Source organism: Notechis scutatus, chromosome 6, assembly GCF_049901735.1.
Source record: "Notechis scutatus isolate UNSWTSFEM ecotype Mainland chromosome 6, rNotScu1.2, whole genome shotgun sequence".
NCBI classification, from domain to species: domain Eukaryota; kingdom Metazoa; phylum Chordata; class Lepidosauria; order Squamata; family Elapidae; genus Notechis; species Notechis scutatus.
Window position 1 is genome coordinate 66,025,579 of NC_142014.1, and position 263,144 is coordinate 66,288,722.

The following is a 263,144-nucleotide window of genomic DNA, read 5'->3' on the forward strand; positions in this document are numbered from 1 at the left end:
ACTTGATCTGACTGTTACTATTTCTGATGAATGTTTTATGTTAACGTTTTGTATGTTGTGATTAACTGGGAACTGTTTTATGATGAAAGGCAGAATGTAAAAAGACTATAATTAATGTAGGTCAATGAAATCCAGTTTAAGTGGATTCAGCTTAAATCCCATATAAATTTGGAAAAGAAGTGAGTCATAAATTTGTTTAGAAATGGACAAATGGTAACCACGGCTATCCGAACCAGTCAAAAAAGGTGCTAAGAGATCCCTAAATTAAATGAAAAATAATGAAAATAAATATGCCCCTAATCTTAAAAATCTCAGTGTTCTTGCACAAAGCTCACAAGATTTCAACAATTTTAATTTTATGTTTTAAGTTCCCATATCATTGTGTGTTATTGTACAGTGTACCTGTCATATGAAAAAATAATAATTACCTTAATTCAGGTAGAGTCAATCCTTTAAACCAAATAGTTACTTGTTTTTATTTTTGGGAGTGGGGTGAGTTGGAAATTTTAGTGAGAAAATATGGTGAGTTCCTGCCTTCCTAATAATAGAGAAAGTCAGGTGGCCATTAAGAATTTCTTACTCATTATCCATATTCATTAGAGAATACTTGATTTTAGGTCTGTTTTTCAAGGTAGCCCCCAAAATATATAGACTTATCCACCCCTGTAATTATGACTTTTGTAGAAAGATATTTTCCAAGAGACTACACAGAATAACAACCAGCTGAAGGTCAACCAAGAGAGCACAAAACAAATGTTTTGTTGACTGTCAGTCCTCAGTTCTGTTTTTTTCATCAAGAAGATGATAGATAAGAAGATGATAGATAGATAGATAGATAGATAGATAGATAGATAGATAGATAGATAGATAGATAGATAGATAGATAGATAGATAGATAGTTAGATAAATAGAGATTTACATTTTAATGTCCTGGTAAACATGCGCTGAGTCATGGCTATAATAATTCTGGTTTATTGAATAAAGCATGGCTGGTTCAGGAATTCTGGGAATTGAAGCCTACAAGTCCTAAAAGGCCCATCGTTCCCCACCCCTGATCTAAGGAATAAATAAATGTCTGGAAGTTTTCACAGTACTACGGTATTAGTTACAGTTGTATTTATTTGATTCTTTTTATATAATAAATATTTGAAAGTCAGTGACCAATCTGAAACTTCATGAAGGATTGATGAGCTGAAGAGTTTGGGGACCCCTGATCTAAATAAACGCTGTTGTATTACTTCTTAAGGTCATCTCCCTACTTGTACACTTCATCTGCTGTGCTCCTTTTCAGGATAGACAAACACTTCCACTTCAGTTCTTTAGAATGAACTGTAGCAAACATGTCCCCTTTCCTGTGGTCCTTACCTTGTTTTCTAGGATTTAAAGAATATTTCAGACCACTTTGCCTAGGTAACAACTCTCATGAGCCATGGTAGCGCAGTGGTTCGAATGCAGTACTGCAGGCTACTTCTGCTGCCTGCCAGCTGCCTGTATTTTAGCAGTTCAATTCTCACCAGCTCAAGATTGACTCAGCCTTCCATCCTTCCGAGGCCAGTAAAATGAGAACCCAGATTGTTAGGGGAAATATGCTGACTCTGCAAAACTGCTTAGAGAGGACTGTTAAGCACTGTGAAGCAGTATATAAGTCTAAGTGCTATTGCTATATTTTTTCCGGTGTCACCTCTGTTGATGGCTGATTTCTCTGAGTGACAGGCTTCCAAGAATTCTTGGGGCATTTTTAGACTTAGCTTAACCTAGGATGCTCGAAATTTCCCAGTTGAAACTACAGTTAAGTCTGTTCATGGTGATGCATAACAAAGCAATTTTCATCATATCTTCTGACTGCTGGTTGGTGTTCACCAATGCACTTTACTATTCTGCTAAGAAAGCTTTATTTTATTATCTCCACACAACTGCTGGGTTGGTGGACCTTCTACCCTGGAGATGTCCAGAGATATCTGGTCAGGGCTAGCTTATTTGAGGGATCGCTTCTGCCAGGTGACATCCACTCATGCTGTCAGATCCAGCAGAAGGAATTGTTAGATGAATAATTTGGGGTCCCAATTCCTGCAGGGGTTGTGCAAGTACAAATCAGGATGAAACCCAGACGTGCTTTGTGGAAAGGAGATGATTTATTTATTCCCCAAAGCAAAGAGGTTTGCTTCTGGGAGTAGCCATAAAGAAAATGAGGTACAGGGAGGTTGTTTTATAGGGGGACTGGTCCATGGTATGGGCTTGAGAGATGAGGATAAATGCTCTAGGATGTGATACTTGAGGGAGTGGGTGTGCAGGTTTTAGGGTGTGGTACTTGAGTGGCATGCGGGGGGGGGGGTGTTGGTTCTAGTGTGTGACTCTGTCAAAAGGTTAATCTTAAATGTCCTTTGTGTCTATCTGCTTTCCTTTGTTGTGTAAATAGTTCAGGGCACTCTATTTGTGGGTTTGGGGAAGTGCGGATGAACAGTTCTTTGTCTGGTTAATTACTTTTATCTAGATAATTGATTTTACTATTTATCAGCTGTTTGTTTAGCAGAGATGTGCTTTCTGTGATTTTTACAGTAATCTTTGTTAAAATATACCTATTCGATTGCAACATAATTTCTGGTTTGGGCCAATTATTTCAGTGGTGGGAAAGAATCTCCTATGGTCATTATTAATTATTAAAATTCTTTTAATTCTTAAAATTATAATTCTCAGAGTTATTGGCAAAAGGATAACATATTCTCCTTTTCATCCTCATGTCCTCTGTCTGGCAGGCATACCTTTAAAATCAGATCTTTTGTGGGCTTTTTTTATTGTTTTCACAACAGTAGCCATTCAAACATTCAGACCTTATAAATTGTCTACTTTTTTTGTTCTCTTGTCCATTGACAGAAATGGCAGCCTAGACTTACCAGATTTAATTTATTTCTTAATTTCAGCAATTGCCTTCAAATCTATGATCACTATAGTCTGGAGGTTGCATGACTTGTATGTTTGTATGGTGAAATTTGGAAAGTGCATCATTGTCAATTCTATATTAACACTAACATACGTTCTTTTAAAACAAAGAGTTGTTGGAAAAATAATGTGATTGAAAAAAAATGCTATGAAATGGATGCACAAAAAGGAGTGGTAAACCAACCGATACACTGTCTGTAAATATATGAAGAATGATGATGTTTTTTATGTTATGTTTTATGTTTTTTGTGTTTTTGTTTATCGTTAAAATCAATAAAAAAATTTATTATAAAAAAAATGCTTTTTGATACTGGGAAAAGGACTTTTATATAAATGCAGGCCAAAGTACTTTTTTTTCATTTTTCACTGTAATTTTGGTTGTAGATACCAAGAAAGTTAATTGTAGGTCTTTCCTCTTTTGTCTTTTGGTAAAGTTAATGGTAGGTCTGTCCTTTTTTGCCTTTTGGTTAGACTTCCCTGAGTCAAAATTCAGCTTCTGAAACTATTTTGAGTTGTTTTACATTACAGGTAGTCCTCAACTTATAACCACAGTTGAGCCCAAAATTTCTGTTGCAATTTTTAAATGAGTTTTGCCACATTTTACAACCTTTCTGGCCCTAGATCAGAGGTGTCAAACTGGCAGCCCATGGGCCGGATGTGTTATGCTGTTGGAAGAAATATCCTTCTGGGTTCAGTTCCAAGTGGGAAAAAGACACTGGAAACATGGAGGCTGTTTGGAAAGATGGTCTAATGGTGGACAGGATCACATACCTTGGAGCTCCAAAGAAGGAAGGGATGATCACATGCTTTAAAATGTTAGAAAAGGTCAAGAAGGAGGAGGAGGGCTGAAAGTGACCTGGTTTTATACCCTCTGTTGGGATTTGAAATTGAGCTTGTATTCTGATTGGTTGTCAAACTCCTATGGGGCCATGCAGGGGCAACTCTGTAGGCTATCCTAAGTCCTAGGCTTGGTTGAGCCTTGATGGATGATGATGTAATGAAAGGGTTTTCGGCAATTTCTATAGCTCTACCTGGAGATCTTTGTTATGTAAAATATTCTGTCTCAGGCCTTAATGGCCCACCCATTGACAAAGGTGGGGGTGAGTTTCTGCTTCTGAGTTTCTACTTCTCTTTTTTTAGGGGAAATAGAGGCTAAAACATACAATGGAGGGTTGCTGGCATTGAGTATAATCTAGTTTAATGAAAAGAAGGACTGAAGGAGACAACCTACTTTCCAAAATGTCTGAAGGCAGACAAGGAACAATGGATGAAAACCGAACAAGGAGAGATTCAACCTAGGTTTAGCTCTATATTTTTCTTGGTAAAATGGCTCTGAATTAGAAAAGGCAGAGAAAACCCTTGGCCTAGGAACCAAGACAGGGCATTGCCTTGGAAAACCTTTCAAGTCTATTGAAAGCTAGACAGGCATGTTTAGCTATTCCTTTCCAATATAAAAGTATATATGTAGCCTAGGGTTGAACTGTGGAGTCCTAGATGTTGTCAGAAATTGGCTGTTTGAATGCAGACATTTCATTACCCAACTAGATAAGACAATCAGTATGAATAAGTATACAGTTAGATAACAAATTTATGCAAAGTCGCTTGCCCTACCCATGTTGCCTTCTTTCCTCTTTGATAGTTCTTTAATTAGGCTATTGTTTTCTACTCCATTGTTTGCTTGGTGTTAATCCTTGCTTACCTGGGTGTTGGTTTTTGGAGAGGATTTGTTGTTTTTGTTTCTTTCTTAGTTTCTTTATTGACTTTTTTGAATAGAATTAGAATTAGAATTCTTTTATTGGCCAAGTGTGATTGGACACACAAGGAATTTGTCTTGGTGCAAATGTTCTCAGTATACATAAAAGAAAAGATACATTCATCAAGAGTCAAGAATCATAAGGTGCAACACTTAATAATAGTCATAGGGTACAATAAGCAATCAAATCATACTAGGAAACAGTCAATATAAATCGTAAGGATACAAGCGACAAAGTTATAGTCATACAGTCACAAGTGGGAGAGAATGGGTGATAAGGAGTGATGAGAAGATTAATAGTAATAGTAGTGCAGACTTAGTAAATAGTTGGACAGTGTTGAGGGAATTATTAGTTTAGCAAGAGTGATGGGGTTTGGGAAAAAACTTGTGTCCTTGTGTCCAGTTACTCTGGTGTGCAGTGCTCCATAGTGTTGTTTTGAGAGTAGAAGTTGAAACAGTTTACTTCCGGGATGTGAGGGGTCTGTAAATATTTTGGCAGCCAACTTTTTGACTTGTGCAGTACACAGGTGCTCAATGGAAGGCAAGTTCGTAATAATTGTTTTTTAATGCAGTCCTAATTACTGTCTGAAGTCTGTGTTTGTCTTGTTGGGCTGCAGAGCCAAACCAGACAGTTATAGAGGTGCAGATGACAGACTCAATGACTCCTCTGTAGAACTGTATCAGCAGCTCCTTGGGCAGTTTGAGCTTTCTGAGTTGGCGCAGAAAGAACATTCTTTGTTATGCTTTTTGAATGACGTTTTTGATTATAGGTGTCCATTTTAGGTCATGTGATATAATAGAACCTAGAAATTTGAAGGTCTCTACTTTTCATACTGTGTTGTCCAGTATTGTAAGAGGAGAGTTTCTTCTAAAGTCTATCACCCTTTCTACGGTTTTGAGTGTGTTCAGTTCCAGATTGTTCCGGTTACACAATGAGGCAAGTTGTACAACGTCCTGTCTATATGGAGATTTGTCATTGTCTCGAATGAGACCAATCACTGTTGTGTCAACTGCAAAGTTCAGTATTTTAATAGTGTGTAAATATGGTTTATTTCAATGTGTCTATTGACCTGATTTTTTTTGTTACAATGTAACAAATGCAATGCACATAGTGGGCTGTTTAATTCAGATGTAGCAGTGTCATATAGCTACAAAAACCAAATGGGATTTCAGGCTGGATTAGTGGAAGTACCTTGTCCAAGTCATGATTAGCAATAGTTCTATTGTATTTGGGTTGGACAAGTATAAACATTGTGTCTAATTCGGACAAACATGGGTCGGAAAATACATGTGGGATCATCAGAGGATTCTATATTCGAGGCATGAAAAAAGCTCAAAGGAATTGGGAATATTTCACTATTTGCAAATAATAGAAAATATGTCACATAGATATTGCAAGGGCAGAAGCAAAGAGCTTGAGATGGTTATACAGGGTAGGCATCTTTCACTTCCAAGGCAAGAAATTCATTACTATGGAAAAGAAAGAGATTCAAGGGATAAACTCTGATGCTTACACTGTAAACCAAAGGTCTTCAAACTTGGCAATTTCAGACTTGTGAACTTCAACTCCCAGAATTCCCGAGCTAACATGACTGGAGGAGGGATTCTGGGAGTTGAAGTCCACAAGTCTTAAAGCTGTCAAGTTTGAAGACCCCTGAAACAGAGGACTTGATTTTGCAGAAACGATCTTCATTATTGGGGCTCCTCGTTCTGGAATATCTATCTGAACCTTGTCAGGGTGGCAGTGGCAATGGTGTCATCAAAAGCCTGGTTTCCAGGGGGAAATTCAATAGCCACATGGCAAAGTCACCACTTCGACTTTTTTTGAAGACACTTTGAGAATATCTATCTTTCTTGATGCTTTGCTCTCAGCTAAAGTATGGATTGGAGCTTCTGGACAGTAATTTATGGTGAAGGCCAGATAGCACCAGATTTTTCCACCATTTGTCATTTGTCAACAGAAGCAGTTTTAAGTTGTTGGTCAGATGTTGGCGTTCCCAAAGGTGTTCCTAGCAATGAGTACAGTTGTACAACGGATGCTAACTCCATCCCCAAGAGAGTTAATAAGGAGATGCACTCAACTGGATAACCATCGGATCAGGATGGTTTAATTTGGATTCCTGGAGGGATTTACAGGATTGGACTAGAATATGGTTTAAAAGCACTGCGTGGGTGACTGTGGCTTCCCAACAGTTCCTCTCGCCCTCGGGGAAAGTGGGAGGGGGGCAGAAGGGGGCTCAGAATGTCCTTTGTCCACGGGCCCTCCTTGATTTCCTTCCATTACTTTTAGATCAGCTTGTGCTGAGATCTGGAGTTCTCCTTGGATCTCCCCCCGTCAGGGCAACCTGAAGGAGCCGCTCAAGCACACAAGGCCGAGAGACTGGGTGGCGGCGCACAGGTGCCCGAGGAGAGCAGGAAAGGAAGGAGAGTCGCTCTCGTCGTCGGAGGAGGAGGCAAGTGGGAGGAGAGCCGAGCCCGCCCCTGCATCGGGCTTGGCTGGGTTTGGGAAAGGAGAAAGCGCGTGGACGAGACGGGCGAGGAGAGGGAGAAGCGAAGAGCCCGCTCGGCGCTGGCACCGGGGCGAGCGAAGGAAGGAAAAAAAAAGTGGTGGTGGGGGCCGCCGGGGCAGATCGTTTGGCCGAGGAGCGAAGGGAGAGGGACTATACCTGCGGACGGTGGGGCGGAGGAAAGCAGCCAGGGCTCGGAGCCCAAAGCAGAAGGCGCGAGAAGAGAGGAAGGAAGGAAGGAAGGAAGGAAGGAAGGAAGGAAGGAAGGAAGGAAGGAAGGAAAGGAAAGGAAAGGAAAGGAAAGGAAAGGAAGGCAGGCAAGGAAAGGAAAGGAAAGGAAGGCAGGCAAGGAAGGAAGGAAGGAAGGAAGGAAGGAAGGAAGGAAGGAAGGAAGGAAAAGGAAGGAAAGGAAAGGAAGGAAAGAAGGAAGGAAAGGAAAGGAAAGGAAAGGAAAGGAAAGGAAAGGAAAGGAAAAGAGGGAGGGAGGGAGGGAAAGAAAGGACTGACTGACTGACTTCGGGACAACTTCGATGTTGGTGTCCCGGAGCAGTCACCCGGCGCTGGCGAACTCTTCTTGCGGGCGCCAGAGCAAGTGAGCCTCGCGGAGGAGCCTCCGAGCGGGGCGAACGCTGCTACGGCAACAACAACCGCAGCAGCAGCAGCAGCAGCATGTTCGTTTTTTCCGGCTTCGACTGAGGCGCGATGAGGACCCTCGCGTTCCTTCTGGGCAAGGCGCTAAGGAGAAGGTTTCGCCTCCTGCTGGTCTTCGGGCTGCTGGCCGTGGGCCTCTGCGCAGCCTACCTGGAGCTGGTGGTGCTGGCCGACAGGAATGGACACCCCCTGAGCCACAGTGAGTTACCTGGGGTCGATGGGTGGGTGGGTGAGCCACGGGGTCCTCCCTGCTGGTCTAGGGCTAGGTCCCTGCAGCAGGTGCCAACTGGGCTTAAAACTGCAGGGCACTTAGTCCGCCTGGCATCCGCTTTCAAGTCCCATCTTTAGAAAGTTCACAACTTAAAGAGCAGGGAGCATCTTGGTAGGTGCCCTCAACCACAGGAAGCCCCGTCCTTCAATCCTTCTCATTGAGCCACAGTCCTGGGGGGTGGGGGGGGGTTGGAAGGCAGGACTCCACAGGTTGGCATTGGGAGGGCAAATGGTGGCGTAGTCTGTGTTTGTGATTGTGTAGGCCTCATCAGCATTTCGCCACAGCCCAATATATGCCATGGCAACGTCCTTTTTTTTTTCCTTCTGCGATGGTCCCATGTGGGACCATCCCATGTGTTGCCTTCATCTACCTTCCCAGCCCAGCAGAGAGACAGCCTAGCACTGCACACCAGAAGAACTAGACACAAGAACAGTTTTTCCCCCCGAAAGCCATCACTCTGCTAAATAAATAATTCAACACTGTTCAACTATTACAAAGTCTGCACTACTATTACTGTGATCTTCTTGTCCCTTCTTATCACCCATCCCCTCCCACTAGTGACTGTATGACTGTAACTTTGTGGCTTGTATCCTTGCAATTTATATTGACTGTTTTCTACTATGATTTGATTGCTTATTGTATCCTATGACTATAATTAAGTGTTGTACCTGATGATTCTGGACTCTTGATAAATGTATCTTTTCTTTTATGTACACTGAGAGCATTTGCACCAAGACAAATTCCTTGTGTGTCCAATCACACTTGGCCAATAAAGAATTCTATTCTATTCTATTCTATTCTATTCTATTCTATTCTATTCTATTCTATTCTATTCTATTCTATTCTATTCTATTCTATTCTACTCTACTCTACTCTACTCTACTCTACTCTACTCTACTCTTAACCCTCATCCTTTCCCTGGACTTCTAATAAACGCTTCTCCCTTTAATGATAAGACACAAAGCATGACTGTGAAGAAGGTACCTGCCATTTTCCGTGCAGTGGGGAACTGTGACAAGGATGGCAGGACAATGTCGGGCGGTACAGACGGTGAATTCAGTGCTGGGATAACTTTTGCCCATTCAAGGATGGGTGGATAATACTTTGACTAAGCAGCGGGGTGGGGGTGGGAAATGCCCACAGTAAGGCATAATGGGGCAAACGTAGATACATACAGTATTTAGGATGTTGTGAGCGTGAAAATGTCTATTATTATATGGTGCACTAAACTTTTATACAGTTAGTCCTCGAATTGCAACAGTTTATTTAGTGTCCGTGTAAAGGCACTGAAAAAAAAAAAGCGACTTATGACCATTTTTCACAGGGACGACCTTTGCAGCCGCCCCATGATCACTTGGCAATTGGCTCATATTTATGACCGTTGCAGGTCACGTGATCCCTTTTGGCGACCTTCTGACAAGCAAAGTCAATGGGGGAAGCCGTTCGCTTTACAACCATGTTACCAAATGATCAACGGCAGTGATTCACTTAGCAATCAAGACAAGAAAGGTCGTAAAATGGGACAAAGCTCTCTTAACAAATGTCTCGCTTAACCACAGAAATGTTGGGGCCTCAATTGCGGTCGTAAGTTGAGGACTACCTGTATTTGCATTTCATTTAAAATTAGGCAGAAAGGTAAGGATTCTGGACAAGTACCTAGTATGCAGTCCTTGACTTACAGCAGTTCTTGATTTACAACTGTTTGTTCAGTGATGGTTCAAAGTTACAATGGCACTTTGAAAAAAGTGACTTATGACCAGTTTTCAGACTTATGACCATTCAGCATCCCAAGGGTCATATGATCAACATTTGGCCGCTTGGCAACCAGCGTGTATTTACAACCAGTGCATTGCACTGTCCTGTGGGGGTTGTGTGATCACCATTTGTAACCTTCCCACCCGGCTTCTGACAAGCAAAATCAGTGCTGTCATCACTTTATGATGGTGTAATTCACTTAACAACTGCAGCTTTTTGCTTAACAACTGTAGCAAAAAAAAAAAAAAAACAACCCCTAAAATGGAGCAAAACAACTGTCTTGCTTAGCAACGGAAATTTTGGACTCCATTGTGGTTGTAAGTCAAGAACTAACTTATACTGGTTTCTTCTGCATGTCAGGTTGATCCAAAAAGGGACCCAAAATGGTGACGGTGTTAACTTGGGCCAAACCATCTTAAAATGTTTCTGGTGACAGACAGGCTGTGGTTCTTCTGTGAACTTTCCAAAAATCCCTTTGATTCATGTCAGAGTGCGCACCGTGTGACTATGGGAAACTACCCAGGAGCAAATACAATAAACACAGGTTTATATTTAAATAGTGGCTTTATCTACAAAGAATATATAAAAGCAGTACTTTAATTGGATCTCAAACAAACAGCAATCGGCAATTACAACACAGAAGCATATGCGGAGAGAGAGATACGCCCCAACAGGGTCTCTTTCTATTTCAGGCTCTTAAAGTGATATCAACCCAAAATCCTTGCTGACTCATTCCCAGCATTACATCATTGTAGCAGCTGATCAGCTCTTCGATATTTACCTTGACAATTCAGAAATCTACCTTACCTATTGTCTTCCATTCTCCTTCTCTCAACCAACACAACAGCTTTTGCTTACCTGTCACCTGTTCATATTACATGCTCATAATGTGCAGGTTTCTGCCTGTTGAACATCATCTCAAGGGAACAGTCTTTTTTTTTTCCCCCAGGAGTGATTGGTTGGTTCACCTCATAGTTCATCTTAGTATTAGCCATCTCCGTCTTTGTAATTCAGGGCTGTCAAACTCAAGGCCCAGGGGCTGGTTCCAGCCCACAGGGTGCTTAGATCTGGCCTGCTGGCCTGCCCTGGAAACAGCAAAGGACCAGCCCACGGTGCCTCTGCCAGTGAAAAGGGAGCTTGGGAGGGCTGCAGGAGGCCATCGCAGCCGAAAATGGAGCCTCGATGAGTAACATTGGCCATGCTCCCCTGCCCCACAGGTCCAACACAACCCTGATGTTGCCCTCAATGAAATCAAGTTTGACACCCCTCTTGTAAATCATGTATGTCTTTCTTCCTACTCTGTCTTTTCAATTTCATACTTGCACAATGGAAAAATAACTGCTTTACAGATTCTGATCTTTCATGCCATAGAAATAATCAAATGTATTCATCATAAGTTTGTCACTGCCCTTCTCCTATGATTAAGAGATTGTGCATATTTTTCCTGCCCCTGAAAACCATCAATTATTATGAATTCACTAAGCATACTGGTCAGTGGTGGGATTCAAAAATTTTTACTACTGGTTCTGTGGGCATGGCTTGGTGGGCATGACTTGGTGGATGTGGCAGGAGAAGGTTACTGCAAAATCCCATTCCCTTCCTACCCCACTAACCTGCTTTCCAGCTCTGTTCTCCTGTGCAGGGCAACAAAAGAAGACCCAGCCAATCAGCTGGGACTCGGGAGGAAGAGAATAGATAGGGATGGGACCAGTCAGAGGGGGTATTTGCTGGTTCTCTGAACTACTCAAAATTTCCACTACCGGTTCTCCAGAACCTGTCAGAACCTGCTGACCACCACCTCTGATACTACTTGATATTACTTTTGTCTTCTTAATATTTAGTATTGACCCAAATTTTTCACATTCCATTTTAATCTTTCAACGAATTCTTCTAAGTTGTCTTTACTTGCAACCAGGAAAGTGCATCTTTCACTATTGGGGTTTCTGTGGTCAGTTTTAATTCCAATTGTCACCTTTTCTAATCCTTCCCTTCTTCGAAGGCATTTGCTCTATAAGCTAAACAAATATAGGTTTAATATGCGCCGTCTCTCCATATTCTGAGTTACTGTTTCTTTCAGTTCTTTTCATTCTTTTATTTTAATTCTCATTTATTTATCAATAAATATAAAGTACCTAATATTTTCCTGCTTGTTAGTTTCCATTGTTTTTCTTTTTAAGGAAACAATTGCATCAACTAATTCAAGCTGACTTGAGTTGAAACTGAATGTACAAGTTTAAGTAAATATGTTTTGTAACTTTACTGTCAGCTTCTTTTTACTGCCAACTATGTAATATTATACTAAAGGTAAAGATTTCCCTCACACATACGTGCTAGTCATTTCCATGACCATGGGACACCATATAACATTTGTAAATACCCATCGGTGGAGAAAAGTTCCACTCACAATCACGTGATGGTCATGAGTGCAAAGACTAATAATAAAGCATTTTTTTCCAAAGCCATCATAACTTCACTAAACAGGGCAATCATTAAGAAAGGACTACCTGTATCATACATAAAGCTGAGAGACGGATCACCTCTTTAGTACATTCGTATTTTCTTTCAAATATATTAAGGTAAATGCAGCCTGGAGATTAAGGGGAGGGTTTCATAACTGTAGAAGTAGGCAAAGTCTATGTCATTTGCTTTGCTGGGGAATTCCAGGAACTGAAGTCTTCAAGTTGTCAAAGTTGAAAAACATTGAATTATATACCAAGGCATACAGTCATTTATTTGGGTTGGCTTTAGTTTTTGCAATCTAGCCTTGACAGTTTATACTTTATGACTTGATCGCTCGCGAGCTTGAGCAGTTGTGATTTATTCAGTAAATCATGATTAATTCTAAAAGGTGGAGCCAGATTAGATTAGATTAGTTTACTTTATTGACATTGCACCTCATACAACAAAATCAAACACCACCTTCAGTGCACATCATGACCATGAAAATAAACACAAACACACATCCTTCACACTCCACACATTGAATTGAAAACCCCCGACACCACACCAACACTGCACTATACAGCAGAATTCAAAAGAGCTACTGCCCTGGGATAGAAGCTGTTTTTCAGGCTATTTGTCCTTCGTTTTTTATTATCCTGTACCGTCTGCCAGATGGAAATAGTTCAAAAAAAGGATGCCCAGGATGAGATGGATCTTTGAGAATGTTTTGAACTTTCTTAAGGCAATGGGAGCTATAAAGCTCTTCCAAAGAGGGGAGAGGGCAACCAATGATCCTCTGGGCAATGACATTAACCCTCTGGAGTGCTTTCCTATCTGCCACTGTGCAATTGGCAAACCACACAGAGGTGCAGTAAGTTAAGATACTCTCTATGGTGCAGTGGTAGAAGGTCACCAGCCCAGATCATTTGGTGAGGTAAAGACTTAAGAGAGGATCTATGGTAATTAATTTTCCCAAAAGAAACTGGGACTACAGGTAGTCCTCCAGTTACGACTACAATGGAACCCAACATTTATGTTGTTTAGGTAAGACATTTGTTAAGTGAGTTTTGCCCCACTTTATGACCTTTCTTGCCACAGTCGTTAAGCAAATCACTTCCGTTGTTAAGTTAGTCCCACAGTTGTTACGTGAATCTGGCTTCCCCCTTGACTCTGCTTGTCAGAAAGTCGTAAAAGGGGATCGCATGACCTGGGGACACAGCAACGGTCATAAATACAAGTCAGTTGTCAAGTGCCTGAATTTTGATCACGTGACCAGGGGAATGCTGCAATGATTGTAGATGTGAAAAATGGTGATAAGTCTTTTTCCAGTGCCACTGTAATTTTCAAAAGTCAGGGTTGCAAGTTACTGTTGTAGGTTGAGGACTACCTGTATTGTGAAGGGACGCAATTGCTCTGGCCTTTGCTGCCAACATCCCACCCGCAGCCCTTGCCTCCCGAAAATGCCATTCCACCCACCAACCAGAGGTGGTATTCAGCAGGTTCTGACCAGTTCTGGAGAACTGATAGCGGAAATTTTGAGTAGTTTGGAGAACAGGCAAATACCATCTCTGACTGGCCCCGCCCACATCTCTTCTCTGCCTCCTGAATCCCAGTTGATTAGCTGGGTCTGCTTTTGTTGCCCTGCACAGGAGAACGGAGCTGGAAATCAGGTTAGTGGGGTGGGGAGAGAATTGGATTTTGCAGTATCCTTCCCCCAGGAGTAGGGTGGGAATGAAGATTTTACAGTATCCTTCCCTTGTCATGCCACCAAGCCATGCCACGCCCACCAACCCACACCCACAGAACTGTTAGTAATTTTTTTTAAATCCCACCACTGCCACCGACGCTGCCCCTCCACTCTCCAAGCTGTGCTCCGCCTCCTTCCGCCATTGCCTGCCAGCGGTGACACCCCATCCTCCCAACAACGACACCTACCACCATGGGCCAGACAGGGACAACCTGCATGTGGCCCACCGCCTATAAAACGCCCAGGTTTGATCTATAGCAAAAAAGGAAGTCAAACATCAGTATTTCCTTCCATCTGCTGCTCAACAGGTAATAGGAATTGTTATCTGAAGAGCTGTAATAAATCAAAATGCATTATTTTCCTGTGTCAATTGCTGTGAGTTGTAGCGTAATACGTTTGGAAGGCCTTGCATTGGGAAGGGTTCTGCTAAAGCACGATTTGATTACATGCGAATTAGAACTGTAGCTTTGTCATCTCAGTTAGCAAAACTAATGGGAAAAGGCTAGTTTTAAATAATTGGATCATTTTATCTAGTCATCTGCATGGCTGGATAATGGCCCTTGTTAGTGACTATGAATATACAGCCAGGTAATTATCTGAAAATGGCATTCAGGGGACATGGTGGCTTAGAGGCTAAGACGCTGAGCTTGTCGATCAGAAAGGTTGGCAGTTTGCCGGATCGAATCCCTAGCATCGCCGAACAGAGTGAGCTCCCGTTACTTGTCCCAGCTTCTGCCAACCTAGCAGCTCGAAAGCACATTAAAATTGCAAGTAGAAAAATAGGGACCACCTTTGGTGGGAAGCTAACAGCGTCCCATGCGCCTTCGGCATTCAGTCATGCCGACCACATGACCATGGAGACATCTTTGGACAGCACTGGCTCTTCGACTTTGTAATGGAGATAGCACCCAAGGCTCCTTTTATTATGAATGTTCAAGTTAAAGACTTTGTAATGGAGATAGCACCCTCCCCTCTCATGTACTTAGGAAACATTTATTTACAATTTCAGTCTTTAACTTGAACATTCATAATAAAAGGAGCCTTGGTGGTGCAGTGGTTAGAGCGCAGTACTGCAAGCTACTCCTACTGCAATTTGGCAGATCGAATCCCACCAGGCTCAAGGTTGACTCAGCCTTCCATCCTTCCGAGGTGGGTAAAATGAGGATCCAGATTGTTGGGGGCAATAGGCTGACTCTACAAACCACTTTGAGAGGGCTGTAAAGCACTGTGAAGCAGTATATAAGTCTAGGTGCTATTGCTATTCTGAGAAAATTATTTTGTTTTAAAAATCTCCTGAGGATATTTTCTTCCAGCACAAGTCCGAAAGTTTGGAAGACTAAACTTCTGGACCCGGTGACCAACCCAAATTGGATCCTGCAGTGCAAGTAGTCCTTGACTTACAACCACAATTGAGCCCCAGATTTTCTTTCTAAGCAAGTCGGTCGGTGAGTTTTGCCCCATTTTATGACATTTTTTAAACCACAGTTGTTAAGCGAATCATTGCAGTAGTTACCTGAATCATGTGGTCATTTAGCAAATCTGTCTTCCCTCATCGACTTCCCTTGTCGGAAGCCGGCTGAGAAGGTTACAAATCATGATAATGTGAATCCTGGACATTGCAACTGTCATTAAATACATGCCAGTTGCCAAGCGTCCAAATTTTGACCATGTGGTCACGGGAATCTTGCAACAGTCGTACGTGTGAGAAACAGTCGGAAGTCATTTTTTTTCAGCTTCGAACAATCTCCAAACAAATGGTTGCAAATGGAGGATTACCTATAATAGCATCTAATCAAACTAAGCAGGTAAAACTATGATAAAGTCTGCGCAACTTAGAAGACCTTGTTTGCATGGTGTGGCTGACCCCCTTCTGCCTGTGCATGTGTGTATGTATGTATAAATAATTTCAGATTCTTAGGTGACATGGATTCTCTTTCTTTCGCATAGCAATTTAAAAGACAGCTGCCAAAAGCTGGAGGAAAATATACCTCTGTTTAGTGTAAGGATTTGCTAATGGCTTGTGAAGGTAGCCTTTGAGACTGCAAGTACTGTCATGCTGCCAGTAAAACATTTATTTTGAGGTGTAGCAATGTGAAGCATTTTTTTTTTTGGTTTGCTATTTTAGCTCAGTAAAATTTCCACCTTTTGCAGGTAAAAGCTGGTTCTAGTTTTTATTTTTATTTTTGTAGTGGGGATGGTAGTCCCCAAAAAAGGGGCCACAAGGGCTTTCAGAGATAGAGTGGTTCCAATATTTTATTTATTCTCGGCTTTTATTATTTTGCTTAATCTGTCTTCACAGTCCCCCAGGTGGAAACATCTAAATATAAGCAGAAGTTATAGCACTGCTGTTGCTGATGCAATAGCTTGTCTTTACGTTTGTTGTTCTAAAACCAAGGTACTTTCCAACCCCCATCCTCTCTTAATAATTTCCCAGGCCTGGAAAGAAGGCTATACAAGATCAGTATTTCCATGTCTGTTGGTAACAGAACATTCTCTGTTAAGCTCTTGATGTGTGCAGAGGTTTCACTGGCTAGGAGGGTGCCTGGTTGAGACAAGCTGTTATATGATCTCTGCTGGGAAACAGTAGGCTGCTTCAGTCTAGGGGCAAGAAAACATCAGTAGCTGATCCTGAAGTGCAACACTTAAAGAGTTTAACCTTTACTGTTAATGACAAGGGATGCTGAGAGCTTCATTTCAACACCACCTGAAGGAGGGCTACTCAGATTTAAACCTTGTCTAGGCATTCTAACAGTATAGTAAGATGCAGGGTGTGCTTGTTTTGGCTTGACATGATGTGACAGCCCGTTGGTTTTAAAGCAGGTGTTCTTTAGATGTGATCCATATTTTACTTAAAGTCTCAGCCGGAGACAACACTTGGTTCAACTTGTTTATACCTGGAAGCTACGTTAGGTCAGGCTGGGTTCATGCTTGGTATGAATTCCCCTGGAGAATAGGGCTGTAGGACAGACTGGGACCTGAAACAATTAAATCCCAAGGACATCCCAGTGGCACATAATTCCTGTAATCCTATCAATATAACTGCATGGTTGTATTAATGAATTCATCTGGAAGCAAGGAGTCTTTCTTTACTGAGGCTGAAGCAAAGATGCCAACATTGCCACAAATGATATAAAGAATAATATTTTTCTCCTATTAAAAGCCACAAAACAACTAAAAAAGAACTAGAATATTAAAAACAAACAGGGGCACAGCAAAAATTAAAGTGCCAACAGTTTACTGTCTAGGTTCTGGACTAACGGCTATAATGAATCAGAGGAGAAGGAACAACAGTCTCACAGTTAAGGTCACCTGGGTCCAAAAAGTTCCCTCTCGGGTTGTTATATAGTGAATCCCTGAGGTAGATGCAACATTCTTAAGATGGGATCCTCACCAGATCTTAGCGCTCAGACCAGCTGGCTGGAGAATTCTGGGTGCTGAAGTCCACAAGTGTTAAAGTTGCCAAGTTTGGGGACCTCTAGCTCAGACAGATACCCAGGAAAATATTGGTCTGTCACAGAGGTGGTATTCAGCATGTTCTGACCAGTTCTGAAGAATCAGTAGCAGAAATTTGAGTAGTTCGGAGAATCGGCAAATAGCACCTCTGACTGGCCCCGCCCCCATCTATTCTCTGCCTCCTGAGTCCCAGCTGATTGGCTGGGTCTTCTTTTGTTGCCCTGCACAGGAGAACGGAGCTGGAAAGCAGGTTAGTGGGATGGGGAGGGAATGGAGATTTTAAAGTATCCTTCCCCTGCCAAGCCTACCAAGCCTCGCCCAGCAAGCCACACCATGCGCAGCAAGGCACGCCCACAGAACCAGTAGTAAAAAGTTTTGAATCCCATCACTGGTCTGTCAGATCATCAACATCATTCTAGTCATTGTCTTTCCACTGCACAATGAAGGCCACTTCCGTATGCTTCCAATTTATACAATCCTCAGCTTTCTTTTGCCAATTGGGCCCACAATACTTGGTGATGTCACCGATCCCTCTTGTTTTGGATCTCTTTCATGGACGCTTTTTATCAAATGAGATCCATCCTATGACTGCCTTGGGTCACCTGCCATCCGTTCTTCTTGCTATGTGACCAGCACTCTTGGATTTCAATTCTTTTACTTTCTTGACGATATCATACACTTTTGTTTGTTCTCTAATCCATGTGCCGGTCATTCTATCTTATCCTGTAATGCCGAGCATGTATTTTTTCATAGCTGTTTGCACCATTCGTAACTTGTGTATCAGTTGTGAGATTAGTGTCCATGTTTCGGTGGCATATCTTAGAACAGGTAGCACACACTGAGCTTTTCTCTTGAGGCATAGAGAGAAACTGATATCTAATCCTAATCCCAGGATAAGATTCTTGAAATTTTAAGAGGTGGGGAAAGCATATTGGCAGCCAATGCAATTCCTTGAAATAGACCTTAGGTAGGTTATTCCTTTGAATAGTTTAATTAAGTAATTTTGCATTGACTGTGATTTCTATGGCAATCTCAAGGGCACCGTCACATATAGCACAGTGCAATAATCAGTTTTGAGATTAGCACTACAAGGAACCATGTACCTGGACTACCTTTATCCAGGAACAGCTGGAGCTGGAAAAAGACATTCTTTGCCAGAAAAAACACTTGTTTTTTCAGGGTGCTGGATTTATAAGAATCCCCAGAGTCTACCCATCTGTTCTTTCAGAAAGAATACAATCCTATCTAATCTTCCTGGAATAAGGCAGCTGCCTGTAAGGAGGTGCCTATAATGCACACCTCTGTTTTGGTGTGACTATGTTCCATCCTCTTGATGTGATCATGTTGCACCTTCCTGGCCAACATATCCAGAGATATTTCTAGATTCTTTACAATAGCCTTCTTAAGAATTAACAAGATTTTACTTCTCCTATTAAGGTCATCCATCAAAAGAAAACCAAAGCTAATTCAATCCTCTTACCAGACTGAAATAGGCCACATCATGCATATCTTCTAAGAATATCTGAGCATCTTGTGCAAGTCTTCTTGCAAGAAGCCTTTCTATGGGCTCTGGGAAGTAACAGGGTACCACGGCTGCAAATATTCTGATTTAAACATATTTTCCTCAGTTGGAAACACATCAGTCTGTTCAGTTTGATTTCATCAAACTGAAGTGTGAATGAGGTTTATGTTCATGTTTATAGCTGTTATACTTGTTTATTATGTATTATACTAATATATCAATATCATTTCTCTTTGCAAAAAAACAACAACGCTGAAGTAACATCTATTCAATAAAATGAATAAAATAATTAAATATCAGGCGCAAACAAGCAGATCCATAGGTATAGAATTCAAACTACCTACTTTATTGTTCCATGCCTATTTCATTTGGGAATCCTCCCAAATTGGCAGCTTTCACCTGGGAAAACTAGATAAAGCTCAAAGCCATTCGAGGGTTGGATGGAGGTCCAGATTACATAAGAAGTCCAGGCCTGAACCCTCCTCCTAAGTGGGACAGTTGCTCTCCAACATTAAAAGAGCAACGCCAGATGAAAGAATTGATTGGGAAGCTAATTTTAAAAGGTAATTAAAAATATCTAACACAGAAACATTGTGGCCTGATGTATTACCAATAGGAAATAATTTCACAGGACCTTGGCATTCTTGTTTGAAACCATGGTTTATTATTAGCAAATGCTGATTAATTAGTGTGGCTACTAACTGAGTATCTGCTGAAAGGGTAGTAAAAGTAAACTTATACAGAGAGGAAGGCTAGATAATATTTCCAATCTGATGCAATCCTGCTGGTGATTTTCTAAGTACCATTCATGTGCAATCCATCTTCTTCAAAAATGCTGAAACTGAGGCAACTCTATTTCCTTAAACAGAGTAAAAGAGGGTGGTATGTGTCATCTGTGGACAGCTTCTCACAAAAAGAAAAAAAAAATGTGGTTAGCAATGGAATAGATCTGCCAGGGAGAATATTCCCATTTTAGTACTGTGGAAAGGGAACTTCATGAGGACAGTGGTGACACCCAAGCAGGAAAAGCCCAAAGGGAACATCAGGCCAGCCATAAAACAAACTTGCATAGGAAAAGAGATTTAATAAAAGGTATTAAAGAAGCCCCTTAGACAAAAGCCCAAATAATTAAGAAAACTAAGGAAACAAGAAAAGAAAACCCTTACAAACACAAGACATGCCAAATCAGCTAAACAAACAGACAAAAGACACAAAATATATTGCAAAGGAGACAGACAGGAGATTGCCACAAGAAAACATTAGGAAACTGATAATCCAATCAAACCACCCTGCAAAGTTTGCTTTCTGCACCCACCCACCCCCCGGAGTTTACCCTCCGGCGGAAATGAAGACAACCCCTGACAGGATTTAAAACATTAAGAAATACAAACACAAGCACTCACACACAAAAGGAGCAAAAAGGTATAAAAATCAGGGTTTTTATTATACAAAGAGAGCTAGCTCCAGGAACGCAGACTTCTTGCTATCTCTCGCCTTCCTGAAAAATAAAAAGAACCGGCTTCCAAGTAGTTGTCTGAATCCTTGCACTGGAGTTCTCCCAGCAGGAAAACCGAACCCTCAGAAGAAAGGCATTTTCCAGCCTTTCAACAGTACATTAATATAATGTTCTGACCCACAAGCTATATTGATTGAAACTGTTCTTGTCACCTGTAAAAATCAAAGTTCATAGATGTTGTATTTATTCACTGTTCTCCTTTTTTATAAACTCTGTGTGAGGAACGAAAAAATCTCAAGGAACTGCTGTAAATTCATAGGACACCATGATTTAGCTATAATCCCCACATAGCTATAATGTAGAACAAAGGGGGAACTATGGGCTTGTGCAGTAATGGGATTCAAATTTTTTTACTACCTGTTCTGTGGGTGTGGCTTGGTGGGCATGGCAGGGGAAGGATACTGTAAAATCTCCAGTCAGAGGGGGTATTTGCTGGTGATGCGTTGCTGGTCCCACTGCAGGGATGGGGAGTCAGCTGGCAGCCCACGCCCGGACCGACTGCCCGGACGGGCTTCTCTCGCAGATGCAATGATGACAAAGACACAAAGGCATGTCCTTGGGGGAGAGGAAGCCCCGAGCAAACTTTGCTCCTCTCTTTTATTGTGCAAGTTTAGGGTGGGGTTTAGGGTGTATGAGGAAACATTCCTTTTGGGTACATTTGACCATATAAGGCTATGTATTTGCATAGTTGACCATATAAGGTAACTGACCATATAAGGCATACTGACCATATAAGGTAATACCTATGTTGACCAATCATAGCTTTACACATGTTGTTGGTTGTTTTGTTACCTGGCTGACTATGTTGACCAATCATAGCTTTACACGTTACCTGGCAGGTATGGTATCATTGGATCATTGGGTGATATCGCAACATCTCCTCTGTTTTTATTTTATTTTAAGGGCTATATACTCACCATCCTCACTATTATGTCCAGTCTAGGTCCTCCGACTCATCCTGTCATAGGTTCATGAGAATTCGTGGTTCCCCTTTAGCAGCATCTTTGGTGAACTCGTTATCAGAGTTATCGGAATCCGAGGAGAATTGTAAGAGGGCCTTTTTCTCTATTAGCGCATTAATTTGTTTTTGTTTTGAGTTTAAATCCGAATCAATTTGGCCAAATTTTCTTTTAAGGATTTCTAAGAATTTACCATTACACATGGTCCAATGGTACATACCAATAAGAGAAGGATAAGTGGACCAGCTATAGCAGATAACAATGTTGTTAACCATGGGGAAAGGTTAAATAGTCCTTGATACCAGGTATGTTGTGAAGCTCGTTCCCTTTCTCTTTCCTTTAATCTGGTGTCTAGTTCTTTCATGGAGTCTAGGACAACTCCTGAGCTATCAGCATAGAAACAACACTCTTCTTTAAGAGCAGCACATAGTCCCCCCTTGTTTTAAAAACAAGAGGTCTAGGCCTCTGCGGTTTTGCAAGACCACCTCAGATAAAGAGGTAAGAGAAGTTTGCAAGGCAAGAATGGATTTTTCGACCCTTCTAAGATCTTCATCTATGGTGGCACTTAACTGTGTTATGCTTTTATCATTTACAACCAAAGCTGATATGCCTGTTGCTGCACCTGTAGCACCTAAACCTAGCAGCACAGATAAGGTAAGAGCTGTGACAACTTCTCGTTTAGCTCGTAGGTGGTATTGTTGAGGTTCTAAAATGGAAACAAAATCTTCAGAATCATATACATCAATTTTTGGCAACAGCTGGACCTGAATACAGAATGATTTTTTTGCTAATAATACATCTCCGTGGACACATGCAGTTAAACCTGTAGAGCAAGCCCAAACAGAGTTATTTCCAGGAATAAAAAATTGGCCTTGGAGGCGTTTTGTGATATTGCCACCAGATGTGGTGAATACCTGGTTGTAACCTCCAATTGAAAGGCCGGTTCTTTCTTTGAGTAGATAAAGTTCACATTTGTGTCTGTGGGTGGCATTAAGGCAGTATTGTGAATAATTAGTAGGTATGTGGCCAAGACAGCAACCTTGACCAGTGATGGCCGTGATAGTGAGAGAGCTATTCCTCCATCGGCAATTATTATCAGAAGTAGAATTGGAAATAGGTTGGGAAGAGCCGATGGCTTCATAAAAAGGGGGTTTGAAGACAAGCAAAGCCAACAGTGCTGAGAAATGGAGGAATCTTGAGAGTGATTCAATAATGCGTGAGCAGAAGCAATGAGGGATACCAGTGGGTTCTGGGCATTTGTTAGGGGTTTCAAAAATCCAGATTGGATTTGGTTAGCATTGGGTCCTATAGATAGGGATGGGGAGACATGAACATGGCGTTGTATATAGAAGACATTCCCATAATGATATCCAGGCCACCTGGCATAAATGCGACCTCCCCACTTTGCCCCAGTGTCCCAAATGTTACTTCGTTTTCCTTCGGCCGTAAAGGAGACAGTCACTGGATTACATTTGGACCATTTGTTTTTGTCTGCCGTACATCGTATATCCTGGGTGGTTCTGGTAAGTGTGATGAGATCATTGTTCAAAGGAGGTGTCCAAGAGATGTAACCAGTTGAAACACAGGACCAGGATTTACAATAGTAATCAGAAATTCCTCCACAGGTGTAAATATGTTCTGCATCAGCAATATGTCCTGGGCATACATACAGGTAATGGTATTTAACAACACTATGGCTAGGGTAGGGGCATCAGTGAGACGAGAGTAGGCAGTCTTACCTAGAATCATTTCAGCAAAATCAAAATGTAATTTAGGAAAATAGGAAAAAATCATAGTGTAGTTAGTTGTGGAGCTGAGTATTTGTCCATAAGCGTCCTTGATTGTCCATGTAATGTTGTAGGGGCGATGAGCGTTGTCATGAGATGATGAAAGTATGACTTCAGGAAGGAAGCAGCAGCAAAGAAGCAAGAGGATCTTCATCCTGGTCAGTGGAGGCGCCTTTTGGAGAGGAAGTGGAGAGCGAGGGGTCACGGTGGTAGGGACGAACACACCTGGCAGGGATCCAGAGTACTCGTTCAGGGAGTTGGACAGCGGCGTAGCCTCGTCCCCAGGTGATCAGCTCAGCAGGTCCCTTCCACGCAGGATCAGGCAATTGCCTATAATAAACAAGTGGTCTCAAGCGGGAACAGGTGGTTTAGTAAAATGTCGAGATGCAGCAGACAGGGAGGGGTGCCAGTGAGATTGAGGAAGTTAAGTGTATACAGACAAACATTCAAAACATTTTGTAATGCCGGGAGGCTAGGGGGGCCTCTAAGGCCTTTTGACCCCATGTATCGTTGTAAGGCCAATTTTAAGGTTTGATTACCTCTTTATGGATAATGGACCAATGATGGCAAAATTCAGAGAATTGAGAGGCTGGTCCATTATCTGTTTTTAGAATTTTTGCGATCCCAGCACTACGAAGGTCCGAATACAATGATTAATAACATGCTTTGACGCCTCTCCCTTTGAGGGGTGGCCATAATAAACCCTGAATAGGTGTCAACAGACACATGAAGGTATTTCCAGGGTGCAAAAGGCTGAAATTGCGTGACATCCATTTGCCAGGTGTCACAAGCATCAGTCCCTCTAGGGTTGATACCTTGGGGGTAGTTCTTTGCTTGAAGACTACATGTGGGACATTGTTGTATAATTGCTGTCGCTTCTGCCAAAGAAATGCCAAATTGTTTTACCAGAGCCTTTTTGTTTTGATGAAAGTAACTATGACTTTCCCCTGCAGTTAGAGGGGAAGGTTGGGGTGACTTAACAGTGATAGGAAGTAATTTACAAGCAGCATCAGCTACCTGGTTTCCTTCTGACAGGAAACCCGGAAGCTGCTGGTGACTGCGTATGTGGGCCACGAATAGGGGTGCGCTCTGGATTGAATGAGTGTTTGCAGTTGAAGTAACAGTGTCATTAATGATGGTTGTAGAGAAGGAGACAGATATGCTTCAAAAATATGCAAAACCAATTGGGAGACATATAAACTATCCGTTATGATATTGATTGGTTGAGTGGGAAATGACTCTAAGGCTAAGTTGAAGGCAGCCAATTCAGCTTGCTGTGCTGATGATTGTGGCTTAGTCAATTGTTTGTGCCAGGTAGTTTGATCGAACCAGATGCAAGCACCATGAGTTTTAGAGCCATCAGTAAAAACTGTGATGGCTTGAATTAGTGGAAAAGCAACTACTGGAGAGGAAAAGGTAATAGGTACCGTTTTAATTAGCTGTAGACGGGGGTCAGAAGGGAGATGGCAAGAGATGGGACCAATCCAATTCTCCAGGGCGTCCTGTAAGACATCAGATGTCTGAAAAAGGGGGTCCCATTGAGACAGTTTGAAAGGAACATGTATTGCCTGGAGATCATGGCCGATTAGGGCCTTAGCTCGGTGACGTCCCTTGATACAAAGCAGAGCGAGCTGAAGTGAACCAGAGTGGGTTGAGAAGGTAAAGACAGAGAGTTTTACTCAGAAAAGCGATGGGCTGGTATGGCCCCTCCCTTTCTCTAGTATTTTGGTGAAATCAATCTATGTTCTCTGGAAAGGCCAGCCCACTAGGGGTCGCCCTCCCATTTCTTTTTTCCTTGCTGCTTTCTTAGAGTTTACTTTTCAAACATCCAGAATTCCCCTCATTGCATTCACAGACACACACATCCTTCTCAATTTGCACACACATCTTTCCTCTTCCAACTCATCTTTCTCTTTTTCCTCAGGTTTCCAATCCTATTCTCTTCTATTTCTAGCAAGGGAATTGATGCCATTACCAGCTCTATTTCCCCTGTAGCTTTCCAGATTGTCACATCAATCCCTTCAGCTAACTCCAGAGGCCTCTTCAAAGCCTCTTTCCTTCCTCCAAACAACACATCCACAAACCATCTCTCTCCTTCCTTCTTCCATTTCCTTCCTCCAAACAACACATCCACAAACCATCTCTCTACTTCCTTCTTCCACCTTTATCATCAAATCTACATGCAACAAACAATCTTAGCTTCCCACTCCTGTCTTCTCAAGTACACCAGAAATTGTGGAAAAGCAGAACAATAGGGTAGCAAGACATTATTTACATAGTGTTAACACATGGTAGAGTTTTAGCAAAAGATTCCATTAATCAATAATGAGTTTTGTGTTAAGTTGAGACATAAGATCACGGTCCCACAGGTTAGTATGTAATGGAAGAGCCAAGGGTTGGAGGTAGGCAGTCCCCGAACGGCTGGGGCAGTTTCCAAAGGCCAATCGTCCGGCCACTCAGCCGTTCGGAGGACACCTACGTCAGAGACCCGAAAAGACTTTGTTACAGATTGTGAATTGTAACAGAGATGTTAGGAGCATAGAAGCCATCATTTGCCATTCAGAGAAAAGAATATTATGATTATTAGAAATGTTTTCTAACAAGGCTCTAACATAGGGTGCCTTAAGGCCATATTTGGCAGTGGCAAATTTGAGTTCTTTCATGAGATCCCATTCCATAGGGACATACTGAGGGGCAGGATTTCCCCCTCCTGCCGCTGGGACTTGAAGGATCATGGGGAAGCAAGAAAGATCTTCAGCATTAATCTTCCCATTAGCTAAAGCTTCCTGAAAGGTGTTACGAAGCAAGGGGGGAGGGGTATTAGAGGGGATGGAGTCAGGTTTTGTAAGGGAAGATTTTGAGGCTGAAAGGCTGTAGGGAGGGGGAGGGGGGGAGGAGGGGGAAGAGGAATGCGAGGAATGTAAGGCAGGATATAAGGTTTTTGTTGAAGGGGAGGAGGGAGTGGGGGGAGAAGAGGAGATGGGTGAAATTTCTGCTGGAAGAGGAGAGGGGGAATTAAGGGGGAGGAATGAGAGGAATGTAAGGTTTTTGTTGAAGGGGAGGAGGGAGGGGGGAGGGGGGGAGCATTTGAAGACAAAGAAGAGGTGGGTGAAATTTCTGCTGAAAGAGCAGGGGGGGAATTAGAAGGCAAAGGAGGAGGAGGGAGAGAATCCTGTTGATTCAAAGTTGAATCAGAAGGATAAAAAATGTCGATCGCAGCCATGAGCGCTCTCCAGGTACAGAGAATATGTGGCGCTGCCCGAGGAGGTTGATGGATCCATTTCCCAATTTTCTCCCATGTGGAGCGTTTAAGAGTGCCATCCTCGGAGTAGGCTGGGCAATGTTTTTGAAGATAGAGGAGGAAAGATATTATAGCTTTCCTTGAAAGAGGAAAGACTGTCATGCCATTAGTTCTTTGCAGAGCATTGGCCTTCCTGACTAAAAAATGAAGTTCATCCACATGCTTGGACAGAACTTTGGAAATTGGAGAGCCCATACTTACAAATGCGCTTTACCGTTGCCCGGTGTTGTAGTACAGGAGTCAGGGCAACGCCTCCCTAGAAAAGGAGCGCGTTGTGAAGGGGACGTATCGTAGAAGCGATCACGTCGGGGTCACCAGTTTGATGCGTTGCTGGTCCCACTGCAGGGATGGGGAGTCAGCTGGCAGCCCACGCCCGGACCGACTGCCCGGACGGGCTTCTCTCGCAGATGCAATGATGACAAAGACACAAAGGCATGTCCTTGGGGGAGAGGAAGCCCCGAGCAAACTTTGCTCCTCTCTTTTATTGTGCAAGTTTAGGGTGGGGTTTAGGGTGTATGAGGAAACATTCCTTTTGGGTACATTTGACCATATAAGGCTATGTATTTGCATAGTTGACCATATAAGGTAACTGACCATATAAGGCATACTGACCATATAAGGTAATACCTATGTTGACCAATCATAGCTTTACACATGTTGTTGGTTGTTTTGTTACCTGGCTGACTATGTTGACCAATCATAGCTTTACACGTTACCTGGCAGGTATGGTATCATTGGATCATTGGGTGATATCGCAACATGCTGGTTCTCTGAACTACTCAAATTTCCGCTACTGTTTTTCTAGAACTGGTCAGAACCTGCTGAATACCACCTCTGGGCCTGTGGACTTCAACTCCCAGAATCCCTGAGCCACAGTCATAAAGGAGCCATAGTTGATGTAGAAGAATAGTAGGTTGAGTTATTATTAGCAGAGTGGCAGAAAAGAAGGCACTCAGGTCAAACTTGTTCTTCTGAATTTTCCACATCTTGTTTCTCCGCATTTTTCAAATAAGGAACATTCAAGTCCTTTTTCCTTGCATTCTGGATACACAATTGATGTACCAGGCATTTGAGTATTTGTTCAAATTACTACAATTTGTAAAAAAAGAAAAGAAAAAAGAGAGCATCACAGTAATAAAGTCACCCTCCCATCCTGTCCCTGTAAGTGGACTGTTTGCAAATTGTTATTTGGGGTGGGCTGTGGGGGGGGGGGGCAATAGAGGAACAAAAGGAGATTGTTTTTGTAAATAACCAGATTTTTTTCTTAGCCAATTGGCAGAGTTTAATCACTGAAATGATTCAAAGATGTATTTCAGATGTTACATTAGCTTTGCCAGCTTAATACCCTTGGAAGCTTCCTTCATCCCTGGACAATGTACGCACACATCCAAAGAAAAATTGAGCTAGTGGTTTCAACCTCTGAAGAGGTGGTGGCTTTCTCATTCCACCAAGGCTGTTTGAAACAATTTTTAAATTTCTGTTCAAGGTTTCTCTTCATCAAACAGGAACTGCAAATGCAATACTGGTAGTCCTCGACTTACAACAGTTTGTTTAATGACCATTCGAAGTTACAGCATCACTGAAAAAAGGGAGCCGTGGCCGCTTTTCATACGTACGACGGTTGCAACATCCCTGTGATCATGAGATCAAAATTTGGATGCTTGGCAACTGGTTTGTGTTTATGACAGTGTCATGCCCTTATTGGAGTCTGATTCTGAGGGGGAGATTGAGCAGCTGACAGGGAGTGGGAGTATGGCTCCGGTGGCTGTGGAAGAAATGGGGGAAGGGCACAGTCCGTCTGGGCATTCAGAGACCCAGGGCCACCCCCTCTTCATCCTAGGACATGCAGGGATGAAGGGAGCAACATGGCTTACAGGAGAGAAAAGGGCCCTGATCCCTTTCATTAGTTACAGTGGGAGAACAGGATATAAGAAGGGCATTTGCACACAGCACCTTGCTGGAAGCAAAGCGTGCATTATCTTTGTAAAGGATTATCTGGGTTTTTGTGTCCTCCCAACTGTGTGTGCTTCAGTTATCTTTTGGAAGTCTGCAATTTATTATCCTGGCCTGTCATGGTAATTACTTCAGAGTGGTTTGTGTTGGTTTTTTAATTTCTAATTTTTCTGTACTGCATCGGACTGCATTTCTTCCCTTTGTAGACCATTTTTGGAAGAGTTTGATCTCCAGCGGGGGATAACTGGACATTGGGGGGCTAAGTTGGAGCCAATAAAGGGAATTTATCTACTTTTGTGACTTTGTTATTTTTGTGCCATGCCCTGGGTCATCACAGTTTGTTTAATGACCATTCAAAGTTACAGCATCACTGAAAAAAGGGAGCCATGGCTTTTCACACGTATGACCATTGCAACATCCCTGTGATCATGAGATCAAAATTTGGATGCATGGCAACTGGTTCATATTTATGATGGTTGCAGTGTCCCAGGATGATGTGATCCCCTTTTGCGACCTTCTGACAAGCGAAGTCAATGGGGAAGCCAGATTCAGTTAACAACCGTGCTACTAACTTAAGAACTGCACTGATTCACTTCACAAACTGTGGCAAGAAAGGTCATAAAATGGGGCAAAATTCACGTAACTGTCTCACTTAGCCACATAAATTTTGGGCTCGTAAGTCAAGGGCTACCTGTATATTATTTTTAAAAGTCCATCTGGGCCGTGGTGGCGCAGTGGTGAGAGTGCAATACTGCAGGCTACTTCTGCTGACCTGCCGGCTGCCTGCAATTTGGCAGTTGAAATCTCACCAGGCTCAAAGTGGACTCATCTTTCCCAGATGGGTAAAATGAGGACCCAGCCTATTGTTGGGGGCAATAGGCTGATTCTGTAAACCAGGGGTGTCAAACTCACGTCGTCATGTGACGTATCGTGACTTTTTTCCCCTTCGCTAAACCAGGCATGGGTGTGGCCAGCACGTGATGCATCTGGCCTGTGGGCCCTGAGTTTGACAGCCCTGCTGTAAACCTTTAGAGAGGACTGTAAAGCACTTTAAAGCGGTATATATACGTCTAAATGCTATTGCTACTGCTATCAGTCTTTTTTCTAAAGGCCTCCTTCTGTGAATTATAGTGCTGCCTTGGGCACAAAACCAACTGAGTCACTTTCTCTCAGTCCTAGGAAGGACTGCAGTGGCAGACAGAATGGAAGTGAAGGGGAAAAAGAAATGAAAAGAGGGAGGAGAGCAAGAAAGAAGGGGTGATAGAAATATTAAAGGAGAAATGAAATAGGCAGGAGAGGAAAAAAGTGGGGAAAGAAAAAGACGAAGAGGACATGAAAGAAGCTCGACACAATTACAAAGGAATAGGATAGCCTTCCTCAGAGTAGTGGGTGCAGAATTCATCTCTAAATCATGCATCTAGTCCAGTCTGGTGGCTAACCTTTTTGGGCTCCTGTGACAAAAATTGCTCGCATGCCAGCACCCAGAAGACAATGCGCATGCCCCCACACACCCGCTGCGCATGCACACATGATTCCCCCCGCCACTGCCCCCTTATGTGCACTGCGCCTCCCAGCTGATTTTTGACCCGTTTGAGGCCTTTTGCGGCCTGCCAGAGGCTTGAGGGAAGCCTTTGCAGGCCAAAAAATGGGCCCGTTTCATCACTTCTGGTATTTCTGGAAATACAGGAAGTGATGAAACGGGCCTATTTTTCGGCCTGCAAATCATGCAGAGGCTTCCCTCAAGCTTCTGGCAGGCCCAAAAAGGCCAAAAAATCAGCTGGGAGGTTGCGCATACGCAGTGAGGTAAGTTTGCCTCCGGCTCGCTTGCCCACACAGATGGCTCTGCGTGCCACCTGTGGCACGCGTGCCATAGGTTCGCCATCATGGATCTAGTCTTTTACTCAGAATCAGAGGTTTATACAAAGGGGGGACCAGTAGCATAGGACCAATATTTACACAACTGTGGTGTATATACTGTATACTGTTTCTTGTGAAGTTCAGAGGTTAAGGGAAAAATAAAAAAAGAAAGGTGCCAGGGACGGAGGAGGGAACAGTGAAAGACATCTAAATTGGAAAATATCTTCTGAGGCCAATTCTCTCTTCACCAAAAATTTTTAAGGGATGAATGTTTAGGTTTGGAGAGAGGGGCATACAAAATACCTGGCGGGCAAGCAAGGCTCTCTTATCTGCTGAGCTTCTCCGGAGCTTTCCATTCTGTTTCATAATGTTTGAGTTTCCCATGCATTCTGGATCGATTCTGAATTGATCTGCCTTTGATGACCTTTAAGGAGCACTTTGCATTTCTAGATCTTTGAGGCTGTTTTGTTTTTTCTTTCTTTCTGGGGGATTTGTAATGCTGCAGGAATAATCCTGAATAAATAAACCAGAGAGTTATTTAAGTTCACTTGGAAAGGTTGAGCATTATCTGTTATCTCTAGGCTGCATATATTACATTATTCTTATTTTTATGGGGGAGGGGTTGGAGAATTACTGTTATTTATGACGCTTGCCTCTTGAATCTGAAAGTGCAACATAGCTGATGTATACACAGGGGTCCAAGTACTTTTCTGAATACTAACATGCATAGTTGGTGCTAAGATGTATTGTTCTGGCTGCCAACTTTGCATTTTTCCTCTTTTTATCAGTAAAAATCACATTTTTGACCCTCCCACTGGATACTGTGTCCTGTTCCCCTCAACAGTACATCTCTTCTCAGAACTTCCTCTGGCTATAAAAGGTCCCCAACCCCTGCATTAGACTGAGCTTAAGAAGTTGCAAGCTATTTGCTTCCATAGACATCTGGAACATGATGTCGCCTTAGTGGTGGCCTTATTGCCCAAACCGTATAAATGCATAATTTGCAGAGGGTTACACCTGTTGCATCATCTATGCGATGTCATTTTGTCACTGATCGCATTGATTGGATTCGCACAATATGCTGAACCATAAACCATCATTTCCAAATACCAGTGGTTTGACTCATGCAGTGCATTAGCCAAAACCAACAAGCCAGGTTGGGTTTTTTGATATGTTGGCTAATTATTTCTTCCATTGTGCAGTATACAGGTCCTTCCATTGAGGACCTGTATACTGCATAAGTCAAAAAGAGGGCTGTGAAAATATCTATAGACCCCTAACATCCTGGACATAAACTGTTTCAACTCCTACCCTCAAAACGATGCTATAGAGCAGGGGTCTCCAACCTTGTCTACTTGAAGCCTGGAGGACTTCAACTCCCAGAATTCCCCAGCCAGATTTGCTAGTTGGGGAATTCTGGGAGTTGAAGTTCTCCAGGCTAAAAGTGGCCAAGGTTGGAGACCCCTGCTATAGAGCACTGCACAACAGAACAACTAGACACAAGGACAGTTTTTCCCCGAATGCCATCACTCTGCTAAACAACTAATTCCACAATACTGTCAAATTAACTATTAAGACTGTATTACGATTCTTCTTCTTATCCTTAATAGTACCTATCTCTTCCCACTTATGGCTATATCCCTGTTGCTTGTATCTTTACAACTTATTTTGCTTTAATTGTTTCCTAGTATGATCTGATTGCTTATTAGTATCCTATAACTTTCACTAAGTGTTGTATCTTATGATTCTTGATGAATATATTTTATTTTTTCTTTATGTACACTGAGAGCAAATGCACCAAAGACAAATTCCTTGTGTGTCCAATCACACTTGGCCAATAAACTATTCTATTCTATTCTATTCTATTCTATTCTATTCTATTCTATTCTATTCTATTCTATTCTATTCACCAGTTTTGTTTCCAAAAACCTTCATAATGGTGAAGAGTTTAAACCATCCCTCCCTCCCTGTGAGGCTCTTACCTTATTCCTTGATAAACTCTTTGTAAATTGAACAAATTGAGCCTGGCAATATTCCTGTTTATGCAAAAGGGTGAGAAAAAAGACAAATGTCATAAAAACTCAGAAGGAATTTGGAGGCAGGAGGAGAAGTGTTCACCTATCCACATGCCCAGGCAGTTTTTGCCCAGTCCAGGAACACCTGATAATGCTTTCAATTGCAAGAGTAAAAGCAGAGGCATAAACAAATCCAACTCCTATTTTGTTTTCACCTGCCCAAACGTGCCTATACAAAGAAGCACCACTCTGATGAAAGTCATATTAAATCTGCAGTCAGCTTCCTAATCTTCTGAGCAGCATGCAGGCATTCAGCCCATGTTCTCTAGGTCTGACTCATGGATTTCCAACTGTTGCAAAAGATTACAAGGTGAAGGGAGTGCCTTGAGAACAGAACTTAAAGAAGATGATCTTGCTATAGTTTGCTCATGACTACCAAATGAATGGAACTCTAAACTCTTGGAGATCCACAAAGTTGACTGTGAATCCAACTGAAATCCTTTGATTTAGGGAAGGGAGGACATATGCTTTGATCTCGGCTAAACTGGAAGGCAGAGCTCATGCACTGTAGTCGGACATAAGACTTGGGTTTTAAGCAAATTCTCTCAGTTTATGATGCCTTCTTATAAGTTAGAATTGCTGTTTGTGATTTCAATCATTTACGACTTGAATTGTTTAAATGGTTATTTTTAACTTTGTCTAATGCCCAAAGTCACTGCCCTAAAATGGGTCATAAATTGTAAAATAAATAAAATTGAAAGAGGAACAAAGAGAGATACATACAGTACTGATTTATTTTTTTGTAATTTTAGTTATGTTGTTTTAAGTTAAGGGGATTTGGGGGTTGGGTAATGACATGCGTGGCTCAGTGAGCTTGTCTATCAGAAAGGTCAGCAGTTTGGCGGTTCGAATCCCTAGCACCGCCTAACAGAATGAGCTCCCGTTACTTGTCCCAGTACCTAGCAGTTTGAAAGCACGTAAAAAATGCAGGTAGAAAAATAGGGACCACTTTGGTGGGAAGGTAACAGCGTTCCGTGCACCTTCGGCGTTTAGTCATGCTGGCCACATGACCATGGAGACATCTTCGGACAGCGCTGGCTCTTTGGCTTTGTAATGGAGATGAGCACCGCCCCCTAGAACCAGAAACGAGTAGCACGTATGTGCAAGGGGAATCTTGATCTTATTGACACAATATGTTGTGGGAATGGGATCCTTATAGTGTGGAAACCCATGGCTTATGGTGAAGTAAACTCAGCCAGTTATGGGTTATTCAAACAATCGGTTATTGCAGTGTGTGAATCTAATTGTATGGTTGCAGTTACTTATAGAAAAGCAGCATTCCCACCAAGTAACATTGTCAAATATCTCTAACATTTTCAAAGTGGGATGCATTGATTTTAATAGATAGTTCTCATGGATTAACCTCTGTGAAATGTCAAATACAGGTAGTCCTCGACTTTAAACCATTCGTTTAGTGACTGTTCAAAGTTATGACGGCACTGAAAAAAATGACTTATGACCATTTTTCACAGTTACAACCTTTCCAGCTTCCCCATGATCATGTGATCAAAATTCAGAGGCTTGGCAACTGGTTCATCTCTATGACCGTTGCTGTATTCCCGGGTCATATGATCCCCTTTTGTGACCTTCTGAAAAGCAAAGTCAATGGGGAAGCTAGATTCACTTAACAACCAGGTTACTAACTTACAAACTGCAGTGATTCACTGAACAGTTGGGATAAGAAAGGTCATAAAATGGGGCAAAACTCACTTAACAAATGTCTCACTTAACAACAAAAAATTTTGGGCTCAGTTGAAGACTACCTGTTGTTCTTATTCCAGATTTTCAGTCACCTAGAAGCTCTCAGGAGGTTTTCAAATTGATCAGTCCCAGAAACATTTGTAGATATTTGGACCTTACCAGGGGTGGGATTCAATTTTTGTAACAACCAGTTCTGTGGGCATGGCTTAGTTGGTGGGCATGGCTTGGTGATCATGTTATTGGCTGGGCGTGGCCAACTCAATATCACTCACATCAAGGCATGCATCTCCTTGCCTGGCCTCTCAAGACTGTGGGGATGCTGCAACAGTCGTAGGTGTGAAAAATGGTCATAAGTCACTTTTTTCAGTGCCACTGTAACTTCAAACAGTCACTCCACACAAGCAAAGTACCAGCAAAGGAGGTGAAAAAGCTCCAGAGAAGTTCCAGAGACAGGAAGTCTAGTCCTGCCAAGAATGTAATAAGGGTTAATGGAGAGGTAGTTTCTGTAAGCAACCCCAGAATGCTTCCTTCCTGCCTTCCTTACAGGATTAGGCCAGTAATTTCTTCTAACAACCGGTTCTCCGAACTGCTTAGAATGTTAACAACCGGTTCTAGAGAATAGATGTGAACTGGTAGAATCCCACCCCTGGACCTTACATGTTTTTGAATATGAAGAAAAAATAAATTAATTAACCATCACATTTTAATTTTAGTACAGAATTCACTTGAGTAAATAAGTACATAGGAAAAGAGATTTAAAAAAGCTTCTTTGTTCCATTACTATTGGGTGGCTGCAGTATTCTCGGATAATACAGGCTGCAGATCCATTTAAATAGGAGGAAAAAGACAAGATCTTGGGAACCCATCATTCTTCTCCACTTCCCTGTTAACCGGAATAGACCCACCAATTTGCCCTAACGCTATATGATAGTGTTAGTGAATGCTGGATTGGTTGATAATAAGCAATCACTTATCTATGATATGGTCTTAAATTAAGGGCAGACTTATTTTGCATCACTAAGATTTGGAGGCTAAGCTGATGTTATCTAGATGTGGCTGCCAGGATTTCAGATATAGCACCAACAATAGGCTTGGCTAGTGGGGCAGGAGAGAGGAGTCAACATTTTCTGCTCAGTTCAATTGCTGAAATACCATGAGGCTACAAAATCTTGCAAGCTATTTGCAAAGTTATAGCGGTGGGCATTTGGACTGTGTGAAAGTGTTGGCCCCACTTCATGATTTAGGTGGGAGAATCTCTGTTTTCTGCAGCAATTCCATTTTCTTCACCAAAAGTTCTAGAACAAGAATTTAAATATTAGTGCCTAAATTATATTGATGAGGATAGATTGGGGTAGGGGTAGGGTTGTTATAGTGCAGTGTTTTCTAGTATCCAAATATATAGATAGTAAGTCCTGGAAATCCCAATGTTGCCCGTGATGGGTGGAGAATTCTGGAATTAAAGTCAACATATTCGAAGTTGTTATACTTTGGAATGACTGCTCTTGTATCAAAAGTTCTTCATCTGGCCTATTAGCAAAGGGTTTGTTCAGACATGATGTTCAGAACCCCAAGATGATTCTTTGGGGAAGTTAACATTTGTGCTAAGCTTCAGACTATCCCGTTTTTGCTAAACTGCCTTAAATTTTGAGGAGACAGGTGATAAATGTTCCAAGTTAACAAACCTCAGCCCACTTCATATTGGAGTTTGTTTGACTGGAGTATGCTTTTACCTGTGGCAACCAGTAGTTTATCTAAATGCAAAAATGATAGGGGACACTTCAGTTATTACATTTTATATATGTATTTCAAAAGCTAAAGTCCCAATTTGGTCATTGAATAAATAGACCACCAACAGCACTACAAAATTCAGAGACACATGTCAATGAACTGCTTGTGGAATGTGCAGAACAACTAAGGCAAGGCTTATTTCATCATGATTTATTTAATAAACCAAACTTGTCTGAGTTCACCCTTTAAATTAAAACCATTGTTTATTAACTAAAATGTCTGGATTTGCACAATTAACTGGGTCAAAAACCAGACAAACCACATTATGAGTTAACATGTTAGTCCTGGGACATACTAAATTTATGACTTGCTTAAAATTATATTAATTTATGACTTGTTTAATGCTATTTTACTGAGTAATCCAATTGGTTGAATTTCCACACCGTACTAAACCAGAGGTTCCCAAACTTTCTAGGTTGATGGCCTCCTTAAGAGAAACCACATTATGGCCCTCTTAAAATCAGGCAAACGACATTATGAGTTTGATTAAGGTTGATAGCCCCCTTATTGTCTCAGACAAATCACATTATGGTGCCCTTAAAATCAGACAAACCACATTATGAGTTAACATGTTAGTCCTGGGGCAAATCCGGATCAGTTATTTAAAGACTTGGTTCACACATTGTCCTAATTTATGACTTGCTTAATGCTATTTTATTGTGTAACCCAATTTGTTGAAATTCCACAGCGTACTAAACCAGAGGTTCCCAAACTTTCTAGGTTGATGAGCCCCTTATAGTAATTATTTCATACTCCTCTAGCGTAGTAGATTGCATGATATCTAACAAGTCTCAAGCATTGCTGTGTATTCTTTAAAAATGTAAAATACTCTGCAGAGCCCCTGTGATTAGTTCTGGAGCACTGCAGTGCACCTGTTTGGGAACTGTGACACTAAATCAGAAATCATATTTTACAAACTTCCGCTGGATTCACAGAGACCAGGGGTGTCAAACTCAAGGCCCACGGGCCGGATCCGGCCTGCAAGGTTCTTAGATCTGGCCCCTGGGGCTGCCCTGGAAACAGTGAAGGACTGGCCCGCAGTGCCTCTGCCAGCGAAGAGTTTGGGAGGGCCACATACAGTCCTCCTGGGCTCTGTTTTCGCTGGCAGAAGATTGCAGGAGGCCATCGCAGCTAGAAACGGAGCTCGGGAGCCCGTTTTCACTGGCAGAGTGCTCGGGCCACCACAGGCGCCTCTGACATGAGTGACATCACACTAGCCACGCCCATCCCGATCCCCCCACCCCAAGATCAAACACATCCCTGATGTGCCCTTCAATGAAATCGAGTTTGACACCCCTGACATAGACTTTAAATCGCATCCGAAGTCACCAAGTATCTGACTGGCACAGCTTTACCTTATGTGTGGATGCAGCCAAGTCTGTGGGATGGCTTCGAGCTGCTTCAGCAGAGAGAATGCAAGCTTGTTTCCTTCTTATGCAGTTGTGGCAGCCAGTTTATATTTAGCTGGCAGTATGCGGCCTTGTGGCCAACATAAAGAAAGAATCCCTACTAATCATTACCTCATGCTGCCCAGCTTGCCAGAGCATTTAAACGGCCTGGGTGGAGAGTGGATTGATAAATTTAGATGAAACGTTCCTTTGCCAAGAGCTATGTGTCTGACCTAGCTCGGCTTTGGTGAGATAGAAACCGAGAACCATATCACATCTCCTCTCTTGAGTTTCCCAGGGTGTCCTTATTCCAGAAATGTGCACCAAAAAAAGAAAATGCCTTTTATAAGGGATGACTGCTGGATAGTTTATGGCGAGATAGCTGGACACGATGAGCCCTTCATAGTGTGAAGTTGAGAAATGCCTTTCTGTGTGGAGTTCTTCAATTACCCCGGAAGGCAGCTGATGCAGGCATGTGTGGAATGCTACAGGCCTTTCCTGAAAGAAGCCTGCCTAGGAATAAAGGCATTCAGAAGATTCCCTGGTAGAATGGGCTATTTATATTGCACGCACCTATATGTGCTCATTGCAACCAGCAGTGGCTTTACTGGAAGATTTCCAAAAGGGGAAAGAAAGGCAAGTCTGCAGGATCGTTTCAAAGAGCCCATATAAATACAAACTGTATCGCAGGATTCCTCGACTTACGACCTGAGTTGGGATGGGAATTTGGGTTGTAAGTCATGGTGTAGAACAGGGGTGTCAAACTCAATTTCATTGAGGGCTGCATCAGGGTTGTGTTTGACTTTGGGGGGGCCTGGGGGGGGCATGGGCAGAGTGGTAGTAGCCAGCTCGGTGTCACTTGTGCCAGCAGCACCTTTGGCAGCCCAAGCGCTCTGCCAAAATATATGCACAAGTTCTAAAAGTCATCCCATTTCTAGTCAGAAGACTTAAAACTAAACAAATAAACCAACAAAGCTCGCTTGTCTTCCTGACCCAAAACTTTGGAGAAATAGCCAGCTCTTGTATGCTTTATAAAAAACCAACAGGGTCGAGGCCTTCTGGATCACTGGGAGATCAGAGGTGGTATTCAGCAGGTTCTGACCAGTTACAGAGAACCGGTAGCGGAAATTTTGAGTAGTTCGGAGAACCAGCAAATACCATCTCTGATTGGCCCCCCGCCCCCATCTATTCTCTGCCTCCCCAGTCCCAGCTGATTGGCTGGGTCTTCTTTGATTGCCCTGCACAGGAGAACGGAGCTGGAAAGCAGGTTAGTGAGGTGGGGAGGGAATGGGATGTTGCAGTGACCTTGCCCTGCCATGCCCACCAAGCCACGCCCACAGAACTGGTAGTAAAAAAAATTAAATCCCATCACTGTGGGGGATGGTATTCCATAGGAAAGAAGTTATGACAGCATCCAGCCCAGCAACCAAGAATGAAATTCTTTTTCACTCAATGGAATGAAAACTGGCAGAAAAAAACTATTTGGGAGCATCCAGCTTTTATTCTAAATTTTCTTCTTAACTTCTTTTCCATCTTCCTAGGATGGTCAGTATATTTTTCAACCCCATAGCCATGTATTGTGGCCGGCTGAGGCTGGCAGGCTGCCCCAATCCATGCTGACCACATTAATCAAAAGCTGGGTGGAGTTCCATAATGTAGCAAGCGGGTTGCTTTGAATCATGGTTGTGCAGGCTTCCCATAGTTATTTAAAGTTAAAATCAGTCATCTGCTGTCTGGAACAAAAACCCATATTTCTTCCTTGCCGTAACCGAAATCACTGAATATTTTTATTGCTTTTGATACTTTTATTTTATTTTGTACTTTAGCCGGCGTTCCTCTAGCGATGGCCAGTCCTACAAGAGTGTATGTGCTCTGCTAGTTAAAGATGCCAACTTGTTAAAAACATGAATGATTGTTTGTTCATTCTTGTGAATTGCAGTTTTAACAGAATAACAGAGCTGGAAGGGATCTTGGAGGTCTTCTAGTCCAGCTTAATCAGGATACCCTCTACTATTTCAGACAAATGGCTGTCCAGTCTCTTCTTAAACACCTCTAGTGATGGAGCACCCACAACTTCTGAAAGAAACTGTTCCACTGATTAATTGTTCTAACTGTCAAGAAATTAATTTAATTTAATTCTTTTTTTAAAATTATTTTGGTTTATTTCTTTTTTTTAATGATTTTTATTAAAGTTTTACAAAATTTAAAAAACAAACAAATCATGTTTACAATTTTTGCAATTCATTGTAGCATTGGTTTTTCCCATCTTCCATTATTCATATCTATATACATAAATACATTGTTCATATTTACCTTATACAGTATCTATTATTCCTGTTATCTGTCCAAACATACAGTTTCTCCCAGACTGTATAAAATTCTCTTTTTTTCCTTCTCTTGCAACTCCATAGTAAGCTTATTCATTTCCACACAATTCATAATTCTTTTAATTAACATATCCGTGGGATTATCCTCCTGTTTCCAATTTAATTTAATTCTGTCTACTTCATTACTGTCCATCCATTGCTTCTTATTCTGCCTTCAGGTGTTTTGGAGAATAGTCTGACCCCCTCTTCTTTTTAATAGTTGAAATATATGGAAATTGCATAACATAATAGCAGATGATGTATGAAAGACATGAAGAATTAGGGAATACACAGTCTTAAGTATCTTTGAGTCCCCGATACTGTTCATAATCTCAGGTTCAGTAGTTAAGGGATTATTCAGCTACCATCAGATTGTCTGGAAAAATCCAATTCTACCAATGGAACTTGGTAACTTTATATGGCATTTTCAAAACTTTAGTCATGAAATTGAATTAATGACAATCTTATCTTTTCTCTGCTATGATTCAAAATAATAGCAGGGGTGTGCACGTTGGTTTTTAATCCTATTACATGGTTAGATCTTTATAATACCTCACTGTCATTGTAGGTTTCTGTTTTGCAAATTGGGTAACAGGATATTTGGAGAAGACACAAACGGGGTACAATGCAAGATGCATAAATCATCTGTGTAACGATGCTATGGACAGTACAATTGTAGGAAAAGAACCTCGCAAAGGTCTCTTTTATGAATGCTTCGTACTTAATCCACAACTTACAATCAGTTGCTTAGTAATCATTCGAAGTTACAATGTCCATAATGCTGGGCACTTGGCGACTCCACTGTATTTACAACCATTTGCCGGGTCCTATGACCAGATTTTATTCTTCCCTTACTTTTGGGGGTTTGCAGGGATTCGGGAGAGCCCCTAGCTAAGATTCTGTGCAGTTCAGAGAACTCCCAAATCCCACTTTTGGCTGGCCCCACCCACCCCATCCCACCCCTCCCAGGAGTCCCCAGGCAGCCCATTTTGGATGCAGGTAAGTGAGGGCACGCACAAAACCTTGAGGAGAGGTGAAAAACGGGCCTCCCGGAAGTTTGGGAAGGCCGAAAACGGACCCAATTCTAGCTTCCAGAGAGCTTCTGGAGCCTGGGGAGGCCGTTTTCGGCCCCCCAGAGGCTTGAGGAAAGCTTCCAGAGCCCGAGGAGGACAAAAACGCACACACACCCCGCCGTGGTGCAGGAGGCCAACTAGACCATGGCCACCATGGCCATGCCCACCCAGCAACTGGCAGAGAACATTTTTTTGAAGCCCGCCCCTGCCCTATAGCACCAAAGTAATCATAACTAATATGTCACACAAAAAATTGTCTTAAAATCAGGTCAGTCACAAGAGTGCCCCATTTTATGACCATTGCAATTTACAGCTGTAATGGACAGGTTCCATTATAGTTGTAAGTTGAAGACTACCTCTATTCAAAGCATGCTTTAATATTTGACATGGGGTAAAATATAGACAGGAATAAAGTAAATACAACCAAGAGGAAGAAATCCAAATTCAATTGTTGTGGGGGATTTCAGATTCTATATTATAGTCATCATTATTTGGACTTTTATGGAAAAAGGCAAATTGTGAACATTGGAGACCAGATAAAAATGGTATCCTCGTCAGTTTATTTACATAATTTCAAACACATCTGATCTTTTGTATTTTGACATAATGGATATTGACTCTGATGCACCTATTCATATGAAGCATTTGTCTACATTATGTTTATGGAATCTGACTTTTCTTACATTTGACTTTTTGCTGCTGCCTGTTTAGCTTGTATCTAATGTAGCATGATTTATTTGCATAAAGAGCCAAACTCAGGATAAAAAAAAAATATATGAAAGCAATAATTATGCAGCTGTATATACTAAAGGGTAATAATTTTACGTGTTTTCTTTGGTCTTGCTTTTTTGTGCTTATGGCTTGCCTACCCAGTCTAGCAAATGAACAGATCTAGATGGCCTAGTTTTCAAATTCAAGTATCGTTACAAATGAGCCAAGACGGAAAGTCCACAAATGAGCAGTTTGTTGAAAACTCAGTAAAATATCCACTAAGTGATCATAACAAGGGTATGTTGAAAATAAAGGTCAATTAAGCATCACTTTTTGGTTACGAAAGATCTATTATTAGCACTTATTTCTGTATGTGTGTGTGTATTTGGGTGTAACCTGTAATTGAAAGAAAGGAAAGGCAAACCTATACATAGAATAGGTGGTCTACATGGTCCTCCAGATGTTTCCAAACTACAGCTCCTGGCATTTCTCATCATTTACCATTGTTGAAGTTTCTGAACATCAGGAAAATCACAGGCTGATCATTTACAGGCTGTAAAAAAGATGTTTAGACTCTGGTAAGAGTGCAGAGAAGAGCAACAAAGATGATTAGGGGACTGGAGGTTAAAACATATGAAGAACGGTTGCAGGAACTGGGTATGTCTAGTCTAATGAAAAGAAGGACTAGGGGAGACATGACAGCACTGTTCTAATATCTCAGGGGCTGCCCCAAAGAAGAGGGAGTCAAGCTATTCTCCAAAGCACCCGAGGGCAGGACAAGAAGCAATGGGTTAAAACTAATCAAGGAAAGAAGCAACCTAGAACTGAGGAGAAATTCCCCAAAAGTTAGAACAATTAATCAGTGGAACAACTTGCCTCCAGAAGTTGTGAATGATCCAACACTGGAAGTTTATAAGAAGCGATTGGACATTCATTTGTCTGAAATGGTATAGGGTTTCCTGCCTAAGCAGGGGGTTGGACTAGAAGACCTCCAAGGTCCCTTCCAACTCTGCTATTCCATTCTGTTCTATATCCAGTGTATAAACCTACTTGCAGAAAGCAAATAGACACAACATCCAACATATTTTAAGTAATAACTGGGAGTTGGCAAACAAAACACTTCAGAAAGGCAAGCATAAAAAGAGGGCAGCCGTACTCCAAAATAAAACTGATTTGTTTCCTATGGAATAACATCTCCCTGTTGGAAACTGGATAGCTGAAATAACAGTTCCAGTTGGAAAATATAAACCAGACTTGATTGGGTACCTAAGTTTGGTTGCTTGTACACTGACTATGTTATCTAGCTGGGTAAAGAAATATCTAAAGAAAACAACCAAACTCAGAGAGCACCAAGGACCCAGCAATTCAACTGTGAGCTACAAATAGTCTCTTCTATTTATTGGCTATGCAGTATTGCCATATTTATTCTGTAATTTCTGACGGAATCCATCCCCATAGCAGCTATGTTATTGGCCCATAACTCGAAAAAGCAATCAGATTTGTTCTGCTTGGTCTAGCTCTCAAGGCTGTATCACTGAATCATTCCTCCTTCTGTCATCCTCATATCTGCACCCTCACATGGGCATCTGCATACATTGAAAAGCTTGGGATGATCATTTAGAAGACTGAGATAAATGAATTGAATCGAATTGCATACTTTATTTGATCAAGTGTGATTAGGCATGCACGGAATTTCTCTCTAGCACATGCAGAGCAACAAAATAATAACAATAACAATACTATCAAAAGGGGGAGTAAAGAATAAGAAGAATAAATAATGCTACAGCCATATTGTTGTTGTTGTTAGTCATGAAGTTGTGTCCGACCCATCGAGACCTCATGGACAACGTTCCTCCAGGCCTTCCTGTCCTCTACCATCCTCCGGAGTCCATTTAAGCTCACGCCTACTGCTTCAGTGACTCCATCCAGCCACCTCATTCTCTGTCGTCCCCTTCTTCTTTTGCCCTCAATCGTTCCCAGCATTAGGCTCTTCTCCGGTGAGTCCTTCCTTCTCATTAGGTGGCCAAAGTATTACAGCCATACTACATGGTTAATAGACATGTGTTGACAGACATTAGGCAGCACTGAGAGAATTAGATGTTCAGCAGAGTGATGGCACAAGGGAAGAAACTATCCCTGTGTCTAGATCAGGGCTGTCAAACTCACAGCCTGCGGGTCTGATGTGTCATGGGCTGGCCATGCCCCACCCAGTTTAGTGAACGGGGAAGAAGTCCTGACTCCCAATACATCACGTGACGCCACCGTGATGATGCAAGTTTGACACACCTGCTCTAGACGTTTTGACATGCAATGCTCTATAGCATCATCCCAAGGGGAGGAGTTGAAACAGTTTATGTCCATGATGTGAAGGATCTGCAGATACTTTCTCATCTTTCCTTCACAAGTACTATGACCAGGTGCTTGCCAATAGGGACGAGCAACCTCCTTATATGGAGGCTTCTCCTTAAATGAGAATTAACTTGAAGAAGCCATGAAAATATTATTACAGTAGCCATAACTCTTCAGGTATGAGCATTGAAAATAAAGACCAAGCTACCTATATATTTATGCAGTCATCTTATGAAGACAAATATCAAAAGCCCCTATTCATGGCTGCTACTACTTTGTGTGTAGGAATTGTATTCAGATCCTATTTCACCATATTGTGGTTCTTATTTTTCCTGCAAATACAGCATTCAATTGCACCACCCAATTAACCTGTTTGAATCAAAGTCACTGCTTCCTCTTGAAGGATCTCCTTGACTGTGAGATCCTGCTCTGACCCTACCTGATACATTGGCTTCATCTAGAAAAGGTTACTCAGATTGTTAATGCATCTTTGCAATAAGCAGAGTTGCGTGCAACCAAAGAGGCATGATTTAAGCCACCTTCGAACAAAGGATAGTTGAAAGCAACTATTGGCTGAGGTAGCATTTTGCAATTGGTCAAATTTTTTGGAGAAGTCAAGCTCCAACTCTAGAATCTGTTGTAGGAAGCTCATTGTGTAGATCCTTGGATAAAGATCTGGATATGACAGAGGCCTGTTGGCTCTTGTCCTACTTTTGGCAACTTTGGGGAATAAATGTATACTGTCACATCTGGAGCAGCCCTTTAACTATTGGGAGACTGCTATCATACCTTAGCCTTCTCTTCTCTAGGCTAAACATACCCAGGTGCTTTAACCATTCTTTGTAGGATTTAGACTCCAAGCTTTTCATCATGTCTATATGTCGTACATTAAAGCTGGCTTTAAAATATTATAATAAATTAAGCAGTAATGACATATAAAGACACATATTGGGTGTTCCCTGGCCAGATTAAGAAGACAGAACAGATTCTGCAAGCTTTCAAAGTGGTTTTTAAAACAAAAAGTATTTTAAAAATTTGTGCCAGCATGAAGTGTGATAGACATCCCTCCTTCCAGAGTCCTGATACTTTTTCTCAATTATTGTTACTCAAAAAAGCAATGATAAAATGTTAAAATATTCCCGCAATGACAGGACATTTGAAAAATGTGAAAAGACTTCTGAAATTTAAAATTACATAGTACACACCCAAAAGTAGGTTAGCTTTTTTTATTTTTTTTTGGTCTTATTTCATGTGGAACAAAGCATTACATTTTGTTTTCTTAAAACAAGACAATTGATGTAAAATGAATAGACGGTATTATCCTCTGGGTTTCCCTGCCCTGAAATTGATTCCATCCTATATGGAAAGAGAATTCTGTGGCTAATTTTTATGTTAAACCTGGGTAGTTTTGATAGTTAACAGAAGAACTCATATTCTACTTATACTAAACAGGAGGAAGAAATGCTGTTATCACGACAAGTATTTCCATAACCTGTGTATACTCAGTAAAGCTGAGAACTATACAAGTGGAAATCCCTGTAGCATTTATGGAACCCAAAATAATAAGGTTACCATACCTGACATTGCAAAAGTTCAGATCCCACTAGATGAGCAGAAAGATACCCTGGGGAAAAAATGCTGCATCTAATAGTCATCTAGATTTTGCAGCTCAGATTTGATAGCCCTTAACCGCTAAGAAATTATGGAGCAGTTATTTTCATGCTGATATTGATGCATGGAAGGAGCTATTACACTCCAAGCAACAAGCATTACTATTCTATCAGTCTCAGATGTGTAAGCAACAACAACCCCCCTGTTGCAAGGCAGGAGTCAGAAACCACCTGGGCACCTCTGGTATTTCTAAGTGACAGCTGTTCCTCTCATTTGTGGTGACTTTCATCCTAGATCTCTCCTAGATTTATCCTAGATCTCTCTAGTCATTTGTGGAATGAGTGTTGACAGGCTATACTTGTTATTTTGGCACGACTGCAGTAAGAGTTACAAAGGAACAGGATAGGAGTCAATAGCAATAGCACTAAGACTTATATACTGCTTCACAATGCTTTACAGGCCTCTCTAAGTGGTATACAGAGTCAACCTATTGCCCCCAACAATCTGGGTCCTCGTTTACTGATCTCGGAAGGATGGAAGGCTGAGTCAACTTAGAGACAGTGAGGATTGAACCCCTGGCAATGTTTATGAAGACCAACCAACTGCTGATCAGAACAAAAGACTTTTGGAGAAAAGCTGGAGAATGAGTAGTTCTGGCAAAACTATCTTTTATTTGACATTGTTGTTCAAATCAATACTGAAGGAATGGTGGCCAACCCAATTTTGGCTGCTCAGAACTTCTACATACTGTAATCGTTGCCTGAAAAGTTGGCCTTTATCAAAATTTCCAAGAACTTCAATGAGAGAAATAAGTTAGTATGGCTGGATACCTAGATTTACAGGTTGCAGGTATCTAATATGTAGAAAATGTCTATGGAGATTCTCAATCTTCCAGGTCATGCTTGTCCCAAAGCTGTTCTTCTTTTTTTTTTTTTCCAAAAGGCAACTGAACATTCTTGGCTTTGTTCCTTTGAAAACGTTTTCGCTTCTCATCCAAGAAACCGAACTCTTGTTTTCAAAGGAAAAAAACCCAAGAAAGTCCATTTGCCTTTTGGAAAAAAAGCACCTTTGGGACAATACATAGAAAATGTAACTTTTGTTCTTACATTGACATTAGGAGACAGAGTTGGAAAGTCCGTTAGAAGTCACCTTGTCCAAGGCCTTGCTTGTACTACAGCCTCTCTGAGAAATAACTATTCTACCTCTGCGTGATGAACTCTGCGTGAAGGAGAACTCACAACTTCCTGTAATGGTTTTGTTCTACTGGCTAACAGCTTATTTGGTCACAGACGTTCCTCCTTAATATCTAGCCTGAACTTACTTCCTTATAGCTTCAACCATATGATCTCATCCTGCCCTTGAGGATTCCTCTTCTGTATGACAACCCTTCACATTTTGAAGACTGCTATACTTTCAGTCTTCATGTAGATTAAATACATCCAGATTCTTTACCATATTGGTAGATTTTCTTCTAACGTGTTTCAGTTTTTAGTTTTTTTTTTTAATTATAGTGCCTAGAACTGGACACCATATTCCAACTGGAGTCCGAACAGGGCAGAGTCAAGTGGAACAATTGCTACCTATAATCATGCTACTGGCTCATGCTTAAGCCTTGTAATTGAGGTGAAGTACCCAGAATTCTTTTTACATGTAGTAATACTGAGCTAGGGCTGTGCTTTTCACCTTGCCTACCCATGCAAACCGTTTCTGTTTATTTGCCTCACCTTCATCTCAGATTACTGGTCAAGCCTCTAAATCCTTGGATTTGCATCCTTCCCAACTCTGTCATCTGCAAATTTCATAACCGTCTCCTAAATCATTTAAGAGTATAGGGTGTAGGATAGAGAGCCCTGTGGCACTATACTTCTTCCTTCTCTCCAAAGTGGAGTCCTTAATAAGCACTCTTTGATGCTGCATTCAGAAAACCACGAATCCATTTAAAATTAGCATCATCTAGCACATATTTTACTATTTTATGAAGGAGAATGTCATGACTTATTTTAAAAGCTTTGCTGAAGTCCAGGTACGCTATTTCAATAGTATTATTCTGGTCTACTAATCTAGAGAGGAGGAGGGAGGCTGGCACGATGTGTTTGTGTCCTTGTTAATTGCAGCATGCATATCTATGCACTTGCTCATAAATATGCCATTCAATAATCTACAAGGACCTTACCCAATGAAAACATCAAATAGACAGGTCTATAATTTCCCAGGTGCTTCCTCTTTTTGAAGAGAGAGCTGACATTTTCTCTCCGCCAGTCTTCTGGGAACTCCACAGTGTGCAAAGATTTCCAAGACCAGTCCTGTTGTCATATCCATTAGTTTCTTCAGTAGGCTAGATGTAATCTGTCTGCTCATGGATGTTGGATTTATTTAGGTTAGCAAAATTCTTCTTCCTTCAGCGGCATAGCAATGGCCAGCTAGGTTTTTGTTTCCATTCTGAGAGAAGATAGGAGCAAAAGCAATTTACCGTGTGCTCCTTCCATCAGAACTACTCCCTCTTTAGCTAATCCATGGTTTCTGAATTCTAGCTTTAGTCTTCTGTTGTGCCTGTTGAGCACTTAACTATTGTGGCATTCTTTCCTTTCTATCTTTTCCCTCTCTCTTCCTTCCTTCTCAAATCATAATCCCAGTAGCTCAGAGAAATATCCAAGATTCCCCACCCCCATATTTCTCCCCTTTTTTTCTAGATAGAACATGGGGAAAGTACAGAGCAACATTTTAAACACTTAAAAAAACAATGAATTAAATTTAACTTTTATTACATAACTAGCTCAATACTAGTGCTTCACTATGAAACTATGTGGCCAGGCTTAGTTTTTGGGGAGGAAAATAAGGGGGAAAAAATCTGCCTCTGCCTACCAGCATCCATCAATATTCATCTGGCTAGCGTCCTGTCAGCGTGTGAGAGAGTTGAGGGCTGTTTGGAAACTGAAACAGTATTTGCTGTGTGAGCAAGAAGGAGACAGCAAGGAGCCTGGGCGTGGCTTAGCTCAATTGTTCTGTACTAAAGCTGCTTGGTGCTGTGAAACTAAAACTGAAACTCCTCTCCTCTGCTTGTGTTTTGCATTTGGAACAGATTTCTTTTCAGGTGGGGAGGGGGAGTTAGAACTCCTTAGCATCAGAGCGTGTTAATAATAATATACGAAATACTAATGGTCTGATGGTCATTTCGAAAAATCCTTTCTTAATGAGCACCTAGAAGCCAAGAGGAACATACGTGCCAAATTTCAAGTTTTGTAGGCTTACACCTGGCAGTAAATCACTGGTGACTCTCTGAAAGACAGCTGATAAATTGCATAGCCCCCAAAGTAAACCTTCAGATTCATAAAGCCCAGTTGGTGTAAAAAAAAATTCTATGACTTATACAAAACCTGTTAAAGTCATCCAATTTTTACTCTGGTGAAATTCTTGGACCAATAAAGGGGTCTCATTACTTTTAATCTGTCTGCAGCCTTTTATCTCACCATGTCCAACACCCAATCATTTATTTGGAATGACCAAAGTCTCACAGAGCCCAGTTTTTATTCAAAATCTTGGATCTTTCTGAGTGACTCCTGAAGATCTTTTAAAACTTCTGCATTATGGCCGACAGTCTTATTCTGCCCTCTTCCTCTGTAAAATCTTTATCCAATTGGCTCTGATCAGTAGCATCCTCATATCAGATCCAGTAAATTTGGGACGTTGAACATTGAACTCAATTTTGTAGATGATTTTGGATGGAATTGCCACTACTGTAATTCTAGCATAATATGATTTGAGCATGTTGATATTGTATTGTTTTAGATTTTATTTCTTTAGACCTCCAACCTTAGTTGCCTAAAGTAAGCCTCTCTCCCCAGCATTTTACTGGTTTTAAAGATTAAATAAAGAAGACCATCACTTCATTCCCTATCTGAAGCCGGACCTTCTGGTTGTTTCAAATCATCTGTGAATCTTGTGATGTGGTTTTGTTTTTTTCCACCAAAACATTTCATTGAGTGCCCTCCACACTGTTACAAGAGTATAATTGGTGAGAAGGAAATTATGTGGGCTAGGTCTAAAATTATTGCAAAGTTCTACCATTAACCAATTAACTTGGCTGCAGATTGAAGGTCTATAAAATGCAGCATAAGAATGCCCCTAAAAGTTCTACTCATTCTCATTTTAGAGTTAAATGAAACTGGACAAGTTAAATCAGACATATGATATCTGACTACACTTCCTCAATTCTCGCTTTCATTAAGTGGCTTCTTTGCTGGGGTTTTTTGTTTGTTTTTTGGACCCAAGGGTGCTATGCACATTGCTTTATTTAATTGGTTTAATAAGCAAAAGACCTAGGTAAGACAAAGAGGGAAGGAACAAGGGAACAGCTGCTGGGGTCTCTGTGGAATCAGTTCCACTATTTCTATGGAAACTCCTGTGGTTAATGTGGCATCTAAGACATTAGGAAAGAGGCTGAAAGGCCTTGGTAGATCAGAGTATCCAGACAGGTAATGCTCTGCTTAATGGTCTTTTATGTGGCATGGGGAGAGGCATGAATATCATAGCTGTTCTGCCAATCACGATGAAGTCTATAATATCTCTTAAGCAGTGTGGGATTAAAAAATTTTTTTTGCTATCCGTTCTGTGGGCGTGGCTTGGTGGTCGTGGCAGGGGAAGGATACTGTAAAATTTCCATTCCCTTCCCACTCCTGGGAGAAAGTTACTGCAAAATCCCATTCCCTCCCCACCCCACCCCACTAACCTGCTTTCTAGCTCCGTTCTCCTGTGCAGGGCAACAAAAGAAGACCCAGCCGATCAGCTGGGACTCGGGAGGCAGAGAAGAGATGTGGGCGGGGCCAGTCAGAGGTGATATTTGCCAATTCTCCAAACTACTCAAAATTTCCACTACTGGTTCTCCAGAACTGGTCAGAACCTGCTGAATACTACCTCTGTTCTTAAGGATACAGACCTGTTTAATCATTTCTGGATTAAATTTCCAGTGGGTGTATACATGAAATGGTTTAAGTACCAAGCAGAAATCACCTAGAATACAATAAGAACATCATGCTCAAGAAATGTCTTTTTATAAAAATGAAAAATGTGATGCTAATAATAATTGTCAAGGCGATTCTGTCTTCCTAGACAGTAACTTGCTTCTGAACGACCTATTGGTCTAAGCAGGAGTTTAAGTGGAACTTAAAGGTTTCTATTTTGCATGTGCATGCTTGAGAAATCACTTGGAAGAAGTGCTTTCGACTTGAGTGTGAGCATAGGACATGTCTGCTGTTCGTTAAAGCAACCCGTGCAAGCCTGGAAAAAAAATATGTCGTCGTGTTAAGGATTCATTCATTAAACTTATTGCAACTCCTAAGACGGGGATATTCTTCTCTTCTGACTTATATGGAAGCTAGAAAATGTCAAGTTATGGAGAGGTGAGTTTATAAGTCTGTGAGAGGTGAGTTTATGAATTATAGAGAGGTGCTCTTGTGAATTCCAAAGCGCTTTTTCAAATGATTTCAAAAGATTGGAAGCCTTGTGTTTGCTTGTAGCTAGATATAGAGGTATGTGTACATCAGTAGTGGGATTCAAAAGTTTTTTACTACCATTTCTGTGGGCGTGGCTTGGTGGGCATGGCAGGGAAAGGATAGTATAAAATCTCCATTCCCACCCTACTCCTGTGGGAAGGTTACTGCAAAATCCCCATTCCCTCTCCACTCCACTAACCTGCTTTCCAGCTCCATTCTCCTGTGCAGGGCAACAAAAGAAGACCCAGCCAATCAACTGGGACTCAGGAGGCAGAGAATAGATGGGGGCAGGGCTGGTCAGAGGTGGTATTTGCTGGTTCTCCAAATGACCCAAAATTTCCACTACCAGTTCTCCAGAACTGGTCAGAACCTGCTGAATACCACCTCTGATGTACATGTGTATCCGTAAGATATTTACAATCTTCTGTAGCTTTAGCTTGGCTTTTGCCATTTGTGTTATGAACTAATAAAAACTATTTAATAAAACTTATCAACCGCATGATAAGCAGGCTTGTAATCCTGCACCTTTGATTGGCCCATGGATAACGAACAGGGATTGGTCCGCACGGGGCAGCCTGATTGGCTATTAGTTGAACATCTCCCATTGGGCAAAAATTAAGCATTTGGACACAGGTCATTGGTTACGGGTCAGCAGCCAGCTCTATAAAAGAGCTGCTGCTGCCCAAGGGTTTTACGCTCTGTTCCTAATCCTTAATAAAGAGTTGAAGTTCACTAATTCTCTGACTCGTCTCGTTCCTTGCACCCATGCCCAGAATATAACAATTTGGGTCCTCCCCAGAGGAGTGGAAGTACACCTCCCCAAATTGGGAATTGGGGTCCAACACATCTGGAGAATTCCTTGTTGGGGAAGCGTGCATTAGATCACCCTGTTCAACTGATAGTGAGCTAAGAAATGTTGATTTATTTAAGCACGATCTGCACTGGCGAACTAACGTATTGCAATTGCCTTGTCACTGATACTATATATGGATCTTGCTTTTCTGAGCCCCCAAAGCAATCCCTGGTGGCCTATTTCTGAGCCAATAACCTGATCAAGTCTTGGCTTGTACCCTAGCCTATTACTTTCTAGGTGCTAACACTGTTGGAAGATTGTTTTTCAGCCCTTTCGGTTCGCCATCTGCCAGGGTGGCATGAAAATGCCCTGGTTCCGCTTGGATTGTTTGCCAGAGTCTTTACAAAGGCAGATCACTTACTTGCTTGAAAAGAGGAGATGACAGAACCATAAGAGGCCTGGCCATCATTTATTAATAGCACTGTGTTGCGTTTCCTTTTGCCTCTGAAGTCCTTCAGAGAATGTAGAGAAAAGAAGAGAGGCGGCGATGATGTAAAAACCGGAGTCGGAGCCTATTGAGAAATTTGAGAGATTTCCACCAGGAATCAGAAATACAAGTGGGAAAAGAGGAGTTGTATATTTTCATAGACACACGGCACAAAATGGCCAGACGGAGGAAGTGCTAGATCTTAAAAATATTAAGAATTTAAATTCTATGCCCAAGTCTTTTGAAGCAATTTATTTGCAATTTACCAAACAAATCAAATGTGTCTGTCAGACAGAGGATCGTGATAGACTTTTGTGAAGAAATCTAGGCAGGAAGACCGCAAAGGATGGGAGATGTTAGTCATTTTCTGTGCTTGTGTTTCTCAACCTTGGCAACTTTACGATGTGAGTGTTGGAAGAAATATCCATCTGGTTCAGTTCCAAGCCTGGAGTAAGACACTGGAGACAAAATGGAGGCTGGAGTGTTGAGGTAATTCCCCGTTAGGAGAATGAACGCATACAGAGAGACGTATTTGAGATAAGTGTTTGAATAATACACACACAGTACACAGATACATTGTACAGTAAATGTAGGTTTTTACTTCCAGAAAGGTTTAAGCAAAGTCCAAAATAAGCAATCCAAAGTCATTCACAAGTAAATCAGTCAGTTTTTCAATCCAGGGATAATCCAAATATCCAAGTCCAGTGTCAAAAAACAGCTCAGTAAGACTTACATTAAATCCAGTAATATCAGTCAATTAGAAGAAATGGCAATACTTTCCAACAGAAGGAAACAGAGATACACTCACACTCTCTTCTGAGACTCAGACTAAACAACCCAGGTTTCTGGCTCCATCTTATGGCCGTTTGAGAAACCACACCTAATTACAGTTTTTCATTTTCTTAAAGATACAGTTTTAAATGTTTATCCTGGTTTATATATTTCTAACCCAAATACCTGTTAGGTGACTCATATTCCTAACATGGAGGCTGATTGAAAAGAGGGTGGAAGAGAACCAATAAGTGGAAGAGATGGAAGAGAACCAATAAGCACATGGTTGTCTCTGTTGCAGCTGACCACATGGAGTTGAAGTGAGGGCTTTTATACTGTCTCTTGGGTTTGAACTTGAGCTTCCTGTTCCTGTGCAAGAACATGTATTCTATTGGCTGTTGTCAGACTCCCATGGGGCCATGTGCAAATCCTAGGAGTTTGTCTGAGATAAGTTTGGTTGAAGCTTGGGCTGATGCAATATCCTTAGGAGAGTTTGCTCTGCTACTAGAAAATCCTATCTAGAGGGACGTGTCTTAATCCCATCACCCTGGAGCTGAAGGTCTTTTGTCTTGTAGATAAGATGAGCCAGTCTTTCTTAATGGACACCAAATAACTGCTGCAGGCAGGGAGCTGCTTTCTGTCTTTAAAAACACATTTCTCCTTTAGGGAAATATAATATTCTGCCTTTTTAAATATTTCTCAAAATATTTCATTCTTCTAGGAGGGGTGACTTTCCTCACAGGGAATTTGACTCCCAGAATACCCCAGCCAATATGCTTTGATCTTTATGAATTGTGTGAAAATTCAAATAGAAAATAAAATAGAATCTATTTTAAATCTATTTCAGCAAGTCATTAATAATTGATCATGAACACAATCTGCAGGTAGCACTATACGCCATTAAAATTGTATATTGTTACATTTCTCTATTGCTTTGGCATAATATGCAAATTGGTAGATGCAAATAATTTGCAAATTAATATTTTTAATAGCATCCAACTAGCCTTTTTTGGTCAATAGCTTTTGAAGAAATTGGGGAAATTATCCAACCATCTTTTCTCAATAAAGCTTCCCTTCTATGTATTTATTATCTGTATTTCCTAAAATGTGCCAATTAATGCATCATAGATTCAGTTTCTGTTGCTAGTTGCTAGGTTGTTGTTGATCAGCAATATTTAAAAGTGTGGGCAACAGTTTTGGCTGAAAAATTAACACCTTTATTCATATCTGATTACTATTTATTACTACATTAATAGCATTTTAAGAGCTGCGGTGATAGAGTGGTTAGAATGCAGTACTGCAGGCTACTTCTGCTGACTGCCAGCTGCCTGCAATTTGGCAGATCGAATCTCACCAGGCTCAAGGTTGATTTAGCCTTCCATCCTTCCAAGGTCAGTAAAATGAGAACCCAGATTGTTAAGGGCAATATGCTGACTCTGTAAACCACTTAGAGAGGGCTGTAAAAGCACTGTGGAGCGGCATATAAGTCTAAGGGCTATTGCTATTGCTATTGCTATTTTCTGAGAGCTCAACTATGATTGTTATGCTAAATAAGCTCAAATACAAAAGTTACATTTGATTGTAAATAGACTCTGTCTCTTTTAGATTTTGCAAATAGCTATCAAGAGTTACAGTTTTATAAGGTTTATAATATGTTTATAAGGAAATTACCAATTGGTAAAACTGTTTTTTCTCAGTTAGTAAGAGATCAATAGTTTCTTGTCATTTCCATTTAATTTTAGGGAGGCAGTTCTGGAATAACTATTGCTAACTGGCATGCTTTGTTTTTTGAATCTAATTCTAAAGGCTATATGCAGTACATAATCAAAAGTCAATATAAATGCTATATCACATTCACTATTTTACATACATATATACATGCATACATACATACATATATACATACATACATACATACATACATACATACATACATACGCTTGTTGTTCCTGGAATAATGTTCCCCATCTTCTGCAAATAATCCACTGCAGCCATTTAAACTCTAGTAACAGTCTTAACACTCTTAAGATAGCCTGTGAGTAGGTTTATCTTTGCTGCAGAATTTACATAAACAATTTAAAGAAGGAAAATGTTTGTGGTATTCCATTCCACTAGAGGGGTTGTGTCATACTGATGTGACTTGTTTATTCAGAGTCTCAGTGCCTTGTTGCCTTTTCCTTGCTGACACTTTTTCAAAGGATTCCTGCTGTTGTAGAATTTCCATTTCCTAAACAAAGTTTAATTAAATGTACACAGATTTTGGTTTTACTACACTCTGGAGGAATGCCTGTGCTCTTGAGTGTGTGTGTGTGTGTGTGTGTAGTGCACACTTTAGAGCCAATGTTAACTCCCGGCATCTGGTTCTTCCTGAGGCTGAGAAAGAGTGACTGGCCCAAAGTCACCCAGCTGGCTTTGTGCCAGTGGTGGGGTTCAAATTTCTTTACTACTGGTTCTGTGGGTATGGCTTGGTGGGTGTGGCAGGGGAAAGGTACTGCAAAATCCCTGTTCCCTCTGCACCCCACTAACCTGCTTTCCAGCTCCATTTTCCCGTGCAGGGCAACTAAAGAAGACCCAGCCGATCAGCTGGGACTCAGGAGGCAGAGAATAGATAGGGGCGGAGCCAGTCAGAGGTGGTTTTTGCCGGTTCTCTGAACTACTAAAATTTCAGCTACCGCTTCTCCAGAACATCACCTATATCAACGATTAGATAATCAATTTCTATAAAATATTTTATTAATGGTTTAATTGATTTATTATTTTAATTGATTAGTGTGATTAGAGTGTTTAGTGCAAATAGTGTGATTACTGACTAGTTTAAAAGATCATGATTCATGTAATTTAATTGAATAGTAAAATCAATGATTTAGTGAATTTAAATGAACAGTGTGATTAATGATTAGTGTAATTAATTGATTAGTGATTAGAGTAATTAATTGATTAGGCTGATTGTTGCTCAGGAATATTATCTGACTAGAGAGATTACTGCAATTGATTGATTGGTGTGATATTGGCTATATAGATTACCCAAAATTGTTCCTTTAATTAATTCAATCAACGTACTATCTTAACAAACCTACCATGCCAAAAAGAAAATCCAATGCCAAACCACAACCTAAAGAGAAGATAATCCCCACCAATGAACCACAAGACTCCTGCACATGCCTTAAATGCTACAAAAATCTAAAGGATAATGAAAACTCCATCAAATGTTCTCTGTGTAAAAAATACACTCATCATGACTGCTTGGGATTAACCAAGCAATTTATTCAATACCTGGAATCATCCAATGAGTTTCCATATCTCTGCAAATCATGCAAACCCAAACTGGATCTGTTGGAAAGAATTGATACCATTGAAACCATTGAAACATCCCTTAACACCATAGTAGCATCCCTGGACGCCGTAAAAGAAAGAATATCCAACCTTGAAAAAAAATTCACAACGCAAAAACCTGAACATCCAATAGCTACAAACCACATCTCTACCCAACAACCACAACCCAATCCAAAACCCAATCCACAAAAAAAAACACAACCCAGACAAATATTGATATCCCAATCCTCATCAGAGAAGCTGTTGAGCGTGAACGGAAACGTCCAAACGCCATCTTATTTGGTCTAGAGTACATCAATGAAAATGATGACATCACAACTGTCCGAAACATCATCAGTGATTATCAAGCATCAACCATCTCCGCTGATGAAATACTTGACATTTCCCGCATTGGCCGAGAGAGCTCAAAAATAGAGACGGCTCTGTGGCCCCACGCTTGTGCAGGGGTCATTTGCAAAAATGAATCAAGCAAACGTAAATTCATTTACACTATAAACCAACACCAACCATAAGAACCTCCGTTGTCGCCCTGACCTAACCATACAGCAACGTGCCCGCTCCCATGTACTCCACACTGAACTCAAAAAACATCTAGACAATGGAGAGAAGGACCTGTACATTGACTACCATGCTGACTGTATCAAAAGTAAGCCACACAACCCGCAACTCAGCTTTAACCCTCAACCACAACCCTACCTCAACCGATCCACCATCACCCAAGACTAGGCATGCACGCCCCTAACTACCTCAATTCCAACTACTGCTGGCCTTAAATGCAAACTACTCAATGCAAGAAGCCTCGTGAATAAAATACCTGAATTTTTCCTCCTACTAAATATGGCTAAATTCGACATTATATTTGTCTGTGAAACATGGCTCAATGCATCTCTCCTGACTCCATTACCACAGTAAGAGACTATCATGTCTACCGATCAGATCGTGAAATTCGTAGAGGAGGTGGTGTTGCTATCTTCTATAAAAAGTCCTTACATCTAAAAAATATCCAAGTTACCCAGGAGCTTGCTCTTCCTGAGACCATCATCTGTGAACTATTCTTAAATATCACAATTCGATTCTTACTATGTTACAGAGCACCTGATTATGACATCGAACATGTAAACAAGCTAAATACATTACTAACATGGGCTGCATCCTGCCCATACCCTTTTATCTTTCTTGGTGATTTCAATCTACCTCATATTGACTGGACCCTAAATGATTGTACAACTGAAATCATACACACAACCTTCTACAATGCTATTACAAATCTGGGACTGGAACAACTAGTAACCAACAACACTAGACTAAACAACTGCCTCGATCTCATCTTCTGCAATAGTTTGAATTTAATTTACGGAATACAAACTAAAGAACCCTTTTCCAGCAGTGACCACAATATGATTGACTTTTGTCTCAACATATGCCCACACAAAAATCACCACAATGATGTAATCCCCAATTGTAACTTCAAAAAAGGCAACTATGATCTTATAGACAACGATCTCTCATCCCTTGATTGGCAATCTCTATACACTGGATGCAATACTGTTGAAGACCATTACAACATATTTTTACTTGAAGTCAAAAGAGTCATCAAACTATATGTACCAACAACAACTCCCAAAACAAAACAAAAAGCAGATTACCCATTACAATAAGGAAACTTCAATCCAAAAAGAGATCACTCTGGCGGAAAAACAAATCTGGTCACGTTGCCAATTTCAAAAGCCGATACAAAAATTTATGCCACCAGATAAAGATCGAATGCACCAATTATCACATTAAACAAGAGGAAAACCTTCTAAGCACCAATTCCACCCGTGCTTTTTACAATTTTGTAAACAACAAACTAAAAGACTCAAGGTCCATCCCACCCTTGATAGGACCTGATGGTAAAGACTGCCTTCACGACACCATTAAAGCCAACATCTTTAACACATTCTTCGGCTCAGTATTTGTAAACAGCAATGGATCATGCCCAGTATTTCCTAGCCGTACCACAGATAACAACAATGATCTAATACATATCGATTTTACCGAAGACAATGTTGAAAAAGCACTACGCAATCTAAAACCACCTCTATCTATTGGACCGGATGGAATATGTGCCTACTTCTTAAAAAAAGCTATCCACTGCCATAGCCAAACCTCTAAGCATAATCTTTGAAAAATCTTTCAGGACCAGCTCCTTGCCTAACCTATGGTCACAAGCCACAGTCATCCCCATCTTCAAAAAGGGAGACCCAAGCCTAGTTGAAAATTACAGACCAATCTCCTTATGCTGCGTCACCTGTAAAGTCATGGAATCAATTATTAACCAATCCATCATCCTCCACTTAGAGACAAACAACCTACTCTCCAATAAACAATTTGGTTTCAGAAAAACTATCCTGTAATCTGCAACTCTTACACTGCAAAAACATATGGACGACACAACTCGACCAGGGCAAAGCAATAGACGCAATCTACATAGACTTCTGTAAAGCCTTTGATTCAGTGGTACACGACAAACTACTCCTAAAAATAAAATCCTATGGTATCTCTGGACAACTGAATAACTGGATAGAAGCATTCCTGGCAAACAGACAACAAATGGTCAAAATTGGGAGCGTCCTATCAAATTCTGTACCTGTCAATAGTGGTGTCCCCCAAGGCAGTGTTCTAGGACCAACTCTCTTCATACTCTACATAAATGACCTCTGTGATCATATTAAGAGCAATTGCGTTCTTTTCACTGATGATGTAAAGCTGTTCAATACCACAGACAATACTGCTACCCTACAAAAAGATCTTGACTATGTATCAGAATGGTCAAACAAATGGCAACTTCAAATCTCAACAAATAAATGATCTGTCTTACATATTGGCAAAAAAATCAGAAAATAAAATACAAGCTGAATAGTCAAGATCTTGTTGATGACCCAAGCTCTGTAAAGGACCTTGGAATACTCACCTCTAATGATCTAAGTGCTAGAGCCCACTGCAACTACATAGCCAAAAAGGCATTAAGAGTTGTTAACCTAATCCTACGTAGCTTTTTCTCTGGTAATATCACACTACTAACCAGAGCATACAAAACATTTGCTAGACCAATACTCGAATACAGTTCATCAGTCTGGAACCCACATTACGTATCTGATATTAGCACAATTGAGAAAGTCCAGAAATATTTCACAAGAAGAGTTCTCCACTCCTCTACTCGTTGTAGAATACCTTATGCCACCAGACTTGAAATTCTAGAACTAGAAAACCTTGAATTACGCTGTCTTCGGTCTGATTTAAGCATGGTATATAAAATCATACATTGCAATGTCCTACCTGTCAATGAATACTTCAGCTTCAACCATAACAACACAAGAGCACACAATAGATACAAACTCAAAGTTAACCGCACCAAACTTGATTGCAGGAAATACGACTTCAGCAATAGAGTGGTCAATGTCTGGAATACTCTACCCGACTCTGTAGTTTCTTCCCAAACCCCAAAAACTTTAACCTTAGACTGTCTACTATTGACCTCACCCCTTTCCTAAGAGGTCTGTAAGGGGCGTGCATAAGCGCATTCAACGTGCCTACCGTCCCTGTCCTATTGTTTCTCTTATTCTTCTTTTATTTTTCTTATATGTACCCATTTCATGTATTCACAACTATGTATACACTTATACTTATTGTCTTGTAAACAATTGGCAAATCAAATAAATAAATAAATAAAACTTGTCAGAACCTGCTGAATACCACCTCTGCTTTGTGCCCAAAATGGGACATGAACTCACAATCTCTTGATTTCTACCCTGATGTCTTAACCCAGGGGTCCCCAAACTTAGCAATTTTAAGACTTGTGGGCTTCAACTCCCAGAGTTCCTCAGCCAGCATAGCTGGCTGGGGAATTCTGGGAGTTGAAGTCCACAAGTCTTAAAGTTGCCAAGTTTGGAGACCTCTGTCTTAACCTTTACACCAGGGGTGTCAAACTCAGTTTCATTGAGGGCTGTGTTTGGCCTTGGGGGGCATGGCCGGGGCACCATTCAAGTTGGGGGCACTGGTGCTGGCCTGAGTGCTCTGCCAGTGAAAATAGGCTCCTGAGCTCCGTTTTTGCCTGTGACAGCCTCCTGCAACCCTCTGCCAGTGAAAACGGAGCTCATGAGGGCCATCTGTGGCCCTCCCGAGCTCTGTTTTCACTGGCTGGGGCACTCCAGGCCAGTCTTCCACTGTTTCCAGGGTGGCCCCGTGGGGCCGGATCTAAGCACCCCACGGGTCAGATTCGGCCTGCGGGCCTTGAGTTTGACACCCCTGCTCTACACCAGCTCTGGCCCTGCTGGCTAAGAATTAGGATAGTTCTACTGATCTTTAAAAATTCAAAGGTACCCATAGAACAAGAGGGCTGGAAGGGATGTTGGAAGTCTTCTAGTCCAATCCATCCCAGACAAATGGTTGTGCAATCTTTTCTTGAAAGCCTCCAGTGATGTAGCACCCACAGCTCCATTGATTAATTGTTCTCCCTGTCAAGAAATTTTCTCCCTAATTCAGGTAAGGAAGGTTTTATTATGACTTCCAACCCTGCACACACGTTGGAAAAACCTACATTACAAGACTTGACTTTCTGCCCTTGTCCACCTATTGGCTGCTCGAGGCAAAACTAGCATTCTGCACTTTTGCCCACCTCTCCTTGCAGAGAAAAGCTGTTTGTTTATAATGTGAGTCATTTTATCGTATTCATTCAATCTTATCCAGAGCAAATAGTGATAGAATATTTGTGAGAGGGCGACCTTCATACCTTTGTAGTAAATTAATAAATATTATATACCCGTGAACAGTGGTGGGATTCAAAAAGTTTTACTGCCGGTTCTGTGGGTGTGGGTTGGTGGGTGTAGCAGGGAAAGGATACTGTAAAATCCCCATTCCCTCCCCACCCCACTAACCTGCTTTCCAGCTCCATTCTCCTGTGTAGGGCAACAAAAGAAGACCCAGCCAATCATCTGGGACTTGGGAGGCAGAGAATAGATGGGGTTGGTGGGGCCAGTCAGAAGTGGTATTTGCTGGTTCTCCAAACTACTCAAAATTTCTGCTACCGGTTCCCCAGAACTGGTCAGAACCTGCTGAATACCACCTCTGCTCATGAAGGTTGATTAATAAACATTGCCATAAGCTACCAATATATTACGAACTACCTATATTATGAACAGAATGATTATTGCTTAATCTTGCTTTTTTTTTTTTTTAAAGTGCCAGAAGCTCAGGTCTGAGCTTCAGTTGTGCAAGAGGGTGCTAGTCTTAAATGGTTTTTCAAAGATGAAAAGTCATAATAGAATAACACCATGCTCTTAGTCTGTGACATAATCCTGCATAATCCTAGCAATGGGAGTGGGGGAGTGAAAGGGAGCAAGCAATGTGAATTGGAATGTGTGGCTCAAACTCCACGCCTCTCATAGTTGTGTATGATGTTGCAACACAGGTCAAAAGGATGGACCTTGTGTCATGATGTACCTTTCGTAATTTTGGCGTTATCATGGTTAGAGACAGAGAACTACCTGAATAGCAATAGCAATCAGACTTATGTAACGCTTCACAGTGCTTTTACAGCCACTCTCTAAGCGGTTTACAGAGACAGCATATTGCCCCCAACAATTTGGGTTGGCATTTTACCCACCTCAATTGGATGGAAGGCTGAGTCAACCTTGAACCTGGTGAGATTTGAACTGCCAAATTGCAGGTAGTCAGCAGAAGTAGCCTGCAGTATTGTATTCTAACCACTATGCCATAGAACAGTGATGGCTAACCTTTTCAGCTTGGTGTGGGAAAATCGGGAAAAAGTGTAGCCTTCCTCGGGTCGTGTGTCACTTCAAGAAATATCAATAATTTGGTAATATCGTGAGCACTGTGTCTGGTTGTTGTGGTGCAGTCCTCCTGCAATGTTTATGACGGACTGGGCTGGGGTGATCACACAGGGCTGTGAAATTCGTCTCCCTGGTCTCAGGGCTGCAGGTGCAGGATGTGGGGATCGGAAGGCCACCTTACAGGGCTGTGAACCTCATGGATCTCCTTTCCTCCTGTAGCGTTCCTGAGGTAATGAAACTGACAAACCTCAGTTTATGGCGGTTAAAACTGGTTCTCTGCTGCAAAGATCTCGTGGCAGCGGTGACACCATGCCTCCATGCAACAAGCAGGGAGCAGGGATTGGAGCAGAGCACAGGCAGCCTCTAAATGTGCAGGTTTTCCCCACACCAACAGGCGTGTCAGTCAAAGTGCCTCGGCGTGTCACGAGTGACACGCGTGTCATAGGTTAGCCATCACTACCATAGAATAACCTTTATAGCACTGGTAATAATAAAAGAATCGGTTGGGGGGGAATACCATAATATTTTCAGCCTCCCATAAATTGAGAAAATGCTCTACAGGTAGTCCTCAATTTATCATTTGTTTAGTGACCGTTCAAAGTTACAATAACACTGAAAAAAATAACTTACAACCATTTTTCACACGACCGTTGCAGCATCCTTATGGTCACATGATCAAAATTTGGATGCTTTGTATCTGTCATGCATTTATGATGGAAAGTCAATGGGGAAGCCAGATTTGCTTAACAACTGCACGATTCACTTAAAAAAAACTCTGGCAAGAAAGATCATAAAATGAGACAAATCTCACTTAACCATCGTCCTGCTTTGCAACAAAGGTTTTGGTCTCAATTGTTGTCATAATATCAAGGGCTATCTGCAATGTAGCATGTAGAGATGTTGAGATTACAAATAGAAGTCACCAGCTCATTGAGTCGTTCAAGAGAAATTATTGAAATGTGCATTAACAAACAGTTACTGAACCTTTATTGGGATATACATTGATTGACAAGACCACTAATACAATATTGGAATTGCAGCATCATGCTATTGAGAAGGGACAGACATGCTGACGAGTATATTTTTCTCTTAATCTCAAAATGCTTTTGTCACAGTGGCACAGAGGTGGTCATCACATAGTAATAGCACTTAGATTTATATATCACTTCACAGTGCTTTACAGCCCTCTCTAAGTGGTTTACAGAGTTAGCCTATTGCCCCCAACAACCTGGGTCCTCATTTTACCCACTTTGGAAGGATGGAAGGCTGAGTCAACCTGGAGCCTGGTGAGATTCAAACTGCCAAATTGCAGTCAGCCAACAGTCAGCAGAAGTAGCCTGCTCTACTGCACTCTAACCACTGCGCCACCACAGCTCATCCTGGATAGAGAACTAAAGTGAGCCAAACTGTACTGAACCACCGTCTCCTGTGCAGGAGCATTTCAAAACAAATGATCTCAAACTTATGTCTGTCACCCATCTAATAATAATACCCAAAAGATGTTAAAAACTGTTTTGCAATGTTTGTCCTGCAAGACGTAGGACGGAGATGTATTTCTATAGATGACATCTATAGATATACAGTACATTAGTACCAGAGTTAATTATAGGTAGGCTATGCTTTAATGCCCACTTTTAACCCCATAATAAAGGAGATGTAAAGATGTTGAGACCCTCTTTTATTTTTTTGTTCCTTGAAATGTCCCTTTTTAGACTCTTTTCTTTTTGTACATTTATTGTCTAAGGATCAGGTTCAAAGTTTTGAATGTATTCTTTTGTAAAATATTCTTTGGGTAAAATTATTACCCACATGGGAACTAGAGTTGAATTCCAGATATAATTTCTGTAACTGTTATTTGGCTTTAAGCTCTTTAATTTTCTTGAAAATTTGCATGTACCCATTGTGAGATCATTCTAAGTAACATGGTTCCTCAGAATCCAACATGTAATTTTGTTTTACTGCCATGAATACTTGCGGGTGCTGACATTTGAACCAAAGTTAATTATCATGTGAGAGTTTTCCAACTTTCTCGGTCCATCTGGAGAGAACTCTGACTAGGCTGCGGACAGACATCAGATCGCTGTTCTTGCTGGAAAGGACTCTGTATCAGCGGTGGGATTCAAAACTACCGGTTCTGTGGGCGTGGTTTGGTGGGCATGGTGTGCCTTGGTGGGCATGGCAGGGGAAGGTTACTGCAAAATCCCCATTCCCTCCCCACCCCGCTAACCTGCTTTCCGGCTCCATTCTCCTGTGCAAGGCAACAAAAGAAGACCCAGCCAATCAGCTGGGACTCAGGAGGCAGAGAATACATGGGGCCGGTGCCAGTCAGAGGTGGTATTTGCTGGTTCTCTGAACTACTCAAAATTTCCGCTACCAGTTAACGGATAATCAGAGTTGGAAGGGACCTTGTAGGTCACCTAGTCCAACCCCCCACCCAAGCGGGAGACCCTACACCATTTCTGACAAATGGCAGTCCCATCTCTTCTTGAAAGTCTCAAGTGATGATGCTCCCAGAACTTCCAACGGCAAGCTGTTCCATTGATTGATTGTTCTCACTGTCAGAAAGTTTCTCCTTATTTCCAGGTTCAATTTCTCCTTGTTCAGTTTCCATCCATTATTCCTTGTCTGGCCTACAAGCACTGTAGAAAATAGCTTGACCCCTTCCTCCCTGTGGCAGCTCCTCAAATAGTGGAAGACTGCTATCATGTCTCCCCTGGTCCTTCTCTTCACTAGACTAGCCAAGCCCAGTTCCTGTAACCATTCTTCATATCTTTTAGTTTCCAGTCCCCTAATCATCCTGGTTGCTCTTCTCTGTACATTTTCTAGAGTCTCAACATCTTTTTTATAATGTGGTGACCAAAACTGGATGAAGTACTCTAGGTGTGGTCTTTATAGAGTGGTATTACCGTGTTTCTCATAAAATAAGGCCGGGTCTTATATTTTTTTGAGCCCCGAAAAAATGGCTAGGCCGTCTTTTCGGGGGTGACTTAATTTCCCCCACTTGCATCCTCATCTAGAGCACCCTGTGGGCAGCCTCACCACCAGCCGCTCCTAACGGGTGATCATGGCGAACCGCAGAGAGCTCCCTACTCCCACCAAACACCTTTGCTGCAGACCCAAGACCTTTGGTACCCGCCGCTGTTGCTTTCCCTTCTGCCCATTCCACCACCACATTTGGAGCTGCCGCTTCCGTGTTTGGAGTGCCGCTGCCATTTGGAGTGCTGCTGCCATTTGGAGCACCACCGCCATGTTTGGAGCTGCCACTTCCGCGTTTGGGCGGCGGCACTCCAAATGGCGGTGGTGCTCCAAACAGTGGCAGTGCTCCAAACATGGAAGCGGCAGCTCCAAACGCAGCGGCAGCTCCAAATGCAGAAGTGGCAGCTCCAAACAGCAGCAGTGCTCCAAACAGCAGTGGGGTTCCAAACATGGAAGTGGCAGCTCCAAATGCGGCGGCAGCTCCAAATGTGGAAGTGGCAGCTCCAAACAGCAGCAGTGCTCCAAACAGTGGCAGCGCTCCAAATGTGGAAGTGGCAGCTCGAAACGCAGCAGCAGCTCCAAATGCAGAAGTGGCAGCTCCAAATGGCAGTGGTGCTCCAAACAGCAGTGGTACTCCAAACGTGGAAATGGCAGCTCCAAACACGATGGCGGCATGGGCAGAAGGGAAATCAACAGCGGCGGTCGCTGAAGGTCTTGGGTCTGCTGCAAAGGTGCTTGGCAGGAGTAGGGAGCTCTCCACGCTCTGCCATGATCGCCCATTAGGAGCAGCTGGTGGCGAGGAATTGCCCGCGGGGCGCTCCTAACAGCAAGTCCCCCCTCCCTTCCCCCATTTTGCATGTTTTAAAATAGGCCTAAATTTGGGGGGAGGGGCTTAATTTCATTTTATGCCTAGAAAACATGCTGGGTCTTCCTATTGGGGGAGGTCGTATTGTTGGAGAAACACCGTAGTACTTCCCTTGATCTTGATTGTATCCCTCTGTTAATACAATTTAGGATTGCATTAGCTTTTTTGGCTGCTGCTGCACACTGCTGGCTCATATTTAGCTGGTTATCCACTAAGACTCCAAGATCCCTCTCACAGTTACTGCTATTGAGCCTGGTTTCACCCAGTCTATATGTGTACTTTTGGTTTTTCTTGCCTAAGTGTAGGACTTTACTTTTCTCTACACTGAATTTCATTTTGTTAGATACAGCCCAATATTCTAGTCTGTCAAGATCCATCTGGATGTTGAGCTTATCTGCTTCTTGGATGTTATCTATTCCTGCCACCTTAGTTCTCCAGAACTGGTCAGAACCTGCTGAATACCACCTCTGCTATGTATGTTATTGCTTTTCAGGATTAAATAATCTTAGCATTTAGGAGAAGAGAAAGATTATAATGGAGAAAGAGAAGATATATTTTGAATACAGAAAGTCCAAAGTTCTTTCCTTGGTGTCTCTGAATAAGGTTGATAACACTCCCATCTCAACGGCTGATCAGAGATTATAATGAAAATTTTGTTCTCCCTCCTGCTGGAAATTCCAGCAACTGCTGGAAGGTATCAGAAACCCCACTGCATAGCCCATAGTCCTCAACTTACAACAGTTCATTTAGTGACCATTCAAAGTTACAACGGCACTGAAAAAGGTGACTTATGATAGTTTTTCACACTTACAACCATTTTTTTAAACAAATTTTATTCAGTTTTTCACATTAAAAACAAAAATCTCTTTAGTGGACAACATATTTCCGGGTCATACCTTTACATACAAATATGACAGCAATTATACATTCATATATGCATACTTAATTCTATGATTACCTTTTCCATTCCAAATTTTCAGTAAGGAGAGAAACAAACACATTAATTCTAGCCTCTTTCATTAATCTCAATTGAAACATCTTTTTGTTTCATTTCAATTATTTCAAATATAATCCTTTAATATTTATTTTAAAAATAAAGATAAAGAATATGTGTTTGCCTAATAATAATAATAATAATAAAGTTACCAATGTCTCTCCTTGCTTTTAATAGTCTATATTAACTTATTAATTTAGTTGGTTCTTTAGTCTGTCATATTCCCTTTCCGTTACACATTCTTTTTATAAATTCTAGATTAATACAAATTTTAACACACACACAAAAAAAACAAGTATAGGTTTCCCCGCTTTTACTGTTTTGAGTGTGACACCTCAATGATTAAAATATACCTTTATTCCCTCATCTTGATTCCCAATAAACCATTATTTTTAAGAAGTTACAATAATAATCATTACATCTTTTCATTTGGATTCCGCAGCATATTTTCCCCGCTTGATTTTTAATAAGAGTTATCAGTATCTATATTACCCTATTTTCTAAATATTTTTAATTGCAGAAATATTCTTATTACCCCTTGTCACCCTGCAGAATCCCCTTTTTAATTCATCAACCATTATCTCTGAAAAAAACAATTTCTTTTCAACATTTTACTATTTCCGTATTTCTTTATTTCATGCACCTGTTTCTTACTGCTTCTCCTCCCCTCTTTTCCCCATATCTTTTCTCATTCCAGTTTATATCCCTCTCTTTCTTAATATCTTCCTTTCCCCTTTTCTGCTGGGTCTTTCTGCCTTTCCTGACTTCACAGGTATTCCCCCTTTTGATTGCCTTCTTAAATCTCAACTTTTTAACCTTCCTTCTTTCCCCACTTCTTTGTAGTGTTCTTTGTGTTAATTGTCTATTTAAAATGTCTTCTCCTTGAGTCGACTCCTCCTCCTCTGAAGCTCTTTCTTCTTGTTCTTCAATCGCCATTTCCATTTTTTCTAACACAGAGCAAAGTGATTCACCTCTTTCCTATAGTAATTCTCTCATATTTTTAAGTTTCATTTTTAATTCCCGAAGAGATATCATCATTACACACTCTTATATTTTATGATCATTAAAGTCCACAAAAAAAAAAACACTTTTACTTTCCTTCTTTCTTCTTTCAATTTTCTAAAGTTCTCAGTTATTCCAGCCGAGGGTCTATACCAAAAACATCAATCAATCCCACAGTCAGTCTTTGCTTGCTTTTTTCTTTATTCTGGTTGTGCTTTCACTTTCTAAGATTCTTACTTTGTTTCAATATTTCTTTAATGTTATATCCACACAAGTTCACTCAGAAACAGGATGCTTTCCCTTTTGTTTGAGCTCAAGTTTTTGTCAAAAGGTGGCACTCTCCATTATACAAAGTCTTCACCTTTCCCCCCTATTTTTTTATTTAGGGTTTTTCAAACCTCGACATTCCAGCACAGTCCAGTTTCCAATTTGTAAACTTTATTATTATTATTTTTTGACAATCTTAAGTCCAGCTTTATTTTATGCCTGTTTATTCCCAAAATATTTTAATCCAATTTAGTTAAATCTTTAGTTCCAGCTTCTTCCTTTCCTGGTTCGAAGCCCCGCTTCGCTGTCAAAAATATTTTCTTTTTTTCCCCCTGTCCCTTTGTAATTTCACCACTCACTTTTCTTTTCTTAAAAATTCCATGTTACCTTAATCCTGGGGTACTTTTGTTTAGTTGTATTGCCCAGTTGTCCCGGTTCAGATGTTATCCACCTCTTTCTTTCCTCCTGCACAAATCTTAATCCAGTTGAATCCTCCTCTTCGGGGTGGCCATTTTAAACCACCGCTGCAGTTGTCTTCAGGGGAAAAAGACCAAGCCCAAGGGGGGGAGATGCGGCTCCCCTCAACCTGGCTTGCGGCTTCCCCTTACTCTGCTGCCCCTCCAAGGCAGCTTCAGCCCCTAATCGTAATAATCAGGGCTCTCCAACGAAAGAGCACGGACCATAGCCGCAGAGAGTCGTGATCTACGGTCCATCAGCGAGGAGGCCCTGCCTTCTTCCCCCACACTTACAACCACTGTAGCATCAGCATGGTCACATGATCAAAATTCAGGTGCTTGGCAAGTGGTTCCTATTTATGACAGCTGTGATGATGTCCTGGGGTCATGTGATCAGCTTTTGGGACTTTTTGACAAACAGAGTCAGTGAGGAATCCAGAATCACTTAACAACCATGTTACTAACTTAACAAATGCAATGATTCACTTAACAAATACAATGATTCACTTAACAAAGGCAATGATTCACTTAACAAAGGCAATGATTCACTTAACAAAGGCAATGATTCACTTAACAAAAGCAATGATTCACTGAACAAAGACAATGATTCACTTAACAAATGCAATGACTCACTTAACAAATGCAATGATTCATTTAACAAAGGCAATGATTCACTTAACAACTGTGGCAAAGAAAGTTGCTAACATGGGGCAAACTCACTTAGCAAATGTTTCACTTAGCAACATAAATTTTGGGCTTAATTGTGGTCGTAACTCGAAGACTACCTGTATCAATACTGGGCTATATAGGTAAATTGATAATCTGATAAAGTGTGGAGTAATTTCCAAGGGCAGTGCATTTAATTTTCACCCAGTTTGGGATGTTGAATGTTACAATTATGAATGAGAATAATCATGAATAAAGAGTCAATAATGAATAGAAGAATGTCTTCAAACTACAGGAAAGATGATTCAAGACAGATATTAGAGTGAATTTTCTGGTGGCAAGTATTGTTCAATCAGTAGAACCAGTTGCCAAATGAGATAGCATACTTCTTTACTGAACTGTTCAAACAGAGGTTTTAGCAGATTTTGGCACTGATTGCACTAAAGACTTATGGGGTTACTTTCAACTCTGATTCTACAATAATATATAGACTGAATAATATATCAGCCATTAGACCTTTTACATATGGGTCAGCAGCAGTTAAAGACACTGGGTTTGTTAGCTGAAAAGCGGACAGCTTGGGTTCGAGACCCAAGCACTGCATGACCGCATGAGCTTCTGTTCCACCCTTAGCTGCCCACCTAGTAGTTCGAAAGCATACAAATGCAAGTAGATAAATAGGTACCACTTCAGTGGGAAGGTAACAGCATTCCTTGCCCCTCTGTCATACTTATCACATGACCACTGTGTTACATAATACAGGTCTTTCAAGTTCTCAAGTCTGACAAATTACAATCTCATGGATGACCTCATATAAAAAAAATGCTTCATTTGGGATTCCACAAGAGTTGATTTTATTGTCAGCTTATCTTTTTTTTTAAAAAAAAAATCTGTTAACAACCATCCTAAGCTCGTTGTAGTTTTAGGAATGTTCACAGTTGTATTGGATTTTTAAGGATTCATTTTTATTTTAAATGTTGATTTAAGAAAGACACTATTGCCAGATTAGCACTTATGTGGAGCAAAGTTATACTGTGCATTGGTAGCCCTTCAGTAAAAGAAGTTTTAAACAATTTTGTTTACATGTTGTCATTGCCTTGGATACTGTATGGAACATATCGCATACATATCATTGCATCAAATAAAAGGGTATAAAGGTTCATACTTCTGCAGTAATTATTTTTTTAACTAGGAATTTTATTTCAATATATTTTTTTGTCTGTGTAGGATATGGAAGCTGGAGTGAACTGGCAAAAGCACTGGGAGACCAAAACAAACCGAGAGTCGATCCAAGTCTTAAGTTCTATTTGCCTGTAAAGACAAACATTCAGGTAAACAAAACAAAGAAGATTATGTGGATTAAGAGATGTGGTTGAATAGACACAGTTTTTGAATAAAACTATGCATTAAAAAAACCCACATCTAACAAATGTAACAATGGAAGTGGAAGTAGGAATGGAATCCTGATTTGTTATTAAAGGTTATTGCCCCTCACCCCCATATGAATCATTTTCACATTAAACAGGTAAACCTCGACCCTTGGGTGCAATTAAAATAGCCGTACAGGGTTCCCATCTATGACTATTTTGTGTTGATCATAATTCTAGCAGGGGCCTAAAAGGAACAAATCCTTGCTACAAAGCCTAGGCACAAATTGTTTTTAGAACTTTTTGGACTAGGTTTAGATCTTCATTGCTGAGTTTGAAAAGACAGATATACAGGTAGTCCTCAATTTACAGTCACAATTTTTGAGCCAAACATTTCTGTTGCTAACCAAGACATTGTTAAGTGAGTTTTCTTAAGGTTACTTTTTTGTCACACTTCTTAAATGACTCACTAAAATTGTAAATCTGGCTTCCCCGTTGACTTTGCTAGTCAGAAGGTCACAAATGGTGATCACATGACTTGAGGGCAGTGCAACTGTCATATATACATGCCAGTTGCCAAGGGTCCAAATTTTGATCACGTGACCATGGGAATGCTGCAATGGTTGTAAAGTATGAAAAACAATCACAAGCCACTTTTTTCAGTGATGTAACTTCGAATGGTCACTAAACAAATACTTGTAAGTTGTATACTGTATTTTGCTGGATAGTCCCAGCTTCTTGTTAAGGGCAGGCTACACATCCAAATAAATATAAGGTAAAGCTAAAGGTTCCCCTCACATGTATGTGCTAATTGTTTCTGGCTCTAGGGGGCGGTGCTCATCTCCGTTACAAAGCCAAAGAGCCAGCCTTGTCCGAAGACGTCTCCGTGGTCATGTAGCCGGCATGACTAAATGCCGAAGGTGCATGGAACGCTGTTACCTTTCCACCAAAGTGGTTCCTATTTTTCTACTTGCATTTTTACATGCTTTCGAACTGCTCGATTGGCAGAAGCTGTGACAAGTAATGGGAGCTCACTCCGTTATGTGGTGCTAGGGATTCAAATCGCCGAACTGCTGACCTTTCTGATCGATAAGCTCAGCATCTTATCCACTGAGCCACTGCATCCCTAAAATCAGTATAGTACCTTCTTGTTGATTCCTCTTAGTTGCCTAAACTGCAGTAAAGCTTGAAGGAACAAACCAAACCAGAATTAGCAGCTGGTAATTGTGGTTGCGTTTGCCTAAAAAACGTTGGCTCAAGATCCAGATAAAAGACAATATTTTCAGGGAGGAATGGGACATTTCTACCATTCTGACATACTAATCATCATTTCCATTTTATTGAGCATGGTTATCTTACAGCCACCACTTCCCAAGAGACAGCAAGAGGATTAAAAAGCATGACAGGTTCATAAAGGGGGATTCTAAAAATTGAAGTGTTGATGGCATAGCTGCAAACTCTGTTCCATGAAAATCAAAAATGACAAGTGGATGATTAAACCTGCTAGTTTAGCTTTGCAGTGCAATTATTCAAGATGAGATTAAAAATGCTTGTGTATGGATGAAAAAAAGAAATATCAAATGCCCAAGTATAAGATGAGGGGCAGAATATCTGACGGAGTTATGATGGTGTTTGTGAAACAGGTCTTATATTTGCAAATTAAATGTGGACTAGTTGTATGATATGCCTGGGAGGGAGGGGAAAGTAAATGTTAGGGTTATAAAAGGGTATAATTTGCAAATCACAGAAAGTAATAACTCCATTCCAGTTTGCATTGGCCAATCCTTTGTCCAATTCTGAGGACCACCCTTTAGGGAAGGATGTAGTCTAGAGAAATTGGAATAACTTCTAAAAAACTTAACAAAAGATATCTATGGAGATTCTCAGTCATAGTTGTCTCAAAGGTGCTTTTTCAAAAAGCAACTGGAAATTTCTTTTGTTTCAATGCACATCTTCAAGAAAAAACAAAGTCCAGTTGCCTTTTTGGGAAAAAAAAATCCATCTTTGGAACGTAACAAAAGATGAAACAAGATTTAGAAAGATAGCTGAGTAAGTTGTGGAAAGATAATGTTAAAGGTTGTCACATAAATCAAGATCAATTTTTCCTTTCATTTCAGAATTTAAATTGCTAGAATATTGGGACAGTAAAGATTGCAAAAAAAAAAAAATTATCCATGGACCTATATTTACATTAGTTAGAGGCTAATCTTTCTTATTGATATAACTTCTATATCATGCAATCTGTGATAGATCTCAGGGGGGAAAGGTATGTGTGCAAATTTAGCATTTCCAAATTCTTGTAAATCTTTAAAACTGTGTTCAGCTGTACGCACAAAAAGAACCTCAACTTTTTCTTTTGTTTCTCCCTCTCATGAATTTAGAACCAAACACAACAAAAAAGTTGGAGCAATAGGACCACTTCTGCAACATTGGAGAACATTGCTTCCGAGATATCCAAGGTTAATCTCTCTCTGTATAAAATCTCTTATCTATAAAGTTGTATAACTAGAATAAATATAGTTAGCAATAGCACTTAGGCTTATACAACACCTCATAGTGCTTCACAGCCCTCTCTAAATTGTTTGCAGTCAGCATATTGTCCCCAACAATCCATGTCCTCATTTTAATCGAACTTGGAAGGATGAGTCAACCTTGAGCTGGTCAGAATCGAATTGCTGGTAGTGAGCTGAATTAGCTCACAATATTGCATTCTAACCACTGTGCCACTATGATGGCCTCAGAAAAAAATGACTTGCATCCTGTCTTTTCACCACTCCACGGTTCCAGGATTGCAATTCGGGCACTTGGCAAATGCTATTCATGAGGGTTGCAGAATCTTGTGGTCCTGGGATCACCTGATTTGTGAGCTTCCAACAGGCTTCCAACAGGCAAAGTCAATTGGATTTGCTTAACAACTGTGTGATCCACTTCTCAACCTCATCATTCACTTAATAACCGCAGTGAAAGAGTTGTAAGATTGGATCTAGCCATGTGATGACTCACTTTATGACCAGATCAATTTATAGTAGAAATTCCGCTCCCAGCTGTGGTTGTAAGTCAAAGTGTACCTATATTTAAAATCTATGAACAATCTTGGGCTTCTCTTCCATGTATTGAATTGTGGTACCTAAAGCAGCAGAGGTGTTTATTCCTTATATTTCTTTCATAATGGAGTTTCACAAGTTTCCCCTGAATCTATTGTGACTTAAAATTATGTGAAAGTAGTTTAAGGCAGTATATGTAATTCACTTTTTAGTGGATAGAATCCTATAAATATAAGTTTAAATATTCTTGAAGCATCAACACAATGTCTCTGTTTTTCCAGACTCCTTTTTATCTAATTTATTTTCATTGGCATTTTCACATTCTCCATATTGCCGTACATGTAGCTGATTTGCTCCAGAGATAGTGAACTGCCAGACATTTTTTTTTTTAAAAAAAGGACAAAGCTATTCCTTTCTTCCTTTCATAGCAACAAGGGTTGAAAGGGGCCTTTCCCAACAAATTATGAGGGTTGCTTTGTTTTGTCTCACTGAGCACCAGTCAGTCTCCCTTTCATCATGCACAACTACTGTCCCCAAATGTTATGCTGCACAGATCCTAGGCAGCTGGGATTGAGCATCTGACACTGAGAGATAGCCTTGGTTAGTGTAGTGGGGCAGTGGGACTGTTCCGGGTGACCGGAACAATACTAATGCAATCCTAAGTTGCATTAACAGAGGGATACAATCAAGATCAAGTGAAATACTAATACCACTCTATAAAGCCTTAGTAAGACCACACCTAGAGTACTGCATCCAGTTTTGTTCACCGCATTATAAAAAAGATGTTGAGACTCTAGAAAAAGTACAGAGAAGAGCAACCAGGATGATTAGGGGACTGGAGGCTAAAACATACAATGAACGGTTGCAGGAACTGGGCTTGGCTAGTCTAGTAAAGAGAAGGACCGGGGAGACATGATTGCAGTCTTCCAATATTTGAGGGGCTGCCACAGGGAGGAAGGGGTCAAGCTATTTTCTAAAGTGCCTGTAGGCCAGACAAGGAATAATGGATGGAAACTGAACAAGGAGAGATTTAACCCGGAAATAAGGAGAAACTTTCTGACAGTGAGAACAATCAACCAATGGAACAGCTTGCCCTCGGAAGTTGTGGGAGCACCATCATTTGAGACTTTCAAGAGGAGATTGGACTGCCATCTGTCAGAAATGATATAGGGTCTCCCACTTGGGTGGGGGTTGGACTAGATGACCTACAAGGTCCTTTCCAATTCTGATTATCTGTTATCAGGGGCAAGACCCAGTGAAACCCAGACCCAGTGAGACCCAGTGAAACCTCTCATGTACCAGCAGAAATGGGTCTGCATGCCACTTCTGGCACACGTGCCGTAAGTTCACCATCACAGGTCTAGGACAACCCTCTGTGGCCAACTCACTGCAGGACAGCTTGCTGTAGGACAATATTGAAGAAATGGTGGAATAGAATCATTAAAGAAAGAGGAAGGACAAAATAAAATGTGAATGACAAAAATGAAAAATATTTTTTTAGAAAATATTTTAAATAATTAAATTGAATTGTTGAGTTGTCCCATGGCGAGTTGTCCATGCAGCAAGTTGGCCTAGGCGAATTGTCCTGTGATGAATTGGCTGCAGGAAATTTTCCCATTCCGCATTCACCCATCCATCTTTTGGCTCTCCGATGCTCACCAGACTCTGCCCAAGAAATGAGCTGCAGCTTCTGAGGTTGCATGGGCTTTTCTCCCCAGCTGATTTCCTCTCTTAGCCTCCTTTTGGCTTCCCAGCCCATGCTGCATGATACTGGCTATTGCTCTGCTTGTTGGGATAAGCCTCGGTCTTTATATGTCCAAGGCCACATTTCTTAGGTTGTTTTATTTTTTGTTTGCTTCATGGCTCTGTTTGCTGGTTTTTTTCCTCTTAGCTTCCCCGTTACTGACTTCAGTTAGGAATCCATAATGGTCACTAGAGCAGGGGTCTCCAACCTTGGCAAATTTTAAGACTGGTGGACTTCAACTCCCAGAATTCCTCAGCCAGCAGCGGAAAGACAATGGCTAGAATGTAGAGGTGGTATTCAGCCAGTTCTGACAGGTTCTGGAGAACCGGTAGCAGAAATTTTGAGTAGTTCAGAGAACCGGTAGCGGAAATTTTGAGTAGTTCAGAGAACCAGTAGCGGAAATTTTGAGTAGTTCGGAAAACTGATAATGGAAATTTTGAGTAGTTCGGAACACCACCTCTGACTGGCCCCGCCCCCATCTCTTCTCTGCCTCCCGAGTCCCAGTTGATCAGTTGGGTCTTCTTTGGTTGCCCTGCACAGGAGAACAGAGCTGGAAAGCAGGTTTGTGGGGTGGGGAGGGAATGGGGATTTTGCAGTATCCTTCCCCTGCCACGCCCACCAAGCCACACCACGCCCACCAAACCACACCCACAGAACTGGTAGTAAAAATATTTGAATACCATCATTGCTAGAATGATGTTGACGATCTGACAGACCAATATTTTCCTGGGTATCTGTCTGAGCCAGAGGTCCCCAAACTTGGCAACTTTAAGACTTGTGGACTTCAATTCCCAACTGTGCTGGCTGGAGAATTCTGGGAATTGAAGTCCACAAGTCTTAAAAGTTGCCAAGGTTGGAGACCTCTGCACTTGAGATTTAGATGCTACATTTCTGGGCTAGGGATCTGTGGGGAGACAAAGAGAGGATGATTATATGGGGCTTGGATATAGCTTGTAAGAGTTAGATGAAGAAGAAGAAAAAAGTAGGCCTGAGAAGAATCAATATCCCAATGTGTGGTGGTGAAACTTTATCAATACTAGATTGAGATAATGTGCTAAGAAAAAAACAACACAGAAGGGGTCAGGGGTGGGATTCAAATTTTAACAACCGGTTCTGTGGGCATGGCTTAGGTGGTGGGCATAGCTTGGTGGTCATGTGAGTGGGTGGGCGTTGCCAACTCAACATCACTCACATCGAGGTACACATCTCCTCACCTGGCCTCTCAAGACTGTGGGGATGCTGCAACAGTTGTAAGTGTGAAAAAGGGTCATAAGTCACTGTTTTCAGTGCCATTGTAACTTTGAATGGTTACTCCACACAAGCAAAGTACCACCAAAGGAGGGAAAAACCTCCAGAGACGTTCCTTAGACAGGAAGTCTAGTCCTGCCAAGAATGTAATAAGGGTTAATGGAGAGGCAGTTTCTGTAAGCAACACCAGAATGTTTCCTTCCTGCCTTCCTTACAGGATTAGGCCAGTAATTTCTTCTAACAACCAGTTCTCCAAACTGCTTAGAATGTTAACAACCGGTTCTAGCGAATAGGTGCGAATTGGTAGAATCCCACCCCTGGAAGGGGTATAAATATAATAAACAAGCCTTATATTTAGAAGTAAATGTGCATATTTCAAGGAATACATTTCCTAAATTTTACTCTCATCTTAAACACAGGGGTGGGCTGCTGTGGGTTTGCAGGGGTTCGGGAGAGCCCCTAGGTGAGATTCTATGCAGTTCAGAGAACCCACATATCCCAGTCCTGGCTGGCCCCACCCACCCTGCCCCTCCCCTCCTAGGAGTTCCCACATGACCCATTTTGGATGCAGGTAAGTGCAGGATGCGTGTGGAGGCTCAGGGAGAGTGAAAAATGAGCCTCCCAGAAGTTCAGGAAGGTAGGAAGTGGGCCTGTTTCTGGCTTCCAGAGAGCCTCTGGAGCCTGGGGAGGCCTTTTTCCCCTCCTCGAGGATCAAGGAAAGCCTCTGGAGTCCAGGGAAGGCAAAAAACCCACCCACCCCCCACCATGGTGCAGGAGGCTGGCTAGGGCACACCCAGCATGGCCACGCCCACCCAGCAACTGGGCAGAGAACCCTTGGCTAAAATCTTTGAAGCCCACCCCTGCTTAAACATATATTTGATTGTTTCCCTAAAGACCTACAATTTTGTCAACCTTCTGAAGGCCATTTAGAAAATGTAGAATAAGGAAACGTTCTCAACAACCTTCTCCATTTTTTTCTTCTTGTCATGATTGCTCTCTACTTCACAACATGTTGTATTTAGTATTTATTTGATTTGTTAATCGCTTCCAAGATACAGGTATAAGAATAAATATTGTTTTGAATACAAGAGATACTTATAAGAAAAATTAAAAAAACAATAGGACAGGGACCATAGGCACGATTGGTGCACTTATGCACGCCCCCTACAGGCCTCTTAGGAAAGGGGTGAGGTCAATAGTAGACAGTCTAAGGTTAAAGTGTTTGGGATTTGGGGAAGAAACCACAGAGTCAGTTAGAGTATTCCAAACATTGACCACTCTGTTGCTGAAGTCATATTTTCTGCAGTCAAGTTTGGTGCAGTTAACCTTGAGTTTGTATCTATTGTGTGTTCTTGTATTGTTATGGTTGAAGCTGAAGTATTCATTTTGTGAGGAAGCTTGTGACCTATGAAAAGATTTCTTATGGAAAAATGATTAGGGATTGGCTGCCTGCACAAGATCTGTCAATTTTTCTCTCTCATGTTGTTCTGCAGATCTATTCTCCTCATAACATCTGTCCCCAAAGAAGTGGGCCTTAGAAGTGAGAATTTGAAATCCATTTTAAAAACTATTTTATACCTCCTGCTTGTATGTTGATTGGTATATTTATGATGCACTGCATGAAACCAGCAGTGCCTACAAATGGAAGTCAGGGTACTCCTACATTAGGACTCAGTGCCAGTTCCAAAATACGTTTTTAAGGTATTGATAATGTCCATAAGGTAAAAAGGTAAAGGTTTCCTGTCCAGTCATATCTGACTTTAGGGCACGGTGTGCGCATCTCTGTTTCTTAGCCAAGGGAGACAGCCTTGTTTGAAGACACTTTATGTAGTCATGTGGCCAGCACAGCTATATGGCAAAGGTGCAGAGAATGCTGTTACCTTCTCACCAAAGTGGCACCTATTAATCTACTTGCATTTGCATACTTTTGAAGTGGTAGGTGGGCAGGAGCTGGAGCAAGAACAGGAGCTCACCCCGTCGTGCAGTGCTTGGGTCTCAAACCTCAGCTGTCGGCTTTTCAGCTGACAAGCTCAGTGTCTTTAACCACTGAGCCACTGCACCCGCTTAATGTCCATATGCTAAGCCTATATATTTTTGGTCCAAATCTAGTGTATTTGAAATTGCAGAAAAAATAGCTTTTTCCCCCCTCACATGATACAGCTCTGGGGAGGTTGCAGGCAATCTGTTTACTATTTTTAAGAACTCTTGCCTCACCTTTCCTCCTGGGCTTCAGCTGCCCTAGAAGATCTTTCGTGGAGAAAGTTAGTTTGGCAGCTTTGTGGGTGCTTCTCAGAGGAATATTTTTGAATTATTTTATTTTGCTTGGGGTTTTTTCCTTTTTGCATACTGCCAGAAAGAAATACACTGTATGTGATAAAGACATTATTGAACATGAGTAGACATCACTTCATTTTATTTCTTTTTACATGGTATGAGGTGAAGGAATTGCATGGGACTGTTTCTTTGATCTTGTTCTCATCAATGGAAATTTGGCACAAGATAACATAGTCATTGTCTACTTTTTTAAGGAATTAAGAAATTAAAATAGTGAAAATAGTCTACTTACTAGTCATTGCCCTTTACAGTAAAAAATTTAGTTGTTTTTAGAACAGAGATTCTACATCTAAATGAAGATGTGTTAGGCCTCAGACAAGACAAATAATTAGAATTAGAATTCTTTTATTGGCTAAGTGTGATTGGACACACAAGGAATTTGTCGGTGCAAATGCTCTCTGTATACATAAAAGAAAAGATGCATTCATCAAGAGTCAAGAATCATCAGATACAACACTTAATGATAGTCATAGGGTACAATAAGCAATCAAATCATATTAGGAAAGAGTCAATATAAATCATAAGGATACAAGTGACAAAGTTACAGTCATACGGTCACAAGTGGGAGGGGATGGGTGATAAGGAGTGATGAGAAGGTTAGTAGTAATAGTAGTGCAGACTTTGTAAATAGTTGGACAGTGTTGAGGGAATTATTTGTTTAGCAGAGTGATGGCGTTCGGGGGAAAACTGTTCTTGTGTCTAGTTGTTCTGGTGTGCAGTGCTCTATAGCACCACTTTGAGGGAAGGAGTTGAAACAGTTTATGTCTGGGATGGGAAGGTTCTGTAAATATTTTCACAGCTCTCTTCGTAAAGTTCTCAAATTAAAATGTCTATTAAATTTGGCATAATTCTGGACCTTGGACATCCTTAGATTATATCCCAGCTTCTATTGCTGCTCATTTACCCTTTTAATAAAGTGCAAATGGCTATTGCACCCATTACCCAGAAGAAATTTGAATAAGCTATGAAGAATACTGATAACAGGGAATTGCTATTGATTTTAGGTTTTGATACATATTTTCAATTAATTGACTGTCTCATTCCTAATTTACACCTATAATATTTGCTTTAGAAAAACATTGGCACATTCCAGTAAAATGTTTAGTATACAGTAGTTGAAGCAAAGTGAACCAAGCTGTCAAAACATACATATCAGTTTATCTCCAGTGCCATTGCATCAAGTACTATATTTAAAGATGTGTTAAATTCTATAATAAAATTAGATAATATGAATTTCAACGTTACCTAGAGGTAATATTTTAATTACATGCACTGTAAGTAAATCTCCACACCTTTAGATTTTCATAGATAGTGCCATTCCAAAATATTAACCTTGTTGCTGTTTAAATGTCTTTTTTTCTCCAACCTGCTATGTGTCTATCTAAAGTCAGAAACTGAAGGCAAGAACATAATTAACTTTGTTTTTACTTGAAAACCACTTTTGGACTTTGTCCTTGAGGTGGGGGAAAATGAAACTTTGATTTTGGGTCTTGCCGATTAGATAGGTTTGTTGTTATAGAAATGACTAGTTCATTTATTATATAAAAGTAAAAAAGTTGAGGTTTGATGCTATTATCTTATTCAACTGCACCAAAAGGAGTCAGAAGTCAATGTTTTTATTCTTTGTTCCCTTTGCCCTACACTTTTCCCTTTCCCCACCCTTTATTTTCCTATTATTCTGTCTTGTATGTTTGTATTTTATATTATATTTGGAGGAACTAATAAAACTTTGAATGATAAAACGAGAAACTGAAGCCAAGACTAAAGGATCCATTATTGTATTTATTTAGGTTTTTATTTGGATGGACTCAAACAAATTAACTGAGGAACCAGAGGCTTGATTCTGCACCAAGAAGAAAGGCAGGGAAGGAAGGAAGGAAGGAAGGAAGGAAGGAAGGAAGGAAGGAAGGAAGGAAGGAAGGAAGGAAGGAAGGAAGGAAGGAAGGAAGGAAGGAAGGAAGGAAGGAAGGAAGGAAGGAAGGAAGAGGGCATGAGCAATTTCTCCAGAAAATGCACAATTTAGATTGAAGAATCAAAGTTAAACAGCATAGTTATCTAAGGCTTTATTGACTCACCTGAGCTTTATGGATAAATTCCCAGCAAGCCCAGGTGCAAGATATACCTACAAGTCTCACTCTTCTGGAGGACAGCATGTGGAGGAAATGTGATTTATGATGTTACATATAATAGGATTTAAAAAATTGCAATTGCCAATATTTCTTCTATGAAGAGCATCACTTTGCCATCCATAATATTTAAGGACCTCCATATAAGACAGAGGTTGGCAAAGTGATACCTTCAGGCACCCCAGCACGTAGAGTTCACACAATTGGTTTGTGCAGGATCAAATTTAGATCAAACTGTGTTAAATAAGATTATTGTGTTCCTAATTGAAATATCCTGATTTGGGAATCCAACAAGATTTTGGCCATTTGTTTTTAGAAAAAGAAAAAAAATCTATTTCAGTGCTTGGAATATGGTCCGTTTGCAGTACCCATGTGGACCAATAGTGATCCCTAAACACAGGTTGAGAATCACAACTTGCAATCACCCAAGTTGGTTACATTTTCATGGAGGATGCCATGTAACCTTCCTGAGCGCCTCGTTTATCTTGTAATCTTTAGCCTTTAAGTTGTAAAATAATGTAACAGATTATAGGGGCATTTGGATAACAAAAACTGTTGCATTTTCATATGTTTGCAGTTCCAAGGTCAAGTAAATCTTCATGTTTTTGAAGACTGGTGTGGTGCATCTATTGAACAATTGAGGAGAAATCTTCACTTTCCTTTGTATCCTCATGTGAGTATCCTTTTAGGCCTATTGATTGATGATGTGCCATCAAGTTGTTTTCAACTCCTAGCAATCACATAGATCAGGGGTCCCAAACTTGGCAACTTTAAGGCTTGTGGACTTCAGCTATGCTGGCTGGAGAATTCTGGGAGTTGAAGTCCATAAATCTTAAAGTTGCCAAGTTTGGAGACCTCTGATAGACTTTCTCCACAAGGATCTGTGCCTGACCTAGTCTCTCAGGTCTTCCAACTGTGCACTAATTATCATTGTAATGGAGTCCACCCACTTTACTGCTGGCTATCCTCTTCTTCTCTTTCCTTCTAGCACTACCTTACCCAGTGCTAGAGCTTTCTCCAGAGAGCTGGGTCCTCTCAAAATGTGTGTAAAATAGAATAATTTGAACTTCTTTAGGCCCACATTCTCCTCTTTTACAAAATGAAGAAAGAATTCTGCCTTCCAATAGTGTTTGGGTACATTTAATTCAGGATTTTCTAAATCATGGTTTGTTGACGTCACTGCCTTTCTTACCATCCGTAACAACATTTAAAACAAAATTAAGATTATGACCTTCTGACACAAAATAATTACGATTTGCACTTGGAATTTTTTATAGAAGAATTTAGATAAAGCTAATTTTAGTTTATTGGGTCTGGACAACATGAGTGTGAAGAATGTGCAAACAAATGCTTCCAGTGCTGCCTGCATAAGAAATAAGGGCATATACATTGGAATGAGTTCTTAGCTGGGCTTAGGTTAAGCTTGTTCTTATTTTAAATAATAAAACATGGCTCTTTGGACAAGATTACTGTATTTTTAAACTTAGTTTGTACAAGATTACGTGTTGGCAAGAATTAGAATGATAGGGCTGAAGTTGCTGCTACACTTGATATTTTGGGATCCGCACTGCTATGTTAAGTGCAAGTTGCTCATTGCTTTAGAAGCCAGAGATTACTGATGCTGACAGCAAAGTGATATTAGTAAAAATGATTGCCTTAAAACGTTGAACTATTCAAGTCACAGCCTGAGCATGAAGCAACACATTACAAAAAAGATGTTGAGACTTTGGGAAAAGTGCAAAGAAGAGCAACTAAGACGATTAAAGGCCTGGAGACAAAAACATATGAAGAATGGTTGCAGGAATTGGGTATGGCTAGTCTGGAGAAAAGAAGGACTACGGGTGACATGATAGCAGGATTCCCGTATTTGAAGGGATGCCATAAAGAGGAGGGGGTCAACTTATTTACCAAATCACCTATAGGCAGGACAAGAAACAATGGATGGAAACTAATCAAGGTGAGAAGCAACCTGGAATTAAGGAGAAACTCCCTAACAATGAGAACAATTAACTAGTGGAACAGCTTACCTTCAGAAGTTGTAGGTGCTTCATCACTGGAGGTTCTTTTAAAAAGACTGGACAGCCACCTATCTGAAATGGCATAGAATCTCCTGCTTGAGCAGAGGGCTGGACTAGAAGACCTCCAAGGTCCCTTCCAGCTCTATCCTGACATTGTTTTGTTCTTGCCCGTGCTCCGTTTCTCTGAATAGCCTCGATCTTATTTCAGAATTCCTAACCGTTCCTTTTTGTTCTTTCTACTCCATTCCTTTATCTTACTGCAGCTCAATTCAATAATGCTAACATTTCCTTTTTCTTATACTTCTAGACACGGACTACTTTGAAGAAGCTAGCAGTATCACCCAAATGGAGAAACTATGGATTACGGATATTTGGTTACCTGCATCCATACAAGGATGGTAAGGGAAGAGTAGAATTGGCTGTATTACAAACAACTTTACAAGCATGGAATAGCATGGATCTAACATAGTTCCATAGCTTTTAAATAACACTATTAATGTATCCTTTATATTTGTTACTCCTTTGTACAGGCCCACATGTGGATTCTGACCTGCTGCTGAGTAAATACATAAGAGTGTTGCTGAATGCATCCCATAGATTAGTATATGCTTAAGTCTATTGCACTAAATGCAAGTCCTTTTCTTAGACAGTGTCATCTTTATGGCAGATTAATGTTTGAATCTGGAGTTATCACGGGTTTCTGGACACCGAGACAATGTTCTGTGTTTATCACCACTTGCTCTATTCTGCGTTATTAACCCCTAAATTTTCTATTGTTTACATTTCTTTTTATTTATTTATTTTAGGGAATTTATATTGCTGCCTATTTGCACATAGCGACTGAAGGCAGCTTACAGGAATATAAAAACATCACATATAAAACAATAAAACTAATAAAAAGAGGATAATCATATTTAAAATTAATAAAATAATATAATACCCCCGGTTACAACACATCACACGAGCCATTTAATGGGCTCCATCCTGCTCTATATTCCCCGGGCCCGCTGGCAGAACCAGCTCTTCAGTGCTTTCCGGAAGAGTGATAGAGTGGGGGCCATTCTAATCTCTGAGGGGATGATGTTCCAGAGAGAGGGAGCCGCCACAGAGAAGGCCATTCTTCTGGGTCCCACCAGGTGTATCTCCCTCAGGGATGGGACCCGCAACATTCCTTGTCTCCTGGCTCTAATGGGTTGGGTAGATGTGATCAGCAAGAGACAGTCCCTCAGATAACCTGGTCCCAAGCCATGAAGGGCTTTAAAGGGCTTTTGTCTTACTTTTCTGTTTAAACTTTACACTCCTCATCAAACACAAATAGTTCTCAACTTACAACCACAATTGGGCCCAAAATTTCCATTGCTAAGTGAGATATTTGTTGAGTGAATTTTGTCCCATTTTCTTGCCACATTTGTTAAACAAATCACTGTGTCAGGATTCCGACACTTAAACCCCATTTAAATCATGAGTGTCTAGCCAAACTGCAAAAGGATTTATTAGGAGTTAAAAGATGCGGCACTGCCTGGGTGTAGCCGACTCTGAGACACATAATTCATTGTCACCCTTGACCCTAGTTTCCCCCCACCCCCTGGGTGTATCATAATTCATATTCTCCAATGAGACACATCCATAGCCAAGAGTCATCAATCATGCTCTCCGGTTAGAATTTTGCATGGCAGAAACTTCGGTTGCCTGGAAACTATCTTTGAAAACATTTATGGAATTCAAGCTGCCCGCTGTATCCCACTCCCTTTCTGTTGGCAACTCTAAAAGACCACAGAAATATTTTATGAGTTGACACACTGCGGTTGTTAACATGGTTGTTAAATGAATCTGATTTCCCCATTGATTCTGCTTGTCAGAAGGTCGCAAAAGGGTATCACATGATCCTAAGACACTGCAACCATCATAAATACAAGCCAGTTGCCAAGCGTCTGAATTTTGATCACGTGCAATGGGTGTAAGTGTGAGAAACAATCCTAAGTCCTTTTTTCAGTTCCATTGTAACTTCAAATAGTCACTAAATGTTGTAAGTCGAGGACTACCTGTATAGTACAAACCTGTATATGCTCCAAAAGTAAGTTGTGTTTGAAGCTTCTTGAATGGATACTCGGCATCACAATTGATGCTAGCTGGACTTCTTTGGTAGATGGTAAAAATATGAATGGTTAAAAATCAATCAAACATTAATATGCATTAGGAAAATGGTTCTCATTGGATATCTGCTAAGAGTGCAGATATGCACCACAAAGTTTAACTGTTTGTTCTACCATTGGATTTATTCCAATTTTTGCAAATTGTTACTGTGTGAAAAACTAAAGAAACATCGTCATATCATTCAACAGAGATGATATTTTTTATGAAAGATACATCACTCCGCTTCCACTGGCATGGAACACCATTTCCCATCTGTTTAGAATATTTCTTACTTTTAAATCCAGTTTTATTTTTAAATTCCTGTAGGTATGTTTCAGTTTGCGATTGGGGCTGATGACAATGCCGAGTTTTGGCTGAGCCAAGGAAAAAACATCTCAGAGCTTCAACTGATGGCCAATGTAGGCAAGGTGATCAACCACGTTCTTTCAATTTTTTTATTTCATGCACAACATACATGTGATGACACAGTGGTTAGAATGCAGTACTGCATGCTACTTCGGCTGACTGCCGGCTGCTGGCAGTTCGGCAGTTCGATTCTCAGGTTGACTCAGCCTTCCATCCTTCTGAGGCCGGTAAAATGAGGACCCAGATTGGCAATAGGCTGACTCTGTAAACCGCTTCGAGAGGGCTAGAAAGCACTGTGAAATGGTATATAAGTCTAAGTGCTATTGCTATTACTACACTTCAAAAGAAAAGAGTTGTCCATATAAATTAATAAATGTTGTGCACTTGAAATCAATACAACTTTACAATATCAATTTACTATTGAGATTAATTCATCTTTCAACCATTATATCTTAATGCTTGAGAGCTGTCATATATTCTCAAGTATCCCATAGTGTAGTAAGAATTATAGAATTACCTGGGACTATTACAGAGACCAGAGATACCAACTGTCAGATTTGTAGCGGGATACAAAATGGGAAATTAAAAATGAAATGAGAAAATAATGTAAAACAGTTCCCATTTAATTCTACTATCTACAGATACCCAACGTAGCGTAGAACTCCAAAAGAGTTAAGGGTATATATCACAGCAACTTGTCTTATACATAATATTAACATTTCATAACCACATATGTTTATTACGTGTTGGATGTATTAATTCAAGGGCCATAAAGATTCCGTTTCTAGTCTTCATGAGTTCTCAAACTATGAAAACAGTCTCTCTTGTGATGTTTGGGTTACACAAATGAAGATGATAATGAAAAATAGGCAGAACGTTATCAATTTAAACGTATGGACTATCGTCATGCAAAGTCACATTTCGAAAGTATTTGGATATTTTAAAAGGAAGGGTTTTTTGTTTTTTAACTTTATAAAATTAAAAAAAATGGTAACAAAAGGTGTAAGAGCATGCTATCCTACCTTCTAAAATTTTCATGCTTTTTGTCTATGTTAGCCCGCTCTTGAAATGTCTTATTTCATTCATTCATGCATGGCTGCATATATTCATTCAATATTTATAGCGCATAATTTTTGCTTTGTCTCTGCTTCTCCTTTTGGCCTCGTTTACTCAGTCACAGCCACACTGCACCCATCTAAATGTGGGTCAGCCAAGAATGACACTGTAGCAGACGGCAAATCTAGTAGGTGAATAGCCTCTTCCACTTCCACTACAGTTCATCTATTCTTATATCTCTCATCCAGCTTTGACAGAGATGCTGTCTTGTCTCGAAGGCCAAGAGCAAGTAGCAGTCTAAGAGCATTCCTTTTCTTTAATTACCATGGACAATGTTTATTATGCTATTTAATCTGTGCTTAATCTTTTGTACACAATTACATAGTGAGTGAAACAAATGCGTTTGGGCTTTATGCGACTGAAACCAAATCTAAAAGGGATGTTTTGTATCTTTGTTCAGACTGGAAAAGAGTGGACAGCACCAGGTGAATTTGGGAAATTCAAGAGCCAAAAGTCAAGGCTCGTGAAGTGAGTAAGCTGGGATCTTAATTCTGTTTTGTACACTACTCAGCTACATGCAATCCAGGTAGCCCTGTCTTCTTTCCTATCTTAAACTCAGTTTTCAAGTCTTTTGCCACTGTGTTTTTTTTTTAATTCTAAATCTCTGCGACTTCAAAATGTTTGCACATGGAGTTTTTTTACTTGCTCAAAATAGTTTCAGAGTGCTCCCTAGTGGCCAGTGGTATACGTTTCCACACATCTATTGATCCAGTAGAAGAGAAGAGCTTTGGGTTGGACTGTGGTCCATGGTGCTCTCTGAGTTTGGTGGTTTTCTTAAAGACATTGCATTACTAAAACAAGTGCTAATGTGATGGCGCCAGTCGCGAACCGGTAATTATGATGATCAGTTGGCCCTGCCCACCTGCCCCCCTGCCCTATCCTGTCCTTTATTTCCTGCTTTGTAGCTCATCTCAATCACATGGCACAGCTGATATTCCCCCTCCCCTCCTCGCTGTTCTACTTACCGTTGCTGACTTGGAAGGTAAGCAGCTGAGCTTTTAAATCTCCATTTTCAGCGCAAGCACGCACGCACTCACCAAACCGATTTTTTTAAAATAAAGTTTTATTTGGGTTTTCACACACACAAAATACAAGTAAAACATCTTTTTTTGAAAATAGCATGGTCCCGGGTTGAACTTCTTTATGCAGACACAAACTCAATTTCATGCTCATTTTTGTGTTCTATTCCATATCTTATTACTATTTTGCATTTTCGATATAGTTTTTCCCCTCTTTTAATTTTCTCAACTTTATTTTGATTATCTCATCTCAATTCAAATCATTGTGTTTATACTTTTGTCTGTCCTGTTTCAATTTCATGTGATCTTTTCTCATTAAACAAATTTTCTCCTGTAGTTACTAATTGGAGTATGACACCTTTATATCTTTTAATTTTATCCATTCAACTCTTATTTAAACTTCAATGTATACCTTAAGGTTATAACGTTCAATATACATTCAAACCGATTGTTAAACCGGCAGCATCCTACCACTGGCTGGCACTGATGATGTTACCTAGTTTGATCATGCAACGTCTGGCAAGAAAAACACCAAGCTCAGAGAGCAGCAAGGAGCACCCACATTATTGGTCCCCTTTTCCCCTGGGCTATTTCCCCATTTGCACCTAACCTTGGCATAAACAAGTTCTGGCAATATCTTGTTTCCACCAATTTTCCTTGGCATGGCTATCATCTTGTTCCCAACTCATGAATGAGACAGGTTTATGTCATTCTTAGATGTTAGAGGACTGTTTCCCTCTTTAAGGCAATTGGATTCAGTGACAGGCACAAGGTTTATATAAAATCTATCATGCTTCCCCGCCCATTACATTAGAGACTAACTGAGATATTCAGTGGCAGCTTCAAAATTATGCAGATATGCTTCTTTCTCTCTAATCTGCAGTCAGTCTCATCAGTCAATGTTCTGCCATTGAGTTTCTTGACAGCTAGGTGCAGAATTTTCCAGTACAGTTCATCAGCTCAGTTGGCTGTAGTGCGCGAGTTTGAACGCTACTGATTAAACGCAAGGTTAAAGCTTTGTATTGTTAGAAGGATGGGCCCAGCCTCCCACCATTACTACTCTCTTCATAACTCCAGTCTGTTGTGTGGTTGTTTATTGTATTCAATTCTGAAAGTTTAATTTAATGGTTAAGTCATCAGGTTAGAAATTGGGAGAGCATGAACCCTAGACCTACCTTAGGCACAAAGACAGCTGGGTGACCTTGGGCCAGTCACTCTCTCTCTCTCAACCCTAGGAAGAAGGAAGCAAGGCCAAACCACTTCTAAAAACATTTTCACAAAAACTTCAGAACCTTGTCCAGACAGTTGCCAAGACTCAGTGCTGATTGAAGCCCCCCCCCCACACACACACAAAAACAACAAAATGGATCTACAAGGCACAAGAAGAAGCCTAGAGAGCACAGTGGCCAGGATTCCTGAATCATCCTGCAGGATGAATAATGGGAATCTTTTTTCCTCCCAACCGGTGATGAGTGGAAGTGGGAGAAAACAAATCCAGAGGAATTCCATTTAGTAGCGACACAGAACAACAGGCAGATAGGGATTGGCAACAAGCACATGTCACCCCGGTGTAGCTTTCGACAGGTTCAAGGAGAGTTGGCTAGTGTTTTAACCCAGCAGTAAGGAAAGAGCATCTGCCATGCTTTATTTCCACATTTTTCAAATGCCAGGCATACATTCACATGTTATTAATGGATTGATTGAAATGATCATATGGCACCTTAAATCATCTATACATTGGCTGCTCCATACTCTGGAATTCAACATGCACAAAGAACATATTATGGTTTTCTCCTTTAACCTGCCATAATATTACTTTGCCTGGCTGATTAATTAACTTTACCACCTAGAAGGTCCAAAATATTGTAGAACCTAGTGATGGGGCCTCTTAGAAAGAAAGATGAATCGAGAGAAGATGTCAAGAAAACTATCCCACCTTCTTCCCATGTGGGAAGAAAGTAATCTCATCATCTGCCCTGAACAAGTGCGGTTATGCTTTTCTTGGAAACTAGTTCAAAATGTCCTCTTCAATAATTTTAATACACTGTCGTTGTCATCATCTTCTTTTAATGACCCCATAATCCCTGGCAGGGTGGATCTGGACCAGGGGTGGGATTCAATCGGTGTTACTAGGTTCGGTGACTATGTTTTGCTGTGCGTGCATGTAAAAAAAAACGTAAGCTGTGCCGCCCTGAGAGCTGAAAAGCGCAGCGTAGAGGTGCACAGCGTTTGAAAAGCCTCTTTTTTCCAGCTTTTTCAACCTCAGCTGTGCCATGCAAAGCAGCTAAGGTTGAAAAGGCAGGAAATAAAGGACAGGTAAGAGCCCAGGCAGGTGGGTGGGCCAAACAGCAGCAAACACAGAACCGGTTTGGTGTCTGCTGCTCTTCAGAGCTACCAGTTCTATAGAGCCAAGCAGAACCGGTAGCATCCCACCCAGCGGTGGAATTCAATTTTTTTTACTACTGGTTCTGTGGGCGTGGCTTGGTGGGCGTGGCAGGGGAAGGATACTTTTAAATCTCCAGTCAGAGGTGATATTTGCTGGTTCTCCGAACTATTCAAAATTTCTGCTACCGGTTCTTTAGAACTGGTCAGAACCTGCTGAATGCCACCTCTGATCCCACCCCTGGTCTGGACAACTGAACGGAGCTAGCAGAGTGTTTGAATGGCCAGATGCCCTTCCTGTCACCAATGTGGAGTTTTGTTCAGCAAATATATTCTCAGTGTGCCCATAGAGAGAGAAATATCAGATTCGAACTCACAGCTTCCTGATTGTGAGGTGAGAGCTCCACCTTTAGGCCACTGCACCACGCTATAACTTTAATACACTGCATTGATAGCAAAAGACTTATTTTGCCTTAATCTCTGATCTTCCCTTACAGATTGTCAGCTGCAAACAAATATTACTTTGAAATTCTGCACAAGCAGGATGACAAAGGAACAGATCATGTGGAAGTTGCAGTAAGTTCACTAGTTAGATTTGTATTTGGTTGTCTGTACAGGAATTTGACTTAGGAGTTTTGACATTAGACAAATTTCATGGACCAACTTTTTCATTTCTTCTTGTCAGAGAAAGCATCTTATTTCTGATATAGTGTGTTATCAGTTATTAGTAACAGCAATTTCACATATCAACAATGATTCTGGTAGTCAAAATGCTCAAACCACCTTAAATGCCTCTAGGTGGAAAAGGGGGAGGAGGGAGAAGATACTGAAGAGGAAAAAAAATAAAGAAAAGATTGCATGTATCTCACATCCTACCTGATAAGTTTATCACATTCCAGAAACCCAAATAGAATCTGTTGGTTCCATGTTCGTATACCATTTAATCTCCCCCTAAAGAAAAATGAAAATATGGTCTTTGCCAGAGTCGTACTTAATTTAGTTGTACTCAGGGGTGGGGGGTGGGGGTCTACCGCTTTGGACCACTTTGGACTGGTTGTTATGATTCTGTGCAGTTCGGAGAACCAGCAAATTGTGCCCTTGGCTGGCCCCGCCCCTCTCTGCCCGCCCTCCCCCTCCCCACCTAGTCAGTACTTATTGCGCATACACGACATCACGCAAATGCCTAATATCGCTGATTGTGTTCTCCCCCGCCCAGTCATTCCTTAAGGCAGGGGTCTCAAACCTTGGCAACTTTAAGACTTGTGGACTTCAACTCCTCAGCTGGCTGAGGAACTCTGGGAGTTGAAGTCCACAAGTCTTAAAGTTGCCAAGGTTGGAGACCCTGCCTTAAGGTATTCTTCCCCCTCTCCTGATGATCAGCTGTTCCGATGATCAGCTGTTCCAATGATCAGCTGTTCTGGGATCCCCCTTGATGTCTTACCACTTCACCCAGGAGGCTTCCCTGAGGCCCAGGAGGCAAAAAAGGGCGTGCAAGGGGGTGTGGGGGGGCTGCTCCCCCTTGCTCCATTTTTTGCCTTCCTGGGCCCCAAGGGAAGCTTCCTGGGAACAAAAACGCCCCCAGAAGGTTTCCCTGAGGCCCAGGAGCCCCAAAATGGAGCACAGGTGGGTTCTGCGTTCCCCCCCCCCCATTCCATTTTTTGCCTTTCTGGGCCCCAGGGAAGCCTTCTGGGAGCAAAAACGCCCCCCCCCCAGGAAGCTTGCCTGAGGCCCAGGAGGCCCAAAAATGGGGGGGGCTGCAAAAAAGGGGGGCATGGCCAGGCCCACCTAGCCACACCCACCTAGCCACGCCCACCTAGCCACGCCCACAGAACTGATTGTTAAAACATTTGAATCCCACCCCTGGTTGTATTAAATTGTACTCTTTACCATTCACTTTTTGCAAAGCGCTTCTGCTGAAGGAAGCAAGTCCTAAAATTTCAAATCAAATTGCATTTCAATCACCGACTGTACAAAATATTTCTGAAATAGTTTCCTTGACTTTGTCGATCAGAAATTGTAACCTGGAAAATCAAACACAGCTCAACAGTGTTCTTCCAGAAGTCAGTGAATCTCCAGGTTTTGTTTTCTGAAACGCCACGATAGCCAAGGTGCATTTAGATTAATCTGCTTTCTGTCCCAGTTAACAAATCTATAAAATCTTTATGCATCTGCCTTCTTCTTTCAGTGGAGACTGGATAATCCTGAAGCCAAGTTTACAATTATTGATTCTGAATTCCTCTCCCTTTATGTTGGTAAGTCTTTCTATACCACCAAACTAATAACAGTAGCCATTCTTCTCTGACTTCATGACCTCTTTTTATCTGAAATGCTTTGTCACAAATGCTAGTGCACAGAAAACAGATGTTTTCTAGGCATGTTTACATATTTGACAGATTTCACAGGGTGTCAAGAGACAAAACTGATTGGCTTACACAGTACAGTTTCTTGACTAAAGCTCCATTTAATGGCCCTTTACTATTTGCTCCTACCAAAGGAAACTTTTTGATATTTATTGACGTCTTTGTGGATGATGTTATGCCATATTATAGTTCTCTAAAGTATAACTAGATTCTCTAAAGTTAACAATCAGCCAGTGGGAAACTATTCAGAAAACTGAGGCTACCACAGAATCAACATTTAGGGCCATTCCTGTCTCTCATTTATCAGAATAGGACACTTATCAGCAATTTTCCCCAAGTGATACCTCAGTAAAAGCTGGTTAGTAAGAGGTGATCCTGAAAATCTCCAGATACCTTGCCATATAAGGGAATTGTAGATTTAAATCAGCACTTTGGTTTGCCCCCCAAAAAAAACCAAAAACCTATGGACAATCAATGTAAGACTCACAAAATTAATGTCACATACTCAAAGTACGAGCACCTGACAACATGTGAACTGCTTCATTCTGGACCACTTGTAGTTTTCACATGCATTCTATGGCATTACAGAAGTCCAGAAGCAATGAGATTGTGAGTCACTCTAGCAAAGTCCTCTTGCTCTAATTATATTCCCAACTGGCACACCAGCTGGATTGGGAAAATAGACCTCTTGGGCACAACCCATGGCTTCTCTTCCAGTAGTAGCTCTATAAGATCCCCAAGAAATGGACCTTCTTTAACAGGAAAAAAAGAACAGAGTGGAAGAGATGGAATAACGAGTTTGAAAGAATGGGAGAAAAATGTAACTACATCAGGTCAGAGTTGATGTGATTTTCTCCCTGTGCCATATATGTTTCTAGTGCATGGAGAGGCTAAGGATATAGGGCAACTGGGAGAAAAGGGACCTTTAAATATGCCTCAAATCTTTTGCTTCTCCTGACATTGGAGTTCCAGTATTGGTAAAGACAGCATAGAATTTCATAGGGCCGCATTTCCTACCCTGGGATCCTTAGACAAGATGAGGATTTTTGGAATGCAGCCCTGGTTTGTCTGGAAATTGCCAACCTGAGAAGACCAAATCTAGATGACTAGAGGTCTAGAGGTCTTCTAGAAGTCATATTTTCTCAAGTACTGCCTCATATCCTAAGCAAATAAAATTATTTCTCCATTCTCCCATCTATCATAGAATAGAATAACACAGTTGGAAGGGACTTTGGACATCTTCTGCTTAGGCAGGAAAGCATAGAATTGGAGACAAATGGTTGTCCAATATCTTCTTAAAAACTTCTGGAGCCACCACAACTTCTGGAGACAAGTTGTTCCACTGATTAATTGTTCTCACTGTCAGGAATTCACACTTCATTGATATAAATCAGAGGTCTCCAAACTTGGCAACTTTAAGACTTGTGGACTTCAACTCCTAGAATTCCTCAGCTCAGCCAGCTGGCTGAGCTGAGGAATTCTAGGAGTTGAAGTCCACAAGTCTTAAAGTTGCCAAGTTTGGAGACCCTGCTATAAATCATACTTCAACCATACTTCATTAGTTTTTCTTTCTTTATATCTTAGACGAAACTCTTCTCAAAATGGATGAAGTTGGTCATATCCCACAGACCCCAGCCACTCGGGCAAACCAGATGCTGCCTAGTCAGGATGCTCTAGAACATCCAGCAGACATGCTGAAGGCTGACCACCGGGACACAATTTATGCATGTAAACATTCTGATGTTCTGCTCGGCTGCTCTTCAGAGTTCAGTTGCATTAGTAGGGCAAGAATAGTCATTTTTTTAAAAAAAGAAAATCCAATAGAAAAAAAGAAACAAAACCAAATAAGCCTGCTAGTGACCAAAGGTCATTCCCCAAATACCCTCTGGAACCATCTGATCTTCACAAGACTCACGCAGCTGCTTCAAAAGCTGACAGGGGGCTTTTATATATGTCTGTCTATGCGTAGACAATGCTTCTGCTGGAACCACTAGCAAAACAAACTGGCTGGGCAGGCACATACATGCAGAGACAATTGGGGAAGCTGAAGTGCTTCATTGGCACTATCGGGCTTTTAAAATCGCCTCTTTCAAAGTTTCTGCATAGCCCTAATATTCAGAAACGAAGGAGGCCAAACGGCGTACGTTAATTCAAGGTGGCCTGTTACCTGGCCGCAATGTTTGATAGGTAATGTTTGACAGCTTGAAAAGGTAGCCTTTGCAATTGCCCCTTTTTCATTTATTTTTGGTCTCCTTAGTGCCTCTTTTAAGGAAATCCCACATCCGCCGGATCTTTCCAGAATGTCGATACAAACCAAGTTACGTGGTCAATGGATTCAAACTACAGCGCTACCAGGGTCTCAATTTTGTGAGTCTCATTTCTCAATTCACATCTTTTTGCAGCTTACACCCATTGCCCACTGAAGGTATCAAGGGAAATATTGAAATAGCATAGTTGTACTTGGTATCCTCTGGTAGTTGTCTATCAACCAATACGCTGTGTAATCTTGAACCCTTTTTGAGAATTTGCTCCTGATGAGTATTCAGGGGTAGGATTCAAAAATCCCAGCAATTGGTTCGCTGCCCGGTTGCTGGGTGGGCATGGCCATGGTAGGCATGGCCTACCAGAACTTCCTGTTTATGGCTTCCAATGGGCCTCCAGAGGTCGGGGGAGGCTGTTTTCGCCCTCCCAAGGGTCCAGAGGCCTTCCCCGGGCCTCTGGGAGGGCAAAAACAGCCCCTCACAGCCTCTGGAGGCCCACCGGAAGCCGGAAACAGGCCCGTTTCTGGACTTCCAGAAAGCTCATTTTTTCCCCCTTCCAGAGACTCCGCGCAGACCCTGCACTTACCTCCATCAAAAATGGGCCACGTGGAGACTCCTGGGAGGGGTGGGGTGAGAGAGATGGGGCCAGCCGGTCGGTTGAAATACTGGTTCAGCAAACCAGCTGTAACTTTAACATCCATTTCACCCGAACTGGTCCGAACCAGTAGAATTCCACCCCTGTGAGTATTCCACATTAGTTGAGGGGTTTGTTGTTATTTTTTCACCAATTAATACCATCCAAGCTTTATTTGCTTCCTCTACTGACATGAAACATAATTTGAGTCTTACCTAGCCTACTTGCATTAGAGAAAACACATTAATTTTTATGACAATGGGCTCATTATACAGTTTTGTATGATGGCAGCAGAAATGGACCTCTCAAAATGTTTTTAAAAAACCAAATTTCACTAGTTCATTACAGTTGTCTAATGTTATTTTCCATTGATTTTACCCTTAAGAGTTCAAGATGCCAGATGAAAACTCCTGAATATTGTCCATCAGTTCCAAAATTTTATTTCAAAGCTTTTAAAAAGAATATTTAGATATTTAGTTTAATTTTGATTGTATGGCATTTACACATATATTATACCATAACCAATCTGTGCATTATGATCCCACCAGACAGAAAGTTTGGGAACTACGGTTATCTTTATTTGTATGGTCAGTTCATACTTCCAACCTTACTGTGAAGAAGCACAATTACTTATTTCTCATGTATGATGACATGAATGACATGACACTTTAAAACTCTGACCCTAATTGGTAAAATCTGCTGCATTAAATTAGGAGTCAAAGAATAGATAGGAGTGGGGCCAATCAGGGGTGGTATTTGCTGTTCTCTGAACTACTAAAAATTTCAAATACCAGTTCTCCAGAACTGGTCAGAACTTGCTGAATACCACCTCTGATTATGACTCAATCAATATATGCTTGTTATCATAGGTACAAAAAGAAATGTATTTCAACTCAAATACATCACAGGCAATATATGTGGACATAAGTCAAGATAAACATACAGCTTTGGGAATAACAGCATTGTTTGTCCTTCACTCAACAAAATACTCTGTTCAATTCTCTTTGGGTGTTTCCAGGTTCGACTATCCTTTGTGTATCCCAATGACTACACCCGGTTGACACACATGGAGTCACTTAACAAATGCATCTACCAGGAAAGTGAGTTGTATCTGAAGAGGTAAATAAACTCCTCCCATCACTTTTTATATGGTTGCTAAAATATTTTTTCAATAACTGGAATTTTCCTTAAGGCTAATGGGTTCAGAGAATAGAGTAGAGTAGAGTAGAGTTAGAGTAGAATCTTTATTGTCACTTTAAATGTATACTAATCAGCATACATTAAAATGAAATTTCGATGCATATCGGCTCTCAAAATAATCATTGTGCATATACCCACATAAGCGAATGACTGATAGTATATTAAATTTAAAAGGAGATTGAAAAGACGTATGCACCATTGAATTTTTGTTTTCTGATTAAAAAATAGTGAGAACCCATTTATCAGGGATTGGTGGCTAGAATTTGTTGGCACTCTTTCTGGGTTTGTCCCTGCCTGAGATAAATATTTCACGGGTATCACAAATTAACTGATGCAATAAAAAATTACAGCTGAGAATTCTCTGACATGTAATTTTTCCATGTTTGGGGAAAGGCAAAAGAATTCAACTGGTTGTCTGAAGCTTCAAAGTGACACATTTTGGGAAAATTGTCATCAATTGATTCTCTTGGTTGCATAAAATAGTTCCTAGAAGCTGAAGAAATACAAGTAGTCCTCCCTATGACTGGACATTTAATGACCATTGAAATTACACTTTGGGAAGAAAAAAACAGTTACAACTTGTTTCTGAAGTGCCTAAATTGCACCGCCCTCCCTCCCAGGTCATGTGACCACACTTTAGATGCCCCACAACGTGGTTGCATTTATGGCCATTTGCAGCATCCCATGGTCATGTAACTGTGTTTTATGATGGTTTTGCCAAAATAGTTCCATAGCAGGCAATGGGCTCACTTAACAACTGCAATGTTTGTTTCTTGACTGCTGCAGTCTGGTTGTCTAAAAAAAACAAAAACCCCAAACAAATTAAAATCAGGTTGGTTGCCTGTCCCATTTCATGACCATCATGACATATGACCATGATCGGCAAACTCCATTACGGTCATATGTCAAGGAGGGGATATTGAATGCTGGCCATGTGAAGTAATTGGCATAAATCTTGCAGGTTTGGATTTTCTAAATACATGCAGATGGATCCACCAGAAGATGAATCAAAAATACAAGGTATGTATCTTTATGTCAGATGTGGAAGCTAGCTTTATCCTTCTCCCTCTTATGCTTTAAGTCTGATTATTGATTGTGAAAATGCATTGTGCTAATTTAGCATTAGATTAAATCTAATTATCTGGTCTAGCATTGTGATGCCAGTCATGATATATTACCAGAGAAAAGCTAGTATATAGATAGCTGGGGAAGTGGGCTCTAGCATTTGTAGATGAGTACATCCAGCTTGAGTCATCAACAAGATCTTGACTATTCAGCTTGTATTTTATTTTCTGATTTTTTTTGCCAATATGTAAGACAGAGCATTTATTTGTTGAGATTTGAAGTTGACATTTGTTTGACCACTCTGATACATAGTCAAGATCTTTTGTAGGGTAGCAGTATTGTCTGTGGTATTGAACAGCTTTACATCATCAGTGAAGAGAACGCAATTGCTCTTAATATGATCACAGAGGTCGTTTATGTAGAGTATGAAGAGAGTTGGTCCTAGAACACTGCCTTGGGAACACCACTATTGACAGGTACTGGATTTGATAGTACGCCCGATTTTGACCATTTGTTGTCTGTTTGACAGGAATGCTTCTATCCAGTTATTCAGTTGTCCAGAGATACCATAGGATTTTATTTTTTAGGAGTAGTTTGTCGGTACCACTGAATCAAAGGCTTTACAGAAGTCTATGTAGATTGCGTCTATTGCTTTGCCCTGGTTGAGTTGTGTCGTCCATATGTTTTTGCAGTGTAAGAGTTGCAGATTACAGGATAGTTTTTTTCTGAAACCAAATTGTTTATTGGAGAGTAGGTTATTTGTCTCTAAGTGAAGGATGATGGATTGGTTAATAATTGATTCCATGACTTTACAGGTGACGCAGCATAAGGAGATTGGCCTGTAATTTTCAACTAGGCTTGGGTCTCCCTTTTTGAAGATGGGGATGACTGTGGCTTGTGACCATAGGTTAGGCAAGGAGCTGGTTCTGAAAGATTTTTCAAAGATTATGCTTAGAGGTTTGGCTATGGCAGTGGATAGCTTTCTTAAGAAGTAGGCACATATTCCATCCGGTCCAATAGATAGAGATGGTTTTAGGTTGCGTAGTGCTTTTTCAACATTGTCTTCTGTGAAATCGATATGTATTAGATCATTGTTGTTATCTGTAGTACGGCTAGGAAATACTGGGCATGATCCATTGCTGTTTACAAATACTGAGCCGAAGAATGTGTTAAAGATGTTGGCTTTAATGGTGTCGCCCTTGCAGTCTTTACCATCAGGTCCTATCAAGGGAGGGATGGACCTTGAGTCTTTTAGTTTGGTGTTTACAAAATTGTAAAAAGCACGGTGGAATTGGTGCTTAGAAGGTTTTCCTCTTGTTTAATGTGATAATTGGTGCATTCGGTCTTTATCTGGTGGCATAAATTTTTGTATCGGTTTTTGAAATTGGCAACGTGACCAGATTTGTTTTTCCGCCAGAGTGATCTCTTTTTGGATTGAAGTTTCCTTATTGATATGGGTAATCTGCTTTTTGTTTTATTTTGGGAGTTGTTGTTGGTACATATAGTTTGATGACTCTTTTGACTTCAAGTAAAAATATGTTGTAATGGTCTTCAACAGTATTGCATCCAGTGAATAGAGATTGCCAATCAAGGGATGAGAGATCGTTGTGTATAAGATCATAGTTGCCTTTTTGAAGTTACAATTGGGAATTACATCATTGTGGTGATTTTTGTGTGGACGTATGTTGAGACAAAAGTCCATCATATTGTGGTCACTACTGGAAAGGGTTCTTTAGTTTGTATTCCGTAAATTAAATTCAAACTATTGCAGAAGATTAGATCGAGGCAGCTGTTTAGTCTAGTGTTGTTGGTTACTAGTTGTTCCAGTCCCAGATTTGTAATAGCATTGTAGAAGGTTGTGTGTATGATTTCAGTTGTACAATCATTTAGGGTCCAGTCAATATGAGGTAGATTGAAATCACCAAGAAAGATAAAAGGGTATGGGCAGGATGCAGCCCATGTTAGTAATGTATTTAGCTTGTTTACATGTTCGATGTCATAATCAGGTGCTCTGTAACATAGTAAGAATCAATTGTGATATTTAAGGATAGTTCACAGATGATGGTCTCAGGAAGAGCAAGCTCCTGGGTAACTTGGATATTTTTTAGATGTAAGGATTTTTATAGAAGATAGCAACACCACCTCCTCGACGATTTTCACGATCTGATCGGTAAACATGATAGTCTCTTACTGTGGTAATGGAGTCGGGGAGAGATGCATTGAGCCATGTTTCACAGACAAATATAATGTCAAAGTTAGCCATATTTAGGAGGATGAGAAATTCAGGTATTTTATTCACGAGGCTTCTTGCATTAAGTAGTTTGCATTTAAGGCCGGCAGTAGTTGGAATTGAGGTAGTTGGGGCGTGCGTGCCTAGTCTTGGGTGATGGTGGATCGGTTGAGGTAGGGTTGTGGTTGAGGGTAAAAGCTGAGTATTGGGTTGCGTGGCTTACTTTTGATACAGTCAGCATGGTAGTCAATGTACAGGTCCTTCTCTCCATTGTCTAGACGGTTTTTGAGTTCAATGCGGAGTACACGGGAGCCGGGCACGTTGCTGTATGGTTAGGTCAGGGCGGCAACGGAGGTTCTTATGGTTGGTGTTGGTTTTGGCGAGTGAGTTTATAGTATAAATGAATTTACGTTTGCTTGATTCATTTTTGCAAATCACTCTGCACAGGCGTGGGGCTACAGAGCCGTCACTGTTATTGAGCTCTCGCCAATGCGTGAAATGTCAAGTATTTCATCAGCGGAGATGGTTGATGCTTGATAATCCCTTATGATGTTTCGGACAGTTGTGATGTCATCATTGTTATTGGTGACCTCTAGACCAAATAAGATGGCGTTTGACGTTTCGTTCACGCTCAACAGCTTCTCTGATGAGGATTGGGATATCAATATTTGTCTGGGTTGTGTTTATTTGTGGATTGGGTTTTGGATTGGGTTGTGGTTGTTGGGTAGAGATGTGGTTTGTAGCTATTGGAAGTTCAGGTTTTTGCTTTGTTTCTTTTTTTTCAAGGTTGGATATTCTTTCTTTTACGGCGTCCAGGGATGCTACTATGGTTTCAATGGTATCAATTCTTTCCAACAGATCCAGTTTGGGTTTGCATGCGTCCAGGGATGCTACTATGGTTTCAATGGTATCAATTCTTTCCAACAGATCCAGTTTGGGTTTGCATGAATTGCAGTAATATGGAAACTCATTGGATGATTCCAGGTATTGAATAAATTGCTCGGTTAATCCCAAGCAGTCATGATGAGTGTATTTCTTACACAGAGAACATTTGATGGAGTTTTCATTATCCTTTAGATTTTTGTAGCATTTAAGGCATGTGCAGGAGTCTTGTGGATCATTGGTGGGGATTATGTTCTCTGTAGGTAGTGCTTTGGCATAGGATTTTTTTCTTGTCATAGTAGGTTTGTTAAGATGGTATGTTGATTAAATTAATTAATGGAACAATATCACACCAATCAATCATCAATTGCAGTAATCTCTCTAGTCAGATAATATTCCTGGGCAACAATCAGCCTAATCAATTAAATATTCTAAACACTAATCAATTAATTACACTAATCATTAATCACACTGTTCATTTAAATTCACTAAATCATTGATTTTACTATTCAATTAAAATTACATGCATATTGATCTTTTCAACTAGTCAGTAATAACACTATTTGCACTAAACACTCTAGTCACACTAATCAATTAGGACCATAAATCAATTGAACCATTAATAAAATATTTTATAGAAATTGATTATCTAACCGTAGATATAGGTGATGAGGTAGAAAAGTTGTAAGTTTTGAGGTATTGAGTTAATCAGTGTTTGATTAAAGTAATGAGGTAGTATTAAGAGTCTGCAAGGAAAGGGTTAATGCTGTTGTTATATGTTTTTATATGGTTGCTAAAATATTTTTTCAATAACTGGAATTTTCCTTAAGGCTAATGGGTTCAGAGAATAGAGTATATAGAGTTAGAGTAGAATCTTTATTGTCACTTTAAATGTATACTAATCAGCATACATTAAAATGAAATTTCAATGCATTCGGCTCTCAAAATAATCATTGTGCATATACCCACATAAGCGAATGACTGATAGTATATTAAATCTAAAAGGAGATTGAAAAGACGTATGCACCATTGAATTTTTGTTTTCTGATTAAAAAATAGTGAGAACCCATTTATCAGGGATTGGTGGCTAGAATTTGTTGGCACTCTTTCTGGGTTTGTCCCTGCCTGAGATAAATATTTCACGGGTATCACGAATTAACTGATGCAATAAAAAAATTACAGCTGAGAATTCTCTGACATGTAATTTTTCCATGTTTGGGGAAAGGCAAAAGAATTCAACTGGTTGTCTGAAGCTTCAAAGTGACACATTTTGGGAAAATTGTCATCAATTGATTCTCTTAGTTGCATAAAATAGTTCCTAGAAGCTGAAGAAATACAAGTAGTCCTCCCCTTATGACTGGACATTTAATGACCATTGAAAATTACACTTTGGGAAGAAAAAAACAGTTACAACTTGTTTCTGAAGTGCCTAAATTGCACCGCCCTCCCTCCCAGGTCATGTGACCACACTTTAGATGCCCCACAACGTGGTTGCATTTATGGCCATTTGCAGCATCCCATGGTCATGTAACTGTGTTTTATGATGGTTTTGCCAAAATAGTTCCATAGCAGGCAATGGGCTCACTTAACAACTCCAATGTTTGTTTCTTGACTGCTGCAGTCTGGTTGTCTCAAAAAACAAAACAAAAACCCAAACAAATTAAAATCAGGTTGGTTGCCTGTCCCATTTCGTGACCATCATGACATATGACCATGATCGGCAAACTCCATTACGGTCATATGTCAAGGAGGGGATATTGAATGCTGGTCACGTGAAGTAATTGGCATAAATCTTGCAGGTTTGGATTTTCTAAATACATGCAGATGGATCCACCAGAAGATGAATCAAAAATACAAGGTATGTATCTTTATGTCAGATGTGGAAGCTAGCTTTATCCTTCTCCCTCTTATGCTTTAAGTCTGATTATTGATTAAAAATGCATTAGCATTTAGTATTAGATTAAATCTAATTATCTAGTCTAGCATTGTGATGCTAGTCATGATATATCGTGAGTATATAGATAGCTGGGGAAGGCATTTGTAGATTACATCCAGCACCTTTAAAATAGATACATGGGACGCATTATCTCTTATTAAATGAGCAACACAGGGTTTTTTTCAGCACTTCAGTTTTGTACTCAATACAACCATAGCTGTCTCCTACTTTCCTCAACACTCTTAAAAAAAAATTATGCATCTCTTAGCTTAAGAAACAATAGCTCTTTCAGATGGGATTGAAGCAAGAAAGTGAGCAATGAAGGTTAACTTTGTTGCTTAGTGAAAATAAGACAAAATAACAAGACACAAGGTATGCAATTTTATTATTATTTTTTAAATAATATGTTATTGGTGAAACCTAGCTACTAGAAGATATGATGAAGTATATCCAAAAATATGTGACTGGTAATAGAACCAAAAGAATAGCAATGAAATGAGAGACATTTGAAGAAACTAAAAATATATTCATGAAGTGTTAAGGTAGAGCTAGCTCAATGGTTAAATATATTATTAAATCTAGCCATGTAGGCCATCTGTTCCTCCTAGGTTTCGGTACAATTTGTTATTTCAGTACGATGATATTTATGTAATATACTTAGAGCAAGGATGTCAAACTCAATTCCATTGAGGGTCACATCAGGGTTGTGTTTAACCGCAGGGAAGGTGGCCAGGATGGGCGTGGCCAGCTCGACATCACTCATGTCGGGGCGCCTGTAGGGACTTCCTGCAGTGCTCTGCCAGTGAAAATGGAGCCCAGCCCTCCCAAGCTGTGTTTTCACTGGCAGAGGCACCACAGGCTGGTCCTTCACTGCTTCCAGGGCAGCCGTGAGGGCCAGATTTAAGCACCCGATAGGCCGATCAGGCCCGTGGTCCTTGAGTTTGACACCCCTGACTTAGAGGTTTAATGTTCAATGATTTAGGTGCCTTACAGTACTATAATTCCTTTCAGCTTATGAAGAGGACAGTTTTGATGAACCTCAATATGCAGATCCAGAAACAGCAAAGATAAAGCCTGAAAAAGTCCACCTGGCAACTGATCGCTATAACAATGTTTATGCCAATTCGGTTCAGAAACATCGGAATATCTTGTCAGTTACCCAAAACAGGCAGAAGACAGATGAGAAGAGAGACAAAACCAAAGCAGAAAGTCATTCTACCACAAGGACCTCCCATCTGATATTCAGCACAAACTTTCAAAACCTTCCCGATCAGGACAGGAATGTCCGCAGATCAACAACCAAAAGGAAAGTAGGAGGCAAGGATTTGCAGACTGACAAAAGACCCGAGGTGACTAAGGAACGTGGGAATTCAACAAGAGAAGCCAGTCAAGCTCAGTTAGGCTTCAATGCAACCAGAAACCAGAAAGTGTCATTGAATACCAGCAAAATTGGAAGGGATCCCCAAAAAGTTGAAGAGGAAACTGGCAAGAGAACCCCCCGAGAGCAGCCTATGCATGAAAACCAATGGCTTAAGCAAGTGGATTCCTACATAGCCCGACATAAAGCCGCAGATGCCGCTAACGTCATTATCGATAGGAGAGATTTAGATTCCAAGCAGCAAGTGAGGACTGATTCTTCCCACCAAGCAACCCACAAGGAAGAGCATGTTACAATGGTGGAAGAAGAAAATGAAGAGGAAGAAGAAGCAGAAGAAAACGATGATGACTTATTCGCTGCTCCTCCTCTTTTCTATGACCCAGTAGTAAATTGGAAGCAGACTTTCAAGGCCAGAAATGTAGACTTCCAAGCTCTACGGTCAGACCGGATTGATTTGAAGTGTAACACTTCTGGGAACCTGCTCTTACAAGAGAAGGAGGCCGGCATGGTTGTTCAAGTATTCCTTAAAAAGCTGAACCAGAAGACCAAAGGGTAAGATGGAAGGGATCTTGCAGCCACTCTAATCTTTACAGAAGGTAGTACTACAGAACAGGAGTAGACAACATAAAATGAGATTTCATTATGCATTCTATAGGCCTAAATTAATAGTTAGGAATAACTCCGGATCTCAATGTGATGATGTTTTGTTAAAGTCTAGGAAGTAAGGGATGTAGAGTAAGGGTCTTTATTTTTGTTTCTACTATTCAGATATTTCTAGTTGGCAGACCAAGATAAGATAAGATAACTTTTAGTATCATTTTTTACTGTAAGCAAAAATGAAATTCTGTTGCCTGCTCTCAAAAGAAAGTATATACTACCCATACCTATACATACACACATATAAACATGCTACATACATATACATACATAGATTAGAGTAGAGTGTAGTGTAGTGTAGAGTAGAATAGAACAGAACAGAACAGAACAGAACAGAATAGAATAGAATAGAATAGAATAGAATAGAATAGAAGAGTTGGAAGGGACCTTGGAGGTCTTTTAGTCCAACCCCTTACTTAGGCAGGAAACCCTACAGTACTTCAGACAAATAGTTATCCAATCTTTTCTTTAAAACTTCCAGTGTTGGAGCATTATTTTACAACTTTTGAAAGCAAGTTGTTCCACTGATTAATTGTTCTATCAGGAAATTTCTCCTTAGTTCTAAGTTGCTTCTCTCCTTGATTTGTTTCCACCCATTGCTTCTTGTCCTGCCTTCAGGTGCTTTGGAGAATAGTTTGACTCCCTCTTATTTGTGGTAGCCCCTGAAATATTGGAATACACACACACACACACACACACACACACACACACACACACATACCTTGAGAGATTTTCACAGCTAAAAATCTCAAATCGTATAGCCAAATCTCACCGCTAAGTAGACAAAACAGCGATATACAGTTGCAACAAGGGTGCTGATTTTAGGGGCAAAACAGTCAATTAGACAATAGTTGAATCATGAGATGCTGAATGCCAAAGCAAATAAAAAGTTGGAGCACATGCCCCATTTTAACAAAGCCAGCGCATGTTTTTATCTGTTGCATGATGATGGGAATATTATCATGCATCAAGATAATATAATGGAAGTCTTAGGGATATCTGATGATCTTTAGTAGTCCAAACCGAACTAAATCAGGCAGAAAATGCAGGGAAGATCTTTGCTGAGCATCAGGGCAGTGGAGCTATGCTTGGTGGGCTCCATCCCCATCCCTAACCTCAAAATCTAAACTAGAGTGCTCCCATTTCCAGGCGGTTCCAGTTAGAGCGCATTGTGAATGTGGAGAAGCGTCAAGACTACCTAAGGGGCAGCCGTTACTTTCTGGAGCTGGAACTGTTGGAGCAGGGAAAACGCCGAGTCCGGTTCTCAGAATACGTCTACGCACGTGGCTGGCATGGGGGCAGCAGCAGAGAGGAGGAAGCCAATATGAAGGAGTTGGCATGGGGCCACCGACGTCACCTGATGACCAGCAAGGATGAGCCTGTGCTCTGCTGGCCGTTAAGCTTCTTATGGAACCCCCGTGCGGTTGTCCACTTTATAGTGCCCGGTAATGGGACAGAATTGATCTCTTTAAATGAATGGAATGTTGTGTGCATTGCTAGAAAGACAGCTGGGAGAACAATAGACTTAGGCATCCTCCCTGTTAACTAGGAGTAATTATATTTATGGAATAATTGGTACTCGGTGAGCTTGGTGTCAACCCCTGGTTGTCTTATAAATCAGATTCTCCAACTGAGCATATTCACAGGCTGGGTGTCATCATTCATGTTCTCCAATTAAATATATTCGCTGGAAAAATCTCTGGTATTTTAGTTACAATCTTTTAAAGATAAAGAGTTGGAATGTACGTTCACTTCGCTGCAATGCTCTTCCAGATTTCCTTCCCCCCCACTTTTTTTTTTCCTTCTTTTTATGGCAACTACAAAAACAGGCATAGGAATGTTTTATGAATTGACACTTTGTGGTTTTCTTGAAAGAATACTACCCAGCTCAAAGAGCACCAAGGACGCTACAGTTCAACCATGAACTACAGATATTCTCTTCTATCAGAAGATTGAATATTGAATTGCTGTTCAAAATAAGAGAATGAAAGGCCTCTCCCACAATTTGTTCCTAGATTTAACTCGTCATAATTTATGTTAGATTTACATTCGGCAACTCCAATATTCTTGTAAATGCTGCTGTCTCTTTCCTGTTCTTCCAATGTCATAAATACTCGGGATTCTCTTGCAAATGATATAGGGCAAATATTAATAGACTTATATATCGCTTCACAGTGCTTTACAGCCCTCTCTAAGTGGTTTACAGAGTTAGTATATTACCCACAACAATCTGGGTCCTCGTTTTACCCACCTCGGAAAGATGGAAGGCTAAATCTCAACCTTGAGCCTGGTGAGATTCAAACTCCTGGAGTGAGCAGTGAGTAAGCCTGCAGTACTGCATTTTAACCACTGCACCACCATGGCTCTTTAAACTTTAGATATTAGTACTGAGCAGAGGTGGTATTCAGCAGTTTCTGACCAGTTCTGGAGAACCGGTAGCGGAAATTTTGAGTAGTTTGGAGAACCAGCAAATACCACCTCTGACTGGAAATTTTGCAATATCCTTCCCCTGCCATGCCCACCAAGCCACGCCCACAGAACTGGTAGTAAAAAAATTTGAATCCCACCACTGGTACTGAGCCATCCTAGTATTTGGATACTTGGTATCTGACTATTTGTCGCACTAAAAATATGCAGAAAATACATTTAAAACTCGATAACACAATAACTCTCATCACACCCCAAAGAATTTTGAAAATATATTTTTTCAGTTTTGTCCAGATTACAATATCACCCAAAGCTCCAGGGAGAAATCATGCCAGAGGCTGACCCACGGATGGAAAAGTAACATTTCCAGGGCAATGCATTTTGCACCATTTAAAGTAGGGGTGTCCAACCTTGGCAACTTTAAGACTTGTGGACTTCAACTCCCAGAATTCCTCAGCTGGCTGAGGAATTCTGGGAGTTGAAGTCCACAAGTCTTAAAGTTGCCAAGGTTGGACACCCCTGATTTAAAGCATCCCCTGTAAAGTCTGATGCTTTAGCTTCATCTGGTTGTAATGAAAGTGTGAGGCAGTGCCAGTTTTTTTTTAAAGTCTCAAGCAGTGGTGGGATTCAAATAATTTAACAACCGGTTCTCTACTCTAATGACTGGCTGGGTGGGCGTGGCCATGGTGGGCGTGGCCAGGGGGTGTGACAGGTAATACTCTTGAACCCCTCCAGGAGCAAAAACAGGCTGTGGGGGGGCGCACCACAACCCCCGTGCCCCGTTTTAGTCCTAGTAGGCCTTCCTGCACTTGACTGGGAGCCCAAACAGGGCGTGTGGGAACCCCTGGAAGGGGCAGGGTGGGGAGGGGAGGGGCCAGCAGCAATTTAACAATTGGTTTGGCCAAAGTGGTGTGAACCAGTTGAATTCCACCACTGGTCTCAAGTGAGGTCGCAACTGGCACATCAGCTGAAGCTGGGCACAGCCCCACTAGGCCGTGATCCCCATATGCTGATTTAACGGGAACTGCAAGCACTGTATTATACATCAAGGTAGCCCTTGAATTAGGAACACAATTGAGCCCAAAAATTTCTGCTGCTAAACGAGACTGTTGTTAAGTGAGCCTGGCCCCATCTTACAACTTTTCTTGCCATCGTTGTTACGTGAATCACTGCAGTTGTTGAGTTAGTAACATAGTTGTAGAGTGAATCTGGCTTCCTCATTGACGTTGCTTGTCAGAGGACACAACAATTGTCACAAATACACACCAGTTGCTAAGAGTCTGAATTTTGATCTCACGACTGTGGGGATGCTGCAACCATTGTAAGCGCGAAAAATCTCTTTTTCCCCCCGGTGCCGTTGTAACTTCAAATGATCACTAAACGATAGGTTGTAAGTCAAGGATTATGCGTATAAAGTATTGAATTTGGCACTAAGCCTTGTGCCTAACCTTGTACCTGGGGCACCTCGGTCCAATCTTAATGCTGGTTTTCCTTTGATTCTCTTCTTTTCCTTCTTCTCCCAATCAGTGAAAAATCAGGCCCGCTGGGTGAAGCAGTTCATTTTTGACATGGAAGAGTTATTTAGGATTACTAAGGACCCCTATTTCAATGTCATTATCGTAGACTACAGCAGTGATGACATGAATATAGAAAAAGCTCTGAAACAGTCAAGCTTGCATAGGTAAGGATTTGTTTCCTTTAAGAAATGTGTTTTCAAATAGAAACAGAAGTCACCATATACCAAGTCTATAAAGAGTTGATGCAGTAATGAAACTTATTAGTTAAAGATGTTCCAACTGGCTTCTAAGGGTATACATTTCTCTCTTATCACCCATTTCCATTCTGGAGCACTGGGTTAAATCACTGCAGGTACAAACCAGTTGGGAGTTTCTTGTTGAATTTGAAATAAGGACACCCTAAACCCAAAGCAAGGGTAATAGATTTATGCATGGTTAACTCAGCATTTAGATTCATCTCTAAAAATGATCAAGTATTTATTGAGAAGTCCAAATTTTACAAGATCATAAAGATGTTCAGTGAAATCTCATCATATCTATTAGGATTTTAGCTATGTTATAAATTGTTGATGTTTGAAAAAAAAAACTTACTTTTGTCCTAAAGTCTTCATTTGAGTCACCCAGTTCATTCTATCTATAGTTGATTCCTTTCACTTGTAACATTTCACTTGCTGTGTTTACTCAGGGTGAGGTGCAGCAAATTTACCTTGGCCGTATTGCACCTTCTTGCTTGTAGGAATGACAAGTCACAACTCTACATTCAGATTTTCATTTTATGCATGGAAGACTGAAATTGAGAAATAGTTTTGTTTTAAAACAGATGGTGATTTGTAACAGATTTGAGAAAGGATTGCAAGAACTTCCATAGCCCACTTTGTCACAATTATTAACTCCATTTTCTCTAACTTTTCTCCAGCTACCAATACTTGCGATTGTCTGGGAATTTTGAGAGGTCTAAAGGTCTGCAGGCTGGCATAGACAAAGTCAAGGTGAGTGGTGAGCATTTGTAATGTAGACTGTTACATGGCTGCAACTATAAGGAAAAGGCATTTAAAGATAATCATCTTTGCACGATGATTTTCAAATAAGATGATTCAGCTGTATTGGCATCTCTGCTTCACAAGCTTCGTTAACTGTTAGTTTGCTTCCAGGTGCATCACTTATAAAGCTCAATCAGGCACATGCCAGGTTAACTGAGGGAGTATCTCCCATAGTTTCTGCCTGGCTGTCACACATTGGCACAGTTGGTGTTCTTTGGGTCATTTTCATGAAACAGTGCTATTTATAGGATCCCAGGAAGCATGCCTTCTCTGTCACTGATTTCCTGCTGAAAACCATGTGTGTTGTGACTCGGAGGTTTGAGCCTGCTCTGTTAGAAGACACAGACTTGAGCAATGAGGAAGAGGAGGATTTGGCTCTGAGGTTTGAGCCTGCTTTGCTGGAGGATTTGGAATTGCCTTCCTCCCCAGGACCTTCCTCCCTGGTTGTGCCTCAGGTGTCGGCAGATAATCAGGAGAGCGTAGCGGAGCCTCTGGCTGAGGATCAAACTGAGGAATGTTGGTTTGATGCGAAGCAAAGACGCAGGCATAGGCGTGAGATGCAACGTAGAACGAAAGGACAAATTAGGGACTGAGATGAGAGACTGACACGCCCCTCAGGGAATAAAAGTGGGCGTGTTAGCTCTGGATTCTCGTTTGGGACAATTTGTTAATTTGGGATAGAAGCTTCCACAAATTCTGTGTGTGGCGTTTGCCTGTGATTTATGTTCTTGGTTTATTATCGGACTTGGCAGGCAGCTTGTGGGAGACTGCCAAGGACTTCTCCAGCCAAAGGAATTTAACCCTGTCATTACTGGTCTTGTCTGCTTGTTTATATTCCTTTGGAAACCTGGACTCTCACCTCGTGGGCACAGGTGAGACATAACAATGTGGCTACCACCTAATTGGTATTCCATCAAGCTTTGAAGCTCTGGAGGTTCTCCCAAAATTTGGGTTAAGGTCAGTGGTGGGATTCAAGTAATTTAACAACCAGTTCTCCGCCCTAATGATTTCTTCCAACAACCAGTTCACCAAACTGCCCAGAAAGTTAACAACCGGTTCTCCCAAAGTGGTGTGAACTGGCTGAATCCCACCACTGGTTAAGATGGATGGAGTCCTTTGTGTTTCTGGCTATGTTTTTGTATAAAATGGTCAGATCCCACTGTGTTTTGTTCTATACTGTATTTTTATTGTTTATCATACTTTGAGCTTCCCAGAGACAGTTGGCAGTCTGATGGCTCATGAATTGAATAAAATCAAACGAATAGATAGTTCTTTTTAAAAAGATGATGTTTAGAGACAATCAGTTATTCAGAAAAAGATTGGAAAATGGGGGGAAGTTTTCTAAGGAAAAGAGAAAAGGCAATGGATAAACTAGAGAAAATTAACCTTAACATTTAATTTAATTAAATGTTTAATTTAATTTTCAATGTTAATAATATTTCAGCAATTAAGAAAGAAATGGAAAAAAATTGCTTCAAGTTTTCTCAACACAATTTCTGCATTTTTCAAGAGATGCTTGTCCTGTGATGGGATCCTGTACATATGGGAATATTTGACAGATCTATATTTCTATACTGGAACAAAACCAATAGAAAAGAAATGAAATATTCTCTTCAGGAGTCAGAGCAGAAATAACCCTAGAGGTATAGAAGGCCTATGGCCTAATTGGAAGAGATGATTCTGCAGAGTGGCAGCCTCACCAGCCTCCCTAAAGCTTGATTTAGATTTGTCCACAACTGCACATAGGCATCAATGCATAGCTACACTGGAAAAGGATTGATAGGTAAGCATCGGTTGCAAATAGTAGAAAACAGGCCAATGTGCACAGCTCTCAAATCCCGATCTGCACATGCCCTGCATGCTAACCGCTTGATCCTAATTCCTCTTGGTGCTTTGCTGTTTTAGTGCCCCTTGGCCAGAACATTAACATTCCCAGAAATATAAATGCAACAGCCATGCAACCTTCTCTGAATGATGGTTCCGTGATGTGCAGTGATGGAGAAGTCTAACACAGCCTTCAGATCCTTCCTTCATGTAGCACTGGATATTTTGTTGTGTTTTGTTGGATCCCTTTGATCTGGCTTCAGCAGAAAGGCTGATGGCAAGAGGTCAATGTCTGGAATACTCTATCTCAGGGGTCCCCTAACCGGCGCGGACGTCCGTCTGGAACAAGTCTTACCGGGCCGCTGGTTGCTGGCGCCGCCATCTTTTGGTAAAGTGCTTCCGGTGAGCTTTTCCGGTAGAAAGCTCACCGGAAGCACTTTTTCATCAAAAAGATGGCGGCGCAGCTCGGTGAGCTTTTCCGGTAGAAAGCCATTTCTACCCGAAAAAGCTCACCGGGCGCTAGCGCCACCATCTTTTGACGAAAAAGTGCTTCCGGTGAGGTCACTGGAAGCACTTTTTCGTCAAAAGATGGCGGCGCCCAGTTGATGCCGGTACTGGGCCGCGGCGCCCAGCTGATGCCGGTACCGGGCCGCGGCGTCAAAAAGGTTGGGGATCACTGCTCTATCTGACTCTGTGGTTTTTTCCCCAAACCCCAAAAACTTCAACCTTAGACTGTCTACTATTGACCTCACCCCTTTCCTAAGAGGTGTGTAGGGGGCGTGCATAAGCGCACCAATGTGCCTACCGTCCCTGTCCTGTTGTTTCTTTTATATATTTTTTAATTTTTCTTATATGTATCCATGTATTCATAACCATGTTTTTACTTATACCTATTATCTTGTAAGCAATTGACAAATAAAAATAAATAAAAAATAAAAAAGGATGGTACCAGGATTTGTCTTGTCTATGGAGATTCTCAGTCATCCAGGCCATGGTTGTCCCAAAGGTGCTTTTTTCAAGAGGCAGCTGGACTCTCTGGATTTTCTTTGAAGACCTTTTGCTTCTCATCCAAGAAGCTTCTTCAGCTCTGACTGGATGGTGGGGAATGGAAGGATTTATACTCCTTGCACACAGCTGGACATTTGCATTCTTTTAGCCAGTCGTTAAGGTCACCTGGAGATTTATCTGTGTTATCAGGGTCACCTGAGTGGTGCAAATTGGTGTGGAGCCTTCTTGGAGCTGTTGAAACTGTTGAAACCTGAAACCAAGTCCAGTTGTTTCTTGAAAAAAGTACCTTTGGGACAGGATTTGTCTTCTATAAAATTAAGGGGCCACCCCAGATCTGGGGCAAAGAGGCTGTGGAGACAATTCCAATGATTTAGAAAGTAACGGAATTAATAGCTCTATAGGAGAGATTTAACCTGGAAACAAGGAGAAACTTTCTGACAGTGAGAACAATCAACCAATGGAACAGCTTGCCCTCGGAAGTTGTGGGAGCGCCATCCCTTGAGACTTTCAAGAAGAGATTGGACTGCCATTTGTCAGAAATGGTGTAGGGTCTCCCACTTGGGCGGGGGGTTGGACTAGATGACCTACAAGGTCCCTTCCAACTCTGATTATCTGTTATATCTTTGCCTACAGGATTCTCACAGCATCATTTTTCTTTGTGATCTGCACATCCACTTCCCAGCAGAGATCATTGACTCTGTTCGGAAGCACTGCGTGGAAGGGAAAATGGCCTTTGCACCCATTGTTATGAGGCTGAAGTGTGGTGCCACTCCACAACAGCCAGATGGTAAGGGGTTGGTTGTGGGCAAATGATGCTTCAATAGCAGATTTATTTTCTGGGCAGCCTTCCCTATATTAACCTTCTCTGGAAACATAGGGGATCAGTTCTCATAATCTCTAGCCCAGAAATACTTTGGTGTAGGGTTTTGTTTTGTTTTTAATAATTTAATCAGCCAATTTCTCTATCCTTCGAAAACAACTGCTTTCTTCAGATAATGAAGAATATTGCATTCTGTTTACTTTAGCTGAGTATGGCTTTACCTTCACCAGTAAGAGAGCCAGTTTGGTCTAATGGTTAAGACACCAGGCTAGAAAGCAAGAGACCGTGAATTTTGGTCCTGCCTTAGGCATGAAAGCCAACTGAATGACCCTGGGCCAGTCATTTTGTCTCTACCCAACTTACCTCACAGAGTTTGAAGGGAAAAATAGGAGGAGGAAGGTGTGTTTGATATGTTTCTGCCTTGAGTTATTAGAAATCAGGATTCTGGTTGCTAGGCTGATATCTTATCTTCTACACCAAACTGGCTCTCTATTAATTCATTACAAACACTGTGTAATAAAAATAATCGGTCCCTAAATAATTAACAAGCATACACAAAATCGTATTAAATATCAACAACTTGACTGTGAACTCATTTTGGCTTCATTTTGATTCTGAAATATTTCAAATCAAAATCAGTATATGCATTGTGACTATATTATTATTATTTTAGACACATGCCTAATTTTCAGTCATGTGAAGAATCTCTATCAACTGAATTTCTTGAACTGACATCTCATATAACTATCACGGAACGTTTTTAAAAAGCAGGAGGAGAAAACCTGTCCAATCCTATTTGTAAAGATCTAACATGGTCTGAAGAAAAATTATAGCTAAGCCTTATCCCTATACTGATGGTGTTATCTAGTTGGGTAATGAAATGTCTGCAAGAAAACAGCCAAGCTCAAAGAGCACCAAGGCCCACATACTTTAACCCCTGATCTGAAATATTCTCTTCTACTGGTAATTCTGAGTATCTAAGAAAGAAGTTGGTCATTAATGTAGAAGAAAAAATCTGGAGGCATTACCTTGTGGAAAAACACCAAGGGATAAGATTTCAGTGAAAGAGCAATTGCATTTCATTAGGATTTTATGTCATCGGTTTTAGATCTGTTCCCATTACTTGCTATAGTATTAGATTTCCTTACTGATGCTACTCATCGGAGTTTTAAGTTTGCAAGCCAATTAAATCTATTTCATTCCTATGCATATAGATGTCATGGATGGTCTGGAGACTTTATTTTTGAAAACAAAATGTGACTGGTAACTATTATGTTTTTCCTTTACAGGCTACTGGGAAATTAATGGTTTTGGTCTCCTGGGCATATATAAATCTGATTTGGTTCGTATCGGCGGAATGAACACGCAAGAATTCCGTGACAAATGGGGCGGGGAAGACTGGGAACTCTTGGACAGGTCAGTAAGAATTTGGTAGCTTTGAAAATAGTCCAGCCAGTGGCCATTCCCAAGAGAGGAATTGTATATAGGTAGTCCTCGACTTATAACCCGATTGAGATGAGTATTGCTGATGTTAAGCAACACCAAATTTTAAGAACTTTGTGCCATAGTTGTAAATCAGATAATTTTCCCTTGTTAATAACACGATTGTTAAACAAACCTGGCTTTCCCCATTGACTTTGTTGTCAGAAGGTCGCAGGACACTGCAATTGTCATAAATGCATGCCAGTTGCCAAGCACCTGGATTTTCATCACATGACCAAAGAGATGCTGAGACAGTTATAAGTGCGAGTACCTGGTGTAAGTCATTTTTTTCCAGTGTCATCATAACTTCCCAACATTCACTAAACAAATGGTTGTAAATCAAGCACTTCCCCTATATTGTCATGGTGATTTAAACAAAACAAAATTATCATGCCATTGAATTGGTTAACTCGATAACCTTGAGAAGAAACTTTATATACATTTTTCAGGAAACTTCTACTGAAGTTTTTGTTCTTCACACATATCTAGAGCAGTGATGGTTAACCTTTTTGGCACCACGTGCGCACTCTCACATGCCAGAAACCGAAAAAAAACAGATGATCTTCCAGTTTCCGGTGTGCCTGGTCTTCCAGTTTCTGGTGCGCATGCGCAGACCAGCTGGCCAGAGTGCATGTGCTGGCTCTGCCTGGCCTTTTGGGGATCCTCGCGCCTCCCTGCCCACCCCTCTGGTCCCTGTCGAGATGGCGGGACATCCCCACCAACGACTCAGTTCCACAGCCCTGGACAGGGAGAGAAAGTTGGGTGGAGAATGCCACCTCCTTCCTCTGGAAAGCTGGAGCCCTTTCCTGGCCTTGAAGGGAAGGGACGTCAGTGTTTCTGGGGCTTGGATTGGGGAGCCAGCAGGTGGGAGAGTTTGCTCCAACTCTGGCCAGGATGAAGCATCCCTCTCCAGCCCGCCACCGAGAACAAGCCAGCAGAACCCCACACACACTCCTGCCAAGGGAGCGTGACTGCTTCCAGGGCCCGGCCAGCGCGCCTCCTCTTACCCCGCCAGGGCCAGCCCGATCAGTTGAAATACCAGTTCGGTGAACCAGATAGGGATAGTGAGTTTAACCAGATATAACTTTAACATCCAGTTCACCCAAACCGGTCCAAACCAGTAGAATCTCACCCCCTGACTATATTCTTACGTTATTGCACATCACCCAAAATCACTTGTCACAAGATGGAATGCTGTATAGATTTGATAAATACGTATTGACATTTCCTCCACCTTTTCTTACAGGATATTTCAGGCAGGCCTGGAGGTAGAGCGGCTTTATATCAGGAATTTCTTCCATCACTACCATTCCAGGAGGGGCATGTGGAATCGACGTGTGCTACAGATCTGACACATCTTTCCACTTCTGAATCCCATTTTGCATTTTCTCAGAACACATCACTAAGAAGACATTCATTCATTCTCTTTTCCAAGGTGATCACAGCATGAATTTTGATGCTGAAGCAAAAAAAAAAGAGGACAAAATAGAGAGTTTTCATTTAACCACTGGAAAGACCTGACAAGAGAATGATCCTGTTTTCCAAAATCATCTGTCCAAATTGTTGATTTTCCGAGTGTGAAAAACTTTCTCACCAGCATATCACAGTCTTCAGTCACTGAAGAGTCTCTTTATGGTGCCTTCTTCATATGGATTTTTTAAAAAAAAAAACAAAACAAGAGTGCTTTCAATTTATTCATAGTAAAACTTTAAAAAAGCAATGGATTATTACATGGATTAATACAGGCTTCCATGATGTCTAATATCTTAAAGGATCTCCAATGTTTGAAGGACAAATATTCTATCACTAAAAAACAAAATAATATTGGAAATGACTGCAAACAGAAAGGTGCCAGAACTGAAATGCCTTACATTGTGTTACAAGAGGATTACCCTCTTTTTAAAGACACACTTTTTTTGGAGGTAATTTTAACAACCAAAAAAAACTAAAATTCATGCTTTTGGACTAAAATCAATCCATTGTTTGATCTTTGCGTAGTGCTGTTTAACCTATGCAAGATATATTAAGGAATTTATCTTCATACTTTCTTTTTTGTATTCTTATATTCTACTCAGGTACTGCAAAAGAAACATCAGCTTTAGAAAAATGGATGTATTTTTTTTCTTTCTGCTTCTTTGTCTCAATCAACAGGATATTTGGTAGACTGATCGTCAAATTATATCTGAAATCTTGTTAGGATCTGAATTATTTTTGCCAGACACTTGGGTCAATCATGATAATCATAGGAGTGATACTCCAGATAGGAATATAACCATGAAACTGCCTGTTCTTCCTTGAATTCCCTCTGTTAACACCTGGGAGATTGACACTTCCATCCCAGACATCGGTACTAAGAAGCAAGATCCATAGACTTCAACGGCTTTAATATACTTTTTTGTTTTTAATTTATTGTGCTTTCAAACTATTTTTAGTTGGTTTCAATTTTTTATTTTGATGTATTCAAGCATTCTAAGAGATTTTTTTTTGAAGGGCAAGATATTGTTGTTTATAAAATTATTTAATAAGTTATACTTTGGGATTGAGTTTTCAAATAGAAAAGTGGTTTGCATCCATTTAAGAAAAAGAAGCCGATTAGTCAATTTCTTGATTGCAAATTTTGTATGAGGTGGAATGTGGAGCCCCTATTTAGAAAGTTTATCATCTCCTTAGATCAGTGTTTTTCAACCTTAGCAACTTTAGGAGGTGTGGACTTCAACTCCCAGAATTCACCAAACAGCATAGTGGATGGGGAATTTGGGGTATTGAAGTCCACACTTTTTAAGGTTTTCAAGAGTGAGAAACACTGCCTTAGATTAAACGCACAAAGTCCTAACTGAGGAGTATATGCATGTGTGTGTATATAGGTATATAGAGTATTTTTCAGACTATAAGACGTACTTTTCCCTCCCAAAAAAAGTGGGTGGAAATGTCTGTGCGTCTTATACAGCAAATACGGGCCTGTTTATAGCCTCCCAAACCCTCTGTGCATCCTGTGTTTGCCCTCCCTGGCATCCAGAAGCATTCTGTAGGCCAAAAACAGGCCTCCGTGGGTCCTGTTTTTGCCCTCTCCAGCACTGGGGAGGCTGAAAATGGGACGTGCGGAGGGTTTGGGAGGCCCAAAATGAGGCTGTTTTGGCCTGCAGAGCACTTCTGGGGGCCAGGGATGCTGAAAACGGGACTCATTGAGGCCAAAATCTTTTTTCCCCCCTCGTTTTCCTTCTCTAAACCTAGGTTCATCTAATGGTCTGGTACGTCTATAGTCCAAAAAATACCGTAAATGTATATATGCACATACATAAATCAAGCAATGACAATAATTTCAACCTTGCAGCAATGATCACAGAGACAAGCAGCCTAATTCAATGGAACCTTTTACGAAGGAAACGATAGTCTACCCTGTTTAATGCCATTGTGAATGTGAATAGAAACCATGTCACTGTTTCTCAACTTTGGTAGCTTGAAGATATGTGGACTTCAACTCCCAGATTTCCTCAGCCAGCAATGCTGGCTGGGGAATTCTGGGAGTTGAAGTCCATGCCTCTTCAAGTTGCCAAGATTGAGAAACATTGATCTATGTCACTGCTTTACATGAGCCTAAAACAAAAAAAAATAAAAAACTGCCTTTTTAAGAAACTGAACTCTTTAACAGTCTTCAAGCTAAAGTCAGCCCACATAGTAAATTCCATCAATCACCAGGAAACTCTAGATTTTGATTCTTTCCACCTCAGTGGATAAGCCTTTACAAACCTTATGTCCTCTGTCTTATCTAAGAAGACGGCTATCTACCGCTCCCTGTTAGCCTGCGGTAAGAGCCCTTGCTTCAAAAACTAGGGAATTAAAGGAGAAAATGAATCTGCTCGTATTATTTCTCCAGGAGACACTCCATATCTCCTTCCCCTTGGTGAGTTCTTATGGAGGATTTTGTTCCAGCGTTGCCGAGTCCTTTTATGTGGCAGTGATAGGCAGGGATTCACAGGTTCACCTACCTCTTTGTTACAAAATATTAATGGTCGCAATTTTGTTACCCAGCGATTCTTATTAACTTGTTCACGTGGGTTTTGTTGTTACCGTGTGCTGTTTTTTTAAAAATTATTATTATTCAGGCATGAATTTGAGGGGTTGTCTTCACTATCAGTTTGTTTCGGAAAGAGAAGGCAACTGCTACCTTGAAGAGACAAATATCACTGGATGGTTTGTTCATATACAAACAGATATGTTGTCTCATGATTAAGGGATGTCATCCTGGAAAAAAAAATATTTTCCAGAATCCTTGATTGATTTACATGGATGAACATATATAAAATATGAAATGCTTGAGTCCAGTTTAGCTTCAGGGACAAATCCATCTAGGAACTTATGGGCAAGGAAATGAAAATTATTTTCTTCTGGGATGCTTTCCCCCACCCCAATTTTCTAGCCCAGGGCGCTGATATTTCCTGATATTCACACCAGATTGTCTGGAGGGAAGCAAATAATGTCAAAATGGCTGTGCAACAGAGCAATTGAGGACCTGCCCTTTGTAATGTCATCTATGTATTCAATGCATGATAATAAGAGTGGGCTTTCAATCATCTAGTCCAGGGGTCTCCAACCATGGCAACCTTAAGCCTGGTGGACGTCAACTCCCAGAATTCTGGGAGTTGAAGTCTGCCAGGCTTAAAATTGCCAAGGTTGGAGACCCCTGATCTAGTCATTTGCTCCTGCAAGTTCCAGCTAGATGCAGTCAACAAAGGTCTCCTAGCAATTATTAAACTTCTTAAGTTTAATTTTTTTTAAAAAAATCTGTGTTTTGAAGCAACTAACTTTTTCAATCACTGGAATTGTAAAGTAGAAGACAACCATCCCAACTAAAAGTAAGGTGACCAATTTTTTTACAATGAAAAGGAGGACATAAATAAATTGAAGGAGAAAAAAACCAAAGCCACTTGCAGGCGGCGCACTCTCTCAAAACAATTCTCCTGTGTGGAGCGCATGCATCTCATAATCGCGTCTCGCCGCACTGCACTGAGCCTTGATGAATTGCCATGTCAAATACAAATATGTCACATCACACACAACGGGTCGGATCGGCATCTATCAAATACGGAGATTTACAGATTAGTCTTCAAATATCAAAAAGGAGGACATGTAGGACACTTTTCGAGAGAGGACAGAACTTACAAAAGAAGGACTGTCCTCGCTAAAGGAGGATGGTTTCTCACCTTACTAAAAGACATTCATACAGATTTGCTGATTTGTCTCTACCTTGGGAAAATAGTCCCAGCTGCTGTTCTGGGACTAGCAAATCAAACCTGACTATATGTCTCCATGGAATGCAAAAATGCTTGTTCTCAGGAAATACCCCATAAGTACAAGGAAAGAGTTATTTGGGAATCTGTATCCTGGCTGTCCGAAACAGGAAAAGATGTATGATTATTGTTTAGCTGCATTGTATACTCTGGAAAAGATTTATGTCCTGATTAGGGAAATCAAAGAAAGTTTAACTTTTGCTGCAAGGAAATAAGCTTCACACTTCCAAGAGATACAACATAACTTAGTTTTTGCTTTTAGCTTTTATCAAGGAGTCTTGATAGCTATTTATAAAGAACAAGACATTTTTTGATACTTATAGCATCATTTTGATACTTGTAGCATTCTTTCCTAATTGACTCAAAGAAGTATTGTGCAGAGGAACTAAAAACACTCAGAAAGTTTGCCAGTTATATCCCTTGGTTTTTAGAACTTTATGAGTACCACAATTAGGATATTTAATTCTTCTGGGCATTAAGGCAAATACTGTATCACAACAGCAGCATTTAGGGATTAGATGTTTAAACACTCCAGGGCAGAATCTGGATTTTGTTTAAAAATGCAATCAGAATTCAGTCACTCTGTCTAATGAAGTATACTGTACTGCAGAAGAACCCCATAGTGGTTTATTCTGTGTAAGCTGCTGTGAATGATTGCGATGGATAGAAATGATTGATAAATAAATGCAATAACTGTATCACTATTTCAAGCCTGAGGTAAAAATAATGTGTGAAAGATCATAAAGGCATAAAGTTAACACTTCCTCATGTTGCTTGGATAGATACAGGAATTAAGCCACTGAGATTTTTTTTCCCACAGAAGAGAGAGTATTGCAATATGTAGAGCAAAAATAACTATGTAAAAAACTAATAAATTCATGGGTGTCTGCCAAGTATGACCCATAGTTCAACTTGGACCCTTAAAAAAAAAAGAATGATTGTTTAACAATAAATCAACAAAGATTTCTCCAATACAGGCTTCCTCTGTCTGCTGCTCATAAGCTCTATTAGACGTTCTTTGTGATAATCCCTAACAGCACAGTCGAGGAAGGAATGAAGATTGAATTTTGCTACCACATCAGTAAAGAGAGACAAGAATGTGACTCTGTTAATCTATATCTGAATAGACTTATTGTTCTGCTGTGATTTCTTTTTCAAGCCTACCTTCTCCTTTTTCGTGAATTATCTGAGGCGTGGTTTGGGTTTTTCAAATTCTGCATCTCTGAAATGTGTGCCTTAAATGTGACCTAACTTTTTCTTTCCAGAATTCTGAATATGGTAGTTTATAAATACAGGTTTTCTCCATGAAAATTTTTATGTTGTCTGTGATTGGTTAGTTTGTCCTTTTGAAACAAAGAATTCTGTTCAGTTTATAAATACAGATTTCTCAATGAAAAATGGACGGTTGTGTTTGGTTTGTCCTTAGTTTGTCCTTCTGAAACAACTTACCTTCATCATTCAATGATAACACATATAATGAAGCTACACTTTAATATATACTTTATTAAATAGACATACAACAATTATGGAATATAAAACAATATCCCAAGTCTAATTCCTACAAGAACATTGCCCTTTTAAAATGAATGGGATATCAACATTGTCAAGTCCAGAAAATATATTCACAGAAATTTCCAGAGTCATCATTCTGGGTTCAATTCCAGGTGCTGAATCTCTATTTTAGAGAAGGAGTGGGCAACTCTAAACCATATCCCGTTGCTATTGAGTGCCACTTCCAGATATTAAATCATCTCGGCTGGTGGGGGGATTAATTTGAATGGTGACTTCTGTACATTGTGACTAAGTTCACACAATAGGCTATGCTATGGTTTGTTTAATCATGTGTTATTAACTGACAATTGGCTAGATTCATAAAGCACCCAGCAAAGTTATAAAATCTACTTTAAAAGCCATATTCGGCATTACAAAACACTGCTCAAGAAATGTTTCATGCCCCATCTGATTGTGTCCACCCTTTCTTGATTTTTCCTGAGTCGAAAGCTGCTTCGCTCATTTGGAAAACGGTGTCTAACTATCCAACTTTTCTTGAGAAAAAGGCCAAATACTGTGAGGAAATACTGTGAGGGCTGCCCAGAGACTCCTTTCAAGCAACAGGATCCAACTTTCCAATTTTAATTCCTTACAATACCCAGTGCAGCCCTACATCAGGGACATTGTAGGAAGCTAAATAGAAACAAGCCGTGGGGAGCAGTTTATAATGTCAAGGGCCCTTGATAAAGGAACTAGCTGAAACAGCAGAATAAATACAGGAAGCCAATACAATGCGTAGATTTCGAGAGGTTGTTTTCCCTTAAATGTATCTGATGATGCTACTTGGAGCACTTATTCAGGCATATGGCTCCCTCTTTAAATTCCCTGCAGGGCTGTAGTCAATAAGTTAGCATATAAATGTATTTTCACAAGGGGCTCCCACATTGAACTAAGCACTAATGAGCTTGTTTGTTTGGCTTAGCCTAGTGCATGAATAGTGGCTTAAGTGTTGCAAATGTGATATGCCAACAAGAAGACATGCATTGCCTGTGGTCTCCTGACATTTTCCTGGTTTGTTTTTAGACATTAAACAGCAATTTAAGTGCAATAAGTGCAAAAGGAAGCAAGAAATTGGTCAAACAAGTCACAGTTAAAACATAGCTTAGTGTGATATGTACATGCAGCCTGCATACAGGCTCTAATGCAAGGGAAGATCTTCAGATTCTTATAAAATGGGATTGTTTAATTCAGCATGTTAGCTTTTTTAAAAAAAAATCAGTCAAATAGACTATGGTTATTGTTCTATTGTTAGAGATAGCCATAAGCATTTTCATCATTGCAGAGAAATGGAGAGCGGATGCCCAGGAGTCTGAGGTGAACAGAAAGGGAAGGAGAAAGAGGCAATGGGAACGCTGCTGTCAGGGATCCTGAAATGGGCTGGGTTTGGGAAAGAAGGAACTTCATGGACAAGGAATGGCTAGAACAGTAGTGGAAGAGCAGGCATGGCATTATTGAGGATAGGACTGAGGAATATCACCCAGCACCAACACTTGATAAACAGAAACCAGCACCAAGTCAACTATCAGAGTAGAGTAGAGTAGAGTAGAATAGAATAGAATAGAATAGAATAGAATAGAATAGAATAGAATAGAATAGAATAGAATAGAATAGAATAGAATAGAATAGAATAGAAGGTACCTTGGAGGTCTTCTAGTCAATCCCCTACTTAGGCAGGAAACCCTATAGCATTTTAGACAAAGGGTTGTCCAATTTTTTTTCTTAAAAACTTCCAATGTTGGAGCATGTTTAACTTCTGAAGTCAAGCTGTTTCATTGATTAAATGTTCTGTCAGGAAATTTCTTCTTAGTTCTAGGTTGCTTGATTAGTTTCCATCCACTGATTCTTGTCCTGCCTTCAGGTACTTTGGAGAATAGCTTGACTCCCTCTTCTTTGTGGCAGCCCCTGAGATATTGTCAAACTACAACATAAACAACCAACAAATTTCATTTCCATGCCCTGATGTTACCTATCCTGGTAACAAACCAGATACAGATAAATAAGCTCAGAGAATACAAAGCACCCCTTGTATGTTAACTTGTGTGCCAGTCTCAATCAGAGATTTCCATTAAAGGAGCAATCAAGCAAAATATCTAGGAAATTTGCAAAAATTGGAAATTTGGAATCTTTATGAGAAATCATTGGCTCTGATCCATGCAAATAAGTATGGTTTTAAACGAATCTGCTGGTTTATGAAAATTGATAGTCTTTTTTGGGGGGCGGGGTAGTCTTTTGGTAATCTTTTTGAGCTGACCTGGTTAATTTGTTTTTAGATCCCAGTGGGTAAAATTGCACCCATCCTTCCTGAACTACACTGTTTGAAATTTTGGGAGTTCTACTCCTGACACATCTGGAGGACACCAGATGGGCACCTCTACGGGGTGCCTTCTTTGATCAATCAGGTTAAAATAAATCTTAATCAAAATAAATACAACACTAAATCATAGTTGCTCAGCATGGAATTTGAAACTTTAAATTGATTTAACTCAGCTAAAAAAATAAGGTGGATCCTCTAGGTTTGGATCATGTTTAACCAAAAGAATGTTAAAATTGTGACTGAAGACCCATGAATGATAAAGTTACAATGAAGACACAATCATTTCCTTTGACCAACTATGAATAATCCAATCTCTATAATTATAGGTAAATCCCAGGGTAAATGAAGCAAATAATTTTTTGTGAATTTAGGCCATTAAGAATGAATTATTCACATTGAAGGCAATTACTAGTTTTATACAGTGCCCTAAATCATAATGGGTTGTTTCATTTTGGCTAATGTATCTGTAATCAGTCAATTAATTTAGTTAATCAACTATGGTTAAATCAGTTATAGCTTAATGCAAAAAATATATAGCTAATCATTAACTCCTCATTCTCTGTATCCCGTTTTGGAAAATTGTCTGGTGACAAATTAATGCTAGTGTTTAGAGATCTGAAATGTGTTTGACTCATCCCTTTTGTTAGGGTTCAGGCTTGGACCGGAGGCAGACACAACATTGGTCACTCTGTGGATGATGATTGTTGGAACCTGGAGAGAGGGGCATGTAATCCTACCATCCTCATGGTTGTGCTCAATACCATTGATCTTAATATCCTCCTGGATTACCTGTATACTTTCCTGGTGGAGACAGCTGTTTTGCAGTTGTTCTGCTTCTGAGTGACTAGTCCAGGGGTGGGCTGCTTGCGGTTCGCAAGGATTCGAGAGAGCCCCTAGCTAAGATTCTGTGCAGTTCAGATAACCCCCAAATCCCACTCCTGGCTGGCCCCATCCCACTTCACCCCCCCACCAGGAGTCCCCATGCAGCCCATTTTGGATGCAGGTAAGTGCAGGGTGCGTGCAGAGGCTCGGGGAGGGCAAAAAGTGGGCCTCCCGGAAGTTCAGGAAGGCCGGAAATGGGTCCATTTCTGGCTTCCAGAGAGCCTCTGGAGCCCGGGGAGGCCCAGAGGCTTGAGGAAAACCTCCAGAGCCAGAGGAGGGCAAAAATGCCCCCCCTCGGCCATGCTGCAGGAGGCCAACTAGGTCATGCCCACCATGGCCACGCCCACCCAGCAGATAATCCTTCACTAAAAATTTTTTTTTTAATAAAAGTTTTATTTAAGTTTTCACAAAACATACAAATACAAACAAAATATCTTTTTTTAAGAACAGCATGGCCCTGGGTAATCACTTCTCCATACAGACATAAACTCAATGCATATTTATCTTATACATTCTAATCCATACCTTATAACTATTTTCACATTTTTTTCAATAGCTTTTCCCTTTCTTTACTTCCTATAGCCCTATTTTAAATTATCTCATTCCTTTCTTAATTCAATTACATATCTTTTTCTAATTTTTAAAATCTTTCTAATCAATGTTTTTATACTTTCGTCTGTGCTGTTTACAATTGCATATTATCTTTTCTCATAAAACAAATTTTCCTCTGTATTTACTAGACTGGAGTGTAACACCTTTATATCTTTTTTCAATCTTATTTAAAAATTTAAGTTACATCTTTATAGTTATAATATTCATTTTCTAACCTCTATTTTATAACACATACCTATTTTCAATCGAATTCTGCTTCGTACATTCCCTTAAAATACACACTAAATTCTTAAAAGAAAAAAGTATATATGTATATATATATATATATATATATATATATATATATATATATATATATATATATATATATATATATATATATCTGTGTATATATATATAACAATAGTAAATGGAATAATTATTCTATTCAAGTACGGCTCTGCCATTAATTTTAATAACAATCTTTTACATTTCTATTTCTTTTAACAAACATTACCTATTAATATCAGTTGTCTTTCACTTTAATCATCTATATTTCATATTTTACTTATTACTGTCTTTAAATAAACAACCAAACAATAGTTATTAACAGTAGTCAATAAAGTTATTATTCTTATTCAAGTTCATCTTATCAACTGATAAAAATCTTCTATGTTTCTTTTCAGGTTTTTTTAAATGTTCTTTTTAAATCATTTCTTTACAAACAAATATTCCACTACACATCAATAGAATTTTTTTCTATCACTTTAATCATCTAACATATTATATAACAATGCTATCCCATGCACCCTTACAGAATCCTCTCCTTAAATTGAATTTTAACCATTGTCTCTGTCTTTTAAATAGGTTTATACCTTTAATTCTTGTTTTTCCTGTACCTCTATATCTTTTTGTCTTTTGTAGCTTCTTTTCCTTTCCCTCTTCCCTCTCTTCTTCTCCCTCCCCTTTTTATTCCCTTTTCTATCTGATTCTCCCTTCTGTGATCCTCCCTTCTGCTTCTTCCTGATATTATGGTTACTTTTCAAATTACTCTTTTTTTTGGTTGCTGCTTCAGTGCTTCAGTTTTTAACTCCCTTTCCCCCCTTTCCCTTTTTTACCCCGCTTAAAATTGCTTGGTCATTAAAGATGGCTTCTTCATTGTCCCACCCTTCTTGTTCTGCCAGCGTTTCTTGTTGTTTTTCATAGTTCAAGATCTCAATTTCTAAAAATTGAAATACAAAGCCAAAAGATCCTCTTCCGTCTTGTGCTTCTTCTTTTTGTTCTTTAAGTCTCATTTTTAACTCTTTAAGGAGTGATGCCATTTAAAAAAAAATTAAACAACCCCCAATTGATGTTATTTTATTTCATTAGGATCCTCCATCCAAAGTTCTAGGAATCATCCAATAATCCAAAGCTTTTTCTTGCTTCTTTTCTCACTTTCTCTTTCCAGGGGCTTTGTTCTCTTGTAACAAAGTTTCAGATACGTGTATCTTTTGCAAGCCTTGTTAAAATTCCACTATAAATTTTTTTTAAGTTCCAGGTGGTCTCCTCCATTTTCCAGATTCCACCCTCTTTTTTCCTTTTTCCCTGCGATGCTTTCTTTCTTTTTTTAAAGAAAGTTTTTAAATTATCCAAGAATCTTTTATCCCTTTGACACTTTATTTTCAGCTAGAAATAGTCTATTAATGTCAAAGTGGATTAGTATCAATTTCTTATTCGAATCTCTTCTTAATGTTCTTAATGTTCCAAATCAGTTAAAACTGTCGATGTTAGAGAAAAAAAAGCCAATTCCATTTCCTTTCCCTTTCTCTTTCGCAGCTTAAAATCTTTTTTAGGAATAGTATTAGTCTTTAAAATTCAGGTTCCAGGTACCTTAAATAGATGTTCTCCATTCAACCTGGTCAACCAAACTTTCTCCTTTAAAATTCCTCCTGCACAGCCTTGTCTGGTTGGATTCTTCTTTGAGGTGGCCATTTCTGACCACCGCTGCAGCCGCCTTTGGGAAAGGGAGTGATGGCCAGCCGAGGAGGAGAGATGTGGCTCTCCTCAACCCCGCTGATGGCTCCCCCTTCTTCACCACCTCTACGGGGTGGCTTCAGCCCGAATCCAGGCGGCTCGGGGCGCTCCAGTGGTGAGCACAGATCAAAACCGCAGACGATCATGATTTCAGCCATTGCCAAAGAAGCCCAAACCGGAAGTCCTATCCTTTGCTAAAATTTTTGAAAACCCACCCCTGGACTAGTCCCAGATGGAAGTTAGGAGAACTGTAGATGGTACTGTGATGGCTCCAAAATTGGCTACTGCAGGGTTTAATCTTCTGTCTCTGGTTATTCAATAGCAATAGCACTTAGACTTATATATTGCTTCAAAGTGCTTTCACAGCCCCCTCTAAGCGGTTTGCAGAGTCAGCCTATTGCCCCCAACAATCTGGGTCCTTATTTTACCAACCTTGGAAGGATGGAAGGCTACGTCAACCATGAGCTAGTGAGGATCGAACTTCTGGCAGTAGAATTCAGAGTTAACATGCAATACTGCATTCTAACCACTGAGCCACCACGGCTCTTATTCAAGCATTGCTATTTGACACTTGCATGGATTGACAAATTGCTATTCGAGTTATCGTCACTATCCTTGCCACTGTAATTGCTGTCGAACCTAAACCCAAGAGGAGCAAATTTCCAACAGAACTACACCAGCTACACCCCTCTTGTTGCCCAGGAGAACTGCCAACTCTAGGGCCAGTTCATGACCAGCTACAATATTTCCCCATAGAGATCTGTACTTTATATATTGAGCAGTGTGAAAACCTGAGTTTGGAGAAAAACTTTTAAAATTAGGAGCTTCTTTGCTTTCTGTCTTGTATTTCAGCATGTGTTCCAATTCTTTGCAATTGCTTGAAAATTTGTTAAGATTGAGTCTGAAGGATACTAACACAAAGTTAGCAATGTCAACAATACATATAGTTATGGCTCCTTAGAGACTGACAAACTATTTACTGCATGAGCTCTTATGAATCCATTGCTTACTTATATAGTTACTGTATATACTCGAGTATAAGCCTAGTTTTTCAGCCCATTTTTGTGCTGAAAAATCCCCTCGCTTATACTCGAGTCAGATTCCCTCTGAAAAAAATGGTGTGGAGTCGCGGCCTCCGGCGCAGCGACTCCCAACAGCCCAGCCGGGAAGGGAAAGGCAAAACTCCCGAGGCGGCGGGACTGGGGCCGCGCCGGCGGTGTGACTCCTGACTCAGGGGCCTCCGAGGGAGGGGAAGAGAGTGACTCCTGCCTCCGCTGTCATCATCATCTTCTTCTTTTGGGTTAGTGAATCAATTAAACCTTTCATGATAGTAAGATCGTTTCCCAAATTAATTATTTTTATTTTTGAAATTTACCAGTAGCTGCTGCATTTCCCACCCTCAGCTTATACTCGAGTCAATAAGTTTTCCCAGTTTTTGTGTAAAATTAGGTGCCTCGCTTATATTCGATGACTTATACTCGTATATACGGTATTTAATATCAGACAGAAAGGGAAGACATATCTTTTACATTTTGCCACTCTTTCCTCTCACCCCCCTGTTTTTGATTATAAGATTGATTCAAGGGCAAAAAAAATTATATGGATTCTCTTGGGATAAAATAGGTTCCAGCTAACCAGATAATTAAATTTTATTGTTCAAGATATCAATTCATAAACACGGTGAATAACAAGGAATACAATATTGAATATATAGAAGCTATACATTACCTTTTTAAATCTCTTACTGCTTTACTAGGCTAACTATTAAACAAATTTATATAGCTGCCCAAGTACATATAAGTGACTCAACTCTTAAAAAATAGCAATTGTATCACGGAATAAATTTATCATGTAATGATTTTTGCATCTGTCCTACATTTCAAGAACAGGTAAGAAATTACATAAATATTAGAAATACTTAGAGACAAAACAGAGGGGAACAAAGTCAGTACCTGGAAAATTCTAGTAATTTTATTCCCGATATATGAGAATATCATGTTCATAAAAAATAGATCGTACAAAATCCTCTAGTAATATGTGAGGAAGTATAACTTCAATAAATATTTCCTTGGAAACACATGCAAAATTTCTTAAGCGAGTCAATTCAGCCAATATTTTACTCAGAACGCTGCACAACCTCTCAGTTTCTTGGGTTTATCAAGAAGCAGTTTGGTTGAAGGACGATCAAATAAAGTAGAAAAATGAATAGAATTGAGCTATTGGGACATAAAAAGCACACTATAAGGAAGACAAAGAACTGGAAATAAAAATACCAATTTGCTTGCTCTTTCTTGAATCCAATAAGGAGCACTAGGGGGAGTTATTTACAGTACAATCCTTCTCAGAAACATTTTCTAAGCCCTCAAAAGCCAACACAAAATGTAACATGCATATAATATTAAAGAATGTCTCTTACCCCTTCTGATAAATCAAGTTTCTCTAACACTGGACTAAATCAAACTTCTCTGGTGAGAAGGAACATCTTACTTTCAAACAACTAAACTACTGTGAGATTGGGATAATACTTTTTGACCGCATAGTCTGTAGATATTCTCAGTCTTCCAGGTCATGGTTGTCCCAAAGATGCTTTTTCAGGAGGCAACTGGACTTTCTTCTTTTTTCTTTGAAGACTTTTCTCTTCTCATCCAAGAAGCTTCTTCAGCTCTGACAGGATAGTGGGGAATGGAAGGATTTATATTCCTTGCAGACAGCTAGTAATTTGCCTCCTTTTAGAGGGCGTATGGGAGTATGGATTTCCAGAGGAAAAAAAATTGCAGATTATAGGAACCAGGAGCACTACTCCAGTGATCCTGAGGACACAGATAAACCTCCAAGTGCTTCAATTACCCTCTAAAAGGAGGCAAATAACCAGCTGTCTGCAAGGAATATAAATTCTTCCATTCCCCAATATCCTGTCAGAGCTGAGGAAGCTTCTTGGATGAGAAGCAAAACATCTTCAAAAAAAAAACAACCCAAGAAAGTCTAGTTGCCTCCTGAAAACCACCTTTGGGACTTTTGACCTCATGCACATGGAGTTCCATCACGGTTCAGGAATATCCAATGGCCTCAGTATAGGGACACCCTCTCCAAGGAGTAGGAAATATAAACCCTGTCTTCACTTCCAGATCAAATTAATTTTCCTCATGCTGGCTGGGGAAAATTCTGGGAAGTCCACTGATGTTAAAGTGGCTGAGAAACACTGTTTTATACCAGGGGTCACCAACCTTTTGGACCTCAGGGACCACCAAACTCATAATATTAAATCCCATGGACCACTATTATGAATTTTGACTGACAGTGGCTTGCTGATGTTGGTGGGAAAGTCGGTCCCACATTCCAGAGCTGCAGTAGTCACAGGACTAACCCTTTGGTCATCCCGGAGCAGCTGCTCCTCCACCTGGGTGCACCGGCCTGCTATGGACTGAAGGAGCTGCTCCGGGATGACCAAAGAGCCAGTCTTGTGACTACTGCAGCTCTGGAATATGGGATTGACATTCCCACCAACATCAGCAAGCCACCGCAGGGCGCATTTCACTCTCCCACCGTTGGTCTTACCTTCCAGTTCCAGCTCGCATGGCTCTATTCAAGGTAAGGTTTGCACTCGGCTGAAAGGTGGGGTCCAACAGGTGGGCAGGTCATATGGGCGGCGCAGCCTTGGGTTCCCACGCAGCCAGGATTAATTGATTTGGGAGGACATTTCTCTGCAGACCTCCAAAATTTTCTTGCGGACCACCAGTGGTTCCCGGCCCACCAGTTGGCAACCACTGTTTTATACTATCATATACTCACTGAAATCTAAACTCATACACAGCTCTAAAATCTTCATTTTTTAACATAGCTGCAGTGCTTGGAAATCAAAGAATGCCTTTGGATAAGGTATATTTTAACATATAAAGAGAGAGCAAATAATATTTGGACTATCAAAGCATGTCCCAGTTGCAACCGTGACAACCCAACTGCTTTTTCAAATAATGTAAAAGTAGACTACAAAACAGAGCCTTTCACTCTTTGCAAAAGAAGATTAAGCGGTAAAGCCTTAAAATAATGTGCATGCCTATAAACCTTATTACCAGTATTAAAATTAGCCTAAATTTATACTGTGGCTTATTTACTAGATACTGTAGGGTGTGTACAGTATCACATATAGAGGCAATGCTTGCATTTTTAACAAAATGATAATATTACTAAAAAATACAAATTTAAAATTAAGATTCATATGCTTTCTAAAGCAAGGCTGCTTCCCCCCTCCCCCCCCAATGCAAATGGCATGGGACTTTGGCTAATTGGGGCATCCCAATTGGAGGGGAGCTCATGTTTGCTTGGAAGCCTCTATGATGCTAAAACTAGGGTGGGTAGCTATGGCATCCTTATGACCTGTGGACTTCAACTCCCAGAATGCCAGAGACAGCATAGTTGACTCAGAAAAATCTAGGAGCTGAAGTCCACTGATCATAAAGTTGCCGTAATCATCCACTCTAGGATAATGTCTCATTTCCCAATGTTCTGATTGATATAGTAAGTTTTCCTGAAATGAAAGCTAGATATACGACATCTTAAAATGTTTATAATAGTTGCTGAAAATGTCTCTAAAATCTGTGATCCTGGAACTGCTATATCTTTGCATTTGGAACAACTGGTGTAATAACAAGCATGTATCTTGCAATGTGCAATAATTCAGGAATGGGGAACATATTGTTCTCCAGCTCAGTGGTGGGATTCAAATTTTGTTACTACCAGTTCTGTGGGCGTGGCTTGGTGGACATGGCAGGGGAAGGATACTGTAAAATCTCCAGTCAGAGGTGGTATTTGCTGGTTCTCCGAACTACTCAAAATTTCTGCTACCGGTTCTGCAGAACTGGTCAGAACCTGCTGAATACCACCTCTGCTCCAGCTACCGTATAACTCCTATCATCTCAAACTATTGGCCATGCTGGCTGAGACTGGATTCCAATAATTGTACAGGCAATAGGTTTCCTATGTCTACATAGATAGTGGGGCCTTTGAGGATTTGGTCTGTATATATTTAATATTGTGCTTTTTCTGATCAGTTTTTTTTTAGTTGTATGCAATCTTTTTCCAGAATGATGTGTAGATCTGGTTATGGAATGATAGATTAGAAAAAGGTTGAGAAAAAAGGAAGCTTATAAATGGAATAAAACCAAAGGGTGCCCTTCAGGCTTGAAGGTCTGCAGAAAGATCTCCCAGTTGCCATGTGCACCATCCTGCAAGGAAAATCAAAAGGTTAAGGACTGTTATGCACACTACCCATCCCAACACTGCTGATGGAATGTAAAGGAGATAAATTGAATAAACTCATGAAATATAAAAATATTATGTTCTAAAATATGTTTCTCCGCCTCTTTGCCCAAAGTGGCTCCCAGAGCTATTTGTATAATATTGATTTAAACAGAAGCATTTGCACTGCATTTTTTTCAGTACTAAATGAAACGATTCACACACACACACACACACACACACATGCACACACGCACTCACGCACTCACACACATACATATTATGATATTCCATTTTAGAATTGGCAACTTTATCCAAGATTCTCCTGGAAAACATCTATCTCCATCAGGGGTGGGCAACTAGTAGCAACTTTATAACCTGTGTACTTCAACTCCCAGAATTCCTGAGCATGGGATTCTTGGGAGTTGCAGTCTACAGGTTGTAAAGTTGCAAAGTTACTCACCCTTGATCTACATCAGGGGTGTCAAACTGGCAATCCGTGGGCGAGATCAATGGTGGGATTCAATTGTTTTTACTACCAGTTCTGTGGGCGTTGCTTGGGTGTGGCGGGGAAGGATACTGTAAAATCTCCGGACAGAGGTGGTATTTGCCAATTCTCCGAACTACTCAAAATTTCTGCTACCGGTTTTCCAGAACTGGTCAGAACCTGCTAAATACTACCTCTGGGCCGGATGCATCATGCATAGGCAACACCCATCCCAGGTCCACAAAGGGAAAAAACATTGTGATACATCACGTAATGGCAATATGACGGGGCTAGTTTGACGCCCTTGATCTATATGGTCCCTAAGAGTTGAGACTGACTTGCTAGCATGTGATCAATCAATGAAAATCATGCAAAGCAGAGGAAAGTATTAGAAATAATGCACAAAGCAAATTAGACATGTAAGAAAAAAGAAAAGTTGGCTGAATCTATTTTACACCAACATTGTTCACTGTATCTTTATAAAATGCCTTTGCTTCAATTACATCCATATTCTGATTCATACATCTTTTCAGCTCTTAACATCTCTCTTTTGTGGATGTCATTAGCTTCCTCCAACCACAAGTTTTCCAATCTTCTTCTTCTTCCTATCAACTCATTCACTCTTCCTTCAAGCATTTCTTTTCCAACTCAGTTCATATTCATTCTCTCCATATGGCCAAATTATCTTAATGTGCTTCTTTGGGATGGTCCCTTGCTTTTTTATATTCAGTCTCGATTCATTCAGTCCCCATTTACTCTTGAGCTCTTATGTTCTTTTAGCATACACACTGCTTTCATGTAACCCCCGATCTCAAATACACAGCCCTTTTCACTTCTTTTGGCATCCTTTTCCCGCAGAACACTACACACCACACTGTTCCCCTCAGAACACTACACTTTCCCCTCAGAACACTACACTTTCCCCTCAGAATGCTACACACCACACTATTCCCCTCAGAACACTACACTTCCCCCTCAGAACACTACACTTTCTCCTCAGAACACCACACACTATGCTATTCCCCTCAGAACACTGCACACTACATACTACCTTCTACTTTTCTGTCCATCTTAAAATTTCTCTGTCCATTCTCCCAACAGCTATCGGTAACACTTTACCAAGTTAATTTTCCTGAAGTAGCTAACCAGACAGCTGAAGGAATGGGAAGAAAAATGGGTCCACCAAGAAATATCAACTTATTCAAATGAAGAGCTAGGTAGGAATTCCCTCCCTTTCTTACCCTTTCAAGAGTCAGTAGAACCTTCGTCCATAAGAGTTTGGATACAGCCCTGTCTTCTGCACCCCAAAGGCTGTAATGAAGATATTGATAATGACTGTGATGAAAACAAGGATGGTGGTAATATTGTTGAGCAAGTCCAGGCGCTGCTGTTTTGCCACATCATTCAGATTCAGTCGAGCTATAAGCATTAAATACAATCTGGTCAAAGTTTCAGACAGAGGTACTTCATTTCCTTGACCCCTCCCTCCCTTCAATTACAGGTACCTTTCCCCGAGACTCAGAAAACACTAAAGAGAAAATAACAAAAAATGCATTGACTTGTTTTGTGATTTCTTGAGTATTAAGATGGTCTTATTTGATTTTTCTCCCAAAAGGTCAGGGCAATAAAGCATGTTGTCCTTCTCAAACTTATATTTGATTATTTTCCCCCACCCCACTGTCTACAAAACAGTGAGATATAAAAGCTGAGAAACAGGGCTTCGATCGGTTATGGTTGCTTATCTTTACTTGTATATTTATAACTAAATCAAATATTTCAGAAGCAAATTGCACCCCCGGTTCTCTCTCCTCCTTGAATTTCCCACTGCTTAGCAAAGAGGAGAATGCAAAAACAGTACATTTCCTTGATGTAATATAAGTTTACACCACTCTTAAAATAAAACGTGCATATGGAGAACAGGTGACAGGAAACACGTGGCCTTTCATGATTACTTTCCCCCCCAAGGAGCAGGATTTGCTGTCATGCAAATGACATGTGGAACCAATAGCAAAAGGCGTCTTGGTGCCATGCCCTGGCTAGTGATTTCAACCAAGTTCGTTTAACTGAAAACCAAAAGCAACTCTCCATCCAAAAGGGCCTGGTTGCTTTTGAGGAACAGATTAGTTGACACTGAGCCATTGCGGGGGGCGGGAATATGAGTCACTTTTGGGACCCCCCCCCCCCATTGGTCAGAGGTTTTTAAGAAGCTGAAAGCCAAGGGGTGCAGGATCCATGTATGTAGGGAATGCTAACAATCAGCCTCTATATATAGAAGAGAGTTTCTATTGATACAGCAGGACTGCAGCTGTATGGAGCTCAAGTTCATGACCCTGTCATTCCTTTCAATGCCAAACACATAAGGAGAGAAAGACAGGCTGCTTTTATCATGCAAGGGCATGAGTGGGGGGGGGCAGTGGGGGAAGCAAGGGGAGGGGGCACTGAGGACCAATCCAGACAGTTGCGGAGACTGCTTCCTCTATATATAACCACGGAGATTCAGAGAAATATACTAGGGTGCTTACAAAAGAAAAGGAAGAACCACCGGGGTGGTGTTTTTATTTAAGAAACGGGGTCAATGCAGGGTGGTGTGTAGGCAGCTTCGGGCTGCAACAGTGCAACAAACACATCCGTGTTTTCATGGCTGTTGACAGCAAGTATCAAAGTCTTCCCATCAAGAGCGCTGTGATGGAAATTTGATTGCTCGCTGTGACCTGGTTAATTGCAGGCTTCCAAGCTCTGCTTCAATGGAAAAGCTTAGCATTGTTTAAGGCTTCGCTTCTCATCAACCCCAGCTAGTATAGACAAGAACTGCTAGAAACTGTAATCCAACAGTCCTGGGGAGGCAGCACACTCACTATTGATAAACCAGTCGGATCTTAAATTGCGCAAATTTTAAAGATGGAATGGGACAAGGTATTAGAGACCCCATTTTGTTTAAGCAGCAGGAAACTGTCTTAATGTCAGTGTCAAAAATTGTAGTAGTTCTTAGATTACATCTTATTTAACCAACTACTATTTGTATGAGTATATTAATACTACAGTAAGTTTCATTTAAAGAATATACAGGTAGTCCTTGACTTACAAAAGTTCATTTAGCAACCGTTCAAAGTTACAGTGGCACCAGAAAAATGACTGTTTTTCACAGTTACCACCTTTGTAGCATCCCCAAGATCATAGGATCAAAATTCATATGTTTGGAAACTGGTTCATATTTATGATCGTTGCTGTGTTCTAGGATCATGTTATCACCTTTTGCGACCTTCTCACAAGCAAAATCAATGGGGAAGCCAGATTCACTTAACAACCGGGTTACTAACTTATCAACTGCAGTGATTCACTTAAGAACTATGGCAAGAAAGGTCGTAAAATAGGGCAAAACTCACTTAACAAATGTCTTACTCAGCAACTGAAATTTTGGATTCAGTTGTGGTCGCAATTCGAGGACTGCCTGTACTTTCAACGCCCTAAAATTATTATATTCTAGGAATAAGTAATTGCATATATTTTTTTTTCTTGGAGAAAACTTATTATATTTGGACTTCTATATTATTTCGAATGACCTCCCATTATACAAAACTGATGGCTGGACAACAAAATTTAATTTCCCATGGCCTTTCTTATTAAGTCTTTCAACAATAGGATGATATCACTGAGTGGATTGAAGAGTTGAAGTTACTTGCAGTTTATGAACATGTTGCTTACAGACACGGATTATATATGGATGGCTACAAGGAAATAGAATGCCCTTCACTGAAAATGTTATTAAAATATTAAAATGTTCATATATACATATAGGAGAATCCCTTACAGATATAATTTTTGCTGTTGTAGTTTTGCTCCTTTCTCCCATCTTTCTTTCTTTCTTTCTTTCTTTCTTTCTTTCTTTCTTTCTTTCTTTCTTTCTTTCTTTCTTTCTTTCTTTCTTTCTTTCTTTCTTTCTTTCTTTCTTTCTTTCTTTCTTTCTTTCCTGTGGTTTGTCTGACTAGTTAAATAAAGGCCAATACATAAATAAAATAAATGTTTGGAACATGACAAAGTAGGTAAGAGAAATCATCTGCCAAGCAGTTTTCTCAACCATTAGTTCTTCTAAGTGAACTTTCCACAATCCATGCTCACCAAAAAAGTTGGAAGTGAACTTATAACAGTCTGGCTGTTAACCATGTGGAAACTGTAGTCACAAATCTCCAGCCAGTAATCAATATTAGCATTTCTGAAGGGCACCACATTGGAAAAGGCTAGTCTTGGGTAATTCAAGGGGCTAGTTTAGGCATTTCCATTTTGGGACTGTTCACATACAGTAGCTACTCTTGTAAACAAGGTAAATGACTCCAACAATTCAACTACAGTTTGAAACAAAAAACAGGAAAGCTCTCTCTCTATCCACCTGTGGAATTAAAGGCTTTCAAAAAAAAAAAACCCACAACCATCTTACCCATCACAATAAGGAGAATTCCAATGGTCATCTGGAAGAAGAGGGACACGCTGATGAGAACTATCAGAGCCATGTAATAGTGAAAGGAAGGTCCCTGTTCCAGGACTGCTTTCAACTGTGCAGCATTAGCCATAAAGAGGGCCACGTCCAACATGCTCTCCGCCACACTTTTCTTGGTAGCATAATGGTTTATGTTGATTACACTTTCCCCACTGAAGCCAGGGTTAAAGGCCTGAAAGAGAAAAAAAAATCCATTAAGAATCAGGAAGGAAAATGACCTTGCCCTCCTGTTATATAGGTGGATGCACAAAACGTTCTTTAGATGTTAGCCAATACCACCAAAATGGCAAAGGAGTTCTCCCAAATTGTTTGCTGAGTTCTATTAGCCAAAAAAAAAACCTAGATTGTGGTCAGCAATCAGAATTCCAAAAACACCATAACAGTGCATATATTAAAATCAGGGTCTATTTTCTTTTTTCCAGCCTGACGCCTTCTAGATATATATTGGATTAAAAATGCAAAATGCTTTTACATATATGCAAAATGCATTTGCAAATTAAAAATACAAAATGCACCCATTCTTTTTTCTCTGTTCATTTGTTTGCACCTGAACCTATTTATCCAGATAAATGAGAGTGGGAGATTCTTGTAACTGCTGGATATAATGTTGCTTATAGCAGCCAATAATCCTTGTCCCAGTATGCCTTGGTTCATTGTATAATCTTTGCTGCAGGTGCTATCTGCCAAATTTTTGACAGACCTGGATAGAAAATAGCAATAGCACCTAGACTTACAGTATATACTGCTTCATAATGCTTTACAGCCCTCTCTGAGTGGTTTACAGACTCTGCATATTGCTCCCAACAATCTGGGTCCTCATTTTACCCATCTCAGAAAGATGGAAGTCTGAGTCAACCTTAAGCTGGTCAGGATCGAACTCCTGGCAGTGAGCAGAGTTTGCCTGCAATACTGCATTCTAACCACTGTGCCACCACGGCTCTTGTGGTATTTCTTATGCCTTTATTTGACACACATATCTTCCCTCGGTATGTCATATATTTTTCTCCTGTCACCTTCCAGAATGATTTTTTTTGGCTTCCCAACCTATCTTAAGCACACCTAAATATGTGATTCTACTGAGGAAGTTTTCACAAGGAAACAAAGCTACCTTAAGAATGAAGTTTGGAGGAATAGAACCATTCAGAATAAGAAAGGTCAAAAATGCACATTGACCTCATATCTGTTTAACTTGTACAGTTAATTACATTATACATTACAAGTTGCAGTATCAGAAGAAATAGCAGCTGACATAAAAACTAGACATGAAACAGCAAATTAGGGACATGGATAAAATAGTATTAACAACAGCCAATCCTATACAACTGGAAACTATCAAAAATCACTGCTCTGCCCTCTTACCTTTTGGATATCTTCATTCCAAGGCATTGCCATGTATTCTTACTAGCCAGAGTAAATATTCTACTTACTGCACTTATGCAAGATTTTCAGATGCCTTCTCTTCAAAAGGTCCTTTTCTCTCAAGATCTGTCAAGTCAGTGCCACATGTTTTATGATATTGCTCTTTTTATAAGAATTCCTAATATTGACATCTTTTTTTAGTAAATTCCCAGGCGTATCTGATTCATTTTATTTTTATGTCATTTTCTTTTTATCAGATTCAAAGCCACATTTACTTACAAGATATGTAAATTTGTACATGTCTTGTAAATAAAGTAATGGTGTCAGGTCATGCAGTTTAAAGATTAATCAATAGATTAATCTCAACATGGAGAAGTGAATACTTTGACATATGAAAATATATCAGGCTCAAAAGAGCTCATTAGAAAAGCAAAAAAAAAATGGAAAAAGAAAAGAGTTAAATATTTTTAAAAAGACAAAGGTAATGTCAATCTGTGCACTTAATAAATGCAAAACTGATGAGTTTATTGAGTTCAAGAATGGATAAAAAATGGACAGCATGCTGGATAAGTCAAGAGATGCATCCTGAGGAGGTAGGAAATTATAAACTTAGATAAAGAAGAGTCTAAACTTTAGAGTCTCTTTGTGAATGACATGGAACATTTTATATATAAAGTAAATAAATAAAGAAGACCATCAAGGATCAGACTGCCAACAAGATAGGAATACTTAAAGCAAGACATCCTTAGTGGAAATGAATGGCTGTGAAAGCAAGACACTGAGAAAGAACAGAAGAAAGAAAATAAATAGTTGTGAATTATGGATTTGGAAATGGGTTTCTAAGAATATCATGAACTGCTGGTCAGTCCTTGAACAAACAAAGTCTGACTGCTCTTGAGCCAGTGATCAGCAAACATACATACATTTGGGCATGTGGTGCAAACAGGTGATGAACTAAAAAAAAAAGGACTCTGCTTGTAACAGTGATGGAAATACAATAAGGTGAAGATAACAGACAAGGGGGATGAATGAGACCAAGAATATCACTAGAACATTCCTGGAAGAACTGTAGAATATAAGTAGAGTCTTGTTGAATTAGAAAGGATTTGTCCATACAGGATAGTCACGGAATCACAGCCACCTCAGAGAGGCTAAGTTAAGCTCTCTCTCTCTGTGACCTGCTACCAGATAACAGATAATCAGAGTTGGAAGGGACCTTGTAGGTCATCTAGTCCAACCCCACACCCAAGTGGGAGACCCTAAACCATTTCTGACAGATGGGAGTCCCATCTCTTCTTGAAAGCCTCAAGTGATGGCGCTCCCACAACTTCCTAGGGCAAGCTATTCCATTGGTTGATTGTTCTCACTGTCAGAAAGTTTCTCCTTGTTTTCAGGTTAAATCTCTCCTTGTTCAGTTTCCATCCATTCCTTGTCTGGCTTACAGGCGCTTTAGAAAATAGATTGACCCCTTCCTCCCTGTGGCAGCCCCTCAAATATTGGAAGACTGCTATCATGTCTCCCCATGTCCTTCTCTTCACTAGACTAGCTAAGCCCAGTTCCTGTAACCGTTCTTCATATGCTTTAGTCTCCAGTCCCCTAATCATCCTGGTTGTTCTTCTCTGTACTTTTTCTAGAGTCTCAACATCTTTTTTATAATGTGGTGACCAAAACTGGATGCAGTACTCTAGGTGTGGTCTTACTAAGGCTTTATAGAGTGGTATTAGTACTTCCCTTGATCTCGATTGTATCCCTCTCTTAATGCAATTTAGGATTGCATTAGCTTCTTTGGCTGCCGCTGCACACTGCTGGCTCATATTTAGTTGGTTGTCTACTAAGGCTCCAAGACCCTTCTCACCAATTGGAGGCAGCCATGGACTTACTTTGCTAGCCAACCATGTTAGTTTATGATGGCAAAACATCAGAAGAAGTCTAGCGACACCTTTTCCAACTAACCAACTGTATTAAAAGGCATACATTTTCATGAGCTGCAGTTCAATAGATGCGTGTATAAGGTAGTCTTTGACTTATGACCGTAGGGGAGCCTGCCCATCATGGTCATAAGTCACGACAGTCATAAAACTGAACAGTGTCACAGGCAGTTGATACATTTAATAAATAAATAAATAGAATGGGTTGACCACATGACCGATCTGATTTGTACAACCCTCCTTGTGACGGTCATTAAGGGAATCACTGCATTAAATTAAGACAATGGTTTGTTATAGGTGCAATTTTGCCAAAAATTAGAAACACCAGTTTGAGACAAAAGTGTAAAATTGATTAGCCCTTGGGCCATATCAAAGTGCAGAGTTCCAGAGACGAATTATTACTGAAATTTGATAAAGCAATTTAATATGCAGTTGGATGAAATACAATTGAAAATGAAATCGGAATAAATTATGATTTAAAATGAAAGTGGAATAAAATGCAATCTAAGATGAAAATGGAATAAAATGGAATAAAATACAATAATTAGATTATTAGCCCCATCTCTTTAGATGTTACATTGTGGGAAAAAAGATCCTTACAATTCCTAATGAACTCTTCTTTTTTTTTTTTTGTCATTGCCTCTTTCTTAGAGCTGAGAGAAAATGACGGGCCCAGGCTTTGTGCCTATGGTGGGACTAGAACTCACAGTTTCAATTATCATTACAACTTTGTATTGTCCTCTGTGCACTTCAGATTTCTCATCAGGCATAATAAAGAACAACACCATCTTACTTCACTATAAGTCTAATTAATACTTTTGGGGTTTTTTAAAAACATACTTGTTGTTGTTCATTTCTGTCCATCAAAGCCCCTTTTATACTCTACAGATAAAAAAAGACAATTGAAAACGCTAAAGGCAGGGCAGATTGAAAGTGACGGCATCATGCCATTCTGCTTCTTTGAACATCCTATTGTTCTTATATTTCATGACTAGTTGAGCACAGACAGTCTCTGTGGTCACCTGGCCACCAACATCTCATTGTGAAGAAGGACCTTCCAGGGCCAAATACAGATGGATCCGATGCATTGCCTGAAACTGCCTTTAAGAACATAAGAAGGTAGGACGCATTGCATCCTGTGCCAGTTTTCCCGACTGTTTATTATCCACGCCAGTGATTTTAAAAAGTCCATGGCCCAGTTGATTGTAATTCTTTTCAGTGTAACACACCAAGTAGCCATGCCATGCTTATGTCCATGATTTGTAAATGTAAATGTAAATCCATGCCAGGGGTGTCAAACTCAAGGCCCCAGGCTGGATGTGGCACATGGTGTGCTTAAATCTGGCCCATGGGAATAGTAAAGGAAATAGTAAAGGACCACACCAGGGGTGGGATTCTACCAGTTCGCACCTATTCACTAGAACCGGTTGTTAACATTCTAAGCAGTTTGGAGAACTGGTTGTTAGAAGAAATTACTGGCCTAATCCTGTAAGGAAGGCAGGAAGGAAACATTCTGGTGTTGCTTACAGAAACTGCCTCTCCGTTAACCCTTATTACATTCTTGGCAGGACTGGATTTCCTGTGTCAGGAACTTCTCTGGAGTTTTTCCCCCCTCCTCTGCTGGTACTTTGCTTGTGTGGAATGACCATTCAAAGTTACAATGGCACTGAAAAACATGTCTTATGACCATTTTTTACACTTACGACTGTTGCAGCATCCCCACAGTCATGAGAGGCCAGGCGAGGAGATGCGTGCCTCAGTGTGAGTGACATTGAGTTGGCCACGCCCAGCCAGTCACATGACCACCAAGCCATGCCCACCAACTAAGCCACGCCCACAGAACCGGTTGTTAAAAAATTTGAATCCCACCCCTGGACCAGGCCATGGAAATAGTAAAGGAACAGGCCGTGGTACCTGTAGCAGCCAAAACGGGGTATTTTCAGCCTGGACAGCCTCCTGAAGCACTTAGCTGCAGGAGGCCGTCAAGGCTGAAAACGGGGCAGGGGTTGGGCTCACGTGGCCCCCTGTGCCAGGGGTGAAATTCAAAAATTTTCCCTACCGGCTCTGTGGGTGTGGCTTGGTATAATAGTAATAGCAACCAGGAGCAACCAGGGGCGATTTTTTACTGATTCAAATCATCCCTACCACCTCTCCCAAGGTGGACCGAGATGGTTGAATTTCACCCCTGCCCTGTGCCCTGTTTTGGCTAGCAAAGTGCTGTAGGAGGCTTCTGTCCTATCATTATTTATTTATTTATTTATTTGATTTGTCAATCGCTTACAAGATAATAGGTATAAGTATAAACATGAGTAAGAATACAGGAAATAGGTACAAATAAATGGGGACAATAGGACAGGGACGGGAGGCACGATGGTGCACTTATGCACACCCCTTAGAGACCTCTTAGGATCTGACCGTGGAACGAACTTTGTAGGAGCTTGTAAAGAATTACAGATTGATGAAGGCATTTGCCCTAACTCAGCAATTGATGGCTACCTTGAAGCTCATAATTGTGTTTGGATATTTAATCCTCCCCACGCATCCCACATGGGAGGAGCATGGGAACGCATGATCGGAATAGCTTGCAGAATCCTGGATTCCACGTTGATGAAGACACCTACGCTGACACATGAGACCCTAACCACCCTGATGGCAGAAGTAGCAGCCACCATCAATGGTCGACCTTTAGTTCCGGTTTCCTCAGATCCTGAGAATCCGGCTATTCTCACTCCAGCCACCTTGCTAACTCAGAAGACAGGTGACTGGCCCGTACCGTTAGGGAATACAATGCTGATCCAGCCCTTGAAGAATCCATTTTGACACCTCTGCTCTATGCCTTAAACTAGGGGTGTAAAACTGACGGCCGTCAAACTGGAGGCCCACAGGCTGGATGCGTCACATGCAGGCCACGCTTACCCCAGCTCTGTGAATGGAAAAAACGTCATGAAACATCACATGACGGCAACATAACACGGCAACATAACACGGCAAGTTTAACACCCGTGACTCAAACCATGAGTAACTGTCATATAACATGCTAAACCACATTTTGATTTATTCTCATCATGGGTAGCCCCAGACTTAACTCAAGATTTAAATCATAACATTTCTTCAGGCCTCCGCAGACCCCTTGTGATAACATCGGCAGCCTCCCAGGAGTCCACAGACCACAGGTTGAGAACCACTGGTATTGGGTCTCCTCCTTGAACAGGGGATTGGACTAGAGGACCTCTAAGGACATTTCCAACTCCATTATTCTGTTATTCAGAAGCTGAGACTCATACACACACACACACACACACACACACACACACACAGCCTGATAATCTTATTTTTTCTAAACAAGACTCAATGGCAGCAGAACTAAATGCAGGCGCATCTGGTGGGTTTGAAGTCCAATAAATCTGTCAAAGGCCTTATATCCTTTGCTTTATTTTATTTTTCTCTATTCTTTAGGCAACTATTTGTGGGCAAAACTACCCATCAAAACAGGCTTTTTTAAAATAAATAAATAAATCTGTTCATGCTAAAAACAACTTCGCAATTTGAAAAACTCACTAAGAACGGCCAGCATCTTTAAGACCATAAAACAGTTTATACCAATACATATAAGGGCAGAAACTTCCTTATATCAATAGTCAAATAACAGGCTAGTTCTGCTACTCATCTGGAAGTTGTTACCAGATGCCAGGAGAGATCACTCCTTTTTTTTTTTTTTTTGGAGTTATTCCAAGATCTAAAACTGATATTACTTCATTTTTTGCGTGTGACTTAAAGGAGGGGAGGGAAGGACAGCAGGAGAGGAGTATGTGAGAGAGAGGGAAGGGAAATCATATGAATGATAAACAATCTTCTCCTCTTTGAGAGCATTTGCTGGCAACTCTCAAGGCACTTGGTTAAGAGGCCGTTAATTCCAAGTGAGCCGCTGTGGAATGCCAAATCAAACAGAGAGAGATACCCTGGCAATCCACACAAAGGAAACAAAAGAGGCAGCATGTACAACTGGGCGTAGGAGTCCAGGATCCTTAAGGCTGCACAATCAGACAACGATGTCTGAAGAAGATGATGAAGAGACTATTCATAGCTGAGGCCTCTTCTTGAATGTGAGCCAGGGAGCCAAGGGGCAGAGGAAGAATGTAATATGCCCCTGGTTGCAAAAAAGCGCATTCTGACTTCCCACAGCAGCAGCTCGATACAAGGGAAGTCCATCTTTTTAAATGCATATAGGCGGTGATGGGATTCAAAAAAATTTACTACCGGTTCTGTGGGCATGGCTTAGTGGGCGTGGTGTGGCTTGGTGGGCGTGGCTTGGTGGGCATGGCTAGTGGGTGTGGCGTGGCTTGGGGTGTGTGTGGCAGGGGAAGGATACTGTAAAATCTCCATTCCTTCCCCTGGAGTGGGGAGGGAATGGAGACAGTATTCTTCCCCTGCCACACCTGTAAAATCTCAATTTCCCTCCTCACCCTACTAACCTGCTTTTCAGCTCCGTTCTCCTGTGCAGGGCAAAAAAAAGAAGACCCGGCCGATCCGCTGGGACTCAGGAGGCAGAGAAGAGAATAGATGGGGGGTGGGACCAGTCAGAGGTGGTATTCAGAACTACTCAAAGTTTCCACTACTGGTTCTCCAGAACTGGTCAGAACCTGCTGAATACCACCTCTGCATACAGGTAATCTTCCAATTCCCACCGTTCATTTAGTGACTGTTCAAAATTATAACAGCACTGGGAAAAAAAAGTGACTTATAACTGGTTTTTACACTTAGGATCGCCGCAGCAACCTTGGGGTCACATGATCAAAATTTGGATGCTTGGCAACTGGCGTGTATTTATGACAGTTGCATTATCCCAGTGTCATGGGATCACCATTTGTAACCATCCCAGCTGGCTTCCAACAAACGGGGGAACCTAGATTCATTAAATGAACACAAGATTCAACTGCAGCAATGTGCTTAACAACTGTGGCAAAAAAAACCGTTGCAAAATGGGGCAAAATTCACTTAACAACTGCCTGGCTTAGCAAAGGAAGTTTTGGAGTCGGTTGTGGTCATAAGTCAAGGACTACCTATCGACTGCTCTGGTAATCTCTAATTTATTCCAATAGTCCTATCCATCATAAAGTGCCTTTCCCAACTTGCTGTCCTTTAGATGGGTTGGACTACAACTCCCAAAACACCCAGTTCATATGGCTGACTGGAGATGTAGCCCCTACATATTTATTTTTATTTATTTTTATTCATTTATTTGATTTGTCAAGCGATTATTCGATAACAGGTGTAAGTATAAACATGGTTATGAATACATGAAATGGATATGAATAAGAAAAATAAAAGAAACAATAGGACAGGGACGGTAGGCACGTTTTGGTGCGCTTATGCATGCCCCCTACAGGCCTCCTAGGAAAGGGGTGAGGTCAAGAGTAGACAGTCTAAAGTTAAAGTTTTGGGGGTTTGGGAAAGAAACCACAGAGTCAGGTCGAGTATTCCAGACATTGACCACTCTGTTGCTGAAGTCGTATTTCCTACAATCAAGTTTGGTGTGGTTTACCTTGAGTTTGTATCTATTGTGTGCTCTTGTATTGTTATGGTTGAAGCTGAAGTATTCATCTTCAAGGCACCAGGTTGAAAGCTGACTGAGAAGCTACACCTCTTCAATTTCATGTCAAAGGGCATGGGGGTGTCAAACTCGATTTTATTGAGGGATGCATCAAGGTTGTGTTTGACCTTGGGGGGCCAGGGTGGGCATGGCCAGCTCAACGTCACTTGTTTTGGGGGCGCCTGTGGAGACCCAAGCGCTCTGCCAGTGAAAATGGGTTCCTGAGCTACGACGGTCTCCTGCAACCCTCTGCCAGTGAAAACGGAGCTTGAGAGAGCTGCATGTGGCCCTAGTGAGCTCCGTTTTGGCTAGCAGAGGTGCCGCGGGCCAGTCCTTCACTATTGCCAGGCGGTCCCACCAGAGGTGGGTATTCAGCAGGTTCTGAACAGTTCTGGAGAACCAGTAGCAGAAATTTTGAGTAGTTTAGAGAACCGGCAAATACCACCTCTGACTGGCCCCACCCCCATCTATTCTCTGCCTCCCGAATCCCAGCTGATCGGCTGGGTCTTCTTTTGTTGCCCTGCACAGGAGAACGGAGCTGGAAAGCAGGTTAGTGGGGTGGGGAGGGAATGGGATTTTGCAGTAACCTTCCTCTGCCACACCCACCAAGCCGCACCCACCAAGCCACACCCACAGAACCGGTAGTAAAAAAAATTGAATCCCACCACTGGGCCCCACAGGCCAGATCTAAGTACCCTGCAGGCCAGATTCAGCCCACGGCCTTACGTTTGACACTCCTGCCGTAAGGGAAATAATGAGGGTTCCATTATCTTGGGCATACATGCTACGGGAAGGTAGACTATAAATAAAACAATCAGGACATTGAGACTTCTCTTTAAAACCATCAGAGTATTCCCAAATGTCTTATTCGAAAGTTCAGGGACTGCCAAGCACAATGTTCAAAAGTTCCAAAGCATAATATTATATTAATGGTCATGTGATGTTCTTTAGAGAGAGGGGGAAAAAAAATCTCACAATGTGTCTTTTGAGAGTCCGTGTTTCATTAAATAAAACACAAAATATTAAGCCATAAATAGTTTCATCCGAATGTTTTGCGCCAAAAAAAGTTACCCTAAGCCTGCAGTCGTGGATTGTCTTCAGAGCACTTTTGTGGAGTAGAAAAAGTCACTTGTCTGAGAGGAGTGGCTATAGAAATTGAGTAAATAAGTAAATAAATGAAATGAGTGGCAAGATAGATGTGTCCCCAGTTGTAAGATAGAAATTCGCACCCTACCGTGGTGGCGCAGTAGTTAGAATGCAGTATTGTAGGCTAATTCTGCCGACTGTCAGCAGTGCAATCCTGACTGACTCAAGATTGGCTCAGCCTTCCATCCATGCAAGGTCGGTAAAATGAGGACCCAGATTGCTGGGGACAATATGCTGACTCTGTAAACCACGTGGAGAGGGCTGTAAAGCACCGTGAAGCAATATATAAGTCTAAGTGCTATTGCTACCCAATGGGGTCAGCAGGTTTGATGGACACCCCAACATTAGGACAGGGAAGATGCAGTGTTTAGGATAAAGCTTTCTGTTTGGGATCAGCTGGTTTATTAGTTCTAGCTCCGCACAAAGTAGAAACCTTCCAAGAAAATAGTTGTAGTACTGAGAAACTTTCTGAGATAGAAAGAGGATTGGCAACTCTCCCTGCTCAAAGCTGTAGAAATCACAGCTGTTTACATTTAGACAACAACTAGGAAGGATTGCTTCAGGCCTCTCATGAGTGCAAGACCCACCTGTTATTCATTAAAACAACCAAACTTCTTTTTTTTTTCTATACAAGCCTGGAAAAGGGGGCTACTGCTTTAAGAGTCACATTAAATCAAATGATTCTTTAAGCAGCAGCCATTTTTCCCCCCAGCCTTGCTGCAGGATCTAGCATACTGCTTCAGGCTCATTTTCAGGGCTTGTGCAAACCTCCCAAATTTAAGTCTTATTTTACTTAGAAGGCTTTTCTTATAGACGCTCACTCCCCTGAAATGTTGATTTTTTGGGAAGCACGGTCATGGGGAGAAAGAAAAGTTGCCAACGGTGATCAAGAGAGAATTAAAGAGGGTCTCCCAATGTCAGCTTAAGCAAACACTGCTTGATGAATTTAGTTCTGCCACTCATCTGGAAATACATGACAAGAACAAGTCTTGGCTGGGATTTTAAAGCGTGCAACTTTTCAAGAACAGGTAAATCAAGACGAAAGGATGTTGGCCGACAGGTTTATGGCCTGCAGTTGGCAGGCAGCAAGAGTCGGCAGTCGTTCCCTAAGAATTAAGTGGAAACTAATTCTCAATCTTTACTTTCACCTCTCCATCGGTTTTCTAGGATGCTGGAACAGAACTGCAAGCAAGATACAAGAAGAGGAAATGGACTTGGTTTTGCAGGAAGAATCCAGATGTATTACATCCAGGTTTTTTAGCCTTCAGGAAACCCTGAAAGACAGTTAATTCCTATGAAGGCAGAAATAGCAATAGCACTTAGACTTATTTGTTTATTTGTTTTTGTTTTATTTGATTTGTCAATTGTTTACAAGATAATAAGTACAAGTGTATACATAGTTGTTAATATATGAAATGGGTACATATAAGAAAAATAAAAGAATAAGAGAAACAATAGGACAGGGACGGTAGGCACGATGGTGCGCTTATGCACGCCCCCTACAGACCTCTTAGGAAAGGGGTGAGGTCAATAGTAGACAGTCTAAGGTTAAAGTTTTTGGGGTTTGGGGAAGAGACTACAGAGTCGGGTAGAGTTTTCCAGACATTGACCACTCTATTGCTGAAGTCGTATTTCCTGCAATCAAGTTTGGTGCGGTTTACTTTGAGTTTGTATCTGTTGTGTGCTCTTGTGTTGTTATGGTTAAAGCTGAAGTATTCATTGACAGGTAGGACATTGCAATGTATGATTTTATATACCATGCTTAAGTCGGACCGAAGACGGCGTAATTCAAGGTTTTCTAGTTTTAGAATTTCGAGTCTGGTGGCATAAGGTATTCTACAACGAGTAGAAGAGTGGAGAACTCTTCTTGTGAAATACTTCTGGACTTTCTCAATTGTGCTAATATCACATACGTAATAAGGATTCCAGACTGATGAACTGTATTCGAGTATTGGTCTAGCAAATGTTTTGTATGCTTATATACTGCTTCATAGTGCTTTACAGCACTCTCAGTGGTTTACAACTGCCAGCAGGTTGCCCCCAACAATCTGGGTCCTCATTTCACTGACCTCGGAAGGACGGAAGGCTGAGTCAACCTTGAGCCTGATGAGACTTGAACTGCTGGCAATCAGCAGAATTCGACTGAAATACTGCATGCTAACTACTCTGCCACCACCATTCAGAACAATTTGATAAATCAGTGAAAAGAGCTGAAAATGTCAGAACGACATTTCTCAAATAAATACATAAAAATCTGCTGAAGAAATGGAAAGGTATAGGATGGGAAATATCTGACTAGTTTAAAAGCATCCCTAAAAAGTAGAGCAAGAGATGAGGTGGCAGTGTGAAATAGTTGCAAAACAGGACAATTCAATTTCAGACTGCACTGATTTCTAAATCATAGGATGTAATGTTTTTACTTTATGCGGTGTTGCCTGAAATCAACCTCCCTTATTATCTCCAATTCAGGACACCTCATTATAAGAAGCAGTGTTCGAATTTGCAAAATGGCAAAAGTTTGGTCAGAGGAAAAAAACCAAGTAAAGCTTTTTTTAAAAGACTGGAAACCTTATATGGACTTTTTGCTGAAAGATGAAGGGAAAGACGTGATGATTTGTGGAAGTGAAGATTAAGAAAGATATGGATTAAATGAGGGGCTGAAGGAGTCTGTATAATATCTCACAGGGAAGAAAGTCAATAAAATTGTAATTATGTGTTTTAAAAAGTCCACTATTATGTGCATATATATAGTGTGTGTGAGTGTGTGTACACACACACACACACACACACACACAACACAGGCTCCCCATATATTAAAGCTTAAATCTTCACAATAGTGGGTCAATGATAAGAAGCCAAAAAATCGATATGAACATGAAAGTCTGTACTCCAACATGCAAACAATGGGGCATCGTGTTTTCTGAAGTGTATAAGATAATTAAATGGAACATAGCCACGGCATTAACAGAATAACAGAGTTGGAATGGATCTTGGAGATCTTCTAGTATGTAGTCCAACCTCCTACTCAATAAACCCTATACCATTTCAGAGAAATCGTTGTCCAATCTCTTCTTAAAAACCTCCAGTGTTGGAGCACCCACAATTGCTAGACGCAAGTCATTTTATTTATTTATTTATTTGATTTGCCAATTGTTTACAAGATAATAAGTATAAGTGTATACATAGTTGTGAATACATGAAATGGGTACATATAAGAAAAATAAAAGAATAAGAGAAACAATAGGACAGGGACGGTAGGCACGTTGGTGCACTTATGCACGCCCCTACAGACCTCTTAGGAAAGGGGTGAGGTCAATAGTAGACAGTCTAAGGTTAAAGTTTTTGGGGTTTGGGGAAGAGACTACAGAGTCGGGTAGAGTATTCCAGACATTGACCACTCTATTGCTGAAGTCGTATTTCCTGCAATCAAGTTTGGTGCGGTTTACTTTGAGTTTGTATCTATTGTGTGCTCTTGTGTTGTTATGGTTGAAGCTGAAGTATTCATTGACAGGTAGGACATTGCAATGTATGATTTTATATACCATGTTTAAGTCAGACCGAAGACGGCGTAATTCAAGGTTTTCTAGTTCTAGAATTTCAAGTCTGGTGGCATAAGGTATTCTACAATGAGTAGAAGAGTGGAGAACTCTTCTTGTGAAATATTTCTGGACTTTCTCAATTGTGTTAATATCAGATACGTAATGAGGGTTCCAGACTGATGAACTGTATTCGAGTATTGGTCTAGCAAATGTTTTGTATGCTCTGGTTAGTAGTGTGATATTACCAAAGAAAAAGCTACGTAGGATTAGGTTAACAACTCTTAATGTCTTTTGGCTATGTAGTTGCAGTGGGCTCTAGCACTTAGATCATTAGAGGTGAGTATTCCAAGGTCCTTTACAGAGCTTGGGTCATCAACAAGATCTTGGCTATTCAGCTTGTATTTTATTTTCTGATTTTTTTGCCAATATGTAGGACAGAGCATTTATTTGTTGAGATTTGAAGTTGCCATTTGTTTGACCATTCAGATACATAGTCAAGATCTTTTGTAGGGTAGCAGTATTGTCTGTGGTATTGAACAGTTTTACATCATCAGCGAAGAGAATGCAATTGCTCTTAATATGATCACAGAGGTCGTTTATGTAGAGTATGAAAAGAGTTGGTCCTAGAACACTGCCCTGGGGGACACCACTATTGACAGGTACTGGATTTGATAGGATGCTCCCGATTTTGACCATTTGTTGTCTGTTTGACAGGAATGCTTCTATCCAGTTATTCAGTTGTCCAGAGATACCATAGGATTTTATTTTTAGGAGTAGTTTGTCGTGTACCACTGAATCAAAGGCTTTACAGAAGTCTATGTAGATTGCGTCTATTGCTTTGCCTTGGTCGAGTTGTGTCGTCCATATGTTTTTGCAGTGTAAGAGTTGCAGATTACAGGATAGTTTTTTCTGAAACCAAATTGTTTATTGGAGAGTAGGTTGTTTGTCTCTAAGTGGAGGATGATGGATTGGTTAATAATTGATTCCATGACTTTACAGGTGACGCAGCATAAGGAGATTGGTCTGTAATTTTCAACTAGGCTTGGGTCTCCCTTTTTGAAGATGGGGATGACTGTGGCTTGTGACCATAGGTTAGGCAAGGAGCTGGTCCTGAAAGATTTTTCAAAGATTATGCTTAGAGGTTTGGCTATGGCAGTGGATAGCTTTCTTAAGAAGTAGGCACATATTCCATCCGGTCCAATAGATAGAGATGGTTTTAGATTGCGTAGTGATTTTTTAACATTGTCTTCTGTGAAATCGATATGTATTAGATCATTGTTGTTATCTGTGGTACGGCTAGGAAATACTGGGCATGATCCATTGCTGTTTACAAATACTGAGCCGAAGAATGTGTTAAAGATGTTGGCTTTAATGGTGTCGTTGCAGTCTTTACCATCAGGTCCTATCAAGGGAGGGATGGACCTTGAGTCTTTAGTTTGTTGTTTACAAAATTGTAAAAAGCACGGGTGGAATTGGTGCTTAGAAGGTTTTCCTCTTGTTTAATGTGATAATTGGTGCATTCGGTCTTTATCTGGTGGCATAAATTTTTGTATCGGTTTTTGAAATTGGCAACGTGACCAGATTTGTTTTTCCTCCAGAGTGATTAATTGTTCTAACTTTCAGGAGATTCCTCCTTAGTTCTAGGTTGCTTCTCTCCTTGATGAGTTTCCACCCATCACTTCTTGTCCTGCCCTCAGGTGCTTTGGAGAATAGCTTGACTCCCTCTTCTTTGTGGCAGCCCCTGAGATATTGGAACACTGCTATCAAGTCACCCCTAGTCCTTCTTTCCTTTAAACTAGACATGCCCAATTCCAATTCAAAAAGAGGGCTGTGAAAATATTTACAGACCCCTCACATCCCGGACATAAACTGTTTCAACTCCTTCTCTCAAAACAACACTATAGAGCACTGCACACCAGAACAACTAGACACAAGGACAGTTTTCCCCCGAATGCCATTACTCTGCTAAACAAATAATCCCGTCAAAACTGTCCAACTATTTACAAAGTCTGGATTACTATTAATCTTCTCATCACTCGTTATCACCCATCCCTTCCCACTTGTGACTGTATGACTGTAACTTTGTTGCTTGTATCCTTATGATTTATATGGACTGTTTCCTAGTATGATTTGATTGCTTATTGTACCCTATGACTAAGTGTTGTACCTTATGATTCTCGACTCGACGAATGTATCTTTTCTTTTATGTACACTGAGAGCATTTGCACCAAGACAAATTCCTTGTGTTTCCAATCACACTTGGCCAATAAAGAATTCTATTCTATTCTATTCTATTCTATTCTATTCTATTCTATTCTATTCTATTCTATTCTATTCTATTCTATTCTATTCTATTCTATTCCTGCAACCATTCTTCATATGTTTTAGCCTCCAGTCCCCTAATCATCTTTGTTGCTCTTCTCTGCACTTTTTCTAGAGTCTCAACATCTTTTTTATGTTGTGGTGACCAAAACGGGATGCAACATTCCAAGCATGATCTTACCAAGACATTATAAAATAGTTCTAACACTTATCTTGATTCTATCCCTCTGTTAATGCAGCCTAGAACTGTGTTGGCTTTTTTGGCAGTTGCAGCATACTGCTGGCTCATATTTAAGTCATTGTCCACTAGGACTCCAAGATCCTTCTTACTGTTAGTACTGTTGACCTATTCTATATCTGTACATTTGTTTTTTCTTGCCTGAATGTAGAACCTTACTTTTTTCACCATTGAATTTCATTTTGTTCGCCAGGGCCCAGTATTCAAGTTTGTCAAGATCCTTCTGTATCTTGAGTCTATCTTCTGGAATGCTGGCCATTCCTGCCAGCTTGGTGTCATCTGCAAATTTCCCCTTCTACCCCTCATCTAAATCATTGATGGAGATATTGACGAGTACTGGGCTTAAGACAGAGCCTTGCAGTAGCCCATTGCATATATCCCTCCATGCATTGATGTCTGCAAACCTAGAGTTGCTCTACATAAAAGTCTATGGAATTAATACAAATCCTTCCAAACAAATCATGTAGAATGTAGACAGTTTCTGGAATTCTTCAAGCTCACATAACTATTCCTAGTGGTCTAAGGCCCTGACAAGCTAATTTTGGCAACTGGAAAGTGCACTAAACTTCTCTAAGTTTGTATTATTATCCCCTCCCAAATTAGGAGTTAAGTCAAGGGAACAACTTAAAAACAAAACACCAAGTGAGAATATATACATACCCAAGGAGGCTGGCTGACCTGAAAATGACCTAGGTCAGCCATAGTCATTCAAAACAGTATTCTGCAAGAACCTTAGCATTTGGTGTGTTAGGTTACAGCATAACCAGGATGGGATGGGCATGTGCAAAAGTATGTGGAGATTAATGTCCTGGATACTGTTGCAAACAACCTTGGCTCAACATTCACGCCCAATTCAATTCCTTTTAATTTGATATTTATGTGCCTGTGGATATACTATATCCTGCCTTGATCAAGCGTTGCAACAGGTGCAATCTGCCCCAAATTATTCATGTGTGCATTCAACTGAGTTCAGAGGAGATTTAAGCACGGGCTTAAGCTCTCCAAGCGAAATCGGTATCAACCCCATGGAACAGAGCCCTAAAGTTAGAGATAGCTACATGCTTTATATGCAGAGGACTCCAAGACCAGTTGTGGTATTTCACATTAAAATGATCTCAGGAAGGAAAACTGAGAAAGAATTCAGCTACGGAGTTTCGGAGAGCTACACCACCATCTGGGATGGGTAAGGCAAAGACAGGCCTTTTCCACAATCTTTATTTGATAAGGCTTATGTTGCACATTCAGAAGGTGTATATTTATCTCTTGTTACACCTTGTCTCACTTTTCAAACCACATATCGAGTCCACACATAAACAGATACCAAGGAAGGTGTCCAATACCATGTGGATATCCACAGATATGACCATGTTCACCCGAGCAACACCTATATATATAAAAGCGAAATACAACTCACGTATCATCACAAAATCTCCAGAACCATAAAGCCTATATACTTGAAATTTAGCACGTATGTTCCTCTTGGCTTCTAGGTGCTCACTAAGAAAGGATTTTTCGAAATGACCATCAGATCATTAGTATTTCGTACATTATTATTAACACGCTCTGATGCTAAGGAGTTCTACTCCCCCTTCCCACCTGAAAAGAAATTTGTCCCAAATGCAAAACACAAGCAGAGGAGAGGCGTTTCAGTTTCAGTTTCAGAGCACCAAGCAGCTTTAGTACAGAACAGTTGAGCTAAGCCACGGCCAGGCTCCTTGCTGTCTCCCTCTTGCTAACACAGCAAATACTGTTTCAGTTTCCAAACAGACCTCAACTCTCTCACACACTGACAGGATGCTAGCCAGGTAAATACCAATGGATGCTGGTAGGCAGAGGCAGATTTCTTTTTCCCCTTCTTTTCCTCCCCAAAAACTAAGCCCGACCCCATAGTTTCATAGCGAAGCTCGGGCATCAAGCTAATAGTGAAGAAAGAGAAAGCCTGCTGATGTAAATCCCAAAGCCTGTATTAATTTAACCATGATTTTAAGAAATTAGAAGGAAGCATACTAGGTCCCGTTTCAGTCTGAAACTACCCCTTGTGATTTCTGAGATGAGGAAACATCTCTCTTGCCATGCATTATATTTATTTTCCGTTTCCCAGCAACATTCCTTAAGAAAACTGTGTGTTGTTTTACTTTACTTACACTACAGATAGCCCTCGGGCTTACAAACACAACTGAGTCCCAAATCTATGTTGCTAAGCGAGACATTTGTTAAGTGAACTTTGCCCCATTTCATCACCTTTTCTTGCCACACTTGTTAAGTGAATCACTGCAGTTGTAGTAACGAGTTTTGCTTCCCCTTTGACTCTGTTTGCTAGAAGGTCGCCAAAGGTGATCACATGGCCCTGGGACACTGCAACCATCCTAACTATGAACCAGTTGCCAAGCATCTGAATTTTGATCATGTGACCACGAGGATGCTCACAACGGTGGTAAATGTGAACAATGGTCATAAGTCACTTTTATTCAGTGCCATTGTAACTTTGAACAGTCACTGAATGAATGTAAGTTGAGGACTTACCTGTATATATTTGATTTAATGTTTCACAAAAGAGCTTCAGGGCGATTATACCAATCAAGTCGATTCAGTTTGGCAATAATTTAGCTTTGAGGGTTCATAAATACTACACCAGGGCTCCCCAAAGTTGTCGACTTTAAGGCATGTGGACTTCAACTCCAAGAATTCCCCAGCCAGTATGGCTGGCTGAGGAATTCTGGGAGTCGAAGTTCACAAGTCTTAAAATTGCCAACGTTGGAGAGCCCTGTGATACACCATCCTTCTCCAATTTGAGGTTATTATCGAGATAGATCAGCATATCATTGGCGCAATTCCCATCCAATAAGACCAAAGATACATCCCAGTCAATTTCTTCGGCGAACCAGAAAACTTAAACTCTCAGCGCATACGAAGACTGAAGATGCATGCATTTTACTGCAGATATTTGAGACTTACCTATCTTCCTGCTGATAGGTAAGCAGCACAGATTATATATATCCCTTGAGCAAGAAAGCAAACTTTGCCTACAGAAGATGCAGGCCCTCTCCTTCCCTTCTTTTCTTGCCCCTTGGCTGACATTGGAGCTGGAGTCAATTTCTCAGCTGTCTGGACTGGATTCATGGAGCCATCAGGAAATTTGCTTGTCAGATCAAGTGCATTCTCAGCACCAACTTCTCTCACTTGGCTCCCCCACCGCCCCCATTTATTTAAGACTTATCTAGGCATTGTTCAGAGCCTCCTCCATGTTGTGCTTCCCTCCCTATCAGGTCCTCTTTGCCAGTGGAATGGCTTTACAGCCATTTTTTTTCTTTATCCCAAAGAACTTGCAAGGAGTCGGCGGTTATATAATGGCTTGGCTCCCAGGATTTTTTTGATCGACACCATGTCTGATAAGCTAGAATCCATTCCAAAATATATTATCTTATTTTAGGTGTTGCTTCGGGATTATTTCATGATAAAGCATTTTGTGAAGTGTTGAAAATAAACCATGCGTCTGTCAAATGGCCTTTAGTAGGCAAGTTGTCCTTTATTCATGTTTTTTTTTAATGATAATTTCACCCCTGAAATATCAGGTAGCTCAGCTCATAGACACAGACAGAGAAATCTGTGCTCCTTTTCTAGCCAGTCTAGCTAAAACTGTTGTGAGTAGCAATTCAGCAGCTTCCTAAAGGGCACAGCTTTCCACTCAAGATATTATATTTGATTGCCTATTCTTAGTTAGGAAGCTACTCTGCCTCCTTTCCAATCCAAAGATGAACAATGGAGATTAATAATGATGATGATGAAGGAGGAGGAGACATGATGATGACACAAGAAGAGTTTTTTCCCAAACGCCATCATTCTGCTAAATAAATAATTCCCTCAACACTGTCAAACTATTTACTAAGTCTACATTACTGTTACTATTACTGTTATTCCTCCCATCTTTCCTTTCACCCATCTCCTCCCACTTATGACTGTATGACTGCAACCTTGTTGCTTGTATCCTAATGATTTTTATTGACTGTTTCCTAGTATGATTTGATTGCTTATTGTACCCTATGACTAAGTGTTGTACCTTATGATTCTCGACTCGACGAATGTATCTTTTCTTTTATGTACACTGAGAGCATTTGCACCAAGACAAATTCCTTGTGTGTTAATCACACTTGGCCAATAAAGAATTCTATTCTATTCTATTCTATTCTATTCTATTCTATTCTATTCTATTCTATTCTATTCTATTCTATTCTATTCTATTCTAGCACCACATTCTCACAGCTCCTATTCAACATCACAGTCAATGACTGCAATATGCTCTACCCGGAGTTGTCCTTGAAGATCGTTTGGAAGCTTCAACTGGTCCTCAGTGCAGAGGAGTGGGCAGTGATAGACATGCCTCAGTATGCCTGTACAACACCTCTTCTTCCTAAGCTGCAATGGTTGCCAGTTTGCATCTGCATGCAATTCAAGAGGCCGATTATGACTTATAAAGCCCTACATGGAATAGGGCCTGGTTACCTGTTTTCCTGTAGTCTCCGCCTGGCCAGTTCAATCCAACAAGATTGGTATGTTCCAAGCTCCTTCAGTTAAGCAGTGCCAAATATCAGTACCCAGGACACCTGCCTTCCCTGTTATGGTTCTCTGCACTCTAGAATGAGGTTCCCCCTGAGATGTATGTGGTGCTCCAAAAGGCCTTCAAATTTGGCTTTTCTCCCAGGTGTTGGGTAGGGTGCTTGACATGTTTGCATTGTTAACTGGGTTTGAGATCTTGTTACTGTTACCAGCTTTAGAAAACTGTATACTGTTGCTTTGTTTTTATGTTGTGACCTGCCCAGGATCAATTAAACACAGGTAGCTAGGTTTCTGCAATGCATTCTTTGTAACTGTAAATTCACTTACATTTTAGATTTCATTACTTTGTTGATATTGATAGATTTAGATACTTTACTTTGTTGTAATTTTAGATATTATCGTGTTTAATATAATTTTAATGTTTATGCTAGAATTTAATACGAGCTGGATCCTGGATCTCACTTCTAGATGCTAGTAAGGCTATTTAATAAATGTATTTTAACTTTCCCCTGAATTTTATTTTGTTAATTATTGTACTGGTCTTTGACTGCAATAAATTGAAATTGAACTGAGTCAATTAGAAGATGGGATTTATGTAAAATAATAAACTATATATATATAAATATCTGCATGAAATTGCTGGATGAGCCTTCAGTTTTGAGCACGTGATTGCAGGGGCATTGCAACAGTCATAACTTTGAGCAAACATCCTAAATGCCATTCATTCAGACCATCCTATGGTTGCTGAATGAATGGTCATTAAACAAGGATACCTGTACTGCATTGGGAGAACAGTACAGTACTTCAATCCTCAGTCACCATATGTTTGAACTATTCCAATGCACTCTAATTGAGATCACTCAGAAATGCAACAGGTTGAGAATAATGGGTACCGTCTTGGTAGAAAGGTAACAACATTCCATGTGCCTCGGCATGTAGTCATGCTGGCCATACAACCACAAAAATATGTTTGGACAGTTCTGGCTCCGTTGGCTAAGAAAAGGAGATGAGTACTGCCCCCTAGAATTGGATACAACTGGACAGTCATACATTTATAGTCACATGATTCTATCATAATTCAGAACAGTGCATATCATGAAATAATTCAAATAGAATATGAAGTGCTTTTTATTTGATAATAACCAGCATCCTAGTGGTAAGTGGTGCCATTTCACTAAGCATCGGTGTTAAGTGAGCATACGATGGTATACTCATGCCACTCTGATCTACTTATTATTAAACTAAATCTTCTCTTTCTCCCATTATTCTCTTCCTGCCCTAATTTTTCCCAGTATAACTCTGTTTAATTGATTAACTGATCTTACTCAATGATTAATTAATTTTTACAATTATTTATCATTAGTGAGTAATATATTATTATAGATTATCTTAGACTAGTGGTTATTGATTAGTTTGGTTAACTATTTTGAATATTAGAATGATTAGTATGTTTAGTGAAAATTTATGATTAGGACAATTAATTGACTAGTGTGTTTATTGATTAGTGTAATTAATTAATTTAATTATTAATTAATTAATTATTGGGGTGATTATTGATTAGTTAAATTAATTGACTAGTGTGATTAGTATAATAGACTGTTTGACACAATATTACTTTATTGATTACCACAATGCCTTGTTTGATTGAACAACCTCTTGCCTTATTTGTAAGGAATCTTTAAAGGAGAATGAAGATTACATCAAATCTTCTCTTTGTAACAACTACGCTCACCATAATTGCTTAGGATTACCCAAGCAAATGGCTTTATTCCTAAAAACATCTGCCAATGCTTTTCCATATTTCTGTCTGCCATGCAGACCCAAACTAGAAAAATACATTACCCTGTTTGAAAGAGTCGATACCATTGAAACCCATATAACACCCCTTGACACCACTGCAGCATCCCTGGACACTATACAAACTAGATTGGCAAACCTTGGAAAAAAAGAGACAGCACTAAAAAACAAACATCAAACATCTACAGACCATATCTCTACTCAACGACTGCAACCAGAACCCAATCCACAAAAAACAACAAATCCTACAAATATTGATATCCCCATCCTCATCAAAGAAGCTGTTGAGCGTGAACGGAAGTGATCAAATGCCATCTTATTTGGTCTAGAGGTCAATGACAATGATGACATCTCTAATGTTCGAAACATCATCAGAGAAAATCAAGCATCAACCATCTCACCTGAAGAAATACTTGATATTTCCCGTGTTGGTCCTGAGCTTAAAAACAAAGACGGCTTGATGATCCCACGCCTCTGCAGGGTCGTTTGCAAAAATGAAACAAGGAAACACAAATTCATTTTCTCAATAAATTCACTTGCAAAGAACAACAACAACCATAAGAAGCTTCGTTTTCGCCCTGATCTAACCTTACAGCAACGTGTACGATCCCAGGAGCTACATTCTGAGCTCAAAAGATTACATGAATTAGGTAATACAAATCTATACATTGATTACCGTGCCGACTGTATCAAAAGCAAGAGCCTCAACCCACATCACAATATCCATCACCCAAACATCCAACGTTAGGGATGCACACCCCTTACTTTCTCCAGATCCACTACTTCATATCTTAAATGCAAACTACTTAATGCAAGAAGCCTCGCAAATAAAATGAATGAATTCCTCATCCTTCTAAGCTCAACCACATTTGACATTATATTTGTCTGTGAGACATGGTTAAATGCATCTTTCCCAGACTCCATTACCGCTACAAGAGAATATCAAGTTTTTCGGTCAGATCGCGAAATCCGTAGAGGTGGTGAAGTTGCTATATTCTATAAAAAGTCTCTAAATCTAAAAAAGATCCAAATTATACAAGAGCTTGCTCTTCCTGAGGCCATCATCTGTGAACTGTCCTTAAACATCTCAATCCGCTTCTTACTTTGCTATCGTGCCCCTGACTATGATATAATTCATGCAAACAAGCTAACTTCACTACTGACATGGGCTGCCTCCTGCCCACACCCTCTCATTTTTCTTGGTGACCTCAACTTACTTCTTATAAATTGGACACTAAATGAATGTACATCTGAACCCATTCATACAACCCTGTACAATGCTGTTACCACACTAGGACTGGAACAACTAGTAACCAACAATACTAGACTTAACAACTGCCTTGATCTCATCTTCTGCAACAGTTTGAATTCAATTTATGGATTACAAATTAATGAACTCTTTTCCAACAGTGACCACAGCATGATTGACTTTTGTCTCAACATATATCCTCACAAAAATCACCATAATGACAGGATCCCCAATTATAACTTCAAAAAAGGCAACTATGAACTTAAAGACAACGATCTCTCATTTCTTCATTGGCAAATTCTATTCACTGGATGCAATACTGTTGAAGACCATTACAACATATTTTTACTTGAAGTCAAAAGAGTCATCAAACTATATGTACCAATAACAACTCCCCAAACCAGAAAAAAACAAATTACCCATAACAATAAGGAAGCTCCAATCCAAAAAGAAATCCCTTTGGCAGAAAAACAAATCTGGTCATGTTGCTAACTTTAAAAGCCGATACAAAAATTTATGCCACCGGATAAAGACTGAATGTACCAATTATCACACTAAACAAGAGGAAAACCTTCTACGCACCAATTCTACCCGCGCTTTCTACAATTTTGTAAACAACAAACTAAAAGACTCAAGGTCCATCCCACACCTAAAAGAACCAAATGGTAAAGACTGCAACGATGACACCACTAAAACCAACCTCTTTAACACATTCTTTAGCTCAGTATTTTTAAACAGTAATGGATCAGGCCCAATATTTCCTAGTCAAACCACAGACAACTACAATGATATAATACATATCGATTTTACAGAAGACAATGTTGAAAAAGCACTACACAATCTAAAACCATCTTTACCTATTGGACAGGACGGAATATGTTCCTACTTCTTAAAAAAACCTACCCCCTGCCATAGCCGAACCTCTAAGCATAATCTTTGAAAAATCTTTCAGGACCAGCTCCTTGCCAAATCTATGGTCACTAGACACAGTCATTCCCATCTTCAAAACGGGAGACCCCAGCCTAGTTGAAAATTACAGACACAATCTCTTTATGCTGTGTCACCTGTAAAGTCATGGAATTAATTATTAACCAATCCATTATTCTCCACTTAGAGACAAACAACCTATGCTCTAACAAACAGTTTGGTTTCAGAAGGAAGCTGTCCTGTAACCTGCAACTCTTGCACTGTAAAAATATATGGACTACACAACTTGATCAGGGCAAAGCAATTGATGCAATTTACATAGACTTCTGTAAAGCCTTTGATGCAGTGGTACATGACAAACCACTCCTAAAACTAAGGTCTTATGGTATCTCTGGATTCCTGCATAACTGGATAGAAGCATTCCTGTCAAACAGGCAACAAATGGTCAAAATTGGGAGCGTCGTATCAAATCCTGTACCTGTCAACAGTGGTGTCCCCCAAGGCAGTGTTCTAGGACCAAGTCTCTTCATACTCTATATTAATGACCTCTGTGATTATATTAAGAGCAACTGCATTCTTTTCACTGATGATGTGAAGCTATTCAACACCACTGACAATGCTGCTACCCTTCAAAAAGACCTCGACTATGTATCAGAATGGTCAAACAAATGGCAACTTCAAATCTCAACAAATAAATGCTCTGTCTTACATATTGGCAAAAAAAAATCAGAAAATAAAATACAAGCTGAATAGTCAAGACCTTGTTGATGACAAAAACTTTGTCAAGGACGTTTGAGTACTCATCTCAAATGATCTAAGTGCTAGAGCCCACTGTAACTACATAGCCAAAAAAGCATTAAAAGTTGTTAACCTAATCCTGTGTAGCTTTTTCTCTGGTAATATCACCCGACTAACTAGAGCATACAAAACATTTGCTAGACCGATACTTGAATACAGCTCATCAGTCTGGAACCTGCATTACATATCTGATATTAATACAATTGAGAAAGTCCAGAAATATTTTACGAGAAGAATCCTCCACTCCTCTACTTGTAACAGAATACCTTATGCCACCAGACTTGAAATTTTAGACCTAGACAACCTAGAACTACGCCGCCTTCGGTTCGATCTAAGTATAGTATATAAAATTATATATTGCAATGTCCTACCTATCAATGAATACTTCAGCTTCAACCAAAACAATACAGGAGCACAAAATAGATACAAACTAAAGATAAACCGCACCAAACTTGATTGCAGGAAAAACGACTTCAGCAACAGAATGGTCAATGTCTGGAATACTCTACCTCAGTGATCCCCAACCTTTTTTATGCCGCGGCCCGGTACCGGCATCAGCTGGGCGCCGCGGCCCGGTACCGGCATCAACTGGGCGCCGCCATGACCTCACCGGAAGCACTTTTTCATCAAAAAGATGGCGGCGCCAGCGCTTCGGTGAGCTTTTCCGGTAGAAATGGCTTTCTACCCGGAAAAGCTCATCGAGCGCGGCCGCCATCTTTTGATGAAAAGTGCTTCCGTGAGCTTTCTACCCGAAAAGCTCACCGGAAGCACTTTTTATCAAAAAAGATGGCGGCGCCCAGCAACCAGCGGCCCGGTAAGACTTGTTCCGCGGACCAGTACCAGTCCGCGGACCGGTGGTTGGGGACCCCTGCTCTACCTGATTCTGTGGTTTCTTCCCCAAACCCCAAAATCTTCAACATTAGACTGTCTACTATTGACCTCACCCCTTTCCTAAGAGGTCTGTAGGGGGCGTGCATAAGCGCACCAAAACGTGCCTACTGTCCCGGTCCAATTGTTTCTTCTTTTTTTTTTCTTATTCGTATCCATTTCATGTATTTATAACCATGTTTATACTTATACCTGTTATCTAATAATTGTTTGACAAATATTGGAACAGTTACATTTGCATGGTTTCCAATGCCTAGATGGAGAGGAGGTGGGGTAAATAACAGGAGCTCACCCATCCCATAGCACTCAGGTCTCAAACCTGGGCTGTCAGCTTTCCAGCCAGCAAGCCCAGCATCTCAAAGGCTGAGCCATTGTGTCCCTCTCGGCTATAAATGTAATAAATAAAAAATAAATGATGAAATACCCCACCATTAGAACTCAAAATCTGTGACTCAGTGAATATTCAGGACTGGGTCTACTAATGAGCAATGTGAATTTCAGGAACTGTAGTAATAATGATTAATTATTGAATTTCTTTATTAATTTACTTGAATCGCCACTGTGGGGGGAGATAATGCACTGAGAATGTACCATCATGTTTAAATATGGCAAAATATGGTGAAATAACTTGACTGGTTCTAAATTCCTTGTTGAGAAAGGAGAACAATTTGTCTTGCTCTGACTCTCCAATGGTCATCGCTCAACCCCCATCCCTCAACTCAAGAGTTCCTATTTTTCAAAGATATTTTGGCAGATGAGGCATAAAAATCCCACAAATACCACCACTTCCTCAGAAATAAAAATGCAACAGAAATGCAAAAATTTAACAACTAGCACTTGGCACCATTTAGGGCAGCCAATCTTTGTCATGCCAACTCACAAGCCAAGAAGATATTGGCACCGACTTATGTTTGCAGCTTACGACCACAACTGAATCCAAAATTTCTGTTGCTAAGTGAGACAGTTGTTAAGTGAGTTTTATGACTTAACATTTTATGACTTTTTATGACTTTATGACTATCCCATTTTATGACTTTTCTTGTCACAGTGGTTAAGGGAATCACTGCAGTTAGTAACACAGATGTAAAATGAATCTGGTTTTCCCCATTGACTTGGGGAAGGTTGCAAAAGGCAATCACGCGACCCCTGGAGACGGCAATTGTCATAAAGTGGAACCAGTTGCCAAGCATCCAAATTTTAATCATGTGACCATGGGGAGGTTGCAATGGACATAGGTAGGAAAAAAGGTCATAAGTCACTGTTGTCAGTGCCGTTCAGTGGTGGGATTCAAAAATTTTTACTACTGGTTCTGTGGGCATGGCATGTGTTGCTTGGTGGGCGTGGCTTGGTGGGCGTGGCAGGGGAAGGATACTGTAAAATCTCCATTCCCTCCCCACCCCACTAACCTACTTTCCAGATCCGTTCTCCTGTGCAGGGCAACAAAAGAAGACCCAGCCGATCAGCTGGGATTTGGGAGGCAGAGAATAGATGGGGGCGGGGCCAGTCAGAGGTGGTATTTGCCAATTCTCCAAACTACTCAAAATTTCCACTACCGGTTCTCCAGAACTGGTCAGAACCTGCTGAATACCACCTCTGGTGCCGTTGTAACTTCAGTCACTAAACAAATGTCTTTAAGTCGAGAACTATCTGTACTGCTTAGCAGAATTGAAAAATCATTTGAAGATTCCTCCCCTCCCCCCAATCTTTTTAAACTAGGAAGTTCAGGAGAAGTCCATTGATATAAAATAAGTTCAAATTAACATGAAGTTATAAATGGCTTGGCAGAAGCTCTCACCACTCCCTAATGCTATTTCATTTGTTGTAGCCCCTGGGGAAAATCCTTTCTAATGTGAGACTTGTCATAAGTACTGACATGGAGGATTAACTAGAATAATTATTATTTTTAAAAAAAGGATGTGTAAACTGATCTCTAAAGCATATTCACATCCGGCCTATTTAAGCAGTCATGATAGTTGCCTCCACATAATATGTAAGGAAGCAGAAGAGACTAAATTAGAAACATGCAGAGAAACGAAAAGTAGATTAGCAGGATTGATTTAAAAATTGAAGAGTAGTTATAATCCTACGTGAAAATAAATGGAGTATATTGTGAATTATTTAGCGCTTAGGATGTGATAATGTGTGAATATGTGACTAGTACTAGCAATAATGATTTTTAGGACTTACCAAATTTGACAACAAATGTAAAAAATTATGTGTTATTGTTTCTGTATTTTTGAAATTGTACATTTTTAAATTTGTAAATAAAATTGTTTTTAAAACTTAAAAAAAAGAGATGATATTTAGTTTGAATCTTTTGATCAACAGTTTTGGTCCGTTATATAACCTGTCAAAATTGTTTAGATCCAAAATTTCCATTTTCTCCGGGTCTTGAATACTCCTAGAATAACAGAATAATAGAATAACAGAGTTGGAAGGGACTTTGGAGGTCTTCTAGTCCAACCCTCTGCTCAGGCAGGAAATCCTCTACTACTTCAGACAAATAGTTGTCCAATCCCTTCTTTAAAAACTCCAGTGAGGCAACTTCTGGAGGCAAGCTTTTCCACTGATTTTTCTCACTGTCAGGAAATTTCTCCTTAATTCCAGATTGCTTCTCACCTTGATTAGTGTTCATCCTTTGCTTCTTGTCCTGCCTTCAGGTTCTTTGTTTGAAGAATAGGTTGATCCTTTCTTCTTTTTGGCAGTCTCTTAGATATTGGAACACTACTGTCACCCCTTGAAAGAATTCTATCAGCATTTCCACATCACCCCAATTTCCATCCTAACAATCTGTTACAAACAATGTAGAATTGCACCTCGTGAGTTTTCACTTTGATGAACCTTGGGGGGAAAAAAGTCCATGCAAACTACTGCCAACCAGACACAGTAGACTAGACCATGAGATAATGAATTACATATAACACCAAAACTGTGGACAGATTATGTTAAAGAAAAACAACAACCCTGCACTGGTGCTCTTATAGTTAGAATATAAAATCAATACTGCAGCACATTCATTCACACTGTTGCCAAACAACTGACCAGGAGTTGCATAAGAATTTGTCCTCTTTATTTGGTGCTTTGAATAAAATTCCTCAAAGAATCCATAAAATGCATGCTTCTAAGTTTATTACACAAAACAAGCAGTTGGCCCAATGAAATCTATCATTTTTGTTTCTCGTATGGGCAGAAATGAAAGCAAGACCGTTTCCAATGAAAAGCTGGGGCTTGCCCTGGAGTGTCTCTTTGTCAAAACAGAAATTAAATCTTCGTGATACAACTAAAAAATCAAGATACACTCTTCGTATAAACTCTTGAACCACCTGGAAGGAAGAATTGGCATTTATAGCATAGGATCTGTAATATAATTGAACCCAGTATTTAATATAACTGAATTCAGATAATACAACTGAACTCAATTTCAAATTGCTGCCCACAAATTAAAGTACAAATAAATATAAGAAAGAAATAATTATCATTTTTATTTATCTATCCTTTTACTAGAATGATATCCCATCTATATTTTAAAGAGCTCAACATGGTATACTTATTTTTCTTTATGATTTTGTGCTCAGGCTAAAGATTGTTGTGGCCTCGATCCTTGGCCTACAAATGTACCTACCTTGACTTCGCGAATCCCTGCTGCGCTAGCCGCTTTTGGTGCTCCGATCCGGACGGGTCCGGAGCTAGGCTGCCCTGCAGGGGCAGCTGAAGATAGGGGGATCCGGAGAGGGGTTTGGGGGTGTTGCAGACCCCCTCCCCGGCCGGCAGAACCCTTTTCCCAAGAAGGTGCAGCGGCGGTCCGCAATGGCCGCCACAAAGAAGCTGGCAGCCGGGTAAGAATGCGCAGGAGGAAGTGGAGAAAGTTTTTGAAAAGAGAAAGTTTTTCTTGGTTCCCAGGACTCTAAGACATATTTAACAAAATTCCTGAAAATTATGACTTTCTGAATGATACCTTCTAGAAGAGAAAAAAAGCGGCAGTTTGGTGGTGCTGAAAGGAAAGTTTACTCTCCTTCCCTACAGAATTAATAAGCTGATATTAAGAAACCTATTTTTTTTAGGTAAAAACTGGATTTAAGTGATGAGTGGGAAGGGAGAGGACTAAAAAAAAAATATTCGTATGCTGAGACTTTGTTGGAGGAGATGCCTTAAGGATTTGAAGACTGAAATATATTGCAATAAGACTTTAAGAAACAGATTTGGACTTTCTTTTTTTCTGATTGATACTAAATCAATAAAACTTGTTTTAAAAAAATTTACCTACCTTGACTGAGAAAACAAAGTCTATTTTTCCCTGAGAAAATTTGAAAGCTGTGGATTTCCAGATATTGTTTCCAGCTATATACAGCAACAGAGAGGCAGTTTGGCCTAGTGGTTAATGCACCAGGCTAGAAAGTGGTAGGCAGTGGGTTCAAGTCCTGCCTTAGCCATGGTATCCTTGAGCAAGTCCCTCTTTCTCCATCCCAGCTCACCTCACAGAGTTGTTGTGGTGCAGTGATGGGATTCAAATTTTTTACTACCAGTTCTGTGAGTGTGGTATGGCTTGGTGGGCATGGCAGGGGAAGGTTACTGCAAAATCCCATTCCCTTCCTACCCCACTAACCTGCTTTCCAGCTCTGTTCTCCTGTGCAGGGCAACAAAAGAAGACCCAGCCAATCAGCTGGGACTCGGGAGGAAGAGAATAGATAGGGATGGGACCAGTCAGAGGGGGTATTTGCTGGTTCTCTGAACTACTCCTAATTTCCGCTACCGGTTCTCCAGAACTGGTCAGAATCTGCTGAATACCACCTCTGTTGTGGTGGGGAAAATAGGAGGATGAAGGAGTATTGTGTGTATTCAGCACAGGAAGGAAGGAAGGAAGGAAGGAAGGAAGGAAGGAAGGAAGGAAGGAAGGAAGGAAGGAAGGAAGGAAGGAAGGAAGGAAGGAAGGAAGGAAGGAAGGAAGGAAGGAAGGAAGGAAGGAAGGCTTGTTTCAAGGGATCCAATGTGGCAGATATTTATGAAGAAACATGGCAGCAGTCTTATTAGGGCAGCTGCCTGAGGCAGACCTGGAATACCACAAAAGGGTAGAAAGTATTGTATCTGTCATTATGACCACCATTATCCTATGGAGGAATGCGTATGCAAGGAAAGGTGGGCTAGAGAATATTATGGAGATAAAAATACACACAGTATTGCCAAGAAAACATGAAGGGCATATAAGGCATATGAGACGTTCTGCTTCGAGTGCACATGTGACTTGTCTCTCCTTGGGTGTTACACCACCATGACAATGGCACCTCCCTCCCTGCCTCAGACAAACCAGCCCTTGGGCTACTTGCGAAGCCATAAAAAGTCCATGCTCGCCATAGCGTCATGGATTTTCCCAACCTGGTGCCCTCCAGAGATATCAGGTTTCAATGTTTATGTTTGTCTTTCTTTATAAACTGGTCTACGAGTGCCCATTAAATATGAACTTTGCAATATTTACAATAGTTACAATAGCTGCAATGTTTATTGGCTTTATCGATTTGCCTGGCTCCTTGCTCTCCATTTGAGTACTAGGTGAGACTCAGTGACATTTTCTGTAACAGGTGTTGTTTCCATTCAGGTCCATTCACTCCACAGGGTCAGAGTTCACTACGATGGCTCTCTTAACATCACCATATTGACAGGAATTATGGGAGCTGGGATCCAAGTCACCTGGAGAACACCAGATCAGGGCAGAAGATAATCGTCAGTGATCTGACTTATATTAAGCCTCATTTGCTATTAAAATAACTTCAAAACAGAAGTGATGGAGTAATGGATCCAGAAGTCCTCCAGTAAGCTTAGGTGACTGATGGTGGACTTCAACCAGGGTGGGCCCATGTTGTACGTTTAATTTTTATCACCATCAACAATGTGGCACTTTCTAACATTATTATTACTATATCCATCCATTCATCTTTATTTTCTTTCTCTCACTTCTTCGACCTCTTTTATTTCATTTTCCCTCATCTGATTTTAAATGACACACAGCTCTAGAGGATAACCAGTAGGTGGTGCTGAGAGGTAAACCTAACATGCTTTTACTCTTTTTCTTGAGTAATCTTTCCAAGGGCATTCATTAGTCACCTCCCTCCTCCTCCCTTTGGATAGATTTTCAGTGCATTATGGATTAAATGTGATAAGACCTAAAAGGGGCCACATGTTATCAAGATAATATATTCTCCTTCTTGAAGAAACCACATGAGTCCATTTATGTACTTTACCAGCTTCTTATATTATTATTATTATAACTTAAAAGTATAGGGGTTAAAAGTTTAAAAGCAGCAAAAAAAGAATCCCAAGGATTAATGAAGCTTATTTAGAATGAAGAAATAATGCGTATTAAGATCTATCCCATAAGGGCTAAGGAGTGGTCTTTTGATGTGATTGTTTGGCACCACAAGCCAAAACCAGAACACCCAACCACTACAAAGGTGTTCACTGAACCTCAAATACTCAATTAAAGATTATGACTCCCAAACCATCAGTAGATTCACACATCTTGCTAAGCCATATTGTTGTTTTGGTTGTTGATAGTAGTTAGCGTATTGTGTGAATCCAGAAAATAGTGGCTTGAAACCCCTGTATTATAATTTAGTACAATGTGCGCAAGTAGTGATATAAGCCAGTTTTGTTTAGTTGGGGGTTAAGACACCAGGCTAGAAAGTGGGAGACCGTGAGTTCAAGTCAGTGGTGGGATTCAAAAATTTTTACTACCAGTTCTGTGGGCATGGCTTGGTGGGTGTGGCTTGGTGGGCATAGCAGGGGAAGGATACTGTAAAATCCCCATTCCCTTCCCAGTCCTGGGGGAAAGTTACTGCAAAATCCCCATTCCCTCACCACCCCACTAAGCAGCTTTCCAGCTCCGTTCTCCTGTGCAGGGCAACAAAAGAAGACCTGGCCAGTCAGCTGGGACTCGGGAGGCAGAAAATAGATGGGGGCAGGGTCAGTTAGAGGTGGTATTTGCCGGTTCTCCGAACTACTCAAAATTTCTACTACCGGTTCTCCAGAATACCACCTCTGAATACCACCTCTGGTTCGAGTCCTGACTTAACCATGAAAGCCAGTTGTTTCTTCTCTCAGTCCGACACCTCATGAGGTTGTTGTTGTGAGGAACTTAGGAGGAGAATGTTGGGTTGGATATGTCTACTGTCTTGGGATATTTGTAAAAATAATAAAAGCAGGATATAAATAATAATAAAAAATAACATGTCATCTACAACCTTGTTCAAATCCTTTCTCTAGAAATGAAACCTGGTCTAGGATAACAATTTGCAGCATAATCTATTCTGATTAACAAAAAATTAATATTTGATTCAATTATTCAACTAGCTGTGATCTTTCTGTCTGTAGACAGTCTATAGTTACGCATACATCTTACAGCTTGTCAAAAAGCTATCCCAGGAAACTTAATATTTTGTTAAATAACCTATTCATGGCAAACTCTATCTTCTATGCTAATAAATCATGTTGGCTAATGATAATAAAATGCTTCTTCTTCCAGAGGTTCACTCACTGAGTACTTTGTCATGAATTTTTAAATGTTTTTCTGAAATTGACTTTAACTTGACATTCTCGGATTATTTTACAGGACATCCAAAGCTGCCTTTTCCAATATGGTACCCTCCAGAATTATTGCATTAAAACTCTCAGGTTTCTTGAACAACATAGCTGGCCATATTGGTTGGCCTTTTGTTGTGGTTGTCCAACAGTTCAAGTTGGGAAAGTTTCAGCTACAGCATAGATGGAAAAACAGTTTCCACGAGTCTACCATATTTCCAGGAGTCCAGAGAAGAACTACTATTGTCTCCTTGCTTCTTTCTTTGTCTCAAAATGGCTTCTTTGGTTTGTTTTTTTCCAGATCATCCCCCTTCTTTTAATGAGAATGTACCATAGCTGTCATTGCCAAGTTCTCATAACTTACTTTTAGAAATGTTCAAGATATATTTCTTATTATTTCCTAAGTTCCTAACTGTACAAAGTTTCATAACACATTAATCTGCCTATGAAAAATGATTGGAAAAATAACAGCCACAACAATATCAAATATTATAATGCTATTCTACATAGAAGCAATACAATAATTTTGGATAAAGCAATAACAGAATAATCTTTAGTGATCAAGTCTAATGTTAAAATTACTAATGCATAAAAACATATAAAATTTGAGCAAAATGCAGTTCACATTAGAATGAGTTTTCATTAGATCCTGACAATAATGTGATTATCCGAGAACCAAGGCAGCAAATGACCAAATGAATCATGATGTAACTGCCTCTTCAATATTTCCATCATAATGTCATGTGTGAATGCACAAGAGTCAGAACTTGCATTGTGACATCACAATGTCATAACCAGTGGTGGGATTCACATTTTTTTACTACAGGTTTTGTGGGCGTGGCTTGGTGGGCGTGGCAGGGGAAAGATACTGTAAAATCTCCAGTCAGAGGTGGTATTTGCCGGTTCTCCAAACTACTCAAAATTTCCGCTACCAGTTCTCCAGAACTGGTCAGAACCTGCTGAATACCACCTCTTGTCATAATGTAATGTGCAAATGCATAAAAGTCAACTTGCATTGTGACATCAAGCCAACATTTTGTCAAAATGACAAAACGTGCATTGTAACATCACAATGCAAGTTTTGTCATTTTGACAAAATGTTGGCTTGCAGCACATATCCCGGAACACAACTTGTCTAAAGTTGGGCTGAGAGAGAATAGCTGCCCCAAATTACAAAGTGACTTGTAACTGCCAAGCACATTTGGAACTAAATCCGCCCAATCTAATTAATACCTTGATTATACCACACCAAATGTGCATTTTTCATTATCACATAGTGTGAGAAGGATGGTGCAGAAATTTAATAAATAAATAAACAAATTCATAGTACAATAAAATGTTGTGCAAATTCATGCCATTTTATAATTTCTATTTTGATGAATTGTAAATAATTATTCAACACAAACCCCTCTACTTCATAGGAGCCAGTCTTTCCAAATTTAAGGCTATGAAACATACTTCTTTGTTTCTACTGAGAAAAATGTGTTTGCATTCACCATGAATCTGATTTTAAGTATCAGAAAATGATCAGATACCCCACTCAAAAATCTGGTCTTCTGATTAAAGAAGCTGGTACACCTAAAAAGACAGGCAAAACTTCAATCACACCATTGTGGTTGCCATCATAATTTTTCTGACCTCACTGTGCAAACACCCCTGGTCCTACAACCACCCCTACAACCCACCCCCAGCCTGCATCCCTCTTTCTTTGTTTCTTTCTTTGTTTCTTTCTTTGTTTCTTTCTTTCTTTCTTTCTTTCTTTCTTTCTTTCTTTCTTTCTTTCTTTCTTTCTTTCTTTCTTTCTTTCTTTCTTTCTTTCTTTGTTTCTCTCTCTCTCTCTCTCTCTCTCTCTTTGTCTGTCTGTTTGTTTGTTTAATTTATATTGCCTATTTGCACATGACTCAAGGCGGCTTGCAGAATATAAAACCTCATATAAAAACAATAAAACTAATAAAAGAAGAGCTATATAATAAATTAATATAATAAAATCACCCCCTGCCCCGGCAACAGCACTTCCCACAAGCCATTTAATGGGCTCCATCCCGCCCATGGTTCCCCCAGCTCACTGGCAGAACCAGCTCTTCAGTGCCTTCCGGAAGAGTATTAGAGAGGGGGCCATTCTAATCTCTGGGAGGATGATGTTCCAGAGAGAGGGGGTCACCACAGAAAAGGCTCTTTTGGTGGGGTCCCACCAGGTATATCTACCTAGGGGATGGGACTCACAACATTCCCTGCCTCCCTGCTCTGATGGGTCAGGTAGATGTGACAGGCAAGAGATGGTCCCTCAGATAACCTGGTCCCAAGCCATGAAGGGCTTTAAAGATGACAACCAGCACCTTGATCCTAAAACTCTGGCTGAGGCCCAGTCTCTGCTCCTGCTATTCCTTTCAGACGTGACTGAGGTAGCCTTAGTTTTCAGCAAAGTGGACTTGTGCCTATCTCACCTTGTTTGAGATCATAAAGCCAACATCAGCTAGGTGAGCCACTTTGAGTTTCACCCTCAAATATAACAACCCTCTTGACGAATCTACCTATCAGGCACAAATAGAACGTAGGATAAACAGAGTTGGAATGTACCTTAGAGGCCTTCTAGTCCAACCCCCTGCTCCAGCAGGAGGTCTACACCATTTTAGACAAATGGTTGTCCGGTCTCTTTTTGAGAGCTTCTGGTGAGGGAGAACCCACAACTTCTGATTGCTCTCACCATTAGAAAATGTCTCCTTAGTTCTAGTTCGTTTCTCTTGAACTAAGTAACTGCCTGTGCAGCTTGAACTAAGAAGGCAAGAAGCTTGGAAAATGTGTGTGTGTGTGTAGTGTGTGTATTTCTCCCTCCCATCTCCTATTTCTTTCTTTCTTTCTCCTCTGACTGAATTTAGCTTCAGAAATAGGTCAAGAGGAAATCGGTTTTCTTGTTCAAAAGCTGACCGGTTTATGTGAGTGTAGCAGTTTCACTCCCCAGTTTGGCTGGTACAATTAGGGGGAGAGCAGGAGGTAAAGTTAACCTTGGGATGGAAAATACAAGCTTGGCTGAGAAGTTTTGTAAACAGAAATCAAGAGTTGCCTCAGTGGACCATCTGCAAGTCATTGGCACCTTCAATTCCCCCTTGCAAACTTCCCCATTAATAAATTCGACAATTCAGCTTTAAAAGCAGAGAGAGAGAGAGAGAGAGAAATTGACTGCACTGTGAAATTATTCTCATTTGCAGTGTAAGCCAAAACTGTGTCATGCTTCTAGGATGGAAAGCAATTCTTTGCCAATAGGACTGGAGAAGTGATTAAAAAACTTTAAAGGGCACTACCCAGACTAAGTTGAAGTCTGCATCTGTTCTGCTTTTACATTTCTCCAACTTTTTTCCCCATCAGACTGAAAAAATCTGGACCAAATTTTAGTTTTTACATGTGATCACCTTGGCAATGGAAAACACTTCAGTTTCTTTTCCTTAATATAAGGAGGAAGTGAGCTGAGTTGTAATAAAGTTATGTAGGATAGGATTTTAAAACAATTACATGGGTTATCTCTTCTAAAATGTAAACTTATACGCAGAGTAATATTTTGGTAAAGTTGGAGCCAAAACATACGTACACTTACATGCATAAATGCACAACCCCATTTTTCTAGTGAGAAACCTAGCTCCATTAGATCATTATTTTTTTTATCATATATTTAGAAGAATTACACTATTCTGTCAATACATATTATGTTTTATCTGCTTACAATGTCAGTATCTTGGTATCATCACCTGTTACATGCATATAACATTGAGTTATTGTATTTGCACTCCCATAATTGTAGAGCATAAAGCATGGTTTGTGAGTAAGTATGATGTGTGAGCAACAGTCATATGGCTTTAATAAACCATGGTTTTGTATGAGATGTGAAAAAAGCAAAAAAAAAAAAATCCAATTTATCTCAGAATGCCTCAATTGTCCTCATAGCTTAAGGCTATGCTACTAATCAAAATGGCATCTTCTGGTGGGACCAGCCAAGCAAACGACGAAACAGAGATCATGACATTGCAATTCAAACTCAAGCCTTTTTGTATTTATATAACAAACAACACACCCAAGTACATAAGGAGCAATGCTTATGGCAAGACATCATAACACTGTTCATAATTTGGCCATTTAGCTGAAGATCTTCCAAGTTCTTTCTTTCTTTCTTTCTTTCTTTCTTTCTTTCTTTCTTTCTTTCTTTCTTTCTTTCTTTCTTTCTTTCTTTCTTTCTTTCTTTCTTTTCCTTCCTTCCTTCCTTCCTTCCTTCCTTCCTTCCTTCCTTCCTTCCTTCCTTCCCTTTTAGCACATTTTCAAATGAACGTTGAACTGCAGTTCCCTATCATTTTATTTTATAAAAATTCTTCCAGTGTTTCTCAACTTGAGCAACTTGAAGAAGTGAGAACCTCAATTCCTAGAACATTCTAGCCATCTTCAAGCTGCCAAGGTTGAGAAACATATCTCCAAGCTATATACAGGTCCCGGGAGTATTCCTGAAAGTAGAAATTGGGAATCCATACTAGCTTTCCTTTTCAAAAATAATTTTAGAAACTAAAATTATAAAAATAAAATTAGAGTCAGTCCATGGGGTGTCAAACTCAATTTCTTTAAGGACAGCATCAGATTTGTGCTTGACCTTGTGGGGCTGGGGTGGGCGTGGCCAGGGTAGGCATGGCCAGTATGACATCACTTGCGTTGGGGGGCACCTGTGATGGCCCGAGTGCTCTGCCAGCAAAAATGGGCTCCCAGCTCTGTTTTCAGTTGCGACAGCCTCTTGCAATCTTCTGCCCTGTGGTGGCCCAGTGGGGCCCTCACGAGCTCCGTTTTCGCTGGCAGAGGCAACACGGGCTGGACCTTTATTATTTCCAGGGCAGCCTTGTGGGCCAGTTCTAAGCACCCCACAAGCCGGATTCGGCCCCCAAGCCTTGAGTTTGACACCCCTGGTGTAAAGCCTGGTGGGCAGTATCAAATTGCCTATAAGTCAGTGGTGGTATTCAGCAGGTTCTGACCAGTTCTGGAGAACTGGTAGTGGAAATTTTGAGTAGTTCAGAGAACCGGCAAATACCATCTCTGACTGGCCCCTCCCCCATCTATTCTCTGCCTCTCGAGTTCCAGCTGATTGGCTGGGTCTTCTTTTATTGCCCTGCACAGGAGAATGGAGCTGGAAAGCAGGTTAGTGGGGTGGGGAGAGAATGGGGATTTGCAGTAACTTTCCCTCAGGAGTAGGGAGGGAAAGTTACATCCATCAAGCCATGCCGACCAAGCCATACCCACCAAGCCACCCCACACCCACCAAGCCATGCCCACAGAACTCGTAGTTACAATTTTTGAATCTCACCACTGCTATAGGCGTATTACCACATCCAGGTACATTGGACACCTTTAGTGTAGGTTTTGTAAGCCTTGACCACAGATTAAAACTATCTCTAGTCCAATTCTCCAGGTGCCAAGACTTCCAGTGATAGAAATGCTAACCAGGATATTTTATTTCCTTGGAACAAGGTCACTGGGGGCATATATTGTTTCTGTGATGTGGTTTATTTATACTTATGGTGATGCTGAATGTAACCAGAAGCTTACAAAATTAACATTCCAACCCTTCTTAAATTTCAAGAGAAATGACAAGCACTATAATGTTCTAACAGAAAACAGCTTTCTCTGTAACTCATTGCTTCACTCCATAAATTGTTAGGTTTGGTTCTGTTTCCAGCTCATATGCACAAATCTTCCAGCTCATATGCACATCTCTTGTACTCTCTGGTGAAGATAGAAGAATAAAGAAGAGTCATGTTCATATTATCCACTACACTGTTGGAGCTGGATTTTTCTTTTTATGTAAGATACTCCTTCGTTTGAAGGATCAGACTGGGAGTAAAGGCACAGCTCCCATTTATGAATTCCAGCAACTGGAAACCATAGACTTGCTATCTCTGAGATTAAAGTGAATGTATATAGTGCTCATTTTCTAATACCCATAGACATTCTCCGTGAATCTCATTTCAAAGTTGTTTAGGCAGACGTTAATCACTGCATGCTATAGATATACACTTCAGAGTTCAACTAAGTGCTGTGTGAAAACAACGTCTTATTATTTGGCCTGAATCTCTTGTTTTCTTCAGTTTCTTTAGGTTTCCCTGTATCCCTCCTAATTTGACACAAATCTGTCTTGTTTCCTCCATTTTTTTAAGCATAGAAGGCCCTACTTTAGTAATCTTGCCATAGGGAGGCAGCTCTGCATGTTGACTTGGTCTAACTTAAAGCTAAAAAGAAACACAATAAGGAAAACTATGGCCTTGAAGATGTGCAGCAAAAGTTAGCATGAGGCAAGAGATGAAACTGATGCAGGGATAACACAATCATAGGGTGAAATATTGGATTTCCATTGAAACCATAGTAATTTTAAATATTCACGTACAAACATACATTTTACACATATTGAAGTTATCTTTATTCCACAATACTTTCACTCCTTCTCTACAATTCTGTACATATCAGAATAACAAGAGTTGGAAGGGATCTTGGAGCAGAGGTGGGTGGCTGGGGGTTCGCAGGGGTTCGGGAGAGCCCCTAGCTAAGAATCTGTGCAGTTCGGAGAACCCCCAAATCCCACTCCTGGCTGGCCCCGCCCACCCCGCCTCGGCCCTCCCAGGAGTCCCCACGTGGCCCGTTTTGGATGCAGGTAAATGCAGGGCATGCATGGAGGCTCAGTGTGGGTGAAAATAGCCTCCCGGAAGTTTGGGAAGGCCTGAAATGAGCCCATTTCAGGCTTCCAGAGAGCTTCCGGAGCCTGGGGAGGCCATTTTCACCCTCCCGGAGGCTTGAGGAAAGCCTCCGGAGCCTGGGAAGGGCAAAAATGCCCCCACACCATGGTGCAGGAGGCCGACTAGGCTACACCCACCATGGCTACGCCCACCCAGCAACCGGCCAGAGAACTCTTTGCTAAAATTTTTGAAGCCCACCCCTGCTTTGGAGGTTTTCTAGTCCAACCCTCTGCTCAATAAACCCTATACCATTTCAGACAAATGGTTGTCCAAGCTCTTCTTAAAAACCTCCAGTGTTGGAGTATTCATAACTTTAGGAGGCAAGTTGTTCCAGTGATTAATTGTTCTCACAGTCAGGAAATTTCTCCCTAGTTCTAGGTTGCTTTTTATCTTCATTAGTTTCCATCGACTGCTTCTTGTCCTGCCTTTAGGTGCTTGGGAGAATAAGTTGACTCCTTCTTCTTTGTGGTAGCCCCTTAGATCAGGGCTGTCACATGCCCAGTTTAGCGAAGGGCGGGGAAAAGTCCCAATATGTCACATACCACCATGATGACATGAGTTTGACACCCTTGTCTAAGATAGAGGAAGACTGCTATCATGTCACCCCGAGTCCTTCTTTTCTTTAAATGAGACATACCTAATTCCTGCAACCATTCTTCATATGTTTGTCCCCTAATCATCTTTGTTGCTCTTCTCTTACTATTTCTAGAGTCTAAATATCTTTCTTTTATGTCATGGCGATCAAAACTGGGTGCAGTATTTCAAGTATAGTCTAACCAAGGCTTTATAAAGTGGTATTAATACCTCACATGATCTTGATTCTCTCTGTTAATTCAGCCTAGGGTTGTGTTGGCTTTTTTTGGCAGCTGCAGCATCCTGCTGGCACATGTTTAAGTTATTCTTTTTTTTTCATTCCCCCTTTTATCCTTTTCTGCACACCTCATTTTGCTCTATTTTGAGCTTTTCTTTTTATAATGCCTATTTTTTTCTGTTTCTTTATATTTTATATTTTGCTGAAATTTAATAAAGCTTTAAAAAAAAACAGCAAGCAAGCCAATAGCGGAATACTAGCAAGGAAAGCCAATTAATCTAATGAAACAATAATTAAAGATTCATTGAACAATTAAATATGAGAGTATGCCACTTTGGGAAAAAACCTCAGGCGGATCTTACAACCAGTTCAGTGCAATTTTGGTCAAAAATTATATGAAGATTGTGCATCACCATTTCTTTATCCCTAACTTTTTTTATGTCTTGGTCTCAAATGTCATAATCCTTGTCGGACCATCAGCAAAGAGTTTATTTCATCAAAATTTTCATCATACCTTTAAATTATGCCTGTCTTGTTAGAGAGAACACATTATTACTGACCAGCTTTCTATTTTCTTTGCTAGGCCATCTACTTTGTCTGTTCCATTTCCTTTTTTGTTTTGTAAGTATAAAAGTATTCTGGTTCCATGATGTAACCATTCTGCTTCCAGCTGCTTAGATACAGCAACTTATTTGGCTATTTGGAAACTATTTGATCTGGCTAATTATGCTATTTATCTTTACACCATTCTTTAACATGATTTAAAAAGCCAAATTAAGATCATAATAAAAATAAACAACCAACGATCAGTACTATATTATATTAAAGCTGTAAAATTATCTCAGCAATACAGGAAGTAATCAATGAGCTCAATGTCTCTTATTTCTGAGAAGGGATGCATAAGATGAAACTGTGTTTTTTTGTTTTTTAAGGGAACTATAAATCAGCCAGTAGGATTAAAATGACATCGAAACTTCTTGGAAGTAAAATGTATTTTGCTTGATTACAAAGGACAAAAAAGCAACCCAAGTGTTTCTCATAAGGAAGCTTGTTTTAGAATGGAGGGTACGTTTCTCTGGGATATCCCCAACTCCCATAGCTCTCATCTGACTCCAGATTTGTTTCTCATTCTACAAGCCAACTTCTCTATGGAAGAAGATCTACAACGCCTTGGAATTGATGAGTCATAAGGTAATAGCAGGTCTGCAATTCAAGGCTACTCATTACTTGAACAATGCCTGTCCCCTGCCTGTTTCATGACCTTGATCTCCTCGCAAGCTATTCCTCCCTTGGACTCATATCCTTAACCTTGGATTCTATTGATCAGGAACAGCTTCATCCCACATAGAGCATTTATTCATACTCAACCATCGCTTCTCTCAATATATGTGACTCTTGTTTTTCAAAGAACCTAAGAGTGGGAAGGAAACTAATGTGATATATAATATAGAGACAAGTCTTATTATTGTTGTTTCTAATACCCTGGTCATTGGGTCTTCCTTGCTTTTGAAGAGTGGCTAATTCACATTTGCTGGGAAATGTCCCACAATATTAGCAAGACGTGGATATATTTCTCTACTTTATTACTTCTTTGTGACCCCTTGGTTAATAAATACATTCATTTCTTGTATTCAGATGTATACCATTGCTCGTAATCCCTTGGGCTAATACCTTAGTGGAAGGCACTAAGTTTAAAGGAGGTTAAAATAGAAAATTAATAAATATTATCTTTTGCATACTAAATTTTTGCGCTCCCCTACATCTATCTAATGTTCCCAACCCTCCTTTGTTATATACAGGCAGGGGTGGGCTGCTGGGAGTTCGCAGGGGTTCGGGAGAGCCCCTAGCTAAGATTCTATGCAGTTCGAAGAACCCCCAAATCTCACTCCTGGCTGGTCCCGCCCATCCCACCCCTCCCCCGAGTCCCCATGTGGCCTGTTTTGGATGTGGGTAAGTGCAGGGCACACGCGGAGACTCAGGGAGGGCAAAAAATGCGCCTCACAGAAGTTTGGGAAGGCCAGAAACAGGTCCGTTTCAGCTTCCAGAGAGCTACCAGAGCCCAGGGAGGCTGTTTTCGCCCTCTCAGAGGCTCAAGGAAAACCTCTGGAACCCAGGAAGGGCAAAAACAACCCTCCGCCGAGATGCAGTAGTCTGACTTGGCCACGCCCACGATGGCCACACCCACCCAGCAACCGGACAGAGAACCTATTGCTAAAAATTTTGAAGCCCGCCCCTGTGGTCATTCGACTTATGACCACAATTGTGCCCAAAATTTATGTTGCTCAGCGAGACATTTGTTAATTTTTAACCCCTTTTACAACCTTTCTTGCCACATGGCAGTTATTAAGCTACAAACATGGTTGTTAAGTGAATCTGGCTTCCCCATTGACTTTGCTTGCCAGAAAGTCGCAAAAGGGGATTACAAAACCCCGGGAAACTGCTGCTATCCTAAATATTGTTGCCAAGTTGCCAAGCATCTGAATTTTGACTGTGTGACTGTGGGGATGCTACAACAGTCGTAAATGTGAAAATCGTTCATACGCCACTCGTTTCAGTGTCAGCATAACTTCGAACAGCCACTAAATGAACTGTTGTAAGTTGAGGACTACCTGTAATGGTTTCTCTTTCAGTGACATGTTGCTGGCCAAAGAGAATTGTTTTTTACCCCTAAGATTGGTGATCTTCTAAAATATGTAATGGCAACCTTTCTACAATTTTGTAAACAACAAACTAAAAAACTCAAGGTCCATCTCACCCCTGAAAGGACCTAATGGTAAAGACTGCAACGATGACACCATTAAAACCAACCTCTTTAACACATTCTTTGGCTCAGTATTTGTAAACAGCAATGGATCATGCCCAGTATTTCCTAGTCGAACCACAGACAACTACAATGATCTAATACATACCGATTTTACAGAAGACAATGTTGAAAAAGCACTACGCAACCTAAAACCATCTCTATCTATTGGACTGGATGGAATATGTGTCTACTTCTTAAAAAAGCTATCCACTGCCATAGCCGAACCTCTAAGCATAATCTTTGAAAAATCTTTCAGGACCAGCTCCTTGCCTAACCTATGGACACAACCCACGGTCATCCCCATCTTCAAGAAGGGAGACCCCAGCCTAGTTGAAAATTATAGACCAATCTCTTTATGCTGTGTCACCTGTAAAGTCATGGAATCAATTATTAACCAACCCACTTAGAGACAAACAACCTACTCTCTAACAAACAATTTGGTTTCAGAAAAAAACTATCCTGTAATCTGCAACTCTTACACAGCAAAAACATATGGACTATACAACTCGATCAGGGCAAAGCAATAGATGCAATCTACATAGACTTCTGTAAAACCTTTGATTCAGTGGTACATGACAAACTACTACTAAAACTAAAATCCTATGGTATCTCTGAACACCTGCATAACTGGATAGAAGCATTCCTGTCAAACAGACAACAAATGGTCAAAATTGGGAGCATCCTATCAAATTCTGTACCTGTCAACAGTGGTGTCATCCAAGGCAGTGTTCTAGGACCAACTCTCTTCATACTCTACATAAATGACCTCTGTGATCATATTAAGAACAACTGCATTCTCTTCGCTGAGTATTCAACACCACAGACAATACTGCTACCCTTCAAAAATATCTCGACTATGTATCAGAATGGTCAAACAAATGGCAACTTCAAATCTCAACAAATAAATGCTCTGTCTTACATATTGGCAAAAAAAAAATCAGAAAATAAAATACAAGCTGAATAGTCAAGACCTTGTTGATGATCCAAACTCTGCCAAGGACCTTGGAGTACTCATCTCAAATGATCTAAGTGCTAGAGCCCACTGTAACTACACAGCTAAAAAGGCATTAAAAGTTGTTAACCTAATCCTACGTAGCTTTTTCTCTGGTAATATCACACTACTAACTAGAGCATATAAAACGTGCTCGAATACAGCTCATGCATAAGCGCACTATCATGCCTATGATCCCTGTCCTATTGTTTCTTTTATTTTTCTTATATGTATCCATTTCATGTATTCATAACTATGTCTACACTTATACCTATTATCTTGTAAGCGATTGACAAATCAAATTAAAATAAATAAAAAACCTACAACCCTCAAAATGTTTTCTTTGCAGGTTTTTGTTTCCACTATCAAGAATAGGAGTTCCAATTGTGTTGCCAAGTCTGGAAATACACATAAATTAGATCCCCCAAATAGGCTTATTACAATCAAGAAACAAATAACCGATAAACAAACTCAACTCCCATCCACAAATTTGGAAAACAAAAAAAAACTTGTGGGTTTGCTATAATGGGGCCCCTTCCAGTCATTTTACATCATTGTGTTACCCACTGCTTAACCTTCCCGCAAAAAGTTAAGTCCTAGCGGCTCAAAGATTTCCCACACAGTGCTCTATAGCAAGGCAACATTAGGAACATTGTGGAGAATTCACATGGCCATTTTCAGAGCTGCTTTTTCAGAGGGAATCCCCAGAGTAAACTTCAGCTGTGGGCCTATTCAGGTGCTAGCTCTTGATACCCGTCATGTGCTTCTTCATGCAAACATTGAGCCTTTCAATTGAAGCCACTCCACCGGTGCCAAGGCAGCTTGCTACAAGCGTATTTTCCAGACTAGACTGTTGAATGTTCTCTAAAGTAATGAAAAACTTGAAAGAGGGAGGGGAAACCCAATTCCCAAGGCAAGGGAGAGTAGAAGGGTGGGGTGTGCCAAAGCATCTCCAGGCAAGCTTTTTTACTTCTTCTATGAACTGAAAGATTCCTCATTTTCCTATTCCGTGGCTGCCAAGGTACACAAAGCTATATCGTATTAATAGCTGTTTTTAACCACCGTGACTTTCTCCAAAGAGTTCTGAGAACTGCAGTTTGACAAATGAGGGTGGCACTGGATGGAATGGGTAACTTGCAAGCTCAGGTTTGCAAGTGCAGAAAACAAATCCACTGACATGAATTCTCAGCTATTTTTATTTTTCTATCCCGTGCTCCCTAATTTTTTTAAAAAAATGGATCAAGCTTAATACTATATAGTCCGGCTTAATAGCAGTAGCAATAGCGCTTAGACTTATATACCTCTTCATAGTGCTTTACATCCCCCTCTAAGCGGTTTACAGAGTCAGCATATTGCCCCCAACAATTTGGGTCCTCATTTTACCCACCTCAGAAGGATGGAAGGCTGAGTCAACCTTCAGCCTGGTGAGATTTGAACTGCCAGATTGTAGGCAGCTGGCTGCAGAAGTAGCTTGCAGTTCTGCACTCTAACCACTGCGCCACAGTGGCTCCTTAATGCTCTTAGATCCCTTAAAAATATTTTAGACAGCTAGCAGCCAACTTTAAAAGTGCTAACAACCAGATGACTGCAGAAGATATAAATCCTTTTATTCCCCCACCATTTAGTCAGAACTGAAGAAGCTTCTTGGATTAGAAGTGAAGTATTTTCAAGGAAAAAACAAAAAACCAAGAAAAGTCTAGTTATTTTTTGAACAAGCACCATTGGAACAGTGGTGGGATTCAAAAAAAATTACTGCCGGTTCTGTGGGCGTGGCTTGGTGGGTATGGTGTTGCTTGGTGGATGTGGCTTGGTGGGCATGGCAGGGGAAGGATACTGCAAAATCCCCATTCCGTCCCCACCCCACTAACCTGCTTTCCAGCTCCATTCTCCTGTGCAGGGCAACAAAAGAAGACCCAACCAATCAGCTGGGACTTGAGAGGCAGAGAATACATGGGGGTGGGCCCAGTCAGAGGTGGTATTTGCTGGTTCTCCAAACTACTCAAAATTTCCACTACCGGTTCTCCAGAGCTGTTCAGAACTTACTGAATACCACCTCTGTTTTGGAACAACTATGATCTGGCTGATTGAGAATCTCCATAAACTTTCAACATGTCACAGTTTGCCCCATATCTTGCTATCGTTACAGGCCTCTGCTTTGATGGTTTTTATTTAGATGTCAAAAGATTTTCCAGTTCTAATGAAGCATTGACCTCCCATAATTGCATGGGAACAGGAAGTCCAAAGACACCAGGTCGGCAATAGTTGCACAAGAGATTTCCCCACCTCTCTTGTGGAGAGGAAGTCGAGACTTAACAGCCATATAATTTTTGCTAGATAGAGACCTTTGGGGATGGTGAACCTTGGCATGAAATGCAAGTAGATACTGTTTATGGCAAATCACTCATTCTGCCTTAGTGGGGAGCTACACCCAACTTCATCATCAAATACAAGAGTTGTAAAAACATCCAACTTTCCATGAAGTTAGATAGGGCGTGTCTCCAATCATTACTGCCCAGTACACCAACAAAAAGATACTACCCTCAAAATGAGGGGAACATTCATTCCCCTTCACATAAAAACTGTTTTCGGTAAAAACAAACCTTTGACCTTCCACATTCCTGCAAAGAGGAGAAGCCAAGTGAGACAAGATAATAGGTGTTGCTTTAGCTGAGCTTTTCTAATCCTTTGTCTCTGCCCGTTGAATTTGGCAACCTGCAAGCTTGTTTTTATGGAACCTCTTCAGGAAGGTTAAACCTATTAAAATGTATCTTCTGAGAGCCTCCCTTTGGATCACTCTAGCCGCTTCAAAACCGTGAACTATCATAACAATATGCACTTCCTACCTCATAGTGCACTGGCCTCTCCGTGTATTCCAAAATTAACAAATGCATCCTGTGATCCAGTCTTTCCCAGCCATGGCCACTTTCAAGTTGCATGGACTTCAACTCCCAGAATTCCTCAGTCAGCAGTCCAGACATCTTAAAGTTGCCATGAGGGAAACCCACTGTGATAACTTATACTTCCCATCAGAGGTGGTATTCAGCAGGTTCTAACCAGTTCTGAGGAACCGGTAGCAGAAATTTTGAGTAGTTCGGAGAACCAGCAAATACCACCTCTGACTGGAAATGTTGGAGTATCCTTCCCCTGCCACGCCCACAGAACCGGTAGTAAAAACAATTGAATCCCACCACTGCTTCCCATATCCATTTCCTGAAGAATGCTATTTTCCAAAGGCTGAAATCATACAACATGGATCCATGCTAAAACATAGATGAATAATTAGTTGCACAGCAAGTTGCTGGAACGGTTGGCTTTATATGTCACCTTAATTAAATCATTATGGTTCGTGTGTATAGCCACAGAGCTACCAGATCTGGACCACAAAACTCTGACAAGCATAAGTTATCCTCCGTATCTTGCTGTTCCCATTGGAATGTGTGCAGCCCAGAGTTGATAAACGGCATGTTGTGAGGATGTAGCAATGATGTTTTGTTAATCTGGAGACTTAGTGTTCTGTATGCAAAGAAGTCTATCCTCCTTTGTAATGCACCTATTTAAATTACTCATAAACCTGACATTTCGACACTTGAAGACCAGCCATAGAAACCCACCACATATGGATTGGACCTTGGTATAAATTAGTAGTGGTGAACTTGTTGCTTTGAATATCATAGCTCCAAGAGTAGTGGTATTTTTTACCAGAAATGAGACATGAGGAGGAAAGGTAGGACTGCAGTCCGGATTCTCAATGCCATCCCCTCCTCACATCTCTACCAATGACTGCGAGGGGGAAAATGTACATACAATAAATAAATGTGAATGAGTGGAATATCCCAATAAGACTAGTGTCAGCTGCTTGAGATAGACCAGACTAGGAAATCAAAAGGCTACTACTTTTATTGTAAGGTTATCATAACAGAAACTTGCAAGTCTGAATGTCTTTCCTTCCTCCCCTGCTTTATTTTCTTGAAAACTAGGTGGTCTTGTTTGAGACATTTTCACAAGTTATGTTTCTTGTCTGGGTTCAGTTTTGTTTTTTAAATCTGTGGCCTTCTTAGTGGCCCTTCCTCATGTTTGTTTATTTATATAGACAGCATATCCTGCACTTATTTATTTTAACTCAAAATCACTTTATAATGCCTTGGTAAGGTCACACTTGGAATACTGCATTCCGTTTTGGTCGCCATGATGTAAAAACGACCTTGAGACTCTAGAAAGAGTGCCGAGAAGAGCAACAAAGATGATTAAGGGACTGGAGGCTAAAGCATATAAAGAATGGTGTCTGGAATTGGGTATGTCTAGTCTAGTGAAAAGAAGAACTAGGAGAGACATGATAGCAGTGTTCCAATATCTCAGGGGCTGCCCCCAAAGAAGAGGGAGTCAAGCTATTCTCCAAAGCACCTGAAGGCAGGATCAGAAGCAACGGATGGAAACTAATCAAAGAGAGAAGCAACTTAGAGCTAAGGAGAAATTTCCTAACAGTTAGAACAATTAATCAGTGGAACAACTTGCCTCCAGAAGTTCTGAATGCTCCAACACTGACAGTTTTTAAAAAGATGTTGGATAACCATTTGTCTGAAGTGGTTTGGGGTTTCCTGCCTAAGCAGGGGGTTGGACTAGAAGACCTCCAAGGTCCCTTCCAACTCTGTTATTCTATTCCAGGTGTCTGCAACCTGCGGCTCTAGAGCCACATGCGGTTCTTTCAGCCCTCTGCTCCAGCTTCCTGCTGGCTGATCCCACCACTGGTTGGTCCCATCCCTCCCCATCACTCCTTGCCTTGCCTGGGAAGGTAAGGGTGATGGCGGGCGATGGGGACTTACTCCATATTCCAGAACAGGGGGTGAACTGGGCGGGAGTGAGTGACGCAAAGTTGGCCACACCCACCAGTCACACCGGTTGTTAAATTATTGACTCCCAGTGTTTTCTTTTCTATGGGATATGGGTCCAAAATGGCTCTTCGAGTGTTTAGGGTTGCAGACCCCTGTTCTATTCTATTCTAACTCAAGGCAAGGAACACACGCTATATTCCTTCCTCCTCGTATTTTCCCCACAACAACAACAACCCTGTGAGGTGAGTTGGGCCGAGAGAGAGAGAGAGAGTGACTGGTTCAATGTCACCCAGCTGGCTTTCATGGCTAAGGCGGGACTTAAACTCGTGGTCTCTTGCTTTCTAGCCTGGTGCCTTAACCACTGGGCCTTCCTTCTTCCCGTTGCCTTTAGGTATCCTGGGCCTCACTTTGAAAAATGGGGCTCCTTTACAGGTGCCAAGAGAGAGGTGAATCATGGCCCTTTGTCCTGCTGGCTGCCATGCAAATAGGTGGCTAATCTACAAGACTCCTGGATCAGCCGTGAAAATAAGCACGTTGCTCCTCCCTGTCTCCACAAGCACACACCCATGTTTATTTCCTCTCACACGCTTTCCGTCTCTCATTTTGTGTTTGTTTTAATATCGACAACCATCACAGAGACACCTTTCCCTGCAGTGGGTCAGACAGTTAATCAGCCCGCTTCCCCAGGAGCCCAAGCCCTCCTGTTTGTGCACTGTGGGGCTGAGCCAGGAGGAAGAGCTTTAAAGTGACCCATTGAAATGGAAGCTCTCCCCACCCAAATACCTGAACTCAACGCCCAGCTGGCTCATTTCCCTGCGTTTCAGACATTCATACCAATAAGTGAAATCATAACATTGCTTCACAATTGACATTGGGAAATCAGGAACCAGTAAGGCAGCCTTCCCAACTTGGTGCTTCCATAAAAGTTTAGGGATATAACTTCCAGAATTTCACACCCGAGTTACCCATAAGACTGAGAAATCTGGAAACTGCAGACCAAAATATCCGAGGGCACCAGGTTGGAGAAGAACAACACAGTTGTGTAGATCTGCTTAGGAAGGATTATTTTCCCAAGGATTTCATTTGGATCATTGCTCTCTTAAATCTGCTAGAGCTCAACTCTGGAATGGGATCAAAGACATGCCTTTCAATATGCCCAGGTAGTTTACTTCCAACGCAGATTATAGTAATGCATTTAATCAAAATTGAAAGTTTGAGGCTGAGAAAGTATTTTGGTTAAAATCATTTTAGCTAGATTTGTAAAAAAAAAAAAAAAGAAAGAGAGAGAGAGAGAGAGAGAGAGAAAGAGAAGATTAGCAGTTGTTTTTACATAATACCACTTGAAATTAAAAGTAGTCCTTTCCAGCTGGGTGGCCTCCAGATATGTGGGACTACAACTCCCATCTCTTTATCAGCACAGCATGGTGAGTATTTTAGTCTCACACATCTGGGTGGTTCAGGAAGGTTGAAACTATCTTGTATATGTTTTCAGGGTGTTTTTACTTGACTTCAGGCAGATTAGCTTGAGAATGTCTTAAATAATCCCATTAGTTCTTCAAGAGAGCTGAATAAGGTTATTCTAGTTTAAATGTTTGTTTTAAAGCTTTCAGATAACAATGATATGTGTTACAATTAAAGCAGGCTTTAAGCCCAGTGCATTTTATCTTAGGATAAATATGCTTTGCTCCAGCTATGACTGCTTCTCCAGCTTACAGTATTTGGATGGAACCCATGTATCTGTATAAAGACACGAGTGCGTGAAACACTCCCTGGGGCAAAAGGCCTATTTACATGACTTAATGAGAATACAGCAGAAATTCTAGAAAAAGACAACACACTGGATGCCATTTGGAAGGAACTAATCCTCCTGGGAGATAGAGGCAGGGGTGGGCTGCTGGGGGTTCTCAGGGGTCCAGGAGAGCCCCTAGCTAAGATTCTGTGCAGTTTGGAGAACCCCCAAATCCCACACCTGGCCCGCCCATCCCTCCCCTCCCAGGAGTCCCCACGTGGATCATTTTGGATGCAGGGAAGTGCAGGGTGCGCGCAGAGGCTGAGGGAGGGTGAAAAATGGGCCTCCTGGAAGTTTAGGAAGGCTGGAAATGGGCCCGTTTCCAGCTTCCAGAGAGCCTCCGGAGCCCAGGGAGGCCGTTTTTGCCCTCCCGCAAGCTTGAGGAAAACCTCCGGAGCCCAGAGAGGGCAAGAACGCCCCATGATTCAGGAGGCCGACTAGGCCACGCCCACCATCTTTTGCTATCATCTTTTGCGACTTTCTGACAAGCAAAGCCAATGGGAAAGCTGGATTCACTTAACAACGGTGTTACTAATTTAACAACTGCAGTCATTCGCTTAACAGCTGTGGCAAGAAAAGTCATAAAATGGGACAAAACTCATTTAACAAATTTCTCATTTAGCCACATAAATTCTGGGCTCAAGTGTGGTTGTAAGTCAAGGACTACCTGTAAATCGTTTAAAGTGGCATTCAATAAAGACTCCTTAAGGAACTTCAAAAAATTTTACAGTCTGCACCAATGGTGGGATTCAAACATTTTTACTATCGGTTCTGTGGGCATGGCTTGGTGGGTGTGGCATGGCTTGGTGGGCATGGCGTGGCTTGGTGGGTGCGGCATGGCTTGGTGGGTGCGGCATGGCTTGGTGGGTGTGGCATGGCTTGGTGGGTGTGGCATGGCTTGGTGGGCATGGTGTGGCTTGGTGGGCGTGGCGTGGCTTGGTGGGCATGGCGTGGCTGGTGGTGGGTGTGGCGGGGGGCTTTGGTGTGGCATGGCGTGGCTTGGTGGGCGTGGCATGGCGTGGCTTGGTGGGTGTGGCATAGCTTGGCGGGCATGGCGTGGCTTGGTGGGTGTGGCATGGCTTGGTGGGTTGGCTTGGTGGGTGTGGCATGGCTGGTGGGTTGGCATGGCTTGGTGGGCAGCTGGCTTGGGAGCTTGGCGTGGCTTGGTGGGTGGCGTGGTGGCGGGGGAAGGCTACTGCAAAATCCCATTTCCTCCCCACCCCTCTAACCTGCTTTTCAGCTCCGTTCTCCTGTGCAGGACAACCAAAGAAGACCCAGCCGATCAGCTGGGACTCGAGAGGCAGAGAAGAGATGGGGGCGGGGCCAATCAGAGGTGGTATTTGCCGGTTCTCTGAACTACTCAAAATTTCCGCTACCGGTTCTCCAAAACTGGTCAGAACTTGCTGAATACCACCTCTGGACTACCTGCAGATGGAATGTGAAGTGTTCTTGGAGACCTATTCGTATCACTGGAATTGAAGGATGTGGTATCTTCCAGCAAGATCTACAACAAGTAGAGATCCATGCACTTATAGATGAACAGCATGGATCCCTCTATTTATTGATTACATTTATATGCTGTTCATCTTCCAGATAAGGCTCTTCTTCTTAGCGCTAGCAGAGCTTAATACTCCTCTGAAGTGCTAATAACTTACTTGAGGGACATAGAACAATAAATTCCATTTATAAGAGTATAAACAGAAATCCACAGATAGAAAAGGAACAGGAAGCAATATGGATAAGAGTCTATGTAAAGCCAGACTACAGTTTGGCAAAGTGAGATCATTACTTCAGGGAACAAACACTGAAAGGCGAATAAAGCGATAAGACCGTGGATTTCTGTTGCCATGCTCTTGCATAGCTTAGAACTCAGCTAGTTCAGATGGATCTTCCACACATTAATTGAGGCAATCTGTTGAGATTTGCCTACATATCCTGGTAACATCTCAAGAATGAGCTATGGGGGTGGGAGGAGAGAGAGAGAGAGAGAGAGAGAGCTTCCCGTGGAGCTAATGACTTAACCTCTATTTTGGCTTTCTAAAAAGACCTTGTGAAGATAATCTTTTTGCAGTGGCTTTTAATTAAAGTTTTAATACCCTGAGTAAGCCTCCATATGAGACCATTTCTATAGCAAGCACAGAAGGCAGAAGTAAAGATTGCTTCCAAATTCTGAGAGTGAAGCTGCAATCCAGTGCATATGTAAATCAAAATATCGTGGGGAGTTTTTTGTTTTAATTTTTTGTTTTAATTTTTTTTTTTTTTTTTTGAGAAAAAAGCTCTGCGGGATTAGACTGTAAACTGCCCCATCTCTCTTGAGGTTGTGGGACTGCAAATAGAGAAGCTGGAAATAGAGAAGCTGTTTTGCCTGCTCTACCAGAACGTATTCATGACAGAGCCTGTTGTCACAAGATTTTTCAGCCTGATTGTTGCCCTCAAGACTAAATTAATCCCTTTAATTCTATTAGCTTTGGTGGGAGTTACGTAATGGGTCTTTTTATATCTCCCCCTTCACCCTTAATAGTACACAGTGTGAAGTCGCTTTGTTAAAATGATTGGATATTTTGAGATTCGCTCATCCTTCAGGTTTTTGGTTTTTTTTAATGTTTGCAGAGAAAATGTCGCTTGGACAACAGCAGAAGTGTAGATTTGACCTGGAGAGCTTAAGAATTCAACCCAAAGCTCTGGTGACACCCCTTATCCTTCAAAGTGGGCAAGTTAGGTGCTGTGTAAAAATAGGAATGGGTGAAATTCATTTAGTTTCCATTTTGTATGCAAAACAGAACATGAACTGAAACTCACCTACTCTTCTAAATTTGCTGTTCTCTGAATTTAGCAGAGCAATTCCCCAGTAGAAACAGCAACAGTGTATGTTAAAGAACAGTTTGTACAAAACTGCATGGAGTCATGAGCAAGTGTACAACTTACATTAGCTGTTTTGTTGCCCAAAACGAATGCGCAGTGGGCAGAATTGCAGACATGAATATGCATATTTGGATAAACTTGTCCAAACCTACAAACCCATTTTACTGTAAACTTTTTTTTTTAAAAAAAGGAATCAAGCTGAACAAGAATGAGACCATCAAAATTAATGTGATACTTAGCATTAATTGTATAATTTAGGCAACCTTGTGGTCATTAACACTTTTGAAATTATATTTAAACTTCGCTTGGGTTTCAAGGTGCAATGTATTTAAACTTCATAATATTAACAATTTCTGGTTTCTGTTGCATAAGAACCACTGCATTCAGTTATCAGTTGTATTTTATAATGCTTTACTTGCAGTTATGATGTAATGAAACAATCTTAATTTAGGGGGGAAAAGGGAAACCAACAATGATCCAACAGAATGGCTATTTCTGTAAGTGATAGTGCTTGAGTGGAGTTGTTTAAGCTCAGAAGTTATGTCAGGTTAGGCCAGATAAGTGCCTAGATAGGGAACTAATAAAAAAAATATCATATTGTAAAGTAGTCTGGAAAGCTTTTTTTTAAAAAAAAAAAAATCAGAAATTGGAAATGGCAAACCTGTTTTGTAACATTGCCTAGAAAACCACACAGATGGATGGATGTAATTGCTAGAATCATGTTTGACTGATAATTGTCTTTCCATTTTTTATGCAAGAGTTAATTAGCTTGTTGGAAGAAATATCCTTCTGGGTTCAGTTCCAAATGGGGAAAAAGACACTGGAGACTGTTTGGAAGGTTTAATGGTGGACAGGACCACGATTTATTCATGGTAATCTTCAAAATGTGATTTCTAGCTTATGCTAAATTTTTTAAAATTAATTCTTGGCTTTACATTTCCAATACCTAATTAGAGATGCTCAGCATGGTATGAAAAGTAAAATTATTTTTTATTATTTCTTGATTCTGGAAGCTCCATAGTATTAAAATTGATCCAGAGAGGATAACAACAGCATTCTCTGACATAAAAGTATGAACAAACACAATCTGCATGGCTTAAGGTTTCCAAATCTTTTTCATCATGTAGTTCCCAATTATAGTATATTTATAAATTACATATATGCACTACTATAATTATGAAACATAACCCAATGATATATTATTTTCTATATTCTATATATTTAGTATAGCTGGGTTTTTTTTTGTTTTTTTTAGATAAAAGAATGTAAACAGGAATTCTAATATTTCATTTTCCTGCACCCCAGTGATTAGTCTTGCACACCCCACCTTGGAGACTCCTCCTTTAAGTAATTCTGGAACAGCCCTAGGCAAAGCTCGTGATGATTGATGAAATATGCATCAATTAATTACTGTAGGCAAGTTTGGTAGATAAATCCAGTCTGTCCTAGCCACTCACAAGTATCAGCCACAATCTTAAATTGAATTCCAATAAGAGAGCCCTTTCCTTCATTCCCTTAACAAAATGACTTCCCTAGATGGAAGCATGTAGACAGAGCTTGTGTGGCATAGTTGCTACAGTGGTAGAAGATAACTCCACTTAATGATCAAACAACAGCAGCAGCTTCATTAAAATATCTCCTCCTTAGAATGTCTATCCACAGTGTTGGCAGCCTACCAATAGCATCCAGATTCAGGTGTCAAATATTTGTTAGTCCAGTCCGTTGTTCTCACTAATCAAGTACTTTCATAGCTCATCAGTTGGCAGTTAGCTATAATTAACAAGTGTCCAAGCAGGAACTTGTTACCACGCTAAGCCCAGAGAGATAGAAAGGCTTTCTCCAGACCATCTTCCTGTCACTGGCCCAGTTGATGGAAAATGCAGGCTGACAAATGCAAATAAGAACCAGATGCAGATGGCAGCAATACCAGCTGAATGAAAGATAAGGCACTTCATGGGGCCACCCTTTTCAAGTTCCCAGTTCCTACAGAGCAGTTTGGAAGTGATTCAAAATCACACTTGAAACACTGAGAATATGAAGTGATCACTGTAAGTCAACCGAAGTTCAGCCACAGAGAAGGAGAAAGAAGATTAAAAACAGTGCCCTGTCTTTGAGCTTCTGCTAGTTCTGGAACAACAACGTCCTCCCTCTATATATATAAAAAAGAAAACCACAGAATATGCTAGTCTCCTGCCTCAGTGGTGGGATTCAATTTTTTTTTACTACTGGTTCTGTGGGCGTGGCTTGGTGGGCATGGCGTGGCTTGGAGGGCATGGCTTGGTGAGCATGGCAGGGGAAGGATACTGAAAATCTCCATTCCCTCCCCACTCCTTGGGGAAGATTACTGCAAAATCCCATTCCGTCCCCACCGCACTAACCTGCTTTCCAGCTCCATTCTCCCGTGCAGGGAAACAAAAGAAGACCCAGCCAATCAGCTGGGACCCGGAGGCAGAGAATAGATGGGGACGGGGCCAGTCAGGTTATCCAAACTACTCAAAATTATATTTATTTATATTCTTCTTGTCTGTGAGCCAGTAGAAAAGAAATTCAAAATAAACTGTGCTGCCCAGGCTGCTTCAGTAACAAGGACAGCAATTGATGCTGTTTTTGCTATTATAATACATGAAGTATTATTTAGTTAATACTTACAGTTTGTTTACTGTTAAGTACTGCTAACACTGTTATTTATTGTTAAGAGGGCCAGTTTGGTGAAGTGGTTAAGACATCTGGCTAGAAACTGGGACTCTGTGAGATCTAGTTCTGCCTTAGGCACAAAGCCAGTTGGGTGACCTTGGGCCAGTCACTTTCTCTCAGCCCTAGGAAAGAGGGAATGGCAAACTACTTCTGTAAAAAAAATGCTGCCAATGTAACTTGTCCAGGCAATCTCTGAGAATCAGATATGATTGAATAGAAGAAAAAAAGTTGAGAAAAACCATGGCCTTGATCCCTCCCGCCAAGTTACAAGAGAAACAGCTGCTGAATGCTTTCCTTACTATGGGATGGACAAGTATGGAGAAGCCTAGGTGAAGACTTTTATCAGCTAGTCTAGATACTATTGTTTGGTAACAGGTTGTAGGCAATGAGGCTTTCGTTGCCTGTTGTCTAACAGACTGTTTCTAAAAACAGATTTAGCTCTTTCTTGAAAGGAAGCTAAACCCAGGTTCAAAAAACTAGCCCAGCTGACAGGTCACAGGTCCAGACTGAAGTAGAGGAAGCAGTCAAGAAACAATTAAGTCTGCTCACAACAATTGCTGCAAATGAATGATGTTGGCAGCATGTCACTTAATACATACAGTACACCAGAGGTGGTATTCAGCAGGTTCTGACCAGTTCTGGAGAACTGGTAGCAGAAATTTTGAGTAGTTCAGAGAACTAGCAAATACCAGCTCTGACTGGCCCCGCCCCCATCTATTCTCAGGTTAGTTGGGTGGGGAGGAAATGGGATTTTGCAGTATCTTTGCCCTGCCACGCCTACTAAACCATGCCCACCAAATCATTCCACACCCAACAAGCCACGCCGACAGAATCGGTAGTAAAAAAAATTTTGAATCCCACCACTGCAGTACAGTAGGCAAAATATACTGCTCCTATCAGTAGAAAAAGTGACAAAATGAAAAGTCAGTAGGAGATCTGACAATCACTTCAGAAAATACTGATCAGCCATTTCTTGGCAAGATGCCTCTACAAAAACCAGATGGCTAGTTTGTCTTACAGCCTCAGTCAAAATGGCTGTCAAGGGGAAGAAATGTGCCAGCAGCCACTTAAAGCAGCTATGGTTAGATCTCAACCATTTATCACATCATCAATAGCATAATCTATATGCATACTAGACTGCTGTAAAAATGATATCTGAAGATAACAGGAACAGTACTTTAAAACTGAGGCAGCTGAAGACAGCCACCTCAATTGCGGGCTTGAGATGAAATGAAGGCCATGCCATGAAGTCATAGTTACCAGAGTATGTTCATTCTGTGACTAGGAGGACATGAAAATGATCCTAAGATAATGATTGGCCTAAAATCCCCTCATGGGTTCCCCTGGCTAAGACTAGAACACAAATATTAAATATATTAATGGAACATACTATTTTTAAAAGGAGTTTATTAAAGACCATCTACCTCATTCAGATGTTTTGGTTTAATTCAGCTCTTTATTATTATGTTTAGCTCTCTATTGGCTAGGTTGAGGCATAGTGACATGAACAATAGTTGTAGGTGTAAAAAGACTAAGAATTAAAAGTTTGCATATATTATACTTTTAACCAAGGCTATCAGTTACAATAGATTTGAAATGTTGAAAGTGAAGAGAGTGGAAAATTAAAAGGCGTTGAAAAAACAAGTGCTATTTTCTAAATTGCATTAGTTGGCAATCATGCTGTTATAATAAAATATATAGTTTGAAGAAGTGTTTCCTATCTATTGTACAGTTTTGTCTGGTAGCCAATATCAATATTGTGATACAATACAATGGAAAACAGATGCTCATATAGGAGAGTGGCAACCTGGAGAATCACAATGAAAGATGGAACTCAATGTCTCTTTCCTTCCTTTTCTTTAGGCGTCCAAAAGCCATGTTGGCTTGGAACTTGGGGAAACCTGCTCAAATACTTTAACATAACAAATTATCCTGTTTGGCTTAGACTCAAAGAGGAAGAGGAAACAGTCGAACGGAGACCCTCCTAAACAGATTAAGCAAGACAAAGTCTAGTCTTTGTTACAGGCAGAAGGCCCCTGAATGAGCCCGGCACTGAGAATCTCTTAAGCTGAATGAAGGTTGACAATGAAGTCAACCTTCATTGAAGTATTCCTCTTTGTAGATATTATATTTTTAAGGAACATTCTCAGATCTTCCCCTCTTTCTCTTTCCTTTCCTTGTACATTTGGATCATGACACGTTCGATGCTAAATCTGAAGGCACCATTTTTTTATTGATTTGATTAGTATTTGGATGGGACACTAGCAGGAAAAGTCAAGGTTGTTGGCTATTTTGGATCTCCCCCCCCCCCCAAAATGAAATCCCAGAATAAGAAAATGTAGGGAAGTTATGTGGATGTGTCTATATAAGCCAACAGGTATCCATTTTGACTAGAGACAGATATTAGGTTTTAAGCCACTTAGAAGCCATTCAGGGTGAAGGTCATAAAGGCTTTAAAATTAAAATAATTATTATATGGACAAGATATTCCCTAATAATCAACAAGATTGTGGGGAAAATGAATATGGAAGAGAAATTTGCCAGAAAATTTGTTTCTAAGATTTGTTTCTCATCTTTTGTCAGTGGAACTCAAAAGGATACACATAAGTGTTGCCTTCTATTTTTTCCCAATGCAAATATGATTCCTCCCTTTTTGCCTATCAGGCTCCTAACTTAAGGAAGGAAGGAAGGAAGGAAGGAAGGAAGGAAGGAAGGAAGGAAGGAAGGAAGGAAGGAAGGAAGGAAGGAAGGAAGGAAGGAAGGAAGGAAAGGCAGGCAAAGTTTTTAAGGAAAACAAATGCCACTTTCTAGTATCAACTTTATTTAAAATAATGGCTCTGAGACCCATGTAAGCCACAGAGGTATCCTTAAAAAAATATGCATTTTGTTTGTTTGTTTATATAATTTCTATGCTGCCCATCTCAATGATACAGTGACTCTGGGTGGCTTATAATGTAATAAAAAGGTTTTTTTAAAATGTTAGAAAACAAAATTAGAAAAACTTAATTAGAAAAGCTAAAATTAAGATGATGTACAGCCTGAGGTTGAAGATCTTCTCTATCCAATCAGCTACCCTCATGGATAGATACAGCCCAATTCTGTAATTGGAAGTGTGCCCATCAACCTAGGGAGAAAAAGACTTAAGAGTGTCTTTCTTGGCAGCTAAGTATGATATTTAACATTTTAAACCTATAAACCTTTTCCTCATCTTTAAAGATTAAATTTATTTAAATCATCAGTGTGAACAGTTTCCGATTTCCACTCTATAAACACCACTGTTCTCAATTATTACATATATTCTATAATGTGTTGTTGGTATTTACAAGAGCTGTGGTGGCGCAGTGGTTAGAATGTAGGTTAGAATGCAGTACTGCAGGCTACTTCTGCTGACTGCCGGCTGCCTGCAATTTGGCAGTTCAACTCTCACCAGGCTCAAGGTTGACTCAGCCTTCCATCCTTCCGAGTTGGGCAAAATGAGGACCCAGATTGTTGGGGGGCAATATGCTGGCTCTGTAAACCGCTTAGAGAGGGCTGTAAAGCACTGTGAAGCAGTATATAAGTCTGAGTGCTATTGCTATTTGAATAATACAATAAAACAATTAACTTGGGAAAAAAGTTAGCTGAAGTGAAAAAGAATGGAGTAGAGGTCCCCAATCTCTGGTCCGCAGCCCATTTCCAAGCCTTGAGCAGTTTGGAACCAGGCCACAGAAGTGGTGGTGAGCACACGCACATGCCCTCTTGCACAAGCAGAGGGTAAGTGCGTGTGCGTGTGCTCTTTGCATGACAGGCCCTTGCCCACCACTTGTGCAAATAAAGCAGCATGCATATATGCTTGCCGCCCACTCTTGCGGAACCATACCCCCTCCCTGCCAACTCTGGTCCACGAAGCTAGAAAGGTTGGGGAACTCTGCCTTGGAGGATGGAAAGACATGTGAACTACCATTATCTTCTAATAAGTGGGTATTTTCTAACTGGCCAACACATATCAGCCATTTTGTGTGAATACCCATGACGTTATCTCAATGTTTTCTCAGGCCTACACCTTTCATTCCGATTGTTCACTCTCCTAATGTTTTTGTTTTCCAAATTTGGAATTGCAGTGAGGAAAAAAAAAAAACTTCTCCTTGGAGAGGCCTGCAGTGACTATATCCTTTAGGGCACTTTCACAGCATTCTTTCACCACCAATGATTCATGGCTGCTTTCACTTCCACTGACATGCAACGCAGAGAACAAAGAACAAAATTCTCTGCCCTGCCCCAATCTGGTACAGGTCTTGCAGCATCAAACTCTCTTCCTCCCTCAATTTCCCTTGCTAAAGAAAAGCCGGAACTGACGGGGACATGTCAGTTTCACCCAGGTCACCTGTCAGACCTGGACTTCGCAGAGGCCAGATTCCCAGCCAAAAAGAGGGATTCCTTTTGCAAGGCAATCCATTCAGATGCCAAATAGAAATGGTGGTGTGCAGGATCACGGAACTGATGTATGAGCACCATATAAAGCTTGGTGCAGATTACGCTCCCTGATTTATTAAACATAGAAAATTGGATTGTTTTTGAAGACAAAACTCTCTCAATCCTTTGGCTATAGATCCAAATGGCTCAATATTTTGGCTACATCAGATATTTGTAAGGTGACCAATTGTCCTCCTTTAGGGAGGACAATCCTTCTTTTGTAAGTTCTGTCCTCTCTCGAAAAGTGTCCTCCTACATGTCCTCCTTTTTGATATTTGAAGACTAATCTGTAAATCTCCGTATTTGATCGATGCCGATCCGATCCATTGTGTGTGATGTGACGTATTTGTATTTGACATGATGATTCGTCAAAGCTCAGTACAATGCGGCAAGATGCGATTATGAGACACATGCAGTCCACACAGAATTGTTTTGAGAGAGTGCACCATGCGCAAGTAGCTTTGTTTTTTTTTCTTCAATTTATTTGTGTCCTCCTTCTCATTGTAAAAAAAGTTGGTCACCTTAGATATTTGGCTATCCGATGAGTTTCTCCTCAGCTTCACTTGCTTCTACATACCCTGTGAAGCTTTCCTTCAACCTCTTCTGCATGTTCCCCCAACTTTCTCTGGATCTACTATCATCTTCTATATGCTGACAGAAATATATTCTCCAGTGCAGCTTTTTTGTTACGTTCTTCAATGTGTCTATGTCTTTTTAATGCTCTCCTCAAAGTATTCAGCCTCTCTTTTCAGTCTGGGGACCCCAGTCCAAGCCATCTCTTCTAATGTTTTTTGAAGCTATAAAAAGATATCTGGAATTCTGATCACAGATCCATGCCGCTGCCTGTAGTTAAGCCTCAGACAACCGTTCCTAAATCAACTAGCAGAAGAATACAAGTCGGTCAGCACTTTTTCTAGGAATATCACTAAATAAGGGCAAAGGGCTTTGCGGTACTAGAAAGCATGCAGGAATTAGCCATTCCTGCAGATACAAACAAATCTGCTTTCAAGGCAAAGATTTTGTAACCGCTCCGAAGCCACACATTTAAAGCCACAGATGCCAAGAAATTCTTTTAACGGGGAAATAAGTATACAGTGTTGTATACATGCACACTGCATACACTTTCATTCTGGAGTAAGACCAGTGAAAACAGATAGGCCCTTAATATGTCCTGCATAATCTACTTATGGCATAGTGCGAACCAAAGAAAGTTGGCACAATTTATCAGACCAACAACCAGCACTATGAATAACCAGGACCAAGAGATATTTGAGCTAGTCCAATTGAGGCCTTAAAAATAAATAGAATTGGAGCCAATATTGGCTACAAGCTACCAGTTGAATTCCTGTTATCTGAATATTCCTTCAGATATTTTTCTGAGGTTTGTCAAAACAACTAGTCCTAGCTGGTTACTTTCACTGTATCAAAATAGACGTTTAAATAGTAATTACTTCCTACTTCCTGGAACTGATGGACATGGGAATATCAAAGAAGCAACCTAAAACCAAACAATAAATAATTGGGTTTTGGGTAGCACTTTGGAAACTTCTACACTTCTGTTTTCCCTTAAAAGCATTTGAAAATGACTTGCAATTACCTTCACTGTCATTAACCTCATTGTTCCTCAGCTCCACTAGGTAGATTAGGCCAAGAAATCAATTTCAACCAGAAAGGCATTTCTTTCCTGATTTTTGGTGGGTCGAACTTTTAAACAACCAAAGTTCTGATCTTGTTTTTTGTATGCGGGTATCCATAACTTAATTGCAAAAAGAGAATGTGAGCTGGCCCTTAGAACCATACATATTTTTGTTTGTAAATTAATTCAATGCGATCTAGTCATTATGCTAAGGACTCAATTTTTAGTAAAATACTAAGATTCACTCTTAAGCCCACTCTGCATATAAGCAGATTTCCTACAATTTTAAGTTCAGTCATTCTTAATTTAAAGTTCTTGTCCCACTTAAAGTCACATTTTTTTCAGATTTGGGCTAAATGCACAAAGGTATCTCAGACCTAAAGTCAATATGGTCCTGAGAATGAGGTGAGCTGAAATTGAATTCTGTACCTCAGTAAATGTTGCAAGAAATGGCTTGGGTGAGAAACAATGTTGATCTGTCCTTGGGCCCAGTGAAAGGAAGTGTGGATTCGAGACAGTGAACATAACTTTGGAATCGGCAAGACATCCCTGCTTTATAATTGATAAGCTACTTCGTATTTCTGCTGGAGGGAGTTATCTCCACATGTCTCAGATCTTACGATGCCATGCTGAAGTTGTACAGGTGGCTTTTGAATTACGGCCACAACTGAGCCCAAATTTTCTGTTGCTAAATGAGGCATTTGTTAAGAGTGAGTTTTGCCCTGTTTTATGACCTTTCCTGCCATAGTTGTTAAGTGAATCACTGCGGTTCTTAAGTTAGTAACCTGATTGTAAAGTGAATCGGCTTCCCCATTGACTCTGCTTGTCAGAAGGTCGCAAAAGGTGATGGGATTCAAAGAATTTTATTAGCGGTTCTGTGGGCATGGCTTTCTGGACATGGTATGGCTTTGTGGGCGTGGCAGGGGAAGGGTACTGTAAAATTTCCATTCCCTCACCACTCCTGGGGGAAGGTTACTGCAAAATCCTATTCCCTCCCCACCCCACTAACCTGCTTTCTAGCACCGTTCTCCTGTGCAGAGCAACAAAAGAAGACCCAGCTGATCAGCAGGGACTCGGGAGGCAGAGAATAGATGGGGGCGGGCCAGTCAGAGGTGGTATTTGCCGGTTCTCCAAACTACTCATAATTTCCGCTTCCGGTTCTCTAGAACTGGTCAGAACCTGCTGAATACTACCTCAGTGATCACATGACCCTGGGACTCTGCAAGCATTATAAAGAGTCGGTTGCCAATCATCTGAATTTTGATCATGTGATCATGGGGGTACTGCCATGGTTGTAAGAGTGAAGTCACTTTTTCCAGTGTCAGTTTTGCTTCGAATGGTCACTAAAAATAAACTGTTGTAAATCAAGAACTATCTGTATAAAGGAGGCCAAATTCAGAACTTCCAATACAGCAGAGAAAGAAATGTTGAATGCAGTGGATTTTTGCCGCTATACTAAGTGCAGAAATATGCAAGAATGCTAGCAATTTATTTTATTTTATTTTTATGAAAAAGTGGGAATGGATTTGCATTTAGGCACAGCTCTCAGGTGGTAGAGCAAGAGAGTCAGTTACTGGTTGGCAAGCAAACAATGATTGGCTAACAGTTCTACATTTTCAGTCTGGGACCAGTAAAAGCAATTGCTGGTTAGTCATCTGCAAGCTTTAGACTTGCTTGGGCTTATAACATTCTGATTGTACAAATAGACCAGAATATTATCAAAAGAATCTGGATTAATCTTGAGTACATTTCAGTCTGGATTTGTCTGGAAAATCCCAGAGCTGATGAAATATCTCTTGTGCTTCTTTAATACTCAATGACAGAGAAACGCTGGAGAGCGAAGACATAATCTACCCTAGTTTTGGTGAATAAAACCTTGTAGTAGAGCATTAACCTCCTATGTTGCATCCCTTGATTGTATTACAAATTTTCACACACATAAGGTGCTGTGAAATATGGCAATCCTCTGTTAAAATGCCTAAAATCCCGTTATTAATTTTAAGCATTCGGATTTAGCGCTTTCGGGCACCTTTAGGATATTTGTTAGATACCACACCATAAAGAAAGGTTGAGAGTTCACATGCAAACTGTAAAACAAACAAACCCACAGAGAGTGTTTCTTCCCTCCCCACTCTTTCCACTTGCTTAATAGGGGGAAATGGAATGTTTGGATAATCCAGCCAAAATCAAGCATTGTTTAATCCCATCAATTTCAATTTAGACAGAATGAGTTTCTATAATTAACTCTCTCAGTGATTTCAGTTGGAACACGACAGAGGGCAATTAGATGGATAGATAGATAGATAGATAGATAGATAGATAGATAGATAGAGGTACACACACACACACACACACACACACACACACACTGCAAGGACCAGGACTTCTTATATTTATCTTGAGTTTTTGAAGTGCTTGCTTTGATTAACCCCTGGACTGTGCACTTTGTTATTACTCTTAATCTAATATTTATTACTTTATTATATCTTGTCAAATTAGGAAATTGGAATTTCCTTGAGTGCTTAATGAGTTCAGTATGGAGTTGGTTGCATTAGAGAATACGTGACTTCCAGTTAACATGACAAATGTTAACCTATGAATCAGTTTTCTGCTTGCAATTCAAAAATAATTACTATTGAGCGGACAGATACTCCCAGGTGTAAAATGCTTGAGAATAAATAGTCTCAGCTCCCATTTGTGAGCCTGGTCACCATCTTTATTCCCAGTATATTGACAAACCTGGCAGGCATGCCAAGAACTATTTCTATGAATTAAGTTAATTTTTTTCCCCTGTTTGTAGGAAATGAGCAACTTTTTCAATTTCCTAAGGGGAAAGCAACAAATTCTATATGTAGGCCATTGGAGGAAGCAATTTATTCTGTCAGGTATTTCTACAGTTTTAAATTTCTCAATCTTATTTCTTATGTAACATTTTTCTGACTAATTATTTCCTTACAAGGCCAATTACAGAGCATAGATTGTGAGTCATAGTTTTAATATTCATGGCCAAAAAAGAATATTGGTCTCAACAGAAAAGATAGACTTTAAATCAGCAAAGAGAAATTAATTCAGCTTTCCAAAGCTGATAGCCTCAGGAAAGGCTGGGGCTGCAGTTCCCAGAATTCCCACTTGGTATTGTAGAAGAGAATTCTGGGAGTTATATTCTCAATATACAGGTAGTCCTCATTTAGCGATTACCCCATTTGGCAGCCATTTGCAGTTACAGAGAGATTGAAAAAGTAACTTTATGATGGATCCTTGCATTTATGACCTTTGCAGGTCTGTAAAGCAAAGGAAAGCTGAGGTTAGATCATAAGCACTTCAGCTTAGCCACCACTTCGCTTAATGACCAAATTGCTGGTCCCACTTGAGGTTGATAAATGGGGGCTATCTGTACCTGGGTTTCAAACTTACTTGGATGAGTTTTATGACAGGGTCAACCAAGACTTTACCTTTCAGATAAAAGACAGAAGGTCTATTTCTTCCTCCCTTGCAGAGATAGAAATAGAATATTCATATTATTATTCATTATTGATCATGATAGATAGATGATAGATAGATAGATAGATAGATAGATAGATAGATAGATAGATAGATAGATAGATAATAGATAAGGTGGATGGATGGATGGATGGATAGATGGATAGAGATAGACAGGTAGGTAGGTGGGTAGGTAGGTAGGTAGGTAGATAGTAAACAGACAGATAGACAGTAACAGTGGGGGTATTCTACAGGTTAGGCCCAGTTCTGGTGTACCGGTAGCACCGATGAGCAACGGAGATCGAACCAGTTCTCCCCTACGCTCTGCTCTTGGCCCCACCCACCCGCCTGGGCTCCCATACTGACCTCTATTCCTTGCTTTTGAAGCGCAGCTGCTTTGCACGGCACAGCCGATTGCTACGCATCAGTTGCTGAAGCGACAGGCAGAGTGCAGGATTGCAGGAGGTGAGTCAGAAAGCCTCTGCACCTGCGCAAAGGGCACATTTGGCGCACGTGTGCAAAGTGTGCATGCATGCAAAGCGCCCCCCACCAAGCCACGCCCACCGAACCAGTGGTAAACTTTTTTGAAACGCACTATGGATGGTAGGTAAGTAGATGGATGGATGGATGGATAGAAGATAGGCAGACAGATAGATAGAAATAGAAATAGGATATCTTAGTCCAATTTATCATGAAATGCATTATAACATACTTTTAAGATAAGAAATAACGAAATCATAAAAATACCACAATGGAGGCAACAGCCTCCATTAGAAAGTGCAGTCAGGTTGTATGATAGATACAATTCTGCCCTCTAATGCTTGGTGCCCTTCCCCATCAGGCACATCCGCATCAGTGCTGGCATCAGCATATAGTCAGCGCCCAGATTGGGAGTGTTGATGAGATTGGCCAACCAGATGGTTCTTAGATGCACTCAAGGAAGGCCATGTAGGCCCAGCCCTCCAGCATAATAGTTTCTGTAGATCTGGTAAATTGCAAGCACATTGCTCTTAACATAGTTATTCTCCTACACAGGTGTTATGACAAGGACGTCTCTGTTCTCACCAAGATTCAAGCACCTGGAGTGGGAAAAAATCTCTTGGAAATATCTTTTCTGTTTCCTATTTATAGGAATTCAGATCATATCCAGATTTAACTTATTTAATGCCATTACCTTTCCACGGGAAATTCTGAAAACAATCGTTTTCAAAAAAGGAAGCAGTCTGCAACATAGATGTGTATATTAAAAATAATTGTTATGTGATTTTGCATTGATTTAGTGAGGGCATTCACTGTCTTACTCTTCAGTAAGAAGAGTAAATCAGCAAACATTGCACAATATTGTAAAGTTATAGTATGGCCTTTAAAGCGAAATTAAAACTTATTGGACTTGAAACCAGCCATTCTTTGGATGCAGAATTGCTTCTGGGCCAGTGGAAATTCTTCATATTCACTGAGGCAGAATATTTTTAAGCCAGGGTTGTCAAACTCAAGGCCTACGGATCACATCCACCCCCCAGGCCATGGGGTGCTTAGATATGGCCCACGGGGCTGGCCTGGAAATAGCAAAGGACCAGCCCGCAATGCCTCTGCCAGCGAAAATGGAACACGGGGGGAGGGTATCAAAACAAATTAAAAACAAAACAAAAGGAGAAATATTTCCCATTTTGCATTTGAGCATGCAAGAAGGGACAGGAAAGGAGAAAGGGAAAGAGGAAAGGAAAAGAAAGGAAAAAGAAGGGAAGATGGGAAGGAAAAATAAAGGAAAAGGGGAAGGAAGAAAAAAGGAGAATAAAGAGGGAAGGAAAGAAGAGAAGAGAAGAGAAGAGAAGAGAAGAGAAGAGAAGAGAGAAGAGAAGAGGTTATAATGAGAGTGAGGGAGGGTCTCAGGGAAGTCCTGCTTTAGCACTTGGCCACCACAGGTGCCCCTGACACGAGTCCCATATCACGCCCACCATGGCCATGCCCACTACTGGCCATGCTCACGATGGCCATGGCTACCCCTGGCCATGTCCCACCCACCCCAACCCTCTGAGGTCAAACACAACCCTGATGTGGCCCTCAATGAAATCAAGTTTGACATCCCTGTTCTAAATGATCACCTTTTTAGTTCTGACAAATTTTTGCTGGTCATAAACATCTCCTCTCTGGCGGTATAGGGACCTGCAGAAAAAAAGCAGCTGCTTGTGCAGATCTGTGTGGAAGAATGATGCCAAGATATGAATCACTTGGGGCTTTTAAGATTAAAATCAGGCCTTTAACTGGGTCTAGAAACAGGCCAAGAGCAACAGAATTAAAACAACAAGTAGTGAGATGTATTCCATTTGAATGATTCCACACAGTTAAGTATTAATTTCATTTTGGGACAAATTGCATTGCAAATACTCTTCAAAGACATCCCTACAGCAAGATGCAGCAGTCCAAGCAAAATGATTTAGAGCTATCCGATCTAGACTGCAAAAATCCACATAGCCACAGGGTGGCGTCAGAGATTCCAGTTATATGTATATCTTTGCTGCCATTAGTAGCCATTTGGCTTTTTGCAGCTCAAAACTGGTATCTTAAAGTATTCCATCGAGTAGTCAGGCTTTCGCTGTTGAAGAGGAGATGAGGCATAACTGATATCCTGAATGGGGGCTCCATGTTGCAAAAGCCATGTTAGCCATGACTAGATTAAAGCACCTATTCAGCCCCCTCCCCCGGCAAAAAAAATCAATTCCTTGGGAATACAGCTTAAGTCCACCGACATTCAGGCCTGCAATAGGAGGAGATGGATGAGCAGCTTCTTCCAACTGGTCAACTAGAGTTGACATGGCACAATCTGTTCGTAAGCAAATAAATGACCTTCTGAACTGCAGGCTACCCAACATATTATTGTGTGCTTTTGATGGAATGGTGAGTTTGCAGTTCAGTTTTTTGTAGGAACCTAAGCAATGGAATCAAGTCCATAAAGACGGCCCATCTAGAAGAACTCTTTTTTTAAAAAAACATCCTTCCTAAAAGTAGAAAGCTATTGTAGCAAATCAAAGAAGCAAGACTAGAACTTGCTTGCAAGACACCCTAAGATAGTTGTTTTCTACTTGAAGAAAGTTTAGATGGGGTAGCATTCAAATGTTGTATCCCTCACACACCATTTGAAGGGAGCCCATGCTTTCTGTCTTTTTGTACTGCCTTGATGGTAGTTGCTTTTGAGGGGGGCGTGGGGGCAGGGGGACAGATGGCTATTTGAGGTTTGCTTGAAAGTGGGTGTGTTTGTTCCTTCCCTTTCCACAGGAGACAAGGTTAGCTCTGCCAAAGCCAGGTAACCTTAATTGCAACCTCAGTATATCCTAAAGTCATGTTATGGTCTACCATTCTTCACTAAACCTGAATGCTCCCTTTCTTCGTTTTGCTGGGTACTTCTCTAGGTAGATTTTTTTTTTCCTTAAAATTCAGCCCATCGACCAAAACCTGTCCCTTTCAAGGGATGCCAAGTTGAGGAAGCACACGTTCCTTGTCAAACAAACACTAAGAAGCAGTCAAATGGCTGGATGAAGAGGTTGCATTTCCTCAGGAATCCTAGGTGGGCATTCATCTCTCTTCTTTTCTTGCTTAGCTATTGCTGTATTTATTTCTTTTCCTGCAAACGGTTCACAGGAGCATTTTCTTAATCAAACACAGAAGAGCTTTTTGAGAAAGAGCAGAGATGGAATCTCATCTTTTCTGGCTGATTGGGGGGGGGGGGGCAGGGAAAATGAGGTTTCATGCCTTCATTTACTTGTCCTTTTCAGAAAGCCCTGACAGTTTTCCTTTCATCTCCCTGCCTCTCAACTTTATTATCAGGGCAAGTTAATCAATCCCTGGATAAGAAGGACGTAGGCTGTGGATCCTATGATCGGCACCAATGAGAGAGCAAAGAAATCCTCAAAGAAGCATCAAAATAAACCAGAATAAAACGGGAAAGGAAGAATGAGGAGCAAGCAAATCGGACCTGCTCCTTACCCATCCTCTCTCTTGGTTCATGGCCAAGAAACACTCACGTGAAGGTTGATCATTTCTCCTTCCGATCCCATCTTTAGTCTCCCCAGGTTTTCTCTTTAGTCCTCTTGAACCCACACAAGAGATCAAGTCTCAGTAGCCTTCTGGATTCTCCAGAGCATTTGCTGGGTGGGAGGGAAAGTGCAGTTCGTGGAACAAACCTGCTATTCATTTGCCTGGAGTCCAACTCTCGCTTTGGCTGCAGCATTGGAATGGGGGAGGAGGAGAGAGACTGGTAGCGGTGGTGAAGGAGGCAGTGGCACGCAAAGCCTTTATTGTCTCCAAGACGCTGAATGGTCCTCCTTGTTATTTAGCCATGACTGCACGTCTCTGGAGCTTCTGGATCCAGCTGAGTCCTATGAAGTCACTGGGGTTGCAATTCAGGGACACCTGCAAATGTACCACTGGGTTCATGGCACAGATCAAGCCAGCCTTTGGCAGAAGACGGGTTGCAGCTAGAGGGAGTTGGAGTGCAGATGGCACAAGACTGGCCCTCTCGGTGTGTTTGTTATTCCAGGCAGCCGCTAAAAAGACCAAGAGAAATCAATCACTAACAGCAAGGAGTCACTTTCCAGCTCCAGATTCATAATGTTGGGACCAGTTCTTACCCACCCAGCAGCAAATTATCCAGTTGATAGTTAGAAGCAGCAGAGTCCATAGGTTGTCATCACAAAACTAGAGATGGTAGCCACCATGGTGAGATTAAAGCGCCACCTGTTAAAAAAAAAAAAAGATGGATCATTGAATCACTACTGTGGCCGCCATTTTGACTTTTTACCACACTCTGTGGATAATCTTGGTTAGAAACTTTTAGAAGTAGCAGTCCTGCCCCTTTCCCTGATGTTTCTTAAAGCTATCTTTTCCAACCAAGAGGGACACCAAAGGATATGATCTCAATTCAAAGAATGTTCTTTCTGTGGCAACTCAGAAAGCTCAAACTGCCCAAGAAGCTGCTGATACAGTTCTACAGAGGAATTATTGAGTTTGTCATCTGCACCTCTATAACTGTCTGGTTTGATTCTGCAACACAGCAGGACAGACACAGACTTCAGAGGATAATTAGGACTGCAGAAAAAACAATTACTACCAACCTGCCTTCCATCAAGGACCTGTATGCTGCACGAGTCAAAAAGAGGGCTGTGAAAATATTTACAGACCCCGCACATCCCAGACGTAAACTGTTTCAACTCCTTCCCTCAAAACGATGCTATAGAGCACTGCACACCAGAACTAGACACAAGAACAGTTTTTTCCTGAAAGCCATCACCTTGCTAAACAAATAATTCCCTCAACATTGTTCAACTATTCACACTACTATTACTGTTAATCTTTTCATCGCTCCTTATCACCCATCCCCTCCCACTTGTGACTGTATGACTGTAACTTTGTCGCTTGTATCCTTACGATTTATACTGACTGTTTCCTAGTATGATTTGATTGCTTATTGTACCCTATGGCTATCATTAAGTGTTGTACCTTATGATTCTTGACTCTTGATGAATGTATCTTTTCTTTTATATACACTGAAAGTATTTGCACCAAGACAAATTCCTTGTGTGTCCAATCACATTTGGCCAATAAAGAATTCTATTCTATTCTACATGGCTTCATGCACAGATGGTACAATAGGTTTGATTCCAGAGATCCAGAATCCCAAGGAGAAATTTTACATTCAGCCCTGCTGCCTAAAATTATTTCCCTGGCGACCTTCATGGAAAACTCCTACTGGTTGGGTTTATGTTTCCCTAAACCACAGAATATTTAATAATAGCTTATTGAATAAACCATTATTGGCTAGATTTGTAGAACACACTCTCAGTTACCAACCATGACGGAGCAATCAGAAGGAGAGTACTTCACATCTGTGATTTGGTATGTTCTCTCAGTCCACTTCAGTGAATTAGGAGCTTTCTTCTTCTTGGAATATCGGTTGTTACTTCTTTTCTCAACTGATAATTGGTGTCCCTTCAACATACAGAATTTCCAAGAGTAGCTTCCATTAAAACCAAAATAATATAAATTGCAGTGTCAAAATATCAGGTTCTAATGAGCAACAACTTTAAAGAAAAACCAAGTTGATGATCCAGAAACATAGCTGCAGAAACTCATTTAACTGTTCTTTATATCTATCTAAAAACGAAATACCCCTCACGCATCATCACAAAATCTCCAGAAGCGTAAAGCCTACAAACTTGAAATTTGGCATGTGTGTTCCTTTTGGCTTCTAGGTGCTCACTAAGAAAGGATTTTTCGAAATGACCATCAGATCATTACTATTTCATATATTATTATTAACACGCTCTGATACTAAGGAATTCTACTCCCACTCCCCACCTGAAGAGAAATCTGTTCCAAATGCAAAACACAAGCAGAGGAGAGGAGTTTCACTTTCACTTTCAGAGCAGCAACCAGCTTTAGTACAGAACAGTTGAGCTAAGCCACACCCAGGCTCTTTGCTGTCTCCTTCTTGCTCACACAGCAAATACTGTTTCAGTTTCCAAACAGCCCTCAGCTCTCTCACACACTGACAGGATGCTAGCCAGATGAATACCGATGGATGCTGGTAAGCAGAGGCAGAATTTTTTCCCTCTTATTTTCCTCCCCAAAAACTAAGCCTGACCACATCATTTCGTAGCGAAGCATGGGTATCAAGCATATGTATGTATGTATGTATGTATGTATGTATGTATGTATGTATGTATGTATTACATTTAAAGACTCTTGTTGGAGCTTTGGTGAGCCGCTTTGAAAATAGTTTGCTTTTTCCCAAGGGGAAGGTGTAACTCCATGGGAGGGTTTAGTTTAGGCCTGTAAGCACAAGGTCACTGTTTCAGAGAAGCTAAGGTAAAAATGCTAATATAGATTTTCTAAGAAGATGTATAATAACCATTATAAATAAGGTCAGAATTGAAATAAGTATGGCTAAATGACAAAATTATATGGGAAGCTAATATATTTGCATAGTTATTTGCATAGTTATTCTAGGCTTCTGACCTCAAGCTGCAAATCCTATAAATTATCATTTATGATCATATTATTTGCATCTTCAGGAGTCAAATAAATATTTGCCTGGCTATAAAGTTGAAGACAAAATCTTGGAACAAAAGTAGTCTTTGGTTTGAATTAGTTTGGTTGATTTAAATCATGTGGGTTTAATTTTAAGTTCATTACATTTCATAGTCTTTGGATTTAAAGGCTCCCCCTGCCCTCCCATCTTTTAACTTTCACTTTTCCCAAAGGACATACTTTTCCGCAGAAGTTTAAAAAGCAAAATTGACAGTGCATCTGATGGTTTGCTGTAGCTCGCAAAATCAAATTTGAGAAGTATTATTGTGAAAAAGAAAAAGAGATTAACCAAAGAATGTGTACTTTAAATAAAATGCAGCATGTGTATCTATTTGGAGTTTATATCTGTAAAGATATAAATCACAAGCAGTCAAAATGTTTTCCGCCCTATAATATAGGGTTGTCTCACACTGTCCTTCAAATATTTGAATAGTGTAATCATTCCAATTAGTCCCCACCCTCCTCTTTTCATCCTTACTTCTCTACCATAAATCTTCTCATTGCTAATCATCACTTTTCTTAAAGTACAAGCCTAACATTGAATGTAGTATTTCCCATGCAGTATAAAATACAGTGACAACCAGTTTGGCCTTATAGTTACGGCATCAAGCTAGAAACCAGGAAACCATGAATTCTAGTCCTGCCATTGGCACAAAGCCACCCTGGATGACCTTCGGCCACTTACTTTATCTCAGCCCTAAGAAGAAGGCAACAGCAAACCACTTCTGAAAAACCTTGCCGAGAAAACTGCAGGGACTTATCCAGACAGCCTCTGAGAATTGAACAGAAGAAAGAATAATAGAATACAGCAGCATCCAAGCTGATCTTAGCTGGCCTTGAAAAAGCTAAACAATATTGGACCTAGTTAATAGTTGGATAGGACACCACCAGGAAATTTCTGGGCTTTAAATTAAAAAGTCCAGGAAACACTCTGGAAACAGGCGACAACAAACTGGGCTAAATATATATAACGAATGGTTGCTGGAATTGGGTATGTCTAGTTTGATCAAAAGAAGGACTAGGGGTGACATGTTGGCAGTGTTCTAATATCTCAGGGGCTGCCCCAAAGAAGAGGGAGTCAAGCTATTCTCCAAAGCACCTGAGGGCAGGACAAGAAGCAATGGATGGAAATTCATCAAGGAGAGAAGCAACCTAGAACTAAGGAGGAATTTCCTGACAGTGAGAACAATTAATCAGTGGAACAACTTGCCTCCAGAAGTTGTGAATGCTCCAACGCTGGAAGTTTTTAAGAAGGGATTGGATTAACCACTTATCTGAAATGGTGTAGGGTTTCCTGCTTGAGCAAGGAGTTGGACTAGAAGACCTCCAAGGCAGTGGTGGGATTCAACCGGTGTAACAACTGGTACGCTGCGCGTGCAGTTCATTTGAAAACAGCTCTAAAACTTACCTTCAACTGCAGCCCCGGTGAGGAAAACAGCTGAGGCACGGCATTTTGCTCTGCTGCACCTATCAGCTGAGCTTCAAACAAAGGAAATAAAGGACAGACTAGCGCAAGGGTGGGTGTGCGGGGCCAACTGATCTCCAGATAGCATTTTGCCCAAACCAGTCCATACCAATCCCACCCTTGCTTCAAGGTGCCTTCCAACTCTTCTCTTCTCTTCTCTTCTCTTCTCTTCTCTTCTCTTCTCTTCTCATGTCGCTAAGAAAACAACATGAATATGTCCATGAAGTTATCCACAGTCCTGCTCAAATCAAGTGAGGTTTTTGATTCCTGAAAATGTATGTATGCGTGTATTTAAATTTATTACAGCTGCCCAACTCCAATGGACTCTGACTTGTCCAGAACGTAATAGAGTTGTTATTCCCCTGACTTTGAAACTGTGCTTCTGTCTATTAATTTGGCCTATAATCATATTAGATTTCTTTGCAGCCATGTTACACAACTGTTTTTTGTTTGGCTTCTGTTAGAGTCCTATTCTGGGTGATCACAGTCATCCCTGACTGGTTTTGACATCATGATAATCTTTCCAGCTGTTGCAGTCCTAGAAATCTCGAATCACCTCATCATATTTGATATTCAGGCAAATGTTTATCCAGAATCCAACCATTGAGATATCTCAAATAGCTTGTCTGCTTCTGGTTTTTTTTAAAGATGCTTTATGGTTGGTGTTTATTTTCTTTAAAAAGTTCTTCATGGAAATGATGGAACAAAGATTCCTTTAAGAGGGAAGTAATCACTGGAAGGATAGGTCTGGGTATTAGTAATGCTAGAGAAAAATCTACATGTATTGCACTACAAAATAACGTAGAAAGATGGAAGGTGAGGAGAAAACCCTCCATAATGATCTCAACCAGCACTGAGAACCAGGGTTTGTATTGCTGAATCAGCAAATCATTGTTTGGAGTCTCCAATAATTTTTAACCGCCACAATAGTCCATGGAAGTAGGAAAATATCCAGAAAGGCTGAATTCAGAAGAAATACGTGATAGGGAGTCAGACAAAGCATGCAAATGCTTACCAGATCTGTTCATAATCACGACCACTTCAAAATCTGGAGTCAATATATACATAAACAGATTTGTTGGATTGCAACTTTACAGGCATGGAGCAATGCCAACATTTTTGCAACTTGTGCAGAAATGCAAGGCAGAAATTTCCCAGATTTCAGGACTAAAAGGAGGACAAATCTGTTGAGGCCCTTTTCCTCTGGCTGGATATGGCATCAGTGACTTACATTTCCATGTTGACTTTCTTGTAATGAGGTTTCTCCATATCAGCAGTGGTTTCATAGCCAAGATTCTTCCACTTCCTCAGCTCTTAACAGCTCAAACCTCAAAGTTGGAAGAGACCTTGGAGGACTTCTACTCCAACCTCCTGCTCAGGCAGGAAAGCCACACCAGGGATCTTCAAACTTGACAACTTCAGGACTTGTGGACTTCAACTCCCGGAATTCCTCCTCCAGTATGTTAGCTCAGGAATTCTGGGAGTTGAAGTCCACAAGTATTTTAGTATTTAGTATTTATTTGATTTGTCAATTGCTTACAAGGTACAGGTATAAGAATGAACATAGTTTTGAATACATGAGATAGATACTTATAAGAAAAATAAAAAGAAACAATAGGACAGGGACGGTAGGCACCATTGGTGCGTTTATGCACGCCCCCTACAGGCCTCTTAGGAAGGGGATGAGGTCAAGAGTAGACAGTCTAAGGTTAAAGTTTTTGGGGTTTGGGGAAGAAAAAAGTCTTAAACTTGCCAAGTTTGAAGACCCTTGCTCTACACCATTTCAGACAAATGGCTGTCCAATCTCTTCTTAAAAACCTTCAGAGCATCCACAACTTCTGGAGGCAAGTTGTTCCACTGACTAATTGTTCCATCAGGAAATCTCTCCTTAGTTCCAGGTTACTTCTCTCCTTGATTAGTTTCCATCCATTGCTTCTTGTCCTGCCCTCAGGTGCTTTGAGGGATTAGATTAACAGAGTTGGAAGGGATCTTGTAGGTCCTCTAGTCCAACCTCCCGCCCAAGTAGGGTTGGTTGACCCTCTCTTCCTTGTGGCAGCTCTTTAGATATATTTCCATGTTTCTTAGATATGTTTCCATAGTTTCTTCCATGGAAACAGGACAGCTAGATTTAATATTGGTGAGCAGGAGACGGTAACACCGGGAGTTTGTAAAAGTAAATCAGATGTTTTCACTCAAGCAACAGAAATGCATAGCAGATAAGGAGATAGTCTCACAGCATGTGGGGCCACTGCAGCGAGAGTGGGTCACCAGGGAGGATTTTTTTTTTCATGATTAATATTGCTGCTGCTGCTTGTTGAATTGGGTTGTGCCTGAGGGGGAATCACCATGCTTCTGTGGTGGAACTCCTGTGGCAGTCCTTGTTTGTTCATGACATCGGGCGTTATAAAATAGTGTGTAAATAGGAAATCCAAGTGCTGGGAATGCTGCCAGGTCATCCTTGTATTTCTGGAATGCTATTATTTCACACTTCAATAAACTTGGAAAGAAAGATATATATTTTTTTAGTTAGGAGACTGTTGAGAAGAATAACCAACAAGGCAAAGTCCAGAATTCAGATTCTGTATATAGTCAGCCATACAAGGAAGGAAGGAAGGAAGGAAGGAAGGAAGGAAGGAAGGAAGGAAGGAAGGAAGGAAGGAAGGAAGGAAGGAAGGAAGGAAGGAAGGAAGGAAGGAAGGAAGGAAGGAAGGAAGGAAGTTTGGTTAGAGAGGTGGAAACAATCGTTCCAAAACTGGTTTTCACATATTGAGAGGATACTTTCTAGACCGGGGTCTCCAACCTTGACAGTTTTAAGACTTGTGGACTTCAACTCCCAGAATTCCTCCTCCAGTCATGTTAGCTCAGGAATTCTGGGAGTTAAAATCCACAAGTCTTAAACTTGCCAAGTTTGAAGACCCTTGTTCTAGAGTTCCACTGACAAGAGATGCTCCAAATTCCTTGCAGATGAGCAATTTGTGGTGGTTTACCTTATTTCCTTTTTCTCAAGAAAGGACAGCAGAATTATCTCATCCTCCTAGCATGAAGAAAGCCAGTGCAGCACCCACAGAATTGTCTACATGCTGCAGGAGAGGCTTGGAGAGCCGATGTCAGGCTCAAAAAACCAAGAAAGACATGTTGAGACTCTTCCAAGCAGTTTCCTTCATTGTTCTTCACTAAGTCTTGCCAAACTAAAGCAGATTACTTGAACCATGAAACATATACTGTTACGGATAGTCCTCGACTTACAACAGTTCATTCAGTGACCTTTTGAAGTTACTGCAGTGCTAAAAAAAAGGTGACATGACCAGTTTTCACACTCTCAATGATTGCAGCACCCCCATGGTCACATGATCAAAATTGGGATTTGGGGGCAAATGATTCATATTTATGGTGGTTGCAGTGTCTGAACCTGTAACATTTTTTTACAGCTCTGAACCTGTAACATTTCTGCTTCTGTTTGAGTTTGCTCCATGTTGGAGAAATTTACAACTGGTATTGTAAAATTTACTTAATATGTTTATAAAGACATTAAATGAAGCATCAGCCATCTGTGTTTATTTCTCTGGTGCTGAATTTACGCTGCAAAATTCTGAATAGAAGTCAGATTCACAACCGCAGTGATTCACTTACCAAGTGTGGCAAAAACAAAGTCATGAAATGGGGCAAAGTTCACTTAACAACTGTTTCATTTTGCCACAGGAATTTTGGGCTCATTTGCAAGCTGAGGACTACTTCTACTAGGAACTACTCGGTGGGAGACATCTTAATTCTCTCCCACACAAACTATCTAAAAATTGTGCTGTCGTTTGTTCTTCTGGTCTGGAATCCCTCCCTCTCTCTGAACAACATTCCGTCACACATGGATTGTGTGGGTCTCTTTTTACAGCAATGCTACACCAGCCAGACTTTTCACAGAATCCCTGAAGAGATGGAATAAAGGTATCCCGTTATAGATAAAATCAAATCGGTATTAGAAGTCTGCACGCCGCAGGATGAAGAAGGAAGCTGCACATAAAAACTATTACTGTAAATCAAGCAGCCTCCACTGGAGAATGAGTGGGAGGAGACATGAGGATGTGCATATTCCTTCTCTCCTTCATCACTAGAAAGTTAGGAACTCATCTCAAATGTTTTATTGGCAGGAGAAGTTGGCGGAAGGAACTATGGTTTTGGTAGCTTTAATGCTAATTTGGAAGTGCTTTCCCGAACAAAGTATCTGGAGCTGGAACTTGATTCTTGGTTCTCCCCAGATGTTTTTAGCCTTTGACTCAACTGCTGGAGTTTCTCAGTGTTGTCTCAAGTTATCCTCTGAACTCTTTCAATGGTGTTTCCAAGTGCTGCTGTTGCTGAATTATTTCAGCTATCAATCATTCATCATGTCCCAATAATTCTTTCAATATTTCTCCTTCCCTCTTTTGTCTTTGGGCAAATAAATTTGCAGTGGGGAAATGGAAGCCCAAGATGATATTCCCTAAATCATTGTGTAGAGCAATAGGATTAGGGCATAAAGGTCTAAAATGCATTCTGGTTTGTCTTTTATAGGAGGGCTAGTAAGTCTGCTACCCTTATAGAGATACTGGAAGTATACATTGAGGTTTTATCCAGTGTTTCTTGTATGCCCCATTACTTCAAGAGTGCTTGTTTAACATTTCTCAAGCTTGGCTTGATCCTCTTTTCTCACATCTCTGTCTTTCTTCTCTCTGACCATTTCGCTTCCTGTCTAGGTTATTGCCCAAACTTCTAACCTGTGGCTCTTATTTCTTGGTAACGGCAGCAACTTCTCATTTTCCATATGTTTCAAACATTTCCGTCCTTGCCTTTCTTTCTTCAAACTCTTTTGTAAAAAAAAAAAAAAAAAAAGCAACTATTTCACACCCAAGTTTCTGGTTTCAGGAACTGTGGTTCATTATTCTTTTTAGTTCTTCATTTTACTTTGCATCTATTTCACTACCTGCTTCCCATGATTGGACAGCATTTCCAGTGGGTCCCATGGGGCAACATATCTAAGCTTCCTTGTCCCATTATTCCAAATTTGGGTTAGTACCCTATAATAATCTAGTTATTGTTATATAGTCTGTCATCCGCACCTCTATAACTGTTTGGTTTGGTTCTGCAACCCAACAGGACAGACACAGACTTCAGAGAGTAATTAGGACTGCAGAAAAAACAATTACTACCCACCTGCCTTCCATCGAGGACCTGTATACTGCACCCTGAGTCAAAAAGAGGGCTGTGAAAATATTTAAAGACCCCTCACATCCCAGACATAAACTGTTTCAACTCCTTCCCTCAAAACGACGCTATAGAGCACTGCACACCAGAACAACCAGACACAAGGACAGTTTTTCCCCAAACGCCATCACTCTGTAAAAAAAATAAATAATTCCCTCAACACTGCCAAACTATTTACAAAGTCTGCAGTACTATTACTCTTCTCATCTCCTTATCACCCATCCCCTCCCATTTGTGACTGTATGACTATAACTTTGTCGCTTTTATCCTTACGATTTATATTAACTGTTTTCTAGTATGATTTGATTGCTTATTGTACCCTGTGGCTATCATTAAGTGTTATACCTGATGATTCTTGATTCTTGATAAATGTATCTTTTCTTTTATGTACACTGAGAGCATTTGCACCAAGACAAATTCCTTGTGTGTCCAATCACACTTGGCCAATAAAGAATTCTATTCTATTCTATTCTATTCTATTCTATTCTATTCTTCACTCCACTGTCTAGTTGCAGCCTATTGAAGTACAGGTAGTCCTTGACTTACGACCACAATGGAGTCCCAAATCTTTGTTGCTAAGTGAGACATTTGTTAAGTGAATTTTGTCCCATTTGACAATCTTCCTTGCCACAGTTGTTGAGCAAATCACTGCAGTTGTTAATTTAGTAACACGGTTGTTGAGTAAATCTGGCTTCCCCATTGACTTTGCTTGGCAGAAGGTTGCAAAGAGGGAACACATGACCCCAGGACACTGCAACTGCCATAAGTATGAGTCAGCTGCCAAGCGTCCAAATTTTGATCAGGTGACCATGAGATGCTTCAATGGTCGTAAGTGCGAACAATGGTCGTAAGTCACTTTTTTCAGTGCCGCTGTAATTTCAAATGTTGAAATTATTCAGTGCCGCTGTCATTTCAAACTGCTGTAATTTCAAACTATTGTAAGTTGAGGGCTACGTGTACACCCTGCCATCCATCTCTTTCACTTTCCAGCAGCAGAATTTTAGATGGCCGAGACTTCGTGGAAGGGTTTTCTATCCTGATGACTATGCAAAACTATTGTATAAAAACTCACCTAAGAACATGCCAACAATTGGAGAGATCCAGCAAGGTTTTTTTTTTTTTTAAGTTAGCAATTTACAGTGAGTCATGGATCTTCTGCTCTGATGAAAGCAAGGATCATCAGAGATTGTCAGCGTGGTTCTTATATAAGTTTATAGAGATTAAAAATGAGCATATATGTACATTTGATTGTTGACAAAGATTTGTTTTAAACAAGTAAAGAGTACACTGCATAGGAACCCGAGCTTCTGCCAGTCATGATGATTGTTATTGTAACCGATTGATCCTGCATCTTTCACCCCTTTAAGGTAGGCCACATCGGAAAACTAACATCCCAAGAATTACAAAGATGCTACTGAATCGTTAGGTTAATAACATAAACTTAGAATCAAGACAGAATCAAGACAGTTGTCAGGCCCAAGCTCAGAGACAACACTGTCAAGTCTAATCCACCCTTTATTTGATTATCCCTAGAGGACAGAATACTAAATTATACTAAAGGTATTATACTAAAGATATAAACTTTTAGATGTATTCTAAGGACAGAATACTAAATTATACTAAAGGTATTATACTAAAGGTATAATCTTTTAGATGTATTCTAAGACAGGGGTGTCAAATTCAATTTCACTGAGGGCCGCATCAGGGTTATGTTTGACCTGGGAGGAGGCGTGGCCAGCTCAATGTCACTCGTGTCAGGGGTGCCTGTGGCAGCCCGAGCTCTCTGCCAGCAAAAATGGGCAGCTGAGCTCAGTTTTCGGTTGCGACGGCCTCATGCAACCCTCTGCCGATGAAAACGGAGCTCAGGAGGACCACGGGTTGTCCTCGCGAGCTCCGTTTTCATCTGCAATGGCCTCCTGCAACCCTCTGCCAATGAAAACAGAGCTCGGGCTGGTCCTTTGCTGTTTCCAAGGCAGCCCCGCAGGCCAGATCTAAGCACCCCATGGTCCAGATCCGGCCCTTAGGCCTTGAGTTTGACACCCCTGCTCTAAGAGATTCTGGACTGTGACTACTGTGAACCTTTCCCCACTTTTCCATTCAGTTTGGGGCTGTGCAGTCTCTTAATTTGGACCCCTCTTTGGCAAAGCTCTATCTTTATCTTCAGGAAAACTAGGAAGGGTCTTTGTCTCATCTGCTTACTCAGATCATAGAAGTGTCCCAGACTCAAATTTCTTTTGTTTTGACTGCAGCTCTTCCCCCTGTGCAACAGCTGCCAAAAAAGCCAACACAGTTCTAGGCTGCATAAACAGAGGGATAGAATCAAGATCACGTGAAGTGTTAATACCACTCGATAATGCCTTGGTAAGCCCACACTTGAAACTGCATCCAGTTTTGGTTGCCACACTGTAAAAAAGATGTTGAGACTCTAGAAAGAATGCAGAAAAGAGCAATGATTAGGGAACTGGAGGCTAAAACATATGAAGAACGGTTGCAGGAACTGGGCATGTCTAGTCTAATGAAAAGAAGGACTAAGGGAGACATGAGAGCAGTGTTCCAATATCTCAGGGGCTGCCCCAAAGAAGAGGGAGTCAAGCTATTCTCCAAAGCACCTGAGCGCAGGATAAGAGGCAAAGGGTGGAAACTAATGAAGGAGAGAATCAATCTAGAACTAAGGAGAAATTTCCTGACAGTTAGAACAATTAATCAGTGGAACAACTTGCTTCCAGAAGCTGTGAATGATCCAGCACTGGAAGTTTTTAAAAAGATGTTGGATAACCATTTGTCTGAAGTGGTGGTGTAGGGTTTCCTGCCTAGGCAGGGGGGTGGACTAGAAGACCTCCAAGGTCCCTTCCAACTCTGTTATTCTATTCTATTCCTCAAGGTTATTTCTTCTGCCCATTATAATACCTTCATCAATGTTTCTCTATATGACCTCCCTCTTTGAGTACAGAGAATTGTAAACCCACCTATTATCAGTATCTTTGAGAATGCTGCAGTCTATGGAGACGTACAGTTTTTGATCAAAGGCCATCCATTGATGTTATAACGTTTATACCTCTGGGAAAATATATGTCATGTGGAAGTAGGTGTGATATGTATACAAGGAAGATTGTTAGCAATGACGGCTTTATAGGCCAATACATTGATTTTTACAGGCAAACAAGACAGAAGTATTTGGGAACCACAATTGACCAAGATACTGTATGAGGACTGCAGAACAGTAAAAAAAATCCCTTCAGATGAGCTGAATACAGTGTATTTTTAGGGCCCCGTCAATCAGTTTTTAGCTTGCAATATATATATATATATATATATATATATATATATATATATATATATATATATATATATATATATATATATATTGCTGCTGTCATTTGCCTTAACTGCCTGTATTACATAATTTGCATATTATTTTTGTACACGCACGAGGTGCCAGGGTGCTGCTGGAAATGACTAAATAGTTGCTTCTGCAACTGTAATCATTGAAGATCGACTAAATGAGAGTTGTGGGGGATGTGATGGATTGTGTCTAAGAAGGGGAAGGTGGTGAGATTGACTACAGCAGGGTTCCCCAAACTTGGTAACTTTAAGACTTGTGGACTTCAACTCCCAGAATTCTGGGAGTTGAAGTCCACAAGTCTTAAAGTTACCAAGTTTGGAGACCTCTGGACTGCAGTGACGAGAGGAAGGAGGGAGCCCATTCTGAGGAAGGAGTAAGACAAGAGACAAGAGAAACTGGATCTGAGAAAAAGGAAGAGATTTACGATCCCTGGAATCTCCCAGGGCATATCCTTTAGGGCAGTGGTGGGATTCCAATATTGTTGCCACTGGTTCGGTCGGTGTGGGTTGGTGGGCGTGCTTTGCATGCACATACACACTTTGCGTGCATGCGCGCACCAAACACACACTTTGCGCAGGTGAGAGGCATTTGCGCAGGCGCAGAGGCATTCTAACACATATAGACTGGGTGAAACCGGGCTCAATAGAAGTAACTGAGAGGGGTCTTGGAGTCTTAGTGGACAGCCAGCTAAATATGAGCCAGCAGTGTGCAGCAGCAGCCAAAAAAGCTAATGCAATCCTAAATTGTATTAACAGAGGGATACAATCAAGATCAAGTGAGGTACTAATATCACTCTATAAAGCCTTACTAAGACCAGACCTAGAGTACTGCATCCAGTTTTGGTCACCACATTATAAAAAAGATGTTGAGACTCTAGAAAAAGTACAGAGAAGAGCAACCAGGATGATTAGAGGACCGGAGGCTACAACGAACGGTTGCAGGAACTGGGCTTGGCTAGTCTAGTGAAGAGAAGGACCAGGGGAGACAGAATAGCATCTTCCAATATTTGAGGGGCTGCCACAGAGCGGAAGGGGTCAAGCCATTTTCTAAAGCGCTTGTAGGCCAGACAAGGAATAATGGATGGAAACTGAACAAGGAGAGATTCAACCTGGAAATAAGGAGAAACTTTCTGACAGTGAGAACAATCAACCAATGGAATAGCTTGCCCTCGGAAGTTGTGGGAGTGCCATCACTTCAGACCTTCAAGAAGAGATTGGACCGCCATTTGTCAGAAATGGTGTAGGGTCTCCTGCTTGGGCGGGGGGTTGGACTAGATGACCTACAAGGTCCCTTCCAACTCTGATTATCTGTTATCTGTTATCTCCAGCAAGCCTGCACGCTCCCAGTCGCTTCAGCAGCTGCCACGCGGCACTATACTGTGCTGCGCAAAGCAGCTGCGCTTCAAATTCAGCAGATAAAGGTGAGTATGGGAGCCTGGGCAGGCGGGTGGGCCCAAAAGCAGAGCGGCCGAGAGAACCGGTTCTGTCTCTGCTGCTCATCACTCCTACCAGCTCTCCAGAACTGGGCAGAGCCGGTCGAATATGGTTAGAGTACAGGTAGCCCCGGATGTCTATGAAGATTCTCAGTCATCCAGGTCATGGTTGTCCCAAAGGTTCTTTTTTCCAAGAGGCAACTGAACTTTCTTGTTTTTCTTTGAAGGCCTTTTGCTTCTCATCAAGAAGCTCCTTCTTCAGCTCTGACTGGATGATTCATCAGCCCTTCCATTCCCCATCATCCAGTCAGAGCTGAAGAAGCTTCTTGGATGAGAAGCGAAAGGCCTTCAAAGAAAAACAAGAAAGTCCAGTTGCCTTTTGGAAAAAAAACAAAAAACACCACACCTTTGGGACAGGTAGTCCTTAACTTGCAACAGTTCATTAGTGACCGTTCAAAGTTACAATGACACCGAAAAATGTGACTTAGAACCTTTTTCCGCAATTACAACCTTTGTAACATCCCCATGATGGTGTGATCAACATTTAGATACGTGGTAACTGGTTCATGTTTATGACCGTTGCTGTGTCCCTGGGTCATGGGATCCCCTTTTGAGACCTTCTGACAAGCAAAGTCAATGGGGAAGCCAGATTCACTTAGTAACTTATCAACTGTAGTGATTCACTTAACAACTGTGACAAGAAAGGTTGTAAAAAGAGGCAAAATTCACTTAACAAATGTCTCACAACAGAAAATAACAACATAAAATTTTGGGCTCAACTGTGGTCATAAGGCGAGGACTACCTGTAATATAGATTTAGTTGGCAAGATTATGTTTAAATCATGTGAGCAAATAAAGAACTGAACTTTGGCTGGATTGTTTTATGTCATTCTTGGGCTGGGCCTGACCGAGAACGTAAAAAATCAATAGGCATTTTAAGGTATCATAAATTCAAAGTTTGTTACGTAAATGTCTGTTGTCCTTCTGAAACTTTCTGCATTTTTTGTTGTCCTTTTTAAAATGCATTTTCGCTCTTCACCATCACAATCTAGCTATCTTAGGGAAATGAATAGAAATAGAGTAGAGTAGAGTAGAGTAGAGTAGAGTAGGAATAGGAATAGGAATAGGAATAGGAAAGGATAGGATAGGATAGGATAGGATAGGATAGGATAGGATAGGATAGAATAGAATAGAATAGAATAGAATAGAATAGAATAGAATAGAATAGAATAGAATAGAATAGAATAGAATAGAATAGAATAGAATAGTTGGAAGTGACTTTGGAGATCTTCTAGTCTAGGGGTCGCCAACCTTTTGGACCTCAGAGACCACCAAACTCATAATTTTAAATCCCGTGGACCAGAGACCCTTGGAAAATCCCCCAAAAGTCTTCAGGCAAATTCCCCATCCTGTTTTCCTACCAATCAATCATTCTTTATTTGGGATTGCAGGATACCATGTCCAGCTCCATTCTCAGTGGGAGAGAGAGAGACTTTTGGCTTCATGCAAGGAAAGTAGCAGAAGTCTTTCTTTCTCTCCCCCAAACTCTGCCAGAAATGAGTCTTTGCTGGTGCAGCCTCTTGGAGCAGGATGCCTTGCAGGGTCCCAAAGACTCATTTCTGGCAGAATTTGGGGGAGAGAAAGAAAGACTTTTGCTGCTTTCCTTACATGCAGCCAAAAGCAGAAGAAGAAAGAAGTGGAAAGAAGCAGCCGGTGGCCAGGTGAGGCATGTAGGATGAGTGGGGCATGTTCCCCCCTTCCGCCTTTCCCCCATCCCCTCACTACCTGATGTTGTTCACAATGCAAGTGACACAAGCTTGTGTTTCCGCAGAGCCTGGATTAATTGCTTTGGAGGAGTGCTTTGAGGGGGGGTGACATTTCTCTGCAGACCACCAAAATTTTCTCGTGGACCACCAGTAGTCCCCGGCCCATTGGTTGGTGACCACTGTTCTAGTCCAACCCCTTGCTCAGGCCTATACCATTTCAGACAAAATAGTATAATAAACATGAAATGGTTTGCTGATGTTCCAGTCAAGCCTAATGGGTATTTATTTATCAAATTTATACAGCCTCCCATCTCCCGTCCATTGCTCTAGGTGGCATTTTGTCTTATGTCAACAATAATGCAATCCAAATCTTTGGCCCACAGATTCTTCTGATATAAGGTGTTATTCTCTTCTCTTGGGACATAGCAGTGTGATATACAACTAACTACGTTACAGGTGACTTAGAAAGGAAAATATCAGATAGGAGTGAAGATTGTATAATTCTCTGCATATATAACATGGATTACAATTTATTCAGATATTTATCCCACTTCCCCCAATTTTTAAAGATTTTTATATCATACAAAATCTTACAAGTCTCATAAAATGCTTGTGTTCTCATCACCTGGCATCATACAAGATTTCAGCATTTTCACACGTGCTGATGCCTAGTTTCAACATCCCTATGCAAGATGTATGCACTTTTCTAGTTTTTTTTTTAATTGAATGTAGGGAATTTATGGCTCTCCTGGCAATTATTTGTGCTCTGTTATTGACCCTAGGTATGCCAAGAAATAAATACAATTATTGTCAGCATAAATGCCTATTTGGAATTATTTTTCACACATGCAAGAGATTGCACAAGGTGGAAGCCTGTGAAGAAATACTGTATCTGCCAGTGGGAACTTATATTATACACTGTAATTAAGGAAAAGTCTGACTGAGTGAATAGCCAGCCTGCAAAGAAAATTACTATGATCTTCCTTGGTTAAAAGTCGTCATGGAAGCCATAGCATTCGAAACACTAGGTCATTTAAAGTTTTGTGGTTAAACCATACATTCCATAATGGAATTAAGAAGGAAGCGAGGAATGTCAAGCTGAAAAAAGAAAGGGAAATAGGGATAGGGTTCAACTTTCAATTAACTTCTGAAGCTCAGACTAAGTGCCTCTCACAATTGCTAGGCAAACATCGGGCTTTCTTTACATTTGATTTTCATAATAAAACTTCCCATAAGGAACCAGGTGATAATTGGACCATTATGTATCCACTAATTTTTGAATGGGCCTCTTCAGTTATGCCTTTCTATCTGCAGAAAACCTCAAGTCAAGAGGTCCATCTCAAAGAACTACTGAGGAGGTGGGGAATGAGGAACAATTCTAGAACAGGTGTAGGCTTTGTCAAATTATACACCTGTTATATTATTTTTTCCTCAGTTTTGCACATCATGTTCAAGCATAAAGCAGTTTGACTTTGGTTTTAGAGTGTACTGCTAATTCAATCACCGGAGTTTGTCAGCTATGATTTATGGCAGTGTTTTTCAAATTTGGCAACTTTATTTTTTTAAAAAAATATATTTTTATTAATTTTCTTTTTTTACATCGTAAAACATCATGGTATCAACAACGTTCTTGGCATCTATACAGGATTTTGGTTTAAATATCATAATACATTATATTGCATTTGTCTACTACTAAATAATATCTCTAGCTATAATTACTATTCTTATATCTTTATATAATTTACAAATTTTTATTTTACTTTCTTAAGGATTGTTTCAATTAACATTTTTGTCTCACTTCTTGGTTCTGTTTGTTAGCCATTTATACCAATTGTTCCAAATTGTAAAGAATTCAGAGTCGTCTTTTTCTTTCAATTTCATTGTTAGCATATTCATCTCAGCACTTTCTGTTACTTTGTGTATTATTAGTTCTTCATTGGGGGTATTTGGTATTTTTCATCTCTGCGCAAAGGCTATTCTGGCGGCTGTTGTAATATGTAACACTAAGTATTTTACTTCTTTCAGTAATCTTTCTTTGATGATTCCTAAAAGGAAGGATTCCAGTCTGAGCTCAATCTGATAGCCAGTGATCTCTTTTAACCAATTTTTAATTTGAATCCAGTATGTCCTGGCCTTGGGGCACATCCACCACATGTGATAAAATGTACCATCAACTTTTTTGCACTTCCAACATTTGGGACTCATGTTGGAGTAGATTTTTGCCAATCTCATTGGAGCTAAATACCATCTATAAAACATTTTATATATGTTTTCTTTGTATGCTGCAGATACCATTAACTTATAATTTATGTTCCATATTTTCTCCCATTCCTCTAATTCTATAGTGTATCCAAAATTCTGTGCTCATGCAATCATTGTACTTTTGACTATTTCCTCTTCTACTTTGAAACCTAATAAATATTGATATATTTTAGTTATAAGTTTTTGTTCTGGTCCCATTAATATTTTATCCAATTGGTTCTGCCCTTTGTCAAATCCAAAATTGAGTCTTTTTTATATTTATTTTGAATTTGCAAATATGGCCACCAATCGATTATAAATATAATCTGGCAACTTTAAGATGGGTGGACTTTAACTCCCAGAATTCCCTAGCCAGCAATTTGCTAACTTTGAAAAACACTGGTTTATGGCAATGTATATTAGTAAACCCAGCCAATTATGATTTATTCAATACATAATTTATCCAATCAAAAAATCATGCTTGAGGAAATCATGACTTAGCACAATATGTGAAGCAGATATTTGATTTAAAAAGTTAGTTAATGGCGATTTCTCTCTAAACACTTAAAAATTTAAAGAGGAGGAAGAACTCCCTCGGCCCGAGTCCAAGATTCAGTCCTGGGTACCTTTTAGAGGCAGGGGTGGGCTTCAAAATTTTTAGCAATGAGTTCTCTGCCTGGTTACTGTGTAGGTATGGCCATGGTAGGTGTGGCCTAGTCATCCTCCTGCACCACGGCAGGGGGAGAGGGGTGTTTTCACCTTCCCCAGGCTCCGGAGACTTTCCTCGAGCCTCTGGAGAAAACTGCCTCCTCTGGGCTCAAGAGGTCCTCTGGAGGCAAGAAACGGGCCCATTTCCAGCCTTCCGGAACTTCCAGGAGGCCTGTTTTACCCCCTTCACAAGCCTCCGTGTGGGCCCAAGCACTGACCTCACATCCAAAATAGGCCGCGTGGAGAATCCTGGGAGGGGCGGGTGGGAGGGGCAGGGTTGGGTGGGCGGGGCCAGCCAGGGGTGGGATTTGGCAGTTCACCGAACCAGCCATGATGTTAGCAATGGGTCCGCCCGAATTCGGACGAACCCATAGCAGCCCACCCCTGTTTAGAGGTGGAAAACATACAAAATCAGTATGAAAGAGGCTTGAAACAAATCAACATGAAATAAGCTATAAACGTGGCCCACAACACAGAAATTTGATTATGCCATACAGATAGTCCTCAACTTACAACAGTTTATTTAGTAACCTTTCAAAGTTACAACAGCACTGAAAAGAATGACTTATGACTGTTTTTCACACTTATGACCATTGCAGCATCCCCATGGTCATGTGACCAAAATTGAGGGGCTTGGCAATTGACTCACATTTATGACGGTTGCAGTGTCCCGGGGTCATATGATCCCCTTTTGTGACCTTCTGACAAGGAAAGCCAATGGGGAAACCAGATTCACTTAACCAGGGGGTTACTAACTTAACAACCGCAGTGATTCACTTAACAACTGTGGCAAGAAGGGTTGTAAAATGGGCCAAAACTCACTTAACAAAGGACTCACTTAACAAATGTCTCGCCAACAGATATTTTAGATTCAATTATGGTCGTAACTCAAGGTCTACCTATATTTTCATTACTGGATAACATTGTTAACTGCTCTACCACTTTCAAACCAGGGGCTTAAAAGCAATGCACAAACAGATTGCAATGTTTCTCAATCGTGGCAACTTTCAGATGTGTGGACTTCAAATCCCAGAATTCCCCAGTCAGCAACGCCGGCTGGGGAATTCTGGGATTTGAAGTCCATACATCTGAAAGCTGCCAAGGTTGAGAAACACTGGATTAGAAAATATGTGAGCGCTCTCATTCCTTGATACTGCTGTAGCTGATTTATATTGTCCTGGAATAGTCATTTCTGTGTAAGGGAAAGCTTCCCATAACAATTCTTCAACCACAAAACAATGATTCAACTCTGCGAGTCACTTATTCTTGATCCAACAGAATTCCAAATGCAAAATTCACCGTCTGCAGAAACTTTGTACTGTTTTTTTTTTTTTAAATTGAAGTCAATTACTCATAACAGCCCTGATTTGGAATGAATGTTCTGCTGGCCTTACCTAATACATTTTCGTACTTTTGGGTGAGGCTGGGAAAACCTTTTCGTGACCTCTTTTTTTTCCAGTTCCCCTACCTTTTGTCCTCCAAATATGGTAAGAGTGATACAACTCCCAAAATTATCAGCCAACAGGGTCGTTGTAATCAAACCTATCTGAAAAGCCCTGGTAATAAAAAAAGAATACTATTATACTGTATATACAACTTACTCACAAGTGATACTGACATCAGTGGAGATAAGAGTCCTGTGCTGGACACTTTTCAAAGTAAGTATAGCACAAGTAATCCTTGACTTACGACCACAATTGAGCCCCAAATTTCTGTTGCTAAGTGAGACATTTGTGAAGTGAGTTTTGTCCCATTTTACAACTTTTCTTGACACTGTTGTTAAGTGAATCATTGTAGTTGTTAAATTAGTAATACAGTTGTTAAGTGAATCTGGCCTCCCCATTGACTTTGCTTGTCAGAACGTCGCAAAAGGCAATCACATGACCCCAGGACACTGACATCATAAATATGCATCAGTCGACAAGCATCCCAATTGTGATCACGTGACCATGGGGATTTGGCAACGGTCATGTGAAAAACGGTCATAGGTCACTTTTTTTCAGTGCTGTTGTAACTTCGAATAGTCATTAAATGAACTGTTGTAAGTCAAAGACTACCTGTACATAGTATTGCTTAATTGGACCTAGACCATGAACATCCAAGATCAAATTTCTGTTCAAATACAAAGCTCATTGGGAGACATTTTCTTCTAACCCACCTTCACTGGGTTGTTATAGAAATATATTTTTTAAATTATCTCCCCATTGTGCAGTTGAGAATGTTATAGACCAGTAGTCGCCAACTGGTGGGCCGGGGACCACTGGTGGTCCATGAGAAAATTTTGGTGGTCCACAGAGAAATGTCCCCCCCAAAGCAATTAATCCAGGCTGTGCAGGAACACAGGGCTGTGCCGCCCACGTGGCCCGCCCACCCACTGGCCCCCACCCTTTGGACGAGCGCAAACCTTACCTTGAGTAGAGCTACGCGAGCTGGAACTGGAAGGTAAGACCAACGGTGGGGGAGGGAAATCCGCCCTGGGGTGGCTTGCTGACGTTGGTGGGAAAGTCGGTCCCATATTCCAGAGCTGCAGTAGTCACAAGATTGGCCCTTTGGTCATCCCGGAGCAGCTCCTCCTCCAGTCCATGGCAGGCCAGTGTACCCGGGTGGAGAAGCAACTGCTCCGGGATGACCAAAGGGTCAGTCCTGTGACTACTGCAGCTCTGGAATGTGGGACCGACTTTCCCACCAACGTCAGCAAGCCACCGTCAGTCAAAATTCATATTAGTGGTCCACAGGATTTAAAGTTATGAGTTTGGTGGTCCCTGAGGTCCAAAAGGTTGGCGACCCCTGCTTTGGACCCTCTGTGAGAAGAGAAAGAGATCAGATCTATAGTCTGCTTGATGAGACCATGTGAGCTGCCATAAGATTTCATCTAGATACCTATATAAATAAGACAAGTTATATTAAATAATTATTAAACCAATCGATCACTTGTCTTCACCCATCATTTGACATACCATCAAGAAAGGAACATTGTGAGAAACAATATATTGAATATCCAGAAACCTTGGTATCATCAAGCAGATTATGGATCTGTTCTCTCTTTTTCTTCTCACAAAGGGTCTACAGCATTCTCAACTGCACAAGGGGGGAGCGAATTCAAAAGGTGCACCTCTCCCTTTTTATTTCTGGCAAAAACTGGCTTTTACATTTTATCCTGCTGCTAAGCCCTGGAAAGCTCCAAGGCTGCTTGATTGGTGATTTCCTCCCCCTCCAATTTCATGAAAACACTTGGAAAAAATCTGCAGATTTGTGTTCTGAGAATTGCAAGAAAAGACTTAAGTGGCAAGAGGAGAAAGAGAAGGAGAGAGACAGAGGGAGGTATGTATCTTCTCTTTGGGTTGTGCCTCCATGTGGAAGACTGAAATGACACATTTCATGTTCTAGCTTGCCATCAGAAACATCTTTTCCATGGCCTTCAATTTGGCAAGATCTAAGCTAAACAGTCTGTATTGCATGGTCTGCTTTAACCAACAACAATTTTTTTTGGAAAAAAAATACTAATGAAGAAAAGCCCTAAAAACCAGCCTCCAAAATAAAATGAGGAGGAAAAGAATATCTTAAATATAATTGTAGTTGCTAGATTACAGTTCCTAGACTGTAGTTGCATGACATAGCACAAGATAAAATGTTATGCTATATATTTATGTAAGACCGAAAATTTAAGCATTTATGTACTTTGAAAGAAATCTCAGTGAGATGAATTTCTGGGAAAATATACCCAGAATTGCAATGAATAGATGGATTTGCACATCACAGTATGGAATGATTTATCTTAACTATGCTTCCTGGAAAAAAGATGGTGGCTGGGTTATGTTTTGGGTGTATATGTCCATGCTCTCACTGATTATTCATATTATATATTATTAATTACTGTAAGTTATAGTAAATTTTATTGGGAAAGGCATTTCATTTACAAGGAGATAAATGAAAACCTGTATAAATTAGTGTATAGCATTTAACCATATAAAGATGATTTTTTTCTTGAAATTATTTTATTTATTTATAAATAACAAAAAGAGTGCAAGAAGGTTAAAATAAAATAAAGCTAGGGCTACAACTAACAACTTAAATATTTCTAAGTTTAAAATCAGCAGAGCAAATGTAGCAACTTATCTGCTAACAGTTGTAAACACATTTTACACAGCTTCCTTGACTGAGGCTCAAGCCATTAAATTTTATTTTTTTTATGTCAAGTTTTTTATTTTATATTGCTTATACATATGAGTACATGAACAGTGTGATACCTGGGTACCATACATTTAGTACAGATAAACATAATGTTGTAACTCATAGTTATTACATTTCATTTTCATTGTTTCATGTTATTTCTTATTTCTATTTCTATTCTTTCTTATTTTTCCCATTGGTTCATTTAAGCATACGTAACATTTCTTTTCACCATTATTTATTATCTCCTGTCTTATATTTAATATTTTTTAAATTGCTCATTTTTCCACCATGCTTTCAATATCCCAAATATCCAACACTGCTAATCAATCCAAATATTAACACTGAGTTTTATTTATGTATTTATTTTATTAAGAAAATGTATATGGCCACCCCATTCATTCAGAGTGACTTTGGGCAGTTTACAAAAATAAAATAATAATACAAACCACAATAAACCCCAAGTTCGCCTACCAACCATATAATCTGGCCTTTCAATAGCACCTGAAGTCTAAATCATTTGGAGAATATTACCAGGTTCCTTCAGCCCACAAGTCTAATTCCATTGAGCCAGATTAAATCCAGCTTTTTCCCAAATGTTCGATCTCAGTGAAGGCTGGGAGACACATATCTTTAGGCAAGGTAGCTACTATGGCTGAGCAACCCTTCAATATGAGAAAGATTTAAATAAGTAGGTCTGAAAATTGCTTATCTTCTGCTGGATTACACCCCAGCTTTGCAGATAAACCTTGCCCTTTCTCAAAATGGCACTACATTATTCTTCCCTTCTTCTGCACTTGAAGCCCCAGGTAAAACAAAAACAAAAAAAAAGAAATATTCAACCTTTCTCTGTAAGTCTAAAATTTATAAGGATATAAATAAGGAGAATCTGTTATCATCTGTAAAATATGGAGTCACTTCTTTAAGAACCACTTCATTGAAACCACTTTTATCCCAACATTCTAAGTTATTAGACTCAAGGTTTCTCTAGCTCTCTGATAAATACATTAAATGCCTGGCTAGTTAATCATACGCATGATGGCTAAATAATGAAGCAAATGTCAGTTGAAAGGGTGATATGAGGACAATTTAAAACAAGAAGTGGTGCTGTAAATGAAGGAGTTTCCTGAATTCCAGGTCAAGAATTCTATTTGCTTTGGAGGCAAACAGTGCTTTAGAAAACAACTGAAATCAAAGGCAAGGCACAGCCAATGAGACAATAATAATGCACGAATAATGTCATTACAACAGTGGGGCTAGGCTGACTTAATAATATCTGATTGGAGCCAGAAGATTTTTGCTCTTGTTCTTTCTTGTTTAAAAAAAAAAAATTAGAACATTCTTTTCGACTTAGCTACCTTACATACTACGCTGAGGATCAGGTTGATGGGTGGAAAAGGAGATGGCAGCAATAGGTACAACTGCAACCCTTTGTAAAGTTATAAAGATTAAGATTACAAAATTGCTTGTCTGCAGCAGATGGCTGTAACTGACAGAATAACAGCTAATGGAACTGGCTGAGAAGGTGAAACTGATTAACTTGATTAAAGAAAGTTTATTTTAAATAAAAATAATAATGGAATAACAGACTTGGAAGGAACCTCGGAGATCTTCTAGTCTAAACCTCTGTTTAAGCAAGAGACCCTATACCAGTGATGGCTAACCTTTTCAGCTTGGTGTGTCGAAAATCGGGAAAAAGTGTAGCCTTCCTCGGGTCATGTGTCACTTCAAGAAATATCAATAATTTGGTTTATGACAGACTGGGCTGGGGTGATCACACAGGGCTGTGAAACTCGTTTCCCTGGTCTCAGGGCTGCAGGTGCAGGATGTGGGGATCGGAAGGCCACCTTACAGGGCTGTGAACCTCATGGATCTCCTTTCCTCCTGTAGCGTTCCTGAGGTAATGAAACTGACAAACCTTAGTTTATGGCGGTTAAAACTGGTTCTCTGCTGCAAAGATCTTGCGGCAGCGATGACACCACGCCTCCACGCAACAAGCAGGGAGCAGGGATTGGAGCAGAGCACAGGTAGCCTCTAAATGTGCAGGTTTTCCCCACACCAACAGGCGTGTCAGTCAAAGTGCCTCGGCGTGTCACGAGTGACACACGTGTCATAGGTTAGCCATCACTGCCCTATACCATTCCAGACAAGTAGCTGTCCAGTCTCTTCTTAAAAACCTTCAGTGATGAAGCACCCACAACTTCTGAAGGCAACTTCTGTTCCACTGGTTAATTGTTCTCACTGTCAGGCTATGTATGCATTCAGTTTGGAGCTGTTTCAGGACTAGGAAAAAACATGGGACACAAACCTTCACACAACCCCCTTCCTTCGTTATCTTTCTCAGTGGGCAATATTTGACTTTTTTTTCTTATTTTTTAATTAAATATCTTGGTATCCAGTTGTTAATCAGTACAAGTCTCTTCTTTTCAATGGTGAATCATACAAAGAGGTAAACAAAAATAAACTAAAATAATAATCAAGCCATCATCTAAGCCTCAGGTTTGCAAGATAACCAGTCTTTGCTAATTTAAACAATTTCCCCCAGATTCTGATGAGGAGGGAGATTTAAGTAGGCTTGGCATTTTAGTTATTTTTATTTCTAAGGGACATTGCTTTCTTGTTGCACACAATATTCAAACATGGACATATGCATGAATCCATAGTCTAAAGGCTGATTCCTTATTTATTAAATTCACACACAGTCTATCTCACTATTAGAGGGAGGGAGGAGGAAGGGAGGGGGAGAGAAAGATCTGCCTATTAGAAATTTGGGATTGTTTATTCAATGACTTATGCAGACCAACTGATGCTATGTAACTCCCTTACAGACAGCTAAATTAGAATAATCTTTTTAAGTTTGGAATTTAGACAAACTCACTGAATGAATTAGTTGTAATTATATGCCATTTACAAGGGACTAAAGCTGTTTTAGAAAGACCACTTTATTCATGAGCTCCGAAGATTTTTTTCCACAGTTCATTCTTCTAATATGTCATATTTTTATATACAATTTATGGTTGAAAAGGGATTGTTGTTCAAAGTATAATAGAAATGACAAAGAAAATCAAGTCTTCTAATTAAAATTTTAATTTAATTACTATCAATAATTACTTGCATTTAATTACCAACAAAATTCTCTTGTAGTGCATTTCTTGCACATGGTTTCACTTGTGTATTAAGAAACTCAGAAGGATCTACCCCTTATTCCTAGATATAAGTGGGCAATAAAAAAAATGGCTGACTCTGTAAACTGCTTAGAGATGGCTTTAAAGCACTATGAAGCAGTATATAAGTAAGTGCTGTTGCTGCTATTATTGTGCTGTTAAAAGCAAATAATTAGAGCAAATGTGGTTTGGCTCAAAGAGAGGGTTAAGAATTTACTTCAGGAACAAAAATATGCAAAGGTAAAACTGCTCACATTCAGATTTTTTTGAAGAGAGAGAGGAGGGGGAGAGAGAGAGGGAGGGAGGCAGAGGTGGTATTCAGCAGGTTCTGACCAGTTCTGAAGAACCAGTAGCGGAAATTTTGAGTAGTTCGGAGAACCAGCAAATACCACCTCTGACTGGAGATTTTACAGTATTCTTTCCCTGCCATGCCCACCAAGCCATGCCCACAGAACCGGTAGTAAAAAAATTTGAATCCCACCACTGGAGGGAGGGGGAGAGAGAGAGAGAGAGAGAGAGAGAATTTGGCCCAAAGTTCTAAAAAGTGCCTGTTGCTCTGTTCTCAATATAACAAGTTTAAATTTTGAAACTAAACATTCATCTCAGGAATACACAGCATATTTGGAGGTACAAAGTATGACCAAAAGAGAAGCTAAATTTGATTTATTTTTAATTCTTAGTGAATAACATTACAGTGCATGAAGTAAAAAAGCCATAACTAGGATCACCACATTTATATTTCATAGAATCACGCTAAAAATTATTTATGAGCAATATTTGAAAGGGTCCTGGGAGCTTCTGCGAGGGATGCGTGTCTCTTTTCTCCAAGGAAGCAATTTAACCACAATTCATTTGCATTTTATGTACATATTTAGTACACCATACTCAGTACCAAATCAACCTCCGAAGATGGTTAGTTCTCATGTTCTATCACCCTTGGGATTACAGCTCAGCATATTTGAGGGGGAAATGCACTGCTGCACATATGTTTGATATCCCAAATCAAAATGTCACTTTCTACTTTCTGAGTAGCAGAAGCCATTATCAGAAACATGCAATGTTTCTTATAATTAGCCTTCTGGGAGATGGTGTGTTTTGGATCATTTTTGCAGCACTGGGAATTGTTCTGCCGCCTTGCAGAGATGTTACTAAGCAAGTAATGCTGGGGGGTGAGCAGAAAGAAATTAATCCTGCAATGCAATGCACCAGTAAACAAGAACCACCTGAACATCACAACCTGAAGTATAAAAGGCAGGACATCAAGAGGTTCTGGAAAACACACTGTACATGAAAGTTATTCAATCTGCAATTCCACTCACAATGGGGAAGATATTTTGGTCCTGTTGGGTCACAGAAACAGTTTCCTAGACATTGGTCTTCTGGCTAAGCATCTTGTGTGTTTCTTCCTTCTTACTCCATGAGTATATATCAGTATCTGTATTTGCACCTCCACAGCCTTTTATAACTTCCCTGACTTTTTTTATATAATAGTTTTATTTAAAAATTACACTGTAGTTTTTGTACATGTGGCCATTGGGCCTTTTGGTTTGCTTAAGATGTTTTCGAGGATTGTAGTTGATTTGTGTGCTACGGCAGTGCTGTGTCGTTGTAATAATCTGTTGGTTGTCTCTGGGATGGTTTTGATGTACGGCACTGTTACCCTTTTCATAGCTTGTGTTAAATGTGCTGTTGAGAGTTGAATAGCCAGACACTTTTTGATAAAGTTGTGTGTGTATCCACTTTGTAGGAAAATGTCATATAGTGGCCTGTTTCCTTTTTCTGATGTCACTGGAGAGCAAAGATTTTGCTTCCTGACCAGTTTTAGGTGTATCATATAGATTTTGGCTTTAAATATGAAATTATCTTGTAATTTAATTTACCACATACCATATTATAGAAATTTTCTGTTTTTACACAACGTACATCCTTTGCTATGTATTGGCTATGCTGCACAAATTAGAGAATCAGGTACCTTCTTTCACATGTGGTGGACCTGCCCAAAAGTGATAAAATTTTGGAATAAGATCTGGTCACAGGAAATAACAGACTCAAATATAATATCCAAACCTGAAACATTCTTACTAGTGATAACTAAAGGGGAATATGCAAAAGATATTGAATGCTTAATAATACATATATTAACCGATATATGCTCAAAATTGGAAACTAGATAATAGTCCCACAGAAAATATGATTATAATGAATGTAATGGATTGGGCTGAAATGAATAAACTCACAATGAAATTTCAGGAGAGGGAAGAAAAAGAATTTGATACGGTCTGGGAAAAATTGTATGTCTGGTTAGACAATAGAAAGAAAAAATAATGTAAAAGTAAAAGGGTAAAAGTATAATTGTAAATAATATATATATATGTGTGTGTGTATGTATAGGAAAATGGAATAACTGATGCTACAAACAACTGAAAAAATGTATATAGAACTTGTTTTTTTAAAGGTGAAAATTCAATAAAAATTTATTTAAAAAAATAAAGAAACATACAAAAACATGGAATAGTTGCTGAAGTACATCCATCCAATTTACCAGGTACTGCAGGAATATCTGTGGAGATCTAAAATTAGTAGCTTTGCTGTTTGGAATGCAACTCGGATATACCCTGTACAGTTGTTACATATGTAAAATGGGGCAGTTGTGCAAGAGAGTTGCATTACATTAAAAGGGAATGGCTGCTTTGAAATAATTTGGGTCCAAGGCAAAAAAAATCACCTGTTGATCCAACAAAGTTATATTTGCCTCTGCTCCACATTAAACTCGGACTGATGGAAACATTTGTGAAAGTGATGAACAGATAAAGTGAAGATTTTTGTTACTTGAGACAGATGTTTCCAAGAATTACTGATGCCAAGATTAAGGAAGCCATGTCCACAGATCAGACACATCATCAATGACAAGCTGTTTGAAGATCTGTTAGTGGGGCTAGAGAAAATCATCTGGAAAGCATTCAATGATGTTGTTGAGAATTTTCCTGGCAACTAGAGAACACCAAACTACATTCAGATTGGTTAAAATATTGTCAGGAAGCAAAAAAAATTGGGGGAAAAATGGTCCAGTATGTTCTGGGTTGCTGCAATGCATTTGTGCTCATCTGAATAATGTTCTTACCCGGCTCCTCTTGTGGGAAATTGGGTTGTTACTTTGATAATGGACCACTTGTTTAGCATGAGCTGTTTTTCAATAGACGTGTGTTTCTAACTTGCTGTTGTTTCCTTTGCTGTTGAGAATAGCCAGGAAGCATAGCATGTTGTTATTTTCTTCTTCCCATGTGAATTTTATTCCTTTGAAGATATTGTTGAGTGTTTCATCTGCCTTCTCTAGCTGTTCCTTTTTTATTTATGTCGGTGTCACCTACATATCAAATCCAAATTGTTGGTTGCATGCATAGGAGTGCCATATCCCAAACATGCTTTTTCGAAAGGCAACTGAACTTTGCTTTGCTTGAAGATGTTTCACTTCTCATCCAAGAAACTTCTTCAGTTCTTAGTGGTGAAACATCTTCAAAGAAAGTCCAGTTGCCCTTTGGAAAACTACCTTTGGGACAACCAGGACCTGGATGACTGAGAATCTCCACAGACATGGAGATTTCTAAACACTATATCACAGTCTCTACTAAGAGTCCCAAGAGTGGTGATCTATGGATATTCCTCTGGTTTATTGGCATATTTGTCCATCAAACTGAACATAGATGGTGCAGCGGAGTTGATGAGATCCATGATTCTGGGTATTTCTATCTTAGTGCATTTGATTAGATTGAGTATATGTTATGGTACTGCTGCCACACATTATTTTGCTAGTTCTCAGTCTGTGGATGTAAAGAGTGTTCTGACATTGAATGAGACAATAATTTCATCTTCTATTTGTAGGTTTTGATTTTCTGGAGTCACTGGAGGCGGGGTTGATATATGCTCCTCTCTGTGAGGGTCGTTTTTGGGGGGCGGTTTTTTAAATTTTGACTTCTTCCAGTTACAGTCCTGTCCATCCAAAACCCTATTGCCCAATTGCCTTGTTTCTGACAAACCTGATAGATTTTAAGCCCATTACTTATTTCTCAGTTCTATGGCAACCCACCCACCGGGTCCCAGGTGGTTCTCCCGATCCTGCTCAGCTATAGCTCCATCAATTCCAGCCAGCATAGCAAAAATGAAAGATTCTGGGAATAGTTATTCAGCAACACTTGGAGAATTATAAGCTGGGAAGGGCAAGAATTAATTTCAAATAAACTTAACACGTCATTGGATAAAGTAGAGAAGACGGAACTTTCCACTACTTTAATCCCCAAAATAGCCATCCTGACCCTCCTGCAAAAGGCCATTGCGATAGCAAAAGGCCACACGAGTGGAGTTGCAGGCAAGATAACCACAGATGAGAACTGTATGTCTCTGTGTTACGTATTTCCTAGGATATATCCCACAACAGATTCTTCACTTTGAGATTTACCAATAAATGTCAAGAGCATTTTTGACAGAGGCTTATTTTAGATATGTACCCTGTCTATTAGGATTAACACATGATTTGCAGGCAGAATACAGTGGTTCAGATCATGGCATTTCCATTTGAAAAGCTCTCTGGGGTCTTTTTTTGTGTGTCAACCACAAAGGATTTCTTTTAAAAACAAGTAGACATGTCCAGGCAGAATAATAACGACACAGAGCTAAACTGCAGGACATATACAACTGTAATCCCTGCTGTGTCCTGTCTTGTTTAAATTGGGTTGCACAAGCTTTTGATGGATGCCAATCCTCCCACTCAATTGGCTATTCTTCAGTGTGGCAGGGAAGCTCCCTCCCCTCCTGTTATTGATTCTTGCCCTCCAGGGTCATTTTTCATATTTAAAAAAATCACTCGCACATCAGTAAAAATCTGGTTGTTTTTTTTTTATAAAAGGTGATACCATGTGAGATTCTTAACTAAGACGCCATGAGAAGGAACAAAGTAAAGGGTTCTATAGTTAAAACTGGGGTGATAATGATATCATTACAAAAGAAGAAATTAACCAAGCTAAGAAAGTATTAGATTACTTCGGAAATGATCACTAAAGAGAAGAAGCAATTGAGAAATAGCCCAGTCATATGCAGTTCAAGATTGTAATAAATAAAAACGGTGGAAAAAACAACAAGAAATCATCTCTTTCCTATCACACCATTATTCTCACATAGTTGTAAGTATCCCATTACTTAAGAACAAGCTGGCTACTTCAAGAAAAGAAGACTCTACCTCCTATCTGAAAGAGGTTGAGGAAAGATAATACTTGCCCACCTCCAAATCACCCAACAAGACTTGTTATAATCCTAGTTGCCATAAGCCACAAAATATTAGCGGGAATGGAAAGGAAAGATCGCACAAAAATCACTCTTCAGAGTCCATATCAAAGGGTCTAGGAGAGCTTTGTCTACTTACGGCAGGGATGGGATTCAACTGGTGTTACTACCGGTTCGGTGACTATGTTTTGCGCGCGCATGCGTGCATTTAAAAAACATTAAACTGTACCACCCGGACAGATGTGCAGCGTTTGAAAAGCCACTTTTTTCCTGCTTTTTCAACCTCAGCTGTGCGGTGCAAAGCAGCTGAGGTTGTAAAAGCAGGAAATAAAGAACAAGTAAGGACAGGTCATGGTCATGATATGCACTGAAGATGGTGTTTGATTTCGTTGTATGAGGTGCAATGACAATAAAGTAAACTAAACTAAACATAGAAAAAAGATTAATTTATTATGCCAGCACCATGTTAATCCAGCATTCTCCTCTCATTTTATGCTTTTCACCATACTATCTCCAAACGAAAAATGAACAGGCCAATTTGTCAATAATTATTAGGAATTGTGAAATTAGCTTTGAGGAACATTCTTCCCAACTTTGCCAAGATTTTGCAAGTGTTATAAAATACTAGAGTTTTGAAATATTTTTTGACATAAACAGGCTGGAGTTGGTTACAGAATGATGGCTGTGATATTATTTGAAAATTTCCTGAATAGAGTTTATGGTTTTCAATATTGTTTCCATGTTTCTTTAGTCACAATCTGTGGCAAGATTTGCAAAAGGTATCTAGGGTACATTTGGTGTTAACAAATTAGAAAGGATGTACTTTTATGATTCAGCTAGTATTGCATTTTAAGGTATTTTATCAGTGCTTTAAACTGATCTTATTTTGAGTCATTATGACCTTGTCAAAAATTCTTAATCATCCACCTCCCTTGTACAGGGGCTCTATACATGAGATTGCTGGATAGTTTTTTTATCCAGACACTAGAAAAGTATCCAATATGGAAGAAAGTTATCTAGGATAGCACTTTGTTGGAGATGTAGTAAGGACAATGCTTAAACATGTTTTTACAATGTCCTATACTTACCAAGTTTTGGGAGAAAGTAGTGGCTTATATAAATAATAACATTTCCTTGAATTAGATATCTAGTACATGGAATTTGACAATTGGATAAAGTAAATGGATTCTCAGGGTCATTATTATAACTAAAAGTCTAATATTGCATCATTGGAAAGATAAATGTATGGCCCGATTTACTCAATGGATTGAAGACCTAATTGCATTTGTTATTTTATTTTATTTATTTTTATTTATTTGTTTAGTCAAGCATGCATTTGATAATATTTATAAGTATAAACATGATTATTAATACATGAAATAGATATGAATAAAAGGGAACATTAAGACAGGGATGGTAGGCACTTTGGTACGCTTATATATGCTCCTTACAGACCTCTTAGGAATGGGGTGAAGTCAATAGTAGACAGTCTGAGGTTAAAGTGTTTGGGGTTAGTGGAAGAAATCACAAAGTCAGGTAGAGTATTCCAGGCATTGACCACTCTGTTGCTGAAGTCGTATTCCCTGCAATCGAGTTTTGTGGGGTTTTCCCCGAGTTTGTACCTATTGTGTGCTCCTGTATTGTTGAGGTTGTCATTGTAATGGATAATTTTATGCGCTACGCTTAGGTCAGACTGAAGGCGGCATAGTTCTAAGTTATCTAAGCCTTAAATTTCAAGTCTGGAGGCATAGGGTATTCTGATGCAAGTAGAGCAGTGGTCCCCAACCACCGGGCCCCAGACCGGTCCCGGTCCATGGTTCATTTTGTACTGGGCCGCCTATTTTGCTTGGGTGCCGCCATCTTGTTTCGACGGTGCTTGAGAAAGTGCTTCTGGTCTTGTCAGTCGTCAGTTGGAAAGCGGCGTTTGGGTGCTGAAGGAATCCTCGCGCCTTAGTTTCGTCGAAGGGGGGCGGCAGCTTCGAACGAAGAGCCGTCCCGATGGCGGTGGATTCTCGTGTTACTCAGGAGGAGATTAAGAAACAGCCCGAAAAGCCCATCGACCGCGAGAAGGTACAAAGGAGGAGTTGAAGGTGGCGGGGAGAAGCAGGGGATGGCTGGCTGGCCGGTCGTTCGGCTCGCCTTGCCTTGGTCGTGCGTGCTGATGCCGGTACCGGTCCGTGGATCAGTCTGTGGATTGTACCGGTCCATGGTACAAAAAAGGTTGGGGACCACTGAAGTAGAGGAGTGGAGGACTCTTCTCGTGAAATATTTCTGGGCTCTCTTGATTGTATTAATATCCGATATGCAGTGTGGATTCCAGACAGATGAACTGTATTCAAGAATTGGTCTAGCAAATGTTTTGTATGCTCTAGTTAATAGTACAATATTATCGGAGAAAAAGCTTCGCAAAATCAGGTTAACAACTCATAATGCCTTTTTGGCAATGTTGTTATAGTGGGCTCTAGCACTTAGATAATCAGAGATGAGACCTTCAAGATCCTGGACAGAGTGAGGGTTGTCTACAACAGGGGTCGCCAACCTTTTGGACCTCAGAGACCACCAAACGCATAATTTTAGATCCCAGGGACCATGAACTGGTTCTGTGGGCATGGCCTAATTTGTGGGTGTGGCTTGGTGGTCATGTGACTGGCTGGGCATGGCTTGTATGTAATTATTATAATTATTTATATAAATATTGATTTTTTTATATAAAAAGAGCAACTTTTACCCCAAATCAGGCAAAGCAGGCAGATTGAGTTGCTCACAGAATCACAGATTCATTCAGAGATCTATCTATCTGCCATTGGCTAGCTCAGTCTGTCACATAAAATTTGCTAGCAAGCAAACTCGCAAAATTAACTCACAACATACCATGCATGTAAATATTGAATTTTTTATTTTTAAAAAAAGAACAACTTTTACCCAAAATCAGGCAAAGCAGGCAGATTGAATTGCTCACAGAATCATTCAGTGATCTATCTATCTGCCATCAGCTAACTCAGTCTCTCAAATTTGCTTGCCGTGAGTCTGCACTGAATTTGCTTGCAAGCAAACCTTCAATCCTAAGGGAGGTTCGGCTGTGCTGAGCTGAAGATCTAAAGACTAGCTAGAAAGCAAGAAATCCTACCATTCCCTGCTTCCTAGCTAATCTAAATCTCCCATCACAGCAGAACAGATGATGGTCAGAAAAAGGAAAAATAGCAATTTAACAGGCAAGTTTACTGGGTAAGGAGTGAGTGGGCGAGGAGGGTTCCCGCGGGCTATGTGGGTTGTGCAGCCTTGTGTTTCTGTACAGCCTGGATTAATTGCTTTGTAGGGGTGCTCTGGGGGTGGCCCACCAAAATTTTCTCATGGCCCACCAGTGGGCCGCGGCCCACCAGTTGGCGACCACTGGTTTACAAGGTTTTGTCCATCCATCTTGTATTTTATTTTCTGATTTTTCTTGCCAATATGCAAGACAGAGCATGTTTGTTGAGATTTGAAGTTGCCACTTGTTTGACCATTCTGACACATAGTCAAGGTCTTTTTGAAGTGTAGCAGCATTGTCGGTGGTGTTGAATAGTTTTATATCATCCGCGAAAAGAACGCAGTTGCTTTTAACATGATCACAAAGGTCATTTATGTAAAGTATAAAGAGAGTTGGTCCTAGAACTCTGCCTTGAGGGACATCACTGTTAACATTATGAGGATTGTCTATAGACATAGAATTTGTATGGATAAATATGAATACAGGATTTTTTTAAATGATACTCTTATAAGTATTAGAAATATACACATGCATACAGATTTGGATTAGATAATTATATATAGAATTGAAACTATTTTAACATATTATATGATGTATCTTATTTTTTCCATTTTCTGTTGCATTTTAAAACTTATTTTAAGCATATTATTTGTATAGTGTGTTTTTGTGTTTTGCTTTGTCTATTATTTTAAATCCAATTACACACACACACACACACACACACACACAAATGTCTTCCATGCAGACACTGAACAAACTAATCTGCTGTAGCTTCAGCAAGACGCCTTGTATCACAAATTCCCAGTTTAAAGCTTAACAACATCTTGATTCCAATAGAAAAGAATATTTGTAGCTCAGGGTTGAATTGTGTAGTCCTTGGACTACACAAGCTTGCAAACAACTACACTCACAGAGCATCAAGGATTCCACCATGCCTTGATTTTTTGGGAACGTGTTAGGTAAGGTGTTCTCTCTTAATCTTGAACTTCTACTTGCAAAATGTAGAAAATAGGCCCTTCAGAAATGGCTCAGCCCTGCCTCAAAGCATTCACTTTGATCTGGATAGTTGCAGTAATTGGATTCAAGTTCAGACTATCAAGAATATCAAGGTGCTTTGACACCTTCATCTGAAGTGTTGAAGCAAGTACACCAGATTTGGCTGGGCTTTTTGATGCAGTGGGAAAGGGGCACTCAGCACATACAATACAAGAGGCCCTTTGATGATCATTTTGATTCAGAATTTGAAAGAGAGTGGTGCTTTGCTTCAAAGAGGCATTCAAATGAAGCTTTGTTAAATCTATGTACCACTTTAAAAATGTGCACACTCTCCTGGATAGCATACTGGGCTTTGCAGTGATTATGTATGGCGAACCCCATGAACAGCTTGCCCTCAGAAGTTGTGGAAGCGCCATCCCTTGAGACTTTCAAGAAGAGATTGGACTGCCATTTGTCAGAAATAGTGTAGGGTCTCCCGCTTGGGCGGAGGGTTGGACTAGATGACCTACAAGGTACCTTCCAACTCTGATTATCTGTCATTTCTGTTAAGCACCACACACATTTTAGATGCTATTCTTGGAAGGCATTAGTAGCAGTGGTGGGATTCAAAATCTTTTACCATAGGTTTGGTGGGTGTGGCTTAGGTGGTGGGCATGGCTTGGTGGTCATGTGACTGGGTGGGCGTGGCTTGGTGGTCATGTTATTGGCTGGGTGTGGCCAACTCAACATCACTCACATCGAGGCACGCATCTCCTTGCCTGACCTCTCATGACTGTGGGGATGCTGCAACAGTCGTAAGTGTGAAAAACGGTCATAAGTCACTTTTTTCAGTGCCATTGTAACTTGGAATGGTCACTCCACATAAGCAAAGTACCAGCAAAGGAGGGGGGAAAACTTCAGAGAAGTTCCTGAGACAGGAAGTCTAGTCCTGCCAAGAATGTAATAAGGGTTAACGGAGAGATCTAAGTATAGTATATAAAATCATACATTGCAATGTCCTACCAGTCAATAAATATTTCAGCTTCAACCATAACAACACAAGAGCAAACGATAGATACAAACTCAAGGTTAATCGCACCAAACTTGATTGCAGAAAATACGACTTCAGCAACAGAGAGGTCAATGTCTGGAATACTCTACCTGACTGTGGTTTTTTTCCCCAAACCCCAAAAACTTTAACCTTAGACTGTCTACTATTGACCTCACCCCTTTCCTAAGAGGTCTGTAGGGGGCGTGCATAAGCGCACCAACTGTACTGTACTGTACCTGTCCCATTGTTTTTGTATATATTTTTTTATTTTTCTTATATGTATCCATGTATTCATAACCATGTTTTTACTTATACCTATTATCTTGCAAGCAATTGACAAATAAAAAAAGAGGCAGTTTCTGTAAGCAACACCAGAATGTTTCCTTCCTGCCTTCCTTACAGGATTAGGCCAGTAATTTCTTCTAACAACTGGTTCTCCGAACTGCTTAGAATGTTAACAACCGGTTCTAGAGAATAGGTGCGAACTGGTAGAATCCCACCCCTGATACCACCACTGATTAGTAGTCACGGCTAATGGTTTGCTACTGGAGGCCCTGGATAAGGAAGTTAAAAGAGGCTCAACAGGGTGGCAAAGTCTGATGGGAAAAAATGGAATATTGAAGTAGCAAGACTACAAATTTTAATTGTTTAATTTTTGAATATAGACTTCGCCACCCTGATGCCATCTAGATATGTCAGAAATACAAGTTCCATTATTTCCATCTCTGGAGCATCAAGTTGGGGGAAGCTTTTTTTTTTTTAAGTTATGAAACTGAAAGTAGTGAGGAAACATAATGTGGCCAAGAAGTCTATTGGAACGGGCCAGTCCAGGTGCTTAAGAAATATGTGACTGCTGCCAGGAGGCTGTGCTAAAGAGATTTTGCAATAATGATGTCAGGCAACTATGAAAAGCTATTAACTATTAATGATTAACAGCTCTCAAAAACTCTGCCACCACTTAGATTAAGTCAGAAGACCTAAACTAGCAGCAGCTGTCCAAATATCAGATGAGCTGTATAATGAACCAGGACTTTTAGAAAACTGTTCAGGTCAGACTAAACTGTTTCTTAGAGTAAGCAACTTCATTCTTTCATCACTGCTGATATTCTGTCGGTCTTTTGGGTTTTAATTCCCCCCTCCCATAAACCAGCAAGAAGGAACCAGAAATGACAATAGTTCATAAAATATGGTGGGCACTGGTTTTCTTCTTGTACAACATAAACCCCTTGCCCTGCTACAATGCTACTACTTTTCCCTAACCAGATGTTCTCCAGATGTACTAAATTACAAATCCCAGATTTTCTAGCCAGTGCTGCCTGGGTTGTTCTGGAACTCTGAAGCAAACAGATTAAAGAAATCTAATTTAGGCTGACAACAAGCCAAAACAAAATTTAGGAAACAGAATGGCCTCCACAAACTTTGAAATTCTTTAGAGCAGTGTTTCTCAATCTTGGCAAGTTTAAGATGTGTGGACTTCAATTTCCAGAATCCCTCAGCCAGTCATGCTAGCTGAGGAAATCTGGGAACTGAAGTCCACATACCCAAAAGTAGCTAAGGTTGAGAAACACTGCTTTAGAGTATTAAAAAAAAGCCTGGGATGGGGAGAGATGGACAAAGTCCACCTCATGTGGTATAAATCCATCTCATACCGGCATAAATAGTAAAAGTTAACTATTTAGTTTAAGTCATTCCTTGACAATCAGCCAAACAGCATTCCTTCATAGATCTGTTCAGTCAAAGGAGATGATTGCTTAAGTACATGTCTTCCAAACATCACAAGATTGCTTTAAATTAGGGTTGTCAGCTGATAGACGTTTTTGTGCTTGTTGCTGTTGTTGAGCTGAAATGCCCTCATTTCTTATCTTCAATATAAAAACAGGGGTCTTCAAACTTGACAGCTTTAAGACTTGTAGACTTCAACTCCCAGAATTCCTCCTCCAGTCATGTTAGCTCAGGAATTCTGAGAGTTGAAGTCCACAAGTCTTAAACTTGCCAAGTTTGAAGACCCATGATATAAAAGATGGGGACTGGAGCTGCTTTGATGGGAATTAGGGGAATACAAAAACTACTTAAGTATCTGCATAGTACCAGCAGGTCTGTCTCATAAGCAATATGAGGAATCACACTCTCCTCAATCTCTATTCAAGAGAAATAATAATGTCCATTCATATGGCAGCCTCATCTATCCAGCTTCTCCATTACTCTGTTTGCTTGTCTGAATTAAACAAGCATTGTTTCATGATAACACTGTTCCATGATAGCAGTGTTCCAATATTTGAAGGGCTGCCACAGAGAGGAAGGGGTCAAGCTATTTTCTAAAGCACCTGAAGGCCAGACAAGAAGCAATGGATGGAAACTGAACAAAGAGAGATTTAACCTGGAAATAAGGAGAAACTTTCTGCCAGTGAGAACAATCAACCAATGGAACAGCTTGCCCTCAGAAGTTGTGGGAGCACCATCACTTGAGACTTTCAAGAAGAGATTGGACTGCCATTTGTCAGAAATGGTGTAGGGTTTTCTGCTTGGGCGGGGGGAGGGGGTTGGACTAAATGACCTACAAGGTCCCTTCCAACTCTGATTATCTGTTATCTGTTAGGATATCAGTTGCTGAACTAAATACCAAACCAAGGTCAAAAGAGCCTCTGAAAGGCAGAACTGCTGAGGGTCAAAGATGCTGTGTCAAAATTAGTTAACTTGACCTGTTCAGTCTGCCAGGTGTTCATTGGTTTTATTTCTTTTCATTTGCCTTGATGTTTGTAAAAAAATGCATCAAATGCTAGACAATCTAAGGGCACAGGGATGAAATTCAGCATGACCGAGAGTTGCAAGAGGCTGAATATGACACCAAGGGCACCTTGCCAAGGCTTTACTACTAATGTTGCAAATGGTAAATATAAACTGAGATCCAAGAAGCTTGAGATTGAGCTGTGTCAGCAAACAATCTAGAAATCTCCTCTTGCCCTTCTACCAACCACTGCAAAGTAGAACCAGAGCATGCCAGTGCTAGAAGAAGGGCCTGGGAAAGAAAATTTCATTCAGATCCTGACTAATCTTCAGATGAAGATAAGATACTGTAGGAAGAAAAGAAATGTTACCTTGTGACAGATGACAGAACTGAGGAAATGCAACCCTTACTCTAGAGAAGAAAGCATTTGATAGCATTTTACATGGGAAATTGTTCCATATGATTCTCTCTCCATTTCCTGGACATATTAGTAGTACCCAGTTCGCACCGGTTCGAGGGAACTGGTAGCAAGGATTTGGCATGGGTTGCCGAACTAGTAGTAAGTTCTGGCTGGCCACGTCCCTGACCCAGTCGCCCGGTCGCCGCTTGCCCCGCCCACCCGATGCTCGCTCACCCTGCCCACCTGATGCTAGGTATTTCTTTTTTCCCCTCCCACAATCAGCTGTTCATACAATCAGCTGTGCCAGGATTCCCCTAGCTTGTCTTACTGCTTCGCCCAGGAGGATTCCCTGAGGCCCAGGAAGGCAAAAAATGGATTTTTTTCATCCTGAGCCCCAGGGGAGCTTCCTGGGAGCAAAAACACCACCCCCCTTGGAGGCTTGCCTGAGGCTCAAAAGGCCCCCAAAATGGGTGGGGGTGGCTGCAAAAAAACCAGCCATGCCTACCCAGTCACATGGCCATGTCCACCTAGCCACACCCACCAAGCCATGCCCACAGAACGTTCACAGAAGTAAAAAGTTTTGAATCCCACCACTGGTAGTTTCTTATATCCTTTGTAGTAATCTCAGAATTAAATACAGCAACAGCGCTCAAGTGAACATTATTCTATTACTGCAAACTGTTATAACTCACTAGCAGGGTACCATGCTTTGCTACGAACCTTTGTAATCCGGAAAGTTTTGGGGGAGGAAAATAAGGGGGGGTGGAATTGTGCCTCTGCCTACTAGCATCCATCGGTATTCATCTGGCTAGCGTCCTTCCTAACAGACAGGAAGCAGCAGGTGAAGCTAGGAGGAATCACATCCAATACCTGTACAATCAGCACAGGGCCCCCCCAAGGCTGTGTGCTATCTCCACTTCTCTTCTCCCTATATACCAATGACTGCATCTCAAACGATCCATCTGTTAAAATACTGAAGTTTGCTGATGATACAACAGTGATTGGTCTCATTCAATACAACGATGAATCTGCATACAGACAGGAGGTTATACAACTTTGCAATGTCCTACCTGTCAATGAATACTTCAGCTTCAACCATAACAACACAAGAGCACACAATAGATACAAACTCAAAGTAAACCGCACCAAACTTGATTGCAGGAAATACGACTTCAGCAATAGAGTGGTCAATGTCTGGAATACTCTACCCAACTCTGTAGTTTCTTCCCCAAACCCCAAAAACTTTAACCTTAGACTGTCTACTATTGACCTCACCCCTTTCCTAAGAGGTCTGTAGGGGGTGTGCATAAGCGCACCAACGTGCCTACCGTCCCTGTCCTATTGTTTCTCTTATTCTTTTATTTTTCTTATATGTACCCATTTCATGTATTCACAACTATGTATACATTTATACTTATTATCTTGTAAACAATTGGCAAATCAAATAAATAAATAAAATAAATAAATAAATAAATAAAACTTGCCTCATGGTGTAACCAGAACAATCTGGAACTGAACACACTCAAAACCGTAGAAATGGTGGTAGACTTTAGAAGAAACCCTCCCATACTACCACCTCTTACAATACTAGACAACACTGTATCAACAGTAGAGACCTTCAAATTTCTAGGTTCTACTATATCACATGACCTAAAATGGACACCTAACATCAAAAACATCATCAAAAAAGCACAACAAAGAATGTTCTTTCTGCGCCAACTCAGAAAGCTCAAACTGCCCAAGGAGCTGCTGATACAGTTCTACAGAGGAATTATTGAGTCTGTCATCTGCACCTCTATAACTGCCTGGTTTGGTTCTGCAACCCAACAGGACAGACACAGACTTCAGAGGGTAATTAGGACTGCAGAAAAAACAATTACTACCCACCTGCCTTCAATTGAGGACTTGTATACTGCACGAGTCAAAAAGAGGGCTGTGAAAATATTTACAGACCCCTCACATCCCGGACATAAACTGTTTCAACTCCTTCTCTCAAAATGACACTATAGAGCATTGCACACAACAACAACCAGACACAAGAACAGTTTTTCCCCGAAAGACATCACTCTGCTAAACAAATAATTCCCTCAACTGTTCAACTATTTACAAAGTGTACACTACTATTACTGTTAATCTTCTCATCACTCCTTATCACCCCTCCCCTCCCACTTGTGATTGTAGGACTGTAACTTTGTCGCTTGAATCCTTATGATTTATATTGACTGTTTCCTAGTATGATTTGATTGTTGATTGTACCCTATGACTATCATTAAGTGTTGTACGTTATGATTCTTGATTCTTAATTAATGTACCTTTTCTTTATGTATAGAGAGTATTTACACTAAGACAAATTCCTTGTGTGTCCAATCACACTTGGCCAATAAAGCTATTCTATTCTATTCTATTCTATTCTATTCTATTCTATTCTATTCTATTCTATTCTATTCTATTCTATTCTATTCTATTCTATTCTGTCAGTGTGTGAGAGAGTTGAGGACTATTTGGAAACTGAAACAGTATTTGCTGTCTGAGCAAGAAGGAGACAGCAAGGAGCCTGGCATGGCTTAGCTGAACTACAGTTGGAAGAGATTTCTTTTCAGGTGGGGAGGGGGAGTAGAACTCCTTAGCATCAGAGCGTGTTAATAATAATATATAAAATACTAATGCTCTGATGGGTCATTTTGAAAAATCCTTTCTTAGCGAGCACCTAGAAGCCAAAAGGAACATACGTGTCAAATTTCAAGTGTGCAGGCTTTACGGTTCTGGAGATTTTGTGATGATGCGTGAGTTGTATTTCGCTTTTATATATGTTGTGAATCAATAAAAGTTACTAGCATAAATGCAAATCAGGGTTTGGAAACCCGCACACCTGATTGGCCCTTATACAACAACTGCTCTGTTCTGTTCTATTTACGATTATTAAAGAGTTGAAGTCACTGGTCAGATGTCTGGTCTCCATTATTTCCCAAACTTAACACTGGCGACGAAGGTGGGATACGGAGACCGAAGAGCTGACTGAGTTACAGAGCAACCAACAGAGCACGTGGTCGAACACGCACCATCAACGGCAACATGGCCAGCGGTGCCGTACCACCCGCTCCATTCAACCCAGAAACCGAAGACTGGGAGGCATACATGGATCGGTTCCAGATGTTTCTGGAGACCAACAATTTGAAAGATGCAACAACCGGCAAAAAGAGCTATCTTTCTAACTCACTGCGGGCCTACCGTGTTTAAAATGGCAAAATCACTTGCCAAGCCAGCAGAGGTAAAAGAGATGGACTGGGACGTCCTCGAGCCTTTACTACGGGCTCACTACGTGCCCACCGTGCCAACCTTAGTCAGAAGACATGAATATTACCAGAGGGACCAACGGAGGCGAAAGCCTTGCCAATTACATCGCGGACCTCCGAAACCTTGGAGGCCTCTGTGGATTCGCCAACTTAGAAGAAGCCCTCCGGGACCGCCTGGTTCTGGGCCTAGAAGACGGCACGATCCAGAGCAAAATTATGGCTAAGGGGACATCAGCCTCACTGATGCCCTTAAAAAGCCCACGGCAGCGGAGCGACCAAGAAGTCGGCCGCCCGAATGCGCCGCACCAACGCACCGCCACGTCAACTCGCCAATGATACCTCGCCTCGCTCAGAGAGACACCGGTATCGACTCACCACGAAGACCTAGAATCCCCATCAGAAAGCGATGAGGAAGAGGTCAACCGACTCCGAGCGGAACGAGACCAGTTCACACAACCCTCATCCCGACCGTGTGCAGGATGTGGGCGAATCCCACGATCCAGCTGCAAATTCCTCAATGCAATCTGCCGCAATTGCGGGAGACGAGTCACATCGCAAAGGTTTGTAGAAGCAAACAAAATTCCAAACCCCGACAGGCCGAATGCCAATCTTCAGGATTCTTCGGCACACACCGAGAAAAACTGAACCACCAATGGGGAAACCACTCCTACAGAAACAAACCGTCCACCACTTCCACCAGGCGTGAAGAAACCAGGTGGGAAGAGACCCACCAAACAATCACCATAGGCCACGCTACATCCCTTGATGCCGGGAAAATCCGAGTAAAGGTCGCCATCGAAAACAAACCTTGCATGATGGAGGTAGACTCGGGATCTTCCCTCTCGATGGTGTCGTGGAAAACGCTCCAACAGCTCATTCCAACGATTCGCCGCCAAGACCTTAACCCTCAAAGGGTTATACTCAAAGACTATCAGGGCAACCGCAATTCCCGTCGTCGGGTCCGCAGATTCAGATCTCTTTCAAGGACCGTGCCGTCGCCCTACCACTGACTGTCGTGGACCGCGACAGGCCTAGTCTTTAGGCCTTCAATGGTTCAGGCCGCTCGGAATCACTGTAGCCGGAGTCCACCGAGCCGAGAGCAGCGATTGGGAGGAGGCACTCATGCAAGAATTCCAAGATGTTTTCGCGAACGGACTAGGCAAGTACAAGGGGACCCCGATCTCGTTTAACTTGAACCCTGAGATAGCACCCATCTGCCTTAAGCCGCGTCGGGTGCCATTCGCCTTGAAGCCTAAAATCGACGAACAACTCGATAAGCTAATAGCGCAGGGTGTGCTGGAACCCACCAATCACGCCTGCTGGGAACCCCTATAGTGACGCCTATCAAGCCTGATGGGTCACTAAGAATTTGCGGAGACTACCGGGCCACCTTAAACCACACACTACAGCAAAGTGCATATCCAGTGCCGGTAGTGCAACACTTACTCCATTCCTGGGTGGCGGGAAAGTTTTCGCTAAACTAGACCTAGCCCAGGCGTATCAGCAATTGCCTGTAGATCCTACCACGGCAGAAGCGCAAACTATCGTAGCATAGGGCGCATTTAAATGCAATCGGCTCCAGTTCGGGTAAGCGTTGCCCCGGAATCTTCCAGAGTCTAATGGAAAGGTTGTTACAAGGGATCAGAGGGGTCATACCATATTTCGACGATGTACTCATCGCCGCCCTAACAAAGACATCCTAGAAAAAGCGACTCAGAGAGGTTTTACGAAGATTCCAAAACGCAGGCCTCAGAGTTAAAAAAGATAAATGCCAGTTATGTACCGAAAAAGTAGAATTTTGGGATACCTCCTGGACAACCAAGGAATCCATTCCACGAAGACAAATTAAGGGCGATTAAAAAGGCCCCCACTCCAAGGAATAAGGCAGACCTACAGGCGTTCCTTGGACTTATCAATTTCTATAATGTCTTTTTACCCCACAAAGCAACGGTAGCTGAACCATTGCATAGACTATTAGACAAAAAAGCAACGTGGGTTTGGGGACAACGGGAACAATATGCTTTCCAACAAGTAAAGAAATTGCTAACTTCTGATTCTGTACTTATGCAGTACAACGAGACTCTTCCGCTCACTATCACGTGTGACGCATCACCTTTTGGGGTTGGGGCAATTCTGGCCCACGTATTACCAAATGAAGCAGAAGCCCCCATCGCGTTTTTTTCGCGAACCTTAGCTAAAGCTGAAAGAAATTATAGTCAGCTGGACAAAGAAGCTTTAGCTATTGTTGCTGCAGTTAAAAGATTTCATGAATATGTTTATGGCCGTGCGTTTACGATAATTACTGATCATAAACCACTACTGGGGATCATTGCGGGTAATAAACCAACCCCGTATATATTGTCCCCCAGAATGACCCGTTGGTCTGAATTCTTGGCGGCCTACAACTACACCTTGCAACATCGCCCGGGAAGTCAATTCTCCACGCTGATGCATTGAGCAGAACACCGCTCCCAGACTCTGTTGTAGATCCAGCCCCAACCATCTCAACACTACAGATCGAAGCTCTACATGCACCACCCTTGACGGCTAGAGACATTGCCTTTGAAACGAAACGTGACCCAGTTCTGCAACACATCCTACGCTGGGTTGAACGGGGTGGCCGACGGACCAAATAGCACCGGAATGGGCACCTTTCAAAGCCCGCCAAACCGAACTATTTTCCCAAAAAGGCTGTATCTTGTGGGGCGATCGAGTCGTAATCCTGGCAAATTGCAACAAACTGTTTTGGCGGTATTGCATGAAGGACATCCGGTATCGTGCAGATGAAAGAACTCGCACGCAGCTACGCTTGGTGGCCGGGAATCGACAAAAGAATCGAGGCCTGGGTCGCTACTTGTCAACGTTGCCAGGACGTCAGCAACGCCCCGCCTAAAGCAAGCCCAACCGAATGGGAAACTCCGAGGGGACCTTGGTCCCGTATTCATATTGACTTTGCGGGGCCTACCAAAGGACACACTTTCCTTATTACTGTCGACGCCTATTCAAACTGGCTCGAGATCCATCGAATGAACACAACTACAACGGACTCAGTTATCAATAAATTAAACAGACTATTTGCCACACACGGGTTTCCGGACGTGTTGGTCTCGGACAACGGCCCACAGTTTATTGCATTACCCTTTGAACAATATCTTGCTGATCGGGGCATCCGCCATGCGCTAACCTCGCCCGCGCACCCTGCGGCGAATGGACGTGCAGAACGCATGGTACAATTTGTAAAAAGACCCTTCACAAAATGGAATTTGGCAACATCGACGAGAAAATCAATCAATTCTCTTGTTGCAGCACATCACGCCCACAGCGTGACCAACAAAACGCCCACTGAACTTCTTATGGGGCGGAAACTACGATCGCACCTTGACCGGCTCCACCCGCATTCGCACCGGAAAAGCCCTTCGGCTCCAGCAGCAAATGCCGGGAATTTAAGGTAAGCGATTTAATCTTTGCCAAAAACTTTTCCGGCGAATTATGGATACCCGCAACCGTTACCCACCTTACCGGGCCTAGATCTTACCGCCTGCTAACGGACGATGGGAGGGTGTGGAAACGCCACATAGACCAACTCCGATCGAGACTACCACCCAGCGCCCATGACTCCCGGGTTCACCAACTCAAGGGGGAGGAAATATTGAGGAAATTGACTTTGATATGACAATAGCAGGCCAACGGAAACCCTACGGCCCAGCGAAACACCGGAACTTGAAGCGGGAGGGAGTTGAATTTTCAGGGAACTTTAATACGGGGAAACCGAACTGCAAAACCCGAAGAAACACGGAGTAGCGGAGACAACCACAGTGAAAGCAGCACGGAATCACCGTGCAGCGAAACAGAAATTAATAAAGACCATCCAAATGCTCCACCGGAACCGGACCTTAGACCAAAACCGGTGGAGCCACGGAATCATCCAGACAGACCAAACGGCCTGTCTATCTTGAGGATTTTATTACAGCTCCCCTCAAGCGGAACCCAAGGGGAGGGTGTTGTGAATCAATAAAAGTTACTAGCATAAATGCAAATCAGGGTTTGGAAACCCGCACACCTGATTGGCCCTTATACAACAACTAGGGATTGGTCCATAGCTAGTCCCTGATTGGCCACTATTTTGACACTTCTCATTGGTTATAAGTTTGAACTTGTTGCACATGTCATTGGTTAATAAGGTAGCAGATAACCCTATAAAAGGGTTGCTGTTACCCATAGCCTTGCTCTGTTCTGTTCTATTTACGATTATTAAAGAGTTGAAGTCACTGGTCAGATGTCTGGTCTCCATTATTTCCCAAACTTAACAATATATATATATAGATTTGTCCTTGGTTGAAATGGAAAAAGACCAGGATTCATTTTTCACTAGCTTCAGGGAATCTAGGTTAAGAGGCTGAAAAGGTAGCTGATAATGAGACTGAGCGAGATGGATTCAGTATCAGCTGCCACATGGATATCAGCAGATGATGACATGTATGTAATATCATTGTGCAAATGCACCAACTAACTTAGAGTTAGTAATCCAGGCACAAGTATGTCACTGCGGTGTATGCATGGTTATATCACTGGAGAAGTGTCATCATGACATCATCAGTGATTGATAGGGGTGCCCCTGATTTATGTTCATAAGGGGCAAAATGACCTGCACAAGATTGAATTGCCAGGGTCTCCAGATGATGCAAAGTTTCAGTTCTCCATCCCAGCCGGCATGGCCAATGGGAAAGGGTGCTGGACACAATTATTCAACATCATCTGGAATATGATAATATGCCTGGAGTAAGGTCTATTCTAGACGCCCCGAAGAAAGGTAGCTCTATATCTACATATATTTTGAGTTGCATTGCATTAGATTATGACCTGAATTGCATTTGTTGTTCTTAGTTTGATTTACAGTATATTTAAGAACTATATTTTTAATTAATAAAATTAAAATATTGAATCTATTGAAGATAAAGTGACCTATGTCCATTGTTAATATGAATAAATTATTACTATTCCCTTTCCAGAGGAGGAAGCGCAGGAGGAGAATGTTCATTTAAAAGAACATATTTTCTTTTCAGTGCACTTTTTTTCATAGCTTGCTTTCCTTCATTCTGTTTTGTCTATTAATGTCAAAAGCAAAGAGCACAAATGTGTTGGAAATCTCCTCTGAATAACTCTTGCAACTGTATTTTAAATGATTTGTTTTACTGCCTCAAATGCAAAGCATCTATACCAGAGGTGGCATTCAGAAGGTTCTGACCAGTTCTGGAGAACCGGTAGCGGAAATTTTGAGTAGTTCGGAGAACCAGCAAATACCACCTCTGACTGGCCCCGCCCCCATCTATTCTCTGCCTCCCAAGTCCCAGATGATTGGCTGGGTCTTCATTTGTTGCCCTGCACAGGAGAACGGAGCTGGAAAGCAGGTTAGTGGGGTGGGGAGGGAATGGGGATTTTGCAGTAACCTTCCCCTGCAACACCCACCATGCCACACCCACAGAACTGGTAGTAAAAAATTTTGAATCCCACCACTGATCTATACAAGTTGAAATTATATTTTGGATCGGCCTCATTTTGCCCTAGCTCCTAAAAAAGTCCCAACCATTGCAGTTACAGTATGCTGAACAAAACTCTTTGTTTTATCTCCCCTTATCTTAGGTGCAGGAGTTTCACTTCACATTACCTAGCAGATTTCAAGTGTAGTTACCTAACACAATAGCTTTGAATCTGGGGGATCATTTTTAGACATGCTGGGGGAAAGAAGTGGAAAGAACAAACTGTATGATCAAAGGTAAACTACAATTTATTGCAGTTCTGTCTCCTGAATGCATTCCAGGGACCTAATTCACCTTTAAGTTTAGGAATTTGCAAATTAAACCCTACCATGCCAGATTGGGTATGAGTCAGTCCAACAATTACTGTGGGTAACATTGTGAATGGTAAATGAGATAATGCTAGTCATGATCTCTCTCTCACTTTAAGTACAACATAAAGCTTGATTTATTTCATCATGTTCAGATGTGGGGCAGGGTGGGTGCATGGGAAGACTTTTGTCAGCATAATTATCTGTTCTTTCCACATTGTTTTTCTGTTGTAACTTGTAAAAAAAAAAAAGACCTGAAAATGTTTGCTTTTCTGGTCCAATAAAAGTTTAAATGACAAATTATATTATAACCATTTGAATTAATACGCTTTGCATGGTTTTTAAAAAAAAGGGGGGGGGGAATTTAGGAGATACTTTCAAAGTGTGGTGCATTTCAAAGATATTAAAAAGAAATTTTTTTTGCTATGCAGAACTTGTAAAATTGACAATACCCTGCCCCCCAAAACCCGGCACCAGTCCCCAGCTACAGTAAATAATTGGACTATTGGACAACTCACTTTTATAATATATTTTTTAAAATTTTTAAGATTTTTAAAATATAGTTTGCTGCACCATGGTTTTTAACTGGTGGGGAATTGGGGAGTGAAGGAGTTGGAGAAGTAATTATATGACTTTTATTCAGTATACGCACAACTCATATTCTCTGAACAGTGACATAGCTGTAATTCATGATCTGGTATTGTGCAGAAGTTAGGATTAATTTAGGATGAAGAAGATCTGCTAAACTATGGGCAAACTTAGACAAATCTTCACCTCAACTTAGCAGTGCCCTAACTGATTGAGTGTAGGAGGTCATCAGAGTAGAGTAGAGTAGAGTAGAGTAGAGTAGAGTAGAGTAGAGAATAGAATAGAATAGAATAGAATAGAATAGAATAGAATAGAATAGAATAGAATAGTTTATTGATCAAGTATGATTTGGACACACAAGGAATTTATCTCTGTTGCATAAACTCTCAGTGTACATACAAACAACAAAGTAATGTAATTGTAAGATACCAATAGGAGAAGGTAGTAGAAAAGATGAGAAGTATAATAGTAATACAGCCATACTACAGGGGTAAATATCCTTAGACATAAGACAGTACTGTGATAATGTGTATATTATATTATATTATATTATATTATATTATATTACATTACATTACATTACATTACATTACATTATTATATTATATTATATTATATTATATTATATTATATTATTATATTATATTATATTATATTATATTATATTACATTACATTACATTATGGAAAATATGTATATTTTCCTTGATTTAAATTCCTGTTGTTTTTCTGTGCTACTTTATTGTACACTGCCTTAAGTCTCACAACTGGGATAATGTACAAATAAAATAAAGAAATAAAATAAATAAATATCCATTTGTTTAACTGTGGCCTCTCAGGATTTTACTTATTATTTATAAACATATATTGGATCAGTTTTTAGTAACATATCATACAAAGAAAAGGCTTGAAAATATGTTAAAAATTTGGGGGGAAAAACCACAGGATAAGAAAGATTCACTTTCCTGCCATTGTGCTTCTTCTTAGACAAAATTATTTAAGAGCAGCTTCTATATTGCTAGCTTCAATTCATTTCCACAAAATGACTATTGAAATTTTTAAAAAAATATTCGATAGGTAGGAAAAATTAGCTGTCCAAATACAGAACTGATGACTTCTGCATTGGCATATGAAAATGAGGTGGATCACAAGCTAAGCATAGAGTCAGCTGGTTGGGCATTAACTAAAGTCTCATTCAGTTCTAGATGATGATAAATGAACTGTCCAGGTCATCAAAAGGCAACCATAACAATCTGTTCTTCTATAGTTAAATCCACTAGGTTCATGATGAAACACTGTGATTTAAGAAGGGTATCAGCAAATTGGAATGTGAAGAAAAGATGGTGAAGACTTTGGAGATCAAATCTCATGTGGAAAGATTAAAAGAGTTTGCTTTTCCTAAAGAAGAAATACTTAAAATGATTCAATGGCTGTCTTTAAATATCTGAAGAATTATTATAATTGGAACAATATGGGTGTACTGTTGATCCAGGTATTTGAATCTAAACCAATAAATCCTAATAAAAGAAGAATCTACCATTGATTGTTACTTATGTGAGGTGCCTCTCTGCAACTGATAGGCTAAACTGATAGGCTAAAACCTCTACCTGTCATGGTGGATGAGGAGGAAGAGTATGAAATGAAGGCTATTCTGGACTATAGACTCACAGGGAAAAGTGTTTGGGATGTTTGATTCAGGGGAAAGCCTAACCAGAGATGGGAGAATGCCATAGATGTGTATGGCCCCCAGTTTATACACCAGTTTCATCTGCAATGCCCAAAAAAGCCTCGTTCACATGAACTGCCACCAAAACATGAGGCTTGGACATCTCAGTATAAACAAGTTTGTATATTTTCCAGAGGGAGAGAGGGAGGTCTGAGGGTAACAGAGGAAGTGGTCTAGAGAGTAAGGAGCATTACTGTGAAAGAGATATGCATGCTCCATTACCTAGGTAAAAAGGGCTGAAGTTCATAACAAAATAACATGTGGAAGAGACTTAGACAGATGCCTCCCTAAATTATTCCAGGAGAAGGAGGAGTACAGCACAATCAGACATGCATTGCAAGATTACATTATTATAGCTAATCTCAATAAAAATAGCCTTCCTGAGGAGTTGATTTCCTGTCTGGTCTTTCTAGTGGGGTTGACAATACCCAAGGTCACGAACACAAGCCACTGACATCTTTTCTCTGAAGGCTATCAGATTCAAGATAGGCGAGAACAGATTGACGATGAAACTTAGTTGTGACTGATACATCAGGGTTCTCTGTCATCACCAGAATTTTTCCTTGATGGGCAGGTGGCAGGTGCAATCTGTCAGACAGCAGGTTTATGACTTGAGGTTCTTCTGGACTTGAGGCTCCTGTTGAAACAGCAGATGGAATTCATGGCCAGAGGACCATATACCCAGCTTCTGCTGGTGATTCTGTCTACATGACTCTTTAGCTGGCTATAGTGAAGGTAAATAAAGAACTACACTTGGCCTTGATTGTGTTATGTCCTTCTTGGGTAATGGCTCAGTGGTTAAACATGCTGAGCTTGCCAGCTGGAGAGCTGACAGACCTGAGCGATGGGTTGGGTTCCCGTTACTTGCACCAACTTCTTCTCACCTAGCAGTTTGAAAGCAGGATAATGTGAGTAGATAAATAGGTACCTTGGGTAGGAAGGTAACAGCATTCCAGGTGCCTAGGCATATAGTAATGCTGGTCATATGACAATGGAAAGGGTTTTTGGACAACACCTGTTCCATCAGCTAAGAAAAGGAGATGAGCATGATCCCCTAGAATCGGATGCAACTAGACAAGGGAAACCTTTACCTTTACCTGTTCTTGGGCTAGGCCTGACATCAGACTTGCCAGACTAACCATAATTAATATACCCTGGGAGATTCTAGGGAGTAGCTGTCCTAAATCTCTTCCCATAATCCAGCTCTGGGCTGTTCTCTCTTTTGTCTTGCCCCACTCCTTGGAATGTAGTCCCTCCTTCCTGCATTATTATTATTATCCATCAAAACACCTCTAACCTTCATAGATACATTACATCACAATTTATTACCGATTGGTTTACAGGTATGTTTAAAAGTCCTGGTTTTAACCAGCAAAGCCCTTTATGGGTTGGTTTCTGGATACATACAGATATTTCTACTCCAATCAGTGCCAGCCCTTGACCAATTAGATTAAGTAGAGAGAAATAGTTAATAATCCCACATTTGGGGAAATTACAGGGTGGCAGTCTGAAGTGAGGGGGTATTGCTTTTCTTTGGCAGCATCAGTGCTGTAGAAGAACAACTAGACACAAGGACAGATTTTTCCCAAACGCCATCACCCTGCTAAACAAATAATTCCCTCAACACTGTCCAACTATTTACAAAGTCTGCACTACTGTTACTATTCTCATCACTCCTTATCACCCATCCCCTCCCACTTGTGACTGTATGACTGTAACTTTGTCACTTGTATTCTTATGATTTATATTGACTGTTTCCAAGTATGATTTGATTGCCTGTTTGTACCCTATGACTATCATTAAGTGTTGTACCTTATGATTCTTGACTCTTGATGAATGTATCTTTTCTTTTATGTACAGTGATAGCATTTGCACCAAGACAAATTCCTTGTGTTCCCAACCAATAAAGAATTCTAATTCTAAAAAAAAAGTCTCCCAGGAAACATCAGTGTAACTTCTTCTTGTTGATGTGTCAAAGCTATTAAAAACAGCATTGTTTTGGAGAGCTTTTTCCCGATTTTATAATGCCATATCAAACTTGTACTTTACTTGTTCTCATTTTGGGGTTTGATTAATACGTCTTTGTTTTCCTTTTGAGAAGTTTGTATACAGGTAGTCCTTGATTTATGACCACAATTGAGTCCAAAATTTCTATTGTTAAGTGAGACAGTCATTCGGTGAGTTTTGCCTCATTGTATGACCTTTTTTGCCACAGTTGTTAAGTAAATCACTGCAGTTGTTAAATTAGTAACACCATTATTAAATGAATCTGGCTCCCTCATTGACTTTCCTTGATGGAAGGTCATAAAAGGTGATCAGATGACCCCAGGACACTGCAACTGTCATAAATATGAGCCAGTTGTCCAATGTCATGTGACCATAGGGATGCTGCAATGGTCACAAATGTGAAAAATTGTTGCTTTTTCCAGTGCCATTGCAACTTCAAACGGTCACTAAACAAGTGGTTGTAAGTTGAGGACTACCTGTTAGTAGTTCTAATTAGTTAGGTAAGCCATTGAGAGTCTTTTTCAGTTGCAA

At 40.6% G+C, this 263,144-nt stretch overlaps 2 protein-coding genes across 3 annotated transcripts; one reads left to right on the forward strand and one right to left on the reverse strand.

Annotated features, from left to right (window-relative positions):
• Positions 1–7,686: 7,686 nt before the first annotated feature.
• B4GALNT3 (beta-1,4-N-acetyl-galactosaminyltransferase 3) lies at positions 7,687–116,676 on the forward strand. Its single transcript, XM_087968577.1, has 20 exons — positions 7,687–8,047; positions 70,630–70,733; positions 73,151–73,228; positions 81,843–81,938; positions 83,591–83,681; positions 85,744–85,844; positions 87,299–87,366; positions 90,797–90,875; positions 92,485–92,551; positions 94,244–94,387; positions 94,917–95,026; positions 96,573–96,673; positions 97,716–97,774; positions 103,879–104,797; positions 106,052–106,347; positions 108,857–109,010; positions 109,763–109,835; positions 113,352–113,505; positions 114,828–114,954; positions 116,267–116,676. Exons 1-20 carry the CDS (start codon positions 7,900–7,902, stop codon positions 116,370–116,372), a joined length of 3,075 nt encoding a protein of 1,024 aa, XP_087824703.1. The 5' UTR covers positions 7,687–7,899; the 3' UTR covers positions 116,373–116,676.
• A 12,610-nt stretch (positions 116,677–129,286) lies between these two features.
• NINJ2 (ninjurin 2) lies at positions 129,287–241,012 on the reverse strand. Of its 2 annotated transcripts, XM_087968578.1 has the most exons (6): positions 240,897–241,012; positions 209,509–209,610; positions 208,899–209,420; positions 137,817–138,048; positions 134,626–134,803; positions 129,287–132,884 (listed from the first exon to the last, which is right to left on the reverse strand). In XM_087968578.1, the coding sequence occupies exons 3-5, from the start codon at positions 208,929–208,931 to the stop codon at positions 134,637–134,639; spliced, it is 432 nt and encodes a 143-aa protein (XP_087824704.1). In that variant the 5' UTR covers positions 208,932–209,420; positions 209,509–209,610; positions 240,897–241,012; the 3' UTR covers positions 129,287–132,884; positions 134,626–134,636. The 2 variants fall into 2 exon arrangements, with proteins under 2 accessions (XP_087824704.1, XP_026549321.2); XM_026693536.2 differs by having other exon boundaries at positions 208,899–209,610.
• Between the last annotated feature and the right edge of the window lie 22,132 nt (positions 241,013–263,144).

Bases quoted from the DNA above. Each gene is read 5' to 3' on its own strand.
- B4GALNT3 (XM_087968577.1), top strand. From the start codon at position 7,900: ATGAGGACCCTCGCGTTCCTTCTGGGCAAGGCGCTAAGGAGAAGGTTT. The intron at 109,836-113,351 runs GTGAGTGGTGAG...CTTTGCCTACAG, and splicing joins CTGGCATAGACAAAGTCAAG to GATTCTCACAGCATCATTTT. The intron at 113,506-114,827 runs GTAAGGGGTTGG...TTTCCTTTACAG, and splicing joins CACTCCACAACAGCCAGATG to GCTACTGGGAAATTAATGGT.
- NINJ2 (XM_087968578.1), bottom strand. From the start codon at position 208,931: ATGGGATCGGAAGGAGAAATGATCAACCTTCAC. The intron at 138,049-208,898 runs GTGAGTGTTTCT...TTTCTCTTTCAG, and splicing joins GAGAAATGATCAACCTTCAC to GCCTTTAACCCTGGCTTCAG. The intron at 134,804-137,816 runs GTAAGATGGTTG...TAATGCTTATAG, and splicing joins AATTCTCCTTATTGTGATGG to CTCGACTGAATCTGAATGAT.